At 34.5% G+C, this 253,406-nt stretch overlaps 1 protein-coding gene and 1 pseudogene across 51 annotated transcripts; both read left to right on the top strand.

Annotated features, from left to right (window-relative positions):
* Nucleotides 1-33,669: 33,669 nt before the first annotated feature.
* On the top strand, nt 33,670-241,653 carry RIMS1 (regulating synaptic membrane exocytosis 1; the record flags this gene model as incomplete). Of its 50 annotated transcripts, none has more annotated exons than XM_084259628.1 (27): nt 33,670-34,007; nt 37,181-38,040; nt 79,133-79,200; nt 79,751-79,861; nt 81,348-81,447; nt 85,541-85,664; nt 88,861-88,907; nt 92,021-92,133; nt 93,964-94,094; nt 94,927-95,098; nt 95,223-95,376; nt 96,504-96,575; nt 101,285-101,441; nt 102,177-102,302; nt 103,930-103,992; nt 108,231-108,320; nt 129,416-129,598; nt 130,620-130,732; nt 134,446-134,475; nt 145,424-145,536; nt 150,832-150,998; nt 175,226-175,461; nt 234,111-234,249; nt 236,621-236,733; nt 239,301-239,402; nt 239,879-240,018; nt 241,314-241,653. In XM_084259628.1, 27 exons carry the CDS (start codon nt 33,670-33,672, stop codon nt 241,530-241,532), a joined length of 4,281 nt encoding a protein of 1,426 aa, XP_084115754.1. In that variant the 3' UTR covers nt 241,533-241,653. The 50 variants fall into 50 exon arrangements, with proteins under 50 accessions (XP_084115754.1, XP_084115765.1, XP_084115787.1 ...); XM_084259639.1 differs by lacking the exons at nt 33,670-34,007; nt 37,181-38,040; nt 129,416-129,598; nt 134,446-134,475 and adding exons at nt 56,912-57,011; nt 107,293-107,367; nt 107,664-107,777; nt 123,985-124,056 and having other exon boundaries at nt 101,288-101,441; XM_084259661.1 differs by lacking the exons at nt 33,670-34,007; nt 37,181-38,040; nt 134,446-134,475 and adding exons at nt 56,912-57,011; nt 123,985-124,056 and having other exon boundaries at nt 101,288-101,441.
* LOC311167603 (protein SPT2 homolog) lies at nt 175,608-180,293 on the top strand (annotated as a pseudogene). The gene is made up of 3 exons: nt 175,608-175,611; nt 178,463-179,775; nt 179,816-180,293. The product of its transcript is annotated as a protein SPT2 homolog (transcript).
* Nucleotides 241,654-253,406: the final 11,753 nt, after the last annotated feature.

Below are 253,406 nucleotides of genomic sequence, written 5' to 3'. Positions count from 1 at the left end.
AAATTCTAGCTTGCATTGTTTCATGTGTGGCTATCAGGTAGCTAGCAGCTCCTCTGATGACTCAACACCAAAATAACCATTGTTTGGACTATGGTAAAATACTATGGGTACCTTCGTTATGGGTGTAGTATGATAAAATATATTTAAAGAAGGTGTGAATGTATACCTCTGAATTATACCCAGTGTTGTTTACCAATGTTATATCAAAAATAAATAAATAAAAAGTAACCATTGTTTTTGACAGTGCTGCTTTGTTTGAACTTTCCCCTCCTCTATTCCAAATAAAAATTAGTTCCCTTAGGCAAAACTACAGAATTTTCTCTTCTTATAACTAGCCTCTTCCCCTAGTCAGAACCTCTGTGCTACTTATCTGGAACAGTGGATAAGAACAACAGTCTGCTTCTTCATCTAGATAGTCTGTTCTATGAATGTGGAATGGGTTGAGGGCAGCAATCCCTGGTGTTCTTGATCTACTTTTCCTGGTATTGAGCCTCTACCCTATGAGAAAGATGAAATAAGGGTGATTGTAATCCAGGAATCTTGACCTGCCACCTCGGAGGTAGAGCTTCCTACAGTTGGGAGATGAGTGGAGAAGGAAGCCCCTAGCCACTCAAAATTATACTTGCCTACGATAGAGCCTTTGCAACATCAAGATGGAAGTAGAAAATAGCAGTGCTGGTTAATCTTCCCTTATGGAACAGAAATTGTAGCTCTTGGTTGGGAACTGGGGCTAGTGTGGGTAGAAAAGGGAGAACCTGTGTTCTGAGTAGAACTACTATCTTGTTGAGTTAGTTGGAGAGAAGAAAAGGGTGGGTTGCAGATTTTTGTTATGGAAATTTTGTAGAGTTTCTTAAGTGAACATTTCTCCATTTACTATATACCCTTTGGATAATTTCCCAGGGACTTTAAATTACTTTTTAAAAGTAACTTTAACTATTTATGGTTATCTGAAGAAGGTGTTTGCAAAACATCTCATATCATTATTCTAGAAGTGCCTCTCAAATAGACTCTTTATGGTTATGTGTAAACTTCTATGAATTAACATACTAATTCATTTATTTATTCATAGATTGTCTCCCATAAACAACCTTATATATAACCTTCTTTTCTTTCAAAATCCTCTCCCAATCACCTCACAAATGCAATTATGATGGTTATACATGTCAAGATTCACTTTCTGTTTTATTTAAAATAAAGTTTTCTTTTATGAGTTTATTTTTAATATATTCAGATTAAAAGTATGGTTGTTTGATATGTATTGATACATAATAATTTTATGGAATTTTATGGTAAAGAAAACAGAATGTTCCCAGAAATAACCAATTCATGTACAAGATGGCAACTGTTTGGTAATTCTGTCAACATCCTTATGCAAACCTTTTAATGCCAAAACTGTCCATTTGCCTAATAGACCATGACCACCACTCATTCTGTTTATTAAAGTGGTTTTGGAAATCTCTTTGAAACATTGTAAAATATGTTCTGAAATCATTAAGTTAGTTTTGCAGATACTTAAAATATATTTAATATATTCTAAGTCTGGTTATCAAAACTTGAAGTTAGACACTTGGATCTTAAAAAGACTATTTTCATATATTCTTTTACTATGATATTTAATCAATAAATGTAGTCACTGAATAATTTGTTTTGTTGTTTTGAAATATGTATATGCAGTCAATTATTTTCATATAAAATTCAACAATACATGTTTTGTTTTAATTATTCCATTTGAATTGATTTATAATGGCAGAAAGAGAAATTTGTTCATTTAATTTATAGACAACTGCATTGTAAAATTCAATTTTCATAAAAATCATTCAAGTGTATTTACTGACTAATAATGTGCTGTTGCAGCAAATAATATAGTTGAAGTAGAAGACTGATCTTCCTTGGGGGAAATATTACACCTTTGGACTCTTCAGTCACTTCTAGTAAATTTGAAATTGTTTCTTTTAAACTACATAGAAATACAGAGGGCCAATAGTGACATTCATTGAAGAGAGTATGTACAATTATGCTTTTTAGTACAAGTTAAGACATACACAACAGGAAGCAGACAGGCTTGATGGAATTTCTAGGAGACTTTGAAGAAGGGCAATCAGTCAGTTCTCATGTTGGTGATTGGAACAGATAAATGTGTTTGAATGTGGTTGAAATTTTACTCACTCATAATTATTTGTTTGCATGTCATAGAACTACATCATCTCAAATCTGTATATTTTAGTTCTCTTTAAATTTTACAGTTGCTAAATCTGCCTAAATTGCTATTATATATTAGAGTACCATTTGTTGGGGGTTTTGTAGTGGACAGTCATGCATCAAATGCAGTTTGGATTATGTTACCAGTTAGCATTATTGTAAACTCACCTCATTATATCTTGTTCTTTTATTCTTCAGTAACTTCAAAGAATCTGTAACAGGTCAGAGTTCTAATTGTACTAGTAAGTGGGGAGCAGACCATTAGGGAGGCCTCAGCCTGTTGGACAATTTTCACATCTTTAATAATCATCTCAATATGTGCAAAATCCAGCTCCTGTTTTTATTTTTCAAACTAGTTTGTTTCTCAGTCTTCTTCACTGCAGTAAATGGCAACTCCATTACTCAGGTAACGCAAACCAAAAATCTGGGAATCTGCCTGACTTCTTATCTTTTCACATCTCATTTCGAGTCCATCAGGAAATTCTGTAGTTCTGTTTTCAAAATAAATCTAGAATATTACCTATTTTCTTCACTTTTACTTTTGCCAACCTGGTCCGAGATGCCATCTAATCAGAGTTATCAGTTTTCTAATTGTCCTCTTTTTTTTGATCCCCAGAATTCTACCCCCTAAGCTTAATCTCCACCAGAGCGATCATTTTAAAATGTAAAACACACAATGCTATGTCTGCTCAAACCTCTACAGTGACTTTCTATCTCATTCAGAGTGAAAGTCAGTGGTACCCACTCCAGGTGATCTGTACCCCACATAAACATCATCCTCCATCACTGGCCCACTTCTCACTATCTTCTGCTCACTACCTTCTTCATGTCCCTATTTCACACTAAACACAAACCATCCTATGAGTCCTAGTATGTTCTTCTGGATTGTATTTCTCATTCCACACTCTTGAAATCTCTTCTGCTGGTTGCCTACACATTACTTTATCAAAGAGACTCTCTGTAATCAACTTGTATAAAGTTGTAACCATTCCTTATGACAGAATACCCTTTCCCCGTAGTTATGCTTAATTTTTCTATATCGTTCTTTCTCTTTTCAGCTCTATGAAAAAGAGACTTGTATTTATCCTCTACAACATTCCCATTGCCAAGAGCAATGCCTTCCTCAGATAGGCACTTGAAAAATAGGTGTTCATATTAGGGATCTCTAAAGAAACAGAAACAATAATATAGACACATGCATGCACAGTTTATTATAAGGAATTGGTTTATGTGATTATGGAGACTGAGAAGTTCCATGATCAGCTATCTGCAAGTTGAAATCCCAGGACATCATTGGTGTATTTTCAGCCCATGCCAGAAGGCCTAAAAATTAGAGGAGCCAATAATATAAATCCCAGTGTGAGTACAGAAAACTAATTATTCCCCAGCTCAGGCAGTCATGCAGAGAGCAAATTTTTCCTTTTTCTGCATTTTTGTTCTATCCAGGGACTCAGGGATCAGATAATGCCACCTGCATTAGAACGGACAGTCTGTTTTACTCAAAATATCATTTCAAATGCTGATCTTATTTGAAAACACTTTCACAGATGCACCCAGAAGTAGTATTTAACCAGCTATCTGGGTATCCTGTGGACTGGTCTGGTTGACCTATAACATTAGCCATTGTAGTCGTAAATGCTTAGAAGTTAGTGTTTTTGGTGTCAGCTACATATTAGCACTTCTGTAATCTGCACAGTGCTCCCACCTTGGCAAAGAGCCCTGCTGTATTTTGTGTGCTATATTTGTCATGTGAAAATAAGGAATAGGGGCCTTCCTGGTGGCACAGGGGTTAAAGACAGCACTACCAAGCTATCGCCAGCCACTGCAGCACAAGTTCCATTCCCTGGCCAGCCAGGGAGCTGACCCACATGGCGCAGCAGACCTCTCCTGTTTCCCCCGCTGTTCTCCTCAGCAATGTATTTCAGTGGCTCCTCCTGTTCTGCTCCCCACTCTGTCTCTGGTGAATCCTCTCACCTCCTCCCCCCACACCTCTGGCCTATACCCCAGCTCTTGTATGCATAAATAAATAAATCTTTTTTTTTTTAAAGTAAGGAATTAAAAAAGGAATAAGGAATGAAAAAATCAGCACCCAGTAATCAGGGCTGATTACAGAGACATGGCAAAGTTCTTAAAAACTCTTTTTTCATGCAATGCCCTTGCTCTCAGATCATATGTTACTAATCTTAGGGACCTCAGGGGGACACCATTTCCCAATCTTTCTTTTTTATGTGTAGCATCATGAACTGGTGAGTGTTTTCCTCAGCTTGACTCTTATATGGAACATGTTTTCCAGAAATTCCTCAAAGTGTCCTGTTAATAGCCCAATCCTTGTTTCAAAGAATATATCTAGGTTTCATTCTTACATTTGTATTTTTATAGCATTTATTAAGATTAGTCATTGCCTTACTGAACTGAAATCATTAATAATTTAAAGTTTGAATTTTTAGATAAATAACATAAAACCTGACATAGAATTATCATTTTTCCCACAGTTTAAAAACTGCTAGTCTCTATGTTGACATAATGAATAATTTTTGAAGTTTATTTTATTCTAGTCAACCTAAAAAATTTTAAAATACTTGTTGGGATGACTATTTTAAAAAACAGTAATTTTATTTTCTCTCCTATAAGCCCCCCAAATTTTTCCACTTAAATTCTCACTGGGTCAGTTATGCCATTAGGATAATCCATTAATAAGTTTGGAAAATGCACCCCAAATGTACAATAGTATTACAATATCAATGAAAAATTTTGAATTAGTTTTAAATTAGTGTTTAATGCTATATAAGTAAATACCTCATCCAAGACATGTTTTGGTCATTTCAGCCCTTCCCCTAAAACATATAGAAAGAGACAAAACAATGTCATCTGCAATATGTTTGTTTTTTAATAATGGGGATGTTTTGTAAAATATTACTTTATTAAACAACGAACAACTGAAGTAATTGTCTCTAATGTATCCTGGAATTATTTAAAGAAGGAAAATGTTTGGCTTATTTAAACTCATTGTTGAACTGATGCATTCTTATTGGTGAAATAAAGTATTCTAAGTGTTTGGGGAAATGAGGGAACTGTAAGTTGACTTGGCCCAATTAAGTTAGTGCAAATAAACCAAAAATATACATTTATACTTTTTAGTATAGAGTAGACTTTTTGAATGTTTTGCAAAGTAATTTCCAGCTGCATTATTTCAAGGAATTATATGCATTCTGATTATGACATTTATTACAGTCAAAGTTCTTTATAGTTAGGGATAAAAGGTGTGGCCAGGAAATATAATATTGACATGGTTGAAAATCCAGGGTACCCTCTGCAGAACTTATGACTTCTCATATTATGAAAGTTTCTACTGTTTATAACATATTTTAAGGGAGATATTAAATCTCATATTTGATTTTTGGGCATGGTTTAATCCCTTCACTTTACACTAATTGTTTGAATGACATGGGCAGTGTTTTCTTTTTCTTAGCACTTGATGAAATTTGAATGTAATGCGTTTCTCTGTAACAGATTTTCTTCAATTATGTTTTTTTAAGCTCCAATGTTTGAAACTCTAAAATAAAATTTTGTATTTTAGCATATATCATTCCTAAAACAAAATCATATGAACTGCATTTAATATTGGATGGCCTTGTATCATTGAAACAAAGATGTCTGGCTTGTCCTCTATGCATGTAGTATGAGAGCTATAGTTGCCTCACTTGTTCCTTACACAGAGCTCTGGAAGATGCTTGAGTTGAGTAGAATCAAAAGTAACTCTCCACAAGCTTTTGTTCTTAATCAAGTTCAAGCCTGAACTAACCTCAGTAGTCAGTGGCATATACATGTAAGATAGGAGCAGATAGACTTTAATGTTTTCAACCATTCTTTCAAGATTAACAACGAATCGAATCTCCATTCCGTAAATGCTTCTTCAACATATGCCTCTTCTTTTTTTTTTAAAGATTTATTTATTTATGCATACAAGAGCTGGGGTACAGTCCAGAGATGCGGGAGGTGAGAGGATTCACCAGAGACAGAGTGGGAATAGAACAGGCAGACTGACCAAAATACACTGATGAGGGGAGCACCGGGCGAGACAGGAGAGGTCTGCTGTGCAATGTGGGTTTCTCCCTGGCCAGCCGGGGATTGAACTCTTGCTGCAGAGGCTGCGGATTGCTTCTTAGTGCAGTAGCTTAACCCCTTGCACCACCAAGGAGGCCTCAACATGTGCCTCTTGACTTTATTATTAAGTGGAATGAATTATTTTACTTCCATTTGTATCTTTGGTAGGCATATGAGTTTGGTTGAAAGTCAAGTAGAGGTACTGAGATTTTTAGTCATACATAAAACAGATAACATGTTGTTGACCAAGTGTGGTATTATTAGGCACTGATTTGGTCTGTTCTTTCAATTCACTCTTTTATAAGAGGAGCTTATTTTTAGAAGTATGTGGCCCAAATACATAATGTATATAGTATTTTTGCCATGCTTTATAGGCCAATTAAAATATACAATATCAAGTTGGATTTACTGTGATTATACTTATTACAAACATTTGAGATTGTCTTATTTAGCCTTGTCAGTGCTATGAATGTTTTTCCCCACTTAGCATTTTTGTTAGAAAATATTTGCATCAAAATAATTGAATAAAAAATAGAATTTGGCCATAGTATGTTTCTTCATATTTCTGTGATTTAAAGACTTTTTTAAATCTAATTTTTTTTTTATTTTTATATTCCCCATGCTGATTTTAAACACTTTTTGCAGGTATTATTTGTTGTAAATTTTATTTCAAAAACTAGAACTGTGTAGTTAATTCTTCTACTTAAGTAATTGCCTATGGAAGCTATCTAATCTCCTACCCTTTATCTGACTGGAAGGTTAATGCTATTTAATTTACATTATACAATGTGTAATTTACTACAAATGCAACCAGAAAATCACTCATATCCTTAACTGCTTATATTAAGAGACTTTCTTTTGAATTTGATATTTTGTTTGCACTCACAGAAAGTCTTAAAAATATTATCTTTGAAAACTTAATTCTAAATTATGATACAAATATAAATACCATGTTTCAAAATATTTTAGAACTATAGCATATGTTTAGCAGGAATAAATCTTTAATGAGGTTGCATATATATAATTGCTGTATGTTTTAGCTTAGGGACTGTATAAGTATTTTTGTAGTTCTACTTAATCTAATTTCTTGTGACATTACTGAGAGGACCACTGAGGCAGTGTGAACTCGAATAGAATGAATGCTAGAGAATCTGGTTTTGACACAAATCTACCCATCTTCTAACAACTGGCAACTCCCTTGAACTCTCTCTGAATCAAGCTTGTCCAAAGGCAATGCATAGTACCCAAGACCAATCCTTCCCCTTGTACTTAGACTGTGGGGATCCTAGTTAGGTGATGACAGAAGCCATCAGAATGTGTCAGTGCAGATGTTGGGGGAGGATGCATGTCTTAACAGAATCTGTAATTCTGAGCGTAGGCTAAGATTCTATAAAAAACAGATGAGTGAAAATTAAACCCAGGGATCATTATAAAAACCAAGAAAACTAGAAGCAGACTGAAAACAGTTTACTATGTTCTATACATATGCTAGAACACAGAATGTGGGCCTCTATGGTGACCTAGGGATTAAGTTTCAGTGCTATCACTGCTATTTGCCTGAATTTGATCCTTACCCAGGGAGCTAATTCACACATGGCACAGCAAACCTCTCCTGTCTTGCCTGCTACTTCCCTTAGCAGTGTCTTTCAATAAATCAGCCTGTTCTGCTCCCCACTCTCTCTGGTGAATCTTCCCACCCCCTCCATACCTCTGTTCTTCTACATACACACACACACACTCACACACACACACACTCACACACACACAGAGAACAGAACACACAGAATGTATTTCCAAGAATTCATAACCATTTTAGCATTTCAAAATCTTCAACTAATTGCATTTTACACAATTTTCTGAATTAGCTTGCTCTACAGGAATCAGCAAACATCTATAAGAGTTCTTACAGTAAATGCTTTATATGTTTTAGTTCTTAGGTTCTCTATACTAATAACTACTCAAATTTACATAAGTGACTAGATGTGGCTCTGGTCCAATAAAGCTTTATTCATGGCTATTGAAACGTTATATAATTTTAACATGCAAAAAACATCATTTTTTTTTGATTTCTCTTTAATCATTAAATATATAATTGCTCTTTTTATCCACTGGGCCATTAAAAATGGTAGTAGACAAGATTTGTCCTGTAGGCTGTAAACTGCTGATCCCTTCTTTAATGCAGTAGATCTTCCTTGTGATCAATATTACTATCAGCTTGGAGCAAACTAAAAGGAGTAATTAGCCTCATTGCATTATTAATTTTGTCTTTGTTTCTTATTCAATAAAAGTATGTGTGTGATAATAAAATCATTGGCTTGTAAACATTACATAAGCTAATTATATTTAAAAGTTATAGGAAAATATCTGTCATATAATTAGTGTTAATAAACTACATATACTTATTCAGTAATATATATATACAATATTAATATGTAACATACATTAATTTTATAATGTATTTTATGAAGTGCTGAAAGAACTTATATGTATATATGTATGTGGACATATATGTATCCATTATTTTTATTGAATCATGGATTCATTATTTTATTAAATCATGATTTTACTCTTAAATTATTGAAATTTCATTAAAAAATTGATAAATTGTGGCATTATAATTTAAAAAGGACAGAAGTTATTCTGATGCTTTTAGGAAGAATCTTTTTGTATATAGTTAGAGTGTATTGTAAGGCTATAAATGCTAAATTCACTTATTTTCTCTGTGAAGTGAGAGTTGCTTTCCAATGATAAAAAGATATAAATGATTCATATTAAGGCTTTATTTTCTTACTACCTTTGACTATCAAGTTCCATCCATATATAGCATCATAGTAAAATTAGCATTATGACATTTATTAAAAACATAATTCTGAATTGCTTTTTCAGCTTTTATAATTTTGAGAATGAAGATGTGAAATTCATTTTCAAATCTTCTCTGTGTTCATGTCTTACAGTCTCTAATTTATCAGAGAGGAAGCACCCATCCAAATACGTAACACTCCCTTGCCAGATTTTTCCCATATACTTTAGTATTTATTAATTATATTGTTGACATTAATAGTTTATATTTGCCTCTTGTTAACAAAAAGCAAAAAGCTTCAGGCACTTTAAATTTATGAGATTCAATTTCACTTCCCCAACTGTGACCTGTATTCTTTCATGTTGTGAGCAAATTCCAGCACATGCTGTGAAGGTTTTCTTTCCCTTTACTTTGTGTGTTTTGTTTCACTTGCAGTTATTCTAATGACCTATATTCTATTTCATCACTTTTAGTGATATAAACTATGTAATGTGTACATAAAGTCACTTGGATCATCTTAATTTATTTGCACTAGCTTATTTCTAAGATTCATCCTAGGAAACCAATAGGAAATTCAGTTTCAGTTATCACTGAAGTTTAATCCTTCTAACTCTATATTTTGCCAACCTCCCTTCAGAAGTGCACCTTCTATAAACATTACCAAAGCATTGCAGAGGCTTGTCCAGCCACCAAGTTCATGTCAGCCATGACATGAACTTGGGAAGCTCTATCCCCTATTTGAAGCATGGCAATCTTTAATGAAGCAGAGGCTCTCTGCCTTTGGTCCTACTTTTGGGGTAACATAATTAAAACCAAAATCTACATTCACATTAGAAATTGTCTCCACAAAGGTAGAAGAGAAAGAAAAAATGTCACTATATATTACTATTGAATAAGCATCAGACCACATAGAATATGCATCACTGAACGATTGCAAAGATAGAAAGAAATTTCACCTTTTATCTAACAAACTGGTACAGTGCATAAGTGTACATAAGTGCCCTCAAGATAAACAGTAACTAATGTGTGTCAAGTAAGAGGATGGGATAACACCATTTGTCACCACATATTTTTCATCCTAAACTCATCTGGTAATCAGGGTGACCATCTATGTTATATGTTAGCTCATTTGCTTTGTCCAAAGGTAAAATAAACTTCTTGAATCTTTATTGAAACGAATAGTTTTGCCACTTGGATTGAAGTGACTGAGTAAGTTTGACTTTTGTTCTCCCCCAGAAACTGATAGAAGGGCGCAAGTATCCCTTGATGATTAGATTTAGAAGAGATTATTTCAGGTCCTTGGGAAAGACATTACTGGTCTTAAAGCTGGCAAGAGCTTATTTAGTTTTTAAAAATATTCATATACATTTCAAGGAGATAGAGAAAGAATTTCAAAGTTTTCCACAGTTTTCTTAGAAAAGTTGGAGAGGGAAGTCTCTTCCCTTACTTTCCGTAGGGAGAAATAAGACTTTAAAATATACATATACATACATACACACACACACACACATATAAAGTTTGTTTGTCCTGACACAGACTCCCTGCACTTACACACAGTCACCTTTTTAAATAAATTGGTATATGGGGTCTCCCTGGTAGCGCAAGGGTTAAGACACAACCTATGAAGCTAACCACAGCCATTGCAGCCCAAGTTCGATTCCCAGCCAGGGAGCTGACACACATGGCATGGCAGACCTCTCCTGACTTGCCTGCTGCTCCCCTCAGCAGTGAACTTCAGTTGATCTGCCAGTTCTGGTCCCCACTCTGCCTCTGGTGAATCTTCTCACCCCCCCACACCTCTGGCCTGTACCCCAGCTCTTTTATGCATAAATAAATAAATCTTTTAAAAAATATTGACATATGCCCAAGTTATTACCAGCTAACCATGTGTGAGTCTCTTCTGTACCCAGTCCTCTACTACCTTCTTGATTACTGGAGAATCAGGATTTTGCCATAAAATCCAGTTTGTTTCTACAGTTTACAAAAATGGTCTTCAAAATAAAGAACTAGAGACTGATTAGCCTGATTTGACTATAGTTAGGGAATCCGGGGACGAAAATTACAGATTTTATCATAATAAATTACTTCTCCAATTTTCTATCACATCACTATCATTATTTTTACTCCAGTATATTTGAAGTGAAACAATTTGACTAGATTCTATTAACTGGAAGTGTGTGTGTGTGTGTGCGTGTGTGTGTAGATACTCCTTCCATCTATAGTTTTAGCACTATATACTTCAATGGGGTCTTAATTTCTACTATGAATTTTTACTACAGTGTGCTCTCTTTAATGTTCCCATATTACATGTGATAATTTCAGATCATTTTATGATGTTAACTCGTTAGAGTCTAAACCATAGTATAATTATCATTCCCATTTCATTATTACTATTGAAAAGTTATATAGATGTTTCATCCATGTTTGAAACTTCTAGAGATTTATTTTTATTATTCTCTACTCATCCCTCTCAACTCCATGAAGTCTGTGAATATTTATCATTCTTGATCTAAAGTGATCTTTGACAAATTAAACTTTCTGATGTCAGGTTCACATATGTTTAGACATCATTTTTATTTATCTGTGTTTAAAAGATTTCTATGAAGTATCACAGTATTCTAAAACTTCCACAATAGCTTATCAATCTGTGTTTACAAAGGACTTACGAATTTACTATGTAATACAGCAGATAACTTTATTAAATGTAAGAAATAACCAAATCACCAGTTTGGGGAGGTGATAACAGTGACATATTGGGAGCAGGATCATCTTGGTTTGAGTCGCAGCCCTCTGTCACCTGAAAAACTAAAAACACACTGTCTCTATATTTAGTTTTCTTGTTTGAAAGTGAAATTAATATTATTATATACTATCTACTGCTCAGAGATTTTGATGATGAAAATAGTAAGAAACTTCCAGTATTAGAAAACTATGTTACAAGTATATGTCTTTTTTATCCTTTCTTTGTTTTTTGTTTTTTGGTTTTTTTTGGCATAATAGTTAAGTCTTACATTAAACAGAAAGAGCTAGGCAAGCATTCATGATTACTGTTCATGTAACACAGTTGGGTCCCTGTTTGTTTTTTCCTCTTAAAATTGATTAAATTGTTTTCTTTTACTCATTGCAAGCTGCTAAAAAATGGACAGTTCATCTCTGTTAGCTTGTAATATCTGTGGAAAAGTGGTAATTGCATCCAACCATGACTTTGTGACTGCTTACCCAGATAGTCTCAAGAATCATACATGAATTGTAATAAGTAAAACTTGGTCTGAACATCCACACTGCAAAGAGATTGTGTATATTATAATAAAGGAATTTTCTGTTATTCCTCCTCTACAAATTTTCTCTCCTACCCACATAATTTCATGATAAGAACATTTTGAGTCTTGCAAGTAATGAGAAAGAATTAAAAGCTATCTCTACAAGTTAATTTTACTTAGGACTATTTCCACAAATTTGGTTGTACTTATCCTAGGTAAAAAGCTCATTTTTATTTCTCTTTTTAAACTTGTTTTGGATTTATAATTATCTTTTTTTCTGCATTTTTTGTGTGTGTGTGTGTCAGCCCAATCTCTCTACCTAGGTGATTATTTCAGAAACTTTATTAGTTAATATGCCTGAATGACACTAACTTTGATGTGATATAAACATTTCAGGCTACTCTTTTTCTTGAATTTATCATTGTGTACATCAGATTTATTTTCCATAGAAAAGCATATTTTACTTTATTCATATATTCACTCCTTTACTGTGAGGTTTGATTATTTTTTGGTCAATATTTTATCAGTGCTACTGCAGCAGTTAAGCATAAATTGTGTATATTCTCCTTAAATTTTTAAGTAAAATATCAAGGTAGATCCTATTTATGGAAGTAGGTCATAATGATGGATAATCTTCTTAGAAACATGTTTTAGGAATATTGTGCAGGTTGGTCCACTAAATTCTCTTACAGTATGTGAACATAATTCTGTCACTGTGCATTTTTAATCTTAGTGCTTTTATTATAGTTATTATTTATTCTGCTATAAATAAAACATTTTTTTTGTGGGACCCTCGCCAGTAGCCGGGGATCGAACTGGCGCTGCAGAGGCTGTGAGCAGCCTTGCAACCCAGTGCTCAACCGCTGCACCAACAGGGGAGGCCCTATAAATAAAACATTTTTAAGATTTATTTATTTATGCATATAAGAACTAGGTTGCAGACCAGAGGTGCAGGGACTGGGGGTGGTGGTGAGATGACTCACCAGATAAAGTGGGGAACAGAATGGGCAGATCCACTGAAATACACTGCTGAGGGGAACAGTGGGTGAGACAGGAGAGGTCTGCTTAGCCATGTGGGTTGCCTCCTGACCAGCTGGGGATCGAACTTAGGCTACAGTGGCTGGTGATAGCTTGATAGTGCTGTGTCTTTAACCCCTGTGCCACCAGGGAGACCCCAAAAACATTGCTTTTAAATATATTTGGAACACATATCTGATACCATTTATCTCATAGGGGCAAAATTCTGTTCCATAGACTTTTTGGGAAGTTTTATAAAAAGTTAAGGGCTTGGCATTTTTAATAACAGATAAAGAGAAAACAAGGCACTTTTGAAAATATAGCTTTGAGTAACTCCCTCAAACATAAAAATATTCTATTTAGCATTTCAAAAAAATTGCGTTTTGAAAGCAGAAAGTTAAAAATGATAGGGTGCTCGAAGAAGAAAATTGGAACAGACCAATTTGGTTTAGCAGGTACCAGTTAATTACCTAGGATGTTCTTAATCTGTATTTTTACTTTGCTTTTCTTCTGGTGGGAGAGAACTGTTCCCTACAATTGCTGATAATACAAATTGTGATTAGCAAATTCATCAGTCTTCATTCTCAAACATTAAGGGAGCTAGAATCATCCTCTACCGAGCAGAGTGGGAAGTGGCCCAGTTTCTCTTTGAAGATAAAATGGGAGCATGAGGCCCAAATGTGACCAAATTAGCTTAGTAAAAGAAATAATATCATAATGAGAATTTATTTGCAAAACATATCACTTGAAAATATCAATTGTAGAGACAGACACTTCTGGGCTATGTGTGTTGAGCATATACTATTGTGACAGTTGGTGTCCTCTGGCATGCATGCTCATGTATGCATGTGTGTTTATTATATGTTGTGTGTTTGTATTTTATCACCTAGATAATCTTATTATTTTCTCCTTGTGGTAGATTTGAAAACTGTCACAGTGCAATTGCCAAGTAGTGCTAGACTTGTTTCACTTGGAGAAGATAGTTACTCAAATCTGGGCTTCTAAGAATCTAGGCAGTGCAAAAATAATCACTTGTGGGGCTGGTTTAAATGCAGATTTCTGGGCCCACTCCCAGACATTTAATTCAGAGATTTGACACAGGGCCTAGAAATGTGCTTATCTAACAATTTTTCAGGGAATGCCACTCCAGAGACCACTCTTTGAGTAGCACTGATCCAGACTACACTGATAAACTTTGTTGCATACTATCATATTATATCCTGAAAAACATGTAAGAACCAGGAGAAACAAAATGGTAATGTAGCATTTCACAAATAATTTGACAATGTCTCATCAATTAAGCCCATTTTCTTAATTTATTAAAGAGCCTAGTGTATCCTTAGTTTATTCCTAGCTCTTAAAAGCTATATTTTACTGTTTAGTCTTATACTTTGTAAAATTGCATTAGGAGAGAAAAAGTGAAGATACTTCCATTTAGCAAATACCTGATGAAAAATGCTGGGCAATTTCAGCAGCAGTCACAACTACAAAAACAGGTAAAAGACATCAAAATATAGCAGTATAGTTTATGATATGAACAGTCCAGCTAGCCTATGTGTTTAAACTGAACTTGAGCAGTTATGATTCTTGGTGGTTGTAGCATATGCGAACGGACCTGTTGCTTACACTGACTCTTGGGGGAGAAATGAACATGGAATTGGAGTCAAGTAGAGTAGTTTCAAATTCCAGCTCCTCTGCTTACTGGCTGTGGATGACACTAAGTTTTGTGCAGCTAAGTTTTCTCCTCTGTAAGACAGTCATAGTAATTACCTCCCTAAGTGGAGTAAATAAAGCAGGTGGGCAAGTTCCCTATCAGAATACCTCGGGCATAGTAGAGATCCAAGTCTCTCCTTTGCTATCCTCCAAAGGCATGAAAATCATTAGAGGGGGTAAGGTATGGATTCTGTTAGATGATGGCTCACATTCTGGCTGCATACTCATTAGCTACCTAACTTTAGATAGGCAATTTAAACTCTCCCAATCCCAGTTTTCCCATTTGTCCAGTGGAGTTAGTAATGTCTTTTGTTCTGGGTTAGTATAAAATTTATAGAATACATGTACTGCCTTGCATATATTAGACTTTTAATAAACAGTCATTGTAATGATTATATTTGGTATTTTCAGTATCTTTCTTCTAAGTCAATTTTACAAATGAGTTAATACATTTGGAAAGATTTGTGATTTGTGTATCATGTGGTGAAAATTAAAGTTAAACTCACAAAAAGCAAAACAAATTAAAGGTAAATCTCTAGTAGTTCAATGTAATTTAATTATTCATATCTTTATAGTTTTACTTATATATAAAGGTCATTTATAAGTCAATGTTTAAGTTTATTGTCACACATGAAATCAAATATATATGTTAGTATCTGAATTTTTCTTTAGTGTATATGTTACAGATTTTATTTTCCCACATACTCAGTATTGCACATATCTTTATATCATACCCTTAGAGCATTATCTTAGGTAGATTGATATTTTTGTTGGAAATTTGAAATATCGTAAGCCTTAATATTGATATTACTTTCTAGGATAAAACAGGAAAACATAATAGCTTAAAAATGTGACACAATTAAAACCCTTCTTTTATACTCCTGTGTTTTGCAACCTAAGATGATCTACTTAACTATACTGAGTCTCAGCTCCTCATTCACAAGGTAGGATAATATTCTCCTTGTTGTGGAGATAATTGCTGGCATTTACAACATGCTTTAACATGATGCACATTATAAATTCCTAACGATAGTGTTACATGTATTCATTCTGTATTTCATTGTCACACTTGGTAATGATAAAATAAAATTGGGCCACTTAAGTTTCAATAATTTAATTTTTTAAAAGTTTAATTTATTTATGCATACAAGACTGGGGTTCAGGCCAGAGGTACGGGGGGCAGGGGGAGCAGTGTGTGTGTGTGAGAGAGAATTTACCAGAGACAGAGTGGGAAGCAGAACAGGCAGATCTACTGAAATACACTACTGAGGGGAGCAGCAGGAGAGACAGGAGAGGTTTGCTGCACCATGTGGGTAGGTCCCTGGCCAGCGATCTAACTCATGATACAGAGGCTGCAGATAGCTTCATAGTACTGTGCTTAACTCCTTGTGCCACCAGGGAGTCCCTCAATAATTTAATTCTAAAAAAGAATAAAAATTACTGATATTATCCCCAGTGTTATCACAGATAATATATTTAATGGGCAGATAAATGAATACTAATGAGGATCATAGATGCTCTCTAGCTGTTCTGGATAAGTTAAAGTGTGAGAAAGAAAGGGAATGATTAATTCAACTTGTGGAGAATACATTACTCTTTTATTGTTACTAAATCATCGGGGATCAAACACAAATCAAACTCTCATCTTTCAAAATTGATCCAGGAAGTATGTTTTTAATTACATTCTTCCAAATTATTTAATAGATTCCAGCTTAAAATGAAACCCTTTATTTTAGATAAGGTAAGAGATTTTTTTTTTTAAGATTTATTTATTTATTTATATGAGCACTGAGTACAGTCAGAAGCGCAGGAGGGTGAGAGAATTCACCGGGGCCAGAGCGGAGAGCAGAGCAGGCAGAAGGAGTGAAGTGCACTGCTGAGGGGAGCAGCGGGCGGCAGGAGAGGTCTGCGCAACATGTGGAACCCTCGCCTGGAGGCCAGGGGTTGAACTGGCACTGCAGAGGCTGTGGGCAGCTTCGCAACCCAGTGCTCAACTGCTACGCCACCGGGGAGGCCCCGAGATTTTTTTTTTAAAGATTTATTTATTTATGCATACAAGGCCTCAGGTATAGGCCAGCAGTGTGGGGGGTGAGAGGATTCACCAGAGACAGAGTGGGGAACAGAGCAGGCAGACTAATTGAAATACACTGCTGAGGAGAGCACAGGGTGAGTCAGGAGAGGTCTGCTGCGTCATGTGGGCAGTTCCCTGGCCGGGGATCGAACTCAGGCTGCAGTGGCTGTGGTTAGCTTCATAGGTTGCATCTTAAACCCTTGCGCCACCAGGGAGGCCCCAGTTTAATTCATATTTGTATCACTGTCTTTAAGAGACATCAGCAATTATATATTAAGTATAACTTTTCCTATTGTTATATAGATGAAAAAATGTATTTATAATTGTCTTCTGTACTGAGGGAACATTGCTGTATGATTTAGTGGCTTAGGTTCACACCTATTAAGTGGCCTGTGAACTTCCTTTAAATTCTAATAATCAGGTAATAAAAATGTTTATGAGTTTCATTTTTCTGATAAAATATTTATCATGCTCTTTAAAAACAAATATAAAAAGTGACATTTGCACTTACTTTGATAGTGAATATTTTAGTATTTTTATTATGTCTTAAAATAGACCACTGTTATTAAATTTGTGAACTGTGTGAGGAAAAATTAATTTAATTCATTCTCCCTCTGAATATCAAGCTCTATGCTAACCACTTTACATATATTACCTCTTTCAGCCAAAAAAAAAAAAAAAAAAAAAAAAAGGCAGGTATTGTTGTCTTCAATATAAAGAGGAGAGATTTAAGCCTAGAAAACTTAAGTTGACTTACTATATTTCAAAAAGTAGTAAATCGGGTATCCCTACCTCTAATGTGATTTTCTCCCACTGTACCATTTTATTTATTTTTTATAAGATTTATGTTTATTTATTTATTTTATTTATTTATATAAGCACTGGATACAGTCAGAAACGCGGGAGGGTGAGAGAATTCACCAGAGGCAGAGCAGGCAGCAGAGCAGGCAGAAGGACCAAAGTACACTGCTGAGGGGAGCAGCGGGCAGCAGGAGAGGTCTGCGCGCCATGTGGGACCCTCCTCCGGTGGCCGGGGAGCAGCCGGGGATCGAACCAGCGCTGCAGAGGCTGCGGGCATCTTCGCAACCCAGTGCTCAACCGCTGCGCCACCGGGGAGGCCCACTGTACCATTTTAAATGAAAATGTTATTTACACTTGGAATACTTTCATTTTCATTTTAAGTGATATTATGATGGAAAGTAGCAGATCATTAAAAATAATATGTATTTTAATAGGCTAGGCAGTAATAGCTTGTCTCTAAAATGAACAGCTTTCTATTACCTGAGAAAAGTAAATAATCATCTTTGTTTACTTCTAACGTCAATCAAAACTTACCTCCAGATCATATACAACAATAAGGAAAAGATTTTTTTAAATGAGTGGTTACAGACTTCTCGGTGTGAAATCTGTGTCAAATAACATTTTTTTCCATTCTGTATACAGAAATGAGGTTAATGCCAGCTTAAAATTAAGTAGGAATCATCTTGCAATGACAGGTGTTTCTGCTATGTTATATTATTTCCAAGGTAACTAAACAGTGCCACAAAGGAAAGATTATGCTAGCGGGTATGAAAAAAAACAGCAGGAGAACACTATATAAAAACTTTGTAAGCTCTTGAAAATAGATGACATTTTTGGTAAACATCACAATCAGCAATAATACATATGGAGTTCAGGAGGGGATCAAAAATTACCCACTATATGAAGTACATGATGAAAACTATGCCAGAGTTAATTCATTAGAAATGGGAATTTATGCAGTTTTATAGACTTTTTGGGAAAACTATGTATTTCATTATTGATATAAAGTGGCTTTACATCATTGTACATGTTTTGGAGTCTTATAGATTTGTACCTGAATGAATGTACACTTTTAAAGCACACTTTTGCTAAGCAAGCTCTTCTTTTGAGCTCTTTGATGCTCTTGGTGTTAGCTTTGTTAAGTTGGTAGGAGTAGATAGATTTATGTGCAGAAGTCGGTGTGAATGTTGCTTAATGGTATCTCTGTTTTCCTTTTAATTGAAACCTGTTTCAGTTTATTTTTGACATGTCAGCCATAAATTTTCTTGAATACAGAGTTTATCTAAAGACTCGGAGCAGAAAGATGTGTGATTTCTTTTTAGGTGTAAGACTGGCAGTTGTTTCTAAGAAATCAGTTGATTAATTTCTTTAAAGATATTTTTAAAAGCTGCAATGTGGAATTGGCCCTATTTCTCTTTGATTTTTTATTTTATTTCTCTTTGAATTTAAGAAGGCATATCAAAATAAGAAATTGCTTAGATGTATAATTTTGGGGAAAATATAATCACATTTAATTGCTTCATGAGAACTGGTGACATAAATTAATTCCAAATCAAAATATTGGCTTACCAGGGTCTCCATAATATGGCTTGGTTTTTGAAAAGAGTAGCCAGTTTCAGAGGGTAGGAAAGTGTGGCGGAGGTATGGAGTCAAGAGGCTGTGTAGAAATGATGCCAGGTTCACAGCTTCCGTGCTCATGGGTTAAGACTCAGCAGTGAGGAGTTATGTTGAAACCTTGGTGTTGAACACAGGATGTACCCTCCTCCCATCATGGTGTGGAGATGTGCAGCTGATGACCAGTGCTACCCATGAAGCTCAAACCCCAGCTTGAGCTGAGGATGGCCCCAGACTATGACAGGAGGGACAAAACCAAATTCTCATAGCATTAGATGCCTCTTCTATATTGTCGTATTTTCACATCCTTTCTGCTAGAAGTAGGACACTAACAATAAATGGCACATATTGGATAAGGCCCTATTACTTGAATGAAAACACTGAATCAGTCAATTTGGCAATTAAAGAATAACGTAGATATTCTTCACTTTTGTGAAAGACAAAATAAAAATTAACTAAATGTAAATGTATCCTGGGCCACAGTTATCCAGAGGAAAATTGGTAACTGCCTGATGTCTTCCACTCTAGCAGGAGATGCAGGTAGAATGCCTGAACCAGCAGATCATCAACCAAGTCTATTTATGGTACATCAACAACAAAATATGAGAACCACTCATTGTACATCTAGTTAATAGTAAGTCATTGATGAGCCTACCTTTATTTATTGAGATAACATGTGTTTACTGTGTTTACTCTGAAACACTGTGTGATTCAGAGACAGGATACAACTCTTAAGATGCAGGTCACCACACCACACCCACCCCCAAGGCTCCTTCTGCCCTCCACCATAATACATTGTGTTCCCTCCCCATCCTTGTCTGGTAGCCTCAATTCCAGTCACATTTTACAGGTTTGTTATTAATTTGGTTTTGTCTGACAGTTTTGTTTTGTTTCTCTATATCCCAGACAAATGCCAGTATTTGCCTATCTCTTTCTGACTTACTTCACTCTGCAAATCTCCTCCAGTTTCATCCATGTTGCTGCAGATAGCAAGAGTTTGTCCTTTTTTTATAGCTCAGTAGTGTTCCACTGTGTATGTATACCATATTTTGCTAATCCACTCATTTATCCTAGGATGATTAGGTTGTTTTGTTGCCTTGGCTATTGTAAATAGCACTGCAGTAAACATTGGAGTCATATTTCTTCAAATTAGTGTTTACAAATCTACTTTAAAACCATATATATTTTACAAAGATTAACAACTCAGTATTACTTCTCACCAATGTGTCAATGGTCCTGAATTTCAGAAAAGTGACTTTGTCAGAGAATAAAAAAGGAGTAAACACAATCCCTTCCAGCTCCATCCATGTTGCTGCAAATTGCATGTGTTTATCTTTTTTTGATTGCTGAGTAATATTCCATTGTGTATATGTACCACATCTTCTTGATTCAGTCATCTATTTGGGGGCATTTGGGTTATTTCCATAGCAGCAAAATAAGCCAGAAAGAAAAAGAATAATACCAGATGGTCTCACTCATAGCAGGAATTTAGAAAACCTAAATAAGGGACCAGAAAAGACTAATTATAATAAAGTAAAAATCAAAATCAACAAGCAACTATAAACCAGAGACACAGTATGGGGGGGAGGAGGGAGTAGTATCAAAACAAGGGGGAGGGTGGGAATTGTATGCGGATTATAACCACGATGAAAATGCATACATTGTGCAAAAATGAACAATGATGTAAGAAATATATAAAATAAAAAGTAAAGTAAAACATAAAAAAAAGGGAGTAAACATCTGCTGAACTCTAGTGTGTAGAGTAGGAATTTGTAGAATAGGAATTTGAGATGATTACTCTGAAAGATGTGCCTTTTTTCCTCATGCAGTGTCAGAACACAAGGTAATTAAGACACTGGAAACTGAGGCATGAAAACTTTTTCCTGTTTATGAGTAAAAATATTAAAGAATATTTTACCCACATGACTATGCTTATCAAAAATATGGTTATGGTATAGTAACCTGTCAAGCGGATACAGCCAGAATCTTTCACCTTGCAAGTGATCAAATGTTCTCCATTTAATTTTAGAGGAACTGAAATAAACAAAACATGAGCTAATTGTGTATTCCTTTTGTTTGCTCATCACTATTCATAAGTCTCATTTCCCTGAGCTTGATATTTCTTCTACTTCTCAGGTTTCCATTCAGGTTATTGTCCTCAAATTAAGGATATATATATCCTCCACTGTAATGGATCACAGGTCCATATTATGTTGTTGCCTTTGAAGCCCTTTTCTTCTTGTTAATCTTTAGGAACCTAACAATGACTGCAAAAAATTACTACTCTATCTGGTTCGGATGGACAGCCCTAAATGCAATTGAAAATCATTTTGATCTAAGATTTCAGAAGGCACTTGATGTTGGAAAGACATGCATTTTATTTTAATGGAAAAAGTAATCAGATGAATCTGGATAAAAGTTGAAGATGTAATATCAGTTTAGATATTACAAATAAGGAGCTTCAGAGGCTTTCTGATCAATTGTCCATGAGTTGCTGTGATTGGAGTACTGAATTTACTTTGTGTGGAGGACAGAGTAATCTCCTGATGGTGATGATCTCAGCTGTATTTATTTTGTCTTATTTTCAATAAATCCTTCTTATATCCCTGCCACTGCCATATAAACTTATTCTCTCTAATTCACTCTTCTACTGTAACACTAGGAACTAGTATTCTTTCTCTCTCTCTCTCTCTTTTACATATAAGACAAGACTTTTTGCATACAGAAGGATAGTCTGGTTTGGATGGTAAATGCACATTTTTAAATATCTTATTTCACTTGCTAGCCAAACATTTTTATAGCATTTATTATTTGTCAGGTATTATTCCAGGTACATTAGTATACCTATGTTACAGACAAGGAAACTGAGGCGCAGAGAGATTGGGTAACTTACCTAGAATCACAACTGCTGAAAGAGGGGTTCCTAGTCAGTATGCTATGCAGCTCCCATTCTATCTTTTGCATGTTCTTCTTGGCCATCTTTAATATAGTGATGTGGTTCTCTTCTCAGCAGTATCACCAACTTTGAATTTATACAACAGATACTCCTTAGGTTTCTGTGCAGTGTATCTTTAGTGTGTATGTGGAGGGGGGAGTGGTGTTTGTATACTGTATGAGAATGTGTATACTGTATTTGTGGAGGCAGTAGAATCCTACATTGGAAGGCAAGGATTATCTATTACCCCTCCCTCTCAAAATACCCCACAAAACTCCTAACTCACTGCATTGCAAAACCTTAGGCAATTCATGACCTCTCTGAATCAGGCTATTCATTTGAAAAATACAGAGGTTGGATTTATTGCCTTTTTACACCTTTAAATTCTAGACAGAATCAGAATTTATATTGATTTCTAAAGCAGTCAATAAAGGCATTTTTCTACAGGATCAAGTTGACCCCTTGACATCTAAATTAACTGCATCCCGAGACTTTAATAAATCCCTACGTTAGTAAGAACGAGAATAACGTATCATTCTCATAATGAAATATACATAAAAATTTTGCATGACTATTTCCTAAAATACATTATTTCTAAAGATGCTGAAATAAATAATTAACAAATGTATTAAAATAAGTTAAATCACAAAACCCATACTTACTTCATTACATGATAGAACTAATCAGGTAAAACCAGCAGCAACACACCTGTGGTCTAACAAAATTGACTTCTTTGTTCACCAAGGGAGAACATTCCAGAAGAAACAGGAAGTTTCAAAGAAAGGGCTTGTGAAGTATATGTGCTAGGACTGACCAGTTTACTTTGATGTAATGATTATTTTGATACAAGGTACTGAGGATTTATAGATGGAAACTGCCAGTCTGTAGTGCTACCTTGTTAAATACATTATATTTGAAAATCTGGTAAGTATAAAAAACAGTTGCATTTATGTATTTTTGCTCCTATGTACAGGTCCTAATGCTACAGAATATTTTTTAATGTTCAAATTTCAAAACATACAAGTCGTGAAAGGATAGGATTTATTTTCATGCCCACCAGCTGTAAAAGATGTGGGAGGGGATACTATTGAGAACCTAACTCTCACCTAATGAAGGCACAGAATTAATTACAAGCTTGAATATGCAAGTGATTATATTGCTTTATAATATCTGTGCTGTTCTGAGATGAATTATATGTGCTTGGCAGCCTCCTTGATTCCTGGAAAGAAAAAAAAATATTTTATTTGTGTGTATATATATATATATATATATATATATATATATATAGAGAGAGAGAGAGAGAGAGAGAGAGGGAGAGAGAGAGAGAGAGCATATATATATATATATATATATATATATATATGCTATCAATTTACAAGCTGGAAGGATAATTACCCATGAAAAGAGTTACACATTTTTATGAAAAGTACAATCTTTCCTCTTTCCCTTTGCTTGAGATTTTTAGCTCTTACCAAGGAGCAGTATATTTTCATACTTAGTGATAACTGACTGATAGAGATATGTATTGATTATACAACTGTAGAATGCAAAGGAAACAAAAAATTAAAGAGAAATTTACTGAACCTCAGTTATACCTAGGGCATATGATAGCTGCTTTGCAAGAGAAAAAAACCTATCTTTCTAAGAGCTAGTTTAACAGAGATGATCACAATAGCAAACAAATAAACATGAGTGCAAACATACCAAAAACATCCTATGAGAAGTTACAAAGGAAAAACATTTGATTGATGTGAAAATTATCATACAAATTAGAACCATTTATCTATTTGTATGTAAAGTTTTATTAATCTATTTTTTGAAATAATTAAATTATTTGACTATAAATCTACTAGTAAAATCTAAGGCCTATGTGAATTTTTACAGATATCTTCTACTGAAATTTCTTTAGAATAGATATGAAGAGTGTGTAATTGACTTGGGAACACTGATGCTTTAAAAAAAACAATCTGCCTCAGTCTTAAGATAAAAGAGTAAACACTGTGTAAGTCATTCTTCTGGATTGCATTGTTTTGGTTCTTTTTGAACTTAAGAGTTCCACAATAACTTTAAAAGCACCTTATGCATTACCATAATAATTTAGTGTTTTTTTTTTTTAATGGTTGTTAGGGAGAGGATTGCATCACAGGTATGGATATCTTTAGAATCACACATTTACATATTTATTTTTTTGTAGTTAAAAGAGCACAGTTCTATTTATATTTATCTTCTATATACTTAGTGAGGTTTATTCTGCATGTTCTGTCAGTTAATACTTGTGATTTGCTTATTTTTTCTCTTTATTTGTCAAATTTTGGTTTATATATGTTGAGACTATTAATGTATACAAATATATTTTAGTGACTTTTGGGTGGGTTACACTTTTATCATAATGAAATGTACCTTTTTATCTCTAGTAAAGTTTTCTTTGTCATCTACTTTGTCTGATATCAGTATAACTCACCAACTTTCCTCTGATTTAGTATTTGCATGGTATTTCCTTTCCTTTATATTTATTTAATCTTTTTGTATCTTTATAGTAAAGAACCAAGTTTTCTTGTTAGATTTTTTAAAAGCCATTCTGATTTTTTTTTCTTTTTACTTGGAGCATTAAATTTGTTTATGTTCAATGTAGTGACACTCTATTTGTGTTTAGATTTACCACCTTGTTTATAGTTTCTACTTCCCACTTTATAACTACTTTTAAATTAATCATAGTTTTATCCTTCCATTAGCTTGATAGTAATATATTCCTTTGCTATTTATTTGATATCCACAAAATTATTTATTATTAACGCTCAATGTATATTAATATATTTAATACTTCCTGGAAAATAAAAGGACCTTATACCACATTAACACAATTTATCCCCTTCAACACTTTATGCTACTATTGTAATTTATTCTATATGATAAATATTTTGTTATCTTGTTTGCCAGCACTATGTATTTAGATTTACTAACAAATGCTCTCTATTCTTTCTCTGTGTCTTTTCTTTCTGGCATTACATTTTTCTGTTAAAAACTTTCCTTACTATTTCCTTTGCTATTAATAAGCTGGTAAGATATTCTCTTTTTGCTAGAGTCAAAATACATCTATTTTTACAGAATAATTTTACTACTATAGAATTCCATTAGGCATTTGTTTTCCTTCATCACCAAAATGTAATTGTACTGACATCTAATTTACCTGTTGAGAAGTCAATTATCAATCTCATGGTTACTCTTTTGAAAAGAATATATCTTATTTTCCTCTGGCTGGTTTAAAAAGTGTCTCTTTGGTTTTCTGTAACATTATGTACCTAGGTATTATTCATAGTATTTATTCTGCTTAGGGTTTGCAGCAAATCTTAAATACATGTCATTAGTGTGTTTAATTTCTTGCTCCTAGAAACTAATACATATCATAATTTTGTTGGTTTTGTTTGTAATATATTTCTATAGGGGAGTAAGATCCACCTTGAAATTTATGTTATCAATGAGTATTTGAAATATTATATCAGATATGAAAAATGCAAGTGTTATACAATGAGTATAACCATTTGGACCTTTAAAGAAGGTCAAAGAACTAGACACCTGGGACAAATTCTTGAAAGGACACAGTGCTCCAGCTCTCTCTGGAAAATGGTGTGTGTTCAGGAAACAGCTGAGGTTGGAAAATTAGGAAAGTATGCCAACTAAAAGAATTATAATCCTATCGTGTCATTTAAATTTTGGAACATGTGGAATGGTAGAGAGGATCTGTTGTAGAAGCAGTAAAAGGTAAGAAAATTAGTTCAGATAACATTTATAGAAATTCTGGTAGAAAAGAAATGGACTCAAATAAAACAATTCAGTGGGAAAGCAAGTTTAAGATTTGATATTCAGGGATCAGAATTTAAGACTTCATGAAAGATCAGGGAGAGAAGGATCAATGAGCTTAAAGTAATGGCTTGCTTTACTGTCTGGATCGTGGTATTGTTAATTGAGACAATCAATACAGGACAAGAGCAAGTTTTGTGGGAAGGATAATCACTTCTGTTTTGTATATTTTTAGTTTGAGGCTCCTATGTGACATTAAGTGGTTACATATTGTAAATAAGAAAAAATATGGATTTTGTTATTTTATGAGGTATTTCAGCTATATACTATGATTTTAGAATCAGAAGCTTATAGCACATAATTATCTATTTGGGTTTAAAATTAAAATTCTATTTGTCTCTCATTCTTTTAAATTTATTTTTCATGTGTTATAATGAAAATGCTATGAACATAATTTATAAAAAAAACACATGTGTGTGTCAGTAATAGTTTTTTTAGAAGGGCTTGTAATAAAAATATACAGAGATTCTTTTTACATCCTTTTTACATCTGTCCTTTTTACATCTTTTTACATCTATCATAGAGCCTATTACAGTAAGAAATGCAAGCAGCAAGAGTAAAGTTGTGTGTAACATCAGCATTTACTATGAGATTCAAGAAGGAAAATTTTAATAAGGATTATGAGAAGAGGTGAGACAAGTAAGGAGGAACTGAACAAAAAACAGTCATTAAAGTCCAGAAACAAACAAACAAAATAAAGATGGATAGTAATGAATTTCAAATATTCAAAATAACTCATTAAGGGGGGCTAAAAAGTATCCACAAGTAAGATGAGCATTGTGGAAGGGATCCCTCATGTCTGTGAAAGATAAGTAAATATTACTGTGGGCACTGGAGTTATATTTCAAGGAAGGGAGACATCAGCAGAGTGTGAGAAAGTAGAGAGAGTACTAATCTAGTTTACTTTAAAAAGCAGTTTGGCTTTTGTTAACTTTCATTTATTTATTTTTAATGAGCTAGCTTTGGTTCATCATACTGTTCAGAAATACATGTATTTCAGATATATGTTGATTTTAAAGAAGATCAAGAAAAATGACTAATGGGAGAATGGATTCAATAGACAATTAATTTTACTGAAGGAAATGTCTTGATTATTTTACATGCAGTAGCAGTTATATGCCAGGAGGGAAGGAGCAATAGAGAAAGCAAGTTTGAAAACAAAGGAGAGTGAAGGTGCAGGGTTGGAGTGAGGCTTTCACTGGGCAGAAGGAATGGGGCTCTACACGCATTTTCATTGCCTTTCAGTGGATTCAGGAACACCTTATCATGTGAGATGGGACACAGAAAATAAGGACTGACGTATACTTTAATGCCACTAAAACAGTCTCAGATTGGATTAAAAATGCAATTCAGTCCTTGTCTATTAAAACAAAAAAAGAGAGAGATGCCCCTCCAACACAATGACACAAAAAGATAAACTAAAGAAATGGGGAAACTCAGGCCTCCCCTGGTGGCACAGGGGTTGAGTGCTGGGCTTTGAAGCTGCCCGCAGCCTGTGCAGCGCCAGTTCAATCCCTGCCGCAGGCAGGGTCCCACATGGCACAACAGACCTCTCCTGCCGCGCCCGCTGCTCCCCTCAGCAGTGTATTTCATCAAGTCTGCCTGTTCTGTTCCCCGCTCTGGCTCTGGTGAATTCTCTCACCCTCCCGCACTCTGACTGTACCCAGTGCTTGTATAAATAAATAAATAAAATCTTAAAAAAAAAAAAAGAAAAGAAATGGGGAAACACATGGGAAAGCTGAGTAAAAACAACAGCATTAGAATTCAGTTCACAAAGAGGTCAAAATTGTTTTTCTCCATTTTATTCTCAACACAGTATCCAGTAGAATCCTATTAAAACCTAAGATATATTAGGTCACTTCTCTGCTCAAAACTTCCCAATAGCTCCCTATTACTCTCATCATAAAGGTCAATGTCTGCTGTGATTCACAAAGACCTATTGCATCTGACTCCTGTTGTTTTACTGAACCCATTTCATACTGCTCAACCCTTCATTTACTCAGCTCTGTTTCTTGAAATCACTAGGTACAAGCCCCCTTAACACCCTTTCACTTGCTTTTCTTGCAGTCTGGCATGCTTTTCCCAGATTGGGGACAGATAACACATTCCTACTCAGATATCACTTTCTCAGTGCTGTCCCTGACCAGCGAATTTTAATTTGAATCCAACTGCAACATGAAATGTTCTGTCCATTTTCTCACCATTTATCATGTTTATCACCATTTATCATGTGTCATACATATGCTTACTCTTATATTTTGTCTTTGTTTTATTCTTTCACTGGAACATAAATTCCACAGACAAGATTTTTGTCCATTTCGCTTCACTGCTGTATCCCCAGCACCTAGAACAGACCCTCAAAATATATTGTTGAAATAAAAAAAAGTGTAGACTGTAGCACTTTATATAGCAAAAGATAGAATATTTGCCTCTACTTTCAAGACCGTATCTGCAGTGAATTTTTATGTGTTTACAATCATTGATATTTGTTGAGTGCTTTCTATTATGTATATTCTTTGTTTAATTGTAACAGAGATCCTATAAAGCTAATCTGATTATTTTATTTTATGAATGAGTAAACTGAAGTACAGAGAGATGATAAACTATCCTAGATAGAACAGCAAAAAGCTGGAAGAACACTGAGCGTGCTTCCTTCACCAACGTTCAGTATTCTTTGCTGCACCTGACATGCCGTGACCTATACAGAACAAGGTAATAATCATCTTAGATATTTACAGAAACAAAAACAAGAGGCCTACCTCATAAAGCATAACACAAGAATTAAAAAGAAATTAGACTATATTAAAATGAAAAACATGACAGAAAAAATTAACGAATGGTAACTAACAATATGAAAACTATTATCACAGGGTTAATAAATAAAATGTTAAGAAAATACTGTTAATTCAACTGATAAATATACATAACACACACACAGCTTTTTATACTTATCCTTTATGTTTAGATACTAAATATCTCAAGTGACTTATAAGCAAAATACTTGTGTTAATGTAAGAATTCTAGTAACCACCATTCTGTTTTTAGAATCTGAGAGTTTTATTTTGTTTCTTCTTCCTCATATGAGTGAAATTAAATATTCATATTTCTCCTTCTGACTTATTTCATATAGCATAATATCCTCAAGTTCTACCCATGCTACCATAAATGGCAGGATGTCATTTTTATTTTTCATAAATAATTAGTATTCCCTTGTGTGTGATATATACCACATATTTCACAAATCATCCTTCCATGGCGTTTCGGTCGGTTCCCTATTTTGTCTATTGTGAACAGTGTTGCAATGAATATGGTATGGCAAATATACTTGGAATTAGTGTTTTCATGTTCTTCAGATAAATATCCAAAGTGGGATAGCTGGACCATATGCTAATTCTACTTTTTTCTTTGTGATAGCTCCATATTGTTTCCATAGTTGCTGCACCGATTTGCATTTCCACTAACAGTGTACAAGGTCTCCTTTTTCTCTGCATCCTTGCCAACCATCAAGGGAAAGGGACTGGGTGTACATGAATGATACAGATAGAGGGAATTGATTAGAGAGTGGTGAAGGTTGAAGAGATCTTTGGTGGTGGGGATGGTGTGTATCTACAGTTGTCAAAGCGTGAAGTTACACACCTGAAAACAATGTTGTGTCATTCAGTTATATATACCTATATGTGAGGATTTTCTTCTTAAAGAAAATCCATTTAAAAAAGAATTCTATACTTTATTGTCATGAATCACCTTAGTACTTAACATTCATTTTGTCTGGGTCTGCAAACATTACTTGTGAAGGCAAATATAAAGTTTCTCTCCTACTTGAAAATAATTTTTCCAGTTTTATCCATGGACTTCTTTTGATAGATTGATGGAGAGATGAATGAATAATTCATTAAGTAGAAAAGGTGCAATATAAAATGCTGTTAGAGCAAAAGGTCAGAATAATATTTTCAGATGTTTCCCATGTTTCTGATGTATACCACAGAGTCATGCCATCCCATGTAACATCACAAAAATCTTTAATTTGAGTTCTTATTTGCTTTCTCCATGTCTGTAAATTGTTGAAGTGAGTTTTTACAGAACTGCTTTAGTTTATATTACTTTAAAACACCCCCCAGGGTATTTAACCAGGTTATAATACTGCAGAGCATAGTCTCTTAAAGATGTGTGTGTGTGTGTGTGTGTATGAAATAAATAGCATTTTTTTGTAAAAATAGTTATGTATTATCCTCCTTTAAAAAAGTCAGGTAAGAAAATCTTCCCACTCCCCTTTTATATAATCTCTACACAAGCACAATACTTAATACTAAATTCACAAAGAAAATCTTAAAACATACATAACTGTATCTGAGCAACTGTTTAAGAAATTTTTATACATGCCTGTGATGTTTGATAAGGAACTCTGTTGAAAGTATGATGGTATTGCATATTTTTCTATATAACTCAAATAAGCAATTTCTTTTCTATTTGTAACCTATGTAGCAAGAATAATTTATATAACTAACAATAGAAATTGAGAGGTAGTCTTAAAAATATTTTGACTTATTTTTTTTTTTGCTTTCAAAGTTGAGGAGCAACTGACTACGCTTAGAATTAATTTTGAAATAGAAATCTAAAATTGTGGTACACAAGGAAATAAGACATAAGAAAATTCTGGAATTAAACAATATTTTCCATAAGTGTTAACAACAGACAAAATTAACGAATCATCATAGACTGAAATGAATAAATAATATTTTAAAAATATATAGTTAATTAAAATAACTGCTTCTACTTACCCGCTAGCTGTAACTTTTTGAATACATTTAAAATACAATTAAATGAATTATAAAATTTAAGGGCTGTAATTAATAACTGTTTATCATTTGCTTTTATTAACCTGTGGCAATTCTACAAACATTTAAAATTTGGAACTTGACAAAAATCTCTAAATTTATTTTCAGTAACCCATTTTTGTAACACTTAAAAATGTGAAACAATCAATTTAAGATTGATTGTTTTTTCTTTTTTTGCCTTTTTGTTCAGCTTAATTCCATTTTGGAATTTTTAGAATAATTACAAATTTTACTGTGTTTTTCTGGATGATTTTTGAAGAAAATACATATTTACCCTAAATATAACTTAAGTAATGTTTTGTTTCTTAGAGTATTAAAGACAAGTTTAATCTGCTCAGTTGATGTAAAATAGTAAAATTTCCCTCCAGTCACCTTGAACTATAAGATTTCTGATCTTCTTATCTGTTTTGTCATCTAAAGAGGGGAAGAGAGAGGAAGCACATACTTGTCCCCACCCAAGGTCTAGGCAGAGGAGAATCAGTGTCTTTGTGCATAGAGTTCCTGGTTTTAGGGTATTGGCCTATACTACTGTCTCTGATATGCTCATGTTCAGTCAGGACTTCTGAGCAACTTTTCTTTATGACATCAAACAGAAGGTGATACATTGTGCAGAACATAGTTTATTGGGCAAATCCTTTATTTTGATTAGGCTTATGCAATGCATTGTTCATTTTGTTGTACAGCTTCATAAATTGAAATTCTGTGACACTGATTATAATACATTATGTAGATGTTATACTTACATGTTTTTGTGACCCACTACATTTTAAGACATAGGAAGGTGTAGAGGAATGAATTAAGCTACATTAATTTTAAAGTAAAATATTTCCTTCAAATGTAGTTTTTCCCATATTAATTCATTTCACTTTTAGTCCTTAGAAAGCTGCATTTCTTAACAGTTTATCTGCAATATTTTCCTTTTAAAAATGTACTTTTCTCACTCTTTTTCTTTTAAAGATTTATTTTTATTTATTTATGCATACAAGAACAGGGTTCTAGCCCATAGGTACGGAGGTAAGAGGATTCACCAGAGACAGTGGGGAGCAGAACGGACAAATTTACTAATATGTGCGGGCAAGACAGAAGAGGTCTGCTGCTCCATGTGGCCATGCGGCCATGTGGGCATGTGGGCAAGCTCTCTGGCCGGGGATCGAACTCATGCTGCAGTGGCTAGCAATAACTTAATAGGGCTGTGACTTAACCCCTGCACCACCAGGGAGGCCCTTCTCCCTCTTTTTCTTATTCTAATATTAGCTTTCATTTTGTGTTATGTTATGGCTTCTGTCATACTTTTCTTCCTGTTCTTCTAAATGTTTACAGTAGTAGCTTTTCTTCTTTTTGTCCACTAAGCAGTGCTTCTTCTTTTACTATCTTATATCTTTTCTCACTTATGTAAGATTTATTCATCCTTATATGATATTTTTTAGTAATTGTTGACCAAGTCATTATTGTGAAAACAAGGGCCTAGAGCTTAGTAATCACACTTTCCTAGAGGGTGCTGTTCTGAAATTTAAAGGAAATCTGAGGTGTTTCAGAGAAAAGCAACTGAGGCAGTTAGGTAAAATCATGTCATGAAGAAGCAGAGGTACTTGGGATATTGGGTCAATAGGTGCCTGTTTTAGCTTTGTGTTTGCTGGCTGTTGCTATTATTATTATTTATTATTTCTATTACTGTTATCCTGATTAGTGCCATCATGTTAAATGTCACCTAGAGGAAAGCAAATATATTGAAGTGGTGATGCATCTTATAATTAATGGATATATTTCCAAAGGACAACAGTGGATATATTTCCAAAGGACTACTTCCAAATATGGTGTAGTGGAAACTATACTGGAGTTGTCACATATGGATAACCCAGCAAATGTGTTCATAGAAAATTATATTCATCTCATAAAATGAACTTGACCTTAGTTTATTACTAATAAACTAGAGAAAATATACAACTTGACCTGTTCTTCTGTGCTTATCTGTTATTGTTTTTTGCTCCATATTAATATACTTTTTATACTGGCTTTTAATACTGGTAATGGATGATTTGGGGGAAGAAAGATACCTTTTAAATCCTTTGAAACAACATTTAATTATAGAGCTTCTTACAACTTTTCCAAACATTCCACTACCCAGCATAGAACATTTTTTACTAAAAGGTATTTCAAATAAAACTTCAGAGGCAGTCATACAAAACATGATAGACACATAGTAAAGGGAAACTCAATTGTAGGATTTGAAATGCTAACAGCAGACTATTCTGGCTACCAAGAGGCACTGTGAGTTCAGATGGGTCCCACATCAGGCATTAATATACTCGACTATGACTTGTGCCACCATCATTTTCACAATGTACAATGATAAATATGAAGATGACAATGATTCTTTTTTCTTTAAAAGGTATTTTAATGTGGTGGGAATATTTCCAGCTATCCTAGAAAATTTATATTGTTTTCTCTTCTTCGAATAGGTTATGTGGGTATGCAATCTATGTCGAAAGCAACAAGAAATCTTAACCAAATCTGGGGCGTGGTTCTTTGGAAGCGGCCCTCAGCAGCCAAGTCAGGATGGAACCCTAAGTGACACAGCTACAGGTGCTGGTTCTGAGGTACCAAGAGAAAAGAAAGCACGACTCCAAGAGCGATCACGGTCTCAGACACCCCTGAGCACAGCAGCTGCCTCCTCCCAGGACATGGCCCCTCCCAGGGCACAACCAGACAGGAGTAAAGGGGCTGAGCCCTCACAGCAAGCCGTGGGGCCTGACCAGAAGCAGGCTTCATCCAGGTCTAGAAGTGAACCTCCAAGAGAGAGGTAATAGTTCATTAACCCTGTGAACAAAAGACAAGGTCCTATATTGAAAGCAAAGTCATTTTCAAGAATTTTTTTGCTATTAAGAGGAATATGTGGAGGTAGTACTTTTTAGGTCCCACAGGGCAGCACCACCGGGCCTGAGGTGCTTTGTCTATCTCTAGACTCTTTCATTCATTGGGAACCTTGTTGAGCAGTTTTTCTTTCATATCCTTTGCAGATGTAGACAAGTCACCTGCCTAATTCATATGACAACTTCTAACTTCCAAAATGAACTCAAAAAAGATCTGACATTATTTCTTCACTTACAGAATTAGTCTTTTAATTGAAAGAGTGCTCAGAGAGAACTGATGGGGAAGTCTGATCTACTGGAAGGTGTGTGGGTACATCAGCAAAGCCTTCTTTGGCACATGTCTTTCACACTGAGCTATGAGGAGTAGCTAAGAATGAACAAGGTGAAGAGTGGGATGGATGTTGCAGGTATATATATGCAAAGGCATGAGGCCTGAAGCAACAAGGCCCTGGTGGATGCCCCCTACCAGAGTGCAGAGGAGAATGGGAGAGGTGGTTGGTGACGGCCCAGGCCCATATCATACTGGACCTTTCAGCCAGGTTACAGTTTATAGATTTTATCCTTGGAATAATGGAAAACCACTGAGGATTTTAAGCACTGGATAACATGATCAGATAATTTACTTCAATTGATCGATTGACGTCATTCATTTTTAAAAACATGTATGAACAGATAGAACACCATGACTGGAAAACAGTGTCGAAAGGGAGGACATAGCCCTTTTCTTCATGAATATGGTGCTTTGGGGGCCCTGACCATCACTAGTACTAGGATTAACTGCTTTTGTGTATCCACTATCCCACTGGGTGGGAGAGTAGTCTCCAAGGAAGGTATTTCCTCCCTTTTCAAACAAATCCCATATAACATGATGAAAGATTTTAAAGAAAGGCTGATTTGATCAAAGCTGGAAAATGCATACAGTACTTTGGGAGCTGCAGGGAAGAGGAGGTGACTTCTGCATTAAGCTTTTTGGGATAGCTAGGAATTGTACGGCAGGTAGAAAAGAATAGAAGAGGCTATCATAGGCAGGGAGAATGAGTTCTCAAACCATGCAGGGAGGAGACAGAGCAGACACCAGAGATAACTCAGGGAAGGTAGAATTAATAGTAGTTGGTGACAAATTGTGGGTTAAGGAGAGATAAAAAATGTTAAAGTTTGGGTAGTTTGGGACTAGTCAGAAAATGAAATCTTTAAATAAAATGGAGAATAAATAGAAAATAGAAAATGAGTCTTATTTTTGACATACAGTGGAAAACTAAGGAAAATTCAGGAATAAGGAATAAAGAGAGATGTTTTCTTTTTACCTTTTAGATGAAATTTGAAAAAGACGGATGAGGGCAAATACCTTACTGATTAAATTATATACACACATGTGTGTATATATATTTTCACACACATATATATATGTATACATACACACATACATAGACACACTTCAGGAAACAATGAGGACAATGGGGTGGGTGTGGGAGAAAGAAGAGAAATGGGTGGAGGTAAGGGAGAGACTTCAGAGAGGAAAGTGTAATGGAAGGAATGGAAGTCTTTTAAATTATTGAAGAAATCTTGATCATACTGTGTACACTTATCAGGACCTAGTGAAAAATCTAATGATTAAAGGTAGAGTTGAGTAAAGGTATCATTAGTGAAGCAAAGGATCAGAGAGACTGGGGAACTACAATTTGCATAACACTCCATGCTTTCATAAAGCATTTTCACAGATGTTTTTCCTTTAATCCTCACATGAACTCTACACAGTAAGCAATATTTTTCAGCATTTCAACTAAAGTGAACTGACTCAATATAAACTTCTAAGAAGAGCAACTATGTCTTTATGAGCTACTAAATGTTTGCAGTACAATCATAACACTTTTATGAAAACTATGTGATGATGATGGACATGTTCATATCAGAACCCTTTACATTGTAAAATTGCAATGCCACCTTCTGATGAAAATCCCTTTTACTTCCAAGGGCCTCTGTGATATCAATGCCTGAAGCAGAATTTACCATACTTCTGTTTTGCTTCCTATACCATGTGAAACCCTTTTACCCTTTCTTTCCATCATCACAGCATCTGTGACTCCACAGCACATCTTAGTAACTAATTTGGTAACCCACAATAGAAATTACCCTACTGGTATTTTTTTTTTCACCTTGTATTTTTCTTGTATTTGTTCATGATGTTTGCTTTTGGACTTCCAGTGAAATGATATTCTTTCTGGAAAGTTCTTTCTATGGATCTCCAGATTCCAAAATGAGGCTTAGGTTGCCTCTCTTTTAATTGTATACTAGATCATAGTGTCAGAATGCTTAGCCAAGGCACCTAATTTTTGTAACTGCTGGTATGGTTGCTGGAACTTTTCAAAATCAGGAGCGCTCTGGTGTGCAGAGGAGGGCTGAAAGGGCCAGTGAATGAAAACAGTCAAAAATTGCCAAACCCCTTTCCTTTCCCTTTATCTTTGCCAGTGCCTTAACAGGAGCGATAAAAAGAGAACACAAAACTGTGTTCTTTCGAACCGTGTTCTGAAAGGAGGGTGCAAGAAGGAGGCAGGATAAATGAATAATATTTCAAATTTTCGATTTTTGATCAATGAGGGTAAACAAAAGCTAAAGCCGTTGTTCATTTCCCCCAACCAATCCCTTAAAAATAAAAAAAAGTGTTTGGGAGCAGACGATCTCCTTAAAATTACTTTCGTTCTATTGAAGTAGGTATACCTATCAACCTCATATTTAGTATTGCACTGATGTGTAGTCTTTTTTGCCTGTTACTACTATTTTTATTATTTTCATCGCCAACATTTAAGTCTGATTCACAAGCAGATGATAAAACGTGTTCGTTTATGGAATTAACTGGTTATTTTTATTGATCTAATTTATCGAGCATTCTAAATGTGCAAACAAGTTTTCACAGCTCTGAATATATTGCAATCCAAAGGGTCCTCCTTAAGAAAGCTCATCAGCTCTATGGTTTTACTATGCTTCTTTATCTTGCTTTTAATTAGAGATCGCATTAGAGCCAATTATTCAAAAGGAGTTACATCTGGAACGCGAGGGCAAAAACTTCACACTGCGCTCAGTCTTGACGCTCCTTTGTGTATCCTAGGAAGAAGACGCCGGGCCTCCCGGAGCAGAATGGCAAAGGAGCCCCGAAGGGCGAGAGGAAGCGGGTGCCAAAGTCTGTGGCGCAGCCCGGCGAGGGGGCCCTGGACGAGCGCGAGCGAAAAGAGAGGCGGGAAGGCCGGAGACTTGAGAAGGGGAGGTCGCAGGACCGCCCCGACGTGCCGGAAAAACGCGAGGCCGGCGAGGCGGCTGAGGAGAAACAGAGGAAAGAGGAGGAGTACCAGACCCGGTATCGCAGCGACCCGAACCTGGCCCGGTACCCGGTGAAGCCCCCGCCCGAGGAGCAGCAGATGCGCATGCACGCCCGGGTGTCCCGCGCCCGGCACGAGCGGCGCCACAGCGACGTGGCGCTCCCGCGCACCGAGGCGGGCCCCGCGCCGCCCGAGAAGGCGGCCAAGCGCGCGCCGCCCGCCGCCAGGGCCTCGCCGCCGGAGTCCCCGCGGGCGTACCCGGCCGAGAGGACGGCGGAGGGCAGGCCGCCGGGCGCCAAGCCGCTGGCGAACCTCAGCCCGCCGGCGCCCAGGCATGGGCCGGTGCCCGCGGACGCGCCGGAGCCCAAAGCCCAGGAGCCGCTGAGGAAGCAGAGCCGCCTGGACCCCGGCTCGGCCGTGCTCCTGCGGAAGGCCAAGCGCGAGAAGGTGGAGACCATGCTGCGCAACGATTCGCTGAGCTCCGACCAGTCCGAGTCCGTGCGCCCGTCGCCGCCCAAGCCGCACCGCGCCAAGCGGGGCGGCAAGAAGCGGCAGATGTCGGTGAGCAGCTCGGAGGAGGAGGGCGTGTCGACGCCGGAGTACACCAGCTGCGAGGACGTGGAGCTGGAGAGCGAGAGCGTCAGTGAGAAAGGTAAGGGGGCGGCGCTGGCCGCGCCCGCTGGAGCGCCTGGCCTGAGGGGGTGCTCCTGCGCGCCGCCTGGGGGTGCGCCCGGGCCGGCTCCTGGGCGCACGTGTGCCGGGATGTGGAGATGCAGCTTGTGATGAGGATGGGGGACCCCAGGGGAGCACTGCCTTTCCGTGTTGGGAAGGTGCAGAGAGTAGATCCTGAAAGTTTTCTTCTCAAAGAGGAGGAAAAGAAAATTTCTTGTATGTTAACTAGCCGAGGTGGATGTGAACTAAATGCATGTGGGGTCATCTGTCTGGATTATTTACAGTGACAGCAGACTTATGGAAGAAAAAACATCGCTAGTGGCATGGGTTATCTCTGAAGTTGGGGTTTTCGAGTTAAATTTCTCTGTGGAAATCCAGGGACATCACATGTGCCATTATTCATACACGCAGCCTTGTTTCTCTCATAATCTCTTTCTCAGTAACTGTCTTGAGTATACGCCAGCCATCGTTGTCTTGTTCTAATATTTAAACCAATCCAAACTCAAAATTTGTACAGTGAAACACTCGCTATAAAGAGAGGACTTTTAATCTGTGTAACAGACATTTTTCCCATTTCAGTCATCTGTGATATCTTTTCATGCCCTTATTACCTAACCCATCATTGCCTACCTCCTAAAGGCTCTCTTGGAAACCAGCCATATTAATTTCCAGCATCAAGTGATCCTGCAGAAGTTGTTTTTACTTAGGTCTCAGCTTTGTTATTGGTACAATGGAGATAAGACTACCTACTTTATACAGTTGCTGAGTGGCATGAATGAAATGATTCATACAAAATAGGATGTTAAATTAGCATTCTTTCTATCTTGATTCCGCCTGTCGTTCTTACACCATAGGTATCTAATATGAGGATGAGTGCAAAATAATCATTTGTGGATATAATATGCAAGAAAAAGGCGAAAGAGCTATTTTTGTACTTTAGTGAGGTGAGAAGAGTGAGTTCAATAGAGATTTCTTAGGAGGAGGAGGATTCTATATTATGAGTTTCAGTGGGGCAGGGAAAGATTGAATAAAATTGAAAGGGCAGAGGGAGAAAGAATTTAAAATTGCACAGCACCTTAACTATGTCCCATGTATTTGCTTGTTCAGTTTATCAGTTACACATTTAAATTAAACATTTAATACTATTCCTGGCTCTCTTAATCCATTCAGGCTGCTATTACGAAATGCCACACACTTGGGCATAAACAACAGAAATACATTTTTCACAGTTCTGGAGTCTGGGAATTCCAAGATCAAGATTCAGTGCTGTGGTTCAGCAAAGGTCTTCCTGAATTTTAGTTTACTCCTTCTAGCTGTTTCCTCACATGGTAGAAGAGACTAGGAAGCTCTGTGGGGTATCTTTTAGTGGAGCACTAATCCCTTTTGTGAAGGCTCCAACCTGACCTGAGTGCCTCCCCAAAACCTCACCTCCGAATTGTCTTACCTTTGGCCTGTGGCACGTCAACATATGAATTTTGGTGGAACACAAATATTCAGATCTTGGCACTGATATTTGGTAGGTAACTACTTAATATATATGTATATACTATTTCTGTCATTAATAATTTTATTAAGCTGAGATGGTTTATAGATTTACTAGCAGATAAGTATTTAGTATTTTCCATGAATAAGGTTCAAAAAAGATAAATATGTTCCATTCCCCTATAGAGTTTATATTCTGTTGAGAAATAAGCTATAAAGAATAATTACACTGTGAAGTACAATTTAATGTACAAAGTGCATTTCTTCCAGATATAGTGATATAAGTTAGTTGTGTTCAACTATTCAACAAAAAAAGATAACTTGGTCAAATGGCATCAGAAAGACAAACACAGCCTTTACATGCAATATAATCATTTATGTATAGTGTTATTACAGACGAACATGCATATGTGCACACACACACACCCCCACACACTCACACACCCCAGGGATTAGCAGTGATCCCTGTCTAATGTGCCTGTCTCAAAATCAAGGTCAACTACCATGTGTTTTCAAGGAAAATGCCGTTCATATTGGTATTGCCAACTGGCAAAAATTGGGCATCTCTTGTCTTAGCTTATAAATATTAATCTGAATATTAATATAAATCTCTCCATACAAAAGAGAAACCATGCATTGAATCTTGCATTTAAGATAAGCAGTTGAATTAATTGAAATATGTAATCTAATCCATTGGGGCAAGATCTAGTAAAAAGTTGTGCCTACAAGGAATTGAGTAATCAGGCCTGAGACTATAGAAAGAGACCAAGATGGTGCCAGTGTGGAGGAGAGAAATAAGTGATGCCACTTCTGAGAAGAAACATATACGCTTGCTGTCTTGATCAGGGGAGTAAGCCACTTATACTTGTGAGTGTAATAATTAACTAAGTTAATGACTTTTTAGGTCAACCTTTCTAATATGGACTAACCAGTCTGTTTGTAACCTGCTGCTGTGCGGTTTTGAACAGTCCTTTTAGGAACATATCCCATCTGGATTACTTTAAGAAATGATACCTGCAAGAGTATCTAAGAATAATAGGAAAATAGGAATGATGGCCCTTAATAACAGGTCTGAATTTTTCTCCTTTAGACAAAATTTCAGGGAACAAGGGTGTAGATTGTGGGCAATGTGAATTGTTGCCTATTAACTTTGATTACCTGATAATTCACATATTAGGGAATCAGAAACAAGAGTTGGGAACCCTTGCAACAATCAGGTACTAAATTATTTGAATACAGTTTGTTCATTCAGTGCTTTGTATTATTCTTTCACCATTAAACTATAAGTATAGAAAATATCCGCTTAGGACTTCAGCAATACAGTGCTTACTGCCTACATAATGCTTTCAGTTCTGACCAGAAGATGCTATTTTTCTGTATTGAGAGGCAAAAAAAAAAAAAAAAATGCAGTTTATATCCTTTAGATGGCTCTAGACTTTTCCCTATAACTTTAAGAGGGTTGTCAATGAAAGCATTTGACTATCACTCATTTATTTAAGTATTAACTTATACATGATATACAGTCTACATGACCTTACACAAATTATCTGTGAGACCCTACTATATTCCAGACATTGTGCTAGGTTCTAGTGGTACAGTGATTAAATAATATATACATGTGTACATAGAGATAGAAAAATAGACAGATAGATGGAGACAGTCATGTTTTCTTCCCTCATGACAGTTTATAGTTTCTGTCTAGAGGACTCATTGAGGATTTTACAGAGACGGATGCCCCAGGATGAAATCAGATTCTGTGGTAAGAACTTGACTGTGGACATTAAAAATATATATATAAACTTAAACCAATTACAATTTAAAAGTGCCTCCTCTTCCAGTGGCTGCCCAAACCTAAGCATTTAATTTTCATATCACTTGAGCTCACATAAAAGTGAAGAGAAAGGGAGTGATCTAAGAGCAGCTAAGATGTTTTTGGAAAATGGAAAGAAAATAGTAGTCAGCTTTTGGACATCAAAGCCTGCCCAGTAGGTGGGAGGGTATGGTGGCAACGCTGCCACTAAGTACCTTTCAGATACTTAAGCATAGATATCAGATTAATTGGTGCTGTAAGTGGGAAGGGGAGCTTCAGATTAGTAGATTTATTTAGTATTTGTTAATATTCAATAGAACAAATGTCACACACTCTTCACTCCTTCTATCATTCCCACCCCCTAGTTACCCCTTTAACCACAGCAAAAACATCCCAACATTTAATTTTCAGGTAAAAATCAAGAATAACTTCAGTGAACTGCCTGGGGAGAAATCAGATACTGGAGTTGGTGCTCCCTCTTCTGGGTTTCCCATCCTTACCAGGTTTTAATGTTGAGCTCCACATCGTACTCACCCTCAAGTGAAAGCCACCAGCTCACAAACTCCATTTATTCACAGATGCCAGAGAGTGTTAGTGTCCACTGGAGCAACCTAGCTAAACAGACCTGCATGAAAACAGTCACAAGCTATACCCCAAATCCATTCAGAATTCTAGCTTAAATAGGCATGAACAACATTGTAATGTTCTATGAAGAACATTGGCAATATGACCTAAAAAGATCAGGATAAACCAATAGACAGGTTTACCTTAGAAGTAGGGAATAATTCCAGAGCAGAAGTGTACTTAAAAAACAAACAGCAGGGCCTCCCTGGTGGTGCAAGGGGTTAAGCACTGCACCAGGAAGCAGTCTGAAGCCTCTGCAGCACCAGTTCAATCCCTGGCCAGGGAGCAACCCACATGGCGCAGCAGACCTCTCCTGTCTCGCCCGCTGCTCCCCTCACCAGTGTATATCAGTCAATCTGCCTGTTCTGTTCCCCACTCTTGTCTCCGGTGAATCCTCTCACCTCAACCTCCCCACCCCACATCTCTGGCCTGTACCCCAGCTCTTGTATGCATAAATAAATAAATCTTTTAAAAAAAAAAACAGCAAAATGCTACACATCTTCCACCCTCAATATTCATATGCTTATTGTACTTCATAAGCTATTAATAAACCATATACATTAAAACAAAAATTTAAATTAAAATTATGAGATGGAGAAAAGGAATTTAAAGATGTTTTTGTTTTCTTAAACAGAGGGCATTTATAATAAAGCCTTATTAATCACACTGTTTAGTGACAACATATAACTGCAATTTTGAATAAATTATAATGTAGAAAAATACAGTCAGTGATGCATCATGTCTTTCATTTGGTTTGGTGAATCTCTCTTATTTTTGGTTATTTAAGCTTTTATAAATTGAGGTAATACTGGTTTACAACATGTATATGATTCAGAGGTATAGGATGACATTTCTTTAGATGTATGTTACCACACCACACCCACCATCATGGTACCTATAGTCTTCCAGCATAATCCATTGCTCCCTCTCCACACCCTGCTGTCCACCTTCCCCTGCCCCATTGGTAACCAGTTTACTAAATTCTTAAGTGCTTAACCTGCATCTCCAGGGCAACTTCCCCACCCAAATAACACAGGTTTTCTGTGTAAAATGTTTTTTGAAATACTAAAGTTATTAACCAAGCTCAAAGAAAAGGTTCTGTGTACTAAAACACATAGCTCTGAAGTGCTTTGTTAGGGGTACATGGACAAAATACAAAAGTATCTTACGAGTCTAAAGATAGCTAGCTTGCCTGCTGTTATGGTGTAATTTCCTTAACCAGGAAGTGAAATAACCTGATCCAAAATATTAAAATAAAAGCTGGTGTAAATTCTATAAAATCCTTAGTGTCTAGGAAAAGGCAACCATGAAACTGACCAATAAGGAAGCACCTATAACCCTGGGGATGCCCCGAACATGAAGTCAGATATCATAATTATAAAATATGAAAGATCAATGGCATTAAATATGCTAAAGAAAAAGATAAAAATCTATATGTTTTAGGAGGTTAAAAAAATAAGCCAGGTCTCACATACAAGAGATAAACTGAAATTAAAATTAAGACTTCATCAGCAATGGATTCTAATAACAGCTGACCAGTGCCTTCAAATTCAGAGAGAGCCATTTGGAAAATACAATTCTGTGCACATCTAAACTATTAATCAGCTCCAAGTTCCCAGGAAACGTGTTTTGCAGCCTCCTTCTTATTTAAAGATGCATGCACTCAAGAGAACTGAGAATAATAATCAGCAGCATGGGATAAATGAGAGACAAGAAATAGTGGGCCTTAACCCAGGAATACAATGCAGAGAAATGACAATGTGTACAGTAAGCAGTCTGCCCAAATTGAAACAAGATTATTTCCAGGAGGTTCTAATACTAATATCTTTGTTAAGAATTCCATGGATTCCAAGATATAGCCAATGTCAAATGAGTTACATGATGTTACTGACCTGGTGAGGAAAGGCCATCTCTTTTTTAAGCAATTAAAAAGTATATATCAAACATTGAGGGGAGGGAAAAAGCTGTTAAGGAAAGTCATGTTCAGAATATTAAAATACTAAACAAAAATAGGACACAATTTTAATTAATAGATATATCCCTTTTGACTATTACCCTGCATACTTTTTTCTCTGAATAAATAGGAACTCTGAGAGGTCATCTGTAGAAAAGGAAATTTAATCTCTGCCTACTGTAGGTTTTTAGTTGGTTCTGTATAATTCACATGTAATATTGTAATGCATCTTATTGGGGCCTCATATATATATATACACGCACACACATGCAGTATCCCTTGTTGATTATCAGTTTCTAGACTAACCCCTTTCCATGTTAAATTCTAATTTATTTATAACCAGTTGAATATAAATATTTTGCCCAAGTCAAAATAAAGGTAAAACTGAGAGATATGGGAGATGAAAGAATTTAGAGAGACTGGAGGAAGGATAGAGGTAAGCATCTTAATTTTCACTTTTAAAGTGTTCAAGAAGTAAATGATCCTGTTGAAAAATTTAGTTCAAGAAAGAGAGGATTAAAATATTTAAATATAGAAACATATAGGGAGAACAAAAACTAAAGTATGTAAATAGTGTGAGCTGACGTCTCTAATAGGTTTTAGCTATAGGTAAAATATTAAAATTGGAAACCATTGGATAATAACCCAAGGTTAAGCAGTTGGCATGTAAAGGCAAATTATTTAAAAATTAGAATGCTTTCCATAAGTAAACTATTTGTTTAAAAAATTAAACTAAGTGTTTAAAAATAAGGTTCAGAAATAGAACTCGTGGTGTGGGCAGAAGGGAAATAGGGAAAATTAATTATTTTGGCTACATCAGGAGCCCTGTATTCTAATTTTCATCATGTGTTCATTAAATTGATATATCCATTAAAACTGGAAACACAAAAAGTTGCTATTTAACACCCATTTGTAAAAAGCAACTGGTAAATTGCTGGTAATCAGTCATAGTGTGTCTTCTGGACTTTTCATAATTGGCATTTTAACTGCTAGAACCTCAAAATAGCAGTGGATTCACATAGAAGTGTAATCGCACTCGCTTCTCTTTTACCCTTTATATGTTAATCTTTCATTGAGTTTCCATCACATGACAGGTGCTTACTGGACTTTGGGAATATATTGAGTAGATCATAGCCCCTGCTTTTGGCTCTCTCAGAAGAATCCACTCAAATCTTTTGTTCTTTTTCTTTTTATGTACTACTACTTTGGCCATTTTCTCACAGAGGCTGATGTATACACTTACAGAGCTCTTCTTCTACTTCTTAACCTTCAACCAAATACTTTCTTTATGTTCTTCTTTAATTTGTTCCCCTTAACCTGTGCAGAGAGACCAAATAATGCTATAGGACTGACAGTTGGACAGACTGACATTTTAGTACCAATTCCCAACAGTTTCACCTGGCCTTACTGTCTTTGATAATATAATGAGCAGAGGGCCTCCCAGGTGGTGCAAAGGGTTAAGATGCAACCTATGAAGCTATCCACAGCCACTGCAGCAGGAGATTGATCTTCAGGCAGGGAGATGCCCACATGGAGCAGCAGACCTCTCCTGTCTCACCCACTGCTCCCCTCAACAGTGTATTTCAGTCAATCTGCCTGTTTTGTTCCCCAGTCTGTCTCTGGTGAATCCTCTCACACCCCCACCTCTGGCCTGTACCCCAGTTCTTGTATGCATAAATAAATAAATCTTAAAAAATATATATAAAGAGCAGAGAAGAGAATAGGCATAAAAGAAAAGAGAGATCACTGCCTTGTATTGCTGAAGGAAAGATAAATTTAATTCTCCCTCTCAACTGTTGATCTAGAAAGGCATTATTTTAGGGTTTTTGAGGCTGCAGTTTAAATAACTTAGAGGGATTCAGAGAACTGACTTCCTCCTACAATGGCTATGGAATGGACATTAACTAATTTAATTATCTGTATAATTTAAATCGTAGAAAGAGATTGAGAGGACACAAATTGTGTGTGTGTGCGAGCTAACATGCTAATTTCTAATTTCTAAGAATATGCATTAAGAAAACTTTGGAAATAATTCTCGTGAGAGGCTGGATATTTCAGAGTTACAGTTTCTGCCTAATATAAATAAATGACTGAAAGTCCCCTTGATTCTAAAACTGGAGTTATGACTAAAGGAAGTGCTATAAAAAGAAAAGAAATTAAGTCAGTAAATCTAGCATGATTATGCCTAATAATATTTCTCCCAAATTAATCCATGGCTAGAAAAAATATTAGTCATTTAGTTACATCTGAAAAATACTCCTATTCTTGCATAACGAGAAACTAAATAAAATCTGGATTACATTTTTTAAAATAATCATATAAATTTATATGTAATATATGCTTACAATATTAATATAGAATGTTTTAAAAGATGTATAACTAAAGGTCATTTTATGGGAAGACATTTATGATTCAAAGTCCATTTAGAAAAAAATAGATATTGAAGATTCATTGCCACCTATTTTATCTCAGTAGGTTGTTCTTCAGTATCCTTTTAAAATGCAGAATCATACTGCAGTGTTTTTGACCCATTTTATTTGGGAAGTGAAAAGATTGTCCTTATTTTTGGTTCAATTTAACAGAAAAATGGAATCTTAGACCTGGAAGAGACTTCAGAAGCAAATAAAATCTCACCTTTCACACATTATTGAACAAAGAAGGAGATATTATGGATGTTAAGTCATACTGATTTTCTGCCCCCAAACCATTTTTTCCTTGCAACTGGAAGAGCTTGGAACTCATCTTGCCCCTCTAAGGACTAGCATTTACTCAGATTTGCCATTTTTTTTGTGTCTTCAGTCTGGGCTTCAAATGTATTACTGAGGTTCCAGATTTTTTCCTAGTTTTAGTTATTATATCCATGTCCCTAAATTGGAATGACTGAGTCCAATTCTGTTACTCAAGTTCCTCTAGAACTAAAACTTTGCCTTGCCCTCAACTCAATCCTCTTCTAAAAATTAGGACTTAGATACTGACTTTCCTGATGCCAACTGCCATAATTCTTCTGCATACACATGGCCATCTCTAATTCTTACTGCTGTTCTGGATTTAATATTATTACCTGTAGCCCTCTTTGAATTTTCTTTGCTACCTAATCTGAACTTCTTCAGTTGGGTCTTTTTAAACATACGTGTTCTATACCAAAGAACAGATCTAGCAGGTTCCAGTAATCTGTTCTGAGATTGCTGTAATTATAAGATGAGATGATTTTATTAGTTCCCTAGAGCTGCCTTAACAAAGTACCACTGATTAGTTGGTCCAAACAACAAAAATTTCTTTCCTCAGAGTTCTGGAGGTTAGAACTTCAACAGTAAAGTGTTGGCAGTACTGGCTCCTTCATTGCAATGTGGCAAGGATCTGTTCCAGGCCTCTCCTCTTGACTTGTAGATGACCAGCTTCTCTCTAAATCTTCACCTTATCTTTTCTTTGTATGTTTCCAAATTTCCCGTCATATTGGGTTAAGGGCCTCCTAATAGTCTCATTTTCATTTAATTATCTCAATAATGACATGATCTCCAAATATGTTACATTTCGAGGTACATGGGGACTTCAAATTTTTTTTGGAGGGGTATACAATTCAGTTCATAATATTAATATTCATAGCAATAAGGAAAGAGACCAAGGCCTATACATGCTTATCTACATACACGATAAACACAAATGTTTGACATTTTCCTCCATAAGATCATCAATAATTTTATTGAAGGTATTGACATCTAAGTTCATGAAGACACTGATAGTTTTAGGCACAGTCAGAGAACAGCAACTTGAGTATGTTTCTTAACCTCTATAAACCTCAAGTTACATAATTTTAGTGATTAGGAATAATAATTGTACTTATCTCAAGGAGTAGTTGTGGGGAGTAAATGAATAATATGGTTTAGCCCCATGACATTCATTCCTGATATATAGCAAGTGCTTCAGAAACATTTTCATTTCTCTGATACCAAATAGAATGTATTGATAATACATGTTATAAGTACTAGGAGAAAAGCTGGATGCCCAAAGTTTCATGTTGGAGTTGAAGTAGAATTGCAGTAGAAAGAATCAGTATGACATTCCAGTCAATATGGCCTCAACAATGAGAGATGTTGGAGATACACATGGCTGCGCTGAAATAAATAGTATGCTTCAGAACTGTGGAAAGAAAAGAGCACGGAGGTGGTTACATTATCAGGAGAACAGTTTTAATCCCAGTCTTTCAAGAACTGCATTGCCATGGGCAAAAGAATGAGAGAGGTGATCATATCACTGGTCTTCTTACTTGGATGTATTTTAGAAGCCCTTGGGAACTTTTAAAAATTAAGTGCCAAGGAAGCACCAAAAGGGATTCTCTGATTTAGCTAATATGGAGAAATGTCCCTGTTCATTTTAATATGTAGCTGAATTGAGAATTTTAGGACTTGTTCAATGCCCATTATAATCACTCAAGGAGCCTCATACAGGAAGATACCCACACTATTGTTTTGTACCATCTTTTCTGGTAATTCCAGTGGGTAGTCAAGGCTTTGAAATACAGAGCTCCATAGTCTTCAAGGACTTTTCCAAATATCAGAACTGACCCTTTATAAATTATGAAGTGCGGTGCTGGTTTTCTTCTGGGAATTTTTACTCAGCATCATAATATCAGCTTCCCATAAAAATTGTTTATTACATGGGGGCACATTTGACTGGAAAAAAAGATTCAAAATGACTCAACTTATCATCCAGAATGACTCAACTTATGGTTTAGGGTTTTACATTTGTCTTTTGTATTTTTGAACTCTTACCATAAATAAATCCTTTATATTAGCTTAATTTGAATTTTCTGTTTAACATTCATTTCTTTTCTTTTTCTCTTTTCATGCCCTCTGTTGGAGTTGTTTCCTGAGCCTTTTCATTTACTTTAGAAGACACACACACAAACATACATCCTCTTCTCATTAATGCAAACCTCAACATTTTCAGGGCAATATTTAGTCTTATAATTCTTGAACAATTTAGCAATTCTTTAGATTTACTAACATGTTCTACTAATTTCATTGTTCATTAATAACTTTTATATCTCACATTTCTTTCCCGACTTTTTTCTTTTTCTTTCAACAAGAGTCTAGTATCAGTAAAATGCCATTAGTTTATCTTTCCCTGAATGATACGCTTCCTGTGTATATAGCATACATGTTTCTCTTCCTCTGCTTTGTCCTTAAGTCACAGGGGTGCAGCAATTTTGTGTCCAAGACTTTCAGCCACATGAACTAGACTGAGTTCCTCTCTCCCAGTAGGAGAGGGTCTTGTCTGTCCTCCTACCTGGTCTTGGTTTCAGTGGACCAACAGGTCTTCAGTCCTGCTCACCACTGTGTTGTCTGTAGAGTCCATCGTTACATTCATCTTATTTATGCTTTGTAGAAAATTCTTTAAAATTTTGAAATATTTTATTGTGTTTGGACTTAAAGACAAAATATTATATATTTGTCTTTTTATCTTGGCCTGAAGCAGATGCATGTTAATTTTTAGTTAGAAAATTTTATTTTAATTAGTTGAGGGAGGAGTAAGCAAATCAGAAGTACTGTGGTCCGTTAGTAGTGGGTAAGTCAGAGAAGATACTGGCCTTTGTGTGATTTGGTTGGAAATTAAGATAGAACTCAACTTAAAATTACTGTTTTTTTTTTAATACCTTTCTTTTTTTTTAAAGATTTATTCATTTATTTGTTTATACAAGCACTGGGTACAGTCAGAAGCGCGGGAGGGTGAGAGAATTCACCAGAGCCAGAGCGGGGAGCAGAGCAGGTAGAAGGACCGAAGTACACTGCTGAGGGGAGCAGTGGGTGGCAGGAGAGGTCTGTGCACCATGTGGGACCCTCCTCCGGTGGCCGGGGATCAGCCGGGGATCGAACTGGCGCTGCAGAGGCTGCGGGCCGCTTCGCAACCCAGCGCTCAACTGCTGAGCCACCAGGGAGGCCCCCAAAATTACTGGGTTTGATCTGTTTATTTCCTAAAAGGTTTTAAAGGTACTTCTAACAACAACAAAAGAACCACTAATAGGTAAAAGCAAATAGAAAGGGGAAAAGGGGTATTAAAATAATGAATTTAGCCATCAGTTTCTAGATAGCAGTTAAGCATGTGAATCATGTAAATAATCTTTCAACTGTCATTGACTGTGTGCTTTCTTTTTTATCCTGCTGTTTGACATCTTGTCATGTATTACCTTACATTTCTACTTAACCTTTTTATTTTTTTATTTTTTATTTTTTTTTAAGATTTATTTTTATTTATTTATACAAGCACTGGGTACAGTCAGAAGCGCGGGAGGGTGAGAGAATTCACCAGAGCCAGAGCAGGGAGCAGAGCAGGCAGAAGGACCGAAGTACACTGCTGAGGGGAGCAGCGGGCCGCAGGAGAGGTCTGCGCGCCATGTGGGACCCTCCTCCGGTGGCCGGGGAGCATCTGGGGAATGAACCGGCACCGCAGAGTCTGCGGGCAGCATCGCAACCCAGTGCTCAACCGCTGCACCACCGGGGAGGCCCTACTTAACCTTTTTAATTAATTGCTTACCGAGTGGGGAAATAGGGAACTATGTATTTGGGCTACGGTGTAATAAAGATGGCGTCATAACTCACCTGATAGCATTACTTGAATTGTAGTCCTATGCAGACAAATAAATATATCCTTTTCTTGGTTTTGGAATTTACCAATCAGCTACCAATACCACTATGTCCAAGGGGGAAAAAAAACCCGCACACCATTTGAAATTACTTCCAGCTTCCAGTTACATGATTACCTGAAGAAAATAAAAACAAGCAAAATCATTTCCACTGCAAAAAATACCTATATGGGCATATCTCATTTTTTGCACTTCATTTCATTGCACTTAGATAATTACATTTTGTACAAATTGAGAGTTGGTGGCAACCCTGGTTCTAAAAACGGCTAGTGGTGCCATTTTTCCAAGTGAGTATATGCTCACTCTTAATTTAATTATGTATATATTGTTTTATTTATTTTTTAGACAAAATGCGATTGCACATGTAATTAGCTATAGCGCAGAGCAAACAAAACTTTTCTGTGCACTTGGCAAAGAAAATAATTCATGTTACTTGACTTATTATGATACTTTATTTTGGTGGTCTGGAACAGAACCTATATTATTGCTAAAATATAACTCTAAATAGTGGATAAACATTTATTTATTACATATATATTATATAATGTATATGTGACATATATAATATATATAACATACAATATATGCAAGATACACATAATTGAGGCAGCATTTGTTTGCAACTCTGTAAATGATTTAGACACATAAGATCACACCATCTTCTGTGTGTTACCAACCTAACAGCAAGGCACCCATTGTTCTCCACCATGATCCATTGTGCCCCCTCACCACTTTGCTTTTTCACCATTTCCTTCCCCCTCTCAGAGCATGAATTTTACAGTCAGATTTCTAAGGTTGGTTGTATTTGTCCCTTTGTTAAAAAGCATAAAAAAGCATGAGTTTGCCTAACGAGAAATCTCCAAGTGCTAGAAATGGAATGAGAAAAACATCTGTAAATAGGGAGAGTAATGAGTCAGGAATACCTTATTGACTCTTGACTTGTCTGAGGGCCTAGGTTTTTAAGCATCACAGAGCCCATGCATGAGAGGCAGGTAATTGGAACTGGCACCTGTGGGTAAGGCCAAGACCTGATCCTCAGAGTGCTTGCCTCACAATGAAAGGCAGCTTAATACTACACTTCACAGCTCAGATGAAATGAGGAACCTTGTTTTTATCTCAATCCTGTGTTAAAAAAAAAAAAAAAAACACAACAAAACAACTAAATCTTCTTGTGAGAAACTGAAATCTCATTGTATTCCTTAGGTGGATTTTATAGACTGAATTTATAATGTGTCAATAATGTGATATAATCCCAAACCAAGGAATGAACATTGAATTTGATCCTTGGTCAATGATACTTCATTCTTTAATACCTTTCCTATCTAATTTCAAGTTTGAAAACGTTCCCATCTTATAATATATTGTTTAAGTCATAAAGAACAGATAAGTACTAGAAGTAGTACTCAGACAGCCAATATTTTGGCTTTATCAGTTGGATTTCTTCTTCCTTTGACAAGCTTTCTCTATTTTACATAGAAGTACAATAGTGGTTAAAACATTTGTGCCAGGTTTTAGGCTGAAATGGTCAATTTCCAGTTATCCTTTAATTATCTTAGTGCCACGAAACACACTCACTTACAAATTGCTCTACTTTGCTAGGTCTCCAAGAAATGCGTAGGATCGGTCAGGTCCTATAAATTAGGAAGATGTTCTGTGGTAGGTAGATGAGTTAGGTTTACAAAATAATCACTTTCTATAATATCAATACCTTTACTCTCTCTCTTAAATCTCCCTTTCACATCCCAGTCATCTTTTCCCCTAACCACGTAAAAAGATCCCCTCTGAAAATTTCCTACTCCTCCCTGGCTCATATCTTTCCCATGTGGTTGGTTCACAGGCTTAGAAGAGAGTAGTAATCAAGGCAATTCATACTGACAAGTTCTCTTTGAAAACCCCTTTCACCCACACTTGTCCTGTAACACACTGCGATCCAAAGAATAACAACATTCATTGTACTCATTAATTTCTCTTGTAAATGCTTTCATTAGTACATTTTGAAAACAATTATTGTCATACCTGCATTTCAGAATTTCAGATTAGGGATCCAGGTCCCCTTGACAGAATCCAATTGTTTGTCTCTTTTACATTTTAAAATTTCTCAGGCTAGCCAGTTTATAATTACTAGCTATGCTAGTTATAGTCAAAGTTCCTTTTATAGGGTCCAGTACACACTTTGGGATATCTATAAATCCTAACACAAGATAGGTTGTGGTATTATGACTCGGGAAATTACAAATATGAACGAAGCTCACAATGCTAAAAAAATTAAACATTTAATTCCCCAAATCCTAATATTTTATTCATTTCCATGCCTTTAAAACTGTCCTTGCCTTTTCTTTAATGCTGCTGTTACCTCTACAAAGTCCCCCTAGTGGTATTTTCGATACTGATTTATTCTGTGTCTAGATATATATAATTAGAATTTCCCAAAATAGAACATTGGATTTTGTGTTTTGTTTTGTTTTTTATAGTAGATTAAAATCCTGCAGGTAGTTGGCTCAGTGTGATTGTACAGAACTGAGTAAGTGGAAGGCCTTGCTACAGAAGCATCGCCACATGGATCAGGAAGGAGATAGCTGAGCTCGTGCTTTGTGGTAGCAGCATCATGCTATCCCAGTGACAGGGCAAGACATGGAACAATGTCTATTATTACATAAAGTACCTGAAAGAACAAATAATCCTGAACATCAACTCTGAATTTATAAAAGGAAATCCACTGCCTAATTCCTTTCTTTTTCCTTAGGCTACATTAACAAATCAGAATAAACAATATTAATGATGCAGCATTTTTCCAGTGAGCATTTCTGCAAACCTGTAATAGTTTTAGTAAATATGCTGCCAAAAGTAAATGTCTGTGCTCATGTAAGTTTGGCCAGTACTAACTTTAGCTAAAAATTTCCTTAATGAAGACCTTTTCACTACCTTAAATGTTACTGTACATTGTGATTGTTCTAGAAAATAATATAATATTAAGTTCTACATACATTTGACTAGGGTCCCTTTTATTGTCAACCATTTGTTAATATCTCCAAAAACTGGTATGCTGAGGTCAAGGCATGGCAGATAGTCTCGTCATGAAGGACCATCAGATACATTTTACTTGGTGATTTATTTTGTCCTGATCACAAACCACCATGAAGTAAATACTAGATACTTAGGTAGAAGGTAGCTCCCAAGCCTAAGGATGTTATGATGTAAAGCAGTTTTACCTTCATTTTTGTTATTATTGAATCCACTGACTGGATATGTCCTTATCCTCTCTAAATCTCAGTTTCCTCCTCTGTGTGGGAGTAATAATAACATTTAAAACGTAAAGCTGGTCTAAGCTTTCTTCTCTTCCCTTCAGTACTGAGTATTTTCAATGTTCAGAATTTTTGTCAGATGAAAAATTATGGATGTAAACATGCATGGATCATTTAAACTTGCAAAGACTTAAAGTCCAATGCAGAACTCTCCTTTTAAAAGCTGAAGGGAGGGCCTCCCCGGTGGCGCAGCGGTTGAGCGCTGGGTTGCGAAACTGCGCGCGGCCTCTGCGGCGCCGGTTCGATCCTCGGCTGCTCCCCGGCCACCAGAGGAGGGTCCCACATGGCGTGCAGACCTCTCCTGCCGCCCGCTGCTCCCCTCAGCAGTGTACTTCGGTCCTTCTGCCTGCTCTGCTCCCCGCTCTGGCTCTGGTGAATTCTCTCACCCTCCCGCGCTTCTGACTGTACCTAGTGCATGTATAAACAAAACAAACAAACAAACCAGCAAACAAATAAATAAAGCATGCCTCTATAAAAAAAAAAATAAAAAAATTAAAAAAAAATAAATAAAAGCTGAAGGGAAATGCAAAACAATGAAGAAATCATTGTGGATTGGATTTAGTCATTGAAGTAGGGGTAGCCAGAGGAGTTAGTTTGAATTTGAACTTTTATTTATGTCATAAACTTTCACAAATATTGTCTTCTACTCCTGGTGGTAAAGATTAAAAACCTTTTTTTCCCCCCCTAAGAGGACATAGAGGTTCCACATGTACAGATTAAAAAATAATATCTTTACCCTCTTCTGCCCAGAGTTCCTCCTGCCTTTGCTTAAGTGCAAATTCAGTAACACAATATAGTGTGACTAACAATAAAGTCAATCAGTGCAGTAGCAAGGTGGTATTTCTACATAGACTGACTTCGCTCTTTAGCCTTACAAAGAATCAGATGTTTTATTTGTATCCCATTAAGTATTTATAATATAGCCATCATTATTGAAAATTATTTGGTATATTTGTCTATGTGGAAGTTTACTTTTTCTTTTCTATGAGACATGATTGAGAGTAGCAAAGAACATTACATAGATGAGTCCACTGTAGGCGAGTGAAAATGCTTTCCAGCTTTGAAATCTAATATTAGGGGAGAGTTGGAAAATAATACATACATTTACAGTACTTCACTGCTGCTTTTCTTAAGATAGTGATGTTATATGGAACTTAGAAATTCAATACATTATTGGTTATTATCATGAGTAAGAGGTTTGTGAAATAATTTTTACATCAATTACTAGAACTTTGAGCATAAAGGCCATAATTTCTAGGGCCTTGTATGTAATTAATTTTTTAACATTAACAGTGTTGGCCTTTGACTGTTACAAGTTTTTTCTGTATTTCTTAGCTGTTACAATAGCACAAAGTTTCATTTGAAAATAAAAATTTTGTACAGTGGTAGTGACTTAGAATCTAGATTCCTACAACCTAAACGTCCAAGGGCAGACAAGTGAATTAGGAAAATAGAAAAGTGTATGTGTGTGTGCGTGTGTGTGTGTGTGTGTGTATCTATATATATTTGGATGGAACTGGGTGGGATTGTGCTAAACAAAATAAATCAGAAGGAGAATGACAGATACTGGATGGTTTCACTTATGTGTATAATACAGAAATACAAAGCAAAGACTCACATAAAACTAAAGCAACAACAAACCCTTGACATCTGACTGCAAAACTGAGGCAACCAGAGGGAAAAGTGAAAAGTGATAGGTGGGAGTGTGGAGCATTATTGCATAGTGTGAAAACATACATTTGTAGATTTTCAAACCTGTAACCCCTAAAACAAATACAATGGTGTATACCAACTTACCTCAATTAAAAAAAAGGTAAAATAATTTAGTTTCCAGAACAAGTCAGTCTTAGCACATATTCCATCTCTTATTTCTATAAATTGATGATTCTCCTGTAATGATCTGCATCCTGGTTATCTCTCAGATTTGTTTTGAACATGACTGTACTATAGGATAGGAGGCATGGACTAAATGCATACACATTATTTTTATTATTCACAACATCCTCTGTGTTAAAATCCAAAAATGTACTGATTATCCATAGAATGACATGTTTAAGTTAAAATTACATGTACCTGTTTGTTTTAGTGAAATTACAACAGTTATGTAGAGGAAAAATAGAATTCCTTTCCTACCCATAAAGTAGGACCATACATCCCATTAAAGACTGGAACTCTGGATAATCTGGAAATGTTACACTGAGTAGGAAAAAAAGTCCCAGTTTTACATATATTTGCATATTATGTACATATATTTACCTCTGCTAAGAAAATACAAAAACAAAAGAAGTAATCTACCTTTAAAAATATATGTACTAGAAGAAGAACGTTATATATAAAGAATATGTAATATGTTCAGAGTTAACATAATTTCAAAAGGTTTCTTCAGGAAGAAATAAAACATTTTATTTTCACAAACAAAGAAATAATAATAGGAAACACTCATTTAATTGATTTTAATGGTACTGAATGAGAGCAAAAGAGTTATGATTTAAGAAATCATCCTGTGGGCTAATGGCCATTTTGTTGTCATAAAAATCCTTTATTTAGCCCTCTTCGCAAATAAGCTCACAGCAGGAGAAAGGACACTAGTTAGAGTAATTTGGGGGATAAGTAAACAGAAGGAATGGCTAGGAGCATAGTGTCATCTGGCAGAGAGCTTATTTCCTGAATCCTGTGGATCTGGTTAAAACCCAACAGAGATGCCAATATGCTTCTCTTCAGTAAATGCTACCAGTCTCCACACCACCAGGCCCACTGAGGCTTGTGTATGCTATTTTATCCAAGTGATTCTTTGCATAGCTGCACATTGCCTGCTATGACCTGAGTCATTCATGCAAAGAGACTTTCGTATGCTTACACCAATATTTTCTTTCAGTTGCCATTTTCTGCTGCTCCTGACCCAAGGGTTGTTGCTATTGTTCAACTGTATGAGTGGAGTGATGGAGGAGACACTCCATGCTCTTCTTAGATAAGACTTTGACTTTGTTCAAAAACCAGGCTGAAAATCCTCAGGCTGGATTTCTTTACAAGGTTGCTGGCATGTGTGCACCTGGGATACCTGTCTCTTCGGAAGGGTGGGAAGAAATGAGGTCTCTTGATTCCGAAGAAGGAACAATGGAGGCCCGCCCAGGAGGTGCTGGTAAGCAACAGTGAGTGAGTTTGGGGCATGAGATTCCCACTCCATTATTTTTTCCAATTGGGCACAAATCTATATTTAACACTCTCTCCGATTCTGTTTTTCCAGTGTAGAGACTCCTGTTCTGTGTGCATCAGGTTTGGGGTGATTTTTCTCCATTTTCTGCATAGAGTAAAGTTTCCAGTTACCAACTTTTTCTCTGAAAATAAATTATTGAATTTATAGTCTAGCCCTAAATTTAGATTGTAAGATGATTAATCATAATTTATTTTTTGTGTAATAGCCAAGTCAAGAAAGATTTAAAGATTAGAAAGTCAGTGTTCTCTAAAGATAAGGAAAAACAATAGTAAGTTGCTTAATTGTGCATGAGTTTTGTTTAGTAGTCAGTGTGTCCCAATCTTTGCTCTGTGGTGCTAATACCAAGAATGAGAAATATATGATAAACTGGAGTGACTATTTATGGGAAATCAGTCCCACAATAGGAAGTTTGTGTCATTTTTTCAAAATAATGGAGTCTGAGTTCTTGTGAACAAGCTGAAACCTTTCCATAAACACAAGCCCTGACCTAGAGCACAACCCAAGGTCAAATGGTATATGTGAAGCAAACTTAAAATGCAATTGATAGTAGGTTTTGTGTGTTCTTTCTAAAGGGAAATCATTCTACTGGATTTTGAAGTGGTTGTGGATTTACAGCTGAGGATGAGGTTGTGAAATATGTAATCCCAAGGAATGAGACATGTGACTCAAAAGGAACAGAGTGGTAGAATGCTATTAATGTGACTTTTTTAATTTATGAAAATAAGTGAGTGATGTAATAAAATGATTCTTTTTTTCTATTTTTATATAGATATGACCTCAGTGGATAGCACTTACTGTTATAGATGGGATCTCTGAAGTATGTGGTGCCCAGAAAAGAGTGAAAGAATATTTTACAGTGAGGTCCAACATTACCATCTGCTCTTTCTAATATTGATTCTCTATGTTGATTGCATAGTTTTGAAAGCTGTGCATATACCATTGCAGAGACCTTACTTTGTTTATCAAGTATCTTTTATTATAAATACAATTTGTTACTTTTGATAAATTTCCTCATATAGAGGTACTCTTGAGAGCTCAAGTAATTATATCAAATTAATATAAATTAATGAGATAGAATAAGGGATAAGTATTAGATTAATAGCATTCAAAATTGTTTAATAATTTGAAATAAGCCTATAGTAGGTAGTAAATGAGAAAAAATAAGTAGAAGAGAAATACAAGTGTTTCAAAACTCATATATCTAGTACATTAAAATATTTTTAATTCAGTTGGCTTAGTCCTATAAAATCCATAGATTCTTAACTTTTGGCCCAGTAAAATTATATGGTGCCAGTTTGCCTAAAGCAAATGAGTGAATTGGTTGTTGAAAGTTTTGGCTCTTTCCTGCTATTGGTTCTCTTCAGTGCCCTTGATGGACCAGCAGATCTGTCTCTAGACCATGACTTTTGTGTGTCTTCCTTATGATAGCGCCATAGCAAAACTTAAATTTAGCAAGTGTAAAATTTCAACCCCATAAACTTCTCTGAAAAACCCTAACTGGCTACATAGGTGGGAAACCAAGGTAGACGATTATAAATCTTTCTTGCATCACCATAGTTTTTCACACCAAGTCACATGTACTTAACAAAATCTGGCACAACATTGAGGTAATTTACCAAATGAATTACAGTAATTCCTACCTCCCACAGTGTAGTGAAATGGTAATACATAGGCTTTAAAGTCAAAGTCAAGTTTAAATCCTAACACTATTCCTTATGAACCATTTGATCTTGAGCAAGTTAATTAGCTTTTCTGAGCCTCATACATAATATTGTGTAAGTAATATGAATTTTGTTATAGGCTTGTGAAAATTAAATGATTGAATAAAACTGACATAACACAGTGTTTGGCACAGTCATTCAATTAATGTTTATTTCACTTTCTCTCTTCCCAGCAACAATTTGGCCAGCAAACAACAGTGTTTTACAACACTGTATAATTTGTGGGTAGTATCACACCTCTTCAGATGTATATTATACTACACCCACCACCTCAGTACCCATAGTCCTCTACCAAAGTCCTGTGGGCTCCCCTGTCCAAATTTTACCTTCTGGTATCTTCAATTCTGCAGTCATATTTCTAGGGTTTGTTTTAGTTTAGTTCTATTTCTTTGTTTTGTTTATCTATTGCCACATATGAGTAAATAATCTTGTGTTTTTCATTCTCCTTCTGGCTTATTTCCTTTAGCATAATCCCCTCCAATTCCATCCATGTTGTCTCGAATAGCACAATTTCATTTTTTTAATAGTTGAGTAGTATTACATTATGTATGTGTGTGTGTTTGTGTGCACATGTGCATGCATGCACGTGCATCACATTTTAATACATACATCTGCCATTGGGTACGTAAGTTTCCGTAACTTGGTTATTGTAAATGGTGCTACAGGGGACTTAGGAGTGCACATATCTCAATTAATTGGTGTTTTTGCAAACTTCAGATAGATCCCTAGGAGTAGAATTACTTGGATTGTAAAGTTGATCTGTTTTTTTTTTTTTTTTTTTTTCTCTTCAATTTGAGAAACCACCAATCTGGTTTACTTTTTTTTTTTTTTTTTTTTTTTTACTCTGACTGGTTTAAAGTATACTTGGAAGTTTGTGGAAAAGATAAAAAAAAAATTATAGTAGAGAGTAAAAATATGGTCTTTTAAGAAGAAAAAAAAATGTTCAAATTAGTTTGTTTGCAACTGATAGTTTGCAGTTGCTTTGGTGATGATGCGATAACCCCGGGTTCGGGGTTAATTGTTTTCTTTATCAGATAATATTTTGGCAAGCATGTAAAATTGAACAAGCAGTGCATTTAATTTAAATATTGAAAGGTGGTTCGTAATTTTCCCTCTGTTGTCATTTGATCATTTCATTTTCTAAACAAACTAGAAGCAGTACGTCTCTTCTTTTTAATATCATTCCCCAGTGAATTAAAGAACTATATCATTGTTCATTGTTTCTGGAAACTCAATGGTTTACCATGATAAATATGAAATTAGGGGAGTGACATAATTTCAAATCAACTAATTTTGTTGTTGCTGTTGCCATTTGTTAGGTAATTTATGATAAAGGGGTGGATAAGGTAACTGTCGTTGGCCTTATGAGAGGATAATAATTATGAATAAAAAAAAATCTATGGGACCATTGATTCTAAAGTCATCAAAGACCTGCTTCTTTAAAAATATCTGAAATATGAGCCCCCACCCCCACCTCCCAAACTCTCTGACAGAACCTATTTGGGATTGTCCTTTTGCCCCCTGGAGATGAGCCATCATCAGCACTAGGCTGGACCGGAACATCCTGAAGGAGCACTTTTGTCCGTGTTCCCAACCATCACTCCTGTGCTTCTGGTTTATGCTTCCCGGTGCCAGTTGTCATTGGGCTGAGTAAGAGCTCTCAGTTAGGGGAACTGCAGAGGAAATGATCTGTGACACAGGCCTTAACAGAAGCATGACCAGGAATTGATAATGGGACCAAATCAGTACAGGTGAGTTTTCCATGGACTGTAAGCCAGAGGGGTCTGCTCTGGTATTCTTGTCCTCTATTAATCTCAGTAAAATGCCACTGGGTAGTTAACAGGAGGAACTCTTCAAGCATTTGAGTCTTTTCTCCTGCGCTAGCTTTAAGGGGCTAAAGCATTTCATGTCTCTGCCCACAGGAGGGTAGCATCTTCTGTGAATTGTTTCAGAAATGGTTAATTATCGACTTACCACAGTTTTCATGTTTGCTACAGTGGGAACCTCTTTAGTATAGCACACAGCACTATGGATTAATGCGGTAATCAAAGAGAATCTGTACACTGCAGAGATCTGTTTTGATGACAGCAGCACTTATGGCCTTGTTTAGTGTCAGTGTTGTATAATGTTGGACACTGCAGACTTTTTGGCTTTTGATTTAGAATACAAGGACCACAGAGAATCTTATTTAAAATGTCTTTGTTATCTTGGTGGATTTTTATTGTGTTGTGGATTTGCTGTCACTGCCAGCTAGAATTTAGTGATCTGATGCCAGTAGCATTTATTTAACTACTCCGATGCTACTGTTATGTTTGCTGGGTTTCTGCAGTTTCTACTACTTCATACATTGCACTCAGGAACAGGTAAACTAAGTTATAATTTTAATCTAATGTAAACTTAATGTTAATGAAATATGTTGTTTAATTAGCTGAAATAATAAGATATTAAAATGTCTCATTTAGATTCTATCAGCAGTGAATAAAAAATACTTTGCTTTGAGCATGGAAGCTACACAAATATTTTAGAATGCAGTGGTTGTTATATAGTTGTCTTAGATGAAGTTAATTTCATGCTTTAAGTCGGTACTTGAAGTGTATGTTAAATTTCCTACAATTTAGTATTTAACTCTCAACTTGATATGTATATAAATATATAATAATTTCAGAAAGTATATATTTTCCCTTTCTGTTTGATCAAGGACAATTGTTTTCACTTTTTCTGAATTTCACTAAAACTGGAAGGTTCGGAGCTTAATCTTCTTAAAATTAGAAAGAGATAAGTTTCTATACAGGTTGGTTTTTGAAGTGTTACACAAAGTCTGGTTGCTAATTGACAGACTAGATTTTAGAGCACACTGTGGAAATGATGTGTGTTTTTTTTTTTTTTTTTTTTTTGTCTGTGATGCTAAACTGTGGACAAAAGGAAACACTGTTCAGATATGGGAAACAGGATCTAGAGAAAAAGAAGGAAAGAGAAATGTGATCCTTGAGGCCAAAAATTTAACTGTATGACCTTGGGTGAAAGAGTAACAACCTCTCAGTCCCTTGTTTTCATTTTGCCAGTTTTAAAAAAGACTACTCTTGTCAATAGGAAATGGCATGACATTTTTCAGGTGCTCAAGATCATCTGGTGGTGATTTCTACAGAGAAAAAGATACATTAAAACATAAAGGTGTGCAGTTTTCTTAATATAACGTGGAAACAGAGTTCTTTCTGTCTTTCCTTTGCAGTGTCTTAGTAGTTGATGCTTTTTGAAAGGGAGATTGTGGCTCTTTTTAAATGAAAACTGGCAAATCTCTTGGCTCCATTGTCACTATTTTGCTAAATAGGCTTAGTTCAAGTTTGAAATGTCCTGAGAGCACCTGCTGTTAGACTGTACTCCTTGGAAGGGGAAGAGGCATCACATGTTATGCTGCAGCCTGATATGGCCCTGGATGCAGAGAGACTCTGGGGCTTTCTGAAAACCTGCCAGGATCGTGACTTCCTCCCTGCCCCCTTGCTCCCTCTCAGGTACAGGGAGTGCTGGCCGAGGGCAGCTGGGGAAAGCTCCTGCCTTCTCTTCTCAGCAAATGACTTTCAAAAGTTCCACTTTCTGCTGAGGGAAAGCTTGAAATCAAAAAGATCAGGGAAACTGTATGGCAGCAGCCAGGTACCTCCCACTTACAAAAGTATGAATCAGATCACTGCCTGTCAAATGCTAGTTAAAATCATGAGGCTGGACTAATTACATTTTTTTTTAGGAGAAAAGAGGATTTATTATAAATTGAACTCTGTGTTTACAGAGTTCCTAATAATTGCTAGTTAATAAAGATCATGAAAGCTACCATTGTATTTATCCAGTCTTCTTAGCAATAGACACCCATTGTCATGAGAGAAGACTAAGGCAGTAATGGCTCAAGGTCTGACCCTTACACACACATGGCACGAAAGTAAACCAATCTGATTGATTTCTCTAACTAGCTCTGAGGAACCAATCTGTCTGATTTATAGTCTCTAGACATAAACATAGGAGGGCAATACCTGCATTAGTAAAGTGATTCTGTATCATACAGGAGATTGTCCTACCCATCAGGTCTCTTCCAACTTTTGGATTTTATGTGGTGCTGTTAATTATTAGGACATGATTGGAAAGGTCTTCAGATGTATGAGATATTTTTCACTTTAAAGTATTGACTGTGAATATTTCTGAGAAGAGTTCTGTTAAAGAACTGGTGGAAGTCATTTGGAAAAGACAAACTTATCAATGAATATCAAGTCTGTATTCTTCTCTATAGTCCTTCTAGATAATCCGCAACTTTCATGAGCTAAAATAAATCCTTTTTATTCTTTTCAATTTTCTAAGACCAAGAAGATTAGGAAGAAGCACATCAAATTATAAAATTAGAGAAAGCAGTGAAATAATAATGTTCTTATAATATTCTTAAGAAGACTTTTGTAATATTTATTACATCTGTAAATTGTAGGCTAGTAAAGTGGGTTTATATTTTGGAGAGCATAATTCAAGTAGACCAGCTTTTTCTTTAAGATGGAAATTGTCGTAATCCCATAATGAATTGATCAGTTTGTTGCTGAAGCACAGCAAAAAAGTTTATATTAAATCACTGCCTCAAAGAAGTTTTATATGAGTTGTGTGAGTTTTAAAGACCTGGGAGGTAAATACTTATTCTAACTAACTGCAAACATTGAACAGATTTCAAAGCTGACTTCAGAAGAGAGACTATTGATTATAATAGGTAGTGGGTTCTAACAAACATGTTTTCAATAGTGTAACATCTGTCATATATTTTAGATTTATTAATAGCTTTTGAAGTACTTCTTATAATGAGAAGCTATTAGCATTGCAATGTGTTTTTTTCTCTCTCTAAAGAATGCTTAGTCCTTGAAGCTTGTTCTTAACTTCTAAGCAGGTTTAAATTGGGACAATTTCTTTCCACTTTGAAGTTTTACTTTCATTTCAAGATGATACTTTCTAATAACTTATTTAGATCATATATAGTTTGTTATTTTTCTGTTTTTTCCTCTTTATTGAATGCTTTTGAAATTTGTTAAAGGCATTGATGTAGGAAGAGATACTAGCACATCTGTATGTAGCATTCCTCTTGCTTGTTGGTAGTAAAGGCTTCTAAAAATGTGATTCATACATACAATGCTATAAACCAATATTGCCTCAATAAAAACTAAACAATAAATACATGAAAGTACTATTACACCCAAAAGTACTTTCTGAGATGAATCCCTTTGCTTTTTTGTATGCGATCACGCATATACTTACTCTGAATATGATTTCTTGATTTCCTAAATGTCTTGCTTACATAGGGGTCTTATTAAAATCACACTGCTTGGGCCTGAGGACCTACTAGAGAGGACAATTTTCTGAAAAAGCACCAAGGCAGTAGAACAAGTCCCCTGTCTGAGTCACTCGTCATCCAGGCTCTTTAATCATTTGTTCCTGATTTGGATGGAGCAAGATCATTGGGCCTTCCAAAGAAACAGAATTCCTTTATTTTACAGAAATAAAGCAATAGATTCTACACACACACAAAAAAAAATGCTTTTGTATTCAAAATGTTATGTACAGTCTTAAAGAGTATACTGATCTTCTAAACCTAATTATAAACAATGTAAATGAATTCACATAACTCAGGCTAGAAAACTTGCCTTGATGTTTACAAAAATGAAGTGCTTAACTTTGTTAAGTGGTACAAAAAGTCCTGCCTACATGAGGTAAACTGTTTCTCTTCCATAATGATTGAATAAGCTTAAGACCTGCTTCAAAATGCTTTTGTTTGAAACTTACCTGTTTGATAGTATCATGTTATAGCACATCATAGTAAAAAATCCACCCAAGCTTAACTCTCCAAAAAATAAATGATTACGTAGGTGACTATAAGTAAAAGGGTTTGATATGACTGAAAATTCAAACATAACCAAATTCTTTGACTTAGATGAGTTGGGGACTATACTTTATTTGCATCAATATTTTTCATCTTGAACAACATTCTGGGGCTTATGACCTCAGAATGGTTTGATAGAGACTTGGTTTTTGTTTGTTTTTGACAAACAAAAAGTAAACTTCTTTGACAAATATGTTGTAACTCCCTGGTTAGAGGCTACTCTTGCTCTAGATGACACCTTTAGTTATAGAGATCCCTAGATATGGTTTATAGAGATCCCTAAGTATCGTTTATTAGTCTGTGTGATTTTACTGTCATCAGAACTATTCAATGAGGGCATGAAAGTGATGGGGGGGAGTGAGCACAGAATAAAAGACTAGAAAATATTTATTTAATCTGAAAGAGCCTTTAGAGTATTGGTGAGAAACATTGTAATGAGGAAAAGGAAATGTCTTAGAAGTTTTTGCTTGAAATTTTCCCTTTTTTTGTTTATTATACGAAATCTTTGAATACATTATCTTTATTCATCACATTTTCCCCGGCTGATTTTACAAAGTTAAATTGTAGTGGGTACAGTTTTCATGCTAGTGAATTAACTGTATATCTTAATGTTTTATCTAAAATAAGATGCAATGATAATTAAATTGAGCAAAAATTGTAATAGATCCAAACAAAGATTAGGACATGAAAGTGATGGACCAGGTGTGTATATATGTGTTGGTGTATGTGTGTCTATTATTTTTTGTCATTTTAACTATTAGTATATCACTTTAGGAAACAAATAGAACTGTGGGGATTCTTGGTATTAAGTGAAATCTTAAAGGCTAGCAAGATGAAAGACGGAATAAACTATGGTGTCTTCTTAACATTAGAACTATTTCAAAAGTAATAGTTTCTTTTCAAAAGTAAAAAATGCAAAACAAGGGCCTCCCTGGTGGCACAAGGGATCAGTCTCAGCACAATGAGCTATCAGCAGCCACTGCAGCATGAGTTCTATTCCCAACCAGGGAGCTGACCCACATAGCACAGCAGACCTCTCCTGTCTTGCCTGCTGCTCCCCTCAGCAGTGAATTTCAGTCAAATCTGCCTGTTCTGCTCCCAACTCTGTCTCTGGTGAATCCTCTCACCCCCCATACACACACCTGTGGCCTATACCCCAACTCTTGCATGCATAAATAAATCTTTAAAAAAATGCAAAACAATTTTCTTCCAAAACCTTTGAAAACATATTTCATACATGAATAATAAATAGCTTTTAGCTAAAAGTAAATTCTGCTTACAGTATTGACAATTAGAAAGAAAATGACAATACATTTGGAAGATGTTATTAACAGACTCATTTTGAAATAACAGAACATTGATTTAAAGTGTAACTAAAGTAAATATATATTTATATTTAGGGAAGGATTCAGGCTAACTATAGTGTCTCTTAATGTTAGAACTATTATAATCACTATAATTATTTGATATTTCTTGTGATTTTCACTCAGTTCCATAGCTTATTCTTGCCGTGATCAGTATATTATTGTAAAGATCATTGGAATTAGTCAATCTTAAATGTGTTCATATATTAGGAGAAATTATATAAAAAATATTTAGGATTGGCATTACCCATTAATTCTGCTTTTTAAAGCTATGGATAAGCTAACACTAGTACATTAATTCCATTTTTTGAGAATGGAATATTTTGAGACTGATAGATGGAAAAATGTATTTTAATGAAAATATTAAATATACTCAATCTTAATTAGGAAAAAATTGTTATGGATATATAAATTTGTATATAAAAACTTTTTCTTAACATTACTAAAATAATGTTGAATTTAGTATTTTCACAGAATAATTTAAAGAGTAATTTCACTATTCAGATTTAATGTTACTGAAAATTTTAGGATATGTGCCAATAGTATGCCAATAGTTTCAATTTTTTCAGCAAATGTTTCACAATTTAGTGGAGTTATATCCCCTAGAAAAGATAGCTTGTTCAACATGATTTTGCTCTTACTTAAGAGATATTAATTTTGGTTAAGAATCGGTAGTAGAGGGCCTCCCTGGTGGCACAGTGGTTGAGCGCTGGGTTGTGAAGCTGCCCGCAGCCTCTGCAGCGCCAGTTCGATCCCCGGCTGCTCTCTGGCCACCAGAGGAGGGTCCCACATGGCGCGCAGACCTCTCCTGCCGCCGACTGCTCCCCTCAGCAGTATACTTGGGTCCTTCTGCCTGCTCCGCTCCCGCTCTGGCTCTGGTGAATTCTCTCACCCTCCCGAGCTTCTGACTATACCCAGTGCTTGTATAAATAAATAGACAAATAAATAAATAAACAAACAAATAAATAAATAAATAAATAAAATCTTTAAAAGAAAATAAAAGAATCTGTAGTTGACAATTTGGCCACTCTTTGTGTAGGATATTAACTGCTCTGCATGCAAAGTGCATTTAGCCCTTATTTATCCCAATTTTTTTTGTACTGCATTCATAAAGTGTCAAGAAATAAAACATTCAGTAGAAGAAAATAAAAAATTAATGTTTATAGTACTTTGAATCCTTTATTTTTTGTGACACATTTTATTCAAATACCAGTCTGATCACATATGGTTCAAGAATACTCTTATAATACACCAAATATAATATTAAAAATTGATCTTCAAACATTATAGTTGATGATTCCATGCTTTCCTATGATCTCACCAACATAAAACTACAACCATACCTCAATGACGACCAAACCTTTCTGTAGAGATCCCTTAACTGTGAGCAACTTGAAATTACCAGTTTTCACACTATTGAGTATTTTCTTCAAGGTCTGAATCGCTGTAGGGATTTCACAGGGTTTAGTGCTAAAATGTGGTCTAATCAGGCCTCTCAAGTAAGTCACAACAGCGTTTTCTAGTTCTGGCCTTTTCCACCGGGTTGCCAACAAATGGGGCCATGGTTCTAGAATACAACCCTAATTTCACTAAACACTGAATCTAAAGGACTATCTATAAGCAGTTACTATTTGTTTCTTTCTGTTGTTACATTGATAGTGATTTACTTTTGTAATTGTAAATATTTAGCTTCTAATCCCTCTGATCTGAATGACTTGAATTTTCTAACATACTCAGATATATTTGCTAACCAATATTTGTAAAATCATTTTAATTAAAATCCTTCACATCATAATTGCGTATTTCTCTACCTTTTTTTCTCAAAATAAAAAGGGTGAAAAGGAGATTCATCTTGTTTTCATAAAATTTTATGTGCCATACAATAATTTTTAAGTTGTTTCATAAGAATGAATATTTGTTTAAGATCAGGTACCCTGTTGCTCATAAATAGTATGTTATAGAGATACTCACAGTATTACATTGTTTGGAACAGGTGGATTCTTGACAAATTTGTTTTATGTACTTTTTTTATACTTGAGCTTAGCGAAAAGGTCAAGAAGCAATTTTTAAAAAAAGTTTCCCTGTCCCCTTTCTTGTGAATTCTTATGGCTGTCAATGTACTTATCTCTACCAATGTTTTTGCTCTCTTATAATGTGCCTTTCATGGCCCTGTGGGGTTAAATACCAAAGAAACTTTATGATGGTAACTGTGAATTTATGAGCAAAGGCCTACTGGGTTTTTTGAAGGGATAAATTACTGGGTTTTGCCATATAAGAAGCCTTTTTCACTTGCTTTTTATTCTTTGGCAAGATTCCCAAATAGGTTTAGATAATTTGCTGTTTAATGTATTATATTGATTGACTATGGATAAGGTATACCAGTACATCAATTCCATTTTAGTGATGGTTCCTATTGTATCAAGAATGTTTGAGGTTGATCAGTAGAGAAATCTGTATTTTAATGTAAACAATTATAATAAATATATTGTGCTTTGTGCATAATTAATTTTATTTTTATATTATTTTATTTTTTACATCATTGTTCATTTTTAAACAATATTTAATTCCCCCCACCCCCTTAGATGTTGTCCCAATAGAGTTTCCTTCTCCAACGCACCCGTGCACCATCATCTCAGTCCCCTGTGCTCCTCCCTCCCTCCCTCTGATCCCTCTCCCTCCTCCTCCCCTGAAGTACGTCCCTGATTTTAATTGTCCATTTTTGCTTTGTTGTGTATTGTACTGTTATTATTTTTTTACACTGATGTCTTATTTGGTTCCCCCATATTCCTGCTGTAAGTGAAACCATCCGATATTTTTCTTTTTCCTTCTGGCTTATTTCAGTGAGCATAATTCCTTCTAGTTCCATCCACATTGCTGCGAATGGTGTGAGTTTATCTTTTTTGATTGCTGAATAATATTCCATTGTGTGTATATGCCACATCTTGATCCAGTCATCTATCATAATTAATTTTAATTCCCATTTTCAAATCTATTTAATACCTGAATAACTTCACATCAGTACCAAAGTGTAAAAATGTAGCCATATGAAATGTCCGTATGTGTAGACATGACACAATGACAACAAGGGTAGACAACAAGGGTAGAGATTACAGATATAAACATGAATATTATAACACACGTTTTAAGTACTATCAGCTATAAAATTTACAACTTTCATGACATAAAAATAAAACACTTGTTAAGTGCACACTGACTTTTCCTGATACTGGTACCAGAGAGATGTTTTTTCTATGTAAATTTCACAGAAATAGTCAGCAATAGCATTGATCAATGTAATCTGAGCAATATTATCACCATGATCCACACAATTAAGTTGAAGGACTGTACATAGAAGAAATTAAGGGAGCAGTAAGGGAAAAAAGGACTGTGTGCAAATACAGAATATTCCAGGTATATGATTGTCTAATGGGTTGGATTAATTCAGTAATGTTTTAGAACATCTATATTGACTTACTGCATATCTCTCACAAAGTCCTCTATTTATGTTGTTGCTCTAAATTTAAAAAATGTCAAGGGATTGTTTATTCAGGAATATGCACCCTCTGAAATATGTTTTCGGGGGTAGTTCAGAGCAAGTAGGTAATAGTGGAGTCATGGATTTAAATAGCCAGAGACACTGGACATAGGATTCTCTTGCATTCCTAAGTAAAAGATCATCCTGTTCTTCCCAAGAGAACACCTATGACCAAGCCAAGAGGCTAACATTACCTAGGCTAGTGAGACATCCTGATTATTTTTAAAGTAACCATTTTTGTTATGAAAATTTGATCTAAAGTGAAGACATTTTGAAATTGCTACAATGGAAGCATAGTCTTAAACTTATTTATCCAAACCTTAATATTCAGATATTGTGGAAGAGAATTTTTTGCATAAGTCTTTCACCAACCTTAATTTGCTTCATGTTTAGTGTATATTCTATCTATATGCATTTGTTTTTTTTTTCTTTTTTCCAGTTTTTTTTTTTTTATAGAGGTATGTTTTGTTTATTTATTTGTTTGTTTGTTTTTGTTTATACATGCACTGGGTACAGTCAGAAGCGCGGGAGGGTGAGAGAATTCACCAGAGCCAGAGCGGGAAGCAGAGCAGGCAGAAGGACCGAAGTACACTGCTGAGGGGAGCAGCGGGTGGCAGGAGAGGTCTGCGCACCATGTGGGACCCTCCTCCGGTGGCCGGGGAGCAGCCGGGGATCGAACTGGTGCCGCAGAGGCCGCGGGCAGCGTCGCAACCCAGCGCTCAACCGCTGCGCCACCGGGGAGGCCCTATATGCATTTGTGAATATTACTTTTTTCTTCCATTGCCTTTTGTGCTTTTTCTTATTTGAATTGTCTTCTGACATATGGAGATGGAGTACAGTTGAAAGGAGATGCCTTTATACAGCGTGACTACTTTTGCACTGCGACAGAAATTTAGACCAGTGACCTTGCAGTGTTTTGCAACCTAGTTTCCTGTGGCTATAATTTTGAGGTTTATGAATATGGATACTTAGCAGTTTTTTCTAGAACAGTCGAGGCATAAAATATTTTCCAAATTCCTATGTGTAGTGATTTCCCACCACCAATCAAGGAGTTTTCAACTTAAAAATTCTTTTAATACATCTATATATTATTTGTTTGCATAGCCAAATATTTTTTAAAAGGCAAAACACAAAATAAAACAAAAAAGAAAGGAAAAATAACATTTATAGTAACTTGCTTTTAGGGAGCTTTGGTTTTTAAACATCTGTTTACGTTACCAAACATGTTTGCTAGAGTAAATTTATTTTTACTTTTTTATAGGTTAATAGTATGTTATAAATGATAAGCAGTATCAATCCCTTCTAAGTACTTCCATTTTTTTCTATATAGTCTTAAAATCCTTCTTTATTAGCACTTGACTATAGTTATAACACTAAAATCAGATAATGTGTGGATCTCCATATTTTTATTTCCATATTTGGGATATAGTTGCACAGGTAGAAATTGATTTGATATTCAGGGTTATTATTGCCAGTTAATATTGTTTTACTAGTGTTTTTTAGGTGTGAGGTCTGGCTAAAGACTAACATTTTCCTATATTAAAGATACTTACATCTAGAGTGCTTTCTTATAATGCTCTACTGTGAACTTGCCCAGCACTACAATTTCTTAAACCTGTGGTTAACATCCAGTCCCCAAACAATGAAAACAAATAAACCCCGATTTTTTCCACAGGGTTTCCTGGCTGGTTATTCCGAGGCTTTGCACGTGAAAACCTGTTCTCCCACGTGAATGGAATACTCAGTGTCAATGTGGAAGCCTGGTCAGTTGGAAAGTTGCAGTAAAATATTTCCCTCCTGTGTACAGCACTTCCCAAATTCTTATTTATGAAGAGTCATGGTGTTAAAGAAAAGAAAAAAGTTTCCCTAGGTTTTGTTAATTTTGTTATTTGCTCTCCAGAGTGCATTACTATTCCAAATTTAGATTCTGGGGAAGAAATTTTTCAGTCATTAGAACTCAAACCATATTTACAGGTGAAAGTTATTCCTCTCTAAAATATCATGTGGAAATCTTATGCCCTATCATCAGTGACCTTAGAGATATTTCTTCAGATATACTTTTATTGTCATTTAATACTGATATAGTCTGGTCTAGATTTCTTGAAGACCAGGAATTATATTTTATTATCCTAAGGCACAAAAGGGTGTGTGTATGTGTGTGTGTGTATTGTTCACACTCTGGGGAATTTTAATGTATCTACTTCTTCTGTGGCCTATAGCATCAGGTCAACACAGAGGTAAAGACTGAGGATATCACTGAGTTTCTTAGTGTTTTGGGAGTGTTTCGTAGCCCTGAAGCTGCATGTTGTTTCAAAAATCGAAACTTATATAACATCCCCAACTAGGAAAAGTTAAACTGATAATGAATGATTACAATCTAGTATTTTATTTCTCAATATACTTTAACCTATAGTGACATATAAAGTTATCTCTTCTTTTCCCAGAGCCCCATTATTTATGGTGACCCTATTATATATTTCAACTTATACTTGTTTTCTCAGGACCATCAATGTTGCTATTATTTAAATTATTTTGCTAGGAATATAAACTTTAAAAAAAAAGAGTCTCGAGAAATTAGGAAGCATACAACCTGTTAGAATATAAATATTAAAAGCACAAGGGACTACGGTGATGATTCATGGGTGAAATGGTGGTGGGAATTTTATGGGGACTACACCTGAAAGGAGAAAACATATGAGCCCATACATTGTGCAAAAATGAAAAATAATGTAAAATATATATATGTAAAATAAAATTCCATAACTAATGTTTATACCAAATTATTTTTAACATATAATACAAACTGGTTTCAAGAAATATTTTTAGATATATCTTGAGGCATCAGTAAAGATAGTAAAGGGATAAAAATATCCTATTTCTATTATGGTACAGGATAATTCAGTCACAGATATTTTGCTTATGTACTGTATGTATTTTATTCTCCCACATAAAAATTTGATCATATAAAGGGGAATAGCAGCAGCTTATTTTTAGATTAAGGGCATATTGCAACCTGACTAAATTAATTACTTATTAGTCTAAATATTTTTGTTTAGGAGTTAATCTTAATATATCTTAATGTACATAGTCTGTTTAAAGGAACCAATTCTCTTAATCTCTTAGGCTGTCACTGTTTTGTGAAAATTGTGAAGATATTTGTTTATATGTGTGATGGATCTTTTTCTTATTCTTTAACATCAGGGTTAAGCAAATATTTATTCATTCTGAATATTTGAGCACCTGTTTTATACCAACCTAATTAATGATAATTTTTACAAATAGAGTGACTTTGACATTGTTCGAAACCTATTTCACAGTATATTTTGCAAAGATACCTCTTACTACATATATTTTAGGTAGGATTGCTATTTAACTTTAAATCATCTCTCTTCCATCATGATTGCATACCCTTAACCTCAATTTTATAATTAATTATACAACAAAATCTATTTAAAGTCCATTACAATTTGCAAAGCCAGCATATTTCACTTAATGCTCATGAAACCTTTGTGGGGAAAGTTATATTATTCCCATTTTAGAGTGAAGGACAAAGTTTAAAGAAATAAAGGGATCTTATCCAGGTAATATACCTACCATTGCCAAGTTAAGATCAGAGTTCCAATTCTTTAACCAAGTGTGACGTTCTTTTTATACAAAAGCTGGCTTTATATATTTTAAAATAAGCAGTGCAATGGTAAACATCAGATAAAATTTTATACCACAACTAGATAAAATATGGCAAGACTCTGATTATTCAATTTTTCAAATAAGTAAAGTGGTACAGTAAAAGAAATGTATTTTCTTAATTTTTACCCATTACAATTGACAGAAAATGTTTATTAGCACTATACTTGGAAATACTTTTTAATGTATCTATTTTATACTTTAGTAACTTGCATTTATGTGTTGTTTTGTAGTTAATAAAAGCAATTTCACATACATTATGCCATCCAATCCTTGAAAGAACAGTGTGGTACCATAGGAGTTATCTCAAAATTGAGAGATTATCTGAATGACTAGCTCAGAGTTCAGCCAGAAATTTTGATGCTGAATTCCATATAACTGCTTTGTGGAATTGTATGGTGGTAGGCTCACATCCTAAAACTTGGTTCTCAAATTCAGTAAATAATATACATATCACCAGAAAAAGTACCACCTCTACCAAATATGTTCTCCTTTCCTGTACCCTAAAATCATAAAACAGAGATGGCAGTACAGGCCTGCAAGCACATACTTAAGCTCTAGTTCAACTCTGCATGTTCTATGAAGTGGAAATAATTTCTCAACACAAACATCATTGAACTTTACTTAATAGTAGTTGGTACATTTATTTGAACCATCAGATTTATATGCCAAAGACGGAAAGTGGTATTGTTACTTCTGTGATATAAGCAGAGCACATTATAACCAAAGGAAATTTTTTGAAAATGAAATTTCAAATGGCATTTAGATTAAGAACCAGTCTAATGAATCACCGGTGACTGAAAGCTGAAAATAAGCACAGCTATTCCAAGGAATGATAGATGATAGTGCGCGTGTGTGTGCGTGTATGTGTGTGTGTGTGTGTACAGCCTGTGCCAAAACCAAAGGGACTAGTGGTTTGGAGATGTGTCTAGCACTGCTTCAAGACTTGTGCTCCAAGGACATACATCTCTTGTTACTTAATTATGCAGCATTTGCCAGAAAATTATGGAGTGAACATTGGAACATTGGTATGGATTTTGAATGAAAACCAAAAAGTGCTTGAGGACCAGTAATTTTAGTATACTAGGAAATTAGACTGACAGCAATTCAATCATGAAAAACAATTTACTGATTTTGCATCAGTACATTTAGTATTTATTTATAGACTAATATTTCACAGATTATATTAATGATTAAATTTAATAAGTTAGTTCCCCAATTCATTTTAATGCCTGGGTATCAAGTCCTATTGAATAATATTTGTTTCTTTTCCCTGACTGTTAATTTAACTTAGGTGAAGTTAGGCTTTCTGTGACTTTGCTTTATAGCATATCGTTGCTGAATTATTCCCAAGTTATCTCTATTATTACATATAATTCAGAGGTGGGAGTGAACACATTTGCCATCCATAGACATAGAACTATCTGAAATAGACTTCTGAAACATGAAGACACTATTTCAAGTGATATTTTCATTATATTAATCAAAAGTTAAGATTTCTTTGGGTTTAATCCCTGTCCTTGAAAGAATGTCCTTATAAAATACTAAGATGAGTGAAATTTTTTTCACATTATAAGCAGCAAAATATTAACTAGTGTATTATGCTATTCACCGTTAAAAATACCCAACATTGTCTGAAATTAAAAACCCATTATTAAAACTGAGTTGGATTTTGTGTGTGCATGGCACATAGCCATTCAATTAACATATTTTTGCTCAGTATTTTCATTTATCTAAGTGCTGCTAGGTAATTAAAATATTAGAGTTCATTTAATTTTCTGCAATTACAACATATATCCTGCTGTAGAGAATAAACAAAAATAGGAGTGGACAAATTTTTAAGAGATACAGGTAATCTCTGGGAAGGCCAGTTCTTCTGATTATTGGTCTGAATTTAAACTTTTAATTTTTTGAATGCTATCAATATAGTCTATATAATAATAGTTTATTATTTTGTGATGGCGTGTAGCATGATTATAGAGATGTATTAAGAATAGTGCAGAGTTACTGTAAATCAATTTTGTAATTGATTTGATTCCCATCTTCTGGGATGAGTGACATTGATTATAATGATGTTAAAAATATGTCTTTAATTTCTTCTGGAGATGGAGAAGTCCAAGTTTTCTAATACTTCAGGGCTTTGATGAAGATACCTTTTCTTTGCCTCTGCATATTAGACACATATTCCACTTGGTCAAGTATAACCATCATGGAAATTGTTAAATAGATATTTAATGTGTGAAATTAGTTATAGCTATCTCCTCACAGTTTTAATATTACACATTCAATCATGTATTTGTATTATTTGGAAGGTATTTTTATAAATTTGACTTTGATGTTATTAGAATTCATTGTACTTTGACACCAGGCATCCTAAGATACAAAATTTTAGATCATGGAGATGCATGTTTATGTATTGTCACATACTCTAATTATAATGACTTCTGTTTACAGAAGGCTCACATGTCATTTAGCTGACTTTTATTTATGCAGTGACTGGTGTATGCTCATTTATCAAGTTTAATTACTCCACATTTTCACAAGGGATAGGACGAAAGTCTTTTCAAAGGCTTCACAAAAAATAATGCCCAAAATAACACTTTATTGAACTTGGCTATTTATGAACTTAAACACTTCAGTAGACTAAAACATATGATATTTATTGGTGCTAAATTAATGATAATAAATTTGTTTCTTTATGGTTATATTGAACATTAGAACCAAAATACTTTTTTTCAATTACGTAAGTAAATACCATGAATTTATCATTTTGTAGCTATGTCATGTGGCAATTAATATCTTGAATTACCTACTAGAAAACTAATCAAGGAAATCTTCTATGTTACTGAAACACTAGATTCTGAATATATTGGAAGGTACTTTTTGTATATTGCTTATTTCATTAACAATATAGAAATGTGAATTACAAAGACAAATTATAGTACTTAAGAAGTCAATATTTTTAAAACAGTAATTACATGAAAAGAAGAAGCAAATATGATTTAAAGCTACATATTTATATTTTAGAGTTTATGTTTTCTCTTTGAGCAAAAATCTTGTATTTTAGTAGGAGACAATTAATTTAGTGATAAGAAAACTGTAAAAAACTCTTTGATGTGAAGGAAGTGTAATTTTATCTGCAAATATGTACAAATATTACTTTAAACTATTGAATGTATTTTTTACACTTATATTTGCAATTTTTACTAGATATCTACAACACTATAACCAGAACTGGGGTGGGTGGGATTTAAAAAGCAAATTCTTTAACATTCAAATTATCAATGTCAAGGTAATGTTCATATTGAAAGCATCTGGCAAACTGTAATATTCCATCTTAAACCAATTAAAATTTGATTCTCGTTCAAGATTGTCATCCTACAAAGCTTATAGATGATTGAATGTTATTATTTGAAAGTAGTATTTTCATTATAAAGTGTGCTCATTATCATCACTGAAATATGTCAGAAACATTAACTTTCAGTTCTTTGCATATACGGAGCATGTTAGCAGAACTAGCATTCACCAGCTGTGTGCTGCATACATTTCATTAGGACATAGTGAAATGGTATTGATCCACTATGTGAGGACTTGGGGCTTGGGATCCAGAGGAGGATCCTAAGGAGTATAGTTCTTAAGACCAAAGTCAAGCTAGTGAATGATACAACAAATTGCCTCTGTTTTTTTTTTTTTTTTTTTGGTGTCTTTAAAATAGGATAGTTGTTTTCTCTTCCTTTTTTCATCATTTTTTAACTGTAAATGTCTTAAAGCTGCTCTCAATTCAATGACCAATTTTTATTCTTCAAGTCCCACAAATATCTCAGTGTTTCCATTAATTTGTCTCTGTATTTCAAAATGGATCAACATTTAAGTCATTAGGCCTATTACAAATTATATGAAATTTTAGGGAGAAAGATTTATGAATGGCAATAATATTTATGAAATGCAATAATCTATTACTTAGCAGTCATTTCATTTTATTACAGTTTTTCTTTCAAGAAGAACTATATCATAGTACTAATGATAGAGTAGAAGAGGTGGGAGCCAATATTTCTGAATCGTATCCAGAACTTTAAACCAATGTTATCCTAATACAGGAAAAATATAAAAAGAAAAATAAGCTTGTTGAGATTTATAAGCAGTAAAAGTAAAATAGGAAAAAAATTTCCCTTTAGAACTTTTCTATATATTTAACTAACTAGTCTAGCAGAGTATTAGAAATATATACTCATTGCTAACAAGACTTTACATTTTAAAGTGTGTCTTTTGAGAGAATATGAATTCCATGTGGAATAAATTTTAACAGAAAGTAGTATTTGCTAGTGCAATTTTTAATTTCCATCATTTTATAACATAAAATATACTGTTTTATATATATAACATTTTGAGAACATTTTAATATTGTAGTATGTATAACATTCTATAATCTTTTTAATATATTATGGAAAATAAAAAGGGAAGCAGCTACTAAGAAATTGAAGTATATGGATTTTTATGCCTGCAGGTTTTAAAATTTTATTTTCTGTTACATTGCTTTTATTATATCTATATCTGCCATGTCTGTTATCTCTATAAATTTCTCTACTTTTGACCCTCACAGATATCCAAACACATTGTCTCAACAGTTAGCTAAATATTTCGCTATTAGGTTCTATGCATTACTCATTCTCTTAAATTTTTTCTGTCAAGATGCATGGGGAGAAAATTTTTCATTTATTTAATCTGATATTTTCAATGTAGTTATTCTCACGTGGGTCACCCACTCTGGCCTTTCTTCCTATGCATATATGGAAGCACTACTGCCTTCCATTATTTTTTTTTTCAGATTTTTTTAGAATAATATTTTTACATCAAAAAAATCAAAGCTATTGGCAGCCATCGCAGCAGGAATTTCATTCCTGGCCAGGGAGCTGGCCCACATGGTACAGCAGACCTTTCCTGTCTCAACCCCTACTCCCCTCAGCAGTGTATTTCAGTCCATCTGCCTGTTCTGCTCCCCCTGTTTCTGGTGAATCCTGTCACCCACCATACCTCTGGCCTGTACCCCAGCTCTTCTGTGTGTAAATAAATAAAATTAATCTTTAAAAAAATCAAAATTAAAGCCTCTCAAATTTATGTTTACAAAGTTAGGATTTTTTAAGTGTCTTTCATGACCAGTAAAATTGAATACATTGTTATTTTGTTTATTACTCTTTTGTTAAAACTTATTTTTAATATTTAGCTTACTCACCACTACCTCCTAAAAATAAAACTTTTTGTTGTGTTATATATCAGAATACCTCAAGATGTTATATATCAGTAATATAGCAACATGTTGTATATCAATTATACCTCAAATTATTTGGAAGAGGTAATCACATACTATCAAAGAATAAAATATTTTCTTCAAATAACAAGAAAATATTTTATATCTTATTGTTCAGCTGATGAGGAGAATAATTTTGATAGATAGTGATGTCTTCCAAAAGAGTAGAAAGGGAGACATTGAATCTAATATTTATCTCTCAGTTCAATGAATAAAATTTTAAGTAGCATCACTGAACAGTAGTCTGTTCCTTGGTATGGATAATCTTTGAGGGAAGGCAGGGTGGACTAACCCTGTTCTCTTTATACTTTTATGTGTATTTTTAGACTGATTTATTGAGCAGAGAAAGTAGTTCCCCTAGAGTCCGAAATGCATTTGTAACACATTTTTTCCAAGGATTCAGGTCACAACCTTTGCAATGCAAGTGCGTCATTATTCTTATGGTGTTTATAACCCTTTACTTTATAGATTGGCGAGATCATAGTTAAAGTAATTCATTCTCCACTTTAAAGCCATTACACTTTTCATTCTTCCTGTTGTACAGGTGACTTGGATTATTACTGGTTGGATCCTGCCACGTGGCATAGCCGGGAAACATCACCTATCAGTTCGGTAAGCTATGTGGGAAGTGAGGGAGTGGATTTCAGGGATAATGTGTCCTAGTCATTGTGTTTTGTCTGATGAGTGATAGGTAGTAATCTTTTTCTCCTCCACTATACAATTTATGAGAGCAAACACTGATTTCATTTAAGACACTACGGTTTTGAAAACAGTTGTCACTGAATGATTTTAAAGTAAAAGCAATTATTGAATGTGTATAAATGAGATACTATTTGGTTAATGATATCAACATTAACAATTCAAAATATAAAAACAGTTCTTTTTATAAGAATTTATATTTTAAATGTTTAATTATTTTTCTTTTAGAACTATTTTTACAGGTATATTTAGTTGCTAACTACTTTTAGAATATTCACTGTGTAAGTTTCTACTAAAAATAAAATATAGTTGTAAATTAAAATTGTTTTAAGTAAAGGAGAGATTCCCATAGTTATAAGGAATTCTTTTAACTGAGGAAGTCACATCATGTTACAACCAATAATTATGTGATTAAAGGAAAGAAAATGTTTTTTTAAAAAAAACTTCATTCATGTTTTAATAGCATCCCGTAACGTGGCAACCATCTAAAGAGGGAGACCGACTAATTGGACGTGTTATTCTTAACAAGAGAACAACTATGCCCAAAGAATCAGGTGCATTACTGGGTCTGAAAGTAAGTATGTTGGTTTAAAGTGTTTCTTAAAAGGTAAATTACAAAATGAATGGACTGCATTTTGCAAAATTTCTAACAGACATTTTTAAATATCCTCTTCTCGTCTCCAAAATAAAGTCCATTTAGTGAATATCTTGTTAATATATTAATTTCTTATGGTAGATTTAGTCTTTTTATGTGAGTTAATATTTTTAAATAATTTTATTAATATGACATCCAGATATAATAGGAAAATGCAATAAAATATAGGAAAACTAATGACCTTTTATATGAATGTAATGTTTTGGGATGATTTTTGTATTAGAATAGTTTTAATGAATGTTAGTAAAGTTAAATAATGTGTACCTCATAATTTTATTATTTCTTGACAAGCACCCATAAAACATTAAAGACACTGTTTCCTAAGTGCAATAGAATTGATGGTAGTTCCAAAAGAGTAAAATGTCTCTTAAAAATATTGACTTCTCAAATATATAATGAAAAAATAGATTTCAGGATATTGTTTCATTGTAAGAATATCTATTTATCTTGTTTTATTATGTGTGTGCATGTGTATATGTTCTGAATCATGAGGCTTTATTTGCATTCAGAAACTTATAGTAACATTCAAAGATACAACTTTAAATTTATTATTAACCAAGATTATATTACACTTGTAGCATAGTTTGATCACTTCAAAACCATTGACTATTAAAGTTTTTTCCCAGTTAATGTATTAATAGTGTCACCTTATTCATTATCATTAATTTCTCTTGCTATGAAATAATTCCAATATCTCCACTAATAAATTGTCCCTAAGAATTATGGGCCAATTTTGGAGAATCTCGCTCCTACTTTTAATTATAGTTTTCCCCCTGCATTGGGAAAAATTAAACTTAGAATACAATATGTTCAGAATTATTTAATTTTAATTATGTGATAAAGCCAGGGGAAATGTTAAATATTGAGAAATGTAACTCCAACATTAAGTTCGATTCCAACACATATATTTCAAGTGAGAAGTTCATTTACATGGTCAGTAACAGCGAGAAACTTAGACCATTACTGTTTGCACCATGGTGAATTGCTTCCCCAATATAGCCTGTTCTTTTCTTGAATCTTCATATCCTTCTGCTAAAAATATACAAAAGATCAAGGTGTATTGTGACAATTGGACATTATCTGTGTATAGAAATATAACTCAAATAGTATGCATGGATTTAGGTGATAAAAAAATTTGAGCCATAATGTAAATAGTGTCAAACACTTGCTATTTGGTAGTTAAGTAGTTAACATCTGGCTCTTGTCTTCCCTGGGTTTGTTCTTCATAGTGCCTTCTTTTGTTAGGTTAGTATAAGCAATCAGTACCTAAACTTCCTTAGGACATATGGTCATTTCTAATATAGTGATGTTTCTTTTCAAAACTATCCTGCAAAGCTCCTTTAATCAGAAATCTGTTTCACTTCATTCAGTACATTGGGAACTTATAAATTTATAAATTATCCAGGTTGTTGGAGGAAAAATGACTGACTTAGGACGCCTTGGTGCCTTCATCACCAAAGTAAAGAAGGGTAGCCTTGCAGATGTAGTTGGACATTTAAGAGCAGGTAATGTTTCTTTTTTAGTATTTCCGTAGTGTACTCTCTGTGTTTGAGTTGGTGATTTACAATTCAGGGTAAGTTATATATGTCAATTAAGTAAATAATGTATTAATGCATGAATAAGGATGATTTTCCTGATATGAATACTTAATAGTTGCAAAAATACGTAATCTATTAATAACAGCTTTGATACAGTAAGAATAGGAATCTTATATTTTTGTGTAAAAATAAATGATTAATGCTGAAGGAATACTAATTTTTGTATATAGCCTCATAATGTTGCTATAAAAATCTAAAACAATTTAGCCTTATAAAAAATACTAGTCGTTAATTCTTTATGTTTTAAACAACAGTAATTATTAAATTTTCCTAGTGATATTGAAAAATTCAGTAGCCATGATTTTCATAAATGCAATCATAGTCCAATACTTTACACAGATGATGTCATTGTTTGTTAATTTAAATGTGACATATACTGATGCAGTAGTATGACTTTTGGTATTAGGAAATTTACATTATGTTGCTCTGATGCCTTAATGTCACATGATGAAATAATTTATTGTATTCAAATATACTATAGTAGCAACAACTTTAAAATATAATTTTGTGGATTGTCTACTTTTCATTTTATTTAATATCATATAAATATTTTTTCAGCTTACTTCAGGAGTTAGTGGAAGTCTTTGGTTAGCATGTACGTTTATGAATTAGCCAGACAATTGTAAAGAAAACAGCATAGGCTGAATGTAGAACTGAGGATTCATAACCATAGCACAGGGGAAAGAAGACATAGAGGAAAATCCTGGGCTATATTTTCAATTTTTACACCTTAAGTTTTTTAATTATAACCTAAAATTTATATAATAAGGTAATATTACTTAATTGCATTATAAATTGAACTATAAATAAATAAATTAGGAATAATCAAGAAAATAACTGTCAAAAGAGGACTATAAGTCTTCTTTCCAAACAAATTCAGTGACAAAGATTTGAAAACATAAATCAATACATGTAAAAATTTGTAATTAATGAGACCTTTAGAAAAATATTTTATGACTGTTAACAATATTTTTGTTGTAATTAATTACCCCAAATCATTCTAAATCATTTAAGTTTTTCTTTAATAGACACTTGTTATGCAGGTGTTATAGAGAGGAATAAATCCAAATCAAGAATTTTTCTCCATCTATTATGCATATATGTGACTTTGAAGATGTGTAAATGTATAGTACACTGTTGTCTGTTATCAGGAATATGTTATGATTTAATAAGAAAGTAATCAGGAGTTACCATCTCAATAAACAGAATATTCACTTGTGTAATGGTTTAAAAAGTATAAGAATCCTTTGTTAACTACTCTAACATAACTTTAACTACATAAATCTGAATTTGCAGATCAAGTTATATATATGATTTTTTCTTTTTTCTTTGTGTTTTAATAGATTACTTAAGAAAATGAAAGAATGGATTTTTCTATATAACAATTAGTGATTAATTTCATCGACAGCCATAAATACCTAGAGCCTGAGAAACTTTAAAATGCTAGAAGCTCAATTTCTATAACTGTAAAACATACAGTGTACTTTTAATTTTAAGCAGTTGCTGGATTTGAAAGTGTTTAAATATTAATAAATTACATGATATTCTGTCTGATTCACATTATACTCCAGCAACTTTTTTTCCTTCTATCTGTATATAAGCACCATTGGTCTATAAAATTACAGTGCTATGTTTTTTATTAGTGTGCCTTTGTTCAACATTTGTGATCTCGTTTTAATCTTGCCATAGCTTTCTCTAATACAGCTGTCCCATAAATCCATGCACTTCGCTGTTACTTGATTTAGTCATCAAAACACAGAATTGATATAAACTCTCCCTACTAAGACTCTGCAGTGTCTCCCAGTCATTGTTTGTGCAAGTGAAAACTCTGTAGTTTTGTCTTCTACTCTTCTGACAATTCCTTCCACACTGCCATTACTATTCACTTTACCCCCCAGAACTAGGCAGTCTACCTGTAGGTCCCTTGCACTCTGTCTCCCACCTACCAGAACTGGTCAGTCTACCTGGTCACTTTCTGCTCTTGTGCTCTACCTGTTAAGTCTTTTCCATCCTTCAAAACTCATCGAACGTTTCCTTCATTCTGAAGTGTTTCCTGTTATCTCCCTGGTGCAGTGATTACTACCTGTCTCTACTTCTGTTTCTCAGATATACTCTTATCATTGCAAATACCATATTTCATTAAAGGTATTTGCTTTGATATAATTTCTCCCCCACCAACTTTAAGCACAGAAACAAGTCTTTTTTCTTTCATGTCTGTATCATCATAATCTATATCCTTACCTGACAGATTATCCAAAGATAAATGGATATTGTTAAAAGAGACCATCTTCTGCTTTATCACTTACTGATATGTAAATAAATAAGTACATGTGTCAAGTTAATTTGATATTAAACGTTATACTTCCAGGTTGCTGTCTGTAAAGAGGACAATTTTATATTGCAGTGATTTTGCACAATGTTGATTGCAACTCATTACTGGGTAGTAAAACTGATTTAATGATTTGCATTCATCATTTAAAAAAATCAAGTAAAACATAATGGAATAGAAAATGTAGGGTAAGTATTTCTTAAAAAAAAATTATTTCATATACCCCACACACATATGCACATGCATATATACATTCACACGATGTAAATTTTATTTCTTTTCTTGGGCAAAAAAAATCGAAATACTCCTAATATATTTTAAATTTATAATTCTTTTGGATTTATTTTTATAATCAAGTATATTCATTACCTATTTGAGAAACTTTGCTGGGTAATTTCTTAGGTCAAACATTTAGAGGTCATTTAATTATTGGTGATAACTATACTCCTTTGCTGGACCAAAAGAGCATCATGTGCTTTTAAAATACCTACTTTTTACTTTGAGTAAGCACACACTTAGGGAAAAAAGGACCATGTTAAAATAGTCTTAGAAAAAACTGATTTTCTTTTTTGAAAATTACCTAGGAAAAAATAAAGATTTTTTTTTGTTTGTTTATAGTCAGCTTTAAAATATATAGTAATGATAGTGATCCATTAGTTCAACACATGTTTACTCAGGTACTAATCTATTATAGGTACTGAAAACAACAAAAATAAACAGAAGCACAAAAATAAATGAATAGCTCAGTGTCATGGAAACTGGGATAGTTCAAAAGAGCCTGCCATTGTACATTGAAGGGTACTGGGAATCTAAAGCTGCTCCAAATATTTATGAAAAAAAATATTTTTTCCCAAATGATCTATGGTGAAAACTCTAGTTAAAATAACTAAGTTTTTAGCTCATATTTTAACATCATATTACTCTCCTTGATTAATTTCAGAATACTTAACAAACTAACAAGTACTATAACAATTTTTTTATTATTTTATATAACATATATAAAATGCGTGTGTTTGAAACATCTGGAAGTGGGTTAACTGTCATGCAACAGTTTTACATCTGCTTGCTTTGTAACTTTGCCATAGCTACCTGTGTTACCCTATGGGTATGAATTCAAAGCCTTTCATGCATTTTTATTCTGTTATGCATCTGGTGAAAACAATGAAGCATGACTTATAGTTGGAAAATTCATGCTAACAAATGTTAACTGCTATTTCTACCAATAATAAAGCAGGATTTATTCAGAGTATAAGAATCTTTCACATATAGAGCCGCCTACATTTATTATATGGAGGGCATGCTGCTAATTATTATTTTTTAAATGTTTCCAAATAGGCTGTGCTAATTCCATCCCATAGCATGAGATTATTTTTATATTATTTCTGGTATATCTCAAAAAAGATAAAAGATAGTTTTGTATTGTACTGTTTCCAGTGACTAGTAATATTCTATGGGGGAAAGAAAAAGAAAAAGAAAAGAAAAAAAGGGGAAAAAAAAGTGTTTACAATGGCCATTTAGTTAACATATGGCAATCAATTTTCTTTTGAGAGCAGAAGGTAGACAATTAAACTATTTGTATATGTTTTGCATATCTTTGTTAAAAAAGAGAAAAGATAAGAAAAATAAACAGAATATATAAGATAAAAAAATACCCTTTTTTTTAAATTCAAGGGGATGAAGTTCTAGAATGGAATGGTAAACCCCTGCCGGGAGCTACAAATGAAGAAGTTTACAACATTATTTTAGAATCAAAATCAGAACCTCAAGTTGAAATTATTGTTTCAAGGCCTATTGGGTAAGGCTAAAAAAACTTACTTCTTAAGTTTAGTAAATTACATGTATTAGCAGGGTTTAAAAAGAAGTATATACATTCATACAGTACATGTTAACATGGATAGTTTTTTCTTCAATTATGAGCATACATTTTAGATTTTTAAATTTTAATTTTTTAAACTTGCATACTAGATTTTCTTCACTACATTTTAGAAGCTCCACAATTCAATAATGATCAACAAGTACTAATATGTATTTTTTTCAGAAGTGAAATAAAGTAAAAACTTTTCTTCTAATGTCAGAACTTGTTTATTTTTAGTAACTGATTTAATGAGTAGTATTTCCTTAAGGGGATCACAAATTCATTTTTCTGTCATATTTAAAATAGTGATTTCATATGTTTACATGAACATTTATTATTCTACTTAAAATAGAATATTTTCCTATATTGTTACCCATGGATAATTCCAACTTTTATTTAAAATCAACGAGGTATGAAATATTCAATATTTTAGTTGGTGATAATGTTATATTTTTAAAATTTCAATTTCCAGCACAATTTAATTATCTATAGCAAGTGGGATACTTTTTATATCTGTGTAGATTTCCCCATAATATTAGCTTCTCCTGACCAACCCAATAAGTTCAGAATGTTCATTTTGCCATTCTTTAATTTTTTGGAAGGCATTTTGAACTGTTTCATTATAATTGACTAAATGTTTGAAAGTATTATTGGAAATAATTCCCTTTTTTCCTTATATTCCAAAATATTATGGAACCATTTATTCAAGACTCTTTATATTGAAAAAGTAGTAACCTTAGATGTTTTGTTATCCTGATGAATATCTATAAATGTAAAACACAGCAGAAATTATAATTATCCTAATTTTCAGAGAACTAACAATACATCTATCATATATTCCCCAAAATAATATTAATATATACATATATAAAACTGTTAAATAAAGGAAAAATTATAGCCAATTTAAGTGTTGATTATTAAGAGTAAACATTAAAGATATTTGCCAGAAATACTGTACATTCCATGCAGATTTTTAAAAGTAACAACACCATGCAGTTGATGCTAGCTTTACATGATGTGTTCTAGTGCTGAGGTAAATATAAGGCTGGAAAAGAGGTAAGTAAATTGGAAAAAGAGTCAAAGATATAAAAATTAGAATTTAAAATCTAGTATTGTACACATTGCCAATTCCTTCAGATATATAGTGGTTTAAAAGTAATCTACTAAAATATCAGTGTTTCATACTAACTTTAACAAATAACAGACAATTAAAGTGGACTGGAATAACATTTTTATTATTTTCACTCTTGCATGAAAATAATTTTAAAAATCGTTATCTTTAGAATTAGCCTTAACCTGTCATGAATGATGGCATTCAAAGCAATATGGAATCCAAAGATTATATTTAAATAAGCATCAAAGTTGGCATTAACTTTCTAGTTAATGGAAAATTTACTAGATTCTGTGGAAGAAAAATTCTAGCTCTAGTTCTATGATTAAAGGAGAAAATAAATATTTATTCATAGTTTAGTAACATAGTGATTCTAAGAATCTTGGACCAATATGGTCTAAGACATTTAATCATTTTGAGACAGTGACTAATTTTGCCAGTCCAAATACCATCTTTTTGCTTGTTGTTGTTATTAAAACTGTTCTAGCACCTCACTTGTGAATAGAATTAAGACAACGTATGTAAATGTCATGTGGAAATTTGTGCTAATATATTACTGAAGCAATTGCCATTAAATAAATTTAGATTTAACATCAATCACTTAAAAATATTTTATACAACTTTTCCATAATCTCCTTTCACAGACACAGTAAAATACAAAATTTGTACCTGTTTTTAGAATGCCAAATTCTAATTTTAATTATTGACTTTGAAGCTGATTTTCAAACAAGTTACTATCTAAAAAATTTGATTTTGAATTTTAAAAAATTTACTTTATTGGCCTTGATGAAATCAGAAGAAGTTAATGAAAGATATTTGGTTACTTGTGTCTTACATATTCTAAATTAATCTCTTAATTATCATGTATTATTATATGCAAATTATTAACTATGCCAAAGTATGTTTTATAAAATATACAAAACAGGATATACTGTTATTTATAGAAGTATAAATCGTAGATGGTTATGAAAATACACAAAAAAGTACAAAATGTGAAATCAAGGAAATAGAGAAATTTTTTTATTTTGATTCACCCAGAAATGTAAGAATTTCAAAATGAAGTTAGGTTTCAAGGTAAGTGATTAGAAATTCTTAAATATTATTCTGATAATTCTGCCAGTATTATCTAACTCCAGTCTGCTTTAATATGTCATGTTAATACCTGCATATCGTTAATCTCCTTAAATTGATGCAAAAATACCTTGGAAAACAAGAGGTAAAGTAGTTTCGCACAGTCTAATTCCCAAACCAGACTGATCCAGGGTTTTTAAGATCACAGTGTTCATGGTTAAGCTGAGGTAATATTATTATTTATTCAGAGTAATTTGCAAGTGTGACAGGAATGGGTGTTCTCACAAGTCACCTTCTAATCATGTAGTTAATGACCATATATTTAGCTAACCTCAGTATAGAGATATCAATCTCTATATAGGGCTATATATGTGTATATGAATTATATATTCACATATATAAACAAGTTTGGCTTTTTTGTTGCAAGCTTGAATCATTTTTAATTTCCAAAGCAACTCATCCTTTTCATTTTATTAACTTTGCCCATGATCTTCACCACATTATTTTATTATAAAGATATGTTTTCATTCCTTTCATTCAGTAAACTCTTTCAGATGTGTTTGTAAAACATATTACTGATTTCTAAAATATGTGTCATTTTGATTTTCTAGATTTGAAGTAAGATATTACCTTTAACATATTTTATTGCCAAAACCTGCTGTTTTGGTAGTAAAAATATTGTGGTAATTTTTGCCACAATATTAGCCTGATTGTTGCCATGTTACAGTGTTTTGCTATTAAATATATTAAAAAATTTATTGCAGTTTTTGTGTGTGTGTGTGGTGTTTGACATTCATGCATATTAGTAATTGCCTGAATAGTAACTCCTGTCCATTCCCACACCTGTAAAAACCCAAAAGGATTTTTCACACCACTGAAATAAAATGTGGAGGTGATTGCCTCAGGCAGAATAGTTTGGCTAATAGGATTTTCACCATACCCTGTTTCTTTTAGTGACATTCCACGGATTCCTGAGAGCTCCCATCCTCCACTGGAGTCCAGTGAGTATAAATAAGATTTGTTATTACTAAATGTGTTGAATGCAAATGAAAAATAAAGATTCACCAATTCCCATATTTATTTGATATAAATGAATTGGTATTGCTATACTAAGGGTGTATGCTATACTAAGGGTGTATCTAATTACATAAAAATTTGGTAACCATGACAATCATTAGGAACACACGGAAATTCTGCTTTGCACCAAGATTATTTTCCTACTCTTTTGTGGCCTTAAAGTCTTCACTAGATGTGGTACATATACACAATGGATTATTACTCAGCAATCAAAAATGATAACCTTATGCAATTTGCAGCAACATGGATGGAGCTGGAAGGGATCATGCTCAGCGAAATAAGCCAGAAAGACAAAGATACCAGATGGTCTCACTCATAGCAGGAATTTAGAAAACCTAAATAAGTGACCAGGAAAAAGACTAATTATAATAAAGTAAAAATCAAATCAACAAGCAACTATAAACCAGAGACATACTACGGGGCTGGGGGGAATAGGGAGAGGAGGAGGGAGTAGGGTCAAAATAAGAGGGGTGGGAATTGTATGGGGACTATAACCAAGATGAAAATGCATGCATTGTGCAAAAACGAAAAATGATGTAAAAATATATAAAATAAAATAAAAAAATTTACAATATAGAAAAATAGATACAAATTTGTCTTGAAAAACAATTATAATATCTTTTTTCCTAGAGAGAGAGAGAAAATTCAATGAATTGCTATGTTGAAATTAGTCAATATAATTTGCAATATTTATCTTCCAGTGATGTTTTATTGGGCTATTAAGACTTAAACTTAAGGTCCTCCCCGGTGACGCAGCAGTTGAGCGCTGGGTTGCGAAGCTGCCCGCAGCCTCTGCAGCACCAGTTCAATCCCCAGCCACCAGGCGAGGGTCCCACATGGTGTGCAGACTTCTCCTGCTGCCCGCTGCTCCCCTCAGCAGTGTACTTCGGTCCTTCTGCTGCTCTGCTCCCCTCTCTGGCTCTGGTGAATTCTCTCACCCTCCCACACTTCTGACTGTACCCAGTGCTTGTATAAATAAATAAAGAAATCTTAAAAAAAAAAAAAGACTTAAACTTAATTCAATAAATTATATTTAAAAAAAAAATGTCTTCACTGACAACACCCCTCTACCTCAGAATAGTCAGAACCTCCACAGAGCTCAATTAGTATGCCAGTAATAATTCTGTTTGTGGGACATAACAGTTTATTGTATTGCATTATTCTGCTTGGCTGGTAATTAGCTCATGAGCAGTCTAGTGAAGGAAACAAGCACATTAACAAATAATTGTAATAATGCATGACAGTGTTGGCTATGATTATGGGAGTGAATGGGTGATGCAGAGGTAAAATTCAGTGGACATACAGGGGTCGGTTCCTTGAGACATGAGACTAGAGGATTGAATAATCTCTGTGGGCTTTAAAGTCACTCCAGATGAGACACACAGACAAGAAATGAAATTTTCGATGAGAATATGGAAGTGACACAAATATACGCTTAGCAGTGGATCAGCACAAAATTAATAACTCTTGAGCTTGATCAACAATATTGGGTAAAACAGCTTATAGAAATTCAAAATATAAGGCTATTTAAAAGGAAACAAGAATGGAGGCTATAAAGAGGTAAAATATATATAATATATATGTATGGGTAGCCTAAACAATGAACCAGAGATTAGGTTAGTATGTCAAATGCATGTCATCATAATTTGCATACTTGTTGGAGATGAACCCAGAACTGATTTTGGTACCTAGAGACATATACATAGTGGAAAATGGTACCAGTTGCATAAATCATGGTGCTCATACTATTTTTAAAAATCTCACCCATCAATACTAAAAATAAACTGGTTATTAGAAGCAAACAAACATTCTCTTTTAATGAAACAAGAAAAAATATTCTAAGATTTCTTGGTAAAAGAGACATAGCATAAAAGAAATATAGAAACAAAGAATTTTGTAGTCCTTTCTTATAATTAAAAGTCCTCTTTAGTAAAGGAGCCTCACTGGTAGTGCAAGTGGTTAAGATGCAGCACTATGAAGCTATCAGCAGCTACTGCAGCACTAGTTCCATCCCCAGCCAGGGAGGTGACCCACATGGCACAGCAGATCTCTCCTGTCTCACCTGCTGCTCCCTCAGCAGGGCATTTCCATAGATTCACCTGTTTTGTTCCCCACTTTGTCTCTGGTGAATCCTCTCATTCCCCCATACCTCTGGCCTGTACCCCAGTTCTTATATGCATAAATAAATAAATCTTTAAAAAGTCCTCTTTAGAGAGTTTACTAGGCTTAATTTGAGTGTGTGGGGAATGGTGGGGTGAATACATGAATGGCATAACCTCAGGCAATGCAACATTATTAGGATTTCTCAGTAAAGCTAAGTTTTGAATGACTGTGAGTTCAAAGGTTATATTGTTGGGGTAAAAACATTCTAAAGAAATTCTGTACCTGTAATTGTCAGGGTATACTTCAGTAGCGGTTTAGGAAAAAACAAATAAATAAAAAAGGGGGAAAAAATCACACTGAGTGGTGGCGTGGAGAGCCAGTCTCATCTTCATGATGGTAAAGCAAATCACTTGTGAATCACTAGAGATATCATTCTCAGACATTTAAGAGATTTGTTTGTAAGATCAAAACTGAGATAGATGGTAAATCCTATTTTAATGCAATGATGAAATCTAGGCACAGATGCCAATCAGAATTGAATTTATGTATGAATTCATTTTGATTTCAATACACGCAATTCATAATAGATGATCCCTTAGCAAGATAACTAACAAAACAGGTGCCATTTTTCTTACCACTAAAGCATGAAGTCTTTAACTATATATGAGGTGAAATAGGGATATCAATTTTTACAAATTGAAACAAATAAATACATTTGAATATATCATTTTCTATATCTTTAAAATAGGCAGTTAACCAAAGACTAAATGATAACTCTCTACAAGTATTCCACTGAAATTAGATTCTACTGTTTTTATTGAGATTGAATTATTTTGTTTCATACAAATAACAGATGCTTTTAACATTTTATAAAAATTGTTTATTCCCTACACATGTTACTTTACTTAAACTTTTTTTCTTTTAATTATTTCAGGTTCAAGTTCCTTTGAATCTCAGAAGATGGAAAGACCTTCCATTTCTGTTATTTCTCCAACAAGTCCTGGAGCTCTAAAAGATGCCCCACAAGTCTTACCAGGGCAACTTTCTGTATGTATTTTGTGTACCTGTTAGACACTGTTATTATTTACGCATTGTTTCATGTCTGCCATTAAAAATATGTGATGTTCTTTATCATTTGCTGCAATGATGTACTTCACAATTTTTTCATGATTTTATTTGCCTTTATCCATATACTAATTTGGAAATATTTAGAGTGTTTGCTATGTGCCAGGTGTTCTGAACATCAAATGATAGGTTATAAAATATGTAAATGAAATGTCAGTTAATTTTTGTGCTATGTAAAAGTTTCAAAGGTAAATATTTGAAGACATATAATAAACTTAGAAATTCATGTTCCATTTGCTTAATCTTAATGAACCTGGAGCATGAGAATCATTAATTTTAACTATTATTTGTAAATTCCCAAGATATTTGGTGAAACTCTTAATTGCTGAATCACTCTGAAAAAACTAGTTTTCCTCATTGTTCCTTTTATATCATCTGGAAGGAATTAGAGTAAAAAACTGTGGCCATTATAAAAAAAAAAACACATCAATGTAGATTATAGTAGAATAGGACATTTGTATTAAGAACTAAAAAAAAAAAGTTGCTTCAAATCGTTCTATAAATAATTGAACTTTTGCTCCCTTTGTAATGTGTGAATTTCTAGAATGCTTTGCTGTTCTTCTCTTAGTTTTATTTAAACAAAGAAGATAATTGTAAGCTTGATGTTATTTTTGAGTTACTTTTAAAATCTTTCATGATTTTAACTTCTCTTTTTCATAGATTGACTATCTTAGTATAGTCCCTTGTATTTATCTTCTCTGCCAGTGTTTGAGTTTCATACTATTCCCCTTGTTTTGTGGAATAAAAGTTTGTTAGTTTTATGAAAAACACATATTTAGTATTTATTGAGAAAACAAATGGATTCATACATATCTGGATTTAAATCCTTAATATGCTTAATCTGCTTATTTTGTTACGTGACTCTTATGTCCTGAGACCTACTTATTAAACAATATATACTTGTTCAACCATTAAACCAAAAATGACTTTTAAATTAAAACAAATAGTGAAATTAATATTGTTATTTTATAATGGCATTACCACTGTCAGCCCTAATATTGTGTTGACTGCTAAATTTCTGGTTCTAAGGAGTTTGACAAAGTGTTAAGAAATGACATTTTTCCATTTTTCTTTTTCCAAACTGTTATGAATCTTGGTAAAGCTCATTTGGCCTTCACTTAATTTGAAGACATCATTTTTGTATTACACTGTTCTTTATTCTTTTTCTTTTCTCTTTTGAAAATTAACCTGTAATTATAAAAATGAAATTAGGAAAAATGCCTGGAAGTACCTGATATAAAGTAGACTAACAGTAAATTTATTTTCTCATCTTTTCTAGTCTCTGATATATATTCTGCCTAATGTCAACTACCTATAGTACTTCAACTACCTATAGATTTCAACTACCTATAGTATTTCAAAGCATGTTAATTAAAACTATAATCATTAAAACACTTAAAATCATCAAGCATTTGTTTTGAGCATTTAAAAACAAAGAAAATAATTTTGATATCCCTGCCTTCCCTTAGGTTTTTGTAAAATTTTTATTATTGCTTTTATTTTCACAACATGATGTATTAGAGAATGTAAGTTAACACTGAAGGCATGACAGTTGTAAGTTATTTTTTAAATGTCTGAAAAGTCAGATCCTAAGTACTTTTAAACTGACATTCTTTTCAGAAATATCTGCCATTTGGTTGTATTGCAATTTAAATTTTCTTCAATTTCTTCAAATTTTCAAGGTATAATTTTGTAAAATTATATTACCTCTTGCTTTTTACAAATAGTAATTTCTTTCTGCATTGCTCTTAGGTGAAGCTGTGGTATGATAAGGTGGGACACCAGCTGATTGTAAATGTTCTGCAAGCAACAGATCTGCCCTCCAGAGTAGATGGGCGTCCCAGAAATCCCTATGTAAAAATGTATTTTCTTCCAGATAGAAGGTAGTGAATAAGTTGGGACAAATATTCAAAAATCTTTGCTAAAAAAAGTAGAATTTCCTCTCCTTAGATATAGGTTTATTTACCTTTTAAAGCTTTATTGAGGTATAATAATTATAAAATATTGAACATATTTATTTGTATAAATTTTGATGTTTGGAAATATGTAATATGCCTGTGATACATTTTTAATATATCATAGATAAATCACAACTATCCCTGAAAAAAAATCCCTCAGACCTTGTATTTCTTTGAAAAAATAATCATAATTTTTTAGTTTTTCATTACTTTGTTTATTCATATATTAGTCTTCAAAAGCTACATATTATGCAAAATGAAGCTTTGTGTGTGTTTAAAATCATAATTACTGCTTACATTGTAGTTGAAATTAGAAACATTAAACTCTAGACTCTAGTAAACTTTTTATATTTTATACTAAAAGTTGTGAATTAAACATAGTAAAAATCCCAGTTCTGGATCTCCCTGGTAGCACAGAGGTTGAAGTCACAGCACAACCAAGCTATGGCAGCCACTGAGGCATGAGTTCGATCCCAGACCAGGGAGCTAATGCACATGGCTCAGCGGACCTCTCCTCTCTCTCCTGCTGCTTCCCTCAGCAGTGTATTTCAGTAGATCTGCCTGTTCTGCTCCCTACTCTGTCTCTGGTGAATCCTCTCACCCCCCTGCACCTCTGGCCTATACCTAGATTTTTGTGTGCATAAATTAAAAAATCTTTAAAAAAGAATCCTAGTAGTAGTAGCACTTGTAATCACAGTAGATGGCAGCATATACTAGCTTTTTGCTTTTTCATTTACAAAATATACTTATTTTTCAGTGATAAAAGTAAAAGGAGGACCAAAACAGTAAAGAAAGTACTAGAACCAAAATGGAATCAAACTTTTGTCTATTCACATGTACATCGTAGAGATTTTAGAGAACGAATGTTAGAAATAACTGTATGGGATCAACCAAGAGTACAAGAAGAAGAGAGTGAATTTCTTGGAGAGGTGATGTATATTGTAAAGATTTAAGTCAAATTAATAAAGTTTTTGTGATATGAATTCATTACGATTATTTTTATATGATGTTTTGGTAAAGGTGCCTGATTTAATTTGAGAACTGCCCTTTCAGATCCTCATAGAATTGGAAACAGCGCTTTTAGATGATGAACCACATTGGTATAAACTTCAGACACATGATGAATCTTCACTACCTCTGCCTCAGCCATCACCTTTCATGCCAAGGCGACATATTCATGGAGAAAGCTCTAGCAAAAAACTACAAAGTAGGTTTAAATTTTTTTTTTTGTTACCAGAAGTAACTATGTTGTAATTATCTACTTAGAGATTAACATTTGCTGTATCTTTTAAGTGTTGTATTAGAAACCAAAAATATCAGAAAATTATCCATCTATGTAAAGTGTATTGGCAAAACTATTTACTACATTTTTCTTAGTGAAAATTAAATGCGCACATATATGTAAATACATACATATATATCTATTAGAGTAATTCTAGAGCTGAAAATTGTAAAACTGAATTATACTTCTTTGCACTGTGCTTATTTAGTTGTTGATTGGTTGACTGATAGAGTAATTTCTGTCATTATTGATGGGTTGCTACATGTAAGATTTTAATAACTTTATACTCTCAGGGTATTTTTTAATATAATTATTAATAAGAAAATTTTCTAAGACAGCATTGTAAAGTGTGTTTGTTGTTACTCATCTGGTGATTGGGACAAACTTTTCTGTATATTATTAATTTTTGAGTTATGACTAAATGTCTAATTGAATAACTGAAACATAGAAGTTTCATTTTGGTAATCTGGAACCAAATTGTTGTCTTCATATAATTGAATATTTAATGTTAGTGCTGCCCTGATCAATAATTTCCTCAAAATTAATGTTTAATGCAATATAATGGCTAATTTTGAAAGCTAAGCATAAATACTTTATAAAGGACCCTGGTGCCCTTTCAATAATGAGTTCAAGAGAGCACTAGCCAAGAAAGTTCTCTTTGAAAATTCTCTTTGAATGTTTCCACTCAGTCCCATTCTCCCTAAGCCCAAAGGAGGCCACTAAATTGGGTTCAAAATAATGTATGCACTTTGCGATGGCTTTTAGTATAATAATTACTTAATTGAGGGATAATTTGAAAAGCCAGACTTACTCCATGAAGTCCCCTTGTTTCTATATCATCAGTGATTATTATCAGAAAGAATACTAAGAAAATGGTATCTTTGGAGAACAAGCATTTCTTTTAACATCAATTCAGCATTTACTTTGTAATTTTCTTGTTCAAAAGTATTGAGTAGTAATGTAATTAGCTTTCAAAAAAAATTTCAGCATGTCCTTTGCATTTCATAAACCAACGAGACACAGAGGTATCTGTTTGCCTTACTGTTGTGCAGGATCTCAGCGAATCAGTGATAGTGACATCTCAGATTATGAGGTTGATGATGGTATTGGAGTAGTTCCTCCAGGTGCGTGGCTGAAGAGCATGGCCCTGCTTCCCTGTGCTTCTATGCTGTGACCACTGCCAATTTCCAGACTTTTTCAAGATACTGAACTGGAGATTTATAACACAGAGAAATTAGTATTATATTATTCCATGGTGACTGGTGTTCTAAATTATTACAAAAGTAAAAAATGGTGCAGTAACTATTCATTAACTTTCTACTTAATATAGTCATGTTCTTTCTTCAAAACATGGTTTACAAGGTTAAAATCATTTCACAATGCTCTAAGCATCAGTGAAAATATAAATTTCATTTTGAAAGAATGTGGTTTATTTCCTCAAATAAAAAATTCTATCTCCTATGTTTTATACTGTATGTCTATGAATTTCTTTCATCTGTTTCTGAAAATAATGTAGCCTTCCATGGAATATATTGAGAAAGGTGCATGGCAGAGTTTAAAATTGCATGTGGCATGGCTTAACTTTTAGCGCTTTATGATATGTTCATCACTAATTATACCAGAAATGTGTAACTGTGTCTTAAAATAAGGAAATGCTTTAGAAAAATTTGGTTGTCCCAGTCAGCATTTTTTTTTTTTAGATTTTTTTTTTATTATTATTTATTTATTTATACAAGCACTGGGCACAGTCAGAAGTGCGGGAGGGTGAGAGAATGCACCAGAGCCAGAGCGGGGAGCAGAACAGGCAGACTGACAAAGTACACTGCTGAGGGGAGCAGTGGGCAGCAGGAGAGGTCTTTGCACCATGTGGAACCCTCGCCTGGCGGCTGGGGATTGAACCGATGCTGTAGAGGCTGCGGGCAGCTTCGCAACACAGCGCTCAACCACTGCGCCACCGGGGAATCCCCCAGTCAGCATTTTTGGTCACTGGATAAGCTAGTAAAATGTTTGTGAAGTTTTACAGTTGAAATCTGCTTCTTTCCTGGTGCTTGTCAGAAAGTCAGCAAAACCCATAAGAAAAGACTTACTCTTTTGGCACAAATGCCTCACTGTTTTTGGTTTACTAATAAAAAGCAATGAAATATTCAAATAAGAAGAAATTAAAGAGAAAACCTTGTGACATACAAATGTGATTTATTATGAATTTCCTTCATAATAATTAAAGGTCATTTAGGACAATATGGACATATATCCTCTCAATTTTGCAGCTTCTTCAATGGGGCTGCACTTTATTTGAGGGCAATTATTTCTTTAAAGTCACTGGACAGATTTCAACCCAGTGACAAAGTTAACATATTGGAGAGATACATACAACTTCATTAAGGTTAGTAAAACATACTAGAGAATTCTTTAAAATTGGTTTCACTTGCTTTCTATAATCAAAGACTATAGTCTTTGATTACTTTATAAAAGTAGAAAATATTCTTAAAATCAATAAACCTGGCTCTGTATGCATCTCTTCATACTTAGATAATACTCTCTGATATCAGACCTAGTGAGAGTTTTAAATAATAGCAAAATATATTAGATAGCATTTTATATTTTATCTCTTGTTTTTTATTTCTAAAAGGCTCATAATAATTCGATATATTTCCCCCAGAGATTTTCACATAAAATGTAAAAGAATATCAGTTTTTTATGAAATTGAAAGGGTAAAAATGATTGTGTATTAAATGTATTGGCATATTTGAATGGAAATCAGATGAACCCTGGTGTGAAAGTCATCAAGCCTGTCTAGCAAGAATCATGGGTATTAATCATCACTAATGTTGTCATTACCGATTCATCTAAAAATGAATTTACTTCTGTGAGTTGTTCTTACATTTTATTCACATCAAACTTTATATTTTTATGATGAAGCAGGATAGTGGATGAATGAAGTGATAAATTGCCAGTTCCACTCTGTATGTACTAAAATGGTATTTAATAACTTTCTCCTTTTCCTGAGAGATCACATGGGCAACAGCCAAAAGTCGGAGTTAAGGGATCCACTATAAGTGCAATAGGTACTTTTGTATCACCAGAGAATACTGTATTACAAATATATTTATAATATACTGATATACTGATGGTATGGTATACTGATATACCATATCATGGTATTTGCAAACATATATAATCTATTCCATCACATAGAAGCAGTGTCTACATGCCATTTCAGATAAACTGTTGATTTAAAATGTAATGAGGCACTCTTTTAATAGACTATAACAAATTATGTGATCAATAAGAAATATTTTATGTTTCAGAAGTCTACTAATAAATTAGTAAAAGAGACAATGCATTTGTTTATATTTTCAGCTGTACTCTGTATTGATCTAAAACAGATATATGGTAGCTTCTATAGATACAAAGCATCATAAATACAGTATAGCAAGTCACACAGTATACTTTATATGAAGAGGAAAGATAAGGCTTTGATAAAAATGAGGACAAAAGCTAAAGTAAAGTGAGGGAATAAGTTAAGCAAGTGCATTGTACATTCTTATATACTTTTAGACATAGATTATAATTTTGCTTTCTACATTTCCTAGCGCCCAATGTTAAGAGAAATTTGTTTAGATGTGAAGTCCGGTTCTACATTTGTTCAAGGCACTCGGTAAATTTCCTGGGTGTATGTGTCCTGAAGAATCTCCAAAGCTTCATTTAAAGGTTCTGCCACAACCGGATCTTAAACTTTCTAAAAGTACATTGGCCTTTATTGAACCACAGCCATCTCTGTCCTTGTTTAATGTATTTACTGCTTTTATCCATTTAGGAATCTAAGGTTCTGACAGCATTTGTGATGTTCAGAACCCTATTTTTCTAACTTTGTAGATACAGCCTTGCTATTTTTTTAGAATAATTCTAGTTGTATAAACAGCATAAAAATATGCTTTTTATAAAATGCCCTCATCTAAGGTTAGACATCTGGCAATCTCATTTTTCAGAGTATTACTGAAATACAGAAAATGGAAAAAAAGCTCTGAACTTCTAACTTTAGGCCAAATGAAATATTAAGATGAACATAAAATAATAGTTCCTACCCAGAATTTTCTGAATGTGGGGTTCATGTTGTCAATAAGAAGTTAAATGTAATTTGAAGGAAAAAAATTGTTATGAAAAGCTGATAAAAAACTACAAAATATAAATTAGAACAGAATAGAAAGGACATTAATATCTATATAAGTTTAAAGAACCCAAGAAAAATTATACTTTTAACATCACAATGTGTAGATTCTCTAAATTTCGTAGTATTAATACCAAATCTGAAAGTTTTATTTATATATCTTCAGTAGTCATTGAAATTGTGCTCCCAATTCAATATTGATTTTCTATAATTATTGTACAATTGATATGAAAATATTATTAAATGACACAAAATGATAATTTAGAATATTTAATTCAAAACTTGGATTGATAATCTTTAAAAATAGCCACTGTTTTTTTAAAATGTGCTATGAAATAAGTTTCATTACCACATATAAATAAGTTTATTACCACATGTAAATTTAATTGATCTCTTTCTGGACTTAATGTTACAGTTTAGACATCTGAGCAAAAAATTTCTTTACATAAAAGTCAAAATAATAGTTCAATTACTATTTTTGTTATAAAATGAAATTATAAGTTATAATAGTGATGATATTTGGTCCTTATACTAATGTTTTTAAAGAGTGCCATAGTTACAAGTTTCTTTGGTCTCAAATTGTCTCAAATTGCTCTTTATGAGATGTGTAAAGACCTTCCTTACAAGCTTAGTCATAAAATAATAGGAACATAAACTATTGGGGATTATTAGTCTACCTTTAATAATGGTGTTTCATGACATATTTTAAAAATAAGATGGTGGTTATTAAATAAATGAATGACAGTTTGAGCTTTCCAATTAAACTTAATGTTTTAGGATTCATGTGCATTTTATGTAGTTGTAAATATAATATTTCCCTTGGCCAGAATAATTTTAGTAATAAAATAGAATGATTCTTGATGAAAAAAATTTAATTATACTCTTACTATGGATTAGCGATTACTGCTTTAACTAAATCAGACATGACATATACCTCTTTACCTCCAGGGAAGTTTATTTTAAGTACTTATTTTTAATTGTAATTAACTGTATTAATCATGCTACTTATAGTTAACATTTGTAGAGTAGATTTGATAACTGATTCTTTGGGAGGGTTAATTTTCTCTGCAGTAATGCTATAGTCATGTTCATTCATAATTATTTTCATTTGAAGTGTGAGTATTTTCTGTGCTTTGCAAAATTCACAATACCGGTTAATAGTGAGGATCATCTCCTTTTCTTTGTTAAATAAGAATGGTAAAATTTTTCATTTTCTTATTAGTGAAGCCATTTGAAATCCTACTTAAATAATTTATCCTTTCACAAAGAAATTAAAATAGCATTTAAAAAGACACCACATTTTTAAGCACTGACTTGTATATTAATATAGTTCACTGTCAAGTGCTTGATAATGTGTTTTTGAAAAGTCACTAATATTCATTCTTTAAATTACAATAGCATCCTGTAATACTGTCTGAGGCTTCAAACTGTCATTTCAGTATCTCCATGTTACTGCAAGCCAAACTGTAATCTGCTCTTCTGCATGTATATGTTATTCAATGTATATGTGTACTTAATCCTTTTGAAGATATGGCTACTAATACTGATTGCATGGCATTTATTCTTTATTGGAAAATGACTGCTTTAGATATAATTTAATGTCTTCACATTAATATTTACATTATAGAAAAATACTGATTAACTTTTTGTGTGTACTCTTGCCAGTAGGTTATAGGTCTAGTGCTAGAGAAAGTAAATCTACAACATTAACTGTGCCAGAACAGCAAAGAACAACTCATCACCGCTCACGTTCAGTATCTCCTCATCGCGGCGATGATCAGGGAAGGCCGCGTTCACGTTTACCAAATGTGCCATTACAGAGGTAGGCTTTGAAATGGGTTTGGTGTCCCTGACAGTATGTTTTTATTATAATACTATGTAAATTGCCACAATACTAACTAAATGAGAAAATGGCTTGGTCAATCAAGTTATTTTCTTCAAAATCCTTTCTGGCAAAATTCCTTTATATTCATTACTTAACCTGTGAAACATTCTGTTCTTAATCTCAGCAATTTTCTGGGCAGAGGGGCGGGGAGTGCGATGTGAGGAGTCTCTGTTATAAACACAGTTTGAATAACTGTCTTTTATTCTGTTTGTTAGCTTTATTAATGTTAGGAACAATTATACAACAAACAGGACTGTAGAGAGAAGTGGCAAATACATTGCGAGGACAAATGTATTTTTAAGAAATATAGAAATTGTCAAAGTACTTTAGTGCTTGGAAAATGTTTACAACATAAGTAACTTGGTGCTTCCATTCATCTGACCTTGGAATCCACTTCTGAAATTTTAGTTAAATATAAAGATGAAAACTGTGGCTCTTTTTTGATAGAGGTACAAAAGAAGGATGGGAAAAATGCAGAAGCACAGGAAAATCACTTATGGAAAATAAGTACCTTTAACTCATTGATAAAACAGGTATTTGGTATTGATTCCAACACTTTTCAAACCATATCAGTGGTTAGCCAGTTATTGTCAGTTCTTCCCCATTTGTCCCTGTGCGTGTTTTGGAAAAAGGATAGACTTTGATGCATATGAATTTTTATAATCATTTTAGGAGTTTAGATGAAATTCATCCAACAAGAAGGTCACGTTCTCCAACCAGACACCATGATGCCTCCCGAACTTCTGTTGATCACAGATCCAGAGATATGGATAGTCAGTATTTGTCAGAACAAGACAGGTATTTGTCCATATTATAGCTCAACATAAAATATTTCTCTTTGATCTTTTTAATATGTTAGATTTTGTTGGAATAGTACATTAAAAAATAAAGGTATTCCATCACTTAAAACTAAACATCTCTCAAGGAAGAATTCAGCATATTCTGATAAAAATACAACACTAGGAAAAATTTAGCTATTTTTATGTTGTCATAATATATGCAATTTTTTGCCAAATCAAAATTAATATTTAGCCAGTTTTATATGTACAGTGTGTGGTTGACATAGATATGATATGAAACTAAATTATAGAGGAAACGTACATAAGCAAATTTCGAATTATTTATGTGGTTGCAATCTTTAGGTGTTGTAATAAGCCATCTGAAATCCAACATAAATAATTTATTTTTTAAGTATGTAAGAATAAAATGGTTATTTATATAATTAAAGTATTGGATATATGTCATCTGAAAAAGTTATTATTACAGTTTCTGTAAGAGATTCAGTAATATTAGTTATATACCTGTGTTTCATAAAATGTGTTTCCATAGAATGTCTATAAAGCACAAAATATTGAGATGGATTTTTATATGGCTGTGTACTTAAATTTAGTTCTGCATTTATTTAGGAATAAGTATCAATACTTCCTGGATAGAGTTAGTAAAAATCTACATTATGACTGTATTGTTCTACATGTCCACAGATTTCTTATCAAAGTAATCACTTATCTGCACAATATGCCTGACGATAAGCTCAGGATCTGATTTAAGGTTTTAAAATACTCATCATATTGAATATTCTTTTCTGGAAGTTTGAAGTGGAGACACTTGCAGGAAGAAATAGGGAAATAATAGTGATGCTACATCATTGATTTCTTTGCTGTGTAGTCAAGGGCACAGAACTAAAATGGAACTTCTTTCCTCCCTAATTGTCACTCTCATGTGAGCAGTGGCATCATGATCTTCATGGGATGGAGTCATAGTGGGTATTGGGGCAGGGAACTTCAGTTTGAGTTGAGTCACTTTGTTCAACTTTCATTGGGCCATCATGAATTTAGGTAAAGTGTAAGATTTCTTAAGCAGGGAATTCAATGAATTGATACTTTGTGTGTACACAAAGTATCAATTTTAAAATAAAGCAATCCTAATCTAGTATCTTTCTGGTTAATGAAGAAGCTGCATAATATGTGTTACTGCATTTCACTTGGCTATAAAAGCCAAGAAATCTGTCATGTTTTGAGTTGTTGAAAGCAAAACTTCCAGGGTTTCCATTAGTGTCAGAAAGGCCAGATTTTTAGGATTTTTAAAAGTTACTAAAATAGCCACATGTCAAGAATTGGAAATCTATTTCTGTGCTTCATTTGGGGAACGTTTATTTTTGTTTTGATTTAATATTCTGTGAAATCGCTTTGAATACAATAGCAAATCAGTAACAGGAATTTGACCATAATGTTTGTACTTTATTGTTTAAATTTTTTAAAATACTGTCATGTTGATTTTTTGTTTGACCTCTCAAGCAAATATGCTAGTGCAGACAATCTGGTTTCTTCCCTTTTCATGTTTTCATCGGCATACCATTGGCATAATCCTTATCATTTAATGCTTCATAATTTATCTGTTCCACTCACCACTCATCCTGTCTGTGCAGTGAGCTTCTTATGCTGCCCAGAGCAAAACGAGGACGAAGTGCAGAATGCCTACACACAACAAGGTAAATACAGGGATTTGGTAATGGTAACTGTGTGTGATAACTCTTTCCATCCTACTATTCTTCTGTCTCTCCCTTAGTGTATTAATACCAATATGTAAAAACAGTATCCCAAGTATCCAAAATTTATTTTGACTTTTTGTGGAGTTTGTGGAGAAAGTTTCCAAATATATTTTATTTCTGATCCATGCAAACTACTTTTATATTTGTATATCCAAAATCCAGAGGCCGATGAGCCTCTTTGGAACTGTTTGCAAACTCCTAAAACTGAGGAAACAATTTCTGCAATTAAAATTCTAAATGCTCATGGTGTCCATCCTTCCCCAACACACACGCACACGCACACACACCCCTGTCTAGTCACAAGAGGTCTGATCTTCTGTGCATGGCAGTGATATGTTTTAGTCTTTTCTTTCCTTTTGATATCTGTTGATTATGTTTGTTTGCTTTAAATAAAATCTTTGCCAGTCCATTTTTAATAGCTGGGCTTCAACTCATATTCTTGATAAAAAGTGAGGATATTTGACCTGTTAACTTCTAAACCTTTCTTTTCTTTATCCCCCAACCAGGTCAGAAATGCTGTAATGCATACTTTCTTATTAAAGCATGTAACAATATGATGCCTCTTTAAGATGAGAAGAAAAGGGGTTGTAATATTCTCCCCTAAATTGGAACTTAAAATCTGTTGCTTTATTTTCATCTCCTTGCATATTGAATTTCATATCTTAAATAAATAAATCCTCTTACAGATTACACTTACAATGCAGTTTGTAAATACTGATTGTTGGTTCGAGGTTAATAGAGGGTCAGGAAGTAGTAAGTCAAGTGAAACAAACCCAACACAGAGACAAACTCAAGTATTTTGTTCAGTAAAATTTAAGTAGGAAAGAGAAAAAAGAGCTTTAACTGAGATGCTTGTATTGTAAGAACAAATGCAGAATATATTGTGTATACATGGAACATGGCTCTACTCAGTAACACAAACATGTCTACACTAAAAAGAATTGATATTTACACATGTAAAATTATCTGATTGATAGCTACTATCATGTTTGCTGTACTGTCACAGGGAAAAATGAAGGAAATGTTAGATCTGCCTTTGAACTATTTGTAATATTGTTAAAATTAACTCAAATTCTTTATAATACTCAACTACCCAAGCTTACTGTTAGATGTTCTAGACAAATAGTTTGTTAAGGAATGACTTATTTACAAATTCAAAAAGTTTTTTTCCTCATCCTATTGATGTGTCTATAAGTATATTACAAAATGTAAAACAAATAAACTTTATTTTTCTAGGCATCTTTTATGTGCCAGGTACCACATGTGGGTATTTCTCACAAATTACATCAGTAGTCTCAACAGAATAAATACATTGCTTTTATCCATTTTTTTTTCTTCTTTTAAATCCGAAGTATTGGAGTATACAAAGAATCATATACCAGTAGTTTCATAATTTTGCACAATATCTTCAAAATGCAGCATTTTAGAAATTTTAAGAATGAAATTTGAAGATTTACTGCTTTATAGTAAACAAGGAAAAGGGCATTTGAGTACTAAACATAGTTTTAAATATTTAATTTACTTAATTTCCCGACAGTAGTTATTTATGCTATGAATATTATTGCTCTCATTCTACAGATGAGAAAAGATGCTAAATAAATTTAATTAAATAAGTAGCAGAGCAAGTATTCAAAATCAGGTCTATTTGACATTTTCTACTGAAGTATTTTTTTCTAAAATATGTTCTGAGGTCCTGTGACGTGTTCCATTAAAAGAAAGTTTGGAAGACAAATAGAATTTGGAAACTGCAAATTAAACCCCTCCCTGGAGATTTAATATGCACAAAATATTAAGTCATGTACTAAATAAATCTGTTTCATATTATTTAATTCATTTCCCCCAAATTATTTAGCCATCAAACCCATTTTTCATGAAACATGTCCTGAGAAATAGTATTGTACAGAAAATGTTGTAGCTGCCTTGCTGTGTCCTGGCTACTTTATATCTGATACCTCATTTAATTCTCATAGCATCCTGGTTAAGTAGATGTCTTTTCTCTCATTCTATAGATGTAGCAAAGGCTTAGTAGCTTGATCTGAATTACCAGGTTCACACCCAGTGAGTGGCAAGCCTAGTATTAGGACTTCAAACTAGTATATATTATATGCTATTTTCCATTATGCTTCCCACTCTATCCTGATCCGTGTTAAAATATTTATGGAAAAAATCACTTTTGAAATAATTGTTTAGAAAAGTTACATAACAACCTGTTATTAAAAAAAAGATTTGGCTTAGGGTAGAAATTGAGAAGAGAACTGTTGCCTATAAGATAGCCTCAATCCTTGGTTTTAGTAAAATTTGTCTGTAGTCTGCTTTCAGACATTTTTAAAGTGAAACTTCAATAAGGAATTTCTGTTCATTTGACTCTAAGTATAACATGAGTAAGCCTGTAGTGTCTTTGATGCTTATTGTGCTCAGCATATATTTTTTCCCTTCTCTGTCATATATTAATGTAGGCAAAATTGGACAATGGACTTTCATAGTCAGCAGTTAAATTTATAAAGCCATCATTAAAACATAAAAAATTTAATTAACTGGACCTTGCTTGTCCAACCCAGAAATATTCAGAGATTTTAAAAACATTCAGATAAATTTTGGCCTTGTTTCTGTTATATTCTGCCAATTCAGAATTCTTATTCTGGTTTGCATCTAATGCTTGCTTTACCCAATTTGCAGATCTTTGGATTTGGATTCAGAAGCTGATAAATGAAAAGAATTTGTTCCCTTGTAATGACCTCATGGTCTTGCTTTGTCCTTTCTTTACCCTAATCCAGTACCATAATCAATCTCATCACATAATCCTGGCTACTTCTTTTCTTGTTACTAATATATTAATTCTTTCAGCAATACCTAAATTTTCAAATTACGTAAAACATATGATTATTACTTTAAGCTATGAGTTGTTTACTTCCGTAGAAGCCTATACAATATTCAATCAGGGATTAAATAGTAAATTTAAATATTAGTTAATTCCTAGAGTTTACTTAGTAGTTCTTTTAAAATGAAGGTAATTAAATGATAATTTGGAGTATTTATCTTAATTATGATGTTAGGTGTCTTTGGGTCCATATTTTAATACTTCTGAAAGTCCTGACTTCAAATAATTACTGTCTTCTTCTGAGGGGGGAAAACCCACAAAGGTCCATCTTCATCTGTAGATCTATAGGCCCACTTTTTTCATATCCAAGAAAAATTTGTTTCATAAGTACTTTTCTGTTTTGTGTACATTTGTGTTGCCACACACCACTATAAAACATTCCCACCCAAGATGCCTTTATTAGAGAACAGTTCTCTTTGGGACATATATAGGGAAGAGTCAAAACAATGAGTCCCAGTTATAACTAATCCCTCATCCATTCCCTGCTAAAAATAACAAATGTGTAGCACTCTAATAAAGAATAAACATTTCTTGTTGAAATTAATAATATACACAGAAATGTTAAATATCTAAAGATAGTTTTAATTGTAAAATTTATTCTATCTAAATGATATCTTACTCAAATATCAGAATTCTAGTCGTCGCCTTTGTCATTTTTTTTTGTTGTTGTGTACTTGTTGATTTTAAGTATAATTAGTTTTATTTTATTTTTGGTTAATTTTAATTTGTGAAGCTCAGTTCTGCCTGCACATACTAAAATCAAATCAATGACTAGACAGGACTTCCCTCTTCATCATGAATGCTTTAACTCAAGAGTTTGGAGATTTACTGATAAAATATTGGTTAGGTAAGACTATTTGGAAGTTATACCTTCCACTTCCCTTGTCTATTGTTGTGACCCAAAATAGTCCAGTTGTACTTTTTTTCTCTTCTGATGTCCTTCATTTTGTTTTGGTGTGGCATCTGTTCTTGGTAATGAAGTTCTAGGCATTTTGTTTTAGTGCTTTCTGTATCCAGTTTTTCATAAGTAGGTGTGATTTAGTCTCATTTTCCAATCTGAGACCCTTTGAAAAATTATGCAAAGCAATTCAAGCATAAACTTTGTTTAGTTTCACTTTCTAAACAAAATTTTGCACTGTCATCCTGTCAGCTCTCTCACACCCTTATGAACTGAATCGCAGTGATTCTACATTTTATGTAAAGGGGACATTATTTTATGCTTTACTCTCTAACATGGTCTTCCTTTCTTTGTTTTCTTTGTCTTTCTCTTCTACCATTGGATGCAATGCACTGGCACTAGTGAACTGCAGCCCTCCCTTGACAGGGCTAGGAGTGCTAGTACCAACTGCTTGAGACCAGATACTAGTTTGCATTCACCAGAACGAGAAAGGTATAAAATAAAGACTTTCTTAATTTCCTATCATCTGTACTAGTGTTTTATTTTTTTTCAATCACTTTGTTTTGTTCCATGTGAGTCTCAGGTTTATACATTCATGTTCACTTTGCTAACTGTCTACATCTCCCCTCCCCCATTATATGCGTGTATGAGAGATATGTGTATGTGGACAATACCAAGGGTGCATATACACATATTTCCATGAATGTTGTTGCAAATGATGTGAAGTAATTTGTAGCTGCTTCTGGCTGCTGCTTTTTCCCTTCTGTTGCTAATTATTAGTTTTATTTGCAAACTACTACTCAGGGAGCCTTCAGTATGCTGATAAAGTTATGAAGTCCAGTGAGTTATCTGAAGAGGATGATCATTTCCCTGATTGTTCCACTGATAAAATGTTTCAGGTGTACAGTTGGTTTAACAGTAGTTTTCCTATATACTCAAAGCAAAAACTCTGTTTACATAAATGGCTTCCCTTGTTCATCTTTATTTCTTTTACTCAACCTACTCTTGGATATAGAACATGCTTTACATTAAATTGTATTTTGATGACAAATGATACTGTATTTATCGTAGATTTCTTGATGACATAAAATGAATGCACATAATATGTGTGTATACACATACATATGTATATAATTTTACTTAAAACTTTTAATTGATTAATAAGTGACTCACTTTAACTCAAGTATATTCAGTTATGTATTATACTGTCTCCTAATTGCATGCAGTTGATTTTTCCATTATGGCAGAACTTTATATTCCGCGGCACTTGGTTATCTATAATTGTTACCTTTTTTTCAATTAGAAGTCTTTCAGTGTACTACCCCTTACTAATTTTAAGAAAAAATATTTAGTTGTGCTCATATAATGAACTTATTCAGAGTCAACTTAAAGTGGTTTTTTTAGTCATCTTTCTAGTTTTATATTCCTTTCCTTATGAGATGTGGAATAATACAGCTATAGAGACCCATTTTTAGTATCTGTAAGATTCTGCTAAAAATCTGCTTTTTTCTCTTTTACATTTGTAAACTTTATCGTGGAAAATAATGAAATTTAACATATTTTGTATCCCTTTACATTTGTAAAGAAATTTTAGTTGAAATGACTATAGACTCTTCTGAAATCACAGTTGAAATAGTTTTAGGATTCTCTTATTACATATTACAACTCAAAAAATGTTAAGAGTAGCAAGGAAAATCTTAATTTTTAATATTTAGTTTTAAAACAAAAATAGATTTGCTTAAATCAGTGGAATCTTCTGGCTTTAATATTTTTCATGTCATCCATATCAGTGCTATCTAACAAGGACAATGCAACCCACATATGTAGGTTTCTGGTTGACATGTAGTCAAGGTGTAATTACTTTTAATATTTTAACCCATTTTATCTAAATTTATCTAAATTATTATCATTTTAACATGTACTAATTAAACACTGTGAGATACTTTGTGTTCCTTCTTTCTTAGTGCTCAATAGCCACATTTGCCTGTAGCTTCTGTATTGGGCGTAGTTGATTGATTCTTCTGCTGAAGTTTCTCTGGCTTGTGTTCCCATTAGACTGAAGCCATAGAATTTACATAGAAATATATATATTGATGCATGGCAACATGCTTATCTCTCAGCTAGTACTCTTAAGCAGTTTAACCTATAGATAAATAGCATGGCTACAGTTATTGTACAGGTCTTCATGAGTTAAAGTGATGTATTACTTTAGGTAGAAGAAGGAAAATATGATTTAAGACCTGTAATCATTGTATAGATTGGATAAAAAGAAAATTTCCTCTATAATGAAAGGGGCAAAGGATTAGAGTTAACAATGATCTTTACTTTATTGGGGTCACTTATCTATGAGAAGATAAAGTGAGATCAGTTTGCATCAAAAAAATTACAAAAATTGTAGATGCTCATTGGGTTAGAGGATAAGGACCACAAACAGTATCAACAGTAGTAACTTTGTTCTCTGTGGGAAAAGCATTGAAAGTCGCAGATAGAATGTGCAGAGTTAGAAGAGAGAGGCTGAGAGGTTTTTCCAGAATAATTAATTTCTTTGATTAACCAGAAACCTCATCTGTTAAAGATTACTATATACAGAGTAGATAATATGTTAGAGTAATTTTTCATGTAATTTTATGTTATTAAGATATTTCTACAACCTTGAGAACTATTAAGGTTAAATAATTTGTGAATCCCAAACCATCTTGATTAATATTTATATGCTGTTGTACCAACTTCATACCCTTTTCTGCAATGTCCTTACTAATTTTAAACAAATTAAGATTTTTATTAATACCAAGGATAAAATTGTCATAGCCTACTCAATACCCAGCACCATAATCATCATTCAAAAGTTAAGGAACACCATGCATAGATGCTGTGCTCTTTCTTTTCCTGAAGGAGTCCAAAATCATCATCAGCCCCACCTTTGCTCCCTTATTAAGATGTTTTTGCCCAGGTTAACCAATAAATTTTGGGTAACGCATGTATAAGTGCTGTTTGTGAAGACAGCTGTCTTAGTTTTGGAACTTGTCTATTTTGTTTTCAATGTTTTACACAAACCACAAAAATATTTATGAGTTACTCTATTCTCTAGTCATGACCCATACATAAAGAAATTTGACTTTTATTTACAGTGAAAAGTCTAGAAAGACTAACTGTATCCTACTAAAGACATGTAATACATAAGAACTGTTTTTTTATTTTTTTCACTAACAAATACCATAGCTGCATGTTTACAAGGAGATCTGGTCAAGGTCATAGTATTTTTCCTCCATTTTTACCAGGGTCTAATTGAGGCCATTCATTCCCTCTTGTTCTTTGGGAAAGAATGAGCTACAGGCCTGCTGGTACTCTTTCCTTTTCCAGACTTTGTAACAAATTATTGCTTAAATGTATAGAAACAATGATTTTTAGAGCCACTGAAGAATAATTACTTTTCTTCAATGATTTATCTCCTTTCATGACCTTTCACAGAAATAACCTTACTGGAGGCCTATCAAAGTGTAACCTAGGATTCTATATTGTTTCTTTGCTGTCTCTAGTCCCCTATTGACAGAATTATTATTTTTCATTTAGTAAGTGCCAATTGGGAGATTTTGATGACTTGGAAAATAGCCCTATTTTTCACTCTTCAATTTGATTCTGATGTGAGCTAGACTCAGGGGAACTAGAACTAGAAAACGGAGACCTGATTGTCACTGTAAATATAATGAACAAGTTAAAAGCCATGACTTTTAGTCTGTAAGCTTGCTAATAACTCATCTCAGAACCAGCGAGATTCACTGAACTACAACAGCCTTTTTCAGGCTCACATCTTATGACTGTCTAATAGGTTTGTTGGCTTTGAAGTTTATTGTTTGTAAGTAGCTTGAACATTGGAAAGAGTAAACCAGAAAGGATTAAGTCATTTGTGCCTGATTCTTAACACCAAGTCACTTCTTGTGTAAGCCACTCACTCCTTGAGTGAGGAAAAGGGTAGAGAAAGATCAAGAGCATCACTTCCCTCCCCACCTCCACGTGGAAGTGTAAGACCTGAGGGAAAGGAGTTCCTACTGAAAACTTAACTGTAAAGTGAAATTAAATAAACTTTGTTTCAAAGTGTAAAATCCTCTATTTCAATTTAAAATAATATTGGGGAAAATGTTTTTAAAGGGCTGAAAAAGATAATGGGGGAATCAAAAGTAAATATAAATAATGTATAATCAATTATTTCATTTGTTCACCTTTGATTTCTAAAATATAATAGCTTATGAGTATTTTTATTTGTGATATTTACTGAATTAATTATTTACATTTACATATAATTTCTCTCTTAGACAATTAAGCCATGTAGCTATATTCTGCCAAGAGATACACACCAATGAAAGATGTGTGCATATGTAAGTGTGTATACCAATTGCTCATTTAAATACATATGCCCATATTTGTTTTAAAGTGTATTAGTGCCAGGGATAAGGAGTTATAACCTAAAAATTAGTTAATTGTTTACTAAGGCCTATCAATTCTAACTTCTTTATATCTCATCAGTGGACCCCCTTAGCACTGTTAATTTCTTAGTTACAGTTCTCATATATTACCTGTATTATTACCTCAAAATCTAGAGTCTTCTCTCCTTTATCATCTACTTTAATATTGACTAACATATATTGATTGTTTATTCTGTGCATAGTTGATATAGCTGTCAGAAAAAAAAAAAAAACCCACTATTGTTGCCTTTTGCAGAGTTCAATTCCCATGTTGATTTTTCTTCTATTCTGAGCACAGTGAAAGGGAAGGGTCCCCAAAATTTAGGTATTCCTGAATTAATGTGTTTGGATTACTGATATTAAAGTACTAATATGTAACTAATGTAGTTTGCAGTCTTATTTGGAAGGCAAAATCAAGAAGGGGCTGATTTAGTTCAACTTTCTGTTCAGTAACTCCAACATAGCTTGTTATAAGATGAAAATGGAAGTTGAAGATCTATGTAGCTCATACCAGGAGGATAAAGATTCTAATTAGGTGCTTTCTTCTGTGATAGGAGAAAAAGATAAAGTTGTACACACTTTAAAATATATTAGTTGATTTGAAATTTACAAATGTATGATGTTTAAAGTTTTATTTGTTCTTTGAACTGAAATTAGTTATAAATTGATTCTCCTCTCCTAGCCACTACATGAGGGAAAAGGAAACAGATTTCTTACATTGATAGTATATATCAGCATATTCAGAAGGACTTTGAGTATACAGATATATATGTATCATGTTAAATATGTCTTTAAAAATTGTCTTGTAATCGTTTCCTTTTACATTTGCTTGTTTCTAAATGTATGTCTTTCGCCTTCATAGCTTTTGCTGCATGTTTCATAGTTATAGCAATTTTATTTACTTTTATTTTTAAATTAAAAACAAGGACTGGAATTTTGCCTCAGGAAGCAGAGTTACTCATAATCCTATCAAGTTAATAATACTCTACAGAAAAACAAATTATGTCTTTTTTTGTTTATTTTCAAAAAGCACCATAAGTTTTAACATGACTAAGTATAACATAATGTAGAAAACACTGTAATTATAACATTTAACTGCATGACTTTTTTATTTTATCAGTAGAACAAAAGCCAGTAAAGTGAAAGGTACAACATAAAGAATTCAGGTTGAATTGACTTCTGTTTAAATAATCTAAAACAAATAATTTATATTAATACAAATTTTTTTTTAATTTCTAGAACATGTGGTACATGTGAAAGTATGTTCTACACAGTTGCCTGCTCAGTCCAAATGCTGCTCTCATGTAATGAGCATGATTTACAGCTTCCTCAAAGCCCTTCTTGAGTTATATTAAGTTTTTCTGTTTAAGGCTGGCCAATTAAACAAGACTTCAAGGGGCTGTTAGAAGTGAATTCCTGCTATCTCAACTGCCCTGGTCACATGTTGACAACCTTTCCTGCTTTTGTACAGATTGTGTAATAAATCCAATATACTGGGTTATGATGGCAAAAAAATGAAACTTAAAAAAAATGTTACAGTTAGTCTTCTTTGGACAATAATAAAATCTTATAGCTAAACGTGTCCCTAAAGACCAGGTTTCCCTTGTTATGTATGAGAAATCCCATATTCAGAGAAATCATGCTACTTAAAATGTTCATATCTTATATATAAAAATTTCCAAATTTGGCCTGTTAAGTTCCTTATTACTATCTTCTAATTTTTCAGCTGGATGTTTATAATTGGTTATTACAATTGCCTGTGTATTATGCACACTCTTTATAATTATAAGACTATATCCAGTGATTGTTAAATTGTAAAAAATATATACAATGACTATAAATAGATAATCCAGCATAGTTTAGCAAAAGAATTAACCAAGTTTCAGACTTTGAATTGTTAATCATTAAAAAAGTATTGTTTTAAATGCTAAAATAAAAAATGCAGCTCTTTAACCAATTTGGAGATACTTTTACAAGGAAAGATTAGCAGAATTCTTTAAAGGGAATGCTATTTTACCATGGCATTTCTCTACTTACCACTTATATTCATTAGTGTTTTTTACATGCAATTTTAAAATTCATCTATTAGTCTTGTAGTTTCCCCAGGAAAACTTAAGACATCTCTGATAGCATTCACATGAATTATTCCTTCATATTGTTGTTTTCACATTAAAAAACACTTTCATTTCTTTTACTTAAATGGTATTTCTGCATTATATTAAATTCACTTCATCTTTCTGCATTCATTATATTAAATTCACCAGTATCAAACTAAACATTCAAATATAAGCCAGATTAAGGATTTTTTTAAAGTCATATACATATTTATATGTGTATACATATGTACACACAAAGCCACATTTCAAAAAAAAACAAACAAAATTACACTTAATAGTTTTCAAACACCTTTCCAAATAAATTTTTTTCTATTCATTTGTATAAGGTTATAGATTTGATTTTCTTATGATAGTATAATTTATCTTTCAACGACTTAGAAAGTGAAGAGTAAATTATGGAGCAAAGAATCCACACTTTGCCTTTTTGGGGTGCTTTTCCAGTCCTGCTGTTGTCCATGTATTTTATTTTAGGAGTTACTAAATGTCCTGTTTTTTCCTGTCTTGTTCATTGGGCAAACAGGGCTAGATGGTCCCCCTCCCTAGATAGGAGACGACCTCCTAGCCCCAGGATTCAAATCCAGCATGCATCTCCGGAGAATGACAGGTACTAGTCAATCCTCCTCACAGACAAGTGGCTTCCAGAGGCTTGTAGGCCACCAAGTGAAGGATACTCAAGAGAAATGTTACTTATGACATGCTTCCTTTTAGGGTCCAGAGCCAGATATGTTGTGTAATTCCATCAATATATGTATGTATCCACCGCTAATAAAGCACCTCAGAATGTTTACTGAAATGAGGGTAGCATGAAAATGCCATAGTTAAACATAGTAATTTCAAATCATTTGAAGAGTTCTGTTTCATTGAACATTTGCATCAGTGTTTTGACTTTCTGGAAACATTAAATGCTGTGTATTGTAAAATAAAATTCTCAGGTGCTTTAAAATATATTAAAATCTATCAGAACCTATTCTTTTGCTATTTTGGTTTGATCTTGGTTGTCTTGTTTTCTACATAAGTTTGTAAATTAATCAAGTTTAGTACTTAGGGTATATTATAAAATTCTGATTTAAAACAGCATACCTAATTTATATAGATTTAATGAATTTTGTCTTTTTAAAACAATATTGCCAAGGGTTAGGAACAGTCCACAAGGTAGGTTTTTAAAAATAGCACCAGTGCTTTTAATCCACCTCATGTGAATATGTCAGAAGTTCCACAGCATGTATTTTCCGTTGCTTATTAACTTTCTCAGTTGTAAATAATCCGATTTTCCTATTTTATAGTGTTCATTACATACCGTCCTAATCTTTGAATATCTTTTTACAACTGGCTACAAAAGATTGTAGGGTGTTTGGGGGTACTACTGGTATAAGAACAAAATCAGTAAACACTTTGGTAATATTTATTAAGTAGGTAAGAGTGGATAAGTATATGTGGTAGCTTAGACATAGAACTAGTCATGACAACATATAGGTTTTTTTTTTTCTTTTTAAGTATGTGTGCATTTAGCCTTCGTTAAGACAGATATAATTTATTTTCTCTCTCTGTACATAGTTAAAATATCTTCAGGATTTTAATTTGAAAGAGAACCAAATACTGTCACCTCCCCCCAAAAAAATAGTGTTCTTTCATAATTGTTGGAGAAGACCACAAACTGATGTAGTAATATCTCATTTTTAAAATGGGTATATGCTATTCCTTCAATTTAATGCAAGTTAATTGTAAATAATTTATCTGATCCCCACAGTAATAAATTTAATGTTTTCTAAAACCTACTCTTAAATATATATAATTTCATATAAACTTTATGAAATCAAATAATGGAATTCATGTTTTTAAACAACAACTAATTTTGATTTATTCTCCATCTCATGTATGCATTTCTATTTCTATTTTGCTTAATCAGTGCCCAGATAAACTTGTATTTATATATTCATTATAAAACCACCATATTTACTTATTTTATAATTACATCATTTTTCAAGTTGAGGTAGCAGCAGTTTACAGAACTGGATATGATTTAGGGCTATAGGTTCACCCCTCTTCAGATGTCTGTTACCAAATCACATCCCCCATCAAAGCACCCATAGTCCTCCATAAGTCCTTTGGTATCCATTCTCTTCTTTGTGGCTGGAGCCCCATCCTCTCCCTCTGGTAGCTTCAGTTTTACAGATTTTTTGTCTAGTAATTTGGATTTTTTGTCTAGTAATTTGGAAAGTATCTAGTTGCTCTCATTTCCCATAGCATTAAATGTCTGCATGTGGTGTACCTGCATGCACATACAAAATGCTTAATGTACCATTTCTCCACAGTTTTAAACATTTTTATTTATTATTAATTGAGGTAAAATTGTGCATCCCTGTCAGGAATTAACACCATAGTGCACCCACCATCAACTCACCCATATTCCACCACCATGGTCCATAGGGTTTCCTACCTCTTTGTTCTTATCGCTCCCTCACCTCTTGCCCCAGTTGGTGCTGAAGTCAGCTGTCAAGGGTTAATTTTCAAGTTTGTCTTTATCTGACTCTTAGTTATCTTGTATTCCACATATTAGTAACACCATCCAGTATTTTTCTTTCTCCTCTGATTTATTGCACTTAGCATTCCCATTTCTTCATATTTTATTTTAAGTGATGTAATAAATTTGTAATTAGCATTAAAATAGATTGATCCATATCTAGGAATATTTCTAGAAGTTTTAGAGTATTTAAAACAATGATGAGGAAAATAATATAAAATTTATAGCCCAGGGAATATTTCTGATTTTAAAATTATAGTGAAAAATTCCTTGTAGTTTTATTGCGAAATGTTAAGATTTTAAATGTCATTATTCCAGCAAAAAAGTATCTTTGTAAATATTATTTTAATATATAAAAGTAGCTTGAGTGCATACCTCTGTTTATTCATATCTATACAATTTAGATGTACTATGGCTTCAGATAGACCAAAATTTGTGAGTGGCAAGTTAGAGTACAAGTTTATTTTAATATGTACCTGAAGCATCAAGGGTTCTGAGTTTAGTGCTCATAGTGAATCAGTCATCCATAAGTGTAATAGGCTAATCCACATCATCATCATCAGTATTATTATTATTATCATTATTATTATTATTTCCTAATTCAGCCTAAAACTATTTTGGTAAATGATTTTTCAAGTATATGTTCTTGCTTCATACATTTTGAGGTATACTTTAACACTTCATTAGTTTTAAATTACTGATTCCAACATTTTGACTGAGCATGGTTTTGCATCAATGCACATATTTTTAAGGATGCAGTTTATTGCTGTGATTTTAATAAATACTTAAAATATTTGACTAAAAACTGTTTGCTAGAACTTTGAAGTAATGGGACAAATGAAGTTTCTTACTGTGTTTAAAATTAACTCCTTAATCATGCTACTAATGTAACTCTAATTTCTTCTGCAAGTAAGGAAATTTGTATAGTTTCCCTTACTTCTCACTTGTTACTTAGTAACAGTGACTTGCCAATAGGAAATTTTGACCCAGAGTTTCCAGTGGCCTGTTTTATTTCAAAATGAATGACTCTTTCTTTAGCCAATCATACTGTTGCTGGAATGAAGAAATCACAGACTTTTTGACTTCCAAAATTCTTGGCAGTTGCCATGTAGATGCAGAGTTAATATAGAACTATTTATAAATTCAATATATTACTTATTTTAGTGTTCCATAGTGTCCTTTATTATCTGTGCTTTTAAAAATGTCCTTTATTTGCGTGAATGAAATGTACATATACATATGAAATGTACATATACTTAGTCTTTTTAATAGCTATAGTGACGCATGAATATTAATATACAAAATGATAAACATATTTTAAGTTCATGAAACCATCTTCACAACATGTGAACATTTCTTGTTTAGGTAGATTCTATTCAACTTTAATTTTCTCAAAGCCTGTGAGGAAACAAGGTCATAGAAATTTACATGTTCCAAATGTAGCCATCTAGATAGTCAATCAGAATATATACAGATATACTTTAATATGTGTTCATTCTGATTAAATGAAAATATTTTATGGTAGTTTTCTGTTATATTTTTCCCCTAAACAGAATGTACTGTGTTTTCATTTTATTATAGAACAGTCTTAAATAAAACTATCTTATGAATGTTAGTTTTATACTTTCACAGAAGTATAACTTAAAAAAACTGTTTACCAGTATCTTCAGGGAATTGCTCTAATTTAATTTAGTTATTGAGAAAGAAACAACAGTAGCACAGAAAACAGATTCAATAACTACCTTTATTTACATCAGTGTATTTATAAATCTTCAAACTTAAAAGAGAGAGAACAATTGAAAATGGAACTTAAAAATACCGTATTTGAATCCACCTCCACTTTTCTGATTATTACTATTGCTTTGATATAACAATAAATTATTTGGATTTATACCTTATATTTGAAGATACCTTTATAAATCCTAAAGAATTCATTTGTTCATACAAAATGTAAGAGTAAAATCTTACAACTAAATTATATACAATGTTGTAAACAGTGTTACCGTATAAAAAACATAGTTATTATATTGTAAAGTAAAGGAAAACCTTTGGATTTTTGATTCTTGAAAGTCTAAATCAAAAACATATCCTTATGTGGGCATCCCTGGTGGTACAGGGTTTAATGTCTCAGTGCTATCAAGCTATTGCCAGCCACTGTGGCATGCAATAGGGAGCAAACCTACATGGTGCAGCAGACATCTCCTGTCTCGCAGGGTGCTCCCCTCAGCAGTGTATTTCAGTAGATCTGCCTGTTCTGCTCCCCATTCTGGTGACTCTTCTCACCCCTGCACCTCGGGCGTGCTGCACCCCAGTTCTTGTATGCATAAATAAAAATTAAAAAATATAATTTTAAAAGAATAGCCTTATAAACAGTAATAAAAATGATACAAAACTTAATAAAACAAAGCATATTGAAACCCAAAATAAGTCAGACATCATAGAAACACTGTAATTCTGTTTTGTTCACTTCTGTCTAGAAACACCTCCAATAAATATCAAATAACTCAAAGTCATTGGTTGGCAAAGTGGGCAGAGAACCTAAGGACATGGGAAAATGATAGTAGTGTCTTCACTAAATAATTAAAGCCTATATTACCTTAAATTAGTCATTTAAATTTTCTGAGACTATTTGCTCATCTGTAAATTCTGGTAGTTTTAGATAGACTAGCTGAATTTTAATGTCCCTAAGATTCTAAATAGTTGAGTATATGCTGCCTTTTTGTATTTTGGTAAACATACATTGGCCCAATAATAATGACTGACAGTTATTAAAAGCAATATCCAGAAGGTATTTCTTATTTATTTTATATTTCGCTCCAAGCTCTATAAACTATGTGGTTTTATTTCTAAGTTTATGTCAGATGAATTTACAACCCTTATGTAACTTTACAGCCCTTATGTAAATTTTTACTTACAAATTTTTAGAATCTCAATTTCCAGGATAATACTGTAAATATTACCGTTTTAACCATCCATGCAAAAAATACTCACTGAGTAGTTACTATGTGCTCAACTTTAATGTTACAGTGATAACTTCTGACTACAAGAAACTTAGAGTGATAAAAGAACTTAGAGTGATATCAATAGTATAGCATCTGAATATAGACCATCATTCTAACCTGCCTTGTTTTACATACCACAAACCTTTATTCCAGAAAATATCTGTTTAAAACAAACAGTATATTCACAGCTATAACTTAGGATCTGAGGTAGAAAAGAGATTGTAATTTTCTCTTTTCTATTCTTGCTTTACTCTGAATATTATAGTCAAATTTTTTATCATTTTAACTCAATTTAAGGATTCTTTAAGTATTCAGAAGAATTGTAAAGACTTAGCCTTTATAGAAATCTTTAGAAGGATCACCACTGAAAGTAAGTCTGTATGGCATATGAAGAGGACAAAGGATATTCTTAAAAGCAAAAAGTTATATGTGTGAACCCCTGCATGAATATTTGTCATTCAGTTATAGAGTGCTGACTCCGAGTTTGATAGTCTTCTAGAATACTAGTCATTACATTCAAGAAAAAAATGCATGTTATTTATAATAAACCTTTTAGAAGATTTACCTTTGCTATTTTTAGTAATGCTATGACTACAACAAATACTTGTTTTGTGTCATTTGTAAATAGTACAAATGCTGTCATAAATACTCCATAGTATTGAATATTTGCAATTAACAAATCCTTGAGGTGGTAGTAGTAGTGCTTTTGCCATTTTGCTGGTGAAACAAAAAGAGATCCAGAGAGATTAAGTAATCTGAAAAAATTCACCCAGATGGACAGAAACACAGCTTGGTTAAACCTAGACAATACAGCCCATGCTTTTAGTTGCCATGTTCCACTGTCAGTTGTGCTACAGATGCAACATGTTCATTGCTATTGAGATTATGTACACTCACTTCCGTGTTTAACATGTAATGACTGTGAGTTAAAGGAAATTATTTAACCTTTCTAAGCACCAATCTCCTTAAGAAGAATTAGAGTAGAACCTACCTCATTGAATTGACAAGATTGGGTGAGATATGCAGCAAGTTCCTTGTAAATGTTGGATCTTATTAGTATCATCATCATCTTTATCATCATCATCATTGAGATGAGATAAGGAAAAGAGCTGAGAGTTTTACAGGGGGTGTGGAAATATTAGTTTTATGTGAGATCAGTTAGTTCTAGAAAGATTTATATAAATTGATAAGGTTAGGACAAGTTTTTATAAATGGATATAGTCCTTTTTGGAGCGAAGTAATAAAGTTTATAAAAAGGTCTCTAGATTCTGTACAGCCCTCAATCCCTATCCCAAGACTTTTAAGTCTCCTGACTTTTTGGTCTTCTTACTTTACCTTGAACCTACCAGGCACACCCTGCCTTAGGGCCTATGTGCTTGTTGTTTCTTTTGCCTGGGATACCTTTTCTTTAAATATATACAAAGTTAATTCCTTCACCCAGGCCTTTGCTAAAATGTTACCAATTCAATGAGTTCTGAGCACTCTCCTTAAAATTGCAATCTGTATCTAATCCCAAAACTCCCACCTCACCCTTATATTTCTGATCTTCCATACTCTGGTTTACTTTTTGGTATTAGCCTTCATTGCCTTTCAGTGTAGTGTAAGGTACATATTTAAGTTATCTATTATTGTTGATTATTGTTAATCTTCTACTGATAAAATGTAAATCGTGTAAAGGTGGTTCTGTTTTGTTCACTAACAAACCCCTTGCACCTAGAACAGTGCCTGGCATGTATACAAGCTCAAAAATACTGGTTAAATGAATGAATGAGTGAAAACCCTTAATAATAGTGAGTTTTATGAATTGACCTAAAACGGTGTGCTCTCATTCTGTTCTTACTCTGCTGAAGAAGAGAAAAGAAATGTTATCCAAGGTAGTTGTTATTCCGGAGCACTCTTGCAACCAAGCATAAATTTTCCATAATGATATACTACATTTTATGTGAAACTCAAATATCTACTAGGCCTACAGACCTTCTTGCTCTGCCTTTCTCCTCCTTTCTTCGGCAGCCCCTGCTACATGTATGCCTTTCCTTTCAGGAACAGACTCCTTCCAACAACCATCCCCCACTAATTTCAGACATATGTTATGTACATGTGATTCCCTCTCCTGACCATAGGATCAACAGTCAATAAACTCCCTATTAATATCACAGAGCCTTTTTGCTCTTTCCCCAGACCTTTACCAGATTTTATGTTTCTCTTACTCTTAAAGGTGCACGCATAAGGCATGCATCAGAATCAACCTCTCAGTCTCTGTGCTGGGAAATATGTAACAGATTTTGGAGCCAGACAGACTTGCATTCTAATTCCATCTCTGGTGCTTAGCAACCTAGTGGCCTTGCCCTGAGCTTACTTCCTCACCTGTAAAATGAAAATGACATTTTCATTTTCATTAAAGTTAAGTAAGTCATTGTCGCCCTCAGTGCTCAGCATAGTCATCCTTCATTGTGTCTCTTTTTTCCAACTACTGGTTAAGGAAAATTGCAAGTGAGAGATGTTTCCCATCTCTGCCTCATTCCTTTTTTCATTGCCTCAAAAGTGAGATATCAGAATAACAGAAGACTGAAGAACACACTCTTGAAACCCTTAGTTGGAGGGACAACAGAGTATGAACCCATCCTTTGTAGTCACAAAAAATATGGGAAGAGAGAGGCAGCCCCAAAAAAGAATAGACCCTGTGAAACAGACTTTATACTTTGACATGTTTCTGGTGTTGCGGGGCTTGACAGGTACTAGACTTCTCAGGTGGGATTTGTGGCATCAGTATATAGTGACAGACATTTGTCTCCTTAATTTTGTTGGATGGGAGGGATATCATCAAAGTATAAGCAGAAATTGTAGGGAATCAATTATTGAGATGAAAATACACAATTACTGAGGTAAAAATGCACATTATCTTTTATGTTTTCTCTGTATATTTTTTTAAATAAGCTTTTTTCTGGACCACAGTGTTGTATATTTTAAAAAATATATTAATTCAGGGCCTCCCTGGTGGCCTAGGGGTTAAGTCTCAATGTTATCACCACTGTGGCATGCGTTCGATCGCCGGCCAGGGAGCTAACCCACATATGGTGCAGCAGACCTCTCCTGTCTCTCCCACTGCTCCCTTCAGTAGTGTATTTCAGTAAATCAGACTGTTCTGTTCCCTACTCTGCCTCTGATGGGTCCTCTTACCCCCTCACCCTTGGCCTACATCCCAGTTCTTCTACACAAAAAATATATATAAATAAATGTTTATATATATATTTATATATATATATATATATATATATATATATATATATATAATTCCAAACACATTTTAGGTTGAATAGGCATGTGTAAGCTAACTTGGAGGAGATAAGCTCTCTCTTTGCAAATATTCATTATATGGGAAAATGTGTTTCTGATTCCAGGTACTCAGTGTACATATGTACTTTTGGAACAAAGTAACCTGGGAACTTCATTAGCTTTTAGATTTGCGATATGTGATTGTCTTCTTTAGTTACATGATTTCAAATGCATTTTTATAATTTTAAACTAATGTTAATACTTGATTTAAGAAAGTTTTGCTTATGTCTAATTTTTCACTATAGTATTTTCTTCTCTTCATAAGTGGGAGGGGAAAAAAAAAGAAAAAAGTATTTGTAGTACCAAGTTTCAACTTGCAAATGTGAGGGCACTTCACCCTTTTGTGGTCTTTCAGCACCTAAATCATTATTATCATCACATTTTTCACCCCTATATTTCCCCATTGAATTTGTTTACTCATTGGAAAAGGCAAAGTTGCTCAGCAAGGATTCATAGTAGATCATTACCTTAGAGTGACCTGTCTAGACTGATGGAATGTTGGCTTTATGTGTCTCCTGTTGGGCAACTTGTGTCTTCCATGCAGCACCAGTTCTGATTTTTAATTTTATTTGTTTTTTTATTTTTATTTTAGAAAATACTAACTGACAAAGCCATTTAGGTAATATGGTTACCATTTTTCATACCTTGCTTTGATCATTGTATGATAATACTGTAGCTTTATTCATCATATATTTTGTATTTCTTTAACATTTCATTCCACAGGCACTCCAGAAAGTCTGAAAGATCTAGCATCCAAAAACAGACTAGGAAAGGCACTGCCTCTGATGCAGAAAGGTAGGCTTGGTGTTGTGCTGTGCAGCCATCTTCTGTTTTATGAATATAGTTCAGGGGTTCCTGTACTCTTACTTTATATGATCAGGTTTCAAAACACAAATGCAATGTGTAAAGACATTCGTGTAAATGAATCTCCTATATGGGAAGCATACAAAAAACAAAAGAAGGGTAATTTGAAGGCAGCCCTAAATCTTAGGGCTTTAAGAAAATTGCATGCATTTCTCTAAATGGATTGTACACTGATTCCTATAGGCATATTAAGACATTAATATTTTGCTTCTGAGATCGTTTTAATATTACCAATGAATACAGTATCTGAAATATGCAAATACTTTGAATATCTGTTATTAATCTGAATGATGTCATCTTTCTCTAAGAATCTCCTTTCTACAAGTGGGTGATCTAAGGTTCTACTTCTATATTGAAATCAAATGTATTTGCTGAATTAGTGTAGGAATTTTAAGGAGTTACTGAACTTTTGTATTTTTAGGAGTAAGATACTTTTTTTTCATAGTTATAAAAAAGTCCTAAAATCCAATAAACATATCCATCCATCCAGAAATTCTTGAGACCATATAGGGTGACAGATTTAAATGAATAAGTACATCTAAGTGCCATAGTTTTCATGGAGCTGTGTACCAGGTACAGTGAGAATAAAAATACAGGGGAAAGGTTGAAGACAGACAAGATTAGGAAATGTTTCATAAGCAGGTAAAGTGAAATCCAGATATTAAAAGTAGATGTAAAAATTAGACTATTCCATGAGAAAAGAATCACTGTGAGCAAAAATAGATGACTGGTTCAAGAACATGTGGTATATATACACAATAGAATATTATTCAGCAATCAAAAAAGATAAACTCATGCCATTCGCAGCAACATGAATGGAGCTAGAAGGTATTATGCTCGGTGAAATAAGCCAGAAGGAAAAAGAAAAATATCAGATGGTTTCACTTATAGCAGGAATATAGGGAAACCAAATAAGACATCAGTGTAAAAATAATAATAACAGTACAAAACACAACAAAGCAAAAACAGACAATTATAAACCAGAGACATACTGTAGGGGAGGAGGAGGGAGAGGGATCAGAGGGAGGGAGGGAGGAACACAGGGGACTGAGGTGATGCTACATGGGTGCCTTGGGGGAGGAAATTCTATGGGGACTACACCTGAGGGGATGGGGGGAAGCAAATATTGTCTAAAAATTTTTTTAAATGATAAATGTTAAAACAAAAATAATAATAATAAAAAGAAAAAAATCACTGTGAGGAAACTGAAACTTGAAACATCCTGTTGAATTGGAGGAAATCATACCTATTTGGAGAGGAAGAATGGGATTCAGGAGATGCAAGACATTGTATACCCTCCTTAGAGGGTATATTCTGAATGACCTTGCAGGACATACTACAGAATTTCAACAACTTCTTTCTTCATTCAGGAGCCATTGATAGACCTTAAACATGGGTGGTAGATGACTGAGCTTGAGTTTCACAATTATTTCTCACTTTGACATTTGAAAAGTAGATTGAAAGATCCAAGGTTAGATGCAAGGCTAGCTGTTAAGCTATCACAGTAGGCATGGTCAAGACAGAAACTCTGCAATTCACTGATTCTTTCAGTTAACAAATATGTGCCAAGCTGTGTACTAAGTTTAAAGTACAAATAGTGATCATCTGTGTAGATTTGTTTGATTGTAATTAAAGTTCTTTATTAATTTTTATTGGAGTATAAATTAGATGCCTTGTTTTTGAACTAGTTGTTGAATAGCTTGTTATAAAAAAGAATTGACCTGGATTTTATCAATTTACATTAGCTTTCAATTCTTAAGGTACCTTAAGTCAACATTTGACTGCAGGTGAAGCATAGTCACAGTATGAATCCTACTCCAATTCTTAACATCTAGGAGTTAACTTTCCCAAAAGAGTCATGCCACACACTGGCATTCCTTGGCTATGTAATAATCAAAATTTTGAAGCTCCTTTGTTGGTCTCAGCAAATTTGACCTTATGAGGAATAGCCTTGTAAGGAAATATTTTGAAAGATACAATGACCAGTTATACATAGGAGAAAGGCAGAACTAATCTCCGACTTTTGTGCCTTGCCATTAAAAACAGTGCTTCACATTCTCTTGGGAAACTCCTTGTGAGATAAAAGCCTCGCTTTTCATTCTTTGTGAATTCAGCTATATGAACTGCTGGCACCATTTCTGCATTTGACTTTAGTGATTTATTTTCTTGTGAAACATATATTCTGTGTCCCAACTGGGGGAGGGGGGTGGGCAGAGACAGAGACAGTGGGGGGGTTTATCAGAACTAGTATTTAGAATTGCTTAATTTCAATTTATGTTGTGCTTGGGCTATTGGGAAGAGCTTGCATAGGCATATAATGGCCATTGCAGGAAAAATCTTTTGAAGATTGGACCTTAATACTACATATATGTCCAGCTTTTAACAAATTGTTAAAAAAAAATAACCCATAAAACAAAAACCACAACCATATTTTTAGGATATCGTTGAAGTGATTTACTGCTAGTTCATATGTAGCAAGAAAAATATATATGGCTTTGATAAGAAATATGTTTTACGTAAGCTCATTCAAAACATCAGTTTTAGGTAAAGATAATACACATAGATTGGACTCTGGTAATAATAAATATTCAGAATAGATTCAGACATATTTAGGTGTGAATTAGAATTTTAATGAGAAGTTTTTTGTGTATAAAGAAATTGTGAGATCAAAGAGCAGAGTATTCATTAAACAAAACTATCAGGAGAAAATTTTGTTTAGTGTTGCCAATTTGATAACTTGAAATAAATTTATATATTGTTTTATAAGATTAACAGTATACATGGAGACATGAAATTAGTTTTTTTTTTTTTTTTTTTTTTTGGTCTTAAAGGAAAAAAAACCTCTCATAGGCAGTAAAGGGAGCAAATATAAGAGCTTGACAGACGCTTGGAAATCCTGCCTTTATTACATGTAGGCTCATTGTCTTTTTTGAAGTCACTCTGCGAGCCTCATTTTTCCATCTATAAAATAGGAACAATAGCTTCTCAGAGCTATTGTGATAGTATTTATCACACATATATACACATACCTTCAGTGCCTGGTGTTTTTAGATAACTTTATATTGATGCTTGTAAAGAATAGTTGTTACTATCATTTTAATTATCCCTAACTCACTTCCTGATCCATTCTTTACTATGGCTGTTCTTAATTTCATTCTTCTTACATCCTTATCTTTTTAGCACATCCCATTTCATTGAAAAGATCTAGGCTTAATAGCCTAGATTTTGTCAACATTTCACTCCCATATCTTAGAATTTCTTGATTATTTCTCCTTTCCTTTTGTCTGAAATAGACTCTACTTAGTTCTATTATATTTCATCTACAAAACTTTAACTCTTCTCTCTTCAAGTTCTACATTTTCATTCTCTGTTTCCTCTCTTTGAATCACCCTACTGCCATACCCCTATCTCTCTTCCTTAGGAAAAGTGGTTTTCTATGGCTCCCTTTGGTCTGTGCTTTCATGCTTGATATAGTTTTTGTATTGATGGACTTTTAGTTTACTTCGAAGTACAGACAGGTCTTGTGCTAACTGATTAACCAGAAACATGAAACTTTGTTTGAGGCACTGTAAGCCTGTGACTTGGGAGATGGGAAAACTCATGCTTTTAAGCTATGTAATGTTCAGCAATGAAGCCATTTATTTATCCCTGAAGGTTTTATTTTTTCCATATATCTATATTTTTTCCATTTCGTTTAGTGGCCTATAAAGTCCACTTAGATTATTCACATATTCACAAAACCACATTTAAGGTGTCCTTCCAGTGCTTATGAATTACATTAAGGGATAAAGCAAGATTAGTGACATTGCAAGATCCATAAAATTTCTTAGTACTAGGGTGAAAACTATATTATTTAGTTTTGAAATCACATTTATAAAGTGCACTTTGAACAAGGCATGAATAAAGTTTATTCTATTGAAGATTAATAGCTGAAATCCTACATATGTGATTGTTGGAAAGGACTTGCTCGCATAATTCTTTCCATATAAGTTGAAAAGTCAAAGCAGAAGGAATTAACAGTTTTAATATGTATTGCCCCATTTGTCCTTTTTTGTTTTAATTTGGAAATCAAGGTGACAGTCTAGGTTTCAAGATCTGCATTAGGGTCTGATAAAGCATTAATCCATAACTCTGGAACATAAAATGAAATTTATTAAATGCCTAAGTTGTACCATTTTGTCCTCAAGACTGACACTTTCCCATCTTATTCTTCTGAAGTAGAGGATATTCCATGAATCAAAATAATTATAACTGTGAAAATTTATTTTATCTAAAAGAAAAGTTGGCAATCCAAATACAAATTGGATAAAGCCCTCAACAATTGATATACTTTTTGTGATCAGCATATGTTCTTTATTCTCCCATACATGAATTTCCTCAATAAGTAAACTTTACAGCATTAGTTTAAAAAGTGAAAGATGTTACTTCATTGTTTCTATCACTGAGAAATAACGCATGTTAAATGTGCATTTGATATAAAATTTGCACTGGAAATAATGAAAAAGGCAAATGCATGTATTTTTTTAAACAAGTATATATGTAAGCATAAATTTTTAAATCTTAATCTTTAATTTGTAGACAAACTTCAAGAATTTTGAAAACTATATTAAGATTACTGTCAACATCAACATATGGACAAGTAACTTTTCACATTTTTTTATATTTTAGATGACATGGTTTATTCATATATCAGTCATATGCATTTAATCTGTTGAATAGTAAGCATTCTTTCATATTATATTATTTTAATTTATTGTTCGCCTTAAATTAACCTCAGAAGACATTTCTCTTTTACTACTTATTTGGTACAGACTTCCTTGTTGCAGGGTAAAAATATAAGCATTATAAAAATGTACATCGTTCTATAGTTCATTATTTCATCTTAAAGGCAAATGTGGGAAGTATATCTATATTCTTTATTCTAACTATATTCACTCATTCAGTCAAGTTATCTTTATTGAGCTCTTGTTCCCTGTGCAGCTTTGTTCTAAGCACCAGAGATACTGCTCAGTAAAGACAAGAGAAAGAAATCTCTGCTCTTAGGGAACTTAAAAGGTCTGTTATATTGGAGGAATATAGATTAGCCCTCCAGATACTGCATGGCATGCACATATTGCAAAAACTTGTGAATTTGATGTGAATTCCATTTCAGTAATTGCGTGATGAGTTACCTCTGGTTTTTAAAGTCACTGTCTATAGGAGTATCCAACTCTTCCTTGGACAAATGTGTTGGTATCAAAGTTAATGTGAACCTGCTGACTCAAGATCTTTTTTGACCCTAATGTTTTAGGGTTCTCCCACCATGTCTTTCTAGAAGGGGATACGCAGCCCCAAGAGCGACTGATCATCCAGTCTTTAGGGGAAAACATCCCGCTCGCTCAAGGTCGAGTGAGCACTCTAGTGTCAGAACACTGTGTTCTATCCACCACCTTGCCCCAGGAGGGTCGGCGCCACCTTCTCCGCTTCTGACAAGGTCGCTATTCAGTGTCCAGCCCAGCATTCATGTCCTGCCTCCGGGTGTTGGTGTGGTGTTGTACCTTCCTGAGCACTCGATGCTTTCACTCATTATGACACCATGGTTTTTAATCCTTTCTTTGTGACACTTAAACCTCTCCCACATCCTCTATTAACTGCATCTATCTTCACTGTGCTGGTGGTATTCTATAGTTCCCACCAATTAGCTCTCATTGAAAATTAAATCTGGCTGTGTTATGTCCTTCCATCCGTTCGTGGCATATTCATATATGATTTTTTAATATGTGAAATTCTTTATAAAAATTATCTAGAATTAAATAAGTATTTGCTTTAAAAAGTAAGAGGAATTTATAAAAAAAAAACTTGCATCTATGTTTTGGAAAATCTTAGAGTGTTTTAAATTTCTTCAGTTAAAAAAATGTTTAAGTGCCAGTAGATGGAGGTGAGCATCCTCCTGTGCAATACTAATGTATCTGCACACTTTTCAGACATTCTATTTGTAATTTTGATAACCATCCCAGTTGAAATCATCGTATGTGCCCAAGGTGATATTTTAAAAATATCTCATTCTTTTCTATTTAAAAGTACCTATCAAGTGAATGGTAGGTTATAAAGTCTGCAGCTAGAACAAAAAATACGAGATACAAATACTGATTTAATAGTAGCAGTTTAGAGAATAGTCTATCTAGACTAATTTATCAATACAGATAATAAGATACAGAAGCTGTAATTAAATATTTGGTTTAGTGCTAGCCAAAATGAATAATAATGGAAAGCCACAACTTCAGAGAAAGTTGATGAAAGGAAGAGAGTCCAATTCTACTGTTCAAGAATTCAGTTTGTAGGACTGTGTGACAGACATTGCCCTGTCTCTTTTAGCAAATTTTGTATCATTCCCTTACATATATCAGAAGCATTTGATTTTGCTTCCGAAGGCCCAGTTTTAGGGGTTTAGTGTCTGTTGTCAGGCACCATTAAAGTTTCATCATTTATATCCCCCCTTTGTTTTTTGCTCACAGAATGCATCGACAAGGAAGTCCAACCCGGTCTCCTCCCACAGACGCATCCTTCAGCAGTCGAAGGGGAAGACAGCTCCCACAAGTGCCAGTGAGAAGCGGCAGTATAGAACAAGGTATCCAATAATCAGAGACCATTGTCCAAAAATCTTGGATTTGAAAAACACCTCTTTTTGTACTCCTTTTATTAAATGAGTAGTATTTTTTGACTATATGTAGTTTTCAAATCCTAAGTTTCTGTTCCTTAGAATTTGATTCCCAACACCTAGTTATAATGGTTCATGGCACATACACTGTTCCTGCTGATGAGTGATGAATGAATTTTGGATGGTCAATTAAGAAAATGGCTTGAACTCTAAAAGCACCTTTTTTCAAGAGATCAAAGGAAACAAAATTTTAAAATTCTCAATAACGTGGTATTTTACGTATTAGAAGATTTAACCCTTTTTCTAAATACTTGATCGTATTGAAATCTTTATTAGTTTTTTTTAACTTAACTTGCAATATGCTGTGTTTTTATGAGAGCACACATTTTGGTGGGATTTTAATAGCCGGTTTCTCAGTTTCCCTTATTTTAAGCATGTACATATTGTGTTTTATGAAGGGGATGTGAGAGAGAGAGAGAGAGAGCGTGCGAGAGAGAGAACATGTTGTGTTTTATAAAGGAGGAGAGAGAGAGAGAAAGAGAGAGAAATGAGGTATCTTTGAAAACAGAAATTAAATTCACTGAACTACCAAGGAATGAGTTAAATACTGGGTTTAAAATAGTCAGTTTTGTTAATGTGACCAAATGTGTTAACCCATTTCTCAGTAAATGAAAGGATTGTTATCAGTATATGTTGTTACATAAATCTTATCAAGGATTTGTTGCATAATTCACTATAAATGCAATGGATTTATATTTAAAAGATGTATTGAAAATTGCTTCTATGAAAAAACTGAAAGGTTAACATTTGTTTTTTTCAACAGTGTTGTTTGTCGCTGATGTAAAATTTGTGTTTCATTCTATATTGAGAGTGCTGGGTATGCATTTTGCTCAATTAATTGAAGTGCTTTACTGAATATATCACAGAAATATTGAAGATAAATATGTTGTTTCAAATGGCAGAATTTGCAGGCAGAATACTTGGTTATAAAAAAATTGGGGTAGATTTTAAGTAGCACCGGCTTACTAATAGAGATATATGGCTGCAGTAAACTCGGGGTTTGTATTATTTTTAAAACTCATATATCCCATAGATCAATCACATTTTAATATTCCGCATTGTTATAAGGGTGTTTGTCAGGAAAAATCATTCTTTGTGAAACTCTGGCTTTCTTTTCTGAAACAATTCATTGAAATTTTCAATTCATGCTTTCTTTTTTTCTGGGAACATTTTGAGAAGATAAGATATAATTATTCTTATTAAGACTAGCAATAACCATGATGAAATTGTTTAAATTTATATTTAAAAATAAAATTTGGTGTTTATTAATTATCTATTAATGACCTCCTGTTGCACAACTCAAATAACTACCAATATTGATATTTAGCTACAAACTCAGTGATACTTACCATGTTTTGTTAAAGACTAATATCTAAAGGTTACGTATTCCTAAAATTCTTTGCATTTCCTCTAGTTATGAAAACACTCTAGATTCAAAAGCATATAAGGGTACTGCATATACTCTCATAGTATGAAATTAATTTATTTCTGTTTAAGAATTGTTTCTACAAACTCAATTGGATTGTATACTGAATTAAAAAAAAACTCATTCTGTTGTTAATATGCACATTACTGTTTATGACATTCCTATTCACAGTTGTCTTTCAGAAAAATCATAGGATTGAATTGAGGTGGGAAGAAAGGAATGACTAAGGATGAAATTGATGGAGATATTTTGATACTTACTATCACAAATACACTTGTAAATTACTTCTTATTATTTGAGGTTCCTGAAATTTATGAGCTAAGGATCATATAGATATAGCCTTTTAAAAATGTCACAACTGATATGTATTGTATCTAATTATCATCTTCTATAATTAAAATAGGTCTGATTTACTTTATGGTGTTAACCTGTGCTTTGGGACTTTGGGAAATGATGATATTGTCCACCAATCCTCTTGTTATGGATCTGTTTCAAACTGAACAAACATTGCTATCTTTGTTCTAAAATGTGTTTTTTAAAGTAAACAATTAATTAGACTTACAAGTTAGATAGAATTTCGCACATTCCACTTAAGATTGATTTCACTTTTGTTCCTTAGGGCTATCAAATTATGCTGTATTTTTTCTTTTGATATTATTTGTTAAGCTTTTTCTATGAAGATAAATGCTGAAATGCAGTTTATTTGCATATGCCCTTGACTTCTTTCCAGTCTTCCTTTTGTTTATTTTTAATAGAGGGTAGTTTTCTTTTTTAAAAAATTAAATAACTGAATTGATAGGCAATTGACTGATAAAAGCAAATATTTTAAATGGTTTAGACTTCTGGATGATAATACAACTTGATGAACTTATAAAATAATTTTATTTATGTACAGTTACTATATGCATGTTGATTTTAGGACTATTAGACTGCTACACTGAATGAATTTTTCCCCAGTTATTCAGTGTTAATACTCTCACTTTGTGCCATGGAATCAGTATACATTGTTTTAAAGACTAGTGTATCATTTGAAAATACATATTTACTTAATTTTTGCAAAAGTATTTTAAGTTTTAAAAATTACAAATGCTAGCCTACTTCATCCCTGGAATCTGACTATATTTAAAGAAAAAGAATGGTGATTGCAATACAAATTTTGAGATAAAGTTACTGAAAGATAGCCTTAAAGTTTGCATAATGCTAATAGTTTGTGGTAATGGAGAACAGAGTCATCTGAGAAATGTCTCTGGTTATGTTCCAATCTTGTATTCCAGTGTAGCTCTTATGCAGAATGAGTCTGAAAACAAAATAATTGGTGTTTTTTTTAGTTTTCTGAAACCAACTAAATGTTCTTTTTGTGTGTGCTCTACTGAATGTCTTTTAAAAAAGAAGTGTTCAAAGATCATTCATAAACTATACTTGGTGTGTCAGTAAGGTTTATGTGTTCTTTTATTACATCTGCTATGTAAAACTCTAATGATATCCCCCTTCTGAAATACCTAGGCAGGCCTAAATTACATCACAGTAAATAGTGTAGTAACAAGGAAGAAGATATAAATCCTTATAAAATGTCTAAGTACAGTCTCCAAAAACAATATCACCTTGAGATATTTTAATATAATTAATTTGAGAAGAAAGAAAGGATTACCTGAATTAGAGTATATTTTTTTCCATGTGGAAAATGTTATGGAATATTTTCCATGGTGAGAAGTAAATGACTACTATTTATTGATATATATTTATTTTTTATTTACTACATGTTTCAAATTTCCTGAAATTCTATCATTCTGAAAATGATAAAATTTTTATTTGTGAATATTAAATATACTAACTACATTTACAATAAAAAGTCACAGTAGACTAAAAAGAAAATGTTTAAGAATTGGTGGTAAAATATATGCATTCTTAAAATGCAAGAAAAAATACCATATTTTCAAATGCCAAACATATTAATTTCCCAATGGTTCTGTTTTTATTTAAAATCTTTAGATCATTGAAATCATTTTTTCTTTGATTAATTTTAGTGCCATATTTGAAACGTCCTCATGATTTGTCATTGCTATTTACCATGTCACATTATATGTTATACATTTTTATTATTCATGCCATTGTGTTGTTTGACATTTCTGTGTCTAACTATAAATTTGCTGATTTCTTTCTTTTGTTTCCATCATTATGTGCATTTAATTCATTGAAGAACAAGAAAAATATAACTCTTCCAGAAAAGGTAAATATTAATGTAACTTTTTAACCATTTAATATTGTTCCTTTTCTTTTATAATAGATGAGCTATGAACTGTATTTACTGAAAAAACAAAGAATATTATTTAACAGTTTTTTTCTGAAATTATTCCATAGGGCATTTTAGTATTCTTTTATGATGTAAGCAGTTCATATCAAAGAGGAAGAGATTACCTTACAATTAAGTGTATTTTTGCTTCAAAATTTATTGACCCACACTGATAACTGTTATCTTTGGAAAATAAGATAATTCTGTTTCATTTGTTTGTATTCTCCTCCTCTCATAGATAATGGGTTTAATTCTTATCTTTTGTTCAGGTGACATTTAGTGTAAAGGAGTAGAAAATCCCTGGACTTTTCCCACTTAGATGAGCAGTAACCTTATTGAGGATTTGGCCCCCACTGTATTATGCATCTGCCTAAATATTAACCCTCTCATATTCAATATTGTTTTAATACTCATTAATTCTTGAAGGAGTTAGAGGGAGAACTGTTTGGCCTACTGTGTTGACATATTGCTGACCCAAGTTTACTGTCTTTTGGGTCACATTTGATATTTGTAACTTGAGTATCAGCTATGTGCAGACCGCATTCCACTCCCATATGCCACCCACAGCATTTCCTACTCAGAGCTATTGTTGACCTAATAATTAAATATTGAAATGATTTTTCAGCCTGATGTTGATAGTACTTTTATATAATCCTATACAATTTAATAAAAGTGCATTTCTCAGTATTTCAGTGTGGGCTAATGATTGGATTAGTTTGTTGTCCATAGCAATAGTAAATGTTATTCCTGCTGGTAGCATCTTCCCTATTTTATGAATGATGAAATTCAAGTTCACAGAGAGAAATAGATTTTCCATAGACACTGCTGGTGAGTAGTATACAAACCAGGTTTCTCGAACTCTTTATACTGCACTTTATTGTATCCTATTTTAATAGGCAGAAATTCCAAATATGTGAACTATATAGCTCCAGATATATTGAGACATTTATTATATATCTCATTTTATATAGTAAAATTAGGAAATAATAATATTCTGTTATCTATTTCAGTTTGAATTTATAAAAATATAATTATGCTTAAATTTGGGCACATAAACACATAGATAGATATTCTGACATAGTGTCTGCAATACTGAGCAATAATCACATATTAATAAAAATAAAACATTCAATGAGATCAAGATGTTTGGGTTCCTAGATTTTGTATAAATTTCTAGCAACCCTACAGTTCTAAATCAGATACAAGAAACACAAGTTTATACTCAGTAGTAAAAAAAAGAAACACACAATACATTTGTACTTAAATTTTGAAGAACTTACTTGGATTTGTGAAACAAATTTTAATATAATAAAAGCATTGAGATTTTATATTGGAAATGTGTCATGACCTAATTTATCCAAAGGAAAGAAAAATATAATTATCCTTCATTTAGTGTTCTTTCATATATGTAATTACTCAACAAAAGCTAAAATTACTTAATCAAAACAAAACCTTCAAGTGGTACTACTTAAAGTCTAGGTGATGTATGCACATTTATGGCCTCTTCACAGAGCATGTCAGATGATGATGATTGCCTTTTTATTTTTACATGTTATTGTGTCCTGGCTGAGAGATGTCACTCTGCCAAACCTTCCTTGGACAAAGGATGTGAATTATGCTTTACAGAAAGCACCACATATCTGAAAACAACCAAAGAGGAACATCCCAAATGTATTCAAGTCAGGAAGAGAACAGCTGATACAGCCCCTCTCCTCTGAGGTCAAAGGAAGGACAACTTCAACAGGAAAAAGCCCAGAACAGATAGAAAGCAGTTCAAGAAATGTCTTGCAAGTCTAATCTCAGGCTCACATACCCCAGAAGGAAAAAAAAAAATTAGTGGTTTTTGTTTGTTTGTTTGTTTTACATAGACACCCTACTACTTACTGTAAGCTGCTCTTTTCTGGAATTGATCACATTGGAGCATGAGGTTATCTTGAGTGTCCTGGATAAATGAGGACTGTGACATACCATTCTAAGCTGAAAGGTTAAGGGATTTGTAGTGAGAGTTTGTTTTTGATGAATCATAAAAGAACTTGTAAGACAATCATCCCAGTTTGCCAAGGACCAAGAGGTTTCCTAAGATGTGAGATTTCTAGCATTAAAACTAAGATAGTATCCAACAACTTGGGATGATGGTTTATATTCAGTACCAAAGAACAGTCTATTAATTTTCCAGCAGGTATTTGTAAAGCATATGTTTGTAAAGCACATAAAGAGAAATGTAAAATACTATTAGCATTTTAATAATAGGTAGGATTTTGGAGCTCTTAGCCTTTTTGCAACAAATTGAGACATAACTGTTAATATCCTTATTTTCCAACTGAGAAAGCTCAAGTTTAGAAAGACTGAAAACTTGGCTTATTACTCAATATTCATATGGTAAGTAGTAGAACAGGGAACTAGGCCAAAGACCTGGTGCTTAACCACTTTGCACTTCAGGCTCTCCAACAAGCAGAATTTACTGAATTCTTACTGTGCATGTATTGCCTAATACTTCTGGTAACAATACATATGCAACTGCAATACATACGCAACTGCAACAATACATATGCAACTGTCACTTTGTTTTTTCGAAAGTAAGTCATTGCAGTTAGTGGAATGCCTAAAGTAACATAACTGCTGTGAAATAGAACCAGATTTTTACTCCACAGCCCATTTCTGTCCCCTGTCCCCAACTGCTGTTACATCCATCACTCACACCAGGACCTTGGAAAGGCCCAGTAGAGGCCTTTCTAATGATCTGATTTTCCCCACTCAGATAAATCTTCTAATAATTGGGTTGTCCTTAAAATTACCATGCATCTTGCAAAAAACAAAACCAGTGTATCTCATCCTCAGGATTGAAAAGTTAACTGAGAAACCATGAATGTTCATACCTTATATACTTTTTAGCTCATACCTTCTAGACCTTTTACCTCCCTTTTGTGTTGAGAGCTGAGAGATCACATCATTGTAGGCTTCACAAACTGATGTATGGGCATATTTTCAATTATTTATTCTAAAAGTAAGCCAATTTTTCCCTCTCTGCTACATTTCTTGGACAGTTTTAACGATCCCATGAATGTAGTTTGGGGGCATCGAAATAATGATATAAGAAGATCAAAACAGAGCCAGAAATTAAATGACTTCAAGGTGAGAAAAAATGTTATTGTCATAATTTCTAATTTATATGCCTTTAGATAGTATGTCTTAAGTTCATTAACTTTTGAGGGTTTGGAAGCAATTTTGAATCATAACAAACTACATCATATTTTCTACAATATGAATTTCGTTTTTATCAAAAATGTGTAATTTATACACATGGAGAGTAAAAGACTATCAGAGTTCAAGTTATGAAATTATTTGGATAGGAATAGAGTGTAAATAACGTTTTCTTCCTTTTAGTTTTCCTATTTCACTAATAAAATATATCATGATTATTATAACCAGGTCAGAGGAGCTATTTAAGGGTTGCCTTTAGTCAACTGTATTTTAAAGTTGAAGGTTTCTATTTAAAAAATGCTCAAGTTAATAACCTGTAATTCTTTACATGTTGGCAAGAACAGTTTGAATACTGAGTAATGCAAAAGATAATATTTATGTTACTATTAGCATTAATCATAATTAGATGCAATGTATACAAAAAAGTAAAAAGCATTTTTAGTAATTTACTGTTATATTAGTCATTTATAGTTGATACTTGCATACTTATTTTAATAGTATACTATGGTGCTAAATCATGTAGAAACACGTTATATAATGACTTTTGCTAAAATGAGTAAACTAAATCATGTGGTCTACAGTGAAGACTGTCTACAAGTAAAAACTGATCTCCACTTTATTTATATTTTCAGTATTATTCAGAAGATGTATGTTAGGCCTGATGATTCTTTCTTGTTATTGTATGTTAAGATTTCAAAGGTTCAAATTCTTTAATCTTGTAGGACTTTGCTTTTCCTAAACACATATTTATGAATGTATCGTCAAAATGTTTACAACTCCATTAGTAAAAGTTTATAATTTATGGGCCTCCCTGGTGGTCTAAGGGTTAAGTCTTAGCGTTTTCCCTACTACAGAGCCTGAATTTGATCCTCTGCCAGGGAGCTAGCCCCATAAGGCACAGCAGAACACTCCTGTCTTACCACTGCTCCCCTCAGCAGTATATTTCAATGGATATACTTGTTCTGCTCCCTACTCTGTCTCTTGATGAATCCTATCACTCCCTGTACTTCTGGCCTACACCCCAGTTGTTCTATGCAAAATTAAAAAAAAAAAAGTTTATAATCTATCCATTTCTTTTTTTGCCAGAAATCCACAAATACATTTTGCTGATTCAAATGTGATTATTGTTAATAGTATTATAGGTTTTTAAAACTTCTCAATATTTAACACTTTCATCAGAGAGGCCTGTCCTTATAAGAAATCCCCAATCAAGGAGGAAAATAACTACTCCTCTTCCTGGAATTTGTAGGAAAGAAGCAGAGGAAAATAGAAGGCAGACAAATGTCTAGCCATAGATAGGCTCTTTGATTTTTTTCCTTCTAAAAAGCTGTATATGTCCCCTACATGTTGTAATTTTTTAAATTTTAAATTTATTGGCACACTGGTGGTGGACATTATGTGAGGACATACATTTGTACATTGTAAACCTGTAACTCCCAAAGACACAATGATATAAACCCACTTTACCACACTAAACATAATTTGAAAGGAAAAAAATTGTGAACATTTTCTTAAAAGTGAAGACTGTCCACAAATTGATGTTGAATATAACAGTTAATGCCACATTAAGCCTTTTACAATTATTCTGTTGCCATCAGTGTAAATAAAATAATGAAAGCTTATACAGGAATTTTGGTGGAGGGTGGGTGAAGTATGTACACATATGGTTATGTAGACATGTAAGTGACTAACAAATTACAAGGAAAAAGAAAACTTAGAGATCACGTAAAGAAACAGGGCCGCTCAGGGTGTGGTTTTGTCATCCCTTTAGAGAAGCCTTAAGGACATGAACTTCTCTTCAAGGAAATGCCTTATAAAGTTAGTACAACTCACAAAACCTGAATATATTTTAATAACTTTTTTACCCTGTGTAACACAAAAGGGCTAGATAGAATGGAATATTATTTTATCTAGAGCCTGTCAAGTATCTGACTAGTATTTGCAGTCTTGCTCTGGAGCTTGGCAATTTTGAACTAGAACTAGAACTAGAAAGCCTGAGCTTTGTTTTAGATAGTTCAATGAAAATAAACATGTGCAAACAAGAGCTGGTCTTTTAGCTTGGCTGCAGTGAGATTTGAGTGGTACTATAAATTACTTGTTTTCATCTATGCCAATATTCCATTTCAATAACCTATACAAAATATAGATTCTCTCCTCTAAAAGTCTTTGAAGGAAGGCAGTGTGATATTTTCACTTAACGTGTATTTACCTGTTGTACTTTGTTTCTCACATTGAATAGGTGTTACCTTTTATGTTATTGTTTGTATTATAGCATAATCCTTAACATCCCAGAGAATCCCACGAGGGCACAGGGGAAAAATTTGGAACACTAGTACCCTTGCAAATTCAAATGCATTTTCTAGGAAAATGACCCAGAATGTGGACAGTCCTGCATAGTTAATATTTTAAACATTTAATCTTTAAGTATACCTGTTTTGTGTGAGAAGTAGAGGTTACATAAGTGTTATATCAAAGTTATTTACCACACTGTGTGACTCCAAAAATAAGGGTGAACATTCACTGAATACATTCTCTTTTAAGGGAAAAAAAAAAAAAAACACTCTAAAACAATAATGTAAAATACAATTGGTGAATTTTTTTCCCCTTAACATGTACAGTTTTGGTGAATTGATATATTAAAGACTACTGGAAATTAGGTAATAGAACAAGAGAGAAGCTCATTGTAGTTTTCCATTTTTTGAAAATGTGAAAAAAACTTAGAAATAATTTACCAATATCCTATTGAAATAATATGGAATTATAAACTACATTAGCCAAAAGTTATTATTCTAAGCAGTCTCTTCACTTTACAAATACAGGCTCTGTAATGAAGAGATTTATCAGGAATTGAACAAGACAACTTTGATGAGTGATTGTAGGACCGTAACCTATGCCTAATCATTCCCAGTCCTTGTACTATTTACCCACATTGCTTCCACATTTATATAATTTTATCTAGTTTTCAAGTTGTATTGCTTCTTATATTTGAATTCCCACTATCAAAATTCCCACTGTTTTTTCTTTCAAAAACAAAATGCTTCAGAAAAGGAGTTTTTTTTTCAATTACTGCGACATTGTTTCATTCATATACTTCATTCTACCTGACAAGTCCAGGTATGTGGTTACTTATCATTACTTTCCCTATGACATTGCTGGACTCTTTTTATCGCTAAGCAGCAAAGAAGCAGAGGCATTAATTTTTCTATTCATAAAGTGTGGTGCCATATTGTAATTGATTCCACAAGATTAATTATTCTGTCCAGATATTACATATCAGCTTTGACACATGTACGAGCTAAAACTTTGTTACCAAATACAACACTCAATCTTTTTTCTTTAATATAGCTAATAACACAGACATTTTCATTATTCCTATACACTTTTACAGTTATAATTCACTTATAGAATACTAGAAAATATTACGAGGTTTAACAGTATTTTATATGGATTATCTTTTTTACCTATAAAAACAAACATTTTAAAAAGCAAATTCTAGTGAATTTCTAAATGCATAGGGGGAAATAGAAAGGAGTTGAGGAATTAAAGATCAGCACAAGTTCATCTGTATATACTGGTAAAATCATAAATAATTGTTTAAATTTATTTATGAAAGTTTAATATTTAAATTATATTGGTCCTAAATTACACATAACTTATTTACAATATTTTTTTTAAATCACATATTTCTGATAAATCCAAGGAATTTCAAAAAAAATCACCTTCTCTTTGAAGGTGATACTACAGAAATTTTTCAGTGCTGTATTGGTTAGGGAAGATTTATTAAAGATTTTTAAGCTTTGTTTTTAAATTAGTTTTCATGAATCTTATAAAATGGATAGATCTAGAGAAGTACATTACAGGTACAAACAATGTTTGCAAGTATCAGCTTCTTCATAGGTTCATCAAAGATCATCTTAACACTAGATTAAGATTTCATAACAAGGTATGTGACATGAAAGGAGAAGTAATCATTTTAATCTGAATAGTTGTAGTAATATCTAAATACTTTTCATTAAAATTGTCATAAATTAAACTTTATAAATTGTTTTACTTATTTCACCTGATATGCTCCAATCAGTTATTTTTGTTAGATTTAGGAGGCAAAAGTAATTTCATATGTATGAATTTAATTTATCCCCTAAATAAGTTCATTTTATACTTAATTGTAATATTGAGTAGATTATTTTATATATGCAGATTTTTCTAATAAAAATGCCAGTTTAAAGATAACAATTAACTGTATGTGTGTACATGTATATATAAATATATATATATAAAGTTGAACTAAAGAAAATGGATTATGTTCAATGGATATTTTAGAGAATTTTTTTTCAAAAAAGCACAATTTATTCAATATCAATGACATCATTGAGCTTACTAAAGTAGAGTAAAAAATTCCAAGCTAAAAAAATACCTTTTAAATAAAATTATGGTGTTAATTATGTGTTAGGTGCTAGGGGAGATAGATTAGTTACTTATATTCCTATCATACTATCTGTGCTTATTCTTGAAATACAGTGTATATAGTACATGCTCTTATCTCCTGACTGCATTGTATGAAAAGTATGTTTTCATTAAAAGACTAAATGAAATTGTGCCATGATTATTTTAATATAGAAAATGAAGGATATTTAACTCTGTAAGATGTGGACGTTTTAAAGTTAAATTTTTTAATTCCTCATATTTTAAAATCTTTTGATAAAGGAACAGCTACTGGCATTTAAATAATTTGTTAGTTTACAAAACTACTACTATTCAGAATGTTCATAAAATGTGAACTTAAAGCTAGGATTTGTGGGAAATTAGAAAATATTTTATTTCATCTTAATTTTGCTATTGGCATTAAAGTTGTTCACATTATATAAACAATATGATCATTAACCATTCTTTTTGAAGTAAAATAAATAAACTTTCTGGGCTGTGAGTATTTTAATTACAGTAACATACTGGACAGATAATCATATGGCAGGTATTCAGTTCTCCATGGAATCATTACTAAGTATTATATTACAGTATAATCATGTACATTAATAGGAAAATATCTTCTGCTTCAAATTTGTGGTACTCTATTTTAGTTAATAAATTTACCTACTTAGATTGACGTACCTATAATCCAGAAATGTTATTTTATCCCACTATATAAAGTCAAAAAATAAAGTGCAAAGTAAGCAAAATCTGTAAAAAATTAAAGAACTTCCAAATTTTCACTGAAATTTCTTTATTGATGTTTATGAAAAATATATATGGAAACGTATCTTGCCCAAACTGCTATTTGAGAATATGCACTAATTTTCATGTCATCAGAAAATGAGAAATACTAAAAAATTTGAGCATTGTGTGTTACCATATTAGTAAGTAAATGATAAACTATTTGCATTTTGCATGTGTTCTTGGAATCTGAGAGCAATCAATGAGTATTGTATAGCAACTACACTTTTGCTGATAAAGGGATCTTCTGATGATTTTGAGCCATTAATTTGGAGATTTTCTTTCTTGGACAGATTAAAAGATGTCAACTTTTACTTAAGAATAGAGACAGAACATTAGTCATTTTCTGGATAGCAAAAAATAAGTTCTTAAAAAGCATTTGAAGATTTCTTTTAGTTATATTACCACTATCTTCTTATTTAGTTTTAGTTTTACGAATTAGAAATTTAAATACAATCATGTCATAAACTAAGTAATCTAATCTAAAGAAATGAGATGTTGCCCTGGCAATATTAAATCATGGCCACTATTTCAGACTACTTCAGGCCAGAAGCTCCTGGGAAATAACCCTTTCAGTGTCTAAGTAATTTTCATTAATTACATGATAATAAAGGCAAAGCTTTCAAAAACTATGATCGGACCCCCATATCAAAAAGTTTCAAATAAAATTAATATTTTGTGAGAATAGTTAAGCTAACATTTAAATGTTTTTATTACAAGTATAGACTGTTTTGAATTGCTTTAAGATTTAATTATGGAATGAAACTGACTGCAGTTCATTTAAATTACTCAAAGCTTAAAATAATAACTGAGCAAATCAGAAGTACCCACATCATTGACACAAGGTAAAGAACAGATATTTGTACTTTTTTTTATGTTTCATATGATTTATTATAAACATAACTCAATTTTTTAAATAACTCTATCAATTTGTAACTAGCCTCAGGTAGTCTTTAGCTTTAGTACTTATGACTCCTTATATTTTGTCAGGTAATTAATAAATTTCCAAATGTCTTTTCTCAAACTCTGCTGCACCATCCTTTAATCATAATTGTCACTACTTATTGTTTCTAAAGTAAACATTTTCAAAACCAAGTATGTGTCATTGCTTAATTCCCATAACTGTGATATTGGGGATTAATATGTCTGTCTAATTTACTGAATTTAAACAAAACTAAACATCTGATAGATTGTTGATAAACTATGATTATAACATTGAGCCAAAAATTTCAAACTGTGTGTTTACTTCTTGGACTATTAATTTGCATTTGAACTCACAATAAAAACTACATATTTATTTTTAAAGGGTTATCAGTTCCTTTTATCGAAGATAATAAATAGGTCATGTTTAATCATTGCACCAGAAAAATTTGTCAGCAAGTGTCCTTATAAACTTCTTGTGAGAGGTGAAATTAACAGCCAGGTCAAAAAGATATTTTAACATTTCCACTATCCTTTAAATCATTAGGTCTTCTTAGTAGGGTCTCAATGTATTAATCACATACAAAATTTGTATTTTTCATTTGCATATGTATATATACATTTCAAAAGTTAATTTTAGCACTTGTAGAGGTTCAGCAACCTGTGAAACTGACAAAAATTAAGTTGTAAAAATAAAGTCTGATATAACACATATAGAAGCTTTTGAAAAGTCTGCCCTGCACCCAACTGCACTCATCACTCATTTTTTCTTCTTCACTTGTAATTATGCAAAAATTTAAGGCAGGTCTTAAAGTTATGATAAATTCTGATTCTACTTCCCATCTAAAATCGTTCCTGCTACTTAGACAATTAATAAAATTTTACCTACAGTGCACTTCTTTGCGTATTAAAATTAAAGACTTGCAAGTTTTATGTCATATTATTAAAATTTATGATTTTTCAATATGTTGTCACACATAGCCATAAAAAATATAGCTAATCCTTTAGTCTATTTTCAAGACTGGCAAATATTCAAGAAGATATTTTTAGAAATTAATGACTATAAAATTGCCTTGGAAGAAACAGATGTTTATCAATTAAAATATTTTTAAATGACTCTTAGCTGAAGAGGTTATGTGGGTGTGTGCATGCATGTAAGCATGTGCATATATGTGTGATGTGCTTAGTGTGCATATTTGTTTTCTCTATATATGTACATGCAATAACTAGTTGACTAGGTAGAAAAGATATTTTCACAATTAAGTTTGATTTCACGTAATAATTTATGAGTGGATTAGAAAATATTTATCAAATGAAGAAATAGGTGCTTCTGTTACTAACATTTGTGTTCCCCATTTTGTGTGATTTGAGTCATGTTCATCTTTAGATTAACAGTTGCTAGCATTGTATATTCTGCATTTTGTTTAATTTAATCATGTGTTACACTGAGTTTCATTTAATTGAACTTATATCAAACGCATTTAAATCTTATACCATTCAGTTCCTAAAAGGTGCTTCACATGTTTTAATAGGCTTCCATTGTGTGTTTTTGCAGCAAGCTTAGTAGTGGAGGAGCGAACAAGACAGATGAAAATGAAAGTGCATCGATTTAAGCAGACAACAGGGTCTGGTTCTAGTCAAGAACTTGATCGCGAGCAATATTCCAAGGTAAAACTAGTAGTATCCAAACAATAATTTCCCTATTAAAAATGTACAGTATGTGTACATGTTAGGACTAGTAAAAGCACCAAGATATATGAGAGGTTGTCATTCAAATGATAATTTTAGATCATACTTTCTACCAAAATTTGAAAAACCTCTCTTTTTTTAAAGATATAACTATTAAAATATTACTTATTCACTTGGATTGAATGTTTTTTGTAAAAAATTTAAATACTTGACATTAGGCCACATAATGATTGTCATTAGTCAATCTCACATAAATAGCAAGATAAATAAACCAATTTGTGGCTTGACTGCTCTCTAATATTGCATTTAAAATATCAAAATAAAGATTTATGTCAAATATGCTTGTATATTGATATTGAGATTTGCTAGTAAGTAACATAATTCTGCAATGTGAGATTTCTTATTGTTCTGTCTTTAGTAACAGTACTAATTTAAGCCTTTTAGAACAGAAATCCACACTATTTCAAAATGTCAATAAGCATTTAACTTATGTTATAATTTATTTTTTATACACTAAGGCATTTATCAACTGCTAACTAACATCTAATAATTTTAATTAAAATATGCTTGAAATTTTATATATGATGAAGTAATTTTAAATATACTATCTGCTACATTGACTTTTTTTTAGAATACAAGAGTGGCAGCAGTCAAGACCAGACAACCTGTGCTAACAATTTTATGTCAAGAAGCCCTTTGGAAGTAATGAGCTAGAAATTCAAAAGTAAATTAATAAAAACTATACTAAATCAATATTGCTAGTTTGAAATGTGGACCTGAAAAACCTACTTAATTTTAAGTAATGGAAGTTGTCTCATTTTAGGCAGGCATTCATAGATTCAACAAAAATATAGCAGTATTTACAAAGTAGGATTTTTCACTAGACCACCATACATTCATGTCTACCACTTTACATCTTAGGTCAGATGCAAAAGGTTTTCCAACTAAGACAATGGCTAGGATCACTGTTCTTCTGTGAAGCCCAACACCTAGGGTTCTCAAACATTGTTTTCAATTGTAAAATCTTAAATAAAGAAAAAAATCAATAAACAAAATATCTTCATGTTCCATAGAGTTACCGGTTCCAGTTCCCTATATCTTTTCTGTGGTTTATTCTCATGGTATTACCACTTACTCAGCTTAATTGTTTGTCTTCTTTATGGAAACCATCATCATTTTTGTTTTTTTAATATAAATTCAGTAACTGTGAAACAGACTAAATTAGTTTTCCTCCACAATTTGATGTAGTTATTTGAAAAGGTTCCTTAAACTCTAAATGCTTCATTTAAGCTGGAAATGCTTTATTTCTTAGTGATAAGTCAGAATGAAATCAAATAGAATGCGAGCATAGTTAGGTAGGGCAAGAGTAGGAAGCAGGAAAGAGATATATCAATCAGGATAAAATAATAAAATCCTTTCCAGATCATTCTGAACTAAGACTCTATCCCTTAATGAGTATCCAAAATATCTACAAAGTACAGTGCCCTAAAAGTCTATACCATCATTAATACTTAAATTCGCAATTAATTATTACAAAATAGGCTTTTTGTGTTTGGGTGGTTTCAAATTCTCTGTCTTACAGAAATTTAGAACTTGAAAACACCTCAAAATTATCTTCTTTTCCAGCTCTTTTATTTAACAAATTTATGAAAACAGGCTCAGAAGAACAGGAGGATTTACCAAAGCTAGTAAAACCTGTGGGGAGCCCTGGAACTCCTGATTTTAAATATCATTGTACATATGGCAGTAAATATTAGATCAAAGATATAACATCTTTAAAAACAAGAATATAGGTTAGGAAAAATATATATTAAAATAATAAGATTTGGCTTATATTTTACTTTATATGTCAAGTAAAAGATAAATTATTTTTGCCATTCTGATTTCATATTATGTCATAATGTTTACAGTAAAAAATTTAAACTATATCTTTTTCAGCCTTTTATCCTAACCTCTTTATAATTTACTTCACAAAAACTATTTTTCTTCATATAATTGAGAACAGTATTGTCATAAATTTGATATAAAAGTTTGGGTTTTATTCTTTATTGAATTTTTTGTAGTATCTTAATATATTTGGCACTTTGGATAAAGCAATATACCATAATTGAAATTCTGCCAAATTAGAAACTGGTTAATCATTCTCAAAATATGTATAGCCAAACACTAGTTGAACTAGTTTTTCTTCAGGGCAAAAACTATATAGAAGGCATATGTACCCAAACTTAGCACCTCCTTTAAAAGCTGATTAATCATAATATCAATCCTAAGTAAGGAATTATCACTAACTTTGCTTTAGAAAAAACACAAAACTTATTTGTTATTCCTGAAATGTGACACCCATGCTTTTTAAATTGATGTAATACAGAGTTGCATGCCTCAATGATGGGGTGAAATTCATAATTGGAAGCTAAATTTTCATTTAGGCACTCACCTTTTAAAGAGTCCTTATGTTTCTGTAGCCCAAAACAGAAATCAAGATTGATGTGATGGGTTTTGTAAGTAGCTGCTGAGTGTTTCTTATTATTTACTTACAAAATAGCGGCTCTATAATTAAGACCTCCCCTCACATTGATTACTTATTTCCTGGCTTAATGATTAGTACAAATTCCTCCTGAGGGATATTAAGTTTCTCAAAATATAATTAATATATTTATATTAAAACATGTAATTGGGGCCTCCCCTGGTGGGGCAGGTGGTTTGAGCGCAGTGCTGTGAAGCTGTCCGCAGCCTTTGCAGCACTGGTTTGATCCCAGCCGGCAGGCAAGAATCCCACATGGCAAGGCAGACATCTCCTGTCTCACCAGCTGCTCCCCTCAGCATTGTATTTCATCATATGCCCGGTCTGTTCCCCGCTCTAGTTCTGGTGAATCCTCTCACCCACCATATCTCTGGCCTGTACCCCAGCTCTTATATAAATAAATAAATAAATCTTTAAAAAAAAAAGTAATCGCTAAATAGAAAATTTAGCAAATCATGCTAGATGGAAAGTCAAAGCAATTCCTTAAATTTTGAGCAGAGTTTGTAAAAATTAAATGAAGTTGTAAAAGGTGAATATAAAAGTCTTTCATTTTCTTCATCTCACCAATATATAGAAAATTGTCATCTCATTTCAGAAAGATGAATTTTTCTTTACTCCAATATATAAAGTTAAATAAATATCATGCAGTGTTTTAAAATCCCTTGTTTGACTCCTTTGCCAGAGTAGCAAATATCTATATGCAGTAAGGTTAAGGAAAAACAATGGCTTGTAGAAAAGGAAAATTTCTTTAGTTGGAGAAATATTTCCATGTGCACTCACCACATAACCTTATGGTATAGTCAACACTGCTTTTTACTGGCATTTGTTCTGGATGTCAACACAATGTATGAAAATCTCCAGTTAAATAAGTTGTCATTGTATTAGTTCCCAACATTTTCCTATTCCCTCTTGGGCAAACTTGTTGTTTCAATATGTTTCGAAACATTATAATAATTATGTAACTTACATGCTTAGAAAAGTAGTTTTTAAAGGAACTAACATAGGAACTGTGTTTGTACCCCTGTAAATAGTATTAGCTATATGTTAATACATTTAATTTTAAACACAGCTTTTCTGTAAATAAACTGTTCTGATTGAAGTGAAATCATGTTACATCAGGATCATGCTATCAGATATAACAGAATTTGAATACATTATCTTAAATTATATTAATTTTAGATCAGGCATGAAGTTGTACAAATAGCGCAGTCTGGACATAATATATATGAATTTCCTTTTGGATTATAATTTAGCATATGACTTTCAAAAACAAATCATGTAACTACAAAAGAAATCTTTGGAAAGATAATCATATAGTTTTTATGCTTGATGTGAAGGTCTTTGCCTGATGGGTACATAGGAGAGATAAAGAATTAACACTGAAATATCTTAGGTTTAAACTGTTATCATGTGAGAAATTATTAAATAAGTGTGACTCCCTTCTCTAGATTGTTAAAAGTTTATAGTATTATCATATTTCTTTTTGTATATACAGATCCAGATTTTAGCATTAGTTTATTTAGTGAACTTTAGCAAATAATTGTATATACATATTTTTTAAAACAATGCTTGGATTATTTTACAGTCATTAAGCTCATCTGATCCAGAGTATAAGAGGATGGATTTGTTTTTCCACGGGTTAACAAACACTTGATGTTTTCACCTCAACACATATAAATCTAAAACTAAGTTACTTAACAAGAACCTTAAATCCCAATGTGTAGTTTTGTGTGCTTTTAAATTATATGTTCTCTAATGTAAGAATTTATATCATCTTTCTTACTAATAACTAAGAATCACTTATATATTAGTTTAAAATTATATATAATTACATATTATTTCCTATTTATTATAATTAGAATGCATATATAAATAGTATGTAATATAGAAAGCTATTCATTGTGATTCATTGCAATAAAAAGTACAAATAGAAGAACAGAGTATCTGCTTTGGCAACTTTGTAATTTTTAATCTTTTACCTCATGATTCTAAAACCTTAGGTATTGCTATTCCAAAGACAAATTAAAGACATATTTAAAGGTAGGACATTTAAATGTTTACATATGTACATAGATATACTTACATATTTAAATGTCAGTATATATTAAAATTTTAATAGGAATCCTGTTTTTTACTTTTGACACTGGTAAATAGTTGAAATTTGAAAATATCTATCAAAGCATAACAGAAAAAAGCTAAAGCTCAGTCTCTACCTCCCTGGCTATGCTCGTCTGTGGCTTAGCCACACTACTTTAATATCAGCCCTTCTTTGTGAAGGAATAAATTTATTGACGAAATTTGAAAGACTGATAGACTAGACACTGTACATCAACTGAATTGTTTTAGAACATATCAAGACACAGACAGATGGATGCAGTCTAAACCACAGGTAGAAGAGAAAGTGAATAAAACAGGCAATAATTAAAACAAGCAAGAAGCTGATGTACTATGAAAAAATACACAATTTTGAGGTTGTAGTATATGCAAATAAAGTTCCATAAATTTTTCACCAAGTATTTAACTCTTTTGTTTATAATTCAGTCTTCATAAACCATTTCTTACATTCAAAGGATAGAGGACTTTTATATTGGTAATAATATCTTTTGTTAGTGCTGGATTATTTTAGATTTTATACTTTTACAAAGGTACACTTTTATTTGGTGTGGATTAAATAGTCATTAACCTCACCATATATGTCTCTTTTTTCCACTATCTGATGATGGAGCTTACACTTTCTTGTTTTTAATCTTTAGTATAACATACATAAAGATCAGTACAGAAGCTGTGATAACGTCTCTGCCAAATCATCAGATAGTGATGTCAGTGATGTGTCCGCCATTTCCCGAACCAGCAGTGCCTCACGCCTCAGCAGCACAAGCTTTATGTCAGAGCAATCTGAGCGCCCCAGGGGTAGAATCAGGTGAGTTGGCAATACTGTTTATATAAACTGGGTCTGTAACATGGTATAAAAATGCACCTAGCTTCCTAAATATTCTTGCTAAAGTATAGCTTCTGTCAGGTAGCAGAAACATTTCATTAAAATAACTGAGTCTGGAGGGGGTTGAGCATTTATTAACTATTGTATAATGTCACCCATAGACCATTTGTTACTATCTACTATCGAATATAGCCTCCAATCAAAGTCATCATTTTAGAAATTATTTTGAGTCACATTTGAAGGAATTTCCTCCTAAAAAAATTAAATACACAACTAAATCCAAGCTAACTTTTCCTTGAGAGGGCAAATAGTAAATATTTCAGGCTATGCTGGAACATTTCTGTTGCAACTACTTTACACTGTCAGTGTAGTGCAAAGGCTATGCAAACAAATGAGCAAAGCTGCATCCCAATACAATTTTATTTATAAAATACAACAGGAAAGCTGCCTACATTTTTCCTAAGAAAGTGTAGTTTGCTGACCTCTTCTTCAATCCCATAAGAATTGTAACAATAAAATACACAATCCTGGCTTATATTATGTGAGCAGTAAGAAATTTACATGAAAGTTTAAGTCACAAACAGTGTTCTTAACAAGACAGATACTCTGCTGAAAGGGAAAAGGCCTCAGGAATCCAAGTCCTGTCTTAACTAATGCAAACTCAGCGTGGACAAAGCATCCTTTATTATATTTGTTTTTAACTAGTTTTTGGAAATAGAAGTTTCATTTGGGGCTTTATGATAAGAAGCCCAGTAAATATAGAAGTTCAAAATAGAATCAGTTACCTTTCTTATTTTCTGGAAGTTTGATGTTTTTGCACATTTAGAAGATATATAAGATATACAGCATTCATTCTTCTTGGATTTCCCCACACCTAACTGAACATGTTGAAACAGATTGAGAGTGATTATCTTATTGTTAATTAACAATGTAATGCTCCGATAATCTGCCTGAGCAATTCCAACTGATAAAGATATTGCTGGAACATGTTTTATCTCTTTCTGATGTTCACAGTATCTGGTCTTAATGGAACATTAAGTTCACTATATCTAAGAAAGAATTAGAAGAGATAAAGAAGGTAACCATATGGAAATATTTAGGTTCAAGGGGTAAAAATTATTCTAATAAATTCCTTTACATTGAGATACTAATAAGACACCGTTTCAAAACCAATTCAGTTTCTCAAAGAATACGAACAAGTACAACTTACAGATTTTTTCACTTTTAATCACTTAAAACAGTTTATGAAGTAATTATAAAACCATAAATCTTAAAGTAATTTCTGTTCACAGGTAGAGCTAAGTACCTTCAACCCTACACTGTAAAGTATTACTAGGTAACAGAATTGATATTACTAACCAATTACAAGAATAATTGGTAGATCCACTGTCATTCTCTTGAAAGAGAAAGGGATTTTCAGAAGATTATCTTCCATGAAAAAAAATTGGCTATGTGAATTTTGGGAGGAAAATAAAGAACAGAGAAACTGTAGACCACTCAATAACAATGGACTATGATTTTATACAAAGAGGATTGGAAGAAATTGCATAGACATATTGGATCCTGTGTTACTTTGTGGAAAATGCACATTTAACAAATCCATCCTGTGTAGACATATTGGATCCTGTGTTACTTTGTGGAAAATGCGAATTTAACAAATCCATGCTATGGCATGATGAGAAGCAAAAGATAGAGGATATTTTGTCTCCTTGATTCTTAACGACTTTTCTTAGTGACGGTGTTAGGGAAAGAGATGAGGGATAGACCTTAAAATAGTTCCAATAAATGTCTTAAGGACAAATCCATTTTATATGGGTATTTCTCTGTTTTCTACTTTCTAGTTCCTTTCCTATAGTTTAGAATACATATGAACTGAGTAGTGTTTTCATATATGTGGATTATGAAAATTTAGGCATTAAAACTGATGGCTTAAACAAGTTTTCCCTTAAGCTAACAGTTACTTTTCTTATAACCCTCTATTTTAGGTCTGTGTTCACCTTATATGGTACTCATGTGATTTTATTCTACTTCTTCTATGTAAGAGAAGTAGAAAAAAATGAGATACAGGACAGGGCAGAACTAACCTCTGAATTTTAGTCTGTTTATCTTCTCATATACATTCTTCCCTCTATGTAGCCTCTAGGTACAGTATACACACACACATTCACGCAGTTTTTTTATGCCCATCACTAACCTTATGGTAAAACCCTGAGAAGGAGGGTTTGGAGTAGTTTAAAAAAAAAAGGAACAGATGACGTCAGTATAAAATTGCTGTGTCACTTATGTGGAACAGGTTACAGGCTGTTTATTTCCTGTTCTTATAGTCAATGCTATGAGAAATGATTGCTCTCAAAGTATTGCTGCTTCTCATTTTTTATTTTGTTCTGTTTTTAGTAAATAACCTCTTCACAAGTTTTAAAATTCTTTTGAAGTTCATGGTTAAAAGATGAACGAATCTGATCGATTATGCTAATAAATTTGTGTCATAAAAAGTAGCAGCAGACTGTTGAGTTCCTATTGTGTTGAAACTTGTTTTCTTTAAGACCACATTAAAGTGTAATATCTAAGCCACACATTCAAGGAAATTATAATCTATTTAAGAGTTTACATTTTACATTTTACTTTTTCAAGTTTTTGCTCAAATCATTTTTTTTGCTCAAATCATTCTGACACAGGAAATGTTTTATTATCCATTGCCTTGGATGAATTTTATTCAATGAAATAAATAAAATGATTTAGGAAACACTATAGCATTTAATAAAGATTGATGAATATTCCAGAAGTCAACCTAGTAATCTGATGAGGGACCATAGGAAGAAACCATATGATGTAATCTTACCAGTATTTCATAAAACCATATTATGTAGGCACTTAAAATACCATATATGATTTTGATTTCTTCTATTCAGTTATATTTGGGGCCAAGAAAATGTCAAAGTTAGCACATACTGAAATGAGCAGTGGGTTCCTTGGCCTTCTGTGTGATTTGTATAGACCAGTGCTCTCCAACTACACATGCTGTTTCCCTGTTAATGATTCACATTATTGTTATTAAGGTTTTAAAAGTACTCTCTTAGAATAGCTTGTTCATCTTTCTTTATTCTAATGTATACAAAATTCATTTCTTTCTATACTGCTTTCTTCATAAGGACATCTATTAATATTTTGTAGAATTGTTGAATGTCATTTGGGATAAGCTCTTTCAGATGATCAGCATCCCTCTGCCTAAAAGACAAAAGGCTGTAAAGTTATACAAAGCAATACAAACCTGTTTGGAGACAAAGAAATTAAGCACTTCTAAGATGTACAATGGTTGAATTATATATAAACATATTTGGATGATCAGTCTCTAAAAAAAATCATTTTCAAAGAGTATTAGGAATTCAGGGACCATGTCCTAAATCTTTTGTTTGAGGATAATTACTTTATAGCCAATACTTTATCCACTTCAGAATGCCACTAGCCCTACCATGTGGCAGTTCAGTTTGAATTTGAAAAGGGCATCCCTTCCTCCAGATACATTCTAAATAGTTCATTCAAAGTTGTCTAGACCATACCTCATGTTCTCAACATTTGTGGTACAGGGAAGCTGTAGTAGAAAAATAAAATAGGTTATAATATTAGGATAAATGACCTATTTATAATGAGTTAAAAGTTATTCTTAAAAACTTGTCATAAATTAAAAAATATCTATCTTAAATTTAAGTAATTGCGAAGATGATTCTGAGAATACAGAATCAGCAATACTTCAAAATATAAGCATCGATAACGAGTTGAAGTTCCTCGGTTTTCAGATTTCTTCCATATATGCCCTCAATTTTAATTTGTTATTGTCTAAATAGTCTTCAAAGAATGTTTTCCCACCCAACTAAAACATATCTATTTTAATAGAGGCAGCGTAATTGATAATAAAAATGTATTTTTTACACTTGCATTCTAGAAACCAGAAAGAATATGTTGTTTCCGAATTCTCTGTTTATTTTCACTTCCAAACTACCAACAACAATGTAAACCTTTACCTCAATAAAAAATAAAATAAATAAAGATGTTCATCCCCAAATAAGCTGGATTTTTATGGTATAGTTTTGACTTTTTTATCTTTATCCTATATTTATTTCTTTCCAGGTAGACAAATTTCAGATGTTTTATACCAAACAAGCTTTATAAGAAAATGCAAGCACAATCCTATAATTGTTCTCTGTTAATATAATTTTATACACTTTGTCAAAACCAACAATTTTCCAATGGCTTTCAAGTTCAGTCTCCTAGTATAGAAAGTTGACCTCTTTACCTACGTGAATTTTAATCAACAAATTTGAAGAACAAATTTGCTTTTCTTTTTTTATTGAGGTAACTATTTACAACATAATGTATGATTCAGAGACACAGGTTCACTCCTCTTCAGATGTGTGGCAACACAACACACCTACTACCACGGCACCCTAATCCTTCACCACAGACCATGGGTAGTACCTACTGACATTAAATGTAATCAAAAGTGAGTAAAGGGGACTTTTTGAGTTATTCATACTTAATTTTGCATTGTACCTATGGAAAAGGTACTATTGAGCTCTGTAAAAGTATTGAAATGAAAAAGAGGAAAATAACTTGAAAATGTGCTGATGGGAGAGACTGAACCCAAAGACAGTGAAAGTTAGGTATTGAATATATGAGAAAGAAAATAATTTTAGTGATCTAGTGTCTACTTTCATAACATCTTAGCTCTAATCGTTCTCTATGGAGTCATCACCACTATTATTTCCTGTGAATAGATTAAAGCAGTAAAGAGATGGAAAGAATGTGCCCAATGCCCTTTAAAAAGACTATACCTTTAAAGTAAAATTATGATAACAGACTTCTTAATATATGACTAAATCTTTGAGCCATAGTTATTAAATTATTATGCCATGCTTCATTCCTAAAATAAACAAAATATGACTTGACCTTTGAATGACACGACTGACTTGAGAATAGTTACAGAGCTCTTGGGACAGGTGAGTAGCTTTTCCTGTACAAACCATTTAAGACGACTATTTACCTTTCTGCTCTGCCAAATCATTACAAGTTTGCTAACTTGTTTAGTTAAATTTTGGGGGGGTCAGTAGCATATTAAATAAATGCTTACTAGTAATAGACAATTAAAATGGCTTGTTATAAAACAAAGTTTTCAAAATTTCATAGAATCCAGGAATATTTTATAAAGATGGGGTTATAGGTGGAAATGGTCATTTGTAATTAGAGCTTAGTGATGACTTTACCTGTGTTGGAAAAATAATTATATACTGACCATAGAATTTTGAAAGTACATAGTAAGATTTCATTATTGAGGGAAATAAGTTTCTATTTCATGTTCAACCCTGGAATAGTTTTCAAAAAGAAAAAAAAAAATCTGTCCACAAAGTTCAAATGCCACTTCACTGTACAGTTTATGGCAGAGGCAGGGAACATTGTTTTTACTCCAGGGTCATGAATGATGTCTAGCAGTACCATCTTTGGGTTTTGTGCATATACGGAGTGTTCTGCTTTCATTAGATCAGGTTCAGGTACAAAAAACCAACTCTGCTGCCAAGAAATTGACTAACTTTGCTTCATGTCTATATAATTTTCAAAGCATCTGAAGTCATCTTCTAGGCCTACTTACTTAACCCTTTTGGTTTTGATGTGTTTAGTGTAATTACAACAGAGAACAGCTATATTAAGCCCAATGCTACAGTAGCTGTTTTGAGAGAATCTCAAATTATTACTATAATGTCATGCCAAAAAGTATATAATGAAAATCTAGCATATTCTTAAATTTAGTACTGAATTTCCATAATTATATTTGCATGTTGAAGAGCTAACTGCTGATTATAATCTTTAAGTACTAGTTAATTGTTTTAATGATCACTGGGCACCAACTTTTGTTCTCAATGAGAAATAACTTTCTTTGGGTAAATATTCACATTTCTATGTAGATTACCACATTATGAATGGGTATAATATCCTTTTACTCTGAACCTTTATGCTTCCTAAACTTCACCTTTTTCATATGTCACCTTTAATAATTTTGCCATAAATACATTATTTTTCTTAATATATTAAAACACATTATTTTTCTTAATGTATTCAAAATATTGCAATTTATTAAGTATCTTTTTTGCTGGTATTCTGATAGATGGTTTACATGCAATACTCTGATTGCTTAAGCAGCCTGTTGAATTCACATGGCTACTAAATGGTAGTTCCAAAATTGAGCAAGAGCTTGGTGTTTTAATCCTTTTATCACTATATAGTGAATCTCTATAATATATAATTTTTTTTACTTTAAAATCTATTTTGTTTTATATGATAGCATGCCGTGTTTGTATTTTATTGAATTCACATTGTTTTATAACCTTGCATACATTTCAGGTGTATAGCTTTAAGCTTCAACATCAGAATATACTACAATGTTGATCACCACAAAAAGTCTAGTTTCCATTCACTACCACACAGTTGATCTGTACTCCTTTTATCCTTCTCTCATAATCAATCCCTTCTGGTAGTAATCACCATTCATTCTATTATAAGGATCTAAGGTTTTGTAAGTGAGATCACCTGGTATTTGGCTTTCTTCATCTGACTTCTTTCATTTAGCATTATCCCCTCAAGTTCCATCCACGGTGCAAATGACATCTTTCAACTTTTTTTATACCTCAATGGTATTCCCTTTTGTATATATACCACACCTTCTCCTCACAGCTCAAGGAGTCCTTTCTCTGCTAGAATTCCTTCTTTTCCTTATTTTTCAAGCCTCAGCTCCTTTCGCTCTGCTCTCTGATTGTTATTTTCTCAAACATCTTAGAGATCACTGTCAGTTCAAGATCCAATTCTCTTTGCCTTGTCCTGGCATTTGCCCTCTAATTTTGGATGCAGTAAGCAAGTAAATAGTTTTGCCTTTACACAGCTATATTTTTTTCTTATCAATTTTGTTTTAAATATTATCATTTTAAGTGAGTAAACTTATAAAAAGAAAAAAACCCAAGAAAATAGTAACACATTAAACATGAACTTCGGGCCTCCGGCACAAGGGGTTGAGACGCAACCTGTGAAGCTGTCCACAGCCACTGCAGCACGAGTTCTATATCCAGCCAGGGAGGTACCCACATGGCACAGCAGACCTCTCCTAGCTCACCCACTGCTCCTCTCAGCAGTGTATTTCGGTCAATCTGCTTTTCTGTTCCCCACTCTGTCTCTGATGGGTCCTCTCACCCCTGCGCCCCCTCACCTCTGGCCTGTACCCAAGTTCTTGTATGCATAAATGGGTAAGTCTTTAAAAAAAGTATTTATTTTTATTTTTAGCATTATGTTGCATTATGTTGGATGAGAGCATCTGAAAGTCCTTTCACTCTCAAATACCTATAATGCTGTGAAAATCACAACAAATAACTGTTAAAACACAAACGTCAATTCATAAGAAAGAAATGCAAATTCCTCTAGCTAGAGAGGGGAATTGAAAACAGATTGCTAAGTTAATTATAAATGTCTTAGGAGGTTTTGCATATGACAAATTCAGAGCATTTGGTCCAGGCCCAGTGGGGAGTTAGAACTGAAATCCTTGTAATAGCCATAAAGATCAAGAAAAAACATGGGTCACAATTAAGCCCTAAGGGACTATCACAGTGGCATTTCTAATGCATATATTTCAGAAAAATGGAAAATACTCCCCCAAATTCAGGCCTAAGAGGCATGAATAGTGGTTAGCAAAGAAACTAGAAAATATGTGGGTCAGCATAAAGAAAGGAGCTGAGGGTTGAACAATAAGGAAAAGAAGTAATTTTAGCAGAGAAAGGACTCCTTGAGCTGTGTGGAGATATTTTAGTTGAGGGATAGAGAAATTAATGTGAAGGGAAAGATTATTTACAACTAAAACTAAGGAAGAGATTCCAGGAATTCACAGGATGTTGCAATTTAGGGGGGGAAGATTGGGTGGCATAGGATTAAGGGAAGAGTTACTGATCATCTGTAAAGAATAGCTTACAGTCAGAGTCCCCATGCCAGGACAGGGTGTCTTGCCAGCCTGTCCTTAGAGACTGTTCTCAACTCAGATGTTAGTCCTTGGTCCAGTCAGGTATAGCTAGGATAACAGGATACCAAACAGTTTAAGGTTCTTGAACTGGGAGATGTAACTGGGAGGCATATTCAATACAGATTGCTGACATGAAAAAAAAAAAAAAAACTCAAAGAATAAAAGCAAAACAAATCCTCTAACGTTACATAGATTGATACAAAGCAATTTTTACACCTAGAATGATCACTATACTACAAGTAATTAGAATTTTGTGGACAATATGGTATCAGGGGTTTCTAGTAGTTATACTTGTAGCTACTATTTTACAACTGAATATATTTTGTGAAGTTTATTCTCAACTGTAGTAGATCTATCTCTTTTAAAGATGAGGTATCTGAGATTTGAAGAACTCGTCCAGTTCCACAAATAGCAAATGATATTGTCACTAGAATATAGATCTTTCTTTTTTTTTTTAATAGAGGCATGTTTTATTTATTTATTTGTTGGTTTGTTTTGTTTATACATGCACTGGGTACAGTCAGAAGCGTGGGAGGGTGAGAGAATTCACCCGAGCCAGAGCGGGAAGCAGAGCAGGCAGAAGGATCGAAGTACACTGCTGAGGGGAGCAGCGGGCGGCAGGAGAGGTCTGAGCGCCATGTGGGACCCTCCTCTGGTGGCCGGGGAGCAGCCGGGGATCGAACCGGCGCCGCAGAGGCCGCGGGCAGCTTCGCAACCCAGCGCTCAACCGCTGCACCACCAGGGAGGCCCTATAGATCTTTCTTATCTTAAAGCTCATGGGTCTGTTGCTATCATTTTTCACTCCACCAATCAGCCTGCTTTTAAAGAAAAATATTAGCAAAATTTTCAAAGGCAGTAGCAGAAAAAGTTATTTTCCACTGACCTAGCTTAATTAACAAGACCTGTGGATCCCAGGTCTTGCGGGATATTCAAGTAGTGGTTCCTTTCTGAGAATCAGTTATGAGCACTAGGGAAGTAGAGAGAGAAAATGGTTGACATAGTTCCTTTGTGATGCCTATCAGCCAAAGTGATGAGAAATAAACAAGAGAAACTGATAGATGGTATAACCAGAGAGAACATGTGAAATAGCGTCACTGGTGTTTAGATGGCATCATGTTTTTCTGTGTGGAAACTTCACTGAGTTGGCATCAGCTATTATCTTAAAACTCTTGCCTTCCTATCCAACCATGCCTTGAAATAATATTTCAGATTTTCAAATGCCTCCTTTATTTTGTGTTTAGAGTAATTGTTTTTCTTGTTTGTATTTTGTTATTCTATATGTCGTATTTTCTTCAGTACTTATTCAAATATCTAGTATTTTATTTATTTTTGGTTTACTAGACATGCAGATTCATTTTTTTCTCCATAACATTTTTGAGGTAACATTGGTTTAAACCAAATAATAAAAGATGTTTTTCAACTAATTATAATTCCACTATTTCCTTGTGATAGATCAATTCTGTCAATCATCAATTCAATCTACCAGGTGAAAGAAAATGTGATGTTATTACCACCTTAATGTATATCTATCTGATCAGCTATAAACTTTCATCTCTATAATGGACAGTTACAATATACTGAGATAACTACAGTAGAATTCAAAGCATCATCTTTCTTATTGCTTTATGACTAATTTAATTTTGAAATCTTACATCCCCCATCAAAAAGCTGCAAAATATTTCCAAAACACAAATATTATTTATTTGTTCATCTTCCCTTGCTGTAAGCTCAGTCCCTCCCTACTATGGTAAATTCACGGGTTTCTCAGTGGACTGTAGTTTCAGCTACTCTGTATTTGTCATTAGTGAATTCATTCATCTTATTTTGTTGTCCCTTTCCTAATTGTGTTACCTAATTTAAGTCAAAATTTAATCTCATCATGTTAACAATAGTCATACTTTTTATATTTTATCCTTTCTAAAAGTATGATAGTGGGAGATATGAGATATTAACCACATAAAGCCTTTTTTTTTTTTTTGAGCATGGTAAGGATAATACTAGAAATCTCTGCACAATTCAAGGAGGCACTCTACCCTGGTAGAACTGGGATTCGTAAAATCTAAGCCTCTTACTTAGATCCCAGCTATGAATTTTACCAAAGTTGTAGTTTATATTTAATCATTGGAATAGATACCCCATTTAACTAGGAGTCTAATCTTTTATGTAAGCGGCCACATTAGTCAGAACTTTTCTGTTACCAAAACTCCCGGGCTCTGCCCCTCTCAAGTACATGAATTGAGAGCACTGGCTTTACTGTCTGTGCACGGAACCTTGGGACCTATTTCTTTTGTATAGGACTTCTGAAATTCTCAATACAGATGAGGAGAATTTTCTTTTGGTATGCAGAATTAATCTTGTTTTGCTCAAGATTAAAATCTTTTCATTACTGATACAATAAAACACTTATTCCCAGAGTTTGGCCCTTCTGGACTTTTTACAGGAACTCAAAATTGTTTATCAAACCCCTCTAACTATAAGAAACTTGAAGTAAATTTATTTCTGCTCAGCAATGGAATCTTGTCTCTTTAATCTCTCAGCTGCTGCCTTTTGTTTGGTCTCTTGAGTCTTTCCATGCATGCACACATCAGCAGTGTGCATGTTACTTATGGGGATATGTATTGGATGGGAGTCTTCCATTCAGTTTCCAACTTCATCAGTTCTGAATTGTAACATCTGTCTCCTCAGCCGAGTGAAACTTCTGTTCTCCTCTTAAACTCGAATTCCCCATATCACTGAGTTGAAAAATACCTTCAGAGGAAATGGATAAATTTGGCCCTCACTGCATGTGCTTCTCCTCTTTCAAGGATTGGAGCCCCTCAAATTTCTGCCTACTTTGAAACTTCTAAGTGCCTTCAAACTGCTTTTGTTCTTGTTTAGCTTTTTTAGTTTTATGGATGGGAAGATTAGTCTGATATAAGCTAAACAGTCATGCCAGGAATTAAAAGGACTATGTCATGTTATTGCTTATTTCTGAATAAGGATAGAATTACCCAAACCAGTGATGTTATCAGAATCTCCATGTGGTTAGTAATGAAGATGCATGTGTGATAATTGTGCTGTATCTACTTATTTCTTTGCAAACTATACTTAACAACTGTTGCCATATTGACCCTTATATATTGCCCCTATTACCCTACTCTACCACAAGACTTCATATTTGTTGAGTTTTCTACCCAATTGGAGTTTTATACTCTGAGGTATTAAACATCATTTCATGGTATTGCAGAGCAAAAGATTTCCCTAGATCTCACAAATTCTAGATGATAATTTTTGATTGGACTTTTAAAGATTGTGCCATTTATTTTAGAGAACTCTACATTCTATTTATTGGTGAATGAGACAGCATCTACTTCTGGTATTTCTCCTCGTTTTAGTACACATTTCACTGATTGTGAAAACTGTTTTCTTTAGTTTATAATAAGGATGTAGTTGTCTCCTACTTTCATTGTAGATGAAGTTTCATGTCTCATTTTTACAAAATTTGGGTAATTTTCAGTTGGCAATTACAGAGCAATAAAAGCTTCTCATCTCTGTAATATTCAGTCTGTGATCATGAGGTCTATTTAAGAAATAAAATCAATAAGACTTGATGACCCATTTGAATGTGCAGTCTCAATGGGAGTGATATGCTTCCTAAGGGTGATAACTGGCTCTTGGTGGAGACAAGATAATAAAAACATCTGAGATATTGCAGTGGTTTGTGGGCCTCTGAAGGGGCACAGTATAGAACAGAATCAATGTATCTGTGATCTTAAAATATCATATGGGGAGAGCAATTAGGAGAAGAACATCTAAAAGTCTCCTTAGGGGGCTGATAATGGTGAAAAGATTGAGAAATAATGCACTAGTAGGATTGGGAGAAAGTTAAAAATTAGGGTGGCTTCTGGTTTTTTGACTTGGGAACTAGGTGGATAATGGGGTAGAAAAAAATTTAATTACTTTTTCCAAATACCAAGCAGGACTGGTTTTTATATTTGTTCTAAGAAATGTTTAATAACTATAAATAACTAGTTTAAAAAATATAGCCTCATGTATTTCCAGCCCGTGATAGATACAATTAAATGTATGTGCACACACACACACTTCAAAATCTAACGTATGGCATTCAGTGAATATCAAAGTATTAGAAAATACTTTCTGACTGTCTTGGTAGTGGGTGTGGTAGGATAACAACACCTGAAAGGGGTGATCTTATACCTCTAAATCAAATGCAATGCTGTGAACCAATACTACCTAAATAAAAAAAAAAAAAGAAAACTTTCTCCATCGTGTATGACATGCAAAGTTCTATAAATGAATCACAAATGATAAAGTCATAAAATTGACAGTGGACACAAATTATTTCTTAATATATATTTTGATTTAGGTTTCAAAGTCACAAAGAAGAAAACTAGTTATTTCATATGACTCAATAATTAAAAATATATATATTTCCACTAATTATAGGAAGTTATCATATATGGCCTCTTAATAATCTTTTAACATCTGTATTTTCTTGATTGTACTGAATACATAGTGTGTATTCAGTTAGCACATCTTAATACACTCTTGGTTATCATATTGATGCTTTAAGACAACCAAGCTGAAATCCACATAGTCATACTTTAAAATGAATACAGAAACATAGCTTTAAACAACAAATAAAAGATGAAGTGAAATAGTAGCCTTTAAAATTTTTACTGTATGGTTTTAAATTTAACAGATACCAAGAGTAGTATAAAGTCTGCTTATTGTTCAAACTGAGCAATAAATGTATAAATGCAATCTATTCCTCCACAGAGTCGTATCATACTATAAAGCTAACATTACTATAGAGCAATAAAAAGTATTTCTTCTACTTCTTATGTCAAGTATACGATTAATAAATAGAATATACAATAGGGCAACAGACCAACTAAGCCCAATATAAGCCACATAGTCACTATGTTTTCTTTTTCTTTGAAATTAGTTTTTTTTTTCCCTAATGTACTACACTAAAGACTCACAACATACCAGACAGCCGTTCAGCCAAGTCACAGTACTATCTGAATTAAAAACTGATTAATAGCTAAGAATTAAAACCATATCTTATACTTGAATTTTTTTCTTGCAAATCATAATGGCAGAATTTATTGGCCACTTAGTTTTGGTTTGCAATGTCTTCCTAAAGCAGCAGTGCCCTCTTTCTTTTTTTCAGTAAGACATTTCATCTATATTCAGTTTATTAAACAAATACTAGTAAAACTGTTCTAATGAAAAGGTAAGGCCTGGAGCCCTGCAATCTAAGTATTCTCATTATTTAGTTGGTTTGTTTCTTTCCAGTCTCAAATGTGTCTGCTTAGCAATTCTTGGAGATAGTAAGGTTCATCAGTACACCAACAGTCCCTATGAATGACTTTGAAAACCTCTATCCTTGCAAAATTGAACTACTCAAAGCCAATACTTTAATGGATCCAGTGCATTATCGATCACAATAAGTGGAAAAATACTCATTATCAAAGTCTAAATTCTGAAAGGTATTGTGCCTTACTGTATGGTAGTCATCTGGCTTGTAAGACATATAAGACTGGCTTTTTAAAAGTGTGAAGTAATTCATTGAAGACTTCATTGCATGTATGGATAACTGAGTTATAGTTATGAATAGCTCTCTGTACTTTCAAAACACATCTCACACAGTCCTTTTGAGGTAGGTGGCAGGTATGGTTCTCATTTTTTAGAAGAATATATACCTGTACTATTAATATATATTAAGGTCCACTTAAAACCTGTAACCCAGGTATCATACCTATTTTACTTTACCCCATATAGTTGTCAAGTGTGTACCTGCATATAACAGGTATCCAAAAAATGACTGGTGAATAAGTGAATGAATGAAAGTCTACACAGAAAAATCAAGTTCTACAGAACTGTGTATTTGTAGACGCTCTCATTACTGGTCAGGAATAGTACCAGAACATCATATATATAATGCTTGTATGTATTTTCAGTTCTTTACTTAGTACTACATATGCTTATTAACTTTATTAATGTATTTCCTAATATATATGTGTTACTCCTCCCTTTTTCAAAATTCTGCATCCCGCGACTTTCTTTCACTTGCACACACTATGTCCTCCACTATCTTTTGTCATATTTGAGATTCGGATCTGCTCTCTTTCTATTATAGTACTAGTAACTGTTCCTACACTAGGTAAAAATATTAGTTACTGTCGGTTAAATTAACACTGTAAGCTTGATGATGGAACTAAAGAATTTTGATTCTTAGTATGTGAAGCAAGTCATTATAATGAGATATATAGCACATATTTTTAACAATCTCAATTAAACACTTAGATGAGCCTTATATGCTTTGATGTAATTAAAATTAAGAATTCACACACAGATACAGAAAATTTCTTGGGCAGATTTATAATGCTTTTCGTTGCATAATCACATGGTAGGTTCCAGTGGGTACCTTTCCATCAACCCTAACTAGTGCCTCATACTAGAATGTCAGTCAATCACATACCATTCTAAAGGAAGCAAAAATATAAAAAGATGCAGAATGAAACAAGCAGCCAGAAGACTATAGAGAACATTGCCAATAAGAGTGACTTTCCTAAACTACTTTAAAGTATAACCATTCAGAGAATTCTTTTATCAGGATAATGTCTCCTCCTCATTGCTGTTTTCAGTTATAATAATAACACCTGTGTCTATGTATGTATGTATATCTATCTACCTATCTATCCTCCTATCATAAATTTATATATTCTGTTTCCATTGTCACACTCATGGGCTTCCCTATCTTCATTTCCAGTGAGTTTTCTCCACACTTTGGTTTCAACTTAGGAAAGTACCTAAGTTGCTGTTAAGCATTACTCCTGCATCACACTGCATATATCTGACAGATGGTTCTGGGCAGCCATCTGTGGCTAGCTTTGCTTAGAATGAAGTCTGGGTTATCTCTTATAATGACTTCAGTATTTCCTAGAATATAAGGACAATAACTGAGAACTACAACAAACTATTAGTCTTATGCTTCGGGGTTTCTTTACATCACTTATAGTATGCTTAAGGCTTCAGAGAAAAGAGTAATGTTTCCCAGAAGTATTATCTCAGAGAGGTACAGTACTGTGTTATGGTTGACATTTATTCCTCTTTCCAAGGAGGATATTCAGACCCTTACATCCTAGAAGTTATTGAAACACCTCAGGGAAAGATAAAGAATAACATCATTGTATTCATCCCAAACATTTGATGAATAGTGTTCCTTCCACAGAACCCTTGCCCTCATCTGTCTTGAGAATTTGAGAGGTGATATGCAAAGGAAGAATATTTTTTATGTTGTACTTATACTAATCCTACAACAAACATAATGTTTTTTTTCTTTTTTTTTTTTTGTTTAGGTAACATTGATTTACAGCATTGCATGCAATTCAGAAACATTTAATAGTAAAATACTTAATACTTTCCCCTGAGTTTACTCAGACCACACTGTTGACTTCTCTTCAGCATTATTCAAGTCAGCGTAGCCAATGGTGGACATGGCACTAAGGGAATATAGCAAGATAAATATGTAAATGAAAATCTAAGGATGCAAGTAACAAATTTAAATTGTCATTATTTACAATTTATGCTATTGTGTATAAAAACAAATTCAAAAGAATCTATAAAGCAAGTATGAGAATTAATAATTGAATGTATCACTGTCACAGACTATAAGGTCAATATACAAAATCGACTATTTTTGGGATGGCAGCAAATATCAGGAAATAAAATTCCATTAGCACAATATTATCAAAAAACTTTAAATATTTCAGAATAAATCCAATACTTTGGGATAAACTAACAAAATATGTGTAAGTTCTCAATACTGAGGACTACTTATATATAGTCTCACATAGTGCCTTCTTAGCGCAGTAGGCAGCATGTCAGTCTCATATATAGTCTCACATATCCAAAAATGTGTTATGTGTATATGAATGAAATTCAATAAGAATTGCACAGTTGTAGTTACTTCTAAAGGTCTGGTCTGTTTGAAGGGATTGAATATAGTGATCTAACTAGGTGCACCCATTAGTTCTAACTGTCGCTTATTGTGACAGTATGTTCCTGGGCACTCTTTAGGAGATATTTAATGATATAGTGATTATCAATCATCAGTTCTAGTGTTTTAGGTAATACAAAATAAAAGATAGATGCCTGGAGATGGTCTCTTAATGTAGATTAGCAGTTCCTATTTGTAATCACCATTTATGATTAGTAAATTGTGTATTGATCCAAATTAAGTGTAGTTCTTAAATAATTTAGGTTGACTTTTAGCACATTTGTAAATAGTATTGTGAGAGTGTGCATTATTGTCACCATCTTTTTTTTTTAATTTTATTTTTATATTCCCCATACAATTACAACCCCCTTATTTTCACCCCAAACCCTCCTTTCCCCACCCCCACCCCCCATAGAGTGTCTCTGGTTCATAGTTGTTTTTTGATTTTGATATTTTCTTTCTTATAGTTATTCTTTTTCCTGCTCTCTTATTTAAGTTTTCTAGATTCCTGCTATGAGTGAGACCATCCGGTATTTTTTTCTTTCTGGCTTATTTCGCTGAGCATGATCCCTTCCAGCGCCATCCATGTTGCTGCAAATTGCATGTGTTTATATTGTTTGAATGCTGAGTAGTATTCCAAGGTGTATATGGACCACATCTTCTTGATCCACTTATCTATTTTTGGGCATTTGGTTTGTTTCCAAAGCTTAGCTATTGTAAACAGTGCTGCTATAAACATAGGGGTGCAGGTGCTCTTTTGAATTGATGTTTGTGTCCTTTGGGTAAATACCTAGGAGTGGAATTGCTGGATCATATGGAAGCTCTATGTTTAGTAGGTCAAGAAATCTCCACACAGCTCTCCATAGTGGTTGGACCAGTTTGCACTCCCACCAACAGTGCAGGAGAGTTCCTTTTTTCCACATCCTCGCCAACATTTGTTGTTGCTAGTTTTTTTAATTTGTGCCATTCTCACTGGTATAAGATTGTATCTCATTGTAGTTTGGATTTGCATTTTCCTGATTTCAAGTGATGTTGAACATTTTTTCATATGCCTGTTGGCCATTTGCATTTCCTCATCAGAGAAGTTTCTTTTTAGCTCTTCTGCCCATTTTCTTTGTTGTTGTTGAGTCTCATCAACTCTTTGCAGATTTTTGTGATCAGTCCTTTATCATTAGTGTTGTGTGCAAAAATGTTCTCCCAGTCAGTGGGGTTTCTCTTTGTTTTGTTTTGTCTCTTTTGCTGTGCAGAAGCTCTTTAATTTGATGTATCTTTACCTTCACTATCACTGTGTATCTTTGCCTTCACTATCACTGCTTTGGGTGATGTGTCTATAAAGCTGTCTTTGATAGGCATATCATGTAGTGTTTCACCTATATTTCCTTTTATGTATTTTATGGTTTCAGGTCTTATGTCTAGTCTTTAATCCATTTTGAGTTGATTTTTGTGTATGGTGTGAGGTAGTGGTCAAGCTTCATTCTTTTGCATGTAGCAACCCAGTTTTCCTAGCACCATTTGTTGAACAAACTTTCTTTGCTCCAATGCATATTCTTTGCTCCTTTGTCAAAGATTAGTTGACCGTAAATCTGTGGGTTTATTTCTGGATTTTCTATTCGATTCCATTGGTCTGTCTGTTCTTGTTCCAATACCATGCAGTTTTGATGATTATGGCTTTGTAGTATAGTTTGAAATCTGGGAGGGTGATGCCTCCATTCCCTTCTTTTATTTTTTTTTTTCAGGAGAGCTTTGGCTATTCGGGGTTTTTGGTGATTCCATATAAATTTCATCAATAATTGTTCTATTTCTTTGAAGAATGACATTGAAATTTTGATTGGAATAGCATTGAATCTGTATATTGGTTTTGGTAGGATGGCCATTTTAATAATGTTTATTCTTCCAATCCATGAGCAGGGGATGTCTTTCCATGTCTTTGTGTCTTCTTCTATTTCTTTTAACAGTGTTTTGTAGCTTTCTTTGTATAGGTCCTTTACCTCTTTTGTTAGATTTATTCCCAGGCATTTGATTTTTTTTGTTTTGGTAATATAAGGGATGTTTTTTTTTATTTCTTCATCTTCAGATTTATTGTTTGTGTATAGGAAGGCTACGGATTTTTGCATGTTGATTTTGTATCCTGCCACTTTACTGAACTGATTGATGAGTTGAATTAGTTTTTCTGTGGAGTTTTTGGGGTTCTCTATGTATATTATCATATCATCTGCAAATAGTGATAGTTTGACTTCTTCTTTTCCTATTTGGATTCCTTGTATGTCTTTCTCTTGTCTTATTGCTCTGGCTAGGACTTCCAGTATTATATTGAAAAGCAGTGGTGAGAGTGGACATCCTTGTCTTGTTCCAGATCTTAATGGGAATGCTTTCAGCTTTTTGCCATTGAAATGATACTGGCTGTTGGCTTGTCATATATGGCCCTCATGATGTTGAGGTATGTTCCTTGTATCCCAAGAATTTCAAGGGCTTTTATCATGAATGGGTGTTGCACTTTGTCGAAAGCTTTCTCGGCATCTGTTGATATTATCATATGGTTTTTATATTTCTTTTTGTTGATGTGTTAGATAACGTTGATTGATTTTCGGATGTTGAACCATCCTTGTGTCCCTAGAATGAATCCTACTTGGTTGTGGTGAATTATCTTATGGATACATTGTTGGATTCTGATAGCTAAAATTTTATTGAGGATTTTTGCATCAGTGTTCATTAGGGAGATTAGCCTGTAGTTTTCTTTTTTTGTGTTGTCCTTGTTCGGTTTTGGTATTAGTGTAATGTTGGCTTCGTAGAACGTGTTTGGTATTATCCCTTCCTTTTCAATTTTTTGGAAGAGTTTGTAAAGGATTGGCACTAATTCGTTTCTGAACCTTTGGTAGAATTCATTTGTAAATCCATCAGGTCCTGGGCTTTTGTTTTTGGGGAGGTTTTTGATTACCATTTTAATTTTGCTGCTTGTAATTGGTCTGTTTAGGTGTTCTATTTCTTCTTTGTCTAGCTTTGGGTGATTGTAGAGTTGTAGGAATTTGTCCATCTCCTCTAGATTGTTGAACTTGTTTCCATATAACTGTTCATAGTAGTTTCTGATTATTCTTTTGATTTCTGCTGTGTCCGTTGTGATTTCTCCTCTTTCATTTATGATCTTGTTTATTTGTGCTTTTTTCCTTTGTATTGTCACCATCTTTTAAGCTTTATGTTACTAGTTCCTTTTTTAGGTATACCATGGAGTCATAGTAGACCCGTAGGTTCTTAGGGTAGGTTGAAGATAGATAGATAGGTAGGTAGGTAGGTAGGTAGATAGATAGATAGATAGATAGATAGATAGATAGATAGATAGATAGATGAATAGAGTTTAATTAAATTTGTTATTAAGAATAGGAAGTACTTTACACATTCCCTCTTATGCCTTTCCTCAAAGCATCCTTATATTCTGAAATTTAACAACATATCCTTTCATTCTTTCTCAAACTTTTGTGCCAGCCATGTTACATTAGAATAGTGACTCAAAAGCTGGCAATGGAAGGTGCAGGTTTGTTTCCTTTAATGATGATCCCTTATGTATCTAAAAGTAATATAAAATCCTTCTAGTTTATTTTAGGAAAATGAGCTCATGATTTTTTAACTTTATCAGTCTTTTAACAAAATTCTTGTTTGAATTGAATTTCTAAATTGTCTATTATCATAATATCATTGATTCTAAGATGCACACTTGTTTGTAACTTACATGTGAAGTTAACATATTTTACAACTGGCAGCATGTCATATTTAATAAATGATTTTTTTTAGGTATACCATGGAGTCATAGTAGACCCCTGGGTTCTTAAAATATATATAACATAATGTATATATAACATAATACATAACAAAATGTATCTTAAAAATATAAAAATATATAACATAATGTATCTTAATATTGATGGCATCTTTGATTTCAGTAAATACATATGGTTATCCTACCACCTTTGCAATTTTATGGGGTGTTATATCAACAGGTCATATGCGTCATTTACAATGTGGGCCAAAGTGTTATCAGTGCCAGTCTCCATGTTACCTGTTAGTTTGTGGCCCCCAAAATTCTGTTCAAGTTCAGAATATGACCTTTATTACTACCTGTAGTTCAAAACTCTTATAAGCTATAGGGCAAAAACTAGACAAGTTTCCTATGCCAGTCTTGTAGGTATTTGTTCTACATATGAAGTATACAACTCTTTCCCTTAAGTGACTACCTTACCATTTCTGATTAAATAAAATTTGTTTCCAACTAAATATTCTAAGATCAATGAGTTGTTCTAACAGAAAACCAAATTCTAATCTTGCATGGATAAAATATGTGTCAGTAAAAAAAAAAAAAAAAAAAAAAAAAAAGCACAGACCTTTCTTATAAATATTTCCATCAAATGCAGCCAGTTAGTTAAAGTTTTGGCTTTCTTTTTTACTCTTCAGACTTACTGTTTATAAGTACAGTAAACCGGGGTAAATCACTTTTCCTCAGACCTTCTACTATTCAATGTATCCATCCAAGTTCTGTTTTTACTATCTTCACTCTTAGCTCAGATATCTTACTATAAGAAACAATTTCTTTTCTTTGATAAATGGAAACATCCATTACCTTGAATATGTATTTTATATTTTACTACTTTTGTGTCTAGTTTACATTCAACCATTCATATTAATAACAACTTTTAACATTAACTTCTAGTTCATAGAGAAAACCTACAGGAAGATAATTAAGTTTAACAGTCTGTCATATACAGTTTAGCATCCCAGTAAGTTACACAGCACACATAATAAAATACTCTGCACCCACAGTATGCCTTAGATGTTTTCTTAAACTTGAAAAGTAAAGATAAAACAATAGAATGCAAAAATAAAGCTATTGTATAGCATGTAAAAATAATGATCTAAACTAATGAATTAATGCAAATATAGCAGAAATCAAAATAAATGCGAATGGATTGGCTAGTCAATTAATTATAGAGATTCTAAAGGGAGAAGAAAAAAATCTAAATCTAGTTTTATACTGTTTATAAGAAATATCATTAATACATATAATCACAGAAGGTTAAAAGATGGTTTCCATATCTTCACTACTGTAAACAGTACTGCTATAAATTCAGGAGTGCCGGTTTTCTTTCAAATTAATGGTTGTTTTCTTTGCATAGATACTTAGGAGAGGAAGGTTTTGAATGCACCCAAATTGTAAGAATGGTTTTCTAGACAATGGAACAGAATAAGTCAAAGGCTAAGAAACAGAATAATAGAAAGCATAGTTGTGCTAAAACAGTAACCACCTTGATTAAATCAAACTGGATGGTTAGATCCCCAAACCTCTTGCCTTAATTCAGTAGGCAGAAAAATTGAAAATGCCTTAATGTATTCTCTTATTGGATTCTTGATTCTTTCTTCTTTTTGTTTTTATAAACATAGCATTGATTTACATTGTTGTTTCTATATTGGAATACAGGACTTCCCACCTCATTGTTGTTACCACAACACATATACCACGAACGCACCCATAGTCCCCCACCATAGTCCATCGTGCTCCCTTACCTTGCTCTTTTGCCTCCCTCTTTGGTATCCTCGATTCTATAGTCAGCTTTCTAGGGTTAGTTCTTAGGTTGGCTTTATCTGACCCTTTGTTTGGTTTCTCTGTACTTCGCATACAAGTCACTTTGTATATATTTTTCTTTCTCCTTCTGACTATTTTCAGTAGCATAATCCCCTTCAACTCTTCTTTAGGAAGACATGTATAGACCATAGATTATATAAGAATGCTTTTAAGCTTCTAAGCAAAATATTTTTTTGCAGAAAAATCGTATCACTAACTCACAAAATCATTTTAATATAACGTAAACCATCCCTTCCCCAGCATTCACTTGCTGTACAGCTGTCTCTAATTTTTCAGAATTTCTCTGAAAACATTTTAGAGTGTTTCATTGGTATGATTAAATATTCATGAAAAAATTTGAATTTGCCTTGTTCATATTGAATAAATTTTCATGATAGAAATATTTTAGAAGACATTTTCCTTTGCTTTTAAACTTTTTTATAACCCAAAATACATTGTTCAGAATTTGACAGTAGTAATTTGGTGGATAACTTTTAAAATATGAATAGAGAATTCTAATAAAATTCCAGCTTCATGGAAATGATGAAGGGAGGGGCACAATGTATATGAGTTTATTCTTACTTTAAAGGTAAAATTAAATCACAAGAAAAGTTTTTGATAAAATGAGAAGTTGTGGATAACTGTGGTTAGTGTTCTGGAAAGGTTGATAAGAGATAACAAACTACTGAATTTTCAGTTACAGGTATTTATTTGAAGATGGGCATTAAGACTGTGAAAATGAGAAATCTTGAAATTCCTGCATACTCTTTGGCAGAATTCTGCATGTTAAATAGCAGAAAAAGCAGGAACTTTTTCTAGATTTTCAGAGACTTTCTAGATTAGATTTTTCAGAGGTGAAAGATTTAGGAAATGTTTTCAAGTAAGTTGGCGAAGACACTGAAAAAATTGAATGTAGTATTTACCATAAAAGAAGCTCTCTAGGAGTTAGAAATATAAGCCCCGCTGGAACTGGCTTTGCACTGGTCATGTATAATGTCATTTTCATTAATGTACTGAAAAAGCAAATACAATTCTGAGCAAAATTATCAGACTTGTAAATGGCCTAAAAAATTGTGAGTTAATGAAAAGATGATTGGAATATAGTAGAAGAATATGAATATCTTATTATCAGATGAATTTTGAGGTGAACCAATTCAAGTAGTACAGCTAGGGATTACAAACTCCAAATTATTTCTTTCATATAAATATGAATAGTCTCAGTTTTTAGTTCACAATCCATGAAGGGATTCAAAAAGCCAAATAGTTTTATCTTTTTTCCATAGCATCTAAACTCTCCATGATCTTGCCCTCCCACCTTTCTGAAGTCACTCCATACCAGTTTCCCTTTGTAGTGAAACCACTCTCTGTGATCCCAAACATTCTATGTGATCCCAAGACTCCTTTTTCTCATTTCTAATTCTATGAGGATTCATTCAGACTTTCTTATTAGGTGTCCTACTGTTGAAAGATGCTAACTATATTAAATAATGTATTTTGTCTTTCAAATCAAGAAATAAGTCACATAAGTAAATTTTTACAAATATGTTGCAAAAACATAAAACTTAGAGGATCATATCAGATATACTGCTAAGCCATATCTTCAATGGATCATGAAGAGCCAGTCTGGATGGATAACATAACTGCATAGACAGCAAATTTAAAAGATTCAAAGAATCCTAAAATATGGGCTTCCCACTTGCCTGCCTTATTTCTCCCCAACTCAGACACACATTTACTTTGGCAAGTAGAGAGAATTTTTTTTTCCCCACTGATCTTCAGTGGTTCCTAAGATTCTAGAAAATAATTTATTCATTTGGGAAAGTTCAATCTGGAAACAGAAACAAGTGAATTCTGATAGAAAATAACAAAAAAGAGAAGGCTTAGTCTAGAGCATGTGAGTGTGAAGTTCTGAAAGAGGAAAATGAGGTGAATTTTGTATAGAGGAGATGGAACATAAAGGAGACAGGGAGAAGGGAATTGAAATTTTTTTGTGGTCTGTTCAGTGATCTTCCTAGATGCATTAAGTTTCAGGTACCAAAAGAGATCACTAATGGTTGGAACCAAGGAAAATCTAAAAAAAAAAAAAAAAAGTTAAAAAATGCTGTTTTCATTCTTTAAACTTTATGTGGTAAATTCAGATTATCCATTTTTAATAGTATTTTTTTCCTCAAGAGTGTATATAAACTTTTCTTGGTTATTTGAGTATTTTAGTTTTTCTCTGAAAGTAATGTAGTGACTATTCACAAAATTGGTCATTAACATTGACCTTCCCTTGGATAGGATTGATTGCATTATTTATTTTTACTGTCTATGAAAGGTTTATGTAATCTGTGTTGAAATTGTGTTGTTTTAAGCTACCCCTAGTAAATATTGGAAGGGTAAAGATGTCATCTTAAAGTATATTTGCAGATGTGGGTGGGACTACTACTTAACTGACATTTCCTCCTAAAACTTTGCCTGGATTATTTCACTATAGATTAGATTTAAAGTTTCAGTTGTGCTGACCTGTAATTTATGGATGCATATATGTTTTTACTTTGTAAATATAGTTCATTTACCCCTAAAATGCAAGGCAGACGGATGGGGACTTCAGGAAGAGCCATCACGAAGAGCACCAGTGTGAGTGGAGAGATGTACACACTGGAGCATAATGACGGCAGTCAGTCAGACACGGCTGTGGGTACAGTGGGAGCAGGTGGAAAGAAAAGGAGATCCAGCCTGAGTGCCAAAGTGGTTGCCATAGTGTCTCGAAGAAGTAGAAGCACATCCCAACTAAGCCAAACAGGTGAGTAAAGTGAATTCATCTTAATCAGCTCAAGTTGTTGCTGGAGAAACCACGGTTGATCTTCATGCTATGCTTATGATGAAATTGTAATGTGTATTGATTCCAAAGCAAGTATATTTTTCTGTCCTTTGAAATCTGTTGCATGCATGGGTAAATGTTTTTTTCTGTGCAGCGGTCTAACAAGGTACCATTTGTCAATCTGTAATGTGGTCAAATATTTTCCTTTAAGTTAAAATCAAAGCCATGTTTACAAATATGCAAGGAAATGCAAAGAAGTATTAAAGATCCAAATTTATTTATATGCAAGAAAAGCAACAGGATTCTCCCTTTCAAAATGTTCCATAATACAATTACTAACACTTTAGGCTTTTTCTACATTTTTTATAGAAAAGAAGGTCAGTTGTGCAACTTGAAATATATATAGTCTTAAACTTCCTGTATGAATGTAATAATTGAACTGTAAGTGTTGCAAGTAAAAACCCAGCAGTTATTTTCACTTTAAAAAAATGGGTCAGTGAATTCATGCAAAGAATAATGTTTTAAAAGAAAATTGAATTTAAAATATTTTCTATTGCTTGTAATCTTAAAAGCTTTGTGTCCTCAAGGTATGTAGAAAAAGAAATCAAATGCAGAAGGGAGGATGGTTATTTCTGTATTATAAAATATAAAAAATTGCCTGAAATTATTGTAATGTTTGGTTAGGCATATTAAGTCATTCACTGTGCTCGCTACTGTGGAAAAACAAAGGTAAGTAAAATATTAAACTGATTTCAATTGCCAGTACCTGTTTCTCCTCAATCATTGATTGTATTTCTTGTTCCTTAACAGCAAAACTCATGACTTAAAATTTGACATAAAATTGACTTATAACAAAAAACTTTCATAAAATCCTTTTTCTAGTTAACTTGGCATTCTGGAAAGAACCTATTTTAAATTGTATGTTTTACTGTGCATATTGACAAATTACAGGTAGAAAATATTTGAACCATTTGATAATTGGACTAGTGCATACAACCATCTAAGCAGAAGTTTTCTTTCTGAAGATAATAGAATGAAAAGTAATCTAGTTTAACTAGATCTGTTTCTATATCAAGCAGTAAGAAGAGCTGTTCATTGTGAGGGAGAATCAAAGGTCTATTTTGGGGGTCAAGTTTCTTCCTTAGCAGTAGGGCCTATTTTTCATTTGTGTTATTTCGCTTTTGGTATAGTGATTCTTGTTTTTCAGAGTTGATGTAATGGTGCTTTATAATGTAGGGTATCAATAAAGCTTTCACCACCAGATTCCAAAATACTTCATCACTTACATGAAATAAAGTTTTTTGTAGTCGCTTTAAGTAACTAGTGTTTTCTGTGTGAGAGACTATAGGTTCAGATAGTGGCTTAGCTGCTTCTCTTAAATTTCCACAATCTCTCTCATTTTATTTCTCCCTTAATGTAAGTTCCCTCTCTAACATTCACTAGGAAACACAGCAGTAACTTTAAAGACAGCAGTAACTTTAAAAAGGAAGTAGTCTTATGGCACATCTTTGTAGGTAATAGGTGCATATGATTGTTATTGAAACCCCAACCCCTTTATCAGTTTAACTTTTATTCCAGCTATGGACATTACTGAATAGCAAATAATTATCTACCTTCCCAAAAGTTGAATTGTTTATAACGTCCATAAAATATAAGCCCTATTTTCAGAATTTAGATTGAAGTGTGTGGGAGCAAAAGGACATTGGATTACAAAGCAAATATAACAAAATAATTCGTTTCAAAGTGACTCAGTAGATGAACTTTGACTTGTCTTTCTAGGTCTCATCTTTTATATAATGGGTGGGCTGGATTGGATGTGATCCTGTTAATTTTCCAGGTATAAAATTGTATTTTTCTCTTTCTGTATCATAATTTTACCTTGTATTTGATAGCCTATTCTCATTCCTACTGATCTTTCTAAGGCTAATGACAAATGGCAACAAACCTCAATTTTTACTCCTCTTTGTTTCATGACCTGATTTTCTCCCTTTTCTACAAATGATTTTTTTCTGAGAAATCATCAAAAACCAGAATTTCTCATTCTAAGAAAAATTATTTTTATTGCTTCTATTCCTTAATATTAATTTACCACAGAAAATTACCCCACTTTAAACAAGTTTCTTATTTTCACACTTCTAAACATCCAGTGCTTCCTTTCAGTTATACCACAGTTTTTATATTACAAACCCTTACGATAGTTTTCTTGCTTTTTTAATTTTCCCTAAAATCTCTCCCAGAACCAACATCCCAGAAAAACATTCTGCCATTTATCTAATTTTAAGAAACACTATAGATTGTATAATTGATTTTAATGTCTTCATTATAAAAAATATTTATCTCACACTAGTGTTGAATTTTCAGGGGTCCTTCAGGAGTATAGATAATTAAGACATATTTTCTAATAATAACAATTGATCAAAGATTTGGAGGATTAAAACAGCATCACTACTTATTAAATCAAGTTGATTATTCTTTGGAATAGAAAAGATTATGTTCAGGGCCTCCCTGGTGGCGCAGGCAGTTGAGTGCCACACTGTGAAGCTGTCCACAGCCTCTGCAGTGCAGGTTCGATCCCGGCCGGCCAGCGAGAATCTCACATGGCGTGGCAGACCTCTCCTGTCTCATCCACTGCTCCCCGCAGCAGTGTATTTCATCATTCTGCCTGTTCTGTTCCCCGCTCTGTCTCTTGCGAATCCTCTCACCCTCCCACCATTTGGCCTATACCCCAGTTCTTGTATAAAAAAATCTTTAAAAAAAAAAAAGAATATATTATGTTCAAGGTAAATATGTTTCATGTAAAAAAGGAAAGACATTAATAAGGGCTTCTCTTGTAATGAGTCTCTTTGGGATCCACCCCCATGCATACTGGGTTACAGTTTCTCTCCCTTCTAACATGCAAATGACAGATAATCAGAAGAAATGTGAGGCACTTAGAAATAATACTTAGTGAGCACTTATAAAAATGATAGTTCTTGGACCATAGCTGGGCACCACAGTAAGACACAGCTCCACTCCTCTCTGAGAACCTGGCTATCAGTCCACCTAGGCCAACATGATTTCAAAGAAATTCTCCTGATAGTTTCCAAGGGACAAGATGTCATGAGTGTACCTAAAAGATACAGTTTGACAATGAAATCTCCCAAAAAAGACCCAAAAGTTAAGGATGTTGTATCAGCAGCTGTACAAGCTTTTTTCAGAAGAGGGGGAGCTCAGAAAAAAATGTCTTAAAGGAGAAAAGAAGATTTAGTGAAAAGTGAATTGGGCTGAAACATGATAAAAAAGCAAGAGCTGTGACCAAGAGGGCAAAGGATTATTTCCATGGTTACAATGGGAGGAAAAATCAAAGAAGAGGCAGACAATGGAAACCTACACTAGCCAGGGAACATATCAAGAATGCAAGATAGAGGAAGAGGATGAATTCTTAAAATATAATCAAGCAGAATCAGAGTAGGATTATGAAAAAGAATAAGAACCTTGCAAAGCTGATAGCAAATCAGAGGTCCCCCGCCACTCATGAACTTCACTGACCTTCTCAGACTGGCTGAGAAAAAGCAGTATGAACCAGTGGAGATTAAGGTAGTAAGGAAAATGATAGAGTGGCCTATGACTATAGAATAACTTAGGGAGTGATAATTCCTTGAATGAAAGCATAGGAAAAGGAAAGCTGAAACAGATATAAGAATGCCTTCAACTAAAAAGGTACCCTCTCAGAAAGAAAGTGTGGGCACAAACAGCAAAGGTTCCAGGGAGAAGCATCCTTCTTCCCAAGGCACTCCCCTCTCTCTTGCAGAGAAGAAATCCAGGACCATCACAGCCGTTGAGAAACATTTACGTTTGTCTTCATCCAAATCCATGCCAAGAGAGAAGACCAAAAGAGGACTTAGAAATTACTCTCAAACCCCTCTTCATGAGGGCTGTGACAGACCTCTTTTTGGTGAGACTGGAAAACCCCACCATAGAACTTATTCACCGAAGGTCCCAAAGTCTTCAGTTAAGGGACTCAGAGATCTGCTACTGAGCACAAAGCCAAAAAATCTCCTCCTAGGCTTTCCAAGCCTGTGCCTGTGGTCACCTCACACAGTAAGACTAAGTCCAGGTGTCAGGCAGCCAGGCAGCAGCTCTGGCTCAGCCCCTCAGCAACCCCGTGCTGGGTCTGTTTGGCCAATAGTTAATTCTGGCCCCATACCCAGGTGCCAGAATAGCAACTCCAGAGCTCAGGACTTGAGTAATCAGTCCATGGGATCAAGAGGCCAGCCAGTGACTTAAATCCCTCTGGATGCACAGTCAGTGGTACAAGTAGCCCTGGATGACCTAAAAGCAGTTCAGTGGTCCTCAGTGACCCATCAGTGGCTCAGGTGGTTCTCACAGATCCATAAGCAACTCTGGGCAGCCTGTGAGCAGTCCACATGACCTTAGATGGCCAGTGAGTGGCTTAGATCCCCATTGGAAATCACTTAGTGGCCCTGGGCGATCAGTATGTGACTCAGTTACAGCTGGAAGAACTGTCAGTATTTCAGGCCAGTGACCAGTGAACAGCTTGGGACCCGGATGAAGAGTTATTAGTTCAGGTCCCTGCCTGAAGTCCATTTACACTGTTTTTTTAGAAACAAGTTCTTCTAAGAATATAATTAGCCAGTCCAGCAATGGACAACAGAATGGAATGAAGCCTGCCTTCCTTACCTGGCTGAAGATCTTCCTAAGGCCTCAAAGACTTCCCCTTCCCTAGTAGTTACAAAAGACATCGAGATATTGAAGAGGATGATGAGGAGGAGGAATACCACTCTGAAATGAAATTTTTAATTCACTTTTACTAAATTATCTAATGCACTTTTTAAACTAGAAAAGTGACATTAATAGGAAGGTTTCCAAACAATGATTCTGTAATGACTTTGAGCAATGAAGCATATAGTTAAAAACTTATTCAATATATAGTAACTGAGTTTGATTAAGAATGCATGTGTCTAAGAGAATAAAACTAATATATTCACATTTCTAGGGATTTTCCCATATATTCTTACATTTAAATACAGGTGTATAATTTCACTCTGTTGGTCAGAACAAACTTACAATATTATTATTCCCATTTTGAAGTTGAAAAAACTAAGGTATAAAGGGATTGAGTAATTAGGCCAAGGTGCCATCATAAGTGATTGGACTAGAATTTAAACTCAAGCTTCTTGTTGCTATCAGGCACATCAGAATATAAGAGGGAAAATCGAATATAAATTCTCCATCTCAGAAAGTGAACTTATGCAAGTGTCAAAGTGGTAGAAAGAACATAAAGAAATGTGTGATTCATTCTCTCAAGCAGTCTTAAGAGGCTTCCTGGTAGAGGTAAGAACTGAACATAAACAAATAAATGGGCTAGACAACACAGGGAATGACTTTCAGGGCAGATGGAACAGCATGTTGATTAAATGTTGAAAAGTGCATGTGGTATCTCCCCTGGGAAATAAAAAATAATCTCATATCAATCCAAAAATTATATGAAAGTTTTCTTTACTTTCAATGGAAACCCATCATCAATATACAAGACAGGTCATCATAGAACAGAACTTAGATCAGATAATCACTGTTTCTGAGATTATGGTTTCTAATTAGAACTTTTAGCTTTTATGAAAAAAAATCTATAAATGTAAAATATCAGCTTTTAAAGACTAGAAAGTATTCACTTACATCATCTCATTTTAATGAATATATCTCCAATGCTACAGAAGCCACAGTGGGCATTTCAAAATTAGAAATATCATCCCTGGTAGATAAAAGCCATTAACACTTGAAATACACATGAGCCAAGGAATAAATGAGACATATAGAGCAAAATGCCAAAAATATTAAATACCTATTGCCTTTTTTGTGTTATACCAAGGAAGTACAAAGACAAATTGGTCAAAGTTCTCCCAGAGTGAGAGCGTATACATAACTGGTAAGTAATTGTGGTTTAAGCTTTGAACAGAATTACTATTTATTAAATCATTAACAGCTCAGGATACTTTATTAAATTAATGATTAAGATATTGATTTAATTATGAAAATTTTGCAGGACTTTTAAAATTTTCAAACCATGAAGAGTCAATTATGTGTTAAAGTATACTGAAAATCTGTTTCCTTAATAGGAGATATTCTGTACATTTCCAGTATTTTTTTTTTACCATGAAAATCCTTTAAATCTCAAGATGCTTTAAATTCTCCAAGTTGTCCTCATATTTCAGCATTTTCCTGTGTCTTTTTCCTATAGATCTTTTTCCTGTAGATCAAACTGTGTCATTCACTGTCCATTTGCTTTAAGCACAAAAGTTTTGGACTATTGCCATGAGCAAAGTAATAGGTATATATTTATTAAGGAAAAAATATTCTCACACAGACAAGGATAATCAACAAAAAAAAATTACAGTGACTGACTTGAAAATGATTCATATTCCCTCTGAGTAGAGAGTCTGAATCTATATAAAAAATACCCTTCAGTTACATTAAGTTCCTGTGCATTTTCCTCTCTTTCTATGTTACACCAGGGTGTATGGAGCAGGGTATGGATCCCTGTAAGCTTTTTCCTGACCAAGACACCCTGCAAAGCCTTTTCCTTCTCTCCCCAGATCTGGCACATTTAGCATTATCTATTTTAGAATTAAAGCATTTGCAAAAAACAGAAGAGTCACTACTGCTTTCTGGCTGTCTGTTTTCCTGCAGAAATCCCTAAAGCAAGGATGTGTAAAATAATTCTGTAGAAAGTATTAAAAAGCTAATAATTTTGTGGAAAAGGGATGGAAAAACACTAGGAGAAAAACATGTTTATTTCAATAGTTATTCCAGTCTATGCACACAATTTGGCTAAAAAAAAATGTATAAGCTGGCTATAGAGGGAAATACATTTAGAATTTAATGTTAGGGGCTGGTTTTAAACCTTTTAAGGGACTTTGCCCGTTTCTTGATGGGGAACTTTAAATAAATCAAGAGAGTAAAAGAAGCTAAGTTGTGCTCCTGCAAGCTCAAACTGGAAGCATGATGAAAAAAATCAATGAGGAAGTAAGGCAATTAGTTTAATGTAAATGGATATAATGAAAAATTATGGCATAATGATGTAGACATGTAGCTATGGAAATGGAAAATAATGAGCTTGCTTAGAAAAAAAGAGTGAAGCCAGCTGAAATCAGCAGGAAACAAGGCGAAATACCCCATTCATGAATAACTAGCAAACAGAGAAGAGAGAAAATGGATAAGGAAGAATGGTGACAGGATCCAGAATAAAAGTGAACATAAAAGGGGGAAAAAAAAAATCACAAGGGAGGAGAAAATTTAAAAGAGAGACTGGCTAATCCACTGAAAGTCTGAAAAGGATAGGGAATGAGAATAGATCACTGCATTTGGGAACTGACCTTAAATTTGAATAGACTAATGAGGAAGGACTAAGCATAAAGTGTGCCTCAGCGATGGGACTCTTCAGAATGATCTGGAGCACATTTCACTCTCCATTATTGTTATTTTTATTTCTTACATCATTGTTCATTTTGAAACAATATTTGCTCTCCCCACCCCCAAGTATAGTCCCCATAGAATTTCCTTCCTCAGCACCTGTGCACCATCACCACAGTCCCCTGTGCTCCTCCCTCCCTCTAGTCCCTGTCCCTCCTCCCACTGCAGGATGTCTCCGATTTATAATTGTCTGTTTTTGTTTTGTTGTGTTTTGCACTGTTATTTTTTTGTACTGATGTCTTATTTGGTTCCCCTATATTCCTCCTATAAGTGAAACCATCCAATATTTTTCTTTTTCCTTCTGACTTACTTCATTGAGCATAATTCCTTCTAGCTCCATCCACGTTGCTGCAAATGGCATGAATTTATCTTTTTGATTGCTGAATAATATTCCATTATGTATATACATACATCTTCTTGATCTACTCAAGAAGTGGGCAGAAGAACTTAAAAGACATTTCTCCAAAGAGGAAATGCAAATGGCCAACAGGCATATGAAAACATGTTCAGCATCCCTTCTAATCAGGGAAATGCAAATCAAAACTACATTGAGATACCACCTTACACCAGTAAGAATGGCACATATCAAAAACAAACAAACAAACAAACAAACAAACAACTAGCAACAACAAAGGTTGACAAGGATGTGGTGAAAAAGGAACTCTCCTAATTGCTGGTGGGAGTGCAAACTGGTCCAACCACTATAGAGAGCTGTGTGGAGATTTCTTAACCTACTAAACATAGAGCTTCCATATGATCCAGCAATTCCACTCCTAGGTATTTACCTAAAGGACACAAAACTTTGATTCAGAAGAAAACCAGTACCCCTATGTTTATTGCAGCACTAATTACAAGAGGTAAAACCTGGAAACAACCCAAATGCCCACCTTCATTTAATTACCCCTTGCCATTAGATTTGAGATGGGATTTTGTCATGGGTGAGAGAAACTGCATTAGCAGACGATGGATTGGGAGCTCAGTAGATGGAGTAAGAGGTTCTATAACAGGAAGGCTGCCCTACCACCCTAACGCCTGGCTAGGTGGCTGGTCCTGGAAAGTAGGGTAGAGGCAAGTATTATAAACTTCCTTTCAGAAAGCATAGCATTGAGAAGGAAAGAAATCAAGTGTGAACAGTCTTCCATTCATTCCACCAATACTAATTAAGAATTTTTCATGTACCAGACTCTGTAATTGAAGGGATAATAAGAGACACAAGGATACAAGCCGATTTTACCCCGATAAACATAATTTGTTTTTTTTTTTTAAGATTTTGTTTACTTATACAAGAACCGGGGTACAGACCAGAGGGGCAGGAGGGTGAGAGGATTCACTGGAGACAGAGCAGGGAGCAGAACAGGCAAACGGACCAAAAGCACTGCCTAGGGGAGCAGCAGGTGAGACAGGAGAGGTCTGCCATGCCATGTGGGATTCTCGCCAGCCGGCCAGGATCGAACCAGTACTGCAGAGGCTGCAAACAGCTTCACGGCACTGCATTCAACCCGCTGCACTACCAGAGAGGCCCAGTGAACATAATTTGAAGAAAAATGTGTGTATGCATCAGAATGAAGGGGATCTGAGCATTTTTCCAGGATGAGATGTAGAAAAAGCATCTGTTGGGCCTCCCTGGTGGCGCAAGGGGTTAAGACGCAACCTATGAAGCTATGCGCAGCCATTGCAGCACGAGTTTGATCCCCAGCCAGGGAGCAACCCACATGGCACAGCAGACCTCTCCTGACTCGCCCTCTGCCCCCCCTCAGCAGTGTGTTTCAGCCAGTCTGTTCTGTTCCCTACTCTGTCTCTGGTGAATCCGCTCAACCCCACATTTCTGGCTTGTACCCCAGTTCTTGTATACATAAATAAATAAATCTTAAAAAAAGAAAGAAAGAAAAAGCATCTGTAAATGAAAAGATCAAAAGATGTAATACAAACTATTTTCATTAATTGAGCAAAGCCCCAGAGAACAAGGGGATCATTCTAAGAAATTCTTGGAGAGAGGAGTAAATGATTCTTTCCCTGATTATAATAGAAAAGAAGAAATGGTTAAAAATCAGAGGAATTTTGGAATGGAAATAGCAAAATCTGAAAGAGCTTAATTCAGAGGTTTTTGATCTTCTCAGTGCAGATGAGGCAAAGCAAATGGAGAGAGAGAGATACAGGATGAAGAATGATGTAAGAAGTTAATTAGTATGAATAAAAATTATAGCTGAACAGCACTGGTATTCCAGTTGTTTGGATAATGCAAAATCTCTGAGAGATAACTTTTTAAAGAAATCTACCATTGTGATCATTACCTTGCAGATATCTAGTTCATATTAGCTATTCCTTTGTTTTTCAAGACTGTCATCCCCTGCCTTTGTGTGTCTCCAGTGTCCTCACCAGGATTTCTGAGATTATCAAGATCATATGATCAGTTTTTAAGATTATAGATAGAACTCTAGATTCTTGTACCATATGTATTTTGAAAGTTCTCGTCTTCAACGGCCATTTACTAACTAGCTTGACTCCTTCCAATGTGAATATTACTCTGGTTGGAGAAAACGGAACTTCTGCTCTCTTTCTGTTATCTATTGATATTACCTCTTCAGTAGCATTGTAGCATTTTTTTTTCTTTCTAAGAATATGGTTCTGAAAGATTTTATTTTTACCTTGGCAGTTTATTTCAATGAAGTTAGATAATTCTTTAAATTATAATCATGTGAGTGAAGCATTCTAGAAGTTCCATATGTTTGAAAACTATAAGATTCATTATAGATTTGCATTATAGAATGCAAAAAAGAAAACATAGAATGCAAAATTGAAAGGATATATACACTCCTGTGTTCATTGCAGTACTATTTACTATAGCCAAGATTTGGAAACAACAGAAGTGCCCAGTGACAGATTAATAGATTAAGAAAGTGTGATATATATACACATGAAATACTACTTAACTATAAAAATAAAATATGAAATCTTGCCGCTTGTGAAACAGTGAGTGGACCTGGATAGAGTTATGTTAAGTGAGATAAGCAAGAATGAGAAAGAAAAATACCAATGATTTCACTCATATGGAGTATTAAAAAAAAAACACAAAGGAACACATAAAACTAAACCACAACAAATCCTAGAAATATGATAATAGAATAGAGGCTACCAGAGGTGAGGGGGCATATTGGGAACAAAGTGTGGACGGGGTCCATTGGACTATGGTAGAGAGTACTATGGGTGCTTTGGTGGTAGATGTGATGTGGCAATGTACATCTGATACATCTGAAGAAATGTGAACCTGTACCCCTAAATCATATATTGTATTGTAAACCAACAGTACCAACAATAAAACCAACAAAACCAACAATAAAAAATTAAAGAATAAAAATAAAACAACAATAAAAAATAAAACCAACAGTAAACAAAATGCAATTAACAATAAATATAAAGAAATCTTAAGTAGATTTAGAGATATATGATTTCAAAATAGCTTGAGTTTATTAATTTCCAAAGCATATCAACAACTTCTTAATGTGAATCATAGAAACTAGGAAAACTGTCCTTGTTGAACTGTCAATAATAATGAATAATACACAGTGATAAACTGTGACTGTAACCCACTTCCACCTAAAGGGATAGTGCTTAACTAAACTAATTTCCCATGAGTTCAAGGCATTTTTTTAAAAATTCATGTTGTCCTTAAGCAGTAATCATTCCAAGAAAATGTCCAAAATATTAAATACCTTTCTGCTAATCTTTTTCCAGTTTCTTTTTCAGAGCCCCATGGGTTAAGGAAGTCATAAAATAGTTGAGTACTAGCTTGGATCCCATACTTTATTTACCTTGAAATTAAGATCTTGCATTTGCCCTCAGTCTTATTTTATATCCATCCAAACTATCCAATTGACCAAAATGCTCTCCTTATTTTAAGTCAAGTACTGCTTTGTGAAGATTCTGTCTTTTTCTTTACAAAAGTAATTTATAGCTGCAAAGAAGGAAAGCTAAGATGATCTCTGAACATTCTAAAAAAAACTTTCTTGGCTCTGCTCATTGTTAACCATAGACGTAAAAAACATTGTTACAAGAAACGGGCACCCCCTTAAAAGTTTCAGAAACTTAAAGCAACTGCAGATCAAATCTTGCTGAAATCTAAATTCCTTGTCTGTGCCTCATTTATATGATTCATTTAATAGCACAAGAAAAACACGCGGAGGAACGTAATGTTTCATGTTCTTTGTTTCCTGAGTGCAAAATCATGGTGCCAGAAATGATTCTCAAGTCTGCAAAACCATCAAATGAATGTAAGCATGGGTTCTTTTATTTACTGTTGCTGTCTGGCTTAGGAATTCACTACTGTTAATAGAGATTCAATTCTGCTATAGTAACTCATCTTCTGAAGAGATGCCCTAATAAGGATTAGTATTTTCAAACATACACCAGCTGCTCTATTTTTGTTCTTTTCCTTCCACTGAACTATAAATTTTGAGTTAAGCTAATATGTAGATATACTTTTAGGTCAGTTTGGCAGAAAAATTATTTGTTTGCATGGAATTTTTATAATTAATTTGTATTTTAGGATTTGGAGGAGGAAAGGAAAATAACATTTATATAAATGCCTTCAAGGCACAATACTAAGTACTCAGTGCATATGGTGATAACTATTGTAAATGTACTAAGATAATGTTATAAAATGTTTTGGGTAGCTGAAGATGTAATGAGAAACATATTTGATTGCTTTTACAGAAGATGCTGTAATTTCAGTGCATTCTCACAGAGTACGGTGGTTTTATAGAGTTATTTTATTCATTTATTTTACTAATGTTTTTCATGTTTTTAAACACAGGAAAGCAAAAAGAAGATATATAAAACTCTTGAAAATCCACCATTAATTTGCAGATTTACTGTGAAAATATTAGTATATTATTAGCTAAACTTTTTAAATTATTTGTTATTAATGTTGCTAAAATAATCAGCAATAATATAGCTGTGATTTGTTGAGTAATTACCACATGCCAGCTAGTGTTTTATTTGATTTGTGTTATTTTCGCCATTCCTCAATATACAGCCATAAGGCGCTATTATTATTCCCATTATACATGTTCCAAAATTTACCTGACACCACACAACTCTTGCAAATTGAGGTAGAGTTTGTTCTTAGTCACTTCACTGTAATCCCATTCAGCTGCATGTACACACAGAGAGATACCTTTTTTGTATATCTTTCTCAAAAATGTTTTCAAAATATAGAACATTTTGTTCTATACTGTGTTGTCCTATTTTACTTTTCAAAAAGGTGTATTTAAGAAGACCACTTAGGATACCATTGCAGAAAGCTTGTGTCAAAATGGATTTAGAAAATACTGGGTAGATATGTGACAGAGATAGATCTTAAAATAAACTGTAATTTGAAGAGTCTGTGGGCAATAAGAAAGAGGGAAATGTCAGGAGAAAAGATATATAAAGTTACCAATTTTTGAGAGTAATTACTAGGAAAGGTCATTGTCATACTTCTCCTGTTGATGTTGGGTCAGTCATTGGAAAGACTTCTTAAGTAATTCAAGGATTATGAACATAGAAATGGAAACTGAACTTAGAAATAGTAACTGAACAAAGAATTTGCTTAGGAAAGAAGGAAGGCTATAGAATTCTATAGAAAATTTTGAAGAAAAGGAAAAGTTTAAAGTCTCGGTTTTCCCAACTATAAAATGGAATAATAAATGATAATTACCTCAAAAGACTGTAGTAGGGTTAAAATGGAACTTTATTAGCAATGTATCTATCATAAAAAGGGGGTCAGTTAATAACAACAATGTTAATAATTCTGAGGGACCAAATAAAAGGGTAATAAGTAAAGAATGGATACCAATAACATCATTCATAAATTGCTATGACTAGGGAAGTTAATCCAGCCAATATTTGTTTCTACTTACTGTACATATGTGAAACCAATTGGATATATAATAGAAATATATAGGTAAAAGATGTCTTCTTTTTTTGACATGAGTGAATGATTCTTGTTTCTCATCTCTCACATGTATAACTTCATTTCTGGCTGTACTTCAGCCAAATTTACCTTCCTTGTGCATGAAAGCTTTACAAGTATTATAATCCCTCTATCTGAAAAGTTCTTAACTCTGTCTTGGTACCTGTTGAAACCCTTTCCTCCCGGGACCAGGAAAATGAATAACTATAAGAAAGTGAAAATCAAGATCAACAAAAAACTATGAACCAGAGACACTTTTAGGGGGGCGGGGGCGGGAGGGGAGGGATTGGGGTCAGAATGGGGGGCTGCAATTGTATGGGGAATATAACAATAAAATTTATAAAAAAAAAAAAAAAAAAAAAAAAGAAACCCTTTCCTCCCAAGTTGCAACTTTCCTCATTACAGGCTTTGCAGAGGTGATTCTCTGAACTCCTGTAGACTTTTTGGTTCTCATGTTTAAATACACCTTTGCCCCATAAATATCTGTTGAGGCCTTGTTAGATAAACTTCTAAGCTACCGAAGGAGGTATTATTTTGTCTTAAACACATGTTTGTGTTGAATGCAGAAGAATTTTGATCGGAGTCTATTGCATGGATGAATATGAAGCTTCCATATAGTATCAAATTCAGATGGTAATTAATTGATCACATTGTGGTATTTCATTTCGTACCTTGTGCCACACATGCTTTTCTCAGTGGAAAAATTTTAAAGCCAATATGTTTCTGTATTAAGCTTTTTACTCCTAATATATCAATACATCTTTTTAAAATAAGCAGAAATAAGTTTTTTATTTTTTCTACCCCCTTTTCCTTCTGTTTCTTCTTTGTTTATATTGCATTTCAGAAGCACCTGGACATTGATCTGGATGCATTTTCCTGAATAATTCCACCTTTTTCTTTATAGTATTAGCCTTTTTATAAGCAACAATAATAGATAATTATCCTTTTGCGTTTTGAGATAATCAATTGTTGTGATGGTAACTTCTTTACAATTCCAGTAACAGTCAACCTAAGTAACTTTTAGACACAAAATGTGAGAAGGTAAAAATATGCATTGATAATGATTGATAACCTACTACAGCTTTTAACATTCTCTTACATGTATTTATCTAATAAAGTTCAGTCTGTTAACTTTATGAAAATATTTAGGTAAGAGAGGCAAACTGTCCAGATTTTTTTGAAACCTGTCTTGTAGAAACAGCGGATCCCTGTGAATAATGAATGTACCATAACTGTTTTGCAGGTTAGCTAGTAAATTCATATGTGGAAAATAAACTTCTGATAGCAGGCCCGTACATTGTGATGCTTGTTACAAAATTACTTACATTGTTAGGATTCTTTTCTCATAACTAAAGAATGCAGTATGCACAATGATTAACCATAGTTTTAGTGAGGCTTAACAGCTTTCATGTTCTAAGACAACAGCAGAGAAACAGTGTTCCAGATTCGAATTTAGTACCATAGGGTGTTTTGTAAATGGAATTATCTTATTTCTTTAGCTTTTCACTTGAAACTGTAAAATGTCTATCAATTAGTCAAATAGTAAATAATCATGTTATAACAAGGAAAGTTTCAAATGAAAAAAAGACCATAAATCATATGTAATAGCTAAATAAATTTCTGTTTGTGAATAAACATAGCAGTATTGACATACTTTTCTATTACATAATGTAGAAGTATACTAAATGGGAAAAATCAAGTAACATCTTTTTTATTGAAGTAACATTGCATTATAACATTATGTGATTTTCACATATGCATCATTAAGAATCAACATCTGTATATACTACCTTAAGTTCAGTATTGAAAATCCAATTCTATCCTTCGAGTAAAATATTAAATGAATGTTTTTATCACTCTGATTTAAAGTGTAAGAAAGAATCTTTGATCTGTCTCTCTGTATTACAGAAACTGAAAATAGATGCAAAGCCTGTAATGAGAGAGAACTCTTAGAAGAAAAGCCTATTGATTATAAATCCACAAGAAAAATAAGTCAAAAATAATTAACTCTAGGTGATTTAGCTGTTGTTAAAAGTATCAATTTCCATTTATAACTTTTACCTCAGGAAATTCACCCAAATAATTATTCAGTTGTTTTTAAAAAGGAAAAAGAAAGAAGCAGAAAATGTCATTATAAGAAAGAGAAACAATTTTTAAAGAAAAATTGCAGAATTTCATAGAGAATCTATCTTCATCAGCAAATTATTGACCCAAAAAATATCAGTTAACATGTATGTTGTAGACTTACTGAGGTGGTTGATGTGAACAGCCAGATCAGGGTAGGAAAATTTTACCTTCAGATTAAAACATTATTTTCACTGCAATTAAATATTACTGTCCTCTCATGGATCATTCTGTTTTGTCTATTTCAAAATAAAGACCCCAAAGCATTGTATTTTTGTGGAGGAAAGCCATCCCCTTTCATAAATCATGTAATTTTGAAAAATAATCCAAATTTTGTGTTTAGAAACATGAAAGATAAAAGACTGAATTCAAATATTTTAACACTGAATTAAATGCATTGAACTGAATGATTTAAAGGATTTTGTTCCAGAGATGGTGCTTGAATTTGGTTTGAGTACAATTGCAAGTGCTGAGTTTAATTTCTAAGATCTGAGGCCTAAATTATGGGTCCCTTTGAGTGTGTCAATCAAAGTGGTTCTGTCATAACCAAGATCTGCCGGCTCCATTCTGCCGGGGGTGCTAAAGCATGGACCTCTGCCTATGCTTTTCAATTCATGTTCTGCATGTCCTAGATTCTCTGGCCCAGATAGCACAATTTGATGGTTTTGTACACATCCTTTTACTTTGTGAATGGTTTAGTGACGTTATTCAAAGTAATGCCAGTTGTCTATTCCTTTGTTCTGTTTTTATGCTTTTATAGTTGTCACTCAGGCATACCCTTTAGCATTTGAGAAATGCTTGTGCCCTTTAGAACTCTGTCCTGAGTACTCTTCATGTTACACAAGAAATGGAAAGCATTTTCCTTGCCCTCAAGTTTTTTACAGGCTCTTTCACTGAGCATTATTAAAACAGGCACAAGAACTGTCCTGTCTTTTTAAAGAACTTTACTGAGTCGTGTTTACCATCTCTTGAGTGCAAAATTATATAAAAGTTTAAAAATACAAGCCTGGTCATATGAAATATGGAATACATTAATTGAAAACTTCCTGAAAGAGATTAGTTTGAAGTTAATTATATGTTCTTTATTTCCCAAAGTTCCGATAAAATTTAGCATTTAATAATTCTTAATAATTTTACTTTCTATCCATGAAATAATTGTGAGAATCAATACAATTTAAAAGAACATGAATATTTATAATTTACATACATTATTACCTGAAATTTTAATTTTTTAAAGATTTATTTATTTGTGCATACAAGAATTGGGATACAGGCCAGAGGTGCAGGGTGGGGGGTGGTGAGAGGATTCACCAGAGACAGAGTGGGAAATAGATCAGGCAGATTGACAAAAATACACTGCTGAGGAGAGCCTTGGTGAGACAGGAGAGGTCTGCTGTTCCATGTGGGTATCTCTCTAGCCACCTGAGGAATGGGAATCGAACTTGTGCTGCAGAGGCTTTGGATAGCTTCACAGTGCTGAAGCTTGCACTCCCCTTGCACCACCAGGGAGGCCCTGCAATTTTAATTTTTAATAAAATCCTGTTTTCAGTAGTATGCATAATAAATTTGTCATGTTTATTCTCAATAATGTCCTACTCACTTTTCCAAAGTAAAAACAAATCTTTATTTTTGCTTTAGGCCTTGCCATTTTTTCCTACCATTAAATCTGTAGGTTATTAGTGCCTGAAACCACAAGTTATTCTCCACTGAGCTTAAGTGGGTACCAGTTTTATGCCCACTCAGCACCAGTAGTAATGTTTATATGATACCAAACATTTATCTCATTCACTATCCAGATATTTATTGGTGGTTATCAATAGCTAATAAGAATGGCCAATATTGGGCCTCTTCAGTGCTGGTCCGATCCCCAGCCGCTGGGCGAGGTCCCACATGGTGCGCAGACCTTTCCTGCCGCCTGCTGCTCCCCTCAGCAGTGTACTTCGGTCCTTCTGCCTGTTCTGCTCCCTGCTCTGGCTCTGGTGAATTCTCTCACCCTCCTGCGCTTCTGACTGTACCCAGTGCTTATATAAATAAATAAATCTTTAAAAAAATTATAATTTAAAAAGAATGGCCAATATTATGTGACTAGCCCGGTGTAAAGCATTTGATGTGCATTATCACATTTACCCTTTCAATAATGCTGTGAGGTTGCAAGGAAAGCTTATGGCAGAGCACAGTAATTATCAGTGACTTTTGAAGAGAAATAAAGAGACTTTGAGAAGTTAAGTCACTGCCCAAAAACTCATCTAGTTAGTTACAGAGAGAATTTGATTGTCTCTCTGTCTGTGCCAAAGCCTCTGTCCTTGCTAGGAGTTCAATATTTCTTCCCCCCAGCCCCGCCATTCATACGTTGAAACCTATTGACGCAATATGGTTGTATTAGAAAGTGGGACATTTGGGGGATGGTTAAGTCCTGAGGACAGATCCATCAAAGTATATCACTCTTTATTAAAAAAAAAAAAAAAAAAAAAAAACAGAAACCTAGCTGCCCCTTTCACCTTGTGAAGTTATTGTAATAAGACCAGTATCTGTGAGGTAGTGTATCCTCGCCAGACACCAGATCTGCTGATGCCACAATCTTGAATGTCCTCACCTCCAGAAATGTGAGAAATAATTTGTTGTTTATTTTTTTAAAGATTTACTTATTCATTCATACAAGAGTTGGGGTACAAGCCAGAGGTGTGGAGGGTAAGAAGATTCACCAGAGACAGAGCGGGGAACAGAACAGACAGATTGACCGAAGTACACTGCTGAGGGGAGCAGTGGGCGAGTCAGGAGAGGTCTGCTGCACCATGTGGGTTGCTCCCTGGCTGGCTGGGAATCAAACTCGTGCTGCAGTGGCTGTGGATTGCCTCATAGGTTGCGTCTCAACCCTTGCACCACTAGGGAGGCCCAATAATTCGTTGTTTATTAGGACACAAAATTGGTGGTATGTTGTTACCTGAATGGACTAAGAGAGTCCTTAACCACTATACTGCATAGTCTGTGTGTATTTAAAGTGCTTGGGTATTACGTATACAGTAATCTACAACTATACAGGATAATTCCTGTCAGTGTTTATCATTTTTTCATTCTATAAAAGTTTTCATAACTAGAAAAACACTTAATTGTTATTTCATTTTCTTTTCTAATGAGAAAACTACTAAAAAATATATCCATGTAATTTTACACACTGAGACTAAGCTAAAGCACACTGTAATTTCTAATTCTTCAATGATGTGCCTCACTTGTTATTAGTCTCATGTACTTGTCAGGAAAATGAAACAGAGAAAGGTTAAATAATTTGTCCAAGTTCCCACTAGTAAGGGCAGAGCTGGAATTTGACCCTAGCTGGAGGTACAGTCTGTACTGTAAGGTGATCTATCATTGTAGTTGTCCGAGGAAGTGACACTGTCAGCCAGATGTCTCACTCCAGGTCTGTGATGCTGCTTTGACGCTCTATGTCATGGACTCATTCAGCAATGCTATGGTAAAATGTGCAAAGGCTCAAACACAGTAAAAATTACATTCTTGTTTATTTAACAAAAACATTTGCTGGGCGCGTGTGGGTTTAGTAAGTTCTACTAGATTATTCAGTGGAGAAGGGAAGCATATGAAAAAGGGATGATACCTCAAATTACAGTCGTTTCTCAAAGTAGTATGTGATACTCAGAATGGTACTGGGTTTTGTCTATACCATGTTGCTGCTCTCTGAGGACTAGGGGGTTATAAAAAGAAAAGATTTTCCTAGGAAAACTGAGGAGTTAAAAACTGAGGAGTTGTACAGACCTGTGAGAGAGTACCTTTGATCCATATTGTCTGAACTATGTATAGTAAGGCATCAGGCAAAAGAGTCATTCTATTTGAGAAAGTAATGTGGGTATAAGGAATGTATCAGGCAATTATCCTCAAAGGTCACCAAATAGTATCAAATGAAGAGCAAGTTATGGTTGTGTTGGAGAGAAGATGGGAAAGTGCTATCAAGAGTTTATTTATAGCTTGAGGAATGTCTCTGTATATCTACAAGGAAACTGTATTATTGCATTCTATTTACTTTTACCTGTTTTATTTACCCATGAGAATAAACCTAATTCTAGATATGAATGAAGTCTGAGTTAATTGTGTACTTCCTATGAGCCACTGTGGCATAATCAATTCTAGCACTTTATAGCAGCTACCATTATTGTCACCATTTTTTCAATTAAAAAAACTCAAGCTCCAGAATATTAAATAATTTCCATGGTCACATAGTAAAAAATTGTTAAGTTCAGTATATTTGTGCTAGAATTCATGATCTTAGCCATCTATGTTGTCATCCTCAAATAACTTCATATATTAATTAAAATAGTTCTTCTAACTGCTGTGAAAATTGATTCTATAATATATAAAAATTCAAAGTTAATTAAAGTATATTTATTGTTCATTTGACAATTTAAGTAGGTACTCATAGTTACCAGTGAATTCTCTTCCATGAAGTGTTTCAGGTATCCAGGCTCCTTACATCTTATGTCCTTTTATTATCTGAATCCTTACAGCAGAAGCATAAAATTTAAATGGAGAAGCATATCTACTTATTAAATGCCTTGCTCGAGAAGTACTATGTATCATTATTTTATTATTTCTGTTATTGACAATAGATCAAGTGACCATTCCTGTATGCTGAAAGGGGCACTGGGAAATACAGCTCCTGGATTGTAGCCACTTAGTATCAATTTTATATATTAGAAGGAGGCTAGCAGCTGACTAGCTCTCATACATGACTTAATATTTCCTTGTAATTACTGTCACTTGAGCGTTTGAATTATGTTTCAGACAGACTCCAAAAGCACTACTTCTTTCTTGTTATTGTAAGATTTGTGCATTACCAATGTACAAATTATGAGTTTAATTATTTTTTAATTGAGGGTAATATCGGTTTACATTATTGACTGTATTTTGAAAGTACAAGGTGCCCACTCCATCCCCGTTCCAGTGATGTTACCACCACCAAAGCACTAATAGTCCACCACCATAGTTAATCTGGGACCGTTCAATTCTAAAACTGGTCCCAAGATTTTATTTCTGTTTTAATTTGTCCTGGCCTCTTCTAACTCTTGGGCTCCAGCTTACTCTGTTCCATACCATATAAACTGCTTGTGAAACTTAGCCATTTCTTTGCTTTTCTAAAACAAAACAATATTTTTAAAGATATTAAGCTATCATGAATTTTATTCATATAAACATTTTTTCCTTAGTAACCTTTTTTTTAATTGAAGTAACAGTTTACAGCACTGTATTTGATTAGGACAGTAGGTTCATATCCTCAGATGTATGGTGCCACAACACATCTCCCATAATCCTTCACCATAGCCCATTGAGCCCTGTCCCCACTTTGTTCCCCGATATCACCCTGTCCTCTGGTAGCCTCAGTTTTGTGGTCATATTTCTAGGGTTTGTTGTGGTTTCATTTTGTCTGTTCCTTTGTTTTGTTTCTTTATATTCCACATATAAGTGAAAATATTCAGTATTTGTCTTTTTCCTCACTTATTTCACTTAGCATAATTTCCTCCCGTTCCATCCATGTTATCACAATGGCAAAATTTTGCGTTATTTGGATAAATACCAGAGTGGCATTGTTGGATCATATGATAGATCTATTTTTATTATTATTGGGAACCTCTATACTATTTGCCATAGGGGCTAAACCAATATACATTCCTTTTTGTCCACACTCCTACCAAAATTTTTTATTTATGGTGTTTTTGATGTGGGCTATTCTCACAGTTATGAGGTGGTATCTCATTATGGTTTGATTTGCATTTCTCTGGTGATAAATGATGTTGACTTTTTTTTATGTGCCTATTGGCCATCTGTATGTCTTCTTTGGAGAAGTGTTTCTTTAGTCCTTATGACCATTTTTCATTTAGGTTATCTGCTTTCTTTGCTGCATTGTATGAGTACTTTGTAGATTTTATATGTTTACTCCTTGTCAGATGTATGATGTGCAAATATTTTCTCCCATTCAGTAGTAGTATGCCTTTTCATTTTAATGATAGGTTCTGTCACTGTGCAGAAGCTTTTTAGTTTGATATAGTCTTTATTGTTTATTTTTGCTTTTGTTTCTTTTGCCATTGGAGCTGAGTCCCCTAAGATATACATGAAGCCAAAGGCATGGAATGGTTTGCCTCTTTCATTCAGTCTTTAATTCATTTTGAGGCATTCAGTATTTAACAAGACAAAATTTTTTAAATGTGCATATGCCAGTGTTCATGAGCTCAGAAGATGGTGAAAATTATATTGAGAGCAGAGACTTGGAAGAAAGTGACTTAGGAAACGGTTCGTATCTCTAGTTACACAATATTTTGCCATCTTTATTTCTCTCTTACCTCTCTTCTCAATTATTTGTCCTCAGTTGTCCATATCTATAAATAACAGACATGTATATTTATATATCACTCTTCCAAGTTGTTTTGTCAAATTAATTTATTTAATGTTTAAAACAGGCCTGTAAGATAGGTGCTATTATCATTTTTCCACTTACCAGTAAATAAACTAAAATAAATAGATTAAGTGACAATTGGCAGAGTTAATATTTGAACCAACCTATTTGGCTGCAGGCTGTCCTCATAATCACTGAATTATTGTTACTCTGAGAATAACTTTTTCATTAAGGAAAATTCTGGGGCCAGCTCTTAAGATAAAATTCTTTTATGTTAAATTTATTTCTGACATCAAGCTAATTATTGTGGGGTTTTTGTGTTGTTGTTGAAGATAGTTGAATTCTAATAACTGACCATATTATTCCTTTTTTTTTTTTTAAGATTTATTTTTTTATACAAGCACTGGGTATAGTCAGAAGCACGGGAGGGTGAGAGAATTCAGCAGAGCCAGAGCGGGGACAGAACAGGCAGACTGACAAAATACACTGCTGAGGGGAGCAGCGGGCACGGCAGGAGAGGTCTGTGCGCCATGTGGGACCCTTGCCGCGGCCGGGGATCAAACCGGCGCTGCAGAGGCTGCGGGCAGCTTCGCAGCCCAATGCTCAACCGCTACACCACCAGGGGAGGCCCATGACCATATTATTCTTTTATCTGATTTATTTGCATTGTCAAAAATGAAGTAAAAAATATTCATAGATATCTGACAATGATACATCTTTCCCCTTTTTTCTTTTAGAGAAGATAACACAAATTCATATTCAAGCAGAATTAGAATCTGTATATTATTTAATTTTACCAAGATGTCTGAGTTAGAATTTCTTACAGCAAAAAGAAATATTTAAATAATATTCTTGATAGCAATTTGAGGAAATTCCCTCAAATCAATAATTAATAATTTGGAAGGAATGGTGTTCTTCCCTCTTCAATATGACTTTAACTTCTGTTCTGAAATCTCAAGGGCACCTTTTTCTGAAGACCTCGATCCAAAAAGAGCTGAGCAGGGCCTCCCCGGTGGCACAGCGGGTGAGCACTGGGTTGCAAAGCTGCCCACAGCCTCTGCAGTGCTGGTTCGATCCCTGGCTGCTCCCCGACCACTGGAGGAGGGTCCCACATGGCGCGCAGACCTCTCCTGCTGCCCGCTCCTCCCCTCAGCAGTGCACTTCGTCAGTCTGCCTGCTCTGCTCCCTGCTCTGGCTCTGGTGAATTCTTTCACCCTCCTGCACTTCTGACTGTACCCAGTGCTTATATAAATAAATAAATAAATCTTAAAAAAAGATCTGAGCAACAATGGCTCTTTTTGGTTGTTGAATTACAGAAACTCCAGAATGGTTTTATCCCAATTATGTAGATTTGGGATCTTCCTTTTGTAGTAGTTGAATTCAATAAAAGTTTTAAGAGGCAATTAGTACGTTCCTCATGGCATCTAAGGTTCTATCCCGGAGGCACATACTGATTCTTATACTCTGGCTACAGGCTAGCCTAGTTTCATTCAACACAGAATCTTCCCAAGTGACTCAATGGGTGAAGGGCCCTAGACCACACCACTGACTAGAAATTGTCATATAGTCTGTCTGATGACTTCAAAGGTTGATCCTGTATACTACTAGAATTTATTTGTCCATATATTTTAGTTCATTTTATTAAAGTTTTTTTGTTTGTTTGTTTATACCGTATGGCAGCTATTTGTATAATTATGTAGAAGCTAGTTTTTGTACATATACACAAAATTTTAAAATACATTGTTTTTGTAAAAATATAGTTTATTCTCTAAGATACATTTTCACTTATTTAGGAGTATAAACGTATTATTTGGATGTTTGTCTTTAGCAAACATGGGAGAAAATAATGATTGTACTAACTATCTAGTATTTACCAGTCTGTGGTGACTGCACTGCTATTAATCAGATACTTGAATAATTTAGTGTAGAACATGATGTTTGAAGAAACTGCATTTTTTTGTGAGTTTGGACCAATCATTCCTTACTTCAGTGCTGCCAGAAGCAGAATGGTCTAGGTGGCCCTTGCTCTGGGGTACTCTTGGGGAGAACATGAGGCTGTGAAGTGCTGGTATTATCTCTGATATCTGGATAAGACAATATCCATGTAAGCACTTGAGAGCAGCATGACCCCTATAAAAAAGACATCCCTGGAAATTGTCAGAGTGAATATGTATCCCCTGATTGTGAAGTTCATGGGGGAATGTAAGCAACATTACTGATAGGCAGTAGACTATTCTATATCACATTAGCAAATTTTTAATCTAATTTTTAGTGCCTTCTGTAGTTAAAATAATTCTAATAACTACATAGCATTCCTTATACTTTAACAAAAAAAATAAAATGTGTTATGCAGCCTAACATTGGATAAACTTATACCTCATTTCTTAAATACTCAGTGTTCTTAAGAGTTGCTATTGATTATTTTTACTGTAGGGGATTTATTTGTAACTTTTCCTAGTATTCTTTTGATAAATGTATGTAGTTTAGTGTTGAGTACGTACAGAAAGCATGTAACTACATCCCAGAGTGCTTGGCAACTTCTTAGTTCTTTTGATTTTGGGGGGACTTGCTATATGAGTAAAGGCTCAGAAGTTAGTTCAGAAGCCACCTGGGATTGTTGCTGCTATTACTTTGTACATAAAACCCAGCTGCCAATGTTTACTTTCATCCTTTTTTCTGAAAATGCATTTGTGTGCCCAGTGGCATGTTTAAATATAAAACATCTAAGGAGAGTTCATAAACCTCTAAAGTCAGAAAGAGGGGGAAAAAACTATTATTTGTTGTGATTGTGCACCCAAAGTGCTACCAAGCAGTTCCTATGATAAATAATACAATAGCGAAAAAAGAATGAATGTTTTCGCTGTGCATATTTAGCTAAACTTTTAAATGTTCGAACAATTGTTATTTATCACTTTATAATTTTTGACACCAAACACAAATATGAGGGTAAAAAGGACTGAGATTTGCCAGTCAATCTATGATGGATTTTATGCTGTGTATAAAGTTTACATAGTTCAGTACTTACACACATACGTATCCTTTTAGTATGTTCTTTTTAAAAACTAGTTACTACAGAGGATACACTTAATGCAGATATTATAATTAAATCTTGACTTCTCAAAACAAGAAAATATGTATATTTATACTGTAATTTCCTCAACAAAAATAACCCAACAGTCAATGGCATTATAATATATTCAGGTTCCAAAATATTTTAATATTAAAACTAATTTGTCCTTTGATTTTTTCTTTTTTTTTAATATGCAAGAACTTAATTCTGTTTTTCTTCTTTCTATGCATAAAGATAACCAAAAACACCATTGTAGTAAGCAGTTAATTTTTCACACTGATAAGTTGTGCAACAGTTTATATTCCCAGAGACTGCCATGTCAAAAGACATACTTCCGGGGCCTCCCTGGTGGCGCAAGGGGTTCATAAGCACAACACTATGAAGCTACCCACAGCCTCTGCAGCATGAGTTTGATCCCCAGCCAGCCAGAGGACAGCCCAAATGGCACAGCAGACCTCTCCTGCCTCACTCACTGCTCCCCTCAGCACTGTATTTCAGTCAGTCTGCCTGTTCTGCTCCCCACTCTGTGTCTGGTGAGTCTTCTCACTCCCACACCTCTGGCTTGTACCCCAGTTCTTGTATGCATAAATAAATAAATCTTAAAAAAAAAAAAAGGCATACTTCCACCACTTAGATTTCATTACACTTCATTTGTTTTTAAATTGTTTGGGGATTTTTTAGTTTTTATTGATGTTTTATTGACATAATGATGGTTCACATTGTTGTATAGGATCCCTCCTTCGGGTGTTATTACCATAGTGCACCCAGCACCAAAGCACCATCATAGTCCTTTGTGCTCCTGCCCTACTTTGTTCTAATGTCTACCATCTCTGGCTGCCTAGTTAGTTGATTGCTATGACTAAACAAATCTTTGAGCTATTTGTTTATAGTTTCCATATATCATTAGTTCTAAACCCATTATTTATATTCATTTTTTCTCCTCCCCCCCAAAAAAGGGCAAGATGAGTGTAATCTTCTATATACTGATATGATATGACACACTTTTGACATGCTTATACACATAATAACTCCTGTGTTGATATTCAGAAGATTATGTTGGTATTATCTAGATATTTCTTTGGTTGGCTTGGACAGTTTCAGAACATACAGAGAAGATTGGATATCATTATTGGCATAATTCTTTATAATCCGGAAGGTGATCCCAGCCCGCTATGTTAAGTTGACTTACGGGTTGACATTCTGTATTCAGAGAGTTGACATATTGATCTCTGAGATATGCCTATTTAATGCTGACTCCAGGCCTTAATGCTTTCTTCAAAACATAGTTGTCTTCCATCTGTCGAGTGCATAAGCTGATTACACTCCTAATCATGAGGCCCTAAAATGATACAGAATTTTATCATTTGCTTTTTGTCATTTAAAACTATATTAAACTATATTCCTGTGATAAATAAAGACATGCTCCATGTTTATCAACTTTTCTACTGAAACACCTTCAGTGGTGAAGTGGTGATATCTCCAGAAGAACTGAAGGCAGAGCCAAGAACAGCTAAAGGGAAGAGGATTGTTTAAGTCTTGAGTTTTACCTTAAAAATTCATGAGACTTTAACTTTCCACTTATTATATTCTCATGTTTATCTTACTAAAAAGTTTTCCAAAATCTTCCAGTAAATATAGAACATCCTTCTCTAAAGTCCATGTTTATTCTTTATCTTCAAATTTCCTCTAAAACACTGCTTAATTACCCCCTGGAAATAATAAGCCAGAATCTTAAGGCTAGATGTCCAGACCTGTGAGTTAAGCAGCTGAGATTTTCAGTGCAAGCCATAGCTATAAATCACAGCTAATTGAGCAAAAGACATATCAAACTAGAACTATAATCTAGCACTAAAATCTTTCTCTATTAATTCAGTAGTTCATATGGAGTTCACATTAGCCTGTAGGCTAACTGATAGCAAGATTCTTTTCATGTATCCTCCAGAGAAAAGACTCCTCTTTAGCTTTCCTAGTTCTCTGTTTCTTTGTTGCTTTGAAATATAATCCTCAAGGAGGCTCAATGGAGGGCCAGTGGAGCGAGCACTAGCTGAAAAATTCTAGTAACAGCCTGAGATCATACGACAAAGCAGCTATTCTCTCTATTCAAAGGAGGGATCAGTTTTGCTGCTGAGCAGTACACATACAGAGGGAAGTACAGCGGTCCTGGGCTGTGATACAATGTCTGGGTAGGTATTTTAAATGATAAATAGTAGACATTTAGGTAGTTCTATAAGTAGGTTTACCTGTATTTGAAGAAGTACTGGCTGAGGGCCAGCCAACCTGGATTTTGGGACTCCATCTTCATCTCCTTTATGTTTCACTTTTGTGCAACCCTGACTGTCCCACCTGTGATTGTCTTAAAGCCACTACCTGGGAGGAAAATGTTCATGTTCAGCAGTGTTGCTGACTTCACTATGCAGCATTGGAAAGTCCCCAGGCCATTTCTGTATTTGTGTAATCATGCTCAGATGGTCTTCCCTTTTGCTCTTCATAAAGGTGAGTGAAATTCAGAGCAGAATAATGCTAATACTGATGATAAGAAGCCTTGAACACCATAAGATATAATTCAACAAGATATAGTTAGAGGCTATGTCTAAAAGGCAAGGTGGAGTAATGATCTTTTTAATTCTGGTGTGAGGAACCATATTCAGAAACATTTCTAATCTTTTAGTATTTTTATGATACACAGTAAAGCTTTAAGTTTATAGGAGAAGGGGAAGAAATATTTTAAAGTGTCTGCCAAAATTCCAGACATTCTGACTAGGAAAGACTGCTTCGGCTAAATTCAAAAGAAATTATTGTTTGCAAAAATATTCAAGTTAACTAGAGTTTTTGTGGGGAAAGAGTAAGAGGAAATTCACCTAAACATTACTCCCCAAGAAAGGAACACTCAGAGTTGGAATGCAGAGTGTTATGTTTGCCAAGGAAGAGATTGGATTTTAAATACTTACATTCTAATGAAAGAAAAGTTTTAAGGTTAAAAAAAAAAAAAATGGAGATACCATGGGCCTCCCCGGTGGCACAGCAGTTGAGCACTGGACTGGAAGCTGCCTGCAGCCTCTGCAGCACCAGTTCAATCCCTGGCCGCTGGCCAGGGTCCCACATGGCGCACAGACCTCTCCTGCCACCCACTGCTCCCCTCAGCAGTGTATTTCGTCAGTCTGCCTGTTCTGTTCCCCACTCTGGCTCTGGTGAATTCTCTCACCCTCCCGTGCTTCTGACTGTACCCAGTGCTTGTATAACTAAATTTAAAAAAATAAAAAATAAAGAAATGGAGATACCATGTAGTTAATAGATCATTATCCTTGAGAAACATGTGGAGTCAGAGCCAGAAGACACCTTCTGGATCATGATAGCAGAGAAGAAAAAGGGAAAGGATGGATCAGACTCCAGCTACCTGTATGCAGCCTAAATCCATAAAGGTCTTCAAATAACTTGCCACTTTTAGGGTGCATAACAGAACCCCAGCCATTCATATCAAATCAGATGAGATATCTTAAACCTCTAATCTGCCTTGTAAAGCCTCTAAGAAACCACCTAATAAAGCTCATTCCTACCATCCATTCATTGTTGCTCTCTGAGCTTCATCTCCACTTTAAGTTATGTCAGAAGGAAGCAGTTTACCTTCTCTGCCAAGGAATGACTTCCACAGTCAGTTACACATCTTTAATAACCCTCTTTTATATTAAACATTTCAGGCAGTAACATAAATATCAAGCTCATTAAGTTAACACTTAGCACTCATGGAATCACCAAAACCTCCCTAGGACAAGAAAACTAACTTTTATATTTTGACATTCATTTCTTTAATTATTTGTAAAATAACAAAGTTTGCCTGTCTAGTTGACAAGAATTTTCTTTCAAGGGTCATGCAAAATAAATAATGTACATAACACATAAACTGCAAAAGCAAAGTACATCCCAAGCTTAGATTTCAAACAGTTTATTGTGTTTTAATTTTTTTTCATGAGTACCTATCTGAAAAATTATTTAAAATCATGGAAATGACCCAACATATATTTGTTTTACTTAACTTTTGAGAAGCATCTTGTATCCCTCTATGTCAAACTTGACAATAGAGACTTTTATTGTGCAACAGTTTTCATAGATTTTTTAACACAAATTACATAAATTTTACTAGTTAGGTATATTTATTTTAATTGGGGTAACTAGGCTAAAACAGAACAATTTACAACTTGGAATATTGTTCACCTGCCGAATTCAAATTTTATAGTCATCGCAGATCTCCAAACAGAGGATTATTCTTACTTGCTCATTGATCAGCTTTCTTTATTTCATCCCTCCTCACTCCTTAGTTTAAAAGCAACAAATAGTACCTATATTTCCCAATATTTTCCTTTGTGTCAAATAATAAATTGTAAAAACCCTTTCAATAGTTATATTTGATGCTATTTTGATGTTCCCATTTGTACAAGGTTAATTTATGTTATTTGTATTGCCTAGCTTCTTGCCAGAGCACACTATCTTTTTCTTACTTACAAAATAGACTTATTAGCGACTGCTTTTGAGCATATCTAGGAATGTTTTTAGTTGAGGTCTTTATGAGAAAATACAGAGAGTCTAGTACAGTGTTATACAGTGTATAAATCTATAAATACCAGCTTAATATTGTATTAGTATAATAGATACTAGTCTCCTAGGTATCAAAGCTAGCCCTGGATGTTTTACATTTATCGTTTGTATTCCTTAAAGCTAGTTTCCACTTTACATAAAAGGAAATTTAAGATAAGCAGCTTTGCAAAAACTGTATCCGTGGCAATGGATAGAAGTGTAGATTTGTGTAGTGTTAATAAGGCAAAAATATGTGTGTAGATAGTAGATGAACACATGGATAGATAGAAAAACTTTTGTTTATGTTTATAGTGCTTAATTATTTAATAGCTATTTGAATAAATATACTCTAATCACAAAGACTGTGAACATAATAGCATTGATAGTAAATTATGTTTGCTGGTCTTAGAAATCCTCTTTGTAAATGGTAGTTTTGGAAAGGTTATTTTCCATTGTTATCATGATTTGGATCATGAATCATAAATAAAAGAAAATTTTAAAGGTGTCTCTTTTGTAGAGTAGTAACTTTGAGTAATCTGCTAGTAGAGATGGTGTTTTCATTTCTCATTGCTGCTATAACAAATTATTTTTTAAAATTAGTGGCTTCAAACAACTGAAGTGAATTATTTAACAGTTCTATAGGTCAGAGTCTAAAATGGATCACAATATAGGCAGAATTATTTTCCTTCTGAAGGATCTTGGGAAGAATCCATTTTCTTACCCTCCCATTTTCTGCCTTCAGTCTTTAGTTCACAGCCCTCTTTCATCTTCCAAGCCAAAATGGTGTTTGATTAGCAAACTTAATTGTACCTTCAACCATAGTTCCCCCCTTGCCATGTAATGTGGCCTACAATTCTATAAATTAAGACATAAGTATCTTTTGGGGTCAAGGAGACTGGGATTAGAGGGGATGAGAGGATAGTATTGTATTTACCACAGATTTAAATTTTGTAGGTTCTGAAGTTTATAGAAAACTTTAAGAAAATAAATTGAAAAAATTACAAATACAAAAGTAGGGACTAAAAGACATTTTTCTTTATGATGAGAAAAAAAAATGACACAAAATACAGACTTTTTGAAAGGCAAACTGCATAAATTTATCCCACTTAACCCAAACTAATTTTATCTTCAGTTGTTTATTATATCCACATATCAGAAAAAAGTAGCTTCATGATCATAATGCCATTCAAAATTTCCTTTTGTTTCAGCTAAATTAAAAATAAGTAAGTAGAATCCTTGCCAAAATTGTCTTTACTGGCTTCTAACTAGCTTTTTTTTTTTTTAATTGAGGTCACATTGTTTTACAACACTGTGTATGATTTAAAGGATCACCACATGCAGCCCCAAGTCACACTCCCAAGTCCTCCACCAAATTAATTCATTTTTATTTATGTCATTTTTTGCATTAGTTTAGTTGTCCAGTTCCTTGGGTTCTGGGAGATGTGATAGAAAAAAATATACATATACATAGAATTCGGGACCAGAAAACCTTGGATCAAGTCATTGCTTATTTGTTTATTCATTTAATGTGTTCCAGGCACTGGGCTGGACCCAGGATAAAATAATAGCAGAGTAGGCATGGTTTTTGCCCACATTGATTTTACATGGTAACAAAATGACTCATATAAGCAAGGTCTTCTTTTTTTTCTTCTAAAGATTTATTTGTTTGTTTGTTTGTTTATTTATTTATTTATTTATTTATTTATTTATGCAAGCACTGGGTACAGTCAGAAGTGCGGGAGGGTGAGAGAATTCACCAGAGCCAGAGCAGGGAGCAGAACAGGCAGAAGGACCGAAGTACACTGCTGAGGGGAGCAGTGGGCGGCAGGAGAGGTCTGCGTGCCATGTGGGACCCTAAATGGCAGCTGGGGAACGAACCAGCGATAAGCAAGTTCTTCTTAAAGACCTTAAATGTTATGAAAAAATATGTGATCCTATGTAGTCCTACAAGGGAAACCAACCTAGACAGGTAACATTGAGGTGAATTCCAGGACCTATGGCGTGAGGCAGAATGATCCAGACAGAGGAAATAGTGAAGAGAGATTTCAGCAAAAGAAATTGTGGACAAATACCTGTGATAGGAAAGCAGATGCTAATTTCAAGGAGGTCAGAGAAGGTCAGAATATTCAATATAAAGTGGGGAGAAATTGGGAGAGATTAAGAAAATTCTTGAGAGCAAGTTGTGGCCAGATTCGAATAGGGCTTACGTCTAAGCTTAAGATTTTGGTTTCATCTTAAATGCACTAGGATGCTATTGAAGGATTCTGCACAAAGATGTGGAATGATCTGATTAGCAGATTTAAAGCTTTTCCTGTTTGTTTTGGATCATGGGACTGGAAAGGGGAAAAAGGCAAGAGTAGCTGCAAGAAAAATGAGTTGGATGAATGGAAGTATTTGGAGTTGAGATATAAAGACTAGAGTTATTAACTACTTTGTTTTCTTCAAAAGGACTCTGGTTTGTGTGTGCCTTTTCACTGATGACTCCTTTTTCAAAAATGTTATTCATTAACCACTATTTAAAACGTACAAAAAAAGTAGAAAGCATACCTGATTGGTTGCTTTTATGCTGAAATGCATTTATAGTCTGTTTCTTTGACCAGGTGTTTGCATTTTTTTTTCTAATTATATAATGAACATGATTTTCTTAAATACAGGAATTTTAGGCACAAACAAACTAGTTAAGGGGATAATTGGGGAGTTATAATGTTACTTCTCAAATCATGACAGGTCTTCTTTAGCTGATTCTGAAGATTGTCTGATTTAGTTTTTGCTGTTGGTTTGGGGATGAGAGACATCATCACCCCTAACCCTCACTCCCATTTTTGTGGGCTCAACACCCATTCTAAGACTTGCTGGTCAGGAAGGTGCCAGCTGCCTTCCTCACCAGATTCTGTGAAGCAGATCTTTGCAGGTTCATTCTGCTGACATTCCTTCTGCATTCCAGGTAGCTCCTTCTCCCTAATTAAGCCTGGTCATAGGTCTACCCATCACCCCTGCTTCTATTTTTTGTAACTGCATTCTGGATCACCTATTTTTCTGCCTTCCAATTGCCAGTGACATAAATTATGTTTTCTGTATGGTTTTGTGCATCTTTGTCATGCTTTTAGAGCTCCTTCTGGTAATTTCTACCTTTGCTTGACAGATTATGACTAGGAAACATATCATTAGGATACATTCCTCTATTGACAGAGGTATAAGGACACCTTTAAAATATAGTCAAATGGAGAGGCTAACTCAGTACATTTCTCCCATGCTATATCTGTTGAATTTTTGTCTTTTATGTTTATGTCAAGTGAAACTTACATCACTCTAATCTTGATAAAATAGTAATCAATGACTCATAAAGAAAAAAAACTTTCTAAAACAAAGAGAAAGCATTCTATATTTCCAAAATATTGGCTAAACCACTTAAACTTCCATTTGGCAACTGTGTTGGTTGAGCTTCCGAAAAAACAGACTAGAGACAAAGATTTGAGTCAGGTGGTTTATTTGAGAGGTGATCCCAGGAAGCACCAGCCTGGATTGTAGAGAAATTCAGGAAAGGATTGTAGGAAATGAGACAGTATGAGCTGTGTTATTTAGTAGATTACTGCTCTGGGCCACTGAGGCTTGACACATCAACCATCTATGTGACACAGTGTAGGGTATAGAGGTGTGTCCCCTGCGGGTGACAAAGCTAGCATTAATACAACTCCCAATTGTCAATGGCTGAGGACTACTTTCAGGCCCATTGGCTTCTTGGCACTTTCTGTCCCTTTTCTTTGTGGACCCAGCTGAACTGTAGCAATTGGAAGGAGCCTTCAACAGAGATCACAGGTTCCTGCCATGAGACATCATCACTCTAGGAGGTGCAGTGAGTGCCAGAAGGATATGGGCAGGGTACCAGTGGCTTCTGCTGCTGTAGCCTTGTACCTGGGAGACGTCTCCACCCAGAGTTGTGCAGATTGTTCTATACACAATGGCACCCCACTAGTGAAGAGCTCTATAGCACCCCACCACTAAAGAAATGTAGCTGGTGCCACACCACAAGATCTAGGAGATTATTTCCACATTTCATAATTTCTCCAAATGTGCAGGATTTATTTGTGGAAGCCCTTTTTTTGGCCTCCTCCCTCTGTACCTTCTATTCTCAGTTCAGACCTGCTGTCAGGACTTCATTCTTGATGGTCCCTCTCTGTCCAGGGCATTCTACATGGATATGGCTGCCCTCCTCTGTCAGCACCATCCACAGGCATTCTGAGATGCATAATAACTTTTTGATAATGTTAGTGTCTTTGTATTTCCAAACCCTTTTGATTACTTTTCTGTACTCATAATTTTTGGCGATCTTGTGTAGGCCCTCAGCTACAAACTTGCCTGGTTCTACATGGCAGCAGGTGAAAAAATAGGTCAGGAAGCCCCTATGCCAAAGCCAAGAAGCCCCTATGCCCTAAGCCAAGAGCAAGTTTTTATGACAGCAATAGATCTACAGGGGGCAACAGCATGATCCATCCTCTGGCCTGGTGGGAGCAGCACCACCAAGTGGGTAGCAGCAGCCTGGCCCCAGTGGTAACAGGCTGCTCAGGCCCTCTTGGGCTCTCTTGGCCCCCTCTTTCCTGGCAGCAGATTAAAAAACAAGTCAGGAAGCCCCTATGTGGGGCCAAGTCTTTATGACAGCAATAGGAAATCTACAGGGAGCAACAGCATAATCTATCCGCTGGCCTGGTGGGAGCAGCACAGCCAAGTGACTTGGGCAGCAGCAGTGTGGCCCTGGTGGTGACAGGCTCCTCAGGCCCCCTTGGGCTCTCCTGGCCCCCTGATTCCTTGCAGCAGCGGCAACCAAGGCAACAATAGCCGCAGCAGTGGCTCATGCATTGGATCACCAGGAGCCCAATTAGATTTCATATGATTTTGTAAACAAAGCCAGCACAGGGCCAAGTTTAGACCTAACATACACAAATACATTTTATGCATGCAAACTATATATCAAGGTTACATGTTATTTACTGTTTTCTTCACATGGAAGACTATATTTCAAGGCTGCATGTTCTCTACTGGGCCACCTGTGCTAGACGGTCATGGGGAAAAACCATCTGAGAAACAGAGAACTCTGTTTTTCATGGGCCCTACAACATGCACACATTAAAAAGACCTCTGAACTGCTTCATTGAGTTGTTAAAAGTTCAGATGACATCATGTTATTCTTTTGAGGGCAGTTGAATTTTGTCCAAGGGAAAAAGTTCCTAAGGTGAGATTTCAGATGTGACACGCACCCTATCCATTATACCCAAAAGAATGAAATAGCAGCTTGACGGGCCCCCTGCTAGTGAGGAAGTCTGCCCATATGCCTTTCTGTATTTGAGAGTTATATCATGGTTTTTGTCTTTGTCAATTACTCTGGCCCTAAGGTAACTTGCTTCACTTGTGCCAACAAAGGAAGTTCCACCCTGTACATGTTTCCTAATGCTAAAAAATAGACCAAAACACAGATCAATCCATCAAGCTCTAAGCAGCACATACATTGCTTACCAAGGCACTACTCCACAAGGGATGGACTTCTATCCTTTGCCATTTCATGTTTAACAATAGTCTAATTGGAATTCCAAAATAGTTGTAAATGTTCTGAGACAGGCTTAGTTTAACTTGTATTGCTCTACTGTTAATATATATTTGATGATATAGTTCATCATCCAAAATGGAATGTCTTTGAGAATAGAAAGGGGACGCTATTAATAACATACTAGAACACAGGCATAAAACAAGGACTGTCCCAAGTTAACCAGAAAGTATGATTACCGTAGTGCCTTTTCTTGTGCTTGACACACGATGGAGTTAAGGGGAAAAGCAGAACACGCTGGACTCTGATTCCTCTGTGCCAGTGAACAGGCACCACAGGGAAAATGCTTTTTGGGAAAATGGTTCTGTTGCTCTCGTTTTCCCTCTCTCAGTATAGTATCGTGAAAAGAGCTAAAAAGGTTGACATAGGTTTTGGAGAACATGAGCCTTAACTAGAATTTGCTTTTGACTGTGTGAGTGTGTAAGGGGGAGGAGTTGTTGGTTTTGCAGACGGTGATAGTTTCACCACTAACTGCTGCTTATCTCTTAAGTCCTAGTTCTCATAGTGTAGCAATACTAATACCAGCAAATTAGGATGAGGGTTCACAGGAACGTATCTAAAGCACTGAACATTGTGCTTTTTGTATAAGCATAAGAAGTACTCAACAAAAGCCAGACCCTTATTGTGTTCTATGCTTCCCATTTCCCTTGCCCTACTGTTTATCCTCTGGCAGGAAGGTAGGATGTGACAGAGAGGAGTGAGAGCTGCTGAAACTGATGAGTGATTGAGTGCCTTTTGAAAGTGATCATTTTGTCGGCTTAAGTGTAGTAGATATGTATTATGAGTGCCACATGGATACAGTGCAAGAAATCTGTATGGAACTTCCTCTTGCCCATGTAAAAGCTCTTGAAAATAGGTTTATCTTGGAAATCATGCAATAATGCTGGGTCTACCTCTCAGATATTTCTTACATAATATAAGGAGTTACATAGTATTTGATAACGTAAGCAGCATATTTTAATATCATTCGATTTAAGTGTATCTTCATTATATATTTTGAATAACATTTCTAACTAGCAATTTGCAAATTTATGAGATGATACATAGTAAATTTGCTTAGTGATTTTTCACTTCATGGTCTTATAATAAGCTATAGGAAACAACATCCTTGATAGAAGCAATTTAATCATACTGTGTGTGTGTGTGAGATAGTGAAAGGAGGGAGGGAGGACAAGGAGGAGTGAGGAGAGGGAGCAAGAGAGCTCTCGTCAGCCCAGGGAGCGCAGATATTCCACCCAGAGAGAAAGCAGAGTTATTTAAACCAGGTCAGAGCTTCTGTAGCCTTCTGTTTTCCCCTTGAGAACAATTTAATGCTGATTATTTTTTTCCAAGAAAAATAAGGTAAGTCTGTGCTCTATGTATGTATTTTGTTAAGTCCTAAGAGGAGTTTGTTAGTTAATGTATAGCCTTTCATAAGTCTAAAACCAAAAAGCCAAATGTTTGAAGCTTTCAGTGATGTGGTAACAGTTTTCAAACAAAGATAGTGTTACACTTGACATTACTGATAATCAAATAACAAAGAAAAAAATATGAAAACATCTATGCAGTGGGTAAAGTAGTTATAGAAGGATGTTGCTACAAGAATATTTATAAAATTATGTCTAAATATGATCTACTGTAAACCTAGACTTACAGGATTTTCCAGCTGAGTTTGAGATTGGGCAGTGATTCAATTCATTAGTACCAAAGCAGACATCTTAATGTTATCACAAAGTTATATTTTTCTTTAAAGCGATTTTATTTATATTTGAAATTGTAACTATTGCATATACCACACAGCCCTATAATCAAATGTGTAAATACTTTATATTTACTTGTAAAGTTCATAATAAAATTGCATTTCAAAATTATAAATCATATATTTTTTTTTATTTAGGCTCCAAAAACTTTACCTTTCATTTTGTTATGTTTAGGCAAGAACCAGAGAAATACAACTTTTTTTGTATGAATTCCTTACAATAATTCATACTTACTGTATTATTTAAGATAATTTGGACTTTTTTCCTAAAATCACCAAATTATGCTCTTTCCCAGCAGTATTTCAGAAAACCCAACTGAAATTCTCAGATAAGTATATTTTAATTATCTTTAGATCAGAATAAAACATGCAAGTTAAGACCTGAAAGAAATTTCAAAAACAGGCTTATTTTATGCTCTCAGATAATGTGGAGAAGTAAAATCTGGTATTATTTTCCTAATTCATTTTTTTATTCATACATATGCTTATGTCACAATCTGAATGAAATTGGAGTATAGTATTGTCATCACTAGAGTTTGTGCCAAAGGCACTCTGAGAACCTTTTGGAAAAGGGTAGTCTTATTTAAATATATTCAACAGCAATGTTATTCTCCAAAGACCAAGCATAGAATATGTATGATAAAATCAATATTTATCAGTAGCTTCCTTTCTCTGCTTTTTCTGTAAAAACTCTAATTCAAAACTGATGAAGATACTTTTGCACATGAAAGGTTTTATAAATTACCAGAGTCAGAGTAGTCTACATATTGCTTGTGTTTTGTCTTTGTTTGCATTTTACATTCTGAACAATACTTGCATGGAATTAATTCCTAATTTTTAGTTTCATTTAACATTTAACATTTTTAACTTTAGAAGCAGGGTTCATCTGTGGAAAGAAGGCATAAATATATTTAGGATTGCTGTAATACATTTGTGATTTATCTTTCCCTACCTTAATTCCCAGTTTAGTTTAAGTCATTTGTCTTAAAAGGAATCTTAACATCTGTTTGGTTTTATGCCAGCCTCAAGCTTAACCAACTGAGTGAAATGTCTCCTATTTCTTTTTGTCCGTACTTATTATTAATGGGCAGCACGTAATTACTTTTCTCCCTAAGTAAAAATTTTCCTATTTTTTTTTAAATCACACTTTAATCTTAGTATAAGACCAATAGTAGAGAATCAACGGGGACTGGGATATTTTTTTACCTGGTTTACCAAGTAACAGGAACTTAGATACATACACAGTTAAAGTTCTAAGCTTTAGTTAATTAAGATCAGTCAGCAACTCACTGGATAAACATTTGCTGAGCACTACTCTAACAAGAAAGATGGAGAGCATATATATTCAAGTGAGAAGTTATATGCAAATGAAAGATTTTATTAGAAGTCCATTGCAGTTTGTTTTCACTGAGCAGCTCATAGGCAAAAGCTGGTTGATTTATAGGGAAATGATATAGGAGTTTAGAGAGCAATATCATTGCAACTTAGACATATATGACTGGGTTTTGAGAGATGCTTTGAGATGGTCCTGAAGATTGGTAGAGAGAAGACAGAAAGGACATTTCAAGTAGTGAGAATGGTATAAGGGAAATCTTGGAGGCAGAAAATGTCAATTCATGAAAAAGGAACAGGGTGTAATCATCTTGTTTGGAGCAGAAGTTTGCTAGCAGAGAGTCAGGAGAGGTAAATATGGCAGACCAGGTAGGAATAAAATAAGGAAAACTCATAAATGGCATGTAGACTATGGAAGAGCTGGTAAACTTGTAACAAGAGACCAACATCTTTATGGAAATTAATGTCATGGCTGCACAAAGCCAATGATAAAAAGCTCAATATGGGGAGACCAATTGAAACATGATGGAAGGACTTGGTGGAGGAGATGGAGCAGTAAGACTAATACTGTTGGTTATGTTTAGATAATGGAAAAATGTTATAGTATCTTTAAACAAAATGGAAAATACAAAAGCCATTTTGAGTCTATAAATGTGTACCAGTCAGAGTTCAGCCAGAAAAGCAGAATTTGTAATGTGATATATATTGAGATATTTATAACAAGGGGATAACTAGGCATGTCTGAAATCCATAAGTAGGGACAGGTTAAAGTCTCAGGTACTGGCTGAAGCTATGGTGCACAGGTGGAATTTCTTCTTCATCACGGAAGTTTCACTTCTGTTCTTAAAACCTTTCTACTAATAATAATCAGGCACATCCAGATTATCTGAAACAGTCTCCCTAATTAAAGCCAATTGATTATGGATTCTGATCACACCTACAAAATTCCTTCACAGTAATCCCTAAATTTGTGTTTAACTGAATAACTGTGGTGCCTAGCCATGTTTGTTACATAATAAAACTATAAAAAAAAAAAGAGTTAATAAAAAACAAAGGAAGAAAAAAATTTAAAAAACCATAGGAGCAGATAACGTGGTCCTGTTTTACTATACTTTCTCACTAGTTTCCCAGGTTTTCCAGAAAGCAGGAGCATAGTTTTGGTCCCCCTGCTTTCCTCCTGTGTTTGGGGTATTGCCACCAGAGATCCAAACAGAATTTGCATGGAGAAAAGACCAGTGGTTTTTATTGTGAGTTTTGAAGATACAGTGAAGGTAGGTAAGAAATAGGGGCCTCCCTGGTGGCGCAGCGGTTGAGCGCTGGGTTGCGAAGCTGCCGCAGCCTCTGCAGCACCAGTTCGATCCCTGGCTGCTCCCCGGACACCGGAGGAGGGTCCCACATGGCGCGCAGACCTCTCCTGCCGCCCGCTGCTCCCCTCGGCAGTGTGCTTCGGTCCTTCTGCCTGCTCTGCTCCCCGCTCTGGCTCTGGTGAATTCTCTCGCCCTCCCGCGCTTCTGACTGTGCCCAGTGCTTGTATAAATAAATAAATAAGTATTTAAAAAAAAAAAAAAAAAGAAAAAAAGAAACACTGTGGACAGATATATTTTCGATGTAAGGATAAAACATATATTCCAGAGAATCAGGAATTAGAGGTACAACTGTAGTGGTTATTTAATGAAGAGACTTTCTGGTGACTTCTGCTCCCACAGTCTTGAAAGTTCCTTCCCTTCCTCATCTGCCTAGGAGACTGGTATCTAACTGTTAAGGTATAGCTCAAGCATCTCTTCCATGGGAAATTCCTAACAGACCCCAGAGTTAACTTGGTCCGTTGTCCCATCACTCACTTGGGCAAATTTTATACTTAGGCACAGATTCTTATCCTACTGAAATACAATTGTTTATGCTTTTTTCCTCCCTCACCAGATTGTAAGCTGCTTTCCATTTTGAGTTCAAATCTGTCACAGTGCCCCATAAGTTCTGAATATACATTTGGGAAACAAAGGAGGATGATTCCATGTGTCTGTCTGTGAGAACAGTGTGTAGAATGTCCATGGAAGAAGAAATCTTGAGAGATCTTGGAAGTAAAATTTAAAATTAAATTTTAAATTTTAAATTAAATTTGTAAAATTTAAAATTTTACAAATAGTGGAATTCTTTATCAGTACAATAATCATAATCTGGGTTTCAGGAAAACCAGAACAAGGTGGAAAAGAAGAGGAAGGGAAGTGTCTGATAGCAGTGTTGCACCAGAGGAGGGGTCACACTCTCCCAGGACAGCAGAGGAGGAGAAGGGGTTTGGTGGAGAGAAGGATTTATTTGGATGGGGGAAGGATGGAGGAAAATATCCTTGAAATATCAATGAAAATAAAAGACCAATATGAACGAAAATATGCCTTCTCTTAAGAGAGTTTTTTCATGTCAAAAACTTGAAAATGTTCATCTCTATTTGGTAACTTTGATCTAAAGTATTTAAAGTGCTTTTAATAATGAAGGCTGCTATTCCTTTTCTTTCTCTCTTTTTTCTGTGTGCAAGCACGTTCACGTTTGCAGTATTTGTGTGTGTCCTGTGGGTCTATAACAGGTGGTTCTTACACAGATTTGTTTAATTGACATATTGTCCCCTGTGCTATCCCTCTATTGATTACAAATGCTTTTTAGCCAAAACAAGGTTTCCTCATCAACAAGTTGAACAGTTTTACAAATAGTGGAATTCTTTATCAGTGCAATAATTATACTCTGGGTTTCAGGAAAACCACAACAATGACTTTCCATATCAACATTATATCATCATCTTCTTAAGAAGAAAATATATGTGTTAAAGTACTATTATACATTCTACAATTGAACTTGCTAATGTTTATTTCTATGGTGCATAATATTTATGAAATTAGATGTCATTTGACATCAGAGCAGTTCCATGAAATTTCTTAAATTCTTGTCACCTATTTCTTTCAAAATTCTGTTAGTTTTATTTTTTTATGGATTTTAAAATTTTACCTACCATTTGATGTTAAAAGCATAAAATAATGTTCCTTTTCTCTCAGATTAGTTTAAAATTTACTTCTTATCTTTCAAGAAATATGAACGTATTTTGTAGAGAAATACAGCTGAAATCCCACTTACTAAGAATTTGAGGTTATCAGGGACATACAGTTCTGTTGAGAGTCTTTCACTACAGTACTTCAGAATAGACTTACAAAAAAAAAACTTCCTGTCTCTAAAGAGAATGGCAGAATTTAAGTGTTTTCTCTAATTGTATCTAATTTCTTTTCATTGTGAAGTCACTATATTTGACTGCATCCAAGTTATACCACCAATGTTACATTACAATTATTGTAACACAGAGAAACTAAAGTCACTGGAGATTGGACTTGACCTTTTAAATTGTGAACAAATGGAGTGTGACTATGTGTGTTCTACCTGAAATAAACAATCTTAAGAATAAAACAGTCCGCTCCTTCAGTGCTTTCATAATGAGACTTCATTTTTCTAACAAGAGATGTTGAAATGTCATCTGCATTAAGACCAGAGACTTTGAAGCAGAAAGATTCAAGCTCTAATCTTCACTGTGACTTTAAGGAGCTTTGTGACCAGAAGCCAAGGATTTAACCTTACTCACATTGGGTTCTTTAAGCAATTTGAATGAGATCACTTATTTTTAATCTTCCAGTGCTAAGTTTCAGATCTATTCTAAACTGGATCAGTTTAATTCATCTATCATTTATGTTCAATATTTTAAACTCAAAGTTTATTTTCAGTAGTCTTTTAATTCCTATTTGATATGGGCTCAAAATAAACAGGAATTGCCAATATGAAATCATTTTCTCCTTTAATACTAGATAACGTGACAATGTGTTAAATACTTAACATTCTTATAAATTGACTTCTACTCTAATGGAAAATGTCAGATTTGTTTTTAAGTTATACCATAGCACCTTCCTTTTGGAAAAGTGTTATCAACTCCACAATCTTGACCAAGTTCATTTGTTCCCACGTGTTGAGGTATGTAGTATTTTAGTCTGTTCAGGCTACTATAACCAAAATACTATATATCTGACCGGCTATAAAAACAGTATTTATTTCTCACAATTCTGGAGGCTGAGAAATCCAAAATCAAGTTGCTGGCATGGTCAAGTTCTGGGAAGGGCCTACTTTCTGTTTCATGGATAGCCATATTTTTGCTGAAACTTCAGATGGTAGAAGAAACCACCAAGGTGTTTGGATCTCTTTTATAAAGACACTAATCCCATTCATGAACTTCACCCTCATGACATAATCACCTCCCAAAAGCCCCAACTCCAAATACCACATCGGGTATTAGGTTTCAATAAGTGAGTTGGGGAGAAGGAAGAGGTATAGACACAAACATTCAATTGATAGCATATAACTAAACCAAAATCAAACAGTTCATTTCCTTCTTTATATTCCCTAAGATACAGTTATATTCTCTAATACATTCCTTATGTTCTCTAACGCAGTTCTGGGAGTTGCTTACCTCCAGATTTTCCCTTGATCAGCACACAGTTCAATCTTTTGCATTGCATATTTCTAGTTATCGTACCCCTAATTTTCTAAAGATGGAAGGTACTAGGGTGAAAGTTAAAGACTCAATGTGTTTAATACTCTGTTCTACCAGTTTACACCTCTAAATATTTTCTCTTTCTTTTGTCATTTTTTTTCTTTTATTATACAACTTCATTTGGTTATTTAACACATTTTCTAACCACAGTCACTGGGGAAGCAATCAGACAACAGTTCCTAACTTCCTCAAGCATTCAGGTTCAAATTAACCTGCTTTTACATAAGTTATAATCTTCTGGGTCATGGACTCATTCTTCATCAGTGTCATACATCTCACCCCCAAGTTACTCTTAAGAGCTTTCTGGCATTCAGCTTACCATGGCCTAATTAATTTGCCTGTTTTCCCACTTGTTACATTCATACTCTGAGATGTGGTTTGATCTCAGTGTTAATGGGAAGTGAAGTTGGCACAGTGTGTTGCTTCGCAAGAACCAGCTAATCAGAGTAGCATGTGCTGGTGATCCCCTCTTTCTTGTGGTCTTTGTGCCTAGGGAAAGTTGGTCTCTCTTTCTCTCCCTCCATTCCTCCCTGCCCCTTGTTGATTCTTTCTCCTCTCTCTCCTCTTAGAATCTGCAAAATCTCTCTAATTTATTAATTTAACCCCTTCTATGCCTTCTAGCTGATCTGTATACCTTTTCTCTCTCTTAAACCATAAATTACCATTCTGATCATTTAGTGAAAAAATCTAACTTTTTTCCCCAATTTTAATTTCCCTTTTTTTTAAAGATTTATTTATTTATTTATATAAGCACTGGGTACAGTCAGAATCGCAGAAGGGTGAGAGAATTCACCAGAGCCAGAGCGGGGAACAGAACAGGCAGACTGACGAAGTACACTGCTGAGGGGAGCAGCGGGCACGGCAGGAGAGGTCTCTCTTGTCATGTGGGACCCTCACCGGTGGCCGGGGATCGAACTGGCGTGTGGGACCCTCGCCGGTGGCTGGGGATCGAACCCCCCACACCAGTGGCTGGGGATCAAACCTGCGCTGCAGAGGCTGCGGGCAGCTTTGCAGCCCAGCGCTCAACCGCTGCGCCACCAGGGAAGGCCCTAATTCCCCTTTTCTAGAATAGCTATGTCAACTGGTATTTGAAAGAAATTAAGGTGAAGAACTAACTTGCACCTATCAGATATAGTAAATAATCATAAATTGAAATAAACCTCCAATTAGGATATAACAAGCTGATGTGGAACATTTGCTGATAGAATATTTTGCAAGAGTGTAGACAACTTGAGTAGTTTTTGCTTTCCCAAAGTTGATATGCTTCCTCTACATTGGCATCCAGTATCTGTGGTTGTATGCAGGTCTCTAGCAGGAGTGGAGCAAGGGTTGGGTAAAATAGGTGCAGTGAACATAGTGTTTTGTAACTAAGATATCACAGAGATATGGGACTTCTGCAAGATTTTCTGGCTGCTGATCCTCTGGAACTTTGCTAGTGAACATGTTTGTAAGCTTTACTAATAGGATTGAAAGTAATCCATCTTCAAATAAAATTCTGAAAATCCTTAATAACAAGATGGCAACTGGATTAATTTTCAAAGTTATCTGTAGTGAAGATCTCTCTCTGACTACCTGTATTTCTTACCTCTTAATTTTATAAACAAAAGAGGAAAGAGGTGGCTGATAATGCATTTGAATTAATTCTTCATTCTTAAAAAAATTCTAGCATTAAGAGACTATATAATTTCCAATTTTATAGTTTTAAAAAGATTAATACCTGTTTTTTTAAAAATTTCTGCTTAAAGCAAATATTAGCAAATTCTTTCACATTCTATTAAAAATTCATAGAAAAATGTCAGATTATATGAAGGTTATAAGCCAGACATCACAATATGTGCTAGCCCATCCTGGTTTTAGCCTGTGAAGTGTAAGTCTTTCTGCTGCCATGCTCTTACCCCACCCAGCTTCCCTTCAATAAAAAATAAGTGAATAAACAGAAATTTTTAAAAGTAAATAATAATGAGTTCTGTGCTAGGCTAACAAAACCAAGTGAAAGGCCTTTACTTTCCTACCTTGACAAAAATCCTTCCATAATTTAACTGAGGGGGTCAAGTTTCCATTTAAAATACTCAGAGTTGTGTGTTTGAACCTGGCTTACGCCCATCTCCGGCTGAGATCTATCACCACCCTCTTCCCTCTACACCCATTGGCTCTGTCCTGCATCTCCTGGGGCCTTGCATACTTTCATGCATTGTCTACACCTAGTTGGATTTTAAGACAAGCAGATAGGCAGTGGCCCTCATCCTCAGGAGGCTGGACCCTGGAAGGACACATGGACCAGCCCTGTATGTGAACTTGGAGTCATGGTGGCTGGAAATCCTAGGATCCAGGCATCTGGAGGCTCAGTTCAGAAGGGGGTCATCAGGGTGGGCACATCCTCTTGGTCTGAAGGAAAGGCTACATGCGATATGGAGGGCTAACCACAGAGGGGCAGAGAACAGCCCTTTAAAGGAGGAACAGATGGTTTAAGGGCTGAACTAAGATTGTCACTACATAGTCTTGAATGTGTTCTTATTAACTCTAATGATTGATTAACTCATTTTGTGATTTGATGTTTGTCAAATTTTACTTTATACAGGCCCTTTATTTGTTAAGAAACCATGGCCAATGTTAACAAGGTGTATAACAAAAAAGATGGAAGGGAACCATAAATTCCTGTTTAAAAGAACTTCACCTTTCAGAGACAGTCAAAATCATTTTATTCCATCCCTGTAGCATTTGTGTAGATAATGTTTGTTGCTACTTTTTAGTAATTAGCTTGTAAACTGTTCTATATTTACACTTCTCTCCATGTAGATGTACACATATACACATGCTCTCTACCTCTCACTGCCAGGAAAATCTCAAGCCTTAATACAGCAAATGAATTCCTGATACATTTTGCCCCCAAATAAGAAACTGCCTGATTATCCCTTACCACCCACTATACAGAGTGCCTGGTGCTGGGACTATGCATTTCATTGTGGGGCGCTCCATCACTAATAACTGGTCATACATGACAAGTCTCTCCTATATCAGTTGTACTCCTATTTCAGATCTCCAGCAATTGCTGGCTGTGTCTGTAAGTTGCTCTGCTGGGTCTCCAAAAAGAATGTCATGTGGGCCAATCAGCTCATATCAGACCAATCCAGCGTTGATGAAAATCCACCCAATTTGTTTCAAGAAATATGAGACTCTTAAAGGATCTACTTTGTTTGATAATTACAGGAAAAGTTTACTCATTTCCATTGTGATCTCAAATTCTTTTTCCTGCCCATTATAATGGTGCACTACAGTTATCTCCAATAATTAGAAACTTTATGCATGCAAATTTGTTTCAGGATATTAAACTAATAGGAAAGGATGCCTCTGTTTATTGTAACCTGCAGGGTACCTTATACAAAATGATATTTAATGAACATTATTTATTGCTAGGCTCTTCCCCTCTAGCCCTACATTCTGGATTTCATAAGGAACAAAAATTTCCATTAGCTCTGTTGTTAGATGGGGAGACATTCTTTCAAATACGTAACTGCAGAGGACAAATTCAATAACCCAAGCCTCCTATCTCAATTAGAATTAAGTGTACTCTTCACAGATATAGTGACTAGTGAAGAATCATGTCACAGTCCAGGTGGATAGTCCATTCTGGTGCTGGTGTTGACTCCCTCATGTCAGGACCTAGGCTCTGCCAGCTTCAGCATGTTCTCCATCCTTAAGTCCAGAGTGGCTGCTGCAACTCCCACCATCACGTCCCCATGCCATCCAAAGGACAGAGGAAAGAGAACTGTGCTTGGTCCTGAGCTGGAAGGGTGGGAGGGGTTCCCTCACTAAGAGAAAAGGGTAAGAATGGATAGTGGGGCCAAGAGTAATGTCTGCAAAATGTTACAACTTACCTATGTTCCATTGTAAATAACATTTAGAGTTAAATGGGAAGCACAGAAAGATGTGCTGTAAGTAGAATGAGAATAATTAACTTCATTGTACTTGGAAACCTCATCTGTGCAAAATACTTTGGAGTGTATTGTGCTTAAACAGGTCACAGTCCTGAGAGATTTATGGGCATTACCTGACTTAATACTCAAAATAATCCTCTGAGTTAGGTGGTATTCTCACCCCATTGCATAGATGAGGAGAATGAGGCATACGGAGGTTTAGTGAGCTGCTTGCAGACCCAGAACTAGTAAGTGGTAGTGCTGGTCCCAAACAGTGTGCTTCTAGAGTTCATTCTCAAAACACTTCTTGTCCAGCCAGCACTTAAAGTGTTAGACTCCCTTTTGAAATTAGTAGAAGAAAGATTTCCCAGATAGTAATACCTTGAGACATACATAAAACATTTGCTTTTTTCTGTGTTGTTTTATTTTTATAGTCAGGGTGGTAGAAAGTAAGGAGATATTTTAGGTTTATACACAATAAATGAAGACCAACTACTAACATTAAATCAAAGAAGAAAAAAGCAATTGATCTAAATATTGTTATATACTTAGGCTTCTGGGCAAGTAAATCTGACGTCTTATTTTCTGAAAGTCAAAAGCTGTTAATACAGACAGACATCTTTTTATTGCACTTCACTCCATTGTGCATCCCCGATGCTGTATTTTTTATAAGCCCTCACCAGCAAAAAGATTACGACTCCCTGGAGACTTAGTGACAGTGTTTTTTAGCAATAACATATTTTGTTTTTTCAATTGAGGTGATGTTGGTTTACAACACTGTATATGAATCAGAGGTGTAGTTTCACATCTCTTCAGATGCATTTTACCACACCCCAGGCCTCAAAATCCTCCACCATAGTCGATTTTGTTTCTTTGTATTCCACAGATGAGTGAAATCATCCAGTAATTGTCTCTCTCCTTCTGACTTATTTTGCTTATCATAATCCCCTCCAGTTCCATTTATGACACAAAAGACATGTACATACTTTAATTAGTAATAAAGTACTTTTAATTAAGGTAAGCACATTGTTTTTAGACAGGATGCTATTGCACACCTCATACACTATGGTATGGTGCAAACATAGCTTTATTTACACTGGATAACTAATAAATTCATGTAACTCACAATGTTGTGTGCTCTGGAACTGAACCCAAAATATTTTTTCAAGTTATGCCTATAAATGATTTAGATATACCCATGCAATACTTCAAACCACTTTTTTAAAATATTTTATTTTATATAATTCTTACATAATTTTTCATTTTTGCACAATGTATGCATTTTCATTTTGGTTATATTCCCCATACAATTGCACCCCCCTTATTTTGACCCTAGTCCTTCCTGCTTCCCACCTCTCCCCACCCCATTTGTGCCTCTAATTTATAGTTGCTTATTGATTTTGATTTTTACTTTGTATTAATTAGTCTTTTTCCTGGTCCCTTATTTAGGTTTTCTAAATTCCTGCTATGAGTGAGACCATCCAGTATTTTTCTTTCTGACTTATTTTGCTGAGCATGATCCCTTCTAGCTCCATCCATGTTACTGCAAACTGCATGTGTATATCTTTATTGATTGCTGAGTAATATTCCATTGTGTATATGTACCTCATCTTCTTGATCCAATCATCTGTTTTGGGGCATTTAGGTTGTTTCCATAGATTACCTATTGTAAATAGTGCTGCTATAAACATAGCGGCGCAGGTGCCCTTTGGAATTAATGTTTCTGTGTCATTTGGGTAAATATCTAGGAGTGGAATTGCTGGATCATATGGAAGCTCTATGTTTAGTAGGTCAAGAAATCTCCACACAGCTCTCCATAGTGGTTGGACCACTTTACACTCCCACCAACAGTGCAGGAGAGTTCCTTTTTCTCCACAACCTCGCCAACATTTGTTGTTGCTAGTTTTTTTAATATGTGCCATTCTCACTGGTGTAAGATGGTATCTCATTGTAGTTTTGATTTGCATTTCCCTGATTACAAGTGATGTTGAACATTTTTTCATATGCCCATTGGCCATTTGCATTTCCTCTTCAGAGAAGTTTGTTTTTAGCTCTTCTGCCCATTTTTTGACTGGATGATTTTCTTTTTTTTATTGAGTCTCATCAACTCTTTGTAGATTTTTGAGATCAGTCCTTTATCATTAGTGTTGTGTGCAAAAACGTTCTCCCAGTCGGTGGGGTTTCTCTTTGTTTTTGTTATTGTCTCTTTTGCTGTGCAGAAGCTCTTTAATTTGATGTAGTCCCAGCTGTTTATCTTTGCCTTCACTATCACTGCTTTGGGTGATATGTCTGTAAAGATGTCTTTGAGGTGCATGTCATGTTGTGTTTCGCCTATATTTCTTTCTATGTATTTTATGGTGTCAGGTCTTATGTCTAGTTCTTTAATCCATTTTGAGTTTCAAACCACTTTTTAAACAAGGTAACCCAAAACAAATCCATCCCAGTATTTGGGGCTTAATTTCATCCTTAGCCATTTAGGTGATTATTTAAATTGCATTTAAATCATCGTGTTTTTTAAATAAGGTACCTTTAGAGTTTTAAAATAATAGTGGCTACTTCCTAGATCTGTTAGTTTGCTATGACTGTCATAACAAAATACCGCAGACTGGGTGACTTATAGCAGAACTTAAGTCTATATTCTTTCAGTTCTATAGGTCTAGGATCAAGATGTGGGCACACTTTGGTTTCCTCTGAAGCCTCTCTCCTTGGCTTGCAGAGGGCCTCCCCTAGCTACCTTGTCACACAGTGGTCTGTGTGTCCGTGTTTTAACATCCTCTTTTTATAAGGACACCATTAGATGGGATTAGGATCTCTCTAGGGGCCTCCTTTTAACTTAATCACCTCTTTAAATGCCTTATTTCCAAATATAACCATTTTCTAAGGTACTAAGGTTAGAACCGCAACATCTAAATTTGGGTGGGGGAGGACCACTGGATACACTTGGAAAACACTGAAGTGATGAAAGCAAACAATTTGGAGGAGAACTTCAGCATTTTGAATGATCCCCCCCCAACCCAACCATGCATACATCTTATATCCTTGCCTGCACAGGTGTTGTGTTTTATTGATCATAAATCTCTTTACTTAAAAATTTTTGGCAACCTTATTAGCCTTATTATTAGCAGATAGGACAGACAGGCAGGCATCAGGAAGCTCAGGACAGCATCAGACTTCTTACCAGAGAGTAACTGCTAGCCAGAGAAGAACTTGTGGGGAAGTCAGTGTTCAGCACCCAGAAATCCTTTTTCAAAAGTAGTATCCATAGAGGGCATCCCTGGTAGCGCAAGGGGTTAAGATGCAACCTATGAAGATACCCACTGCAGTACGAGTTCCATCCCTAGCCAAGGAGATACCCACATGGCACAGCAGACCTCTCCTGACTCACCCACTGCACCCCTCAGCAGTGCATTTCAGTCAGTCTGCCTGTTCTGTTCCCCATTCTGTCTCTGGTGAATCCCATAGAGAACTTAAAGTGCCAGGCAGTAAAATAATTTTATCTACCTCCTATCTATCTAGATTATGGGAGTGGAATAAAAAAGGATTACTTACTTCATCACTGGAAAAGACTTCTTTTGAAGGAAAATTCAAGAGAATTTTTTTTTTTCCATCACATAGTAATTTCTTAACACTATAGAATTGAGAATAAGGAAATCCATAAGAAAAGGGAAAGGAGAACAATATAAACAGTGCAATATAAACAATATAAACCTCATGCAGTTTTCTAAAAACAATCATAAGACCCTCAAAATTTTTATAAGTTGTACTGATCTGACTTGGGATGAAATATATCAAAAGCCTTGGTCCCACCAAGATAACACTTTGTTTGCTTGTCTAATAACTATAAAACAGAAATGATGGCTCTATTAGAACAGATACCTATAAAATTTTTCAACTCTGTGGTTACCGTGACATTGGAAACATATGGCATCAACAAAGAACTGCTAAATATTTGCATTAATTATTGGAGAGCTATGATAATACTACTGTATCATATTGTATATGATACAAATGACACACAACTTTATGTGGACAATACAGGTTTTAGGAAGACCAAGACCTTGAGATAATTAAGAACAGATATATATATATATATATATATAATATATATAAATAAAACAGCTGTCCAAATAATAGGTAATCCTGCATCTTGAGAGTATTAGATAAAAGGACCTGCAATGTGAGTCCCCCTTGCTTAGTTCTCTGGCTTCAGGATCACTATCTTCACTAAACTTGCTTTCAACTCTGGGCATTCTGGAAATGTAGTTGTCTCAAGGGGCCAGGCTCTTTATTATCTTAAGACCTTTCAGAATCCTCCTCTTCTGCACTGAAATATAATTCATCTCCCTCCCCAACCTCCACTGTCTGCAGTCTCCCCCTTCACCATAACTAAAGTTAAAATTCCATTGATAATCCTTCAGATACCAATATATAATCTCTTAGATTTTACAGTTTGGCTCCGTTATTGCTGCTTTGTGTTTACACCAGATAAAGTAGTTGGGGTTTTTTTAAGGCAGTTTATTTTAGAAATTATCATAAACACCAGAATTATTTTCAGGAACTGAAACACAGTTAAGAAAGAGATTTGCATTTCTCATCTCATGATCTCTGTGGCTTACATGCTTATTTGGTGACATACCAAGCACTGTTTATATTGTTCTCTCTTCCTTTTTCTTCCTCTCTCCACATTACTGCATTGCATAAGATAAATGCCTAAAGCTAACTACATCCTAAAATGCATCCTTTCGAGAGCACCTACACTTTTCATAAACACTTGCTTTTCAATCTCTCCTACTCAATCATAAGATGATTGAAGGGCCTCTTTCTTTGCACACTTATATATATAGTATCGCATCTCAGAGACACAGGAATAATTTTTTGAATAAGTAAATATACCACAACTTTTTTTTAAAATAACTGAGTTTTGTTATTATAGATATAAGAAAAAATAAATTTTAACACTGATCCCAGTTGTTGCTTTCAGAACAATCAGAAGGTTGTACTTACCCTATAGTTTTTGTGAGTTAATAGGACATGATTACATTAATCATTTGGGCCCAAATTGTTAAATCAATTGGGTGATACCTTTTTACTAACTCTTCCAATGAATTGGTGGACTTGACTAGTCATTTGGGCATTACAAACTGCTTTCACTGGAAGATGATTATCAGACAGTATATCACCCCTCTAACCAATAATATCAGACAAAAAAATGGTTTTTTTGTCCATGCATTTAATCATTGCCAGCTGCATAGACACAAGCATTGACATTGCACATCTTAAAAATAGCCTCCCCTATCCCAGCGTGGCTCTCACTTGGGTGACAGCAGACCCTTTCAAAAAGACACAGGGGCTGTCTCTGCTTACACATTTTTCCTTCTGGCCTCCAACTGTCCACTGCATCAGACTCCCCGCCCTACTACTTCGTTGGAGTTATTTTCCTCAAAATTGGTGATCTCCTGGAAATCAGGCGCTATCATTACCTCTCTGTCTTTTGCCTACTAAATTTCTAAATGATGATCAATACATTAATGTGTTTTGTTCTTGAAACAGTTTCTTCTGCTTTCTGCACCACCTGTACATTAAAAGGTCTTTTGTAGACTCCTTAACAGTCTTGAGTTTCTTTCTCATGAGTTTCTAATCATGGAAATATCCCTGGCCTCATTTTGTTTACTCTTTTTATCTGTACTATATTCCTATTAATTTTAGTACTGTGCATTTTAATTCTGTCTGCATACCAATGCATCCTGTCTGTGTGTGTATCTATCTACCTACCTATCTCTGGCCCTGACATAGCCTTTGTGGTCCTGACTCACATGTACACTTCCCATTTTACCTTCACATACTTATTCAGGAAACCCCTCAAACATCCAAAAGAACATAATTTCTACCACCCACAACAAGTCCCTCCCACTTTGCAGTAAATAACATTAGCATTCAACTAGTGATCCTAACTAAATACCTAAAAGTTACCAATAAAGCAAGTACTCTCAGCTCCACTTCAAAATATAATCCAAGCCCACCCTGTTATTTCTTACACAAACCTAAGCCACAATTTATCTCTTCTTACATTGGAAAGTAGGTTTCCAGTAATTCTCTGTTTACATTTCTAATTCCTACCATTTATTCTCTACACAATAGCTGGAGTGATCCTTCAGAAATGTAAAGTAGATCATGAGCCTCTCCTGGGTCTTCCCTTCAAACTGTGAAAAATCTGGGCTGTTTTCCGGTAGGTCCTACCCCACAGCTCATTCACTCTCTTCCACTTTATCTTTTCTCCCTCTACCTTAATTCAACCTTCCATAGGTTCCCGACAAGCCATGGCAAGTAAATCACTCAGTGTCTTGTACTCATTCTTCTACCTGGATCATTTTCCCTTCAAATGTATGCATGTCTGGCTACTTTTATATACTCTCACAAATAGTCTTTCCTGCCCAGTAATCAAAAGTAACTTTCCCTCTGCTGAGACAGTCTCTTCTGCTTTATATTTTTTCATGATACTTAAATCATTATCTAAAGTTACTGTGTTAATTTATGTTTTACTTGTATGTGCTCTCCTTATTGCTGGTGTAGCTCCACCACCTATACCAATACCTATTCGATTATATCTACTTGGAGACTAGTGGTGTTTACAGAATGCATGAAAAAATCAATTGGGGTGGGGGAGATGTCTCCAAAAATAACATGTCTCTAAATATAAAGAGAAAGAATTCTTATGTAAATATGACACATTTTAGAACATTCCATGAGAGTTTGTTCTTCCAGAGTATGGGTAAAATATTGCACCCAAATGTTATGGATCTTAGTTTATGTTATGGAGCTTAGTTTCTCATGTGTCTGTGGATATTGAATATTAAAATATGCTAGTTTTCTAATCCTTTTGTTCTTCAAAGAATACTTGGGACAGACTTCAGATCACAGGTTTCAATTCATAATTTGATAGTAAACTTTATGACTTTATTATTTTTTCATCAATAGATATAAATAATTCAGAAGTGGTATTCTGACTAAACATTGTATTTTCTAATACCTAGTTATTTAATGCATTATATTAAAATATTATATGCATGGAACATGTATGCTATAATTACAGTATATATAGAGAGAGAAATACCGATTGTTTATGCATTTGTACATATATAGACTATTATGTGTTTTTATTTATTTTCATTTGTGGTAGCATTGGTTCACTGGCTGTGATTTGGGGAAATATGTTCACACCTCCTCAGATTTATTTACCACCCCACTCCCACCATCCATGCTCTCATTCCTTTGTTCTCACGCAGCCCTCCCCCTCCATTAGCCTTAGTTCTGCAGTCAGATATCTAGGGATTATTTTGGTTTAATTTGTGTGGTTTTTTTTTAATGTTTTTCAAAAGAACTTGTAAGCCCATATGACACTGTATACATGAAAATATCTGCATTAGTACACTATTCTATTTGTAAAGTGAATAAGATCAGACTTTGCATTTTGCTAAACCGTAGTATAATGGAATGATCACAAATAAGAGTCAGAAAACCAGGTTTCTAATCCGGTCAGCTGCTAGTGTGATGCTGAGCAAGTCATTGTCATCACTAGAATGTACGCATGAAGTTTGGGCAGCGTTTTTGTCTGTTGTGTTCATCGCTCTATCGATAGCATCTAGAAAATGCTAGACCCAGTGTAAGTGTTGAATTGGTATTTGTTGTATGAATTATACTTCTTCAAATTTGTATTTTCCACAACTATAAAACAATGTTCCTTCTAAATCTTGATTTCAGATATTAGTTATTAATATTAATTATTATAATATTATGAATTAAAATAAGACAACTTTGTAGTTGGAACTCTTCATTCAGCTTTTACTTGAGCCTTTTCAAAATTGTTTAGGCTCTTTACATTGAATACTTATTAACATGAATAAGACAACAGCTTAGAATAAAATGGTATCAGTCCATGTTTGCCATTTCAGAAGGACTAAAACAAAAACTTTAAAACTGTAAATTTCAAATTGACGTCATCAAGTAGGTACAAAAAAACTTCAATGACAAAGCTCTCAAATGATGTTTTTCTTTTTTTTTTTTAAAGATTTATTTATTTATTTAGACAAACACTGGGTACAGTCAGAAGCGTGGGAGGGTGAGAGAATTCACCAGAGCCAGAGCGGAGAACAGAACAGGCAGACCGACGAAATACACTGCTGAGGGGAGCAGCAGGCGGCAGAAGAGTTCTGCGCGCCATGTGGAACCCTCACCGGCAGTCGGGGATTGAACCTGCGCTACAGAGGCTGCGGACAGCTTCGCAACCCAGCGCTCAACCGCTGTGCCACCGGGGAGGCCCAAAGGATGTTTTTCAAAATGGGGTTGCCTTTATACTTTGGAAACTACTAAGATTCAAAACTTCTGTAAAAATTCAGGGACATTGGATATATCTTATGTATACCCCTTTTTAAAACTATTAACTTTTAATTTTTTTTAATTTTCACTCAATGAACAAATATGTAATGAATGACAACCATGGGAAGCTTGTTAAGAAATGCGAGAGAAATCAGGTCTTAGCAGCCCGTGGTTCACCATCACCTGGACTTCCAGGCGTGCGATCTGTTGTCTTAGCATTGAGAAGAGTGGACAGGAATCCTGAGCACCTGAGTGCTACTGACAAGTCATTGGCCCCTCCTGACTGCCATAGTCACACCTTTTTCACCACAATCACCAGGACCAGGACCACAATTCTATCGTGGGTGTTATTTCCCTGTTCCTTCATGACTTGTGTCCTTACTTCATGATGCTATTGAATGAGACGCTGACTTCTTTTTGAAAACATTGTCGCTCTATCCCTGTCACTCTCTAACCCCCTTATCCTGCCTAACTTTTTTCCATAGACTTATTACCAACATATTTTATATTTATTGGTTTATTCACTGCCTTTCTTGTATATACATATACTAAAATATAAGCTTTGTAATAGTAGGAAGTGTGTCATTCATCAGTGCATCCCCCACACTGAGAACAGTTTTGACACACAGTAGGTGCTCAGTAAATATTTGTTGCATGGATGGATGGGTAGATGGATGGATGGATGGATGGATGGATGGATGGATGGATGGATGGATGGATGGATGATGAAAAACTCGAAAAAGTATTCTAACTTTAACCTCCTTAATGCTGCTACTCTTAACTCTTTCTCCTCTAGTTTACAGCATCACCTCTTCATTTAAGTTTAAAGTTTGCTCTCATTTTTCTAGCCACTATCTTCATTATTTTTAACAAGAATTTGATATTCCATCCTGGCTTTATTGCCTCATGCTGCATTGGGTAAATGTTTGTCAGAATAAATTTGGCTCAATATACTCTGGTAATACACTCTCGGGCTCTGCCCCTACCCTTCCAATGGAACCTGGTCAGTATTATATGCAAGAATGAAATGATGCTCTACCATGGTGACTTCATAAAGAAACTACATCTAAGAAGGAGTTACGATATATAATAAATAAATACCAAAACAGAACTAAATAACACTCAGAATGGTCCTAAATGAAGTCCCTGCCCTCAGTGAGTGTACATATTCCACAATGAGAAGTCAAGTGAGCAAGACAGGGACCAACAAGTGGAAAAATTGAGAATCTTTAAGCCTTAGGTGGGAAAATGGGTATCTCCATATGAAAGTTAGTAGCACTGTAAATTGCTACAATATTTCTAAGACAACCTAGAGATAGCTATTAATATTAAATGAATTCCTACACTTTATCCAGCATTTTAACTTCTAGAAAGTTATCCTATAAAAACTCTCCTGTCACAACTGGAAAGATACCAAATACTCTTTTTTAAAAAAAAGATTTATTTATTTATGAATAAATAAAGAGATGTAGGAGGTGAGAGGATTCACCAGAGACAGAGGGGGAACAGAACAGGCAGATAGACCAAAGTACACTGCTAAGGGGAGCATCGGACAAGTCAAGAGAGGTCTGCTGCTGCTTGTGGGTATCTCCCTGGCCAGGGATCGAACTCACGCCGCAGAGTGTGCAGACAGCTTCACAGCGCTGCACTCAATCCCTTGAGCCACCAAGGAAGCACCATATACCAAATATTCATCAATAAGACATTTAATTATATCACTACATAACCATGCAATGTAACAGTGTTCTCATTACAAAGAAAGTAGCTGTGTTTGTATTATGTAACATTAAATGGTGTGAGAAAATTGCACCTTCCTATGCATGGTGCAATCCCATTATCAAGTTTATAACACCACTGTAGATATTAGGGATAACCAGTGGAAAATTTACAACATTCCTCTCCTTGTGTAAATTAAACTCTAACTGGAAAAACAACTGAAGTCTAATGGCATGTGGACCAGTGCTATGAGGCAAAATACTGCATAGCAAGGAGCTAAAGAGTAATAAGGACTAGAGAAAATGAGGTATTAACTTTAAAGCAGAGACCTGAATAAAGTGAGGGAGTGAGACAAGAAAATCAGAAGGGACAGAGAGTAAGAAGAAAGGCCTTAAGCATCATACTTAGTGTTCAAAAAATACAAGGAGGCCTTTCCCTTGCAAGTGTGACTGGAGAGCAGTGATCATGTGAGATGGGGTGAAGGATGAGATCATGATATTTTATGGGCCATGATGACAATTTTGGCTTTTCTTATAACTTTAATAATAAAACTCAAAGATCTTGAGCAAAGGAGTAACATTCATATTTCTTTATTTTTAAAGAATTCCCCATAGCTCTTAGGTAAAGAATATTCAACTTTGAGTCTATATAGCACAATCAGTTGTATCTTTCATTAGACAATTTACAAAAGGGTTGCAGTGACCAAAAATGACAGGGAACAAGTGTTGTCTTCCATATGATTTATCTAGGAGTGTTTTGGGGCACTTGATTCGCAGAAGTTTAATGGGGATTGAAAAAAATATATATGTTTCATGCACGTGTCGTATAGAAATAGACATGTAATGTATGTATGTAGTTATGTGCGTAGGTCATTGCTCATGTATTATGAATGGGTATTAAAGTGATACAGTATGAAAAATAGAAAACCAAAAATGCAAACAGAATATGTAGGTATAAAAAGCATGGCAGACATTAAAAGTTTTAATAGCTTGTCTAATCTCTGAGACTGCTCAGTCTTGCAATCAAATAAATATTTTAGAATTTTGTCTCTCTACTGTGACTAGAATGTTGGTTTGTGATGTCATAGGGGCTCGTGAAAATTGATCTTAAGAGTTTACCAAGAAAAAAAAAAGTTCACCAAGAAAATGATCAGGGTGTATATAAGTCACAGTGCAAATCCAGACACCCCAAGATTGCCAGTCAGAAGTCATGCAGCTGAGCCAAAAGGCCATGAGACAGTGATAAAAATTTGAAATTAAAATAATACCTGTTCTACCTACATGGGTAACCTATATGACATATCAAATGACATCATGAGTATTAAAGTGTTGCAAAAATCCTTGAATGAAGTATTACTGTTTCTCTTTATGAAGATTGCTGATCCATGGCAGTAGCAAAACTGTGCTATTTTTCATTCTTGATTCCCAGTGCATCCTCTCCTTTAAAGAATATGATCCATCTTTCTAGGTCTGTCCATGCACGTTTGGAGAATTACAATTTAAGAGAAACCTATGAGATGGTTTATCTTTCCACATGACGTTTTTTCCAACGAAGTTGACAATGTCAGCAGCAGTAATAAGAGTTTATTTTGGTTCCCTGCGAACTATGACAGGGTCCACCTTCCACAGCTGCCGTTGGCTAAAGCACACAATCAGCAAAAAGATTTAAGAGATTATTCACACAGATACTCTTCCTGGTTAAAATTTTAATTATGTGCTTATTAACCATTGTATTTGCAGAGTCAATCAGTAATTGGGGAGACTGTCTAAATATAACTTAGTAGTTCTTTTAACTCTCTCCTATCAGAGTCGGGCCATAAGAAGTTAAAAAGTACCATACAGAGAAGCACAGAAACAGGAATGGCAGCTGAAATGAGGAAGATGGTCAGGCAACCGAGTCGGGAATCTACTGACGGCAGCATCAACAGCTACAGCTCTGAGGGAAAGTAAGTGGTGTCCGCACACCTGTGTAGCTTTCGAGGCAGGGACCTCTGGTCATTAGTGAAAAGCAAAGCCATTTGTGTTATGCAGCTGCTTTATATAATCCGTTTTATTTATTCAATCCATGTTAACACAGCCTGAGCTCTTATGATAAGCACGTGGTGAGCTCAGACCTTTCAAAGGGATGAAGAAATGCGGGGATAACATGCCTAAACTTTTTCCATCATCTGGAAAAGCTCAGAATTGTCCTTTGTTGGAAATTTAGTGTAGATATGCCACAATTAATGGATTCTTTCAAAAGGAAAACTCATAGTCTGATCTTGTCACAAAAAATCTCAGTTCAAATTTAGAAATGAGCAACTATAATAATTTCCATTTTCTTCCTGTTCACCAATGTATTCTGAACTCTGTTGTTAAAAGGCTAACAATCTCATAGTAGCAACTTAAATATTCTTGCTTTCAAAACAAACTCATTTTTACCTCAGGAAATTAATTTTGAGGGAAAAAATCACTATTTGTTTTGTTTTCTTGTTTTGTTTTGTTTTTTTTTTACCATTCTGTATAGATCTTGCACAGCACCTGTATTTTTCTGTGCTTGAGAATTTCCCTGGTAAAACTAAAATTTTAATGAGGTGATATATCTTGCAAATAAGTGATCATTAATCTGTAGTGAGTTACTTGAGGATTTACCATGAACAATTTTTTCATAATTATTTGATTACTCCCACTCAGATCTTACATTTACCAATCTAATATTGATAATTTCTTTTATTAGCATTTTCATATTTTGTTCAGAAATGATACAAAATTATACCATGTGAATGTTCATAAGCCTTCACATTCCTGAGGCTACTGTGTCCATTTATTTGATCAAATTATTGCTATGCATTGCTCCCAGCAAAATACAGATGAGAACAAAAATCAGCAGTCATGAAAGTTATGAAGATAAACTTGCTGCAAAATACCAGGATATAATGAAGTATTATAAATTAGTGTGCAAATAGAACATTGGAGACATTATTCTCCGATATGGAAACTAACAAATCAAATAATGTTTGTCTCCACTGTGGATAAGCCATTTAACTTCTCACAGATTTATTTTCATAGTCTCTGTATGGGATAAAAACATGTACCCTAAATCCCTTGGTTGTAAAGAAAAAATATGTATGAAAGAACATTGAAAGTAACAGAAAATTGACTTAAAAGGTGCAAAAAGTACACAAACTACGTAACATAACAAACATGACTGTTGGTACCCAGGATACACAAGGCACAGGAGCACAGACACCGCTCTGATGAAGCTGCCAGCTTAGGAATTTCAGGTAGGAAAAGACCAGTTAGCCTATTCATTTCCATTTGAACTAACTAAAATCTCAAATAAAATAATAATTTAATTCATTCAAAAATGACTAAATTAAACATTTTGATTTATAAATGGAAAAGTTAGGTTATTATATTTATTCAGGATATTAGTGACCATTTTTTTAAAAATAATTTAATTCATTCAAAAATTACTAAATTGGGCCTCCCTAGTGGCGCAGCAGTTAAGCGCTGGGTTGCGAAGCGGCCCACAGCCTCTGCAGCACCGGTTCAATCCCCAGCCACTGGGTGAGGGTCCCACATGGCGCACAGACCTCTCCTGCCGCCTGCTGCTCCTCTCAGCAGTGTATTTCATCAGTCTGTCTGTTCTGTTTCTGGCTCTGGTGAATTCTCTCACCCTCCCGCGCTTCTCACTGTACTCAGTGCTTGTATAAATAAAAAATTAATTTAAAAAATGACAAAATTAAACATTTTCATTTATAAATGGAAAAGTTAGGTTATTTATTCAGTATATTAGTGACCATTTTTTTAAATTTAGCATAAATGCTTCTTTATGTTCAGAGACAATTATTTATGTAAAGTTCATTATATAAAAACTTGCATCTTATATTTTGTATGTCAGTGATATGATATATTAATTAGGGGTTATACTTGAAAGAATCCAGAAAACTTAGTATATTAAAAAGTGTAACTAAGCCTTCCGGAATAGACAGATCATAGAGTGTTAAAGATCATAGATGCCTTGATGGTGGGTGTTTTGTGGTAACATACTTCTGAAGTGGTGTTAACCTATACTTCTGAGTCATATATAGTGTTGGAATCCAATTTAAAAGTTATGGGAGGATATGGGGGGTATAATTTCCACTGGGAAAAAAAAGTTCAGACCTTTCCCCAATCAGTGCTTTGGATCATATGCTTTGTACAGAGGCAATGCAAAGAATAAGGAAACCAATTATCTAAGCATTGGTTATGGTTCATGAGCAAAACAATCAGATGAAAATTAGTGAAAAGAATATTAGGAGATCTAATGTTCTGATTTGGCCCTTTTGCTAACAGCCTAATATTCCCGGGAGTGCGACTAGGAGCAGACAGTCAATTCAGTGATTTTCTTGATGGACTGGGACCAGCCCAACTTGTTGGCCGACAGACACTTGCCACCCCTGCAATGGGTAAGAATCATTTTATCCCAGGAAAATTAATGTTTCAGATTGACATGGTCATTTAAAGCAGCATAGTATTAATACAAGTGAGAAGCAAGATTTTAGCTAGTTTGCTGCTGATTTCAAATGACTATTTTAATTTCTTTTTTTTTAATTTTTTAATTTTTATTTTTTTAAATAATAAATTTTATTTTTATATTCCCCATACAATTGCAGCCCCCCCATTCTGACCCCAATCCCTCCCCTCCCGCCCCCGCCCCCCTAAAAGTGTCTCTGGTTCATAGTTTTTTGTTGATTTTGATTTTCACTTTCTTATAGTTATTCATTTTCCTGGTCCCTTATTTAAGTTTTCTAGATTCCTGCTATGAGTGAGACCATCCGGTATTTTTCTTTTTCTTTCTGGCTTATTTCGCTGAGCATGATCCCTTCCAGCGCCATCCATGTTGCTGCAAATTGCATGTGTTTATCTTTTTTGAATGCTGAGTAATATTCCATGGTATATATGTACCACATCTTCTTGATCCAGTCATCTATTTTTGGGCATCAAATGACTATTTTAATTTCTAATTCATTTTTCTCAGTTGAGACATTTCTCAAAATGAATAAAGCTTGTCATGCATCTGAATTACCAGAAAACCCTGTCAAGAGAGAGTCTACAATATATCCAAGTATAGGGTAAGGGTATTATTTCACAGGAGGAAAATAGGTCAATTATACAATAAAGAATGTTGGTACAAATGTTCAACTATGTGAAAAAAATTAATAAAATTATCTCTCTACTCCACAACTTAAAAAAATATTTTATACTCAATTGTAAAAATATAAGTAGATTTTTTTAAAAAGACACTAATTAGGCTTAGTAAAAAAGAAGAGCTGTGCAAGAAATGAGAAGTAAAAATATTCACTTCACTATAATTATTACATAATTATAATATTAATATTGATAGGATGGAGTAACAGAAAATGTCAAGTGTTTGGGGAAGACAGTGAGAGAGATTGAAAGTAGAAGTCAAGAATAATAACTAAAACAAAAAATAAGAAAATAATTTATAATTATAGTGTTTAGAAATAGGGAGGCAAGTGCCAGAAAGCAAAAAATAAATCAGATCAAAATACTGAAAATTTTGAAAGCAATACCCTTTAGAAGGCAAGAAGTTGAGAAAAAAGGATGTGAATCTTTTATACAAGAGCACATTGTATTGAACAGTTTGATCCTTTAAACTATGCATGTTTGTGACTTTTTAAAAAACCTTATAAACAGAATAAAAGAAAAATATAAAAGACCTCTAGGAACTGAGAGGTTTATAACAAAATTATAAAACAATGAATGACAAGGTTAGTCAATTGACCTGATTATACATAAAGAGAATTCAAAACTGAGAAAATGATAATTCAACTAACAATATAACATAAAAATAATTCTGTTTAACATTTCCAAAGATAAGGTAGCATATCAATCAGGAAAAAAAGAACATCTTGATAGAACCTGATATGAGGAGTAAGAATTGAAAATATTTAGAAATTTATTTCACTTCCCAAATAATCCAGGAAGTGCAAATACAACTTTTAAACCATCAGATCAGCTAAAACTAGACATGTTGCTAATGCTACTAGCAGTGTGTTGTGGAAATGGGAAGACAGATACTACTGCTGATATTACCAATTGATACAATATTTTGGATGATAGTTGGTAATATGCATAAGTGTGCATAAAATTAAACCCAATAATTAAAAATCTGGGATCTCATGCTCAAGTAATAATAGACCAAGTGTGCAAAAATTCTTTATTAAACACTTCATTACAGTGTTTCAATAACAGCAATTTTAATAACAGCAATATAAGTTACCTATATGTCCATGCAAGGATCTGGTTTTGGTTTTGTTTTAAGGATCTGATTTTTGAATAGGCGACAGCATACCTATTTGTTGGCCCATGGAGTCAATAAAAGAAGGTATATTGCAGAGAGAGAGAGAAAGAGACAGCACAAATGCATGAGGGAGATTTTTACAAGCATATTTATGAGTGTTAGGATGTATTTTTTAATTTTTTTATTAATTTTTTTCTTCCATCATTGGAGTCCCCATAGTTCTCCCACCATATCACCAGGGAACCATCATCATATTTCCTTGTGTTCTTCCCTCTCCTGTTTTGACCTCCTCCCTCCCCTTCCTTTGCTGTATGCTCAGATCTAAAACAAACCAAATGCCCCCAAATAGATGAATGAATGTTAGAATATTCACCACAATATTAGTGGGTTTTTCTCTACATAGTGGAAATACAGATAATTATACTTTTTTATTAAGAAATATTATATACTAGATGACATAGAGCGTAAACATTCTTACTAAAATCATTTAGATACTTTGGCATTGTCATTTTAAGTGATTTGTAAACTAATATGTACCGTCATAAAATGAGTTACTAAAGAGAAACATTCTTAGACCGTATTTGGAGATGGGGAAGGAAAGTGTGGTCAGGGCTCACATTAGATCATAATTTGTAGTCTGTTGCAGGCCTCATTTATTTATTCACAAGTAACTGTGAACATGTATCTTTTTTTGTCACATGCTTGCAGGTGATATACAGATTGGAATGGAAGATAAAAAGGGCCAATTAGAAGTTGAAGTTATTAGAGCACGAAGCCTCACACAAAAACCTGGTTCCAAATCTACACCCGGTAAGGAATGGTGTTACTGAGCTTGCACAAGAGAATATTGCATAAGCATAAACCTCAAACCTTTGCTGCATTTAAATTTTATATGCTGTGTGTTTCTGTGTTTTTTGAGTCTATCAGAATGGATCTGATTTTTTCCTTGAATGCTTATTTCCTTGCATGCTTATTCAAAAAGTATTATAAAGTGTATTATAATAAGAAAAATCCAGTTATAATTATTTCTTAGTTTGTGTCAATTATTTTTTCTGTACATCTACAAGTGTAAAAAATAATGGTTTATGGTTTTATGTATATTGACGGGAAATGAACATGGCGGTTAAGTATTGCTACTATGGTTTTAAGAAATAGAATGTATGGAGCGCTGGAAATTTTCAGTGATTTCAGTAAATATTCTAATTCTCTAAATAAAAGGCATTCTCTAATAAGTCAGTTTAACCTAAAGGACTAACTTTTTCAATGTTAATATTACCTTTGTTCAGCTCCATATGTCAAAGTATATCTTTTGGAAAATGGGGCCTGTATAGCCAAGAAGAAGACAAGGATTGCAAGAAAAACCCTTGATCCTTTGTATCAACAATCCCTGGTTTTTGACGAAAGTCCACAGGGTAAAGTTCTTCAGGTCAGTAAGAGCTTGACTTTTTACATTGTGGTATCTGCATTATCCATATGAACGTTGAGAAAATGTAGGAAAACATGAAGGCAATAAGGTTCAGTAAAGAGAAACGTAGTATATATCCAGAGTAGAAAAGAAATCAAATTATTAATTTACAAAGCAAATAATGCATAGTGTTAAAATATCTGCTGGATCTAGTGAAAACCAAATTTTATTTTCTCTCTCTATTCATCCTCCTCTACATCCTCTCCTACTTTTGTTCAATTTCCCATATGTCATCTCTCCTTAGTAGATTCTAGATGATTGGCAGATAGATAGATAGACAGACAGACAGACATAGTCAAATGATGCTAGTAATGTTTTATTGAGCATTACTCTTCCAGACATGGAATACAAAGAGGAAGAAAAGAAAGGAAAAGCATGCAGGGACCAGCAAATATGGAATACTGGTTGAATGTCAGATGCATTGTTAGGTGCTAACATACATCACGTGATATACGATGTGCCATCAATATCATTGTAAAGATTATGTCTGAGGATCACAGAGATTGTGTGATTTGGCAACTTTTCAGTAATTGAAAATAGAGGATCTACCACCCTTGTCTGTATAAATCAAGAGAATGAGGTCAATCAAGAATCTTTACAGATGACTAAGGATTGGAAATAGAACCTAGGAATAAGTGTGATGGAACACTTGTCTGAAATTAACAGGAGTTGGCCCAGATTGTGGTCTTTGTTGGTGAGCTCACTGACTTATTAATCATCTGATCAAATCAGAATTGTCAGACAAATCCTCCGAAGGTGTCAGCTTACAATTATTTTTTAATCTACCCTTTCACTAACATGTTTTATATAGAATAAATTTAATGAATAATCTTTGTATGGACTCTTTCATATGCATTCTCCATTGTATATTGCATTGGCTTATTTTACCTTCCTGGCTTGTGCAAATTTTAATTTGTATATTTCTGTGCACATTGCTTATTAAACATTTCCTAAAGAAGGTGTTGACTATGTATATATAAATAAACATATATTTATTTGTTTAGCATAATTCATATAGATTATACCCCTCATTGACAGAGGAATAATTTGCTTGCATTCCATCAAATCTAAAAAGTACCATGGTATCTCTTTGGGACCCTTAATGTTAGAATCTTCTTACCTATTCCTTCTCCTTGGTGTTAGTTATATTCCTTTCCTTTCCTTCCTTAATGGGTCCACTGTTACAGAGTAGCTGCTCACAACTCTTCAAATGTGAAAGAGCAAGATCAAGTTGTATTGCATTTCTGTTTCTGCAGGTGATTGTCTGGGGCGACTATGGCAGAATGGACCATAAATGCTTTATGGGCGTGGCTCAAATCTTGTTAGAAGAACTTGATCTGTCGAGTATGGTAATCGGATGGTACAAATTGTTCCCACCGTCTTCACTGGTGGACCCCACACTCACACCCCTAACCCGCCGGGCTTCCCAATCATCTCTGGAAAGTTCAACTGGTCCTCCCTGCATTCGATCATAGTGAACTCATATCAGAGTCATTCCAATAAAACTCTACCATTCAGGATAATAATCTGAACCAGATATCTCATGATCAAAAGCATTGTTGGAGACAATCAACTTGTGTTTTGCCTGTAGTAGTTTTTCAATACTATGTCCCAATTGTTGTTTAAAACCTGGCTTCATATGACAGAACAAGGCAATCTATCAAATCAGTTAATAGTCGATGTGCTAGTGAGAGTCACTGATGCTTCTAACAAGTAGAAAAAGAGGAAACTTCAAATCCACACACACCCCAAATTGAACAAACTGGAAGCTCTCACTCTGTGAAAAGTTGTATTTATACATTTCTGCACGGACCACATCAGTGTTATTTCCCTGATGTTTTGAGTTTTGTTCTTTGTTTTGTTTATATGTGTGCTGTTTGTTGGGTTTTGTTTCTGAAGTTTTTTGTTGTGTTCTGGTTTTCACTGTATTTGTTATTCCCACTTGTTTTGGGCTGTGACATGACAGGCCTCATGATGCTTACAGAGACCCTTCCTTTCTTTTTCCAAAAGCACCAAAAAAGGGCTGAAGCAGTCTCTGTAGCATCTTCCCTACGTGTTCAGCTGGACAAGATGAGGCCAACAAAGGGTTCCACAGGCTTTCACGTTATAATTCTTTAAAGTCTTATGTTTGGAAACCCAGAAGACAAAAAATTAAATTCCAAAACAATCACAGAACCACTTTTTTCAATGAAGAGCATATCTGTTTGCATTCTAGAAATTTCATTTATGTTTTCCATTGTTTTGCATGGAAGACTTTTAAAGAAGTCAATCTGCAACTAATGCTGGGAACTAAAACTAACCGCATAATTGTACTTTGGAAACACTCCTTGTAATGCCTTTTCTTCCTGATATCCAAAAAAAAGTATATGCTCATGTGTATAAACCATACTTTTGACTTCCCAAAATGGTGACTAGAAATGGATTTGAGCCTAAGACACTTTCAGCTATGCCCAGGCTTCTCAGCCATGTCTCAGTGTAGAAACACCCATCTGCCCTGGAAAGAGCATGGTATGAGCTGTTCAATATTCCACTGGGAATTCCAGTTGAAATATTCTGCACTAGACTAATGTTTTTATCAAATTTTAGTTTACATTTCTTTGAGATCGATGCAAGCACAAAGCTTGATTTTTTTAATGCAAAGTATCTTACTTTTCTGGGAGGGGGGCAATAAACAAAGTCAAATTTCAATTTGCATTCTCTTCATTTGATTTTTTTCTTGGCCTTGAATTTCCCTTGTGACATCCTGTAAATGTGCTCCAAACTGCAGACTCTGCAGGTGCATCGATATGTCCTCCCTCCTTTTATGAGTCATTCAACTTTTGTGATTACGCAAATAGAGCAGCATGACTGGGAACTGTTCAAAGCTGCATGCACGTTTTGTAAAAAAAATAAAATAAAATTGAAAAAGAAAAGAAACAAAAGGTTATTTAATAATGTATGTTAGTTCCACATAGGCCAGCTTGTATGTTGCATGTACTTGTACAGTTTGCTCGTTAATAATTATACTGAAATAACCAAGAAATCTAAGCCATCCATTTTTGTTATAGACATTTTGCAGGTTTAGCTAGACTCAGTCTGTGAGTCTGGGGTGAAATGTCTATAGATGGACTTTATTTTTTACCCTCTGGAAAACGTGATGTAGTACGGACCAAATTCCTTCTAATAAATATTTTGGTGTAGATCCCTACTGTGGGGCTGTCACACGTAGACACTGTGTACACACTAGGTTTTAATCCATAGACATACTGCCTGCACCAAGTGAATTATTTATTATTATTTACACATGCCAGAATTATCTGCCCATCATTCCGCAGGGCACAGATTGACCACTGCTCGCCTTGCTGAGCAGGAAGAACTGAAGCATTGGTGCACTTCTACTAGATTCCGTTCTGTCTTAGTGGCCAACGATCAACTAATTATAATTGGGTAGTATCTTTCTATTTTGACCACTTGTCTTAACACTCCCCTGTGCTTTTAAATGAACTTCCAACTCATGTATGTAAACATGTTTAATAAAATTTACTTTTCATGTCAGTCAGTAGCCATCTGTGTTCTATGTTTTGCCAGATATCCATTGTGGGTTCTGTGGTGCAAAATGGGAGCTGGATTGTGGGGAGGGGAGGCTGGGACTTGTCTGCTGCGGGCATTTGACTTGACTTGTCACTGCACTATATATGTCTTAATCTATGGCCCAAAGGGTACTTTGCATCACATACAAGTTTTCACTTTGTCAGCCTGTCTAAGTGAGCACATGACTATACTTCTGAAAAGTGGCATTATTAAAAACAATAAATCTCGGTAAGAATCAAATGGAAGGTTGTTTTTCTGCTGCTGTTTGAGTGTGCTAATAAAGGAGACAACTCTACTGTCCAATTGCGAAATCATTTCAAGTTGTGACATATCAAAATATTAATTCCTGCGCCTCTCATTGAAGCATCTCGTTCTTCTTTCCATCTTTTCCTTCCAGACCCCTGACTGATTTGTTGAATCTTGCCTTAAAGTAGGCCAACTTAACAAACAAGCAATAAATTATATCATCTTCTCTAGAAAATAAGTTTTTAAAGTAATGTTAAGGCAGAAAGTTTTAGCTTGCTAAATGTAATTTTGTGGGTTCTTTCCTTCTTCAAAAGTATATAGCTATATTTCATAATCACCCCCACAAAATACTTGGTGAGCACAAATTTCAGTTGCATCGTAGTGGAATGGGTGTGGAGAGCTAGCCTCCACCTTGAAGAAACTTAGTTTTTTATTGACCACATTGACTAACTTTTAGAGCAAAATAAACAGCTAAATCAACATCAAATTTAAGACATCACTACATCAGTTACTTATAGCTCTTAAAGCAGTTGACTGAATTTTACCCTATTGAATCAACCAGTTATCTAAATGATCTACAAGACAAAAAATTTCTTTAGTCTGGGTCAATAGAAGGCAAAAAGAACAAATCAGTCCCTTTTACAGCAGTCAGTTGTTTCATGCACATGCAGTAAAATATCACAGAAGTGGGGGGGGGAGCCTTTCAAGCCTGAAATGGGCATTAACTGAATAATTCTTTAGAATTGTTTATCTAGACATACACAACAGCAGAACCCTCTCTTCAAATCAGGTAAGCCTGGCTTCAGGGCCTGCAGTGATAGAAAGGATGTAACTGGAGGAAACCCAATTTGCTAAGTGTTTGTGGTTTCTTGCTGATTCTGACAACATATGCTCTGGAAACCCCAAACTGAGATACATGATTTGATAATATGTAGTAAGCATTATTAAGAGCTCTGTTGGGTACTAGATACTAAGTACTTGGGATGTAAAAACAAACAAAATAAAAATAACAAAAAGCAAAATGTCCAATAGCCGACTTAAAGGAACTCCCTGTCTAGTAAGAGAAATCACTATAAAAGAAACCATTAAAATGACATATATTTGGTTTGTGTACAGAGGCCTACAGGAGCACATTTAGCTCTCAAACAGCCCTGTGAATTAAGTCCTCATATGACCCCTGTAAACAGGTCCAAAGTCACAGTGCTGGTTAGTGAGAGAGCTGAGTGGGAATCTGGAATCTGGAACCTGCCGCTAAGCATTCTGTATCCTCCACTGAGTGCTAACCATTGAGCTAGATCAAGAGTTTAAAACCAATTAAACCATTCTCCAGCCTTGAGCTCTGGCCACATGGTCTCCCACTGCATGCTGCCTGAGTGATTCCACTATTAGCTTGAAGGCGAGATGGGCAGAGAATAGGTACAGGAAGCAGGTAGCCCTTCCTATCCTGTGAGCTGTCTTTCTATAGCTTTTTTCCTCTAACTTGTCTCTGTGTCTCACCATTTCTGTGACCAAACTTCATAAGTATATGCAGCTCTCAGGAAGAAAGTGAATGAAGAAGATAAAACAAAGTTGCTGAACCACAGACTTATCCTTGTTTCTAAATTAAATTTGTCTTTCGGAGAAAGAGGATGGATTATACATCCGTCACAAAAATTTGCCTGTCTGGGTTGGACTTGAATCCTCGCCCCATGCAGCTTTGCAGTCCTCCCAGAATCAGTTCTTGTGCCATCTAAATTATTTGCTTCCAAAGTAGAATCCAGAGGCCCCTCCTCAGCAGAAGAGCTCGGAAGTCATCAGTCCTTTGCACCATCCCACACCCTCCACACCTTCTATATCCCACACCCTGTACTTCCATCCTGAGTCCCCTCAGGCACTAATGAAGAGGGCAAAACACATAAGTCTTCATGTTTCCTAAGTTTATATCAACCAAGTATGATCACTATTTTGGCCATCATAGAATCTCATCTTTATTATAAGTTGATCTCACTCAAGTTACTCTAACTCAAAGCTAGGGACAAAGGCTTGGGGTTGGGGAGATGTCTTTTTTAATCACCAAAGAGATACTCTGGTGTCACTATCCAAATATATCCAATTATCCAAATTTCAAAGCATTATTTTGAAGTTTAAGGTAAGTAATACATTTTATATTTCTGTGTGTATATATATATAGGTGTATGTATAGATACGAATACATATACACCATATCTTTCAATGGGCACTTTATTTTTGAAGACGTGATGAACATAAATGATAGTTCAAGATATATGCAATAACTGTAATATATTAAAATATCTAATTTTGACAGCAAGGTCAAAGGTACTGTTATGCTTTTGTGATTTTTATCGAGTGACAAGTAAAAGAAATGTTCAATTTAAGTCAGAGTTTAGGGGAGGAAAGGAGCAATTTTCCCTTATCAAATGTCACAAAACTTCCTGAATTTCTTCCTGAGTCTGTTACAGGGTTAGTACAATCCATTATAATGCCTTTAGGGCTACTTAGAGCACTGCTCAACAATTATCCTCTCATATCAACCACAAGAGAAGCTCATGACTAGTGTATTTCATCTTTCTTTATATGCTTTATGCAATAGTATTACAATGAGATGCCGAGATGAAACTCTTTGTAAATCCTTTTGAAATGACTTGAGGAAAAATCAGCAGCATGAACTCATACCTCAGTGCCCAGCACATAGAATATGTATAAAAATCAAGATGGTAGAATGAATGAATGACAGGAAACCTGGGAACTATATGTTCTCCCAGATCACTTTCTCAGTCTATTAAAACTTAATCTCCTTTTGATTAAGATAAGAATTTCATCTCCTACTTCCAGTATAGTTAATATTACACTGCTCAAGGGGTCCATAGCCATATTAAGTTGAGAAACAAAGTAAGTTCTACGTATTTTTGTTGCATCTAGGCAAAATTTTTCTCACATCCTATTTTCTTGTGTTCCAACAACACCATGAATAACAACAAAATAAATAAACTTTTGTTTTGATTTTCTTTTCCTTTATCTAATTGTATCATCATATCAAAGATACTATTTTGACTTCTCAAACTATATATGCCATTGTGGCGGTTTCTGCACTGGAAATGTAAGCATTTGGATCATGAAAATTGCAAGAATAACCAATTGGAAGTATTCTGTGATTGCAAGATCCAATAAGTTCCTATTAGATTTTTTCTTGTATTTCAAATTACAAATTGATTTAATTTCTATTAATCCACCACTACCATTTCTAGCAGTTGGTCTATTGGAGCGTTTTCCCCCACACATCTCCTGTTCCTCTGAAAGCACTACAGTTTGACTTCCAAGTCTTCCAGTTTTCTCTTTTGTAAATATATAAGCCCTCTGATTTTATTAGAGGGTGCATGTCTAGAGCAAAGAAGTGTGCATGTCTAGAGCAAAGAGGAGGGGAAAGAGCAACCTACTCCTAACAATTCATGTTCCTGCCCCATTGTGACAGCGGTAATTCAACAGTGACAGACTCTATCTCAAACTCAAAACACAGTTGTCTGTCATTGTTCCACTTCCCTTTTGTACACCATTGTTACAACTGAATTTTTCAAAAATGTGTGGTAAATCACTAAGATTGAAAAGAAATGGGTTTTAAGAGACTATTCTCTGTTTCCCTCTACTCCCTCCCTCTCCTCCAATTTAATCATCTCCCAAGTGCCTTGTCCCCCCCCACACCCACCCACAGACCCTCTTTTCTCAATGTCTTTTGTTTCTGTTCTGAAGAGAATGTAGATTTTCCTCCATTGTTCTCTATGGAAGAACCCACCTGCTGCTCACCCCTGTATTCCTCCTACTTGAGTTCAGCCCAACGCCTCTCAAACTTCAATGCTGCAACACTTCACTCAAGAACTTATCAAAATGCAGAGTCAGTTTTAGAAGCCTGAGCTGAGTCTAGTGTAGAAAACCAAAGAGGTGTATAGGAAGGAGACATGGGAATTCAAGGAAGAGGAACTGGCTGAGACCCTGTGAGCCAGCCACAGAGCCATGGGTCCTGCTGTGTAACAAGTGCAGGGGTGTCCAGGTGGGGCTGGGCGGCGGGGGCGAGGGTTCTCTCTCTGCAAAGAAGGACCCTTGACACTTTGAAATATTTCAACAAATTCCCAGGCAGGACCTCTATGTTCTAGAGAAAAAAGAAGTGCCCTTTAAGCTTGCCAGTAGATAATGGTAGAAAAGATACATGTTCCCAGAGCCTTTGATCTTGCTCCAAGCACAGCTCTGAGCTTGCATTTGCTTGGTGTTTTTACCAGAAGTTGGGAAAGTGGAATGTTGTTGACACGTGTCAGTCAGGAAAGTCCAAATGTCGTGTCATGAAGAGTTAGATGTAGATAGAGACTGCTTTAATCCTAAGAACCACATACCGAACGTGACTCTGAGCTCTGTAAACCCTACTTTCCTAGGACACTAGGCCACAAAAATCCTAGCTATTAGGGAGTTAAACAACCTCATAAGTGTTCAAGCAGCTTGAGTTAGATGACCTCTCAATTCTAAATGTAACCGGAAACCCAGTGGCAGATTGGGTATTAGCTAGGCTTTGGAAATCCTGACTGTCATCATCCTCTCACCCCAGGGGCCTGCCTGTTGGCCATCAGTACAGCCATAGGGTGGGAGGGGATAAAGAAAAGAATTGGGAATTCAATCTAATAGATCCAGTGGTTTGTTTTCTCCTCCTAGGAGGCTGTGCAGTAGTTGTGAATTTCCACTGCTTTTGTAACAGGAAAACAGAAGTTGTATTATATGGTCCTTCTCAATATTCAGTTTCAAACCTCACCCTGCCACACCAGCTAAATACCAAAAAGTCAAAATTATAAACAAGGGTTTCAGTCTCCAGCCTGGGCCCAGAATCCCTGCCCTCTGTTGGTGACAGCCGGAACCTTGTCAAACAAATGGGTGTCATGTTACATCTCAGCCACAAGATGGCAGTAGTGCTTCATGCAGCTGGGGGACGCCCCAAAATGCTGCCAGCCCTTCGGAGGGGCAAATGCCACCGTGGAAATCTTAGGACGATTTAGATTAGGGTTAACTAAACCTTAAGGTTACAGACAAAATGTGAGGGGGAAAAGGCCTTCTTCAAGGCATAAACATATCTGAAGGTATAAATATTTCACTATTAAAAACATGCCTAAGCTTTTCTATCTTTATCTCCATCAAGAATTAGTCAAGAGTTTTTATTTTGCTGAATGAATTCTGAGTTGTGAGTCACCTTCCTTGAGGGTACAGCAAGTTCACTTTCAGTCCACAAATGTGTCTGGTCAGAGAATATCTATCTTTTCCATTTATCTACCAGTTAATTGCCCTGCCCCTAGGACCAACACCATTATGCTCACCCACAGACCTACTAAGCTGAGGCTACATGTCTGGGGCCCTGGAACAGAGGTGAAGTGTTGGTGGTATTGAGGGAAGCTTTTCAAGTTCGGACCATCTTAACCACTGAAAGCTTGTAAGTGGGTGTGTATTAGCTTCCTGGGGTTTTCTTAAATTACAACAAAGGTGATGGTTTAAAATAGCAGAAATGAATTGTTTTTTCAGTTCTGGAAGCCAGAAATCTGAAATCACAGGTCAGAAGGGACACACTTCCTCCAAAGGCTCTAGGGGAGAATCCTTCCTTGCCAATTCCAGCTCCAGCTCCTTGGTGCCTCCTGGAGTTCCTTGGCTTATGGCACATCATTCTAGGCTCTGCCTCTAACTTCACGCAACTCCCCTCCCCGTGTCCTCATATTTCTCCCTGTTTGTCTCTTGTAAGGACACCCATCATTGGATTTAGGGGACTGAGCTCATCTTGCAATCTTTTTTTTTTTTTTTGACAAAGATGCACAGGCAATTTATTAGAGGAAGATAATATTTTCAACACACAGTGTTCAAATAATTAGAGATCCATCTGCAAAAAGTAATTTTTTTGACTATTTTCTATTCTGAATCTTTACCTTAATTAAAGAAATCTACCCTACAAAGACCCTTCTTTCCAAATATGTCCCATTCTGAGTTTCCTGGTCCACTTTTATCTAAAGGTAGGTCATTTCTATCTACTACAACATGGAGATGGGCTATTCCCTGAGGCCCCACCACCTATTCTCACCAATTATGGAATTTCAATCAATTTGGACAGACGTCAGTAAATACCAAGTAAACTTCATTTGATCCCGAATGTAGGAGTTCCTTCATGAAGATGCATGTAAAGAAAGCTCCTTCCCCAGAGATATCACTGTGAATCAGCCTATAATCTATGAAATAATTTCCTCCAAAATAGCCAAAATCCACTCAACATTTCAATATTGCAGGTGTGCGGTTGTGTTTAGTAATAGACATCATGCTTTTCTAAATCATATGCAAATGTTATAATAATGATAAAAGACCTATAATAATGACAAAATAATTTTTTGGATTAGACTTTCGTTGGCAAACAGACAGGAAAAGTTGGATCTAGAATCTCAGTAGCTATGTGTCATTGGGCAGAAAAATCAGGATTTATAACACCACCTACCCTGCTTGCCTAAGAGGAACATATGCAAAAGCACTTTAACATACAGAAAACTGTATGTTGTGCTTTCCTCTCTCTTCCACTTTTGTAGCATGTACAGGGCCATGCGTGCTCATGTGCATACAGACACAGAGCCCAAAGTGTGGCCTCTGGAAGCCCAGAACTCTGACCAGCCAAGCGAGTCAGCCTCACCTGGGCACCTCAGCACCAGCACAGCTGCTGGATCTGAGTGTGCTGTTAACAAGCCTCCAGGTGATTCGCATAGACACTGGGGTGAGAAACCCCCAAAGGATCCCTGTTTGGTATCTAATATAGTAAATCAGGGCTCATCTATATATATATATTTTATTACTGGGAGCTCCTTAGGGACATTGCACATATGAGCAGCGCGTGTCCGGGGGAAGAAGGCACTCTCACGCCCTCTTCACTGACAGTCCCCAGCCAGCCAGATTATGAAGCAAAATCACAGCTCCTGGCGTGGACATCTGTTGGGTTCAGCTTTGATTACTGGGGAGGACTGACAGGGCTGTGCTGATTAGGGAACCAGGCAATGATCTGTGATCTTCACTCTGGCATTTTTGTTCAGCATTTCACAGGCAACTAAAAGAGTAACTGCAAGGGAGTAACAAGGACATTGCTCCGGGGAGAAAAAAAAGATCAGGATGAAAGAGCCCATTGGCGAGTCCTTTGATTTCCTCACTCCTAAGTCCTTAGAGGAACTATGCGAATAATGATGAGGTTCATCTCAGCAAGGTAGGGCCCAGCCTGTGAAAGCATTCCTGCTTTGAGAGGCCCAGATGAAAGGTGTTCTTTGAATATAAAATGATGGCAGCTGGGCTGGCATTTTTGCAGGAGAGTCTCTTCCTGTGTTAGAGCGGAGAGCACACATACACTCCTGCAAGGTTTCATCTGACCACTGTGGCTGGGCACTGGTTGCCACGGAAACTGCTACCAGAGAGACACTGGGGCGGCCTCCTTTCATGCTTGATTGGTGAAGCCGGGATCAGATTTCACAGGAAAGGCTTGTATTATGAGTGACCAGGGCAAAAGCAAATGAAGGGTAATGAGAGGAATCACGCCCATCTTCTCCAGCAGAGAGCATTCAGATGAAAACTTTTAACAATGAGACAAGTTGCCTTCTCAGAAACAGAAAACAGAATGTAGAAACCTTAAACCTAGAGTCAGGTGCTCTGTGGGGAGCCAGCATCTTAGCCACTGCACAAGTCTCACCATTCCTTCCTCTTGCCATGAAGCTGGAGTTCAATACCTTGTCTGGTCATGAGGCCCATTAAAGTCCACAGAGAAACGCTGCTTTGCCATCTTCTCGTGCAGGGATGTAGGGCCTCAGTACAAGCTGGTTTCTCAATGGAGCCGGCAAGGAAACAGGTCATGAGCTCCCGGTGGGGAGGATAAACCATTCTTTACTATGAGGCAGCAGGAGAGACACAGGCAGCAACAGTGGCAGCTTCCAGCAGCAGCAGCCCCCTCGGGCATCGGCTGCAGCAGTGGCCCCAAGAGTGTCCCGAGGGAGCCCCCCAAACCAGGAGCTCTATTAGCTTTTATATGATTTATAGACAAAGCCAGCACAGAGCCAAATTTCAGCATTTTTTTAAAAAGGTTTATTTTATTTATGCATACAAGAGCTGGGGTGTAGGCCAGACGTGTGGGGAAGGGTGAGATGATTCACCAGAGAGAGAGAGTGGGGAGCAGAACAGGCAGATCGACTGAAATACACTGCTGAGGGGAGCAGCGGGTGAAGCAGGAGAGGTCTGCTGTGCCATGTGGGTAGCTCCCTGGCCAGAGATTGAACTCGTGCTGCAATGACTGCGCATAGCTTCATAGTGCTGAGACTTAACCCCATGCGCCACCAGGGAGGCCCAAGTGTAAGCCTACTTTAAAGAAATATGTGTCCATGCATGCAAACTAACATCAAGGTTGCTTATTATTTACTGCTCTCCACACATGCAGTCTACATCTCAAGGCTGCCTGTAATCTACTAGGCCACCTATACTGGAAGGTCATGGCAAAAAAACACTGAGAAATTGTGAGTAAAAGGCCCTACAAGGGGATAAGGCATTTGAATATACCCCTTATTTGTCATGCTCACCACATATCTGTGAACCCCTACTAACTGCTCCCAGATAGAATTAGCTGCTCCTCCATGCTCCTGAGCAATATTCAGGTTATTTATTTTCACATTCTACTCTATTATTTTAACAATGAGACAATAGTGTTTACTCCTTTCACCCATCAAGCACTTTACTTAAAGTCAAAGAGGATATTTATTTCTAAGTTCTTAGTACAGGGTCAACATAATTGACCCCCAATAATTATTTATAGGAATTACCCACACTGAGTTGTGACTGAGAAAAAGTGGAGTAGTCACAGCCAAACCATAATGAGGTTTTCAGAAAACATTAGTGAAACAGAGATATCAGATTGAAGCTTACTAATTGTCAGCACTTTATATAGTTAATGCGTTTAATTTTCATGTTCCAGATGGAACTGGGAGGGATTATGCTAAGCGAAATAAGTTAGAAGGAAAAAGATAAATACTGGATGGCGTCACTTATATGTGAACTAGAGACCCCAAACAGAAGGTGGAAGACAAACCTTGAAAGCCGACCATAGATCTGAGAGAGCCAAAAAAAAAAAAAAAAAAGGAAGAAGAAGGGGGGAAAAGGATGAAAACAGAAGGGAGAAGAGTACAGTGGATCATGACTAAGGCGACCAGAAGGGGAATGTGTGGGTTATAAGAGAAGAGAAGGGGGTCCAGTGGGGGATTACTGGGGCTTCGTCGGCAGGTGTGGTGAAATAACACACGTGTGCAGAGGTGTAAACTTACGTTCCTAAGACATGTACTGTGCATATACCCTATTGTCTATCAACACCACTGAAACGGGGACACCCACATCACCCCCCGACCCGCTTGTAGGCAGGGCAAGCAGCCGTGGACGGTGGGCATTTCACTGCCCGCTGGAGCTCAGGCTGCAGGCAGCGGCTGGCAGCGATGGAAGGCAGCAGTGGTGCCCCTTCC

The sequence above is a fragment of the Talpa europaea genome (genome assembly GCF_964194135.1).
Source record: "Talpa europaea genome assembly, chromosome: 2".
NCBI lineage: Eukaryota > Metazoa > Chordata > Mammalia > Eulipotyphla > Talpidae > Talpa > Talpa europaea.
This window is presented reverse-complemented; position numbering and strand designations above follow the sequence as displayed.